At 52.4% G+C, this 240,840-nt stretch overlaps 16 protein-coding genes across 25 annotated transcripts; 8 read left to right on the forward strand and 8 right to left on the reverse strand.

Annotated features, from left to right (window-relative positions):
- Window positions 1-4,873: 4,873 nt before the first annotated feature.
- Window positions 4,874-30,366, reverse strand: SLC43A2 (solute carrier family 43 member 2). The gene is made up of 13 exons (XM_080630149.1): window positions 30,176-30,366; window positions 23,331-23,520; window positions 22,097-22,152; window positions 21,274-21,350; window positions 15,051-15,143; window positions 14,132-14,265; window positions 13,494-13,696; window positions 12,978-13,121; window positions 9,438-9,576; window positions 8,866-8,998; window positions 7,898-7,971; window positions 6,133-6,256; window positions 4,874-5,337 (listed from the first exon to the last, which is right to left on the reverse strand). The coding sequence occupies exons 1-13, from the start codon at window positions 30,333-30,335 to the stop codon at window positions 5,176-5,178; spliced, it is 1,689 nt and encodes a 562-aa protein (XP_080486275.1). The 5' UTR covers window positions 30,336-30,366; the 3' UTR covers window positions 4,874-5,175.
- A 3,256-nt stretch (window positions 30,367-33,622) lies between these two features.
- Window positions 33,623-41,922, reverse strand: SCARF1 (scavenger receptor class F member 1). 4 transcript variants are annotated; one of them, XR_013958046.1, is made up of 12 exons: window positions 40,941-41,636; window positions 40,215-40,276; window positions 39,892-39,993; window positions 39,262-39,787; window positions 38,312-38,530; window positions 38,102-38,230; window positions 37,922-38,025; window positions 37,661-37,772; window positions 37,459-37,583; window positions 37,240-37,377; window positions 35,782-36,945; window positions 33,623-35,247 (listed from the first exon to the last, which is right to left on the reverse strand). XR_013958046.1 is itself a non-coding variant. In XM_080629850.1 (12 exons), the coding sequence occupies exons 2-12, from the start codon at window positions 41,033-41,035 to the stop codon at window positions 35,957-35,959; spliced, it is 2,601 nt and encodes an 866-aa protein (XP_080485976.1). In that variant the 5' UTR covers window positions 41,036-41,153; window positions 41,813-41,922; the 3' UTR covers window positions 33,623-35,956. The 4 variants fall into 4 exon arrangements, 2 of the variants coding, with proteins under 2 accessions (XP_080485976.1, XP_080485977.1); XR_013958047.1 differs by having other exon boundaries at window positions 33,623-35,045; window positions 35,504-36,945; XM_080629850.1 differs by adding an exon at window positions 41,813-41,922 and having other exon boundaries at window positions 33,623-36,945; window positions 40,941-41,153.
- On the reverse strand, window positions 41,758-45,769 carry RILP (Rab interacting lysosomal protein). Of its 2 annotated transcripts, none has more exons than XM_080629854.1 (8): window positions 45,384-45,769; window positions 44,795-44,918; window positions 44,594-44,715; window positions 44,271-44,462; window positions 43,905-44,068; window positions 43,681-43,800; window positions 42,602-42,691; window positions 41,758-42,507 (listed from the first exon to the last, which is right to left on the reverse strand). In XM_080629854.1, exons 1-8 carry the CDS (start codon window positions 45,618-45,620, stop codon window positions 42,357-42,359), a joined length of 1,200 nt encoding a protein of 399 aa, XP_080485980.1. In that variant the 5' UTR covers window positions 45,621-45,769; the 3' UTR covers window positions 41,758-42,356. The 2 variants fall into 2 exon arrangements, 1 of the variants encoding a protein (XP_080485980.1); XR_013958048.1 differs by having other exon boundaries at window positions 42,448-42,507; window positions 42,602-42,971.
- PRPF8 (pre-mRNA processing factor 8) lies at window positions 45,706-64,841 on the reverse strand. The gene is made up of 43 exons (XM_080629849.1): window positions 64,721-64,841; window positions 64,491-64,600; window positions 64,242-64,410; window positions 63,486-63,650; window positions 63,169-63,387; window positions 62,359-62,571; window positions 61,960-62,085; window positions 61,777-61,882; window positions 61,100-61,290; window positions 60,784-60,903; window positions 60,515-60,704; window positions 60,251-60,370; window positions 59,770-59,904; window positions 59,530-59,659; window positions 58,967-59,163; window positions 58,653-58,859; window positions 58,401-58,564; window positions 58,025-58,151; window positions 57,719-57,911; window positions 57,213-57,400; window positions 56,789-57,027; window positions 56,139-56,285; window positions 55,750-55,960; window positions 55,301-55,417; window positions 54,968-55,215; window positions 54,603-54,782; window positions 54,012-54,147; window positions 53,248-53,417; window positions 52,805-52,934; window positions 52,482-52,628; window positions 52,078-52,238; window positions 51,226-51,417; window positions 50,396-50,633; window positions 50,151-50,279; window positions 49,478-49,591; window positions 49,191-49,364; window positions 48,764-48,957; window positions 47,881-48,120; window positions 47,643-47,784; window positions 47,198-47,338; window positions 46,907-47,046; window positions 46,555-46,757; window positions 45,706-46,003 (listed from the first exon to the last, which is right to left on the reverse strand). Exons 2-43 carry the CDS (start codon window positions 64,588-64,590, stop codon window positions 45,849-45,851), a joined length of 7,008 nt encoding a protein of 2,335 aa, XP_080485975.1. The 5' UTR covers window positions 64,591-64,600; window positions 64,721-64,841; the 3' UTR covers window positions 45,706-45,848.
- A 2,072-nt stretch (window positions 64,842-66,913) lies between these two features.
- Window positions 66,914-69,639, reverse strand: TLCD2 (TLC domain containing 2; the record flags this gene model as incomplete). The annotated part of the gene is made up of 4 exons (XM_080629783.1): window positions 66,914-67,291; window positions 68,204-68,286; window positions 68,984-69,066; window positions 69,458-69,639. 4 exons carry the CDS (start codon window positions 69,637-69,639, stop codon window positions 66,914-66,916), a joined length of 726 nt encoding a protein of 241 aa, XP_080485909.1.
- A 6,768-nt stretch (window positions 69,640-76,407) lies between these two features.
- On the forward strand, window positions 76,408-82,064 carry LOC308227491 (apoptosis-inducing factor 3-like; the record flags this gene model as incomplete). Its single annotated transcript, XM_080630122.1, has 18 exons — window positions 76,408-76,469; window positions 76,587-76,696; window positions 76,775-76,884; window positions 77,386-77,430; window positions 77,513-77,594; window positions 77,702-77,814; window positions 78,182-78,268; window positions 78,499-78,590; window positions 78,778-78,908; window positions 79,464-79,579; window positions 79,904-79,975; window positions 80,297-80,360; window positions 80,681-80,757; window positions 80,839-80,956; window positions 81,082-81,180; window positions 81,370-81,445; window positions 81,829-81,933; window positions 82,022-82,064. 18 exons carry the CDS (start codon window positions 76,408-76,410, stop codon window positions 82,062-82,064), a joined length of 1,602 nt encoding a protein of 533 aa, XP_080486248.1.
- A 2,310-nt stretch (window positions 82,065-84,374) lies between these two features.
- LOC308227435 (uncharacterized protein) lies at window positions 84,375-87,945 on the reverse strand. 5 transcript variants are annotated; one of them, XR_013958068.1, is made up of 3 exons: window positions 86,132-86,506; window positions 84,795-84,971; window positions 84,375-84,698 (listed from the first exon to the last, which is right to left on the reverse strand). XR_013958068.1 is itself a non-coding variant. In XM_080630016.1 (3 exons), the coding sequence occupies exons 1-3, from the start codon at window positions 87,918-87,920 to the stop codon at window positions 84,626-84,628; spliced, it is 456 nt and encodes a 151-aa protein (XP_080486142.1). In that variant the 5' UTR covers window positions 87,921-87,945; the 3' UTR covers window positions 84,375-84,625. The 5 variants fall into 5 exon arrangements, 2 of the variants coding, with proteins under 2 accessions (XP_080486142.1, XP_080486143.1); XR_013958069.1 differs by having other exon boundaries at window positions 84,795-85,002; XR_013958070.1 differs by lacking the exon at window positions 86,132-86,506 and adding an exon at window positions 85,055-85,764.
- WDR81 (WD repeat domain 81) lies at window positions 87,874-98,639 on the forward strand. 2 transcript variants are annotated; one of them, XM_080630013.1, is made up of 11 exons: window positions 87,874-87,991; window positions 88,802-92,450; window positions 92,679-92,786; window positions 92,908-93,098; window positions 94,850-95,040; window positions 95,287-95,452; window positions 95,614-95,767; window positions 95,970-96,668; window positions 96,832-96,977; window positions 97,149-97,328; window positions 98,228-98,639. In XM_080630013.1, the coding sequence occupies exons 2-11, from the start codon at window positions 88,907-88,909 to the stop codon at window positions 98,552-98,554; spliced, it is 5,706 nt and encodes a 1,901-aa protein (XP_080486139.1). In that variant the 5' UTR covers window positions 87,874-87,991; window positions 88,802-88,906; the 3' UTR covers window positions 98,555-98,639. The 2 variants fall into 2 exon arrangements, with proteins under 2 accessions (XP_080486139.1, XP_080486140.1); XM_080630014.1 differs by lacking the exon at window positions 87,874-87,991 and having other exon boundaries at window positions 88,586-92,450.
- A 2,281-nt stretch (window positions 98,640-100,920) lies between these two features.
- Window positions 100,921-108,797, forward strand: SERPINF2 (serpin family F member 2). Its single transcript, XM_080630015.1, is given in 10 exon segments — window positions 100,921-100,994; window positions 100,996-101,033; window positions 102,109-102,172; window positions 102,810-102,872; window positions 103,855-104,266; window positions 104,551-104,694; window positions 104,863-105,066; window positions 105,859-106,001; window positions 106,603-106,807; window positions 107,547-108,797. Coding segments are annotated over 10 exon segments (1,638 nt in total). The 5' UTR covers window positions 100,921-100,955; the 3' UTR covers window positions 107,873-108,797.
- Window positions 108,798-114,600: 5,803 nt separating this feature from the next.
- Window positions 114,601-118,897, forward strand: SERPINF1 (serpin family F member 1; the record flags this gene model as incomplete). The annotated part of the gene is made up of 7 exons (XM_080629961.1): window positions 114,601-114,682; window positions 115,102-115,297; window positions 115,376-115,531; window positions 116,318-116,521; window positions 117,309-117,451; window positions 118,064-118,274; window positions 118,638-118,897. Exons 1-7 carry the CDS (start codon window positions 114,605-114,607, stop codon window positions 118,895-118,897), a joined length of 1,248 nt encoding a protein of 415 aa, XP_080486087.1. The 5' UTR covers window positions 114,601-114,604.
- Window positions 118,898-119,680: 783 nt separating this feature from the next.
- SMYD4 (SET and MYND domain containing 4) lies at window positions 119,681-125,581 on the reverse strand (the record flags this gene model as incomplete). The annotated part of the gene is made up of 10 exons (XM_080630150.1): window positions 125,430-125,581; window positions 125,206-125,353; window positions 124,987-125,076; window positions 123,246-124,398; window positions 122,763-122,945; window positions 122,298-122,464; window positions 121,523-121,655; window positions 120,984-121,100; window positions 120,516-120,639; window positions 119,681-119,831 (listed from the first exon to the last, which is right to left on the reverse strand). The coding sequence occupies exons 1-10, from the start codon at window positions 125,558-125,560 to the stop codon at window positions 119,681-119,683; spliced, it is 2,397 nt and encodes a 798-aa protein (XP_080486276.1). The 5' UTR covers window positions 125,561-125,581.
- An 87-nt stretch (window positions 125,582-125,668) lies between these two features.
- On the forward strand, window positions 125,669-148,537 carry RPA1 (replication protein A1). Its single transcript, XM_080630151.1, has 17 exons — window positions 125,669-125,795; window positions 126,091-126,138; window positions 126,394-126,472; window positions 127,014-127,122; window positions 127,846-127,934; window positions 132,523-132,609; window positions 133,757-133,889; window positions 134,814-134,916; window positions 136,044-136,112; window positions 136,243-136,435; window positions 137,545-137,684; window positions 139,187-139,335; window positions 140,612-140,744; window positions 142,107-142,283; window positions 143,542-143,649; window positions 147,062-147,148; window positions 147,516-148,537. Exons 1-17 carry the CDS (start codon window positions 125,763-125,765, stop codon window positions 147,621-147,623), a joined length of 1,845 nt encoding a protein of 614 aa, XP_080486277.1. The 5' UTR covers window positions 125,669-125,762; the 3' UTR covers window positions 147,624-148,537.
- A 29,078-nt stretch (window positions 148,538-177,615) lies between these two features.
- Window positions 177,616-179,049, reverse strand: RTN4RL1 (reticulon 4 receptor like 1; the record flags this gene model as incomplete). Its single annotated transcript, XM_080630268.1, has 1 exon — window positions 177,616-179,049. One exon carries the CDS (start codon window positions 179,047-179,049, stop codon window positions 177,616-177,618), a length of 1,434 nt encoding a protein of 477 aa, XP_080486394.1.
- A 27,350-nt stretch (window positions 179,050-206,399) lies between these two features.
- On the forward strand, window positions 206,400-223,931 carry DPH1 (diphthamide biosynthesis 1; the record flags this gene model as incomplete). The annotated part of the gene is made up of 13 exons (XM_080630269.1): window positions 206,400-206,448; window positions 207,255-207,407; window positions 209,642-209,705; window positions 216,929-217,050; window positions 218,677-218,831; window positions 219,491-219,612; window positions 220,764-220,832; window positions 221,574-221,730; window positions 222,626-222,726; window positions 223,017-223,095; window positions 223,248-223,379; window positions 223,562-223,693; window positions 223,842-223,931. The coding sequence occupies 13 exons, from the start codon at window positions 206,400-206,402 to the stop codon at window positions 223,929-223,931; spliced, it is 1,425 nt and encodes a 474-aa protein (XP_080486395.1).
- Window positions 223,932-224,347: 416 nt separating this feature from the next.
- On the forward strand, window positions 224,348-225,511 carry OVCA2 (OVCA2 serine hydrolase domain containing). The gene has a single exon (XM_080629962.1). It carries the CDS (start codon window positions 224,358-224,360, stop codon window positions 225,039-225,041), a length of 684 nt encoding a protein of 227 aa, XP_080486088.1. The 5' UTR covers window positions 224,348-224,357; the 3' UTR covers window positions 225,042-225,511.
- An 11,525-nt stretch (window positions 225,512-237,036) lies between these two features.
- HIC1 (HIC ZBTB transcriptional repressor 1) lies at window positions 237,037-239,754 on the forward strand (the record flags this gene model as incomplete). The annotated part of the gene is made up of 2 exons (XM_080629988.1): window positions 237,037-237,088; window positions 237,809-239,754. The coding sequence occupies 2 exons, from the start codon at window positions 237,037-237,039 to the stop codon at window positions 239,752-239,754; spliced, it is 1,998 nt and encodes a 665-aa protein (XP_080486114.1).
- Between the last annotated feature and the right edge of the window lie 1,086 nt (window positions 239,755-240,840).

Consider the following 240,840-nt stretch of genomic DNA (forward strand, 5'->3'; position numbering starts at 1 on the left):
AGAAGAACCAGTCACGGGCAACACTCAACATGCCTCATGCCACTGGGCAAATGACACCATGTAAAGCATTCTTGCTTCCATAGCCTCATTAAAAACCAAGCAATACCTTTATTACAGGAAAACTAGTGATTAACTTAATACCACCTTTATTTGTAGATATTACTGCAAGAGTGCACATCACCTTACACACACAGAGAGGATGACACAAGCCTGCCACGAGGAGCTTTTACAGTTCAACTTTGACAAACAGCACATCAATCCTGGGAGCAGGAGGCATTGGGAGAGGTTAAAACTGGCAGGTTAAAAACAGAGGGCTTTCTTTAGAAGGGGATTGTCCCAAGAAGGAAAAGTGACAGAGTCAGGCACAAGGAAGTGGCAAGCAGCAGTGCAAAGGATGACAACGTGGAGCACAGGACATGATAAAAACAGGTTGCACAGAGACAGGCAGAAAAACAAGGACCTGTAGGGTTTATAATTAACAGGTAAGAATGCAGCTACGTAACACAGCATTGTTTCAGCCAGTCCACAGAAGAGAACCTGGTGACATATAAATCAGAAATGGCCTTTTATTTTAAGGAAGCAGTCCCTTTCCCATCAGGCATCCTACTGTAATACTAATTTCTATTATGAGTACTTTGCACTTTTAAACTGGGAAGTGGAGAATACCAAAAGCTCTGCAGATATAGAAAAGACTCAAAGAAACCCAAACCAACCCAACAAGCAAAAACCTCAAAACTTGTCATTTTAAATATTTCATTCTTTTTACCCTACAGTATCTGCTTTATAGTTGTGGCATACTTTTCCAAATTAGCAGCCTGTCAAGAAGGAAATCTCCCACTTTAAAACGTATTAGTGATTTACTGAGTAAAAAAATCTCATTATCCTACAGTTTTCCTTTGTAGACGGAGCATGAGGAGGCCAGGCTTTGCTGTGGGAGTCAAGCATTCAGTGCCTATAGCAGCACTGCAGTTAAGTTGGAGTCTCAGCAAGATTTGCCTCTTTTGTGTTTTTGCAGACACCTGTGTCCAGTTTCATCTCAAGGATCCTGACTCTCTATGTCAGTAACTGAATAAAGCTGTAAGTGCCCTATTAAACAGAACAGCACAGATTTTCTCTGCTACTCTTGACAGCATCACTGCTATGAAGACTGTGTCAATGGCACTGACAGATTAGTGAAAGGAACAAGCTGTCACCCTCCTTTCCCCACACAGTTTAGTTCTTAGTTTATTTGCTTTAAATATGGATGCATATTATACACATTTTAAAGTCAGGAGCAGTGTTTCCAGAGGTGCAATCACCTTTACACAGCAACACTCTTGAGTCTGAGGGCTCCTTCTGTGAGCATTTCTGCTTCATTACCTCTAGCTGGGGATGCTGCTACAGGAGACAAGGGCTTTTCCATCATCACATTTTGGTGGCCCATTAATCTTTTTTCCACAAGGTGGCTCATGCCACATAGAAAAGTACATCAGGAATTATCTTGGTCTCACATCACTTGGCTAAGAAGGCAGCAGTGCTGTTTTCTACTCCAAACTCCAGTAATCTGCAATTACATTTCCATAATGGCCAAAGATCAAGGCAGGCTGCCCATGAACAACCACGTGTAACAGGACCATCCCAACAGCATTCACTTCTGTACCATGCAAAACAACATATAGAAGAGGCTGAAGCCACAATACTCTATCCTATAATGGGCCCACCCTGCAGGAGGTACAGTATTTAAGCAGTTGTGCCACAATTGGTGGAGTATTTGCACACAGATACAGGTTTTTCATAGATAAATTTGGGACTGCTTTTTAAAAGTCTTTTGGTTCACAATTGTCAGAGTAAATGAAATCCCACTACATCACACCAGTTTTTCACCTAGCCCAGCATTTATTTTCTCCATCTTTGACCAATTCTTAAGAGACAGAGCACATAGAAAAGGAATTTTTCCTTGGCATAACTTTCTTATATACAGCAACTAAAAGTCTCCCTGAGTTAACAGATATATCAGAATACTTTTAACCAGCCCCATGTTGGAAAACAGACTTACAGAATAGTTTGGGTTAAAGGGACCTTAAAGCTCATCCAGTTCCAACCCCTGCCACAGGCAGGGACACCTTCCACTAGAGCAGCTTGCTCCAAGCCCCTGTGTCCAACCTGGCCTTGAACACTGCCAGGGATGGGGCAGCCACAGCTTCTCTGGGCACCCTGTGCCAGCGCCTCAGCACCCTCACAGGGAAGTTCTTTCCCAATATTTCATCTAAATACTTCTCATCCCACAACTTCCTTGTGTACCCACTATTCCTGGGGACTGCCAGCTGAAGGCACACTTTACTCACCATCTGCAAACAGAGCCTGAAACTCCAACTCAAAAGGAGTGAGGTTCTATTCCTCACAGCTGACTACAGCCCATCAGCAGGGATGCTAAGCACATACAGCCACCATTTTATCAGATGAAACTGGGTTAGAAGCTATTCCACATAAAAGGCAGGAACTGGGAACTGCAGTAGGGAGGTAGATGGCAGAAGTAAAACGGTGATGTTTAATTTAGCTGCACATACTTCACATGCAGCAGCATCTCTCCTATGACTTCCTGAAAACATGCCACTATTCCCCCATTTTGCAGAGAGATTTCTATGGGGAATTCAAGTGGCCAAAGAGTGGAAGCTACCACGTTTGATGTTCTGAATGTGAGGTGGAAGCAATGCTGAGTCAGCACACCAACAACCATCTCTGTTTTAAGACACTGCCAGTCTGAGGACACTCACCTGTCTGAGCTCTCACTGATAAAAGAAATAAATAAGGTACATTTAACCCATTATTGTCATGTCACAATCAGAGCACAAGTTGGAACCGTCACAATATTTAGGAGTATATAATATGAAGTGCAGAAATCCATAGAAAGCCCTCTGGAAATCTAGGCAAGCTGGTGGTCTCCAAACATGTACTTGAGACAATGCCAGGTGAACAGGAAAATGAATCAAGACTCTGCCTCCTTCATTATTGCTTGACACAAAAGATAGGAAAGCTGGGACAGTGGCTAACTCATACCAAAGCTAGAGGTCAACAAAAGACAAGAAAGCGTACAAGAGTGAAGTGTTGACAGCAGGCAGCAAGGCTGTCTTGGAACAAACACATTTAATAAAGGCAACACATTAAAAAACCCCCACAAACGTGTAAAATACTCAAGTGGCGAGCTATTTCCAAAGGAGTGACTGCAGGATAAGAGGTATCGGGGTGGAGAAGCGTCTCAAGTGCCCGCAGGAGCCTGGCTGGAGATGGCGCTGCTGCCCCACAAAGCTGCCTCCTCCTCCTCCTCTGCTGGCAGGGCTTCCAGCCGTCCTGCCCAAGAGGTCGCCAACCTTCTGTAGGAAGGGTGAAGACCTGGCTGGGCCGATCATCTGCATGCTCCAAGCCATCTGTAGAGGGGTTAACACCCAGTTTCCAGGCAATTTCCCAAAGGAAGGTCCGAGCGCGCTGTTGTTTCCAATCCCCAGCACTAACAGGGCAGGGATTGACTCTTGGACTTTTCCAACCAGACATAAAGCAGTTGAATGACTTACCCCCTGCCAGGCTTTGCAGTACCGCAGGGGTCAGCAGTTCAGAAAGCACCACCACTGCATCTTCAGAACTGTTTGGTTTCTGCTCCCAACCCTCCCACAGCCACTAGCTCAGCCCAAAGCATTTGGTGCTGCACGGCCACTGGCTATATCCACCCTCAACACTGCCCCTTCCTGCTCCGAGCAGGGCCAAATGGCGCAGTGGTTAATGCCAGTCACAACGCTATAGAGGCTGAGCTACCAACCTCAACAGAAAGGTTAAGGGCAGAAAAATCAAACTGAGACAAGACTTAGGAAAACCTCTATAAAAATAAGCAGGTTAAAAATTCCCTTTATATTCCCTCCATGGTGAACAGACCTGGGGGCACCTTTACCCACACGTATTGCTCTAAGTCAGCTTCAGGATACAATCGATCACCATGTACTCTGTCCAGACAGAGCATCAACGTTGCAGAAGGTTCTTAATACAGCCAAACCGGCAGCTTTTTGGTCAGTCGCAGTAACCTGGTGTTCAGCAGCTTGGGGGCTGTTATCAGAATGGTGTAAATAAGCTATGGCTGGAGGCAGAATTACTTCACCACATCACCCATATGTCCGCAGGATCCAGTTACCAGACACAAAGGAGCATTCTGCACTCGTTGGTTCCTTTCAGCAGCAAGTCAGCTCACAACATGTGAGCACCAAGGTATTTGGAGCCCCAGAGCTCAGCTTCAAGAAGCTTTTCCACGTGTAGTACATGCTGCTGCTCCCCTCCCAGGGTCACGCTGGAAGGAAGAAGAGGCAAAAGGCAACAAGTCCCAAAGCACTTCATCGGTAAATGAGATCCAGTTCCTATCTCAAAGGTTCCAGGACTGCAGACAGTTTAAAACATGTTTATGGGCCAGGAACAGGAAGAATTCCAGGCCTTTGAAAGCTTGATCTAGGACCAAGCAGTACACTAGGCTCTTCATTTCAGTGTGGAAGGCAGATCCATTGCTCACAAGTCTGTGTCATTTGCAGTAATAAAAGGTTTGGGAGCTGTCAGTGCTAGCAGCCAACATTTAGCAATACACTGAAGCTGTGCTCATGCACGTAGGAATAAAATCCCCTTCCCTGCCTCAGAAACAGTCCAGGGTACGTCTGGATAGGCAATAAAACCACTGGGTCCAACTACATATCAAGCAGAGAGACCACTATGAAGCCTCAGGGAGGGAGGAACGTGCAAGCTTGCATCTGAGACAATGTCAGCCAAGGTTGGGGGAAGAGGAGGAGAAAACAGAGTTCAGTGTGTTACCTTTGCAAACTCAAGTTACGGTCTTCCTTCCCTCTCCCCCCATCCCTCGGTTCCTTCTCTCCCAAGTTTCCTATGCAGAGGCTGTGCCACTGGAGTGTGTGATCAGGGGATAGTTTAAGACACAATATCTGCGTGGCCTTTATAAAAAGGGAAAGAGTCCCATGTTCTGGAATAAGGAGTGGGAAGTCTCCTCCTGCCACGTGTCTGAGGAAAGCTCAGTCATGATGTCCGGCCCTCACTCCAGTGATGGGCAAAGACTGGCAGAGCCAGGGGAGCAAAAGCCTGGCTTACACCACAGGTAGAACCCACGGACGTGGTAGGAACCTGTACAGGGGAGGTTGTAGTTGAAGCAAGAGTTTAAACAAAGGCTTCCTCATTGGGAGTGCCATTGATTTTGAAGAAGAGTTTGGCATCCTCCATCTTCTGCTTCTTTTCTCTCTCTAGCCTGCGCCTGTAGCACACCAGGTAGATTGGAAGGCAGAAACCCAAGAAGCTCACGGCAAGCAAGCCGACATTCACCTGCAAGGGAGAAAGACAAAACACCCTGAGGCAGGCTATGAAGACAACCCAGTCACGCATGCCAAAGTGTCAGAACCCAGCCCACATCACTCAGCTGCAGGCAAACTGGGAGACGCCCTGCTCAGTGTATTGGTAACAGCCTCCACAGGATTACATTTGCACTGCTGTGCCCAGAGCACCACATGTAGGAGCTAAATGCTGCAAGAGTTGGAGGCTCTGGATCAAGACTGCAATGGTTTTGCTCCACAGAACAGGCAGTAACAGCCTGCTGGGGTGGGCACATGGGGGGAGTCCTGATCTCTAGGCTACAAGACCCTCCCCATGTCATGATTTTATTGAACTGCCCAAGCAGGCTCTCATCAAGACAGAATATTAGCCCTACCCTCAATAGTCACTTGGCTTTTCAGACATTAGCATCAGCAACCCCAAATTTCCTGGTGATCAGAGCTAATAGCTCACAAGGGAAAGGGTATTTCTCTGGCATTAAGGTCCACACAGATTCATTCGCTTTCACTTGACAGGTTTTGACTTACCACACAAACTGTTAGCATAAAGCACTCCTGCAGCCTTCTCACTCCCTTTCTATACACCAGCATAAGGGTTAATGGCTTTTCCTCCCAGGGAATCATTACCCACACACAGGGAAGTCTCCTGGACAGCACCAAGGTAACAGCAGACTAAAATTCCAGCTGGTTTTAACCTTGGTCCACGCACAGGAGGCCTTCTGTTTCCAACGAAATGAGCCCGAATCATCTTAAGCACTAAGCTTTGACATTAAGTTTGAGAAGAACTTGCCCAGAGAGGGTCTCCTTCCAAAGGTCCCGTCAATGCCATGAAAAGAGGCTGCTGCAGAAGGGCGAAGAGGGCACTGATCAATGACTGCAACCCTGTCAAGCTGCCAAACTGGGTCGAGGGGTATCTGTCAACAGAGAAAGCAGCATTATTATACATCACCTTGACTGTTCACATCACCCTGGTCAGATTACATTCCCAGTCAACTCCCACAACACAACACAGACCCCAGACATGCATAATATGAAGAACTTCTCTCCCCTGGACTTATGTATAACTACCTCTTTGTATAGAGCGTGTAGCTGTACCCCATGGTGTGCACAGTGCCTTTCTCTCCTGACTACTCTGATCCTGAGCTCTCAAACTTAAGCAGCATCAGCTCTAGCACTTGTTTTGTTTCCCAGCTGTACTGCAGACAGGTGGAAGTGCTTATACAACTACTGTTGCTATTGCAAAGGGACAAGAGTGTTGACATTTACAAGCTAAAAGCAGGGCCTTTTTATCCAGATGATTGCATTTGTGGCTGAGCAATCACTGTCATCTGGTCATACCAATTTGCTCCCTGTAGACGTGAGTGAAACCTGCACAACAGGTTGGTGTGTGTTTTCCTTTTTAGAGGACAAGTCTGGTCCTAAGTCAAACTAAACAACACTGTTGATTGGGAAGTGCTGAGTATCAGATACTGCTCATGGAAAAACAGATTTCAGGAACAGCCTAACATCCTTCTCGGTCCGTGACTGAGCAGTGTTTACAAAGGGTCAGGTTAAACTAAGCTTGGAAAGAAAGAAGTGGGTCCAAACCTTGAAATAGTCAAAGAGGTCACTCTCAAAGCAAAAATACATCAGTCCAGGAAGGTCCAGAGTTGCAATAGTCAAACAGGATTAGTTTAGAAGCAAGATGATACGTACAGCAACAAGCATTTATCTTGCCCAAGACAAAAATACTTCACTTCTAGCTGCCAGGGAACCAAAATCTCATGTGTTTTTGAAGCAGAATTTAGGCTGGTTTTCTAGTCTGGATTCCTTGGACATTGGGACCAAAACCCTTGACAGAAGGAATCTTTGGAGTCTCTATCCACAGAGCTATTCAAAACCCAATTGAGACAGTCCTGGGCAATGTGCTGTCACTGACCCTGCTTGGATATGAGGTTTGGATTCAATGGTCCCACCTCAACAATACCTGAAGGATAACAGCTTCTTTCTGTTCCTCAGGACAGAGGGGCAGATCTATTCCCAAAACCAAAACCATTGCTTCATAAGGAAGAGAGTATTTAGATTCAGCTATTGATAGTTTGGTGCATTGGAAACAGGATGGATGATGTCCTGGGAAAGGGAGCAGGCATCACTAATGGGATCTTGAGCAATGCTTTACTCATGTGATTTCAGAGCAGACCAGTAGCAATGTATTATGTTAATGTTTTACCCAGACATGTAGCTGCTCATTATAAGACAAAAAAAGCCTTGGAGTTTTTACTATATAACCTTGGTGTCAATAGCCTAGTGTCATACCCGAGGCCCATTTACAGCTGTTCCTGTCTCATTGCAGTAGCTGTGCCAAAGGGATTAGCTGTTTCTGAACAAGGAAAACATCAGCTAGGACTTCAGTCCAACTATTATCATAGCCAGTGGTGACTGAGGAAACAAGTTGCATCATTTTTCCCCTCTGACCACAAAGACTGCGCATCCTGATCCCCCTCTCATGTGAGCAGCTTATCATCCCAAACCAGTTTACCTGGCCAGCCATGTATTGCAGACAAGCAGAGACTTACACAGCTGCATAGAGGCCTCCCACAGCCGAGTGGATGAATCCTCTCACGATGGTGTGCAAAATGAAGGAAAGAATCTGGAAAGAGAAGCAGAAAGATGTCACATCCTAGATCCCACCTAGTGAATTCCACTCCCAAAAGCTCTTCTCCTTTCTAGTACAAAGGTGGCCTCAAGGAACCCAGAACCAAAACCTCAAAGATCAGCACAAGAAGTTTGTATTCCTCTCTAAAAGCTCTGCTTTTCCATACTTAGTGAAGGCCAAGATGCAGTGCCCACTGAGGTTAAGCACACACAGGACCCACATCACTTGTAATGTCACTGCTGCAAGGACATGTCCCAGCAGCCCATGGCTGGTGTCACAATCCTTCCCGATTGCTCTCGGGGATGGTTTAGTTAATTTTTCACAAGTTATTGCAGACAACACGTAAGTATGAGCAAACTGTTTGCCTACGTCATAAAGGTACGTTGAAGGATAACATCAGATCACTAAAACTCCTCCACCAAAACCAGAAGGTGCCACAAAGTAAATATTCTTACAGGTTTATAATCCCATGGGTACCACTGAGCACAGCATTTGATGCAGGAAGAACCTGCTGTATAGATCAGTGTCATGCTTCTGCAAGCTTTCTGACCATGAGCAGCTTAAATCGAGCCCTGGTTAAATGCACACACGCTGCTGGGAGCATCTTGGTAGGAAAGTATTTGTGGTTACACAGCTCCAGTGTGAATAAAGGGTGCATCAACTCTGACATTTTAGCTACAGCTGCTTCTTTAGGTTCCCTTGAGGGATGTAAACTGCATGGTACTCCTTGGTTCAACTCTTAACACTGGGAGTATAGGAGTCTCCCAGCCCTCCTGCCTTTAGCTGGTTCTGCTGCCTCTCAGGTCCTCCTGGCACTGTCCTGCCTGCCACTGTGCCAGGACACACACACCAGCCCCTCCATCACCTCCATCCGTTTGGCCTATTCACCTGCAGTGGTAGGTTGGGAATAAGACAGGTGATTCCAAATCCAACCAGGAGGACGTTTGTGAATGCAAAGGCATTGGTGGCATTGGTGATTTTCTGGATCTGACGATCGCGCTTCTTCTTTTTCTTGTCACTTCTGGAAGGACAGCAAAACCCGTGTTACGAAAAGCACGTTCAGTGGCTACTGGAACTCACAGCAAGATTCTCCACGTATCACATCAACTCTATCTAAATGGGTTTGGCTACAGGTCTGCCTAAGGAGGTGGTGGGGTCTCCATCAGTGGAAGCTGAGGAACATCTAGGCAATTATTTCAGTGCTGTTACTCTTACTGTTAGGCTAGAAGGGAAGTCTGAACCTCCCCTGCTACAAGTTACGTTTGCTGTTCTTGACTGATCTCAGTGGACATGGAGGGCAGTTTGGTCCTTTCCTCTGCAATTATCAAGTCTTCCTTCAGGCTTTCTTTCTATCCTGAAGAACCAACATCCTTTTCAGTCCTTCATCACAACACACATTATGCAGAGCAGAGGGGGGCCTGCTACGCAGCTGCGTGTCCCGTGTGGCGCACACTACGCACTGCTCCGTGTTGCTCTCCTCAGTCTCTTCTGAGCCATCATCGCACTCTTTCAGCCTCCAGTCCATGATGTATCCGATCACAGGCGCTGTCAGCAGGCACAGCAGTTGCAATACCCCAAAGATGGAAGTGTAGAGAGCCACTGCAGGGAAAAGAAGAGAGATTTCAGGAGTTGTCAGTCCAAGAAACTGCTCCTCCCTACAGATCACCTCTCATTAAGAGCCCAGACCCAATCTACTCACCAACTACCAGGCAGGGCTTAAGGAGACGAAGTACCAAAGCCTCATTTCATCATTTAGGATCCCAGAGGCATGACATTGGAGTGGACATACAGCCACACTTGCTTCAACCATTCTAGTGATCCTGCATCAGCCCAACAGCAGGTAGGGCTCCAGAAACGGGATGCAGCTACTGCTTAATGCCAGTGAGGTTTATGCTGGTTTGAACCAAAAGGGAAAGTTCTTACAAGCAACACATCCTGCACAGCCAACCCTGCATTAGTCATCCCCTCTCCTGCCTTGCTGGGAGCTGCACTTACAGCTTCTCCACCCAGGAAGCTCCAGCAAGGACAAGCCAGGCCAGGGAGGTGAGGACGAACCCATTTGATGCTGAATGGGCAAGTTTGGAGGCAGAGGAGGGGGAGATTAGCAGCAAAAAACCCCATAGCATCATTAAAACCTCAAACTGATGATAACTCCCCTTGTGTTAAAGATGGGAGAAGCATCTACACAGCTTGCTAAGGGAAAGCTGATGCCAGCAGACTTAGACGAAACCATCCCCTCCTGTTACTGAACAGTTCCCCCATCCTGCAGTGCTGTTTCCACTTCCTCTCCGCAGCCCACGTGATGGGTTTGGGCATCACCCAGCAGTGTGGGTGAGTCACTGGTGTACCACAGCTCTGGAGGAAGGATTCTGAAACTGCCCACCTCAGCACAGCGCGTTCACCAGCTACAGCACTGAGAAAAACACCCAAGAATGTCAGCTTGTCCCTCCCAATGCATTTCTAGACCTACCCAAAGAACTGGAGCCGGGATTTATACCAGAGTTATCTCAGTAATGGAGAGAAGTTTCCAATAAGCCTTTCTCTTAAGCTGCTGCAGCACCCCGATGATACTTTCCTGGCTCCAGTTGCTGGCACAGGAACCAAGAGGCACTTCCAACTCCAACCTCACGTTCATGCCCCCATTACCTCCTCAAAGGCAAGGCCTGAAGTGGCCCCACATCCCCCTCTCATTATAGCAACTGCTGTAGCCAGGAGAGGCAGGTGGCATCACCCTCTACAAACACTCCTGGAGCTGGTTTGCTCTTGTCTGGTTATTTTTTAATAGAGGGTAAGAAGCAAGCCATGCTGTCATGCTTTGCCTGTTCATGCCATTCTGAACACTTAATCTTGGGCTCTACACAGCAAGGGCAGAAGCCAGTGTGAAGCAGGGAATGAAATCTATGGGATCAGCAAAAAAAAAAAGAGGAGGAGAGATAGTAGCTGCTGTAAAAGGTCTCCTCAATTTATCTATCGTCTTAAAGAACACCCTTTCCTAGGGAGAAATAAAGCAAACAGTACCTAGCAAATACCACCAGAAGTAGACAGGACAGAAGCAGAAGCCTGACTAGAGCAAACAAAGGCTGCACGCATGGGGACAGCCCTTCACATCCACTATTCTACATGTCATTCCCTCAAAGTTCCCCTGAGCAAGCACCTCATACAACGAAGTTTTCCTTCCCTAACTCTACCCAAGGTCTCCAAGTGTTCCCAGATTTGAAAGCAAGGTGACAATTCAGTAAAGATGCAGCCAGATTTCAGGTTCTAGACATCAGGTCTACCCTCTCCTGCCTGCCTGAAGCACTGTTACAGGATGATGTACAGAGCTACCAAACTCCTTCGCATCTCCCCCATCTTTTGGGGTTTTCAGAAGTAGCCACAGGCTGACTGCTCTGTCCATGTGTAGGTTTTATAACATGGTCTGTCACCATAACTGCTTCAAGGACACGGTGCCCCACTGCAGCTTATAAGACTTCACTACCTGAGTGATTTTCCCCACATCCTTCTCTCCTGCTCAGGAATAGTCATGTTTCCTTTCACCATCACACTTGCAGGATTGACTCCACTCTCCTCTTCCCTTGCTGAGTGCTCCCAAGAGCAGTTGCAGGTGGAGGGAGCTCTTTAAACAAACCATGTTCAAGTAAACAACTGCAAGAAGAACAAGGAATGCAAGGGAGCAGCATCCCATCCTCTCCCAATCCGCACAGATTACAGTCTAGAGAGCTCCACATGCCTTGGAATTGCTCTCACAGCCTGACACTGCTGTGACTAGACAATACCACTGTTTTGCTGATGCTATGGAAACACTGAGACATTGGACTGCACTGTGAGCCCAGGCTAATGCAGGGGGAGGAGAGGGAAAGCGGGAGGAAATCTTAAAGGTGGCACAGAGAAAATGCGAGACACCCAAGGGACAATCCCTTTATTCACATGAGGACTTGATCTAAAGAGAATTGACAGCACATATCTAAGTCTAAAATACCAAGGAGGGAAGGAGAGGGGGAAAATGAAAGAGAAATAACTAAAGCAAGCCAGGGGAATAGGGGGAAACAGGAAAGAATCCCGGTGGAGGAGTTACAAGGTAAGCAGAAACTGAAGCAGTGTTGGGCAAGGCAGGCAGCGTGGAGTTTGTCCTGTTTACTGTTTCATGTCTAAATGAGCTCTTGAGCCAGGAGATAAAGAGCTGAATGCTGCAGGCTGTCAAGGGCTCAAGGAACAAAGCAATTCAGGGAATGCCAGGCCACTTGGAGTTTCCCAGTTTCCGTCCCTCCCCTAGAGCTCCCTCCTGCTTTCAGAGGCGTGCCTCTTGATTTATCAGCTTCATGCAATCCAGATTTAACAAGCTCAAACTGGATCTTACTACAAAGGACACACACAGGGTGGGGGGGGAAAAAAGGCTAAGTCCTGTTTTGCAATCCTGGGTATTTTCAACAACAGTAAGCTAAGGTATTCCTTCCCGTTTGCCCCCACGTACTCAATCAGAGCTATAAATACAAGGCCAGGGCAATGAGTGCCCCTGAGCCTCCCCAGCACACAACAAGCTGCACGAAACAGCCATGACTTCACTTCTCCCACCCCCAGCTGCTGGGCTGAGACACCTCTAAGTCCAGCCATTAGTCACTGGAGTCAGCTACGCCGTTCTTTGTGCTCGCTTAGGATAACCAAGGCAAACACCTGATGAAATAGGCTTTCCCATGAAAACAATTATCACAGTGCAGCCCCAGAGGCTGCTTTCAACAACCCGTCTGGGGAAATAACATGGAATAGTGTTTAACAGGCACAGGGCTAAAATTAGCTTGACATTCAAGTGTCTGCCTCCCTGCGCCGCTGTCCTGGGCTAGTTCCAGCCCTCCACTAGACCCTAGCAGCACACTCTGACACCACTAATGGCTATACACAGTGTATCTGCTGAGTAATCAGGCTTGCTGGCCTCCTGTAAGGACCAAGTCCAGGTCAGGCCACACTTCCAAGGAAGCAGATCGATGTTTTCAGGTTAACCTTACCTTGATCTTTATCTCCAGACAGAAACTCAAGGATGGTGTTCATGGCTCCCATGTAGAAGATGAGCCGCAGCTGAGTGACACACATGGTGATAAGGCTGAGCAACAAGATAGGACTGAAGACACTCTTCATGAAGGAGGGAGAAGCTGCAGAGGGAATAATAGAGTCTCTGAAGAAGGCAAAAGGAAGCTTCAAACCATTTACTTTTGCCATACCACTGAGTAAGGAAGGGCTTGGTCATGATGGCAACAGTTTAAGAGACAGCAGTGACCGTGCACTGTCCTTCTGCAGCCACACCAGTCACCCACGCTGTTGTCCCCACCACTGACAACACCATATGGTACATTTAGGCAAGTATATAAGGACAGGATTCCCTATATAGCTGAACTTGTGTTTAAATACTGGTGGCTGGCACATGGCCCTGGCAATGCACAGATCACATATATCTCTTACAAACAGGTCTGGAGCCAACAGAGAGGCCTTGTGCCAACACAAGCATCCCACTCATAGAACCACACCTGCATTGTCAGGCTGGCACTTCACTTCCAGGTCCACCGTGGACAGGCAGAGCTTGTTGTTCTCCTGCAATGCTGTTGGCTCCTTGGGGCCCTTCATGGAGCTCCCCACGCTGAGCCGGCGCCCCACGGTCGTCACTTGCTTGTAGAACTGTTTCCCAGTGATTTTGTGGTCAAATCCCAGCCAGCTGAACTTGATTTTCACCCTGTTGGGTAGCAAAGAGCATGAGAGCTGCAACACAGGGCAAGGAGTCAGAGGCAGTTAAAGCTGCAGGATGAAAGGCTATGCGTGGATTTAATGAGCTAGTTTCCATCGACAAGCCTACAAATGGTCTTGATCCAGAGCACAGAGATACTTCCCCAGGGCCAGTTTGGCATAGGTCAATATAGAAATACTTGTGACTACTGACAGATCATTTTCCCTTCATAATTCCTATGCTTTGGAAAGTTCCACTTCCCACAGATATCCGTCAGGCAAGACCTAACACTAATGACAGACGTAAATCCTCAACCTAAGAAGTGGCAGCAATAAACAACATGCAAGGGAGTTCCCTGTCCACCACTCCAAATGAGTTGTGACAGCTCTTCCTAGAGGATTAAGAATGGGATGAGCCCTCAAGGTCAGTCTAGAGGACACTTACGAATAGTCCATGTCTTCTGGTCCTGGGAAAGGCTCCAGGGGCCAGTTGAAGAAGCAGTTGAGGAAAACTAATCCTGCACAGCTTGCCCAGACCAGCAGAATAAGGATGAAGGAGACCCCAAAGTCATATATAACCTGGAAATCACAAGGGAACATGGTTTTGGCTATAAGAGCAGAAAGATACTTCAATAGTTTTTGAATGAGGACTGAGAGGAAGCAGCGGGAAATAACATCCTACATTTAAAATGGGTTTAACTCAAGTAGTAACAAAAGCCACGTTTGTGACATGCAGCTTAGAAAGAGAGGTGTATGCACATCTTTAACAGCAGCTATAGCTGGAGTAACATGCATTTTCTCCTTGGAAAGCCAGCGAGAACTTCCCTGCACACTTGAAGCTCACCTTTACTATATCCCCTTTATGCTAACTCTGCAATGAAACACCTTGGTTCAGAGCCACTATTGCTCCACCAAGGCAGCCCAAGTGACCATCTCCTCTGTCCCTTCAGTGCAGTTTGCTCACTCTGTGTTCAAAGCCAACCACCATTAACAATCACACAGATTAAATACACACAGGTATGAAATATATATATATATTTCTTAGAGACTAAAAAAATCCAATCTTTCATAAAAAAAGATCTTCAGTTTGTTAGTTATTTACCACCTTTAAAACACGACTGTCTATTAGTAGTATACTAGTAGTCATAGTGTCTATTATTAACAGACCCTTCTCTTTGCAATAGTTGTTGCATTCTTGAGGCCACCACTTGGGCAGTCTCTAACACAGAAGGGAACTGAATCTTGCAAAAGCACATCTCCAAGTGGCTGAACAAACAGTCCCTTTTTCCTTGCCGTATCATTGCTAAATGGTGCAAGATGCCAGCAAACAGCACCGGTCGTGAGTCACTATCCCATAGCCTCACCTTGATTCCTGGAAAAGTCACAGCAGAGGAAGCATAGGAGCCAATCATCAGGGCAATGAACGTGGAACGGAGGTCACCAAACATGTTGGGCAGCTGGGGAAGGAAAAGATGGGTTGAAACAGGGAAGGGAAGGAGGCTTTCTTGAGAAGACATGGGCATTTAGGATTAAGACTCCCGGATACCACAGTCTGAAGCAGCCGGTTTTACTCAAGAATGACTTAGCTCATCAGGTTGCATTGATGCCTGCAGCATCAGGGAATAGCTACAGTCCAAGAGTTACGGGCTTAATGGCACTGCTTCTTTCCAGACTGGCAGCATACTTTGCATCAGTTACCTTTAGCACAGGAGTGTTTGCTCCTGTCCTTGTGCTTTCTTTAAGAGCTCTCTACCCCAAGTCCGTAGCCATCACCACCTTTCCTGCCCAGGTTCTTTTACACATCACCCTCTTTATAGCCAAGAGCTGTTAGACACAGGCTGTGATCGCCTTCAACCCACCCTGCAACACCTTGAGCTGCCAGGTTTGTTTATGCACCTTGGGTCAGCACCCAAAGCTTTGCAGTAGACCAGAAAGTTCCTGTTGCAACAAGAAGGAGCAGAGACAAACACAAACTGTGCTGCTGTTTGAGTTTCCATTTCAAGCTAGGTTGCTGTCTCCTTCCATGAAAGCAGACTCTCTTGGCAAAAGCTGGTTATTTCTGCATCAGCTGCATGCCCAAGCACACTATCCAGGAGGTAGGTGCAGGAAGGCAACCACAAACCCTGAATATCCAAGGCTTTATTGCCTGGTGCAGGTACGAAGCTGCTGAACTCTGCATCAAGCAGCAGGCAATAGCACCTCATGTTCCTGCCACCTCCCCAGTTCAGTGCCTGGGCTCCTACCAGGTATGATGGCATTGCTGAGAGCAGACCAGGCAGGTTCTGCAAGGATCTATTGGGAAAGCAAAGCTCTCTGTAGGCACAGCTAGAAGCAGCCCACAGCATCCAATGCTGCCACCTCAACACCAAAAGCACTCCCAGGCTGGCTCTCCAGCGCCTGCTTCCACTCAGGACCCAAAAGCAGAGTGCAGCAGGCAGAGCACAAAGACCTTCCCACCCTCCTGGGAAAGGATGAAATCTCCGTTTTCCCAAACCACCATAATTTAACTAGTTTCCATCACTAATGCTGGCCTGCAAGCTGGAGATTACAGCAAGAAGCTTTGAAGTGGTAGGCTGAGAGCTTGGCTGCTACCTCCTGAAGCTGGTCAATGCACAGAGATTCTGCTGCAGGATGACAGCAGAATCCCCTCCCACCTCCTTTTTTGGGTCACTCCATCCCCAAATTCACATGGGCATCGCTACTCCATCAGCCACAGAGGGCCTCAAAGCAGGACACTGCGGGAGCCTTCTAGGACTAAAGGCATAACCAGCATTTTATCTGCTTAGAGATGCTGCTGAACAAAAATCATCCAGAGAACATTAGATGGAGCCTGAGCAAGCAAACGCTGTCATCACATTCCCCTTCCCCGGCTGGAAAACAAATCCATCTTTCCCAGGAGCAGCATATAAGGCAAGCAAATCTGGCTTGTGTCACGGCAGGGCCGGCATGTTTACAACGCAAGTATTCCTGTGCAGGAACACTGGAGGATCCATCTGGCTGTTTATCATCCCTCTGTCTCACTGCAGAGCTTCCTATGCAGTGCAGTCTCCAGGTCCTCACATAACCCCGGCCAGGGAGCAGCACAAATGATGCTGGTGGTGAACCTGGAGCACAGGCAGAAAGCACCGCACTGCTCTGCAGAGAGCACCCAGCCCCGGATCCCTGCATGCAGGATTGCTGCCAACAGGCTGCTTTCAGGAGCTGCAGGCAGGAAACGGCAAAGGATCCAAAGGTCTGTTACCAGGCAGCAAAAAATCTCTTCTTGGAAGCAGTGGCCTAAATACACACCCCAGAAAACAGCATCTGCAGAACACAAGAGCTGCAGGTTACACAAGGGCCGGTCCCTATCACCAGGGCAGGGCACTGATTTAATGCCAAATACCCTCAACCTAAAGCAATCTCCAGCACTGACAGTAAACAGCAGGGAGCTCGGAGCAGGGGCTCCACAAACACAGCTGCTTCTTGGCTCGGGCTTTCTCCCCGGAGATCACAAAAAGCCTTCTTGGTAACACACAGCTCCCAGGTGGATCCTCCTGCTCCAGGGGTCACTGCAGACATAGATGGGTGTTAAAGCAAGCAGTGATATCCAGGAAATCCCAAGTGTGCTACAATAGGAGCCCTAGAAATGCTAAAGATTCCTAAAATCCTATTTGGCACCAAGCAAGCAGCCAGATGACAAGAAAAGGACATTGGAGATTTAAGGTCTTACCCAACCCAATCTAAGGGGAAACTGCCAACATCGAGCACTTGGGAGGAAAAGAAATCTGAGCCTATCTGGAGGAGGAGAGGGGAAGCAAAAGGAACAAGTCGTCCATCCCTAGACAGAAAAACAACTAGTAAACCAGTATCTGCTAAGCCCTTTGCTCATGCTGTCTTCATAGCAGCAAGTATGGGGAAAACCAAGCCACAGAGCAAGGGGCCTCTTTGTTTTCCTGCCTCCAAGAGGATTCTGATCCTATCCCACAGCCAGAAAGGATTCTTCCTCCACCTTCTGCCCATTCTGGTACAACCACCCCAACGCCACGATGACAGAAACACAAACTCCTCCTGTTTAAAGGTAAATAATACTCAATGTATTATTGACTTCATGCCCTGTCCGAAAGAAAATGACTTGATTTTTGCCATACCTTTATTACAGGCATGCAATCCTAAACTGATAAAACACTTCCTTCTTGCAGATTATTTTCTCATCTGTCCTATAATAAGTTTAAGACCTTAAATCTTCTTCTTTAAGTAATTTCATCCACTTTTGCCTGAAGACAACCCCCATACAAGATACCACAGCAGAGAAGAGAAGGCTGTGTGGAGACCTCATAGCAGCCTTCCAGTATCTGAAGGGGGGCTATAGGGATGCTGGGGATGGACTCTTCGTTAGGGACTGTAGTGACAGGACAAGAGGTAACAGGTTCAAACTGAAACAGGGGAAGTTTGGATTGGATACAAGGAAGAAGTTCTTTACTGTGAGGGTGCTAAGGCACTGGAATGGGTTGCCCAGGGAGGTTGTGAGTGCTCCATCCTTGGCAGTGTTCAAGGCCAGGTTGGATGAGGCCTTGGGTGGCATGGTTTAGTGTGAGGTGTCCCTGCCCATGGCAGGGGGGTTGGAACTGGATGATCTTAAGGTCCTTTCCAACCCTAACTATTCTATGATTCTATTCTATGATTCTATTACCAAACCCAGTTCCCCTCCTCTTGCAAGGACTGTTTGGAAGAACAGTGGAAGAAGTCGAGGGATTGAGAACTACACTATAGGGGAATGGTGTTTTTGTCCAAGCTAAGCTTTGTTTTCCTTATCAGGAGTATATTTGGACACTAAAAATACGTTCTCCAGGAAAGCCTCAATCTGCCCTCTTTGTCCAAAGCAGATGGAAATTCCTGTTCCCGTTTTCCAACAAAAAGACCACAAAGCCCTAAGTTTTCCTACTATCTCCAAGCAGAAAATACTCCTTACACAGAGATGCTCCCCTGCTCCAACTAAAGGGTGCTGTTTGCAGCCGAAGAGCAAAGCAGCTGTGATTCTTTGAAAGGAAAACAGGGCAGAGAACAATCTATCAAAGGCTCTTTGTGGTAATTTATCACACATGTTTGTTTCTCCGCATGAAATAGCTTCAGAGCAGAACCAGCACCAGATTCCTGTGTTGTCAGAGCCACCAACACGGATCTGTTTCCATTTCCCATCCTCACCCACATTGGTTCAGACCGAGTCATGAGGCAGAAATCTTCCCTCTGCATTTTAACAACAGGCACAGCCTGACCTTGTTCCCAGAAGCAGGAACACCGCCGCTCCCTGGCTCTCCCGCCTCGCCAGACCACAACACAGGGTACCCAGAAACAGCAGCTTGTTTTGGCTCTGCGTGTGCTTACACGGTACCCAGGGGACTTGTTACTGAGAAAGGCTTTGAACCCAAAGGACAAAGGGGCATACTGTCCCAGCATCCCTTAAAGATCCTGTTTATCCCTTTTATAGGCATTGAGAATCTCCTGCCCTGCCATCAGATCGCACCATGCCCATGCATGCCGGTATCCTGGGGAGCATCCCAACTCCCGCCTGGAGTGGCAGAGCAGCCACTCACTCATCAGTGGGTTTGTCCCGTTTCCTGGAGCACGTCAGGACACTCGTGGCGGGCAGGAGAAGGAAGTCACCTTGCTTTGACTCCTGTGTGCACGTGTGTGCTCGGCAGCCAGGGCCTGCGGCAGCCAGAACAAGCTCACTTGGCACCACAAGCTGCTCAGTGCTTGCTGCCTCCATAGAATGAACGTCCTTACAAAGGTCTTTGAGGCTCCTCTTTCAGTGCTGGCTTCAGCCTTCCCTTGGTACAGCATCATCCCCATGTTCCTGCCTTGCCGTGCTCCCTATCCACGTGTGGAATGGACCCACAAGAGATCCCCACGTCACTGCAGACACCATGAGCATCCCAGCTTGCAGGTAGAACCATGCAGGGACAAAACAGGAAGCTGACAGTGAGCAAAATACACCTGCATTTAACAGCCACCACCACAGCTCCGTTATGATGTGGAGGGAAGAAGTGCTCCCCTCCCACTTTAAGATATTTATAATCACGTTCACATGCCTCAGGTACCAAAAAGCCTTTGCAGGGAGGCACACGCAGCTACATCTGGATGTGAGGAGCCAGGCCTGAAGCCACCTCGGCTCTTTACAAAGCACACTGTTGTTATCCAGAGGGCATGGGCTGCATCTGAGGTCTCCCTGCAGGGACTCACAGCATCACTGCTTGCCCCAGACCTCCTCAAGGCTTGGATCTCTTGGAAGATGTGACCTTTTTCCTGCTGCTGTACTTCCTGAGTGCTGTGGAACAGGCTCACTAATGACAGAGCTAATAAGTGGCTTTGCTTACTTTTCCCAGTGCTAAAAGTCACAGTGCAGCACATCCAATGCATCTCAGCCCTTGCCCTTCCTCCTCTCATCACCAGTGGCTCTAAAATAACCCGTGACCCTTTAATAACCACTCAGAAAGACAACAGCAGCAGGGTGGGGAATCCTCTCCTCTCCCACAGCAGCACTGATGTGCTCCTCTCCTTGCTCTCATTTGAAGCGTGGCAGGATAACATTCACCCCACAGTTCTTGGGAGCAAGGCAAAGGCTTCCAGTGAAGAACACCCCATGCAGAGCAAAGCCTGACCTCTGCACGGAGCTTTGGAAGCTTGGGGTATATGGAGGCAACAGCAGCAGCAACCTCAGTACCCAGGGATCTGTAAACCCAGCCTCTGCCAAATTCAGGTCTCAGGAGCTCAGGCAGTGTCTGAGCCCTGTTGAATTCAAGGTAACCTTAACAGAAGGTTTCATTTCAACAGCAAGTTCAAGGCAATGCAGTCCAAATCTGAACGTTCTCAATCGCAGCTCAAGAAGCATCACTGCTCTGGGAGACTTCCCACCCAGCCCTGTTTCATCCACACTGACAAGGATCAGGGTAATGAGGTAGAAAATGAAGCAGCTGCTTGAAGGACAATAATGCCTCTGTCTCTGAGCAGCAAGAGCTCCAAAACAGAGATCTAGCTGACAGGGCCTGACCTATGTTTGCAATACAATCCATGGACTAAACGGATCCAAGGGGAGCTGGGTGCATTCAACAAGGCAGCATTCCTAAGGAAGCCTGGAAGGGAATCTCACCCTTCTTGAGAGCAAAAGCTTTTGTGCTCAAGAACAACCATTTCGCTGGGCTGAGATGGAAACTGTGCTTGCAGAAAGCTGGTTGCACCCAGCTGCAAGGGGTTGTGCCCTGCTGAGCCTTCCTGCAGTGTGTCAAGGCCAAATCCAGTGCAAACACATGTCCAGGCTGTGCCAGGTAGCTGAGCACTGCAGGTATAGGTGTGTGACAATGCATAACACCACTTCCTTTTCTTTCCCCATGCCTTCACCTGAGATGCAAGGTGAAAGAGAAGGACTGGGTGAAAAAGAAGCCTTAGAATAACCACTCAGCCTCACAGGTAGGAGGGGACTGACCCTTTGTACCAGACAAAATCACATGCTATTCAAGCCACAGGCAAGCAATCCACTTTGTTCTTTCCTGCTAGCCCAGCTCACAGCCATAGTAAGGAACAGAATAGTCAGGTAAATAGCTCTTCACTTACCGTCAGCGATGTGAAGGTCATACACATCCCCCCAAAGCCATTCAGAGCCAGCGCAATGAATATCAGCACAGACAGAGCTGCAACAATAAAAAGCCACCTTTAGCTTTCACTGGGGAGAAGAGGAAGAAGAGAGCCCTGAGGGCTTTGGTCCTGACACATAGAAATCGCAGTGGGCCCTCGGGATGTGCCACACTGTTCCTGACCCAGCACCATCTCCCCAGCCATGCAAAGGAGGGCCCAGGCTCTCCTCCAAGAGAGAGTCCAGGATGGGATCATCCCTCCAGGATGGAAGGGTTTGGTTTCTCTAGTGAACACACTTGCTGATGCAGCTTGTCTTAATGGGTCTTCAAAGGAAGAGTTACTTGAAAGAACTGTAATTCAAACAGCCATCTCGCTATCTGGTCCTGAGGAGCAAAGGCTGCCTCCATCCCTGGCCAGAAAGCCGATTACACATTGCTATTACCCATTACCCATTGCTATTACTTATTTCCCAACCCTGAGAAAGCCATGAACTTGTTTGGGATTGCTCTTTCACAGGACCCAGCCCTGCCCAAACGCACAGCGGAGAGGCCTGGCTATCTCAGACACTTGGCCCTTGCTACACTCTCTCTTTAGCATTGTGAAACACCAGCTCTCCCCAGAGCCACTCAGCTCCCACAGGCCAGCAGATGCTTTGCCGTGTCCTCAGCAGGACCCCATTGCAGCTCTGGGGATGTGCCAGCGAGAGCACACAGAGCCATGTATGCCTGCTGCTTCCCCCCTGGAAAACCCCAAAGCCACAGCCCCACATCCCCCCCAGCTCAGAGGAGGGATTCCTACTTACAGTCCGGGTTACTGGCACCGTAGGCGATCAGCACACAGGACACGGCAAAGCAGGCACTGAAAGGGAACAGAACCCATGAATTTCTTATAGCCAGCCTTATACACAGTAAATTACATCGGCTTCTACCTCCTGAGCACCTTGTTAAGCAAGCACAGAGTAATCCCTGTAAGAAGGGAAGAAAAACCCCAGGGAATACCCAAGTATCACAGGCAAACCTTGCACAAGGACTGCGGAAACAGCCTCTCCTCCCAGTATCGAGGCAGCACTTGCTGGACCCAAATTCCCCACTGGTTTTCCAGCACAAAGCTTTGCCAACCCTCACCTAGAAGTGATCAGAGACCTTGGTCCTGAGACCCAGCTGTGGTCACAGCACTCAGAGCCTATTCACCAGCTCTTCTTTGGTAAGGGTTCAAACTTAAATGGGGGAAGTTTAGATTGGATATAAGGAAGAAATCCTTTACTGTTAGGGTGGTGAGGCACTGGAATGGGTTGCCCAGGGAGGTTGTGAATGCTCCATCCTTGGCGGTGTTCAAGGCCAGGCTGGACAGAGCCTTGGGTGCCATGGTTTAGTGTGAGGTGTCCCTGCCCATGGCAGGGGGTTGGAACTGGAGGATGTTAAGGTCTTTTCCAACCCTAACTATTCTATGATTCTAAGGTCTGAATCAGAGACTTGCCCTGTTCTTCCCCCTCTGCCTCCAGATCAGCTCAGCTTCTGGTAGGGTTTTAGTGCATTCAAACTCAGCAGCACTGGGGTCCACTGTGCCCAACAAGTCCCTAATCCCTACCCACCACGGAAACAGCCAACAGCTCTGCTATTTGAGGCAGAAAACAAGGCAGAGAAGGCCTCAAGAAGACAGGCAGGACACGTTTATCCCTAAGTTAACTCCCTGGCTTGCAAGCAGTGATGTAACATCTTGGTTTGGTGCCTCTCAGGACATAGCTCCCAGCTCAAGGAAAAAGCCACCCTCTGTGAGTCACAAATGACTCCGCTCTTCCTCCAGGCTCCATGTGGCCAGGGAACCCAGAGCAACACTGAAGTGTGGACACACAGTCCTGAGCCCTTCCCTTATGGAGCAACTCACTGTACCGGCCAAAATCCAGTGTCCTGTGCATGGGCAGCAGCTCCCAGCCCCACCCCTTGGGATGCAGGGACCCACAACAGGCACAGCACCCACCAGCCCCATACAACACATGAATTCAGCCCTCAGCCCACTGGGGAGCCCAGGACACCAACCTGCCGAGCAGCCGGAGCTTGCGAGGTCCATACTTATCCATGACAATTCCCAGCGGGAGCGTGATCGCACTGAGCAGGAAAGACCCAATGGTGAAGGCCAAGTTGAGCATCTCATCCTGGGCATTGCAGGAAGGCCATTTGTGCTCTGAGTCCGTGCTGTTCTCCTGGTCAGGGCTGCTGGTGGTGTTTTCTACATGGGATAACAGAGGATCCTTATTACAATGTGTTAGGATGAGGCTTGCAGTGATGCAGGAAGGAAAAGAAAAGCCCCGTATTCAGGTGCCACAACACCCTTTGCACTCCGTATTTGTTACAACTGGTGAGAAATGGAGATGGGAGGGAGCAGCAGGGCAGGGAAAACCAGCTGGGAGCAGGAAAAGGACACACAGGCACCCAGGGACACATATCCCAAGCAACAACAAGGTGACAACCTAAGGACAGAGATTCACTATGAGAACAGCTACAGGGCAAGGCTCTGGGACTAAACCCAGAACCCAAAGGGACTAATACAAAAATAAGGACCTCCTGCTCTGCACTCAGCATGTTCTCAGAGATCCTTCCCTTAACTAAACCAGGCACAATAACCACAGCTAAGGCAGTTATATATAGCCAGACATTGAGTTGACAAGGCCTGGCACAGAGCAACAGCCTGCTCAGATGAAAAGCTTCCTACCCTCACTGCAGGCATGGGGATGAGGGATAGCTTTGCAGCAGCCACCTCGCTTCCCGACTGCTCTGGCTCCGAAACATCCTTCCTGGCTTTAATACCCTGCTCCCAGGAGGGCTGGCAGCTCACCTGCCTTCTGTTTGTCACAGGACTGAGGCATCTTTAACTTCTGCCCCATTTCCCATCCTTTCCCAGTGGGTTTAGGCCATACGGATCAATTCTGTCTCCAGCTTTCTGTTCTTGCCCTCGCATGAGGAACTCCGCAAGCTCCCACGCTGAACAGAGCCCCGTTGTGTAACAGAGGCAGGAACAGGGCAGTTTAAAAACGGAGGAAGAAAGCACAAGTTCCTCTTTCTTTGCAGCAGCAGTTTTAGTGCCTCCTGGTAACTCTGCTCCTGTTACAAGCCTGTCCCAAGGTGCTTTACAACCCCACGCAAGCACATGCGTCTTTAGACTTGCATTAACCCCATTGTACTCCACCTCTCCTCCTCTCAGTGCTTATCTGCCTTTGGAGCCTGTGCTGGTATGACAAAGCACTTGCTTTCCTACTGCTGCCACAAGCCAGCAACGTAAAACTGCTCCATATTTAATAATTGATCTGATGGAGTTCAATATTAAAGGAGGAGTAGAGAGAAGTCGCTTACATCCGCATGGAGCAACACTGGAGAATCCCAGTGAGCCCTGGTTAGTGAGTTAACCAAGTAGGAATTCCCCACGTACAAGTGGCTTCACATTCACTGCTTGGTGCATCTGTGGAGGAGATCCCCTTGGCTGCTCATGCTCCCCTCCCTGAGATCACACAGCCCCATCTGCAGCTCCTTTCCTTTTACCCCCTCCTTAGCATCACAAGTCACTGGTTTCACCTTGGCTCTCCCAGCTGCTCTCCGAACAACCCTCCCAGCTTTGTGTCCATTGCAAACAAACCGCGCTCCACCTTTCTTCATCAGGGATTAGCAGGAATTCGAGGCTCTCCTGCAAACCTCCCTCTGTCCCCTCCCAGCCCTGCAGGGAAGGCACGTGGCATTTCGCTTCCATTTACATGGCTTGGAGCAAGCTGCTCTAGTGGAAGGTGTCCCTGCCTGCACAGGGGGCTGCAACAGGATGAGCTTTAAGGTCCTTTCCAACCCAAACCATTCCATGGTTCTCTTGTCCTGTCCAGAGTAAGCAACAGATATCCCACATGTTCCCTCAGCATCCCTTCTGCAGGGAGGGCAGAACTCCAGCCCGAGGTTCCCACCTCGCATCCTTACCAATCAGGCCTGAACAGACATGGGAGGCTCTCTGCAGCTTTCAGGCTACATCTCCATCCGTTTCATCCAGCTTTCCCTCACAATCTCCTCTTGGTGCTGCCCAGGATCTTAAACACCAACTTGTGATTAAACACCAATCTCCACGAGGCAAGCACAGGCACACAGCTTCACCGCTGCTTGGGCTCCCCACAAAGATAAAATCCATAGGAAACAGATGCGGGAGAGAGGTTAAACTTGGGAAAACAAGGAGCTGGGAGGGGGGAAACAGTGACAAAGGAGTTGTGGTTTCCCTGTGTCAGCACTCAGACAGCTCAGCTGCGGAGTGGAAGAAGGGTGGAGGGATGTGAACAGTGCAATGACCTTTAGCTTCTGGCTGCGTGTGCTAAAGAGCCTGTCAGCCCTGCCCACAGAGACCTCAGACCAGAAGCAGTCAGCATTTAAAGCCTGAATAGGTGAATTAGTGTTAATGTATTGATGCCTATAGTTACAACATGACCCCGAGGAGCTCCCACAGCATCCCCCTGCTGCAGACCCTCCCACAGCATGCACGATGAGCAGCAGCACCAGGAGGCAAAGAGGACACAGTGAGGGGACTCAGACCTTCCTAAAGGCTTCCTGCAGCCAGGAAAGCTGGGAACAGGACCCCAGACTGCAGCCCCTGCTTGTACCAAGCACCTTGCATACAGCCAGCTCCGAGGAGGGGCCAGGCCACTGCGCTGTGTGGAAATACAAATGGCTTGTGAAAATAGAAGCAGCCCCTGAGCAACAAGGGAAGAGCCACTGAGATGTAATGGAACCGATTCAAGCAGCCCTTGGCACCCTGACCCCCCACGATCCATCTCCACAAATAGAACACATCAGAGGGGCAGCGGGAGCATGCACCAGGTCCAGCCAAGAGCCTCCTCACTGGGGAGCACAGATTCACGTGCCAGCAGGTCAGCAGCACATGACATGCACCTAGGAGGAGATTAATGGGCAGAGAACCTGCCTAACTGCTCACCTCCCTAAAGCACCTGCTCACAGCAAACAGCACTTCCCCTCAATCACTGTTCAGATCCTGTTCCAGATCAGTGCACTCCACACTCTTAGGGGAAAGTCTCCTACGTGCCCGGCTCTATCCGCATCAGCACCTTGGGGAAGGGCTGTCTCTGCACTGACAGTGATGCCATCCCCAAAGCCTCTTGCCAAGTCCACCTGCATGCACGTGTGCCAGGGCTGCCATGCAGCAGAGCCACCCCGGCTCCATCCATGTGTGCTCACTGCTGTCTCCCTGATGCTGGAAGCAGCTCCAAGTCTTTATCGGCAATTACAAGAACATCCTCTCTGGTTTTACAGCGCTTCCCTCCCCCCCACAAGCAGCAGGATTGCTACTGCCCAATTAGTAGTTCAAGTTACTATTTAAAGAATGACAGCTTCGGCTGCCTTGGTAATCTTTTATGTCAAGCTCATCGCTGGGATTTATTCAGGCTCTTACTGGAACATTTAAAGTCATCCTTTCTCCCAAATTAAGTGCCGCAGGTTCCACAAGAGGGTCAATCATTAACTACTCTTTACCAACCTCTTCCAATCCCAAGCACACACCAGAGGAATGAGCTCTTTCCAACACTGCCTCCCATCTCAGATAGCAGAGAGGAGACTTCCTTTCATCTTGGTTCACGGATCACACCGAAACAAGCAGGGAGGACGTCCCCAGCCACCCGATGGCTCTGTGGGGCACAGCCTCACCTTCCCCTTTGATTGTTAAAGAGGGCAGAGAAATAAATCAGGGCCAAACAGACTGGGAGCATTGGTTGAAAGATGTGTGCAAACAACTGTGCAGCAGCCTGCCCACATAGGAACATGTTTTCCCCTCTCAGGATGGTGTCATACTTCTGGGAACTGGGAGGAGATGTTCTTGCCTTGTACCACTGCAAACGCTATGTATTGGGGTGTCCCTCCCTGCCCCACACCTCCAGAATCCCCCTGTCTTTGCACCCCAATGAAAGCCTCTGTAACAGAGCTGAACTCAGTTAAACTCTCATTCTCTCTCCAGCTGTGGTTTCACTTTGCACCTTCAAGAGCACTTAAAGCTGCTGCTCAACACAGTGTGTTTCCTGCACAAGGAGCATTTACCACATTCACTCTTTTCCTGTTGACAGGGCCCCAGGCACCGCCTGTCCCTGCATCTTGACAGCTTGGAAGGGACCTTCAGACTGCGAGTTCTCTTCCACAGATCCCATGCATAACAGTAAAGGGCTGTAAGGCAGCACCTATGCCCATGTTCAGGCACATTACCCTGCTGTAAGTGAATGAGCTTATCATCGCTTGGGTTTTCTGCAGCCCTGTCTTAGAGGAAGGTCCCCTGTTCAAGCAGCTCCTTATCTCCGCTCTGTGTGAGCAGGTTCAAGATTGCTTTTCTTTTCAACATCTCAAACCCAAGCCTTGAGCTCCTTAATCCCAGTAACATCACAAAGCCATGACCAGATCAAGCTCCCCAGCAGCCGATAAGGCCCAACTCCTGATAAAGACCGCGGAATCAGCACTTCCACCAAGGAAAAGATGCTGCTTCAGTCGGTTAAAGGCCAAGCCATAGCGTAGTAAAGTTAAAACGGGAACAAAGTGCCACAGACAGCCTCTTTGTCAGCAGATTTTAAGCATACCTCTTGGGATGGGATGTGGTCAAACCTGCCACCGGAGAGGGTACAACCCCCCCAAGCACAGCTGCTTTAAGGGTACGTGGTGTCTGGATGTGCGTTTCTCCCTACGTGTCCATCTCACAACAGAGTGAAGGGCTTGGCAGACCCCGCATGTTTGCACGTTGGCTGAGTGAAACCCAACACCAGCCAAGGGCAGGCAGGGAAAAGGGGAGATTCAACAGGAAGACAAGGAACCCTTCATGGATTGCAGTCACTTTCAGCTACCTTCATAGAGGAGCCTGCAGAAGGGACAAGGTCTAGGTTTCAATGGAAGGCATCACAAAGTGCAAGAGCTTTTGCTGACAAATGGAAAGCCCTGCCAAGAACCTTTGGCTCAATAGGAAAAGTCTCTTTTCTTGTTGTTGTTGCTGTTGCAGTTCTTGCATGCACAACAGAATCAGCAACAAGTGCCCAAAGGCGACCGGTTATAATGTGTTTGCACCAAGCTTCAAGCCAAGGCTGCAGGATTCCATGGGTTACACTAAGAAAGGCAACCACTCATCCCAGCCAAGGTTGAATTCAGCTTGGTGCTGGTCATTCAGTGAGCACTGCAGGGCGGCTGCATTCCCCACACATGGAGCCAGGGCTCTTCCCTACCAAATCACTGAGTTTATGACATGGAGGATGAAAACAGAGGGAGGGAAGTGAGTAAGCAGAGATACAGGAGGAAACCGGTGTGACTGGTCCTCCATGCTCATCACCAGCCACCCCTGGGTTCAGCAGTGATGCCCAGATATTTGAGGACAATGAGAACATTTGACTACATCAGTTTCTCATCAGGGACTCCGTTCTCTTGCCTCAGGGCACACTTTGGTCACTGGGAGGAAGGAATTGCCTCCCCCCCCACCCCCCAGGGCTGTAATTTCACCATAGGCCAAGCATTTGCATTACCCCTGTGGTTCTGTAGCACTCCCATGGGGAGAGCCATTGGCAAACAGGGGTGAGGATCTTGATTTGGGTCAAAGGCAGAGGAGTTGAAAGCCATCAAAGCAAAGGGTAGGAGGTGGGCCCCAAGGGAAGCAGGGCTCATCTCAGGAAGCAGATAGGAAAAGGGCTGCTTTAGGAGACAGTCAGCATTTGCTTATCAACCCTTGTGTGCCTTATCTCCGTGGCAGAAAGCCTCCACCTGATAGGTTTAATGGGATCTCTTACAGAGGCTCATGACACAGTCACCATGGCTTGGAGATAACAAGCCCTACCAGTCTCCAGTGTTGAGGACTCCTCCTGACCACCCCAGTGACAAGTGCACACTATGAGCAGAGCATAGGATGGAGATCGAGCAGCCAAGCTGGTGGAGGACTCAAGCACATCCATGTCTACCAAGTGCACCAGCATCTCACTGCATTTCAGACTTCCCCCTCTATTCTCAGCCATTGCCCACTGAGGGCCCATGCACTCATTTCCAACCCCTTTTTTTCCACTTATGCTTCCTCCTCCATCCCCATGCTCACCATGGGCTGATCCACCATCACACAGCACAAACACCCAGCTCCTGCCTCTCTTCTCTCTGCTATTCCCTTCTCTGAGCACATGCAAACCTTTGTCACTGAAGCAGCTTTCCAAACCCACACCACACCTTTACCCTCAGGTTGCTTTTAACCCCACTGTGGGACACCCCTGACCACAATCCTCTCCATGTTCTGGCTGGGATATACATCCACCTACACGCTGGTGTTCCCAGGGTTATCCTTCCCACACCACAGGATCGCCTCCTTTCCTGCAAGGATGTGGCTGCTACACAGACAACTGCTTCCTCTGCTGGGGCCAGAAGGTAGATCTCCATCCCTCAGAGGCATAACCTGGTTTAAGCACATCCTGGCTGTTTGAAGAGGGAACGGAACAAAGCATCAGCAGCACTGACTTCTGCAGCGTCTCCTCAAACAGCAGCACTGGGCTCCTCTAATCCTATGGTCACCCATGCTCTTTTCCTGCCACTAAGGAGAGAACACCTATAGTTTCCTTCTACAAACACCCTCCCCACAAGTCATCATCTTCCAGATGCAGACCCCATGGCCAAGTGGAAAAGGCTGCCAGAAAAGCCTTTACCTGATCGATGAGGCTTCTTTTCCAATCACTCTGCAAAGCAACAGCAACTACAGGCACATCACAAGGATGCCACTGGCTTTAGAAAGGAGCACACATCCCTTCCTTCTACCCCAGGACAAACCTGGAGCTCAGCCCTGCTCCGGTCCAATCCCACAGCACCAAACCTCATCAGCAACTTATTCACACAAGTCTCCAGAGGATCCTTACCTGACTCATAGCACAGGTAGGAATAAAACCCTTCTGCTTTCAGCATGATGAGGAGGGAGCCCCAGCCCAGCAGGACAGCAGAGAAGAGCAGGTTCTCAATGATGGCTGTGGATGCCATCCACCAGCGCCGGCGATGGGCGGTAGCCAGCGTGGGTGCCATGGCTGGGTGGGATGATGGCCTCGATCAGTCTTAACCTGCAGGGACCAGAAAAACATCCATCATATACTGCTCAAAGAGTGCAAAGCAGCCTGGTTTAAGAGATCTCTCCAGTGGAACACAAGAAAACCTGCCTGTGAATGCAAGGCACTCAGGTGTCAAACTTGTTCTTGCAGGTACCAGCCTGCCAAGTTACCTGGAGGGATGTGGGAGCACCGATGCCCTTGGAGCAGCCCCTCTGGTGCACGCAGTGTGACAGAGGAGCCTTCAAGGACTCCGTTCTGCCTCCCAGGCACCAGGTATGGAAACAGAGCAAGGATCAACTGCCCGGAGCCCGCTGCCCATAGCCTGCACGGGGTGAGCAGCCCATTGTAAGGCATTAATGAATCAATGCCAGAGCAGGGGTCTTCAATCTCTTGTCTGCTTAAGGGAGAGGCTAGGATCCCCACAGCACTTTAGTGACCCACCAGGTCTACTCTGCCCCATGCAGGAACACAGAGCTGCTCTGGAAGGTGAGCATGGGTCCTATATAGGATCAGAATCAACCAGATTGGAAAACTCCTTTAAGACCAAGCCCAACATTACTGTGGCTGCCCATCCCTGGCAGTGTTCAAGGCCAGGTTGGACACAGGGGCTTGGAGCAAGCTGCTCGAGTGGAAGGTGTCCCTGCCCATAGCAGGGGTTGGAGCTGGATGAGCTTTAAGGTTCCTTCCAACCCAAACCATTCTATGGCTCTATGGTTATCCCAGGACTGCCAAGTCCACCACTAAACCTGTACTATTGGTCCTATAAATGCAGTTTATATATAGGATTGTGCATACACTATACACACAGATGGGTCATCAAGGAGCCCTTTTTGCTAACTACTAGGGACAAGGCTGCACATCCTGCCCCATCCCAGCCAGCACACGCTGCTCCGCTTTGGCACACTGACATGCCCTATGGATGCTGCATGGGGATGAACTGTCCCCAGCTCCCGGCCTCGATTCCTAGGGGCCCATAAGGATGACTTGGGACCAGACCAGGGGCTGCTCTGGAGAGCCTCAAGATGCAGCAGCCCCAGGGCCATGAGGCAAGTGGCCATTTTAGACAAGCTGAGCCTCTTCCCAGCCCAGAGCACGCCTCAATCATGCACTAAGGGGAAATCCAACTGGTGCCACACAGGCTAAGGCAGCTTCTCAGGGCTTTCCACAGCACACAGCCCCCAGCCCTGGTTGCTTTAAGTAGGGGAGGACACTGGGCTCCTCTCTAGCCACAAAGGCTGCTGTAGAGATACCCCCCCCCGGCTGATTTCCTCCTCCTCTTCCTCACCTCTGCGTCTATAGCCCCGTCCCCAGCCCCACATCTCCCCCCTGCGCACCCAGACCCCCCTTCTCTCTCAGTCACCCCATACCCCCCCACCCTCCCAAACGAGCCCTGCTGCATCCTGCCCCCCCAATTCACCCCGCTCCCAACCCACCGATCGCTCCCATCCACCCGCTCGTCTCCATCCCCCCGCTCCTCCTCCGATTCACGCCATTCCCCCCCGCGAACGCCCCCTCTGCACCCCAAAACACCCCATTCCCCCCCCATCAACCTCCGCACCCCCGTTCCCATGCAGCCCCACACAACAGCCCCCATAGGAGCCCCGCTCCTCCCGCACCCCGGGGTCCCCGCTCGCCACCGCTCACCCTCAGCCGCCCCCCGCTCCGCTCCGCGCCGCCGCGGTCCCACCCCGGGCTTTTTATCCGTCCTGCGGAGCAAACAGGCGCCGCCGCTGATTGGTCGGCGACCAGCCAATGGGTGAGCGCGCCGCTGCTGCCGGTGCCCGTGGCGCGCCCCCCGGTACCCCCTATAGCACCCCGGTACCTTCCTATTGCCCTCCATATCCCCCTATAACCTTCCGGTACCCCCCTATAGCCCTTCATGCCCCCCATATAGCCCTCCGATACCCCCTATTACCCTCTATATCCTCCCCATAACCCCCCGGTATCCCCCGATATCCCTCTATAATCATCCGCTACCGCCCTATAACCCCCCGGTATCCCCTTCCCTCGCTGCCCCCGGTCTCTCGCAGCACATCCACACACACCCGAACGTTGTACCCCTTGTTTCCGTGACCGGAGCCGCCCGCGCAGCTCCGGGGCTGGGCAACGGGGGTCACCCGAGCACCGCCGGGACAGACACCCCCTGGGGGGAGCGGACCCTTCGCTTAAAAACGTGGGATACGGGGCAAAACGGAGGGGGGACGGCGGAGCGGGATGGGCTGGAGCCCCACCGCCCGCCCATCTCCGCCTCTCGGCTCGGCGGGGAGGTCCCTGCGGGCTTTGGTACCGGCTGTTGCCGGTCTCGACCGGCTCCTGCTCGTACGGAGCGCACGGAGCTATTCCGGTAGCAGCAGCACCCACTGCTGTCTCATCCGCAGCGGTTACAGGCACCCTGACCGCCTGCTAAAAGCCCGGTTTGGGACCCAGCACCCAGCCTGGGGCTGACCGGGATTGGGGGTATCGAGCCTGGAGCCCCCCGGCCGCCAGCACCAGCTATTCCATTAAATAAGTCAGATCATTGCAGTGCGAGAGCACTTTGCATCCGAGCTTAGAGCCCTGCCCTCTCCTTACATCAAATTATTTCCCTGAGCATTCCTTTGCGGGATTTCCAATCCTGCCATAAACCCATCCCTCATCAGCCGGGCCCCGGGCCAGAGGAGGTGGACAAATATCCCTGGAAATCATGCGAAGGGATGTTTTCCCAGCCAAAGGAGATGGAAACAGTGCCTGTGGCAGGTAAACATCTCCCAGACGGATACCGGACACGCTCCCGCTGCTGCATCCCTGAGGAAGGGGCAGGCAGTGGCGGGTGGGAAGAGGAAACTCCTCAGGCTTGGCTGTGGGATGAGGGTCAAAGCCTTGTGATGGCTGGAAAGCGGATTTAAGCCAAAGCAAAGAAACAAACAAAAACAAAGCCCAAAGAAAACAAGGAGCCTGGAGCTGGGCATTGGGTTGAGCAGAGGTGGAGGAAGCCCCCCGGGAGACCTCCGCACCCAGATCCGTGTCCAAGAAACATGAACGGTGACGGGAAGGAGCACGAGGAGGGCTCAGGGGCTGTCTGGGGACACGGGAACCCTTTGGTACAGCGGGAGCATGGGGGGAGTTCGGTTTTCCTCTCCTAGAAGGAGCAAAAGAGCTATCAGGTGATCTCTTGCCAGCTATAAATACACTCGGGGCCTGAGTAAACACCATGGAGAGAAGAAAAACAAAGTGGAGCTGAAGAACAGCATTGACACAGAGAGACATTTATAGAAAGCAGCCAGGGATGAGTTCAGGCTGCAAGGGAGGTGACGGCTCCTGCCCGGCCACCCAGGGAGGCTCGGATGTGGTCCTCTCCTAACGCAGAGCTCAGGCAGTTTGGAAGGATATGATGAGGCTGCAGTGATGGGGACAGACCCCTGTGGTCATTGGGGATGGCTTGAGCCTCTTCCTACCTCCTCAAGGCCGTGAGCTGCCCCAGCAGAGAGAACAGACACCTCCTTGCTTATGGATAGAAGCAGCACACAGGAACAGCTTCCCAGGGGCTGGCTTCAGCAGGATTCAGCCATAGATCCAGCACGGGAAGATGTTAACTCCTCCCTCACCCACCAGCCCTGACTTGCAGCCTTCCCTCATCCAGCATTAAAACCACATCAGGAAGCATCCCCAGTGAGAAGGCATCAGCGCAACCACGCTGCCGGCGTGTGCATGGGCAGCCCCAAGCAGCAAATCCACCTCCCCATCTTCAAGCAGGGGCCACATCCTGCCTGGCACTCAGCCCCTGAACTTGACGGCAGCGTTTTCTCAAGGCCGGGTGCTTGTTTCCACGTCAGGAAAGGCTGTTGTCAGCTCTTCACATGCTGTACCCGGGGTGAACCAGCTCGTGTGACGTTCGCTTCTGGCACAGCATCACGCTGCTCCCAGGCTGGAAATAGCCAATGGATCAAGGCAGGAAAAATGGCTGCTTGTAAATAACATGTGGGGCTGTCCCTGCCTCTGTCGTATCACAGTGTCAAAACAGAGCGGGGCTGTGGGCAGGAGGATGCTCCGGTCCAGGATTTGGTGTTACAATGACAGCAGTGGGTGATGCCACTGCAGGAATGAGTGCTGCACCCTGCTGCTCATCCACGTGAGAGCACGGGGATACATCCAGGAAAAGCATCCAGGAAAAGCAACAAGGAAAAAGCAAACCCCACTGATGCTGAAACACCCCAAACCCCAGCTCAGCAGTGTCAGAGCAGGGTTCACACAGGGCTCTGCACATGATGCGAGATACAGGCTGCAGTGTGGGTGCTCTGGATGCTCCGGTCTCCAGCACGGCTCTGAGTTCAGCTTTGTAAGTGAGACTTCAGAATTCAATAGAACCAGGACATTATTAAACCCAACAAACTGAAAGCTTAAGGCTATTGATGGTTTCTACACTTTAGAGAGTATTCCTTAGGGGTGGGTGGGAAACGCAACTCCTAAAGGGCTTTGGTAACATTTAATTTTCATCCAGAGGCTTGCACCCCATGGGAGTAACAGAAGAACAGACAAGAAATTTCTAGACTTAGATACATCTAAAACCAGTTCATGCTGCAAATCCTCTCCGGCATCTTGAGCCCCTTTGTGCCCATCTCTCTGTGCTGCCCGAGGTCCTCTGGCCATGCTGGAGATGCTACAGCACCTTCATCCCACCTCACGCACCCATGGTGACACGTTCCTGCAGCTGGGATGGAATGTGGGAGATGGCACCCGTGGCGATGTAATTTTCCATGCATGTAATGTCCTTATCAGTGCCATGTGCAAGGACAGGTCGATGGCCATGGCCCAGGTGCCACATTTGCTCTTGCAAAACTGGAGCCTGGTATTGCATGGAGTTTAAAAGGCCATTGATAAATTCCATGCCATGCCACGAGCCTTGTCATGTGCTACGTGTGTACAGAGGAACAAAGCAGTCAGAGAGACCCACATAAACCCCTGCAGACCCAGATACCCTTAAAGATAAGCAGCTATAATCAGTTCTCACTGAAGCTGCTTGTGACAGCCCATCATCTACCCCCGACCCCTCTACACAGCATAATCCCTTCCAGCAAGAGAAGCATCTTTACAGCAAGAGGCTCCAGGCAGCTTTATGGAGCTGAGACAGGGAAAGGTGGAAGCCAATGGGGTGAAACTGGTTTTTACCTATGTGTGACCCCCAGCAGCCCCACTGTCATTCATGAGGAAGATGGGTGCCCCCAAACCCAATGCTGATAGACACCAGAAGGTGCCACTGCTGCATCCAGAGCATCACTGTGTTGTGGCAGGTCCAAAGTGAAGCACACAGGACAGGGGGGAGCAGCAAACAGCCCTGAAGCACCAACCCATGGGGCTGCCATTGCTGTGTCCCTCAGCATCACCCATCATCGCATCACATCACCCATCATACATCACCCATCATCGCATCACATCACCCATCATACATCACCCGTCATCGCACCACATCACCCATCAAGGGTCCAACCCCAGCAACAGGAAAGGGATCAATGGGAATGCTCAATGCTTCTCCAGTTCAATCTCAGAGGGGGCCCTCAGCTCCCACACTGGGATCAGAGATGCCACCAGTGCTCCCGCTGCCCCAGCACAGGCCGTGGTGGCTCAGGTGGCTGTCGCTGGCCCCTCGGTGGTGCTGGGGGGTGAATCAGTGCTGCTGCTCATCACGTTCTCATACTTGGGCTCTTCCTCTGATGCAGCCAATCCCTTGGCTTCGAGGCTGAGGACTAACTCAGGGCTTTTACCCCTCTCCATGGCACCTGCAGCATCGCTGCCTCCATCCTGGTCCCTGATGCTTTTCAGTGAGGGAGATGCGAGAAGGAAGGACTGTCTCTTCCCAGGCTGATGCTTGCTGCTTGCCTCAGCGGCAGCCCCAGGGATGCTCTCCCTCTGCTTGCAGCTATTCACTGAGTCTCTGCGCTGCCCCAGGGCCCGGCGGGGCGGTTTCTGGATGACCTCAAAGCTCTTCCTCACCTTGGGCTCCTCCTTGGCAGCCCATTTGCCCCTCTGCAAGCTGCCCAACCGCTTCAGCACCGCCTGGACCGGTCCCTCGCCACCTCCCTCTGCCTTGGGGTCCTGCCCGGCCGTTCCCACCATCATGTAGATGGTGGTGACGTTGGGATCCTTCCCCTTCGCCTCCCAGCTTCCTGATCTCGCAGCCGCTTCGAGGGCCTCCACTCTCTGTGCCACGTGCCTGGTGCTGGACACCACGCGCCGGCGTCCCCCTGGGGTGGCCCTTGGGGAAGGCCGGTGGCTTTCCTCCCCCTTGCTGATGGGATCAGGGCTCTCGTAGCAATCACTGCCCGGTGGCTCAGTACAGGGCTCAGATTCCCTGTCCCCCGGTGGCTGGGACAGCTTGGATGGGCCCCATGGAGCCTTGGGCTTCCTGCCAGGGCTGGGGGTCTCCATCATCCCAAATTTGGTCCCCTCGGCAAAGGACACGGAGGGGCGCTTGGCCTTGGCGATGCTGGAGGTGCGAGGGATGGCGAAGGGCTGCGAGACATCCTCGGAATCAAAGGCGGATGGATCCGGGAGCACCTCGCCTATGGGGGATACCCCATCCTGCAGCTCAGCCCCCCCCAGCAGTGGGATGCCTGCGAGAGAAGGGGATGAGTTAGGACTGGTGGAGCCCAAGGACACACTTTGGACAAGCAGGAGAGAGGCTGATGCAACAGGGCTGTCCCTGGGGGTGTTTTCCTGGGAAGAGGTTGTGAAACGGGGCTGCCCACACCAGGCACATCCCACCACATGAGGCCAAGCATGGGGTGTCCTTACAGGCAGGAAAACAAGGGCATGAAGATAAACACTGCCCATGCCCAGCACCCATCCCTTGCGCACCCAAGGGTGGCAATGGAGCAGGATTGACCCATAGAGAGGGAGCAGGTCACCTTCTCTGGGAGGGACGGAGTACTCGGGTCCCTCGTTATCAGTGTCAAAGGAGGAGAAGGAGCTGTCTGAAACCCATGCAGTCGATGGCGGCTCGATGAAGCTGGGGTTGAAGGGGATCTCTGTGTCGTGGTGGGAAACTGGGGAGGAGAAGACACCCAAAGTGAGATCAGATACTCCAAGAGGTGACGATGCGGGGTGAGAGCTCTGCGTCTTTTTACCTGTGACTTTGGGGAGTTTAGAGCCACCCAGGTTGAAGCAGGGCATCATCGCACTGAGGTTCGCCAGCACCCCCCGTACGTGGTGCTTCATCCTGGCCACCACATCGTCATCTGCCACGGCTGCCCTGTACAGGGGATGTGGACATCAAGGGATGTGGGAGATGGGATTTTCCATCAAGGATTGGCAAATAGGAAGCAGTACCTGTCCCTGGCATCTGCTGGACCAGCTCCGCAGCAGCAGCAGGCAATGCAGAGCAGCAGCAGCAGGAGGGGGACGAGGATGGCGGCTGCAAGGGCTCCGTGGTCCTTTAAACCTGTGTGGAGAAGACGGGTTGAGTCCAGCACACCCTAAAGCTGCCAAGCCCAAAGAGCCACCCCACAGCTCATGGTGGGGCCATGAGGCACAAGATGGGACCCTAGCACCATCAACAGCACCAAGGAGTAAATCTAAGGTTGCCCTTACTCAGCACACAGTTGCCCCGCACAGGGTCGCAGGTCCCTCGGGAGCACTGGCAGGATGAGGAACAGTTCACTCCATAATACCCGTCCATGCAGGTGTCGTTGCAGCTGGAAGAGAGAGGAAAGGAGGGAAACACCCCTGGGGAGAACGGGGGACCCATCCCTGCCTTGCTCCCGGCATTACCTGGCTCCCCAGTAGCCAGCCTGGCAGATACAAGCTCCTGACACAGGGTCGCAGCTCCCCATGACGCACTCGGGGCACAGGAGCTGGCATCCATCGCCGAAGGTGCCCGCGGGGCAGGAGATGTTGCAGCTGCCAATACAAAGAGGGAAGCATCAGCGCCCTGCATCCCGCAGCGCAGGACCCGAGGCTGGGGCTCGGTCCCGGCCGTACCTGGGTCCGGTCCAGCCGGGCTCGCAGCGCGGGCAAGCGCCGGTCTCCGGGTCGCAGGCATCCCCCTGCCGGCAGCGGGGACAGCGCAGGAGGCAGCGGTCACCGTGCGAGCCGGGAGGGCAGCGGTGCTGGCAGAGAGTCCCGTTCCAGCCGGGCTGGCAGCCGGGGCAGAGCCCATCCACGGCAGAGCAGGGCTGGCCGAGCTTGCAGCGCCCGCAGCTGCACGGGCAGAGGGGCGGTGAGGCACTGACACGCACCACGGACCCCCCCAACCGCAGGTTTCACCCCGAAACAGTACCGAGCATCAGTTGGGACCAGGGGGGAACAGCCCATAGTGCTTAATGCCCTACGGTGGCAAGAGGGAAGCAGAGATGCTGCTCTATCACACCAGGGAATGGGAACAAGGACAACCAGATTTTAGGATGACACCAGTGCTTTCTGCTGCCATTAGCAGCCTTCCAGTACTTAAAGACGGAAGAAACCTGGAGAGAGGCTTTGGACAAGGGATGTAGAGACAGGCCAAGGGGAATGGCTTTAACCTGCCAGAGGGGAGACTGAGATGAGCTCTTAGGCAGAAGCTCTTCCCTGTGAGGGTGCTGAGGCACTGGCACAGGGTGCCCAGAGAAGCTGTGGCTGCCCCATCCCTGGCAGTGTTCAAGGCCAGGTTGGACACAGGGGCTTGGAGCAAGCTGCTCCAGTGGAAGGGGTCCCTGCCCGTGGCAGGGGTTGGAACTGGAGGAGCTTTAAGGTCCCTTCAACCCAAACCATTCCATGATTCTATGTTTCTTTTGGGACAGCAGGGATGCTGCATCCAGCCAGGGATGCTCAAACCCACCCAGGATGGTCCCCAGCCAAAGGGACAGACACAACCATGATGATTCCCCTCCCCCCCCAACATCTTATTGCACCCCCTGGTTACCCCCCGCATCCTCCCGTTGCCTCCATCTCACCTGTGCATGCACTGAGACCCGTACTTCCCAACCGGACACGGATCCCTGCAGCTCCTGCCCTGGTACCCAGGGCTGCAGCTGCAGTGCCCGCTGACGGGGCTGCAGGAGCCGTGGATGCAGTCGCAGCGCCGCTGGCACGCGGGCCCCCAGAACCCAGCCTTGCACTCGCACTTGCCCGTCTCCTGGGCGCAGGGCGAGAGGTTACAGGAGCACTTGAAGCTGCACCTCCTGCCCCACCAGCCGGGCAGGCAGCGGCAGTGCCCGCTCACGGGGTCGCATTGGGAGCTGGAGGGGTTGCATTGACATTGCTTCTTGCAGGTGGGTGCCCACCAGCCCGGCTCGCAGCGGCAGGCGCCGGTGACGGGGTCGCAGTGCCCATGGGGACCACATTGGCAGGAGAACTGGCACATGGCACCCCAATGGCTGGGGTCGCAGGTACAGTGCCCGCTTGCCGCATCGCAGCGCCCGTTGGGGTGACACGGGCAGCTCCGCTTGCAGTCGGGGCCCCAGTACTGCTCGGGGCAGGCTGTGGAGGGAAGAGGCGGTGAGGATGCTGGGGGTCATAGGGAAGCTTGGCAGCTCCCCCCAGGGATGGTGAAGGGGATGGGTGAGCCCATGGGATCTACTCACGGGAGCTGCAGTCTGCTCCAAAGAAGCCGGGTTTGCAGAGGCAAAGCCCAGGTCTCACACACACCTCAGCTGCCCCACAGGCATCTTCCCCCTCGCACAGTGCTGTTGGTGACAGGGCAAGCATCACATCAGGGCAGGATGGGGTCCCCTGTGCTCACACCCCACTGCTGGACCACATCGCACTGGGGCATCATGGGGAATCCACCACCCCGCTCCATCCAAGCCCCACCATCAGCAGCTCACTCAGTGGGCATTTGGGGTCCCCACAGCACAACACCCCACTCAAAGAGAGCTGTGGGGCTCCATCACCCCCCATCACTCACCAGCTGTGCATTCCTGCCCTTCCTGCTTCCAGCCGGGACAGCACACGGGGCCAGTGGGGAGCCTGAGGAGAAACCCACAGTGGAGCATCCGCAGGGATGAGGGTACCAGGGTGGGTTTACGGCATCGCTTAAGGCACAGCGAACACCCTGGCTGGGTCTGGCAGCCAGAGACAGCGTGGCCCCGGGGGCTTCGCTCCGGAAGGAAACCAGTAAAATAGAAGGAAATTCAAGAGGCTGCAGCCCGGGCGGGCGGTGGGGCAGGCAATGGGGCAGGCAGCACTGTGGAGCCCATATCGGGTCCCTGATGGTCTGTGAGCAGCTGAAAGCTTCATCAGCAACACAGAAGAAAGGCACCAAAGAGATGGCGATGAAAGGCGCTGCCATGGATGGTGAGACCAATGGGAGAGGCAGCAGCAAAGCAGAGGGGACATCATCTCCAAAAGCTCTTTGGGATTTGCTGTGCCTATGCTTCCCATTGGCACTTGATGGGAAGTTTTGCCAATGCTCCCAAATCCCATCCCAGAGCCCTGCGTGAGAAACAACCCCTGGAGAAGATTCAGGAACATCCATGGGTACCACGGCCGCGCTCCCCAGCATCACTCCAATGCATCCACACAGTGCCAAGCAGCAGGTCTGTGTCCACGGAAGATGGACAACGACCCCATGGAGCTGTCAAGAGGCCCCATGGGATGGAGGAGCACAAGCAGGAACCCCCATGGCGCCTACCTGCAGACGTTCCTGCCGTCGGGATCGAGCTCCTGCGCAGAGCTCTGCACCCACAGCCACAGATGGAGGCAGAGGAGATGCCGCGCGCTCCCCATCCCTCCAGGGCGCGAGGGCCCAAATCCCTGCAGCTCCCAATGCTGGCGTCCGCCTGTCCCGTCCCGTCCGTCCCTCCCGTGCTGCGGCCTCTTCCTCCCGCCAGCCTTGGGTTTCTTCCTGAGGAAATGCGGGAGGAGGCGCTGCGATCCCGACGTCAGGGGATGGGAGGCAGTGAATGCCGCCCCAGGGGCTATTCCTGGCTCTTGGTGCCACCCCAGCAGCAGGAATGGGAGTCCAGGGGCTTGGTGCTCCATGAACATCGCACCCGCGGTCATCCTGCTCCCCCTGTGCTCCATCACTCCCAAAGCTGCTTTAGCCGATGGCCCCCCAACCCACGTGAGGTCTCTGCTGCATCCCCTTGCCCCAACCACTATGAGCTGCCCTATGGTGCTGCTGACCCCTGGTAGGTGCTAAGTGGGGTCCCCCATGGGGCCACAGTGTTCCCTTTGAACCGCTGCTGGCCCCTGTCCCACCTCTCCCTGTCCCCAGGAGCTTTGTGTCAGCAGATGCACAGGAAACACCTTTTTCCTACCCAAGGCCAGCTCAGCCCGTGGGATAACCCGGGCTGGAAGCTGCTCCTCACACTTAACTCCTCCATACCCAGCACTGAGCCCATGGAGTTCCCATTGGAGCCGGCCCACTGAAAGGGTCAGCCTTTGCATGGAAAGTGATGGAGAGCAGGGATGGAATCCCAGCAGCATCATCCCAAGCAGCGGGTACCTCGGAGGAGAAACGGGATTGATTTATTTCCAACTCCAGTTCTAAAGTTTAAGCACCTGAGGGGACTGATGCTTCCCTGTGAACATGAGGATTGTTCCTGTCTTCCAGCTCCCAACAACAGCAGGAAGAGGTCCCAGTACGAAGTGGTACAGAATGGCACTGATGGTGCTGATCCCAGCTGCTCCCAGCTCCAGGAGCATCTGGACACCCGGTGCAGTGTGTGCAGCCCCTTCCAGCCGTGCGGTGATGCTGGATACCCCAACTCCACCTTCACAGTGCAGGGACGAACCCCATCCAAATGGGGCAGGATCTGGAAGAGGCGTTTGGTGGAAAGAGGCACGAGTGGATGGGAAGAGGGTGCAGATGCCGGCGGTGCTGAGCCGCAGGCACAGAGAAGTGGAGACCCCCATAGGTTAAGCCGTGGGCACAGTGAAAGGGTGGCTGACGGGCAGCCCGGAGGTGCTGATCCAGGCTGGAAACCCACGGCCAAAGGGTCCCAGTAGGTTTTCCACACGTGGCATCCCCATCACGGTGCCATGGCGAAGCAGCCGGTGCTGCTGTGCCACCAGGAAGTGCTGCAGCGAGGCTGTTCCCATGGGATCAAGGGGGTGGCATGGCTCTGTCGGGGGAGCTGGCTGCGGGATCGCCCTCCGGCTCCAGCTGCGTGTCCAGGGAGTCGATGACTTCCCAGGCTACGGGGCTGCTGGATGTGGGGGGATCTTTGCTGCTGTCCTGATACCAGAGCCCGAAGCTGCAGAGAGAGCAGATAACAGCCGTGGGGGAGACGTCTTCCCAGGGAGTGCGATGGAATCCCAACCTCCCCATCGGCTTCCCAGCAAACTTACAAGCTCCTAATTTTGGATTCGGGAGGATGAGGATGAGCATCCACACAGTCTGTGCCGCGGGCTGGGAGCCACGAGCCCTCATCTTCATCGCTGCAGCACAAAGGGAGTTACAGGCTTGGCACGGGAGGAGGCACCCCTCAAGCCAAGCAGAGCCAGGGACACATGGACCAGAGCTGGGAGCTGCTGCAGAGCCACGGGGATGCTCATGTCCCGCATAGGTGTTCTATGGCAAGCCCAGCCCTGCCTGGGTGATCTCAAGGCTCTTCAGACACCAGCTTCAACCCTCAGCGCTTGCTCAATGATGTGTCCCCGGTTGCCACATCCCACTGTAAAGCCTCTGAGCATCTCACCCCATGTGGCAAATGCTTCTCTGGGGGAAGAGCCCCACAATCAGCACTATGGGACCGAGGTGGGTGACATCCTGGCCTTGCAGGGAAGCAGGGAACATAGGAGATGCAGCATCCATATGGCAGCAGTCACCCTCACCAGGCAGGACTCAACACCCCTGCCACCAGCAGAGACTCCAACACAAGCAAGCAGCAGGCTTCAGCAGCACAGAAGAGCTCAGCCCCCTCCAGACCTTTATTAAAGCCCCCCAAAGGCAGTGAGAGCCAGCTCCCCCCGTGCCATACAGCAGCTTTAGCACAGGCTTCACCCCCCCATTGCCAGCGCACAGGCAGAGCTGGGGCTGGTGCCCAGCAAGGTGCTGCCCTCCCCATCGTGACAAGTCTGTTGGAGCCAATGGTGCCCGTGAACGTCCAGGGAACATCTGTGCTGTCATCTTCAATGGCTCTCATTGAACAGCCTCCAATCACAGCGCCCAGAGCAGCAGTCCCATTGCCACCACCTCACCTCCCTTTTGCCATACCCATGGATGGGAGGCACTGGGACAGAAAACGTGTGACTGGTGACAAGAGGCGCAGCGAAGAGCCCAGCCGCTGCGATGCTCCCAGGGTTAAGCCAGAGCAAGGCATCAGGTGCAGACATGAAACCTTTGATCTTCAAATAGAAGCAGGGAGGAGGCAGCTCCATGCCTGGGGAATTCCCTTGCAGGGTGGATGGAGCAGGACTGGACTCACCTGCTCTCCGACTCCGTCGTCCCCAGCATTTTGGCTCTGATTTTCTTCCTCTGCCTTTTGATGGTTGACTTCATCGCATCCAAGAAGAAGCTGGGAACCCTCTCCTCGTTCAGCAGCTCCCTGGAAAAAGGCGGCCAAGTCAATGGAGAGCTCGGCACCCCGAGCGCACCAGGAGCAGGCTCTGATGGGCCATGGGCTGCAGGGACAGGGGGGACCAGACTCACCGCTGGTAATAAGCCAGCTCCTCTTGCACCAAGAACAGGTTGGTCTTGAGCTCGTTCCGCTCCTGCAGGATCTGCTGCAGCTCCTCCTTGGAGAAGCAGCAGTGAGCAGGGCTCCTGCCCACATCCTGGTGCTGCGGCTCCTCTGTGGGTGATGGAGCTTCCTCCTGGAGGGATGGAAAACGGCTCAGCAGGAGGCAGAGACACCAGAGTGCCCCCCCTATGGCTGGGTGCTGTGCGCAGGCAGAGATGGGAATGTCTTGGGAATGAAGCTGCTGGAGCCCACTGCCCATTGCCACACATGGCAAACCCTCCTCATCCTCTAAGTCCCATTGGCTTTTCCTCCCATCAGCTCAGGCTTGCACTCACCAGGCTGGGCTTTGGCTGCTGGATCTCAGAGGTGTTCCTGCTCCTCCTGCTCGCTTCCCTCTGGGTCTGCAGCATCGCAGCCTCCAGGTCCGACTTCTTCTCCAGCGCGCTCTTGAGCTGCGCCTGCACCACGGCCACCTTGTGCCGTAGCTCCTCATTCATGGCCATGAAGCGGTGCAGCTGTTCCTGCAGCTGGAGGGCCCAGGGAGCACGGAGTGAGGCGACAGCAGCAGCTCTGGGTCCCCAACAAAGGGACATCAGCACTGATGGGGAGGTGACAATGAGAGGGGGGTCCCCAGACCCTTCGCACCCCATCCGCTCACCGCCTCCGTGTCTCGGCTCTTGCAGACGATCTCATGGGCCTGGGCACGGAGCTCATCCCGCTGCTTGTCCACCACCTCCTTGAGCCGCAGCATCACCTCCCGCTCCTTCCGTGCCACGTTATCTGGGCACAGACGCGCGTGGACGGGGCTCAGCAGCCCTGGTACCCAAGGCCTCCCCAGAACCCCCCCCCGGACACCCACCTTCCTGGGACTGGCTCTCCGCAAGCTGCCCCAGGAGCTGCCGGTTCTGCTCCTCCAGGCGGGACAGGCGCGCACGCAGGGCGCGTTCCCGGCGCTCGGCCTCCCACAGCTGCTGCTCCGGGTCCTGAGGATGGGGACAGCCAGGTCAGAGCCGTCCCATAGGGGATGGGGACAGCCAGGTCAGAGCTATTCCACAGGGGATAGGCACAGCCAGGTCTGAACCATTCCATAGGGGATGGGGACAGCCAGGTCAGAGCTGCCCCAAGGGACAGGGAAAGCCAGGTCAGAGCCATCCCATGGGAAATGGAGAGAGCTGGCTCAGAGACACCCCAAGGGATGGGGGCAGCCAGGCCAGAGCCATCCCACTGGGGACAGGGGCAGCCGGGTAAGAGCTGTCCCAAGGGACAGCCAGGTCAGAGCCACCCCCATGGGTACAAGGGACAGCCAGGTCACAGCCATTGTAGGGGACAGCCGGCTCAGAGCCACACCAAAGGACGGGGACAGCCAAGTCCCCACGGCGACTCCTGCGCCACGGCACAGGGGACCCCCGAAGGAGAACAGGACCGAGCCCTTATCCCCCGCCGCTCACCTCCGCTTCCTGCCGGCCGCCCGCCGGCCCCGCCGCCTCCCCCTCGGCGGCCGCGGGGGCCACCAGCGCCTCCAGCAGCTCCAGCAGCCGCACAACGGGCGGCACCAGGCCGGCCACGGCGTCGGGCCCGAAGCGGGCGGAGAGGCGGCGCAGCTCGGCCCCCAGCGCCCCGGCCATACGGTAGACGTGCGGTGGGGCCAGGCGGCCCGGCGGGGTCCTCCATAGCGCCTCCGCCATCGCTGTCCTCGGGCCTCGCACTCGCTCCTCCTCCCGTGTCCCGCCCCGTCCGGGGCCGCCCCGTCCGAGGCGGGATTCACCGGTTGCGATCCCGTTCGTACAAAATTTATTGAGACACTGAATGGGTACAAGGAGGAGGAAGGGGCAAAGGGGCTGTGCGGGCACGGGGACGCAGAACACACACGCTGTTGAATATCAACAGTACGAGGAGCCGGGGCGAGGGCAGCACTAGGCGTAGAGGTCCTCCCGGTCGGCGGAGTAGACCTCCCCTTCCTGCAGCAGGGCGAAGTTGAGGAAGTGGGAAGGACGATGGACCTCGTGGTAGAATTCCTTGGGGTTGGCGAGCTGCAGCTCGTACTTCATGTTGGGGTCGTGGCGGACACCTGGGAGAGAGAGACCATCACCCACCTGAAAGGCTCCTGCCTCTACCGCTGATGGGTAGAAGCCCTCTACCCTCACACAACAACCTTTAAAGCAGATCACGCTTAAAGAGTGTGTAGAGAACACATCCCTGAGAGCTACTTCCTTCTCATAGCATCACAGACTGGTTTGGGTTGGAAGGGGTCTTAAAGCTCATCCAGTTCCAACTCCCTGCCACAGGGAAGAGCTTCTGCCTAAGAGCTCATCTCAATCACCCCTCTGGCAGGTTAAAGCCATTCCCCGTTGTCCTGTTCCTACATCCCTTGTCCAAAGCCCCTCTCCAGGTTTCTTGTAGCCCCTTTAGGAGCTGCTCTAAGGTCTCCCCTTAAGGAGCCTTCTCTTCTCCAGGCTGAACCAGCCCAGCTCTCTCAGCCTGGATCCAGAGCAGAGCCGCTCCAGCCCTCACAGCATCCCCATGGCCTCGCTCCAACAGCTCCACGTCCCTCTTGTTTTGGGGGCCCCAAGCTATCCACACTGCCTCCCCTCCCGCCCCTCTCCCAGTGGGGCAGCTCACCCATGAAGTTGTAGTTCCAGGACCCTTGTGCTGGGACCATGAAGAAGCCAAGGAAGCGATCAGAGAGCAGCATCTGCACCCGCTCGTAGTGGGATGGGAGGTAGCCCTTGGGGTTGTTCCCCTTGTCCGTGTTCTGCCTGCCCCACTCATAGCCACTTGGGGTCAGTTTGTAGGCTGTCAGCGTGCAGGAGCCTGGTGTAAAACTGGAAGGAAGAAGATATGGGGGAAGTCAGACTGATGCAGGGCATCAGGAATGAGCGAACGCTGCCTTTCTGCCGCATGTTGAGACCTCAGCATGTTCCCAAGCACTGCAGCTTGGCAGAGAGGGCACAAGAAGCCTCCTGCCTCTCACCTGCAGGTGATGATGATGGTCTTCTCCCCGTCCCAGGAGGGGTTGTCAGCCATGACCTTGGCATGGGTGGTGACATCCTGTGGTGAGAGCTGAGGGGACTCATTTGGTTGGGTGTGAATCCACCCCAGAGGTTCCATTTCCTGACAAAAAGAGTTTGAGAGAGGAAGAAAAGGCATTTAAAAGAAGACCAACAAGCACACAGGGAACAAAGGCTTCCCTTTGCCTGCTCCCAGTTCAGGCTGGCCTCAGGCCGAACTCTCCAAGTCCCACATCTACAACAGCTCAACTCACCTTGAGATACTCATGCTGTGGCAGCTGCCCTGGGAGGTGCACAGTCTGGTGTGTGCCCCACTGGGGCACCATCACAATGCACCGGATCTCCTTCACCTGGGGGTTATCGGGAGGGCTCACTCCGTACAGGTAACCTGCAATCTAGGAACAGACATCTGCCTTAGAAGCCTAGATGAGACCTCTGTGTAACTGTGTGAGAGCCCTTAGCTCCTCAGGAGCTGATCTCTCAGCCCACAGGCTCTCACTAGAGGAGAGCATCTCAGTTTTGTTCAGTGCTGAGTTTCCCCTCAAGTCTGGGCCAGAAGGAACCATCCAGACCCATCTACAACTCATGTGCTCAGCTGTATTGCCAGTGTCTGTCTCCCCAGTACTTCCTGACTGCCCAGGACTGGTGTGTGCCCCAGCAGAGTGTGGTACAGCTGTAATACACTCCCTGCGCGCTCACCTGGGCCCGCAGATCGGAGATGCAGATGAATTTCTTCAACACATTCTTGGGCAGGATGTATGTGTAGCCCGTTTCCTTGATATCATCTGATGAAACGTAGATGTGGTTTGTTCGCAGGTGGAGGTTGGCAGCAGAAATGGCTCTGTGAAGAGGAGAGATGACGATTGAAGGATGCACAGATCCCTTCCCGAGCACTCCGACCTTCACCACCACACAACAGCCCTGCCTGCTTGCCTACCTGACCCGCCACTCGGTCTTGGAGGAGAACGTCTGGGTCTCGTAGTTGCTGGTGGTGGAGGTGATGATTTCATCCCCGTGTTTGTTCACGGTGCGGGTCTGGGTGGCTGTGAGCTGTGACTGCTCCTTGGTTTGCTTCTCAATTTCGGCTATTTGCTGCCTCTGCTGCGAGGGAGCAGAGATCTCCATGCCCAGGATGATGTCTCGGATCTCTGACTGTGTCAGGGATGCAACGTTCACACTGGAAGAGGAGAATACCCAAATCAGGCATTTCAAAGCACATTCTGGACCCCTGTCACTCGAGCACAAGCTCAGAACATCCACTTGGGGCACTGTGAAAAATGAGACCACAGCTTTATAGGCATGAGGGAGGAAATCACATGATGCACTGATCAGAAAGGTTTGGTGCAGTCATTTTTATCTGCCTTAGTAGAAAGCAATTAATAACTCTTCATCAGGGACTGTAGTGATAGGACAAGGGGTGATGGGTTCTAACTTAAACAGGGGAAGTTCAGGTTGGATATAAGGAAGAAGCTCTTCACTGTGAGAGTGATGAGGCACTGGCACAGGTTGCCCAAAGAAGTAGTAAATCCTCCATCCCTGGCAGTGTCCAAGGCCAGGCTGGACAGAGCCGTGGGTGACACGGTCTAGTGTGAGGCATCCCTGCCCACGGCAGGGGCTTGGAACTGGATGATCTTAAGGTTCTTTCCAACCCAAACCATTCTACAATGCTGTAATGATAACCAGTTTCCCTATAAGGCTGACAGTTCACTGCAAAAGGCCCTTGTAAGTCTTTTACCCTCCTCAAGCAGCACTGTGTTCATGGAGTCCTTAGAGCAGGAAGGAAAAGCTGAAAGGATCATTGCAGCTGGACAGTGACTTACTTGTTCTTCTTGCCATAGTCAGCAAGGATGAGATCCTTCAGCTGCACCTCCACCTTGATCCACTCCTCATCTGTCAGGGTTGGCCAGATGTGGTGAGGCTCTGTTATGGTTGTCTTGTCTGGTTTCAGAATAACTTTGGCTCGATCGTTATTCACATGAAGCGCTCGGAGAATCAGAATCAGACGAGAGAATGCCTTCGAGGAGAAAAGGAGATGCAGTTAGAACACGGAAAACAAATACACAAGGCCCTTGTCCAACACTGTGGGCATGTGGACACTGCATGGGAAGTGCCAGGGGACTCAATCTGAAGGAAAAACCAGGCAGACTTGGAGTCAAGTGCTCCCAAGCAGCAAATTGTGAAGGATCTCTGAAGCCTTGGCTCCTGCCTCATGCATCAGAGGCAAAGCAAAATGCAGCCTGTGCTCACCGTGTAGGAAGAGATGGTTTTCAGCCAGTCATCATAAAGATTGAAGAGAACCATCTGGGGTTCAGTAGCCTTCAGGATGAGATCCCCAAACTTTTCCACTTTCAGACAGGCCTGGAAAGGCAGCTGCAACTCTGAGCCTTTGATCACGATGTTGGGGAAATCCAGCAAGTGCACCTGGGGTTTATGAAGAGGAGGAATTAGCTCACAACTACCACAGAACACTGGTCCAGATCAAGTCCTTCACAGGAACACAGGACTGTCTTGTCATCTGCCTTCTACATTCTTACCTCAAGTGGGTCCAACATGCCCTTCCGTGTCACTATGATCTGCTTAGGCTGCTCCTCCACAGGCAGCGACCGAATCAAGGCAGCCACTTCTTCAGCAGTCTTCCACTTGGCCAGCTACAGGAAGACAGCAAGGTCAGAGACATCTCTCTGCTAACAGCAATGTCTCCATGGGAATTAGAGAGACTCAAGCCAAATTCTATAAATACACCTGGAATTTATAGCTTGTTCCAGATCAGTGTCAAGGCCCAGCATTTCCTTCTTACTGGTCTCAGAGTTCCTGTTCCTGGAGTTTAGTTACCCCTGACTGGCTCAATAAAAACAGCTGCCCACACCACCTCCCTGGCTCTCCCACCTGAGAGTCTTCTCACTGCACTGGATGTACAGCCAAGTGCAATGTGATTTCCTCTAACACTGAGCACAGCCCTGTTTCTCAAGCCCTGCTTGAAGATGTCAGCTCTGTACACCTCAGAGCCTCAAAAACCTTGCAACATCAATGCCTGCTTTCCTTTACTTTTACATCCCATGCTAGTGCTCCCGAGAACACGTTAGACACCAGACACTGAAGCTCCACACTTGTTAAGAGACAGCAAGATGAAGATTCTCATGCTGCTTTCTGCTCAAGTGAGTGTCCCAGGCAGTCAGAGCCCACCCCCAGCTCCCAGCCAGACCTTACCTGTCCTAGACGTTTCTGTCCTGCCCACACAGAAGTATGGATGATCTTCAGGAAGAGCTGTCCAGTCCTGGGATTGAAGATGAAAATGGCTCCATTGATGGGTTTTGTGGTCAAATTCCCTTCAAAAGTCTGAGAAAACGAGGAAAAGTCAGAAGCAGAGGGAGATAAAGCCTCCACAACCACCCTGAGCACAGGACATTGACAGTCCCTGTCCTTTCCCTGCCAGGATACTCCTCTGGCCTCACCTTGTGGATGGTCACTCTGTACACATTGGTGTCATCCACAAACCAGATGATCTGGTTGGAGAAGAGCTCTCCATAGTTCTGGGAGGAGAGGTATGGCTCTGTGGGCTCGGATGAGTACAGCTGCAGCCCCTTGCGGATTCGTTCTCTCAACACATAGAGCGCAGGATTTGCTTTCATGATTTTGGCCATCGCCTGCTGGATCAGAGGTTTGCTCCCAGGGAACCAGTTCCCGTAAGCACTGAAGAAGAGAATAAACAGAAGACACAGTTGTTGCCATCAGCTGTGAGATGCAGAGATAACAGCCACACATCTTTCCATGCAGCAGACAGGCACTCTTCTGCCTGCTGAGTATTACAGTATGATTTCTCTTCCTATGTCCTTGGGAGCTGCTTACCTATTGCTCTTTCCTACACCTCCTCTCAGTGGGAAGCCACAGCACACACATGCTGCAGCAACAGAAAAGCCGCATCTCCCCTAACAAGTATGCTGGAGCAGAAGCCTGCTTGCTGAGACTTGAAACCTTCCCCCTACAAGTGAAGAACAACTGTCCCCACTTACAGGAAGCCTTAATACGAGGCCTGCCCTTCAGCTCCAAGAACAGTCTAATCTCCTAAGAAAACAAACTGTTAGTGAGCTGGGAGAAGAGAACCATTATTATGGAAGGAGCAGACATGGGTCAACCTGACAGGACTGACTAGGTGTCTTACACCATTCACTGCACCCCTCCAGCTTCTGCTTTCTCCCCTCCAGCCTCCTGCCTAGGATACAACCCAGTTTGGAGACACACTAAGACACAGCCACAAACTACCAATTACACTTAAAGATCTCACCTGTGCAAGTTATAGGCCAGATCAATGGCAATAAGCACACCAGTAGGGGATGGGTAGATACTCATGTTGTCTGTAGTGTAGTCCAAGAACTTGGCTCTTGCGTAGCGCTCGATATCATGGGAATCGTAATCTCCCCAGCGCAGCTGGATATCGATCCAGTACTTCTGAGTGGTGGTGCTGTCCATCACATCTCTAAGGGGAAAGCAAGCCAGAACAACTTAATCTTGCACAAAACTCTCCTGCAGTTGCTACGTGTCTTTGACAGAGATATCTTCTGAAGCCAGCTGCTATCTGCAAACCGTCCTGAAAAGGGACTCTACTACTCTCCTTTCACACAGTAGCTGGACGCAGAAGCAGTTAAGAGAAACCCTCAGACAACGGGGTTCAGCTGCAGGTTTAGACAAAGCAGCACAGTTACTCCTCTACTGTATAGTCATACATGCACTGCACAAAACCCTAGGGATTGTCTGCTGAGGATTCAGCCAAACTGAACACAGCACAGGTACAGAATTGGGTCTAATTCACTCTAAATTCTGGCCCTAGGACACCACAGCTTTGTGGGGTTTCCTGAAGAACACTTCAGAGCTCCTGAGCTTTGGCTTAGAGGAAGGGTCAACTGGAGGAGGAAACAGGAGCAAAGAGCCTTCATGTTCTGCACAAGGCTGTGCTAGAAGGTGCTGCAACCATCTGCCCAAACGACCCTGGGACTTTGTCAGGCATGTCCTCACGTGTCCCCAGTGAAAACCAAACCTACGTGCCCAAGAGATATAAAGAGGCTCTGGTTCAGGATGATAGTCTCAGCAGCTCTGCTCCACAGCAAGATCAAGGAGAAGGAAAAGTGAAAACACTCACTTGGAATCCGCAAGCAACGATGGACGTGACACATTCCACTTATAGGAAGCAAAGAGAAGGATATCTGCACATGAGGAATTCATCTTGTATGACTTCCTGGGATGGATTGTCTCTTTCTGCACTGTCTCAATCTCCAGAGCATCCAGCTCTTGATCAAACACCTGGGGAAAAGGCAGTCAAAGATGAGTTGTGTTCAAGCAGCCTTGCTAAAGAATCTATCCTCAGCATTGAACCAAAATAGGCACCCAGGAAAATCCCATCTCCTCCCCTTCTCTGTCAACTGGGGAAGAGCTAGGCCTGCTACAGTCCTGGAACAATCTCTGTTACTCACAAGAGGCCATTGCTGGTACATGAGGAGCATATGTGCACTGCACAGAAACAAACCAAGTGAACACACTGCTCACCTGACACAAATCCATTACAATGCTCTCATGGATCTTTTGCCACAAGTGAGCTCGGAAAATCTGGATGAGAGAAATCTTCAGCGTGGGGATCTTGCCGTGCATAAAGATGCCCGTCAAATCCAGCTGCACCTGAAACCCAACGTACACCTGCAAAGGAAAAGGAGCTGTGAGAACAAGCAGTATCACTGATGAAGTTTAGAATACAGAACAACTGCTATTAAAGAGATTTAGTTCATCTGTAAGATGTGCTCTGAAGAGTTAGAGCGATTCACTGCTGTTATTCCAGTGGCAGCTCCTACAGGTACAAACTCCCAAGTACTTACATTGGCTCTGTTAATGGTAGGAGACCACCACAGGGTGAATCTTCTGTTCGGAATTTGGTTCAAACCCGACCTCTGGGCATTTGTCAGCTTCTTCCATTTCATAGACTCCTCAAAGCCACTGGCCTTCTCCCTAGGAAGGGCAGACAATCAGTCGCATAAGATGTGGAATATGACAGTTACCAGAAATAAGGGACAAGTAATAGAGGCAGGGAATACACACAGAAGGAATGGGGAAGATTGTTTCATGTAAAGACATGGATTCACATGCTGAAGTTCAGCTACAGCCCAGCCCCAAGTACTCTTCTAACTGAGCTATATATACAGTGTGCTCAAGTGATGACTGACAATGGGAAAAGGCTCAACAGAATCAGTGCATTTTGAGCCAAGGACTCCTCCTGGGTCACCAAATTTGCAAGACAAGGCAACATCAAGGCTTCTCTTACCAGAAGAGACCCTCCCATGTGGGGAAGTAAGTGCCCTTGAAGAGAGTGTGCTCCAGGATTCCTTCCACTCCACCAAGTGCCTGGATCATGTCTGTGCGGTAGTTGTTCAGGTTCCAGAGTTTGCCATCGTGGCGCTGATGTGTCCACCAGAACGGGTTCTGTTTCAGGACCTGGAGACAAGAGCAGACTGGTGAGCAGCTTTGTATTCAGATCATTTTACCTGACTGCACTCATTGTAGGAACCAAGATGATGATGATGATAATGTCAGAGACCAAGTGAGAAGCCTCATGCCTTCCGTCCTGAAGGACACAGCTCACCTACAACATGAGTTCAGTCAGCACTGCTATGCAATTCAGGCTGGGTAGAATGATGATGATCATCTTTCAGGGACTGACCTTCTACAGAGCTATCATTATGGGTTTTAAATAATGAATTTTTCCACCACTATTAAAACTTCAGATTTTGGAATGTTTCTTTTGGGGCCTATTTTCCCCTCTCCAGAACTGATCTCTTGTAACAGCTGCACAAAGAGCGGTATTCCCCAAGACACTGTGATCCATCCAAACACTTCAAAAGCAGCTAGCTACAGATTTGGGAACATCTGGTTTTCAACAGCCTCTACCAGTCCCAACACATGGCTCTGAAAGTTCTTCCTGCAGCAGACAGCCAAGGAAGTGCACTCACAATCATGCAAGGTGAAAGGACATGGTCTGGAACAGGTACATGATATTCACACTCAGCCAGAGAAATTCCCAGTCCATACCTGATACTGTTTGAAGTCAGTCCTGACTCTCCATCCTTTGTCATAAGCTAGGGTGTGCCGGTCCTTCTGGAAGAGGGTGTTGATACGAGGAATTCCCCTGTCCCATGAGTCCTCCAGATCCTCCAGTGTCAGACGCCTGGAATAAACAAAATCCCCACTCTTTGTTACCTCTCAGTGTTACAGCAATTCATTAATGAGCATTTCAGGGGAGGAGGTGACAGAAATAGCAGAGACCTTGGGGCTCTGGAAGGAGATGTTCTACAACGCCAAGCACTACGAGGCTCAGCAAAGTGCACACAGCCATTGCTATGAACATGCTGGTGTCAAACAGCCAAAAGAGACTGCCCTTCTAAGTGTGCAGAACTAACTGCAAACAGATCTGATGTCAGCTTCTGGCATCACCATTTCCCTTGAACTGTGCCCACTGATGCACTTTCTCCATGCAGAGTCCACACCTCCTCCAGAGGTAAGACAGAAGCTTTGCAGGCAGCCTGTGGCATGTACCACAAGTCTCCAGAACACCAAGGCAGTGCAAGACTTCACACCACTGCCTGTCCTCACACAGAGATCTGACTGCACACTGAAACCCACCTGTTCTGGGCTATAGCCTCTTGTCTCTTCAGGGCATATTCTGCCCACACTCTCTGAGAGTCAATGAATTCACTTTCCCATGGCTGGATGTAACGATACAGATTTGGGATGAGCTGGTCCTCCTCATGGCTCATTCCTGAGCGGAAGTGAGTGATGCCAACATCTGTCTGCTTGGACCACCTGGAGCACAGAGGCACAAGAGTGAAGCAGGAGTGATAGGACTTTACAGGTCACATGGACATTCCCTGCTGTAGAGGCAACACATCTCTTTAACATGGCATGGTTCACCAGAATCAGGTATTTTTATGGGAAGAGCATCTAAGAGAGCCCTCACCCCATGCAGGCATTAGAGCAGCACAACTCACCTCAGGTCAGACTGTGGGATGAGAACATGGCCCATGGAGAGCATGCCAAGCCCCCCCAGCTCTTTAGGGGTGTAAAAGACCACTGGTGGGAAACGACTGGGCATTTTGGAATTCAGACCAATTTTGATTCGAGTCTGGATTTTATTCTCACACTTCACCAGCAAATCAAGCAATTCCTGGGTATTTACAACAGCTTCTCGGAAATAGGTCATCAAGCCAATGAGAGCTGTATTCCATTTATTGACAATCTAGAAAGGAAAGCAAAGATCAGTCCTCAGCTTCTTCTCCAAGTATCTGCAGAAAGCTCTGACACCCATCTCCCTCCCACCTTACCTTAGTGAAGGTTGTGGAGCCAGATGCCATGAGGATCTGCCTCACTCTGTTGTGGAATCTCTGCATAGACTCATCATCCACACGCAGGAAGCACTGAGCTGTGCGCTCCTTGGTGACCTGCAAGAGCACAGCCCCATCAGTTCCTTCCTGAGGGCCCTCTCTCCAATACAGACAAGAAGATAAGCTCTTGCCATCAGGCATTTATGTAACACAGGGAGGAGAAGAGGCTGAACAGCACCTCTGCACCTTTGGGGCCCCCATCATCCCCAGCCAAGGATTTGCCATCCCTTCCAGCAAGGAAAATTCATACTGAGTTCATTTGTGGTCCCAGTTATGCAGCTGGCAAATAGCAGTTAGCCCCCTCCCATAGGCTGTTACAAGCTCTGCTTTGATGCCAGGTACAGGGCACCCAGGGATTGCTCTCCCACCCTGTCAAACCCTCACCCTACCTCATTCTGCAGGTTCCAGACACCATCCTTGTGGGTGAATTCCTCATAGCTAGTGCGGCACTTGGGCAGGATGCGGCACTCAAACCCACACATGTTAAACAGCAAATTGGGGTTATCCTTGCTGTAAACGGATACAAAACTGTTCTCCCACTGCACTGTGGTGACTGAGCGAGGCAAACGGTTCTTGATATCCCAGAATACAGCACGACCTCTGGAAAACAAGATGTGCACAGTGACAGGCTGTTAGTGAGGAGAAACACCATAGCTCTAACACCTATCACTCTCCGTCAGAACTACAGCACACACCCCTCACCTATTCTTATTTTTCTTCCTAGGAGTCTCAACCTGTTATTTATTACAACTCATTTTTCCCAGGGTGCAGCACTTACAGGTTCACATCGTGTTTCATGAGGCGCATCCGAGCATCCCTGGGCCAGCACTTCTTGTTGTTGTAGCCTACAATGTTCTCGTTGTTGGGATCTGGATGCTCTGTCAGGTAGCGCTGAATCAAGTCTCTTGCCTCATCTGCTGTAAACCTGGGAACACAGCGAAGATCTGGAGTTACATGACTAACTTCTCATAACATCAGACAGATAAAGACTTGCTTATGGATTGCTGTTTCCCACAGCATGTTTGAAGGTAACGATCCATTTTCTGTATCCTCCCACTGAAGGCAGCTTCAGTTTCATTAGCTTACAACAACCATGACTATTTGGGTTATTTTTCCATGAACAGACATAAAATTCCATGTCCACTTGCTGGGAAGCCACAAAAGGCTTATTTTAGCAGTGGAAAATCTGCAAGAATAGAACATATGACATTGTTGTTTTTCTACTGGTCCAGTGACGCTGGAGGACAGTGAACTGAGAAAGCAGGAGGAGGCATGTGGACACCCAGCTGTACTGGGAAGTCTGTAAATTCCAATATTCCTGATCTTTCTGAACAAAAACCTGGACTAGGAGCACATTAATTCCCACTTCCACAGCATCTGCTGCAAGATGCCAGAACACAAGTTCACCTGAGGAAAGCAGGGCCTCACCTGAAGAAGATGTGAATACGGTCAATGTATCTGCAGAAGAGGCGAATGGGATGGGCCACCTCAGTGGCAATGTCTTGGAAGCTGAGGAAGTCATTTGGCATCTGGGGAGGCCCAGCCATTTCACTGGCACGGTGCAGACCCAGCACCAGCAGGTCCATCACAAGCCCATAATACTGGACAATGAAGGAAGCAAACTGCAGCCCACGAATAATCCCATAGGAGTTTGTGTGATTCATGTCCTGAGGAAATAAAAGGGAATTGTGAGTGTCACAACATATCAGACCTTTTATCTGAGCAGCTGCTCTTGAGCAGGACCCAGAAGGGTTTTCTTATTCCCTTATCACTTCTCTGGCAACTCTTATGTCCACTCCTCCCCCGTGGGTCCAAAACCTCTCCATTTTACAGTCCTGACAGCAATCATCACCTTGTAGTTGATCACCACGTTGTTCTTGGCTGTCATGTAGTCAGCAATGTTGTGATCAACGATAAGACGCAGCAGCCTGTTGAGCAACGTCAGGTCAATCTTCTCATACATCTTCTCAAATCGAGACTCCAGCATCACGTTGCATTCACCTTCACTTGTTTCCCAAACATCTTGCAGATTATTAATGCCTGAGGAAACAAACATGCACATCACTTTATCTGACACGTCAGACTGCAGAACATACTGCCTGTAATGCCTGATTTTTCAGTCTCTGGTCCCTCCAGTCTATCCAGAACATAAATATGTAAGTTAACCACGTGCTATGGAGGTTCTTATCCTCCTCCAGTATATACATAAATGTATTAACCTATAAAATATAGGGTCTGATTGTAAGCACTATTGGTTGCAAGTTGCAAATACGAAAACTCAGCTCCCAAGTCGACTTAAAGGAAGCAAGCTTCCCGTAAGAAAACTCACTTTTGCATGGAACACAAGACCCCACTAACCTTGGCACCACTTGTACACCAACAGTGGAGGAGGTTCAGTGTCAGCAGGTTTGATCCATGGAGGGAAGAGTCTTCGCTTATCAGCTTCATACCACAAGTACTGATCCAGATAAGCATCTGTGATCTTCTCCAAGGGCTCAACATCATAAACAGGAACTAAGTGGCTGTAGAGATCCATGAACTCAATACCCACCTAAAAAAGAAGAGGCAAAACAGGCTTATAGCTGACAGAATAGAGTTAGCACCATTTAGATCCTGAACACAGTGTAACTTTGAGTATGATCTGGTTTTCAGCAGGACACTTACCTCCTTGAAGGCTCTCTGAGTTAAAAGGTGTCGTTTGATTCTGGACAGAGCTTCATGAGGATTATCATAAGCCTGTTCAATCAAGCCCAATTCCTCTCTCTGTGACTGGTTCAGGCGAGATTTCACACTGGAAGTGAGAAAGAACAGGTCAGGCACCTAAGCATGAACAAACTAATGGCCACCACATTAAACTGGGGAAAGATACTGTTCAATGAAGCAAATCAAGACAAGATTTGTAACTCTTCACAGTCCACATTCCCAAGCTTAGAAGTACAGTACTGATGTTGCCCATTCAAGGATTAAAAGATTACAAAATAGCTTCAGAAGCCTTTCCCAGTACAGATGTCTGTCTCTGCAATCATTTCCCACTGCTTACCTGTAAGCTTCCTTCAGCCTCTCCAGGGCTAATATGAGCAACTTGGTGTCATGTTTGTAGGACAGCGGAGGGAAAGGAATGGGTGAGAACCTCCTGCTTTCCAGCCAGTGCACTGTGGTTGTGTACACAGCAACAGCCTCTTCTGCAGTGATGTAAGGTCCATCCTGCAAACCAAACCACCAGCATTAGTCAGTGAAAGCTTCCCTATGAGAACAGCACCAATTTCAGCAACCTCAGGCAGGACAGAAGTACCTTCAAGTAATTGTGCTGCCGTTCCTGCTCTGCTTTCAAGTAGAGTCTGGTCAGTCGGCCCAGATTCTTCTTACAGACTGTTTTGTCTACAGTGGCACCCCGACGGATGCGCTCCCTGTTGTAGTGAGCTGTGTTTGTCCACCAGTCAGCTTTTGCCTTCACGTACCTCAGGATCATGTTCTCAATAGGAGTTGGCAGCCCTGGCACCTGGGGAGGGACAGTAACTTGAGGGACGCAGGAGGGGGAACCTTCAGAAGAGCAGTTCTAACTGGGAGATACTAAGATTGAACCAGAAGGCCAAGAAACAGACTTACCTTCCAGGGAATATTGGCCTTCCAGCACCGCCAAGCCTCGCTCAGATGCTGCAGGATGGTTCTGGCTTTGTTCTGTTTGATTCCTTCTGGCATCATGTCCAGGATGTCATGCATAACGGCTGCCCTCAGCTCCAGGTCAAAGTGAGACTCCACACGCTGCTTTGTGACAGTCTTTGCTACGCCCTTGGAGTGACGGCCTGGAAAGAACAAAGTACTTCAGCAGTTCTGACATTACCAGGCAGTGCTCCTCTTTCTTCCCAGTATAGGAACATGCAGAGGTGCAGGATGTTTGGGGAAATTACACTGCTACACCACTAATGAATTTGGAGTAGATGATCAGGTGGCTTTAGATCCCATAGTGCTATGGAGGAGGGAACCCTACTTCCATTGGGAATCTATTCTGGGGGCAGTAGTCTTGGAAGAGCTCTAAGGCATGGATTGAAATGGAGCATAAACACAGACCACGACTAGGAACAGAAAACTGGAGTTGGAGCTGGGAAGCAAGCAGTATTAATCTCTACTGCACACGCCTCCCACATCCAAGCTTCACGCAGTGTGCTGACCTTCAAACTGCCTGGCCAGCAGATTCCCCAGCCAGCGTTCCAGCAGTGGCGTGATGCCCCTCATGAAGAACAGCCACACTCTCCAGCCTGGAGCCCAGAAGCCACAGCCAGGACCTTTGCCCACAGGCCCCTGGAAGAACAAAGACATGGTAAGAGCAGGTCACTTACTGACACTCCACAATCCCTGCCCTGTTGCTCAGTTTACATGAGGTCATCATGATGTGGAAAGGTGGAACTTACTGTGTTAAACCTGTAGTAGATGAGATGTTTCAGGTCCTTGCACATACGAATCTGTCTCATCAGTTTGTACTTGTAACGGTACATTCCTGTCAGCTGACCCACATGAGCAAAGATGTACTGCAAACCGTCTGCCAACTGAAACACAGGGAGCACAGTCAGATGTAACAACAAACATTACATGCATTGCCTCAGGTTTATTTTACAGCCAGGAGCAGAGTGTATTAGGCCATATAAAGCTCCTACCACTAACTCATACAAGGATCAATTCTTGTAAACTAGGGTAAAAGAATGTCATGCAGTGCTGCACGTTTTCATTGTTCCCACCTCTCTTACACTGTGACATATGGCTATATGAACATGTGTGTTGTATGTATGTATGTACATATGTGACATATGGCTATAGAAGCCAGCCCAGATATCCCCCTCAATTTCCTCTCTTTACCTTAAAAAACCAGTAAAAGTAATATAAAAATGAGCCTACCTGAAACGCATCCACATTTCCAAGTCTGTACTGGACATGGCTGTCCACCACCAGCTTAGTGAGCCGCAGAACCTCTCTGCACAGATGGAAAGCGTTACCGAAACGAGACTTCTTCCTTTCCTGGAAGAGAGAAAACCCAGAACTGATGCAACAATAAGAGTGAAACAGCTTCAATGTGGTCAGTCTGCACAACATGCAGATGTCTCACTGTATTAGCTATTTAATCTTGAGGTAAACTTTACTCAACAGCGTATGGATCGATACCTTAGTGGTGAGGGTCTTCACAGGCTTCAGGTTGAAGTTGTAATCCAAGTGAAGGTAGTTCAGGTTCTTTCTGTGGATCAGCAAGTTCAGCATGTTGTAGCCCTGGCGACACACCTGCAGGCCCACTTCCACCCAGTCCAGCTTTGTGGACTGGAAAAACTTTGTAGCCTTGAAGGAGCGGAACAGGTACCTGGAGAGAGCAGAGATGATAAATCAGCTGAATCCCCATCACACATCAGCAGTTCCCCACTGAACAGACCCCCACTTGCCTCTTCTTCTGGGCCTTGGGAGGTCTGTGCTTGAGAGCATTCAGAACATAGTATTTCAGTAGCTTCTGATAGGAGACTCGCACTTTCACTGGCTGGCCTGCTGGGCAGTGCTCACGGTACCTAGGGACAAACCAAACCTCATTTATTCAGGTAACCCACATTCTTTAGAGTAGAAGTCACCTGCAGAAACTCTCCTAAAACCTCTCGAAACCAATCACCACAGAAAGTCTTTATTTTCATTGTAAGATGACAATTTCCACTCAAGATAACAATGCCACGATCACTAGAACAGCCCTTCCCCTAGGAAATAACTCACCAGTTCTTGACCAGTGGGATATCAAGAGCCCTGCGGGTCCTCCCAGACCTCAAGTTGAAGGGCCGTGGTGCCCACAGCAGGGCAATGCCATTGGCTGTGTTATCCGTGTACAGTGGGGTATCCTTCAGGAAAGGTTCCACGAACTCTGGCAACTCAAACTCTTCATCGTCATCAGGCAGTGGTTCCTGACTCTGAAATGCAGAAGCACCACACTGTTTCCTGGTTGCTTCAGTTCAGTTTTCCAAGTTAACCAAGTAAAGAACACTTCTTAGCTCTCATGGAAGAAGTGCAATGGGGCTGAGTATCAGAGAAGCAAAAAGCACTCTACAAGGCAAACTCTGGCTACTAGACCCTGAGCTAGGTGTTACGGAGGTAACTCAAGGCTTGAGTTCAGCTCCATGAGTGCACCAAGAGCAACTAGAAAGATACATACCCTATCAGAAGACTCCAAAATAGTATTTTGACATTAGCCTTTATCCTACAGAGACCAAAGGAGACAGCTTTGTGCAGCCCCAGAAGTAGGAATGACTAAAATGACAACCATGGACCTTTCTGTGAAAGGGCTCATGCTTACTCCTGTGTGCTGCCATCAGAAGCAAAGTTACAAGCAAGAAGCTAAAGCCCCATCACTTCCACACAGTCGGGTTTACCACTGGCTCTCCTCAACAGCAACTCACCTTGACAGAATGTCTGTGTGAAATGGGGTTGATCAGAGGATCAAAGTAAAAAGCTGGGAGATCAGGATCTTCTGTTTTAATGAAAACAACGTTTGGAGTATGATACCTGCAACACAAAATATGCATTAGAGCATGCTGACAGCTCCCCACTCCTCTCCCTGTTCTCGAGGGTGCTGCACTTACCAGGTCAGGTGAACATGGTGTGGCAGGTTATTGTACAGGTATGGGAAAGCAATTTTGTACTCTGTCCTGATTGGCTGCCTGATGATAATTTTGTTGATGTCATTAAATTCATTCCAGTCTTCATCCCTTAAAAGAGACGAGAAATGATTGCACGAGCATTCAGGGGACAGAAAGGCAAACATTTTCGATTGAACACATGATATCACCGCTTTTCCTTTACGCTTCTGTTCACACTAACAACCACTTAGTGTCCAGAGCTGCAAGCACATCACAGACTTAATGCTAAAGAGAGTGAAGACCCAGAAATAGCTCACCCAAGGAAAGACACCAGACAACAGATTAACCCTCGAGCCCTTTTCCAGATAACCACTTATCTTTCCTCCTAAATCCACCACTTACTGAAGATTGATGTCTCTAACAAGAGGCTCAAACTTGGGACCTCCAGGAATAGCCATGTTCAGTGCCTTGGAGGTAAAGAAAGCTTTCAGGTCAAACAAATAGAAGTAGTTGTCATCCACAAGGTCAGTGAGCAGCTGGTTGGCCAAACGGTACAGTGTGGACATCATGGGGAGAGTGAACTGCCAGCGCTGGTACGTTGAACCGTTCACATACCTGGGAAAGAACCAAGCACAGACACTCAGTTCACTGCCAGAAGACAACTGGGCCTTTACCAAAGGACCAGAAATAACCAAACACCATTCATGACCCATCATTTGCAGAAAATAACAAGGACAGCTAGCACATGGGCCCCTCCAGACAGAGAGAGAGGCTGCAGGGCTGCTAAAGACCACTACAGACTTCATCTGCCCAGAAAATGCTGACTGCTTCAGTTTCTCTTCTCCTCCATATCCAAACTGACACACAACACACACGCATTCTCGGCAAACATCAATTCATCTGCTACTAGACAAGGCAGGTTGTCATCTTTATGGCATGGTAAGAAACATCAGTGTTAGCAGCTAAACAAGCAGCAGCCCTTCTGGACAGTGAAGCCTTGTTTCCCATTGCTGGAAGCTGCGGACAAGAGGAATAGCTTTACAACAATCAGGTTCTCCCTCTCATCCTCAAAGGAAGGCTTTTCTCTCCCCACCAACATCATATATAGCCCAGCATAACACAACCAAAGGTTATATACTGCTGCATATAGGTAATTTATGTAGTGCAGCTGGTTTTCCCCTCTCAGTGAATTGTGGTACCAGAGGCACGTACTTCCTGTTGTCTTTCAGTGGCTGGTGGTCATAGAACCAGTCCAGCACCGGGGCATCTTCCTCTGGATCCAGCTCAAGCTGAATGGCTTCCAGGGGTTCCACATCCAGGATGTTATCAGCATAATCCAGAGGGGGTTCTTCATCATCAAATGGGGGGAATCTCATCCTCTTGAAGTGACGCCTATCCCTCTTCTCTCGCCTCATCATAATCCACATCGACCTGGTAGAAACACAGAGACCATTAAATATCACTTTTATTATGGATGCACAAATGTTTGCTCCCAAGTTCCCACCAGGACAAAGGAAGAAGGCACTTACCCCCACTGAGCAATGTACACCGGCTCTATGACCCAGGGGATCTCATTCACAAAAGAGATGGCTCCTGTGATATGATACAGGACTGGAACATCTCGGATTTGCTCCCAAGGCATGGGCATGTTCTCCAAGAGCTTCAGCACAGCATGAGGCATGTACTTCAGAGCACTGCAATCAGGAATCAAGGAGAATAACAGCTGGAAGGGACTCTCAAGAGAAGAGCCATCCACTGCCACAGGCCAAATTACTTCCACACCTTTCACTGCTGGAAACTGCTCGTCTAACCTGCTCATAAAGGCCTACAGTGATAAATCCATGTACCGCTAAATCCTTGTGCGTCATGCACTGCACTACCAAAAAGTGTTCCACTGGCTTGGCTTCCAACAGATTATACACATTAAGGGTGTTCCAGATGAAAACAGTGAGCTTCTAGAGGTTTTATGGGCAATGAATGATACATTAGTGCAATGGATCATGACACGCATGAGATAAACTCTCTCAACCAGGATAACAAACGCTCACAATGCCTTTTAATATTGCAAAAATGCATATGCTGGCTACTTCATACCCTGACCCCCTTCTGCACAGCTACCCTTATACACCGGACTATCCCACCCTCATCAAACTGGCTCTGAACACCCAACTGACACGGAAAGCCCTTTGGAAACACTCTCCAACGATGCTCAATGAGCTTCAACCAGGCAGCAAAGGCCTCAGATCAGTTCCCTGTGTGTCACACACAGCCAGGGGCTGCCTTACCCCAGGTAGACACGCTTGTCGTGACGGAACTTCCTGTTGGTCATATCACCGTGGTCGCGGATGATCTTGCGGACGTGCTCGGGGGGCATGTCCTCCTTCTGCGCGTCCACGAACCCGAACTTCCTTTTCTCCGCATAGCGCTTGGCCTGCAGCTGCTGCCATTTGCGGGCTGTATGGACATAAAACCGGCGGCATCAGCCCCTGCACCGCTCAGAAAGGCACCGGAGCGCCGGAACCGGCTTAACCCACCTTTCTCCTGCAGCTTCTCCTCAGACATGTAGTCGGGCAGCGGCGCCAGCGGGGTGGGCACCGGCGCGCAGCCGCCGCGGTAAGGAAAGACGGCGGCCATGGCGACGCACCTACAGGGAGGCGGAGAAGGGCTCAGTGCACGGACGGGGCCACCCCCGGCCGCTCCCCCACCATCGCACCGGCACCCCCCGCCCGACCCTGGGCCCCCATGGCCCCCCGGCCGCCCTCACCGTCACCCCGCGCCTCCGCACCACAATGGCGGCCCAGCGCCGCCGCCACCACCACGGAGCCTCGGAGACCCGGATGTGGCCGGGGCGGGCAGAGAGCTGGACTATCCAATCAGCTTTCGGAGACTGCCAGCGCAGCCTATCAGAACGCGGAGGAGGGGAAGAAGGCGGGACCAAGGGAGGGAATAGGAATGGGAGCTGTTTCCGGAGCGTAGCTGCGGTGGGATGTGCGGCTTTGTCCGGTCCCGCCCCTTATTGCTTTTGATTGGTGGAGAGAGGCGACGAGAGTGCGCAGCGCCGGCCCTGATTGGACAACGCCTGGCGCAGATCACCCAGTGCTACCTGTAGGGGGCACTGCGCGGCAAGCGGTAGCGAAGGTGGTATATACGGGGCGGGGGGGAACGGCGATGGGATCCCTATGGGTCCCATACGGGATTGGGGAGGGTGGATATAAGGCAGAAGCTCTTCCGTGTGAGGGTGCTGAGGCACTGGCACAGGGTGCCCAGAGAAGCTGTGGCTGCCCCATCCCTGGCAGTGTTCAAGGCCAGGTTGGACACGGGCTTGGAGCAACCTGCTCTAGTGGAAGGTGTCCCTGCCCGTGGCAGGGGTTGGAACTGGATGAGCTTCAAGGTCCCTTCCAACCCAAACCGTTCCATGATTCTATATGCCTGGGATACACGACATGTACATAACACAATCCAGGCCTTGAGAAACATGGGCAGAGGCTGGAGGACATTGCTGTGCTAATGATGGATCAACTCCTGAAAGACTGGTTGTAAATGGCTCAAACCAAAGAGAAATCCCTGTCTGCCTCTGCAGAAGAGCCGTGAGTGGCACAACTCACCTTGGGAAGCAACAAACCCAGACACGAACAGGTATCCCCTGCAAGCTCCCCTGTGCTCTCCACAAATAGAAACCTAAGCGGCTTTGGCCACAAGCCGCCTCCAGCCTCCTGCTACCAGCACACATCACTTGTGTTTCCCTGCCCAGAGCAGGGATGCCCCTGCTCCCTGGTGCTCCTCTTCTTCACTCCCTGCAATGAGCTGTTCCTTGGCTTTTCAAACCCAATGAGTGGGTTTGAGGTCAAGGCTGTTTGACACACACAATGGATACAATGGGTTTCTCCAATCTGGTACACGTAACCCTGAGTGGGATGGTTTTGATTCTATTCACAGTGCTGCACTGCTGGGGAGCAGTGGGGAAAGGAAATGTGCAGTTAAAAACTGAAGGAATTCTGATTCCTTGTCCTAGGAAACCTCCATAGAAAAGAAAGAGTGGAGAAACCCCAAGAGAGAGGTAGGCTGTGGCAGTGTACACTGATGGGGAGACACAGGGTAAGAAGCACTGTGCTAAGCAGTGACACGCCTGGAACACTGGGTCCCTTTTTCCCTCTGAGCCCTTTTCCCCTCAAGCTGTTTCATTTGCAGCCATTTATTAGAAGCTGGTGTTAGTAAGAGCTCTGGGTAAGAGCATTACACTGGGCTCAGCAGCAGAACTTTCCCATCCCTGATAGATGCCTATGCCTGAAAACACATCTATGGGAAGCAACCACCACATAGCACCATCCTGGCCAGTGACTAACACTCATTTATGGGCACTTAACATAGCTGGAAACAAAACCGCATGGAAAAAGCTCCAGTTGTTGAGAAGTTGGTTCCTCATCCCCAGGCACAGCCCTGCTGGTACCTGCTCCTGACCTGGGCATCCAGGCAGGTCTCAGCCTCCCCTCCCTCACCCACATTGGACAATCTCCTTGGGGAGGACTTGTGAGTGCAGGGTTTGGCTTTGCCAGGGTGAAGCCTGGAGCCTTTCCCATGGGAAATGGCACAGAGAATGCAGGGCTGAAAGCAGTGTCCCCTTGCTGATGGGACACTGCAGCACCAAAGGGGTGAGACACACACTGTGGTGTTTGGATCTCCCAAAGAGCAGTGGGGAAGCAGTGCTCTTCTGCTCCCTTCTCATCTCAGCGGTGGCTCGGGGAGCTGTGAGTGCTGTCGAGCTTCCCTGAGCAGCCCCAGGTCATCCAACCACATCATCCAAAGGTACTGGGGGAGCAGAAGCCCAGTAGGCCATGACCCAGGATCTGCAGGCACAAGAAGAGCCTGGATGCTGTTAGTGTGGACCCTCTGCACCAAAACACCCACATTCAGTCTCCATTGCACTTCGCTGTCCTCCTCCATCCTTCTGGGACGGGGGCTATTGCTCCTTCTCCCACTGCACATCCCGGCTGGACTTGAAGAAGTCACTGCGCAGCAGGCGGTAGAAGAGGATGACGTTCATGGGTGTCATGATTGCCATTCCCACTGTGCCAATAGAGTACGTTGGCAGGGGCACGTTCTCTCGATTGAGGAAGAGCCACCGGCTCATCCAGGCGAGCGTGGCGATGCGGAACACCACGTAGGTGCCCAGGTTGATGATGCTGTTGAGGCGGTAGCACGGCGTGTGCACCAGGTTGGCCATGAGCAGGATCTGCCGCAGGTGGAGGAAGATGGAGTTAACCTCCACCAGTAAAGCCACCAGGGCAAACCCGATGTACTGATGGAGCAGCACTGCGGTGCCAAAGCAGACAATGACCTGGGAAGGGGAAGGAAGAAGGGTTGAGCTTAGGGAGCTCTGTGCTTGGAGCAAAAGTCAAACAGTTCTCACACCAGTGCTAAACCACTGGTCATCACCCCACACGTCTCTCTATCATTGCAGCCTCCAGCATGAGATAAAACCTCCCCATCATCGAATGAAACAGGAGTGTTGGGTTGGTTCTTTTTCCAGTGGGAAGGGAGGGAAACACTTCCATAAACTCCAGGCTGGCAGAGGAGACAGAGCAGCCAGACCTAACCCTGCTGTTGTGGCCTGTGAATGCAGCTGGTTGTGGCTGGGCAGGTTTCTCCACACTCAGGAAATGACTAAATGGGACAGGGAGATGGGGAGATGCATAGCCCAGGGCTACTGTTGCTGCTGGCTCAGTTTTGGTGCATCAGGGAGCCCCATGGCATACCCCAAGCCTAGGGATGCTGCAGCAGAGGATGGGGCTGTTGGGTGCAGAGATTCCTGCCAGATGGGGGAACAGGCTTTGCCAACCCATGCTTTAGCACACTGAGTCCTTTCTTCAGTTGATACCATTAATGCTGTTCTCTGTATTGGCTCTTTAATGAGACTATCTGCTCCCAGCTCCTTAAGTCACTGTCTTGGCCTGAATTAGCTCTGTTGTGGATGTGACCTTCTGACTCACAAGCAGTGGCCAGCATTGCTGCAGGGCTCTATGAGACAGCAGCTCTGACCGTCGCCTTCCCCATCTCATCCCAGTTCATCCCAGTGATGCCCCTGTCCCTCATCCCCAGTCCCTGCAGACTCCTGCACCTCCCCTGTACCCCACAGCATCTCTGCTGCTCATCTCCAGGCTGTGCCACCCCCTTGCAGCATCCACAACCACAGAACCCTGGTGGTGCAAGTGCGAGGGTCTGTGCCTTGGAAAGCAGCCCCTGGACTCACCACGGAGTGATGGAAGAGCAGCTCCCAGGACTGGTGAAGCTTCTGATTGCACAGCATGTCCACGAAGTCTTGGAGGAAGTAACCTGGGATCAGAGAGGCCGTGAGCAAGGAAAGGGGCCAGGAAGGGCTGTGCTAAGGGACCCTCAAACTGTACCTCAATGGGCTGTTTGGGCAGCCCCTCCAGGGACGTGATGGCCACAGCTATGTGATCACTTGGATCTGTTCCTGGAGAGAGCGAAGGGAGCACATGGACCATCCCCCTATCCCAGAATCGGATCCCTTAAGAGCTGCAGGGTTTGCTGCCACCAAACCAACCCTTTAGACACTCAAACCTCCCTGCTGAGCTGTAGCCCTTTAGCATTGACCACAGGGCTGGTGACACATCTGCAAGGAGGTGACATGGGGACAGGAGGAGGAAGGATTCACACAGCCAGAGGGCTCAGAGCTCCTGGCTCCCACAATGACACGTTCAGCTTGGAGCTCGGGGGTGACCTGCACCAAGCCCGTATCATGAACACTTCTAGGATGCTCCAAGCCCTGCCTGCCCCATGAGGATGGTGGTGGGCAGCTCGTAGCCCAGTACCTCCTGGCTGTGAGTGCTGTGGGACAGAAAGGAGCCACTGTCCTTTGCCAAGAATAGGGTGATTGTCTGGGGTGCCTGAGACATCTCTGCCTGCGATGTGGCTTGAGGGGCTGGTGTCAGGCACCAATGAGCCCCTGGGGACCCCTTGGTGGGGCAGAAGAGGGGAAAGAAGAGGGGGCAGCCCTCTTCCCACTCACCTACAGACACAGCGACCAGGCTGTGTGCCCCGGGTGGGTGCGTGCCCACCATGTCCTCAGACAGCCCGGGGTGGAGGCAGAACCTGTAGAGAATAGAATTGTGAGTGTCAGGAAGTGCCTCTGGGTCCTCAATTCCCTGCCAGCATCCTTGGTACCCACCTGGTGCTGCTGAAACCGCCTGGAGCCCTTCTGTCCCCCATTGTTCCCCCATGGCCATCCCTGTCCCGTTTCCTGGGGAGTCTCCCTATCCCCTGCTGCTCTTGTCCCTTGATGCCTTCTCCACCACTCAATGCCCCCCACTTTCCAGGTCCACAATAATCCTCAGGGTCCCCCAACACCCCTATTCCCAGCATCCATATGACCCCTGGTTCTAGGTTCCCATTGGGGTCCCTCGGTGCCCCCGTTCACCTCCAGCATCCCCGGTCCCCCCCGTCGCCCGATCTCCTCCGGGTCCCCAGTGCCGGTGCCGCTCACCCGGCCAGCGCCCCGCCGCCGCTGAGCACGCTGTGAGCCAGCGAGGTCCAGATGTTGCGCCACTTCCACCGGTTGCGCCGGGCCGACGGCGGCGGCGGCACCAACCGCTCCAGCCCCCTGTTCAGCAGGCGGAAAGCGGCGAAGGACCCGGCCACCACCAGCAGCCCCGGGCTCACAGCCATGGGCACTCACCGGCCCCGCTGCCTCCCGACGGCTCTCATCGGCACCGCCGCCCGGCGGCTCCGCCTCGCCCGGCTCCGGAGCCCGCCCCGGGTACCGGCACCGCCCCGCCGGGAAGGATCGGGGATGCGGGAGCATCCTCGCTGCTGGCCCTGGTACCAGCATCCCTCCTATTAGAGATGGGGACACGCTGGGGCAGTGCTGCCCCTTGGAGAGTGAGGGAAAGGACCCCATGGAGCACAGCAGCCATCCCTGGGTGTCACAGAGCAAATAGGGTGTCTCCAAAGCTGCAAGCATGACATGGAGTGGGGGCCTGGGGACTCATCACAGTGCTGGAGCTTGTTCCCCTGAGGTTCCTCCTGCATCGTGGTGACACTGGGTGTGAACACCTCACCCATGAGGTGCTGCAGCCCATGGTTCTTCACCCCAAAGCTTCCCCAGCATGCGATGCCAGCAAGGCTCTCACACCACTGTGCTGTGCTGAGGAGCCCTGACTTAGAACACCCCTCAGGCATACACTGCGGGGTCTGATTGCACATCAACAAGCAAAAAGGCCTGACTTCCCTCTCCAGTGAAGCGCTATGTGCGCAGCACTGCTGTCCTCTGCTCCCTGTCCTGTGGCCAGTCCCAAGAGGAGCTGCCCGATGTCTGGGATACCCCAGCTGTGCTGTGTGGGGTTTGTGGGATTTCAGGATCCTTTACCCACAATCTCTTTAGTTCCATCCCACAACTACACTGCTTTTCCAGCTTCCTGGAATTTGATCGCTCCCTTGTTGCTTTTTGATGTCTCCACCAGCAGCGTGGCTGCTGCACAGACCTCCCTCCTCTGCTACAGATGCCTGAGTCACTGCGCACACACTGATCAGTGTCAAACTGCCTCTCCTTTGAGCTGTTCATCTTGGATGAAACCTTCTCCTTTCCCTTTGCTAAAACAGAGAGAGTGGAGCTGAGTCCCCAGTCCCTGCCCTAGCCGGGGTGATGGGCAGGAAAACACCAAGTAATACATTGCTTAAGGGATGCTAAGGAGGAGAGCAATTAAATCAGCCCTGAAGGAGACGGAGTCCCAACTGTTCATGCTGCAGAGATTTGCTTAAAAGATGGGCAGGCCAAAGTAATTTCATCATAGTTAAGTGGCCGGGAGATGCTTCCTGAAGTGATCAGCAGAGCAGTTTGCTCGAGGGGATTAGAAGTAAGCTCGTGTATTAGGAATTGAAGGATCACACGGGCTAAGATGTTAGTGAGAAGGCCAAATGCAAAAACATTTGTGTTTAGCATAAGATACGCTGAGGAGATGGAGACATTGTCCTGGCTCTTTGGCTGTGGGAGCAGAGGCCAAGCATTTGTGTTGTACTCAGTGGGATGCTGGTCAGCTGAGAGCTGGAGCCGTGCATGTTTGTATTCAAATGGACGTTTAGTTGGGAAAGTGAGGAGCGACAGCAGCGCAAATGGCACCGTTGCAAAGCTGACTTTCTGCAGAAGAGGCACAGCTCAAGTTTTTTGCCCTGGCTCTTCGGCTGTGGGAGCAGAGGCCAAACATTCGTCCTATTGTCAGTCAGATGCTGGACAGCCGAGAGCTGGTGCCACAGAGGTTCAATTGTAATGGACTTTTAGTTGGGAAAGCGAGGAGCAACAGCAACGCAAATGGCACCGTTGCAAAGCTGATTTCCTAATGGGAAGACATCAGTAACGGTTTAACCTCAGAATCCTGACTGCCTCTTTCCATGCTGACAGCCCTTCCTGCAAGTGACATCCCGGACCATGGAATTCCTGCAAACTCGGCCCCATTCATCCCAGGGCCTCTTCCATTTGTGGTGTTATTCTTCTATTGTTTGGCTGAAGGGCAGGAATAGTTAAAACGCTTCTGGATGCTGGAGGGTTTTTGCCTGCCACTTCCACGTGGGAGGCATCTCAGCCATGATTAACTGAGCCTCTGGCTCAGAGGCTTTGCCCCCACTGCTGAAGCAGTGGTAACAGCTACAAAAATACTGTGTTTTGGATCATTTAACCTAGAATTTACTTCATTTTACCAGTGGTGTCCTAGAATCCCTGTTTCCAGCTTTTCTCCTTGCCTTCCTCCGCAGCAACAGCATTAACTGGGGACAGTTTTGGAGCTGTTGACTCCCAAACCCTGTTACAAACAGGTTCCTTGACACCAGATCAAGCCAAAGAGGAGCCAGCAAATCCTGACCCACGTGCCCCAGGCTCAGAGGCCGGGTTTGTCCCTGAAGAAGCCGCTTGGAAGAGCTGGGACAAGGATGCTCTCGGGTTCGGCCGCCACAAGAGGTCCCTGCGCGCTCGCAGAAGCGCGGCGCAGAGCGGATGGGGCTCTTCCTCCACACCTTATTTGGAGATATTGCCTTTTCCACCCTGATTTCCATTTGTTTCCCAGCAGTTCCCAAACAGCCTCATTCTCTGCAGGAAAGTGGATTCCTTCCAGATACCGGCATGAGGTCCATCCCGGAACGCCCTGGGGACCACAGCTAATCCCGTAGCAGGGATGTAAACCGAGGGTACAGCAGTTTCTGCCATAGCTGGAGAGTGGCTTTTTGATGCCTTTCACAGATTGGAGTTTCTCTTTGGCACATTGGAGAGAGAAAACCCATTTTCCACACTAATGAGCTGGCAGTTTATTGATAATCCCCCATAGGAATTCTGCCCTAGATGCTCCCCACTACTCCTAGATAGAGATCTGGGTGCCCACTCTGCTCCCAAACACTTCCCATAGCCAAAAGATGGGGGAGCTCCTGACCCAGCACAGTCCTTCTGGCAAAAGCCTTGCTCCTTTCATCTTCCCCTCTCCAGCCAAGGAGCCATAAACCCCATCTGCTCATCTAATGCCAGACCTGGCTCACACCTCAGATAATGTGAGCAGTCTCCAAACAAATCAAGCCGCTTGGCTTCCCAACTTGGAATAGCTGCTGTCTCCATCCCGCTCTGAAGTGTGTCACTGCTCCATCTGAGAGGCCGCAGGAAGTCGGATGACACAGGAATGCTTTATATATCCACATTTTCATTCAGAAAGTCTCTAACTCCCCACTTATGAAAGGATCCTCTGTGCAGAACTCACGCTGTGCACAGCAAAGCATGCTCAGGCACTGCAGAGGTAGCTGTGAAGGGAGCTGAGATCAATGCAAGCTCCAGCATTCGCCTTTTCCAGCCAGAAACACCTTCCTGATGTGGGAGCTGGATGTTCTCCAGGTGGAACTGGGGGTATACTCACTGCAGCCACAGGAGAAAGGCTGACAACACAAACCTCTGACAACAGTGTCCCTAAGGATGCTGCCAGCTCAGCTGTATCTCCAGGGCTTGGGCTGGATCAGCTGTCATGGTGCAAAGGATGTGCTCTCTCCTCCTCATTCCAGCTGCAGATATGCCGTGGGATGAAAACTTCCATTGACAGACATTGACCAGCAAAACCCCTCCACAGCTTCTCTGGGCACCCTGTGTCAGCGCCTCAGCACCCTCCCAGGGAAGAGCTTCTGCCTGAGAGCTCATCTCCATCTCCCCTCTGGCAGGTTAAAGCCATTCCCTTTGGCCTGTGTCCCTACACGCCGTTGTCCAAAGCCTCTCTCCAGAATATCCATGTTCTTTCTGGCTATACCATGACACGTTTATGCCTGCATGCTTTCTTTTGCAATTCAGACAGTTTCAGAATGAGTCCTGCAAGGTGGAAGTGCATCTCAGCCCCTGCACCCACTGCGTGCAGCATCACACGTTGTTGAACCCACTCAGTCCCTTCTGCGTTATGAATATAAGCACAGGAGCTTCCTGACCACATCTCCTGCTGCTGTCAGCTCCACAACCTGGAGCAGGTTACGTTCCCCCCTGAGTTCTCCTGTTATTAATATCACAAACCAAGCTGCTCCGAGAGCAGTGTCCCATTAATCGTTCTAGCTCTGCTGCAGTCTTCACCTCGCTTCCTCTTCCTGTGCCTGAGCAGCCTGCAATAACATCTGACTCAGTGGGTGATGCTCGGTTAAAATCAACAGGGAAAGACCCTGACCTGAGAAAGATGGGGCAAGCAAAGGTGGGACAAGGATGCATCCGCACCACCATGGCTGGATTACAGCATGAACAAATGTGATGGTAGCAGGGGCTTGAAGAGAAAAGAGCAATTCCCCATGGATCTTTGCCTCTGAGCTTGCGTTCTGTGTAGTGCTGACAACACTGGGCACGCACAGAAGTGAAGGTATCTCATAAAGCACAAGCTGCTCATGTGTATCCACCCCAGCGCAGGCAGCAGGTCTGGTCAGAGCTTTCTGATGCCCACCTGGGTTTTGTCTGTGTTTGAGGGCACCGCTTCCTTTCGCGCTCTTCCTTCCTATGGTTAATCCTGTTGTGTTGTTGTGTGTTACAAGCAAAGGCCAGAACCACCCCGAGTATCTACCTCTAAAAGATGCTTACAGAGCATCCTCCCTCATATCTGCCTCCAGGACCATCCCACTGCTGAACCCCTCTCGAGGGCACATTGTGTGTAATACGCAGTAATACCACACCCCTGCAGCTAACCCAAACCTTCCCTCTTCCATCCAATGCCCTTTTCAGCTTTCAATCCTTTACCATCCTCTTTGTCCCCATCAGAGATGGGCATTTTGTTTTGCCTTCATCCCTTTGTATTTACAAAAGCCCTTCCCCAGATGCTTGGCAGCTGAATTGGTGTCCCAGCCCCGTAGCGTGGATGTCACTGCACAGCACCGCGCTCATGCTGGCTCATCCCAAAGCCTCCCCCAGCTGCACACCTTCCCACCTGCCACTCTTCCAGTGCGCTGCAGCTTTCCTCCTTAAGCAAACAGCGTTTTCCAGCCATTTCTGCTGAGTCAGAGAATGCCTCCACGAGCGCTGCTGCTGCTCCATGTGGGAACGTGCTCCTGGGGGATAATTACAGACAGTTTAAACAGGGATGCTCGGCAGCCAAATTGCTTCACATCCAGGCTCCTGGCCAGGAAGGCAGAGCCCAAAAGCAGCTGTGAGAAAATACCTCGCACCTGCACCCATCATGGGTGTGCATTGCCTTTGGGCTAAGATCCTACGGGACACAGCAGCATCCCAGCGCTGAGAGCGCACAGCTTGGTGGGTCCAATCCTACACAAATCAGCCCACTTACACTTCCAGAGCATCCCTGTGCACCCCTCTTCCCCGGGCCATGCCCACCAAAGGATCTTCATCACCCCCTATGCTCAATGGGTGAAAAAGCCAGTCCCTGGTTCTGCAGTGGAAATGATGGAATCACACTGGGAATAACTTCCCCCCTCCCCAGTTTTGAGGCATATTTTAAGGTTGCAAAACAGATCGACTGTGAAACAGAGATAAGAACCGGAGCAGACACAAACAGCGTAGGAATTACTCCCAGCCTCTTGCAACTCCCACTCTGAGGCAAAAATAGCACCATGAGGAGCACGCTGCTCTCTGTCATACTTCAAGGAGCAGGCGACGACACCTGGACATCCGCAGACTGAACCAGGAGCAGCACTGGGATGTAAAGCACATGCAGAGGCGCTGAACGCTTCGTGCTCCTTTAAGTCAACGGAGGGAGATCTTAATGAAAAGAGCAAATGAAATCATCGTGAAGATTATATATAAAAAGTAGTGATATCACCCCAAAGCGCTGCAAAAATACACTGCACTGACCTAGAGCACTTTGCACCAAGAAAAGGGGTGATAGAAGCCACAGTGGGGTACCACTGCATCCCCTCAAGGTTCTGCTCCCATTGCACATGACGCACGCGGTCTTTACATCATCCCTCCATGCCCTCAAGCCTTTTGCAATCCTATACCCAAACAAGATAGACCTTATGAGGTGCAGACCGGTTGCAGAAATCAGGCAAGGCTCCCTGACAAGCAGCCACTTCCAGGGGCTGTGTCTCCTGATGGATAAGGGACATTGTGCAATGGAAGGAGAGCATCACCCAGCTGTGGGCTGGCGTTGTTGTGATTGCAAGGCACAAGGGTGGCACTTTGGTAGAGGAAACACTCACAGACGGCAGCACTGGTGGCTTTCGGACACTGGAAGTGGGTGCCTGAGCCCCCATGGCGGGACTGGGTGAGTACAAACCAATGCTTCTCCTATGAGACCTGGGAACGGGCAGCGGCACGGGGGGAATTAGCAGGAGCCCTGCACCAAAACCTGCCTCCAACCACTTCCCTTTGCTCCATTTCTTGCCTTTCTCCTCCAAAGCACAGAGGGAGGTTTCTATCCAGCCTCTCAGCTGATTGCTAAGACAGGCACAGTGCTAAGGACTGAGGTTTTTGGCCCTTTTCTCACACAGAGGGCATTTTGGGCAGGGATTACTGCTTTCATGGCAATTAGCATGGTAACACCTCTGCACTGACATTGGAGAGGTTTTGGAGAGGCTGAAGCAGCTCTTCAGACCCCAATTTGGTTTATAGCAGCAGCACCTCCCCATAAATGACTGTGTTTATGTACAACAGTCATTAATCACTTCTGCTCACTCGCTGCAGTTGAGTTTAATGGGACATGGGGCTGAAAACAAGAAATTGGAGGAGAAAAAGGCAGAGGAATTGGCTTTAGGTTTGGACACAGAGTTAAAGAGGGTTTTCCACCAGATTAAGGGTTTTTCCTGCTATACCAGGAGTCTGGGACCCCTTGAGCACACCATTGACCTGCTCACATCTAGGGCAGTGGTGGCCCTGCATTGTGGGGTGGGATCGTGCAGTGGTTGCACAAGGGTTCCCTGGGGAGCACCATCTCCCAAGAGGCAACAGCATCCATGGCAGCCAACCCTTCCCTGCGCTCACTCACAGCCAGCAGCATGGATGGCAACGACACCATCACCGCCGAGGTCTGCAAGGAGGCTGATGTTGGGGATGGAGAGTGAGTATGGAGGCCCCTGCAGCCATGAGCAGACACCAGGCTGTTGGCCAAGGGAGCAGTGTGATGGGTGTAAGGGACCCAAGGTCATCGGCTCCCACCTCTCCTCTGCTCCCACAGGCTCCGGGAGGTGATGGTGGCCGGGTACCCAGTGCTGCTGGTGAGGAACAAGAAGGAGTTCAGTGCCCTCAGCAGCAAGTGCCCCCACTATGGTGCCCCGCTCAGCAAAGGTAGGCCTGGCTCTCACAGGGGGGAGAGGCTGTGGTAGTGAGCTGGGCAGGGAGCTTTCCACACCTCTGCTATTGCAGGAGTCTTCAGAGGGGAGAGGCTGCGCTGCCCCTGGCACGGTGCCTGCTTCAACATCAGAACTGGAGACATTGAGGAGTACCCGTCCCTGGACTGTCTGCACTGCTTCAAGGTGAGGTCCCTTCCTCCTCCCGTAGCATCAGCCAGGTTGGACAAGACCTTTTTGAGCATCGAGTCCCACCTTTAAGCCAGGACTGCCACTAAACCATGTCGCTGATGTCCCCCCTTCTCACAAGCTCCATGGCTCTCACACCAACTGAAAGCCCTGGCCACAGCTCTGTGGTCCAGGTCGCACAGAGCTACAACACATGGGATGACTTCTTGGATCATGTAAGTTCCAGTCCTAGAGCTTCTTTCAGTCGAAGGTGATGCTGTACATCCCGGTATCCTCACAGCCCTTTGCAAAGAGAGAAGGAATTACACTTCTTCCTGAGGGCTCTTGGAAGGCAGAGAAGAGCTCATGAGCTCCTCAGCATCATTTGACACCCAAGATCCCTACAAGTGACTCTTGGTGTATCAGAGCAGTCCATTGCACCAGAACCTCCCAGGAAAGCTCCTACCACATCCTCATGAATGCATGCACTGAAATGAGCTCTTCTTTTCCCCCCTTCAGGTAACAGTGGAAGATGGAAAGGTGCTTGTCACAGCAAAGAAGAAGGTACGGGCCTTACCTGCAGTCCCCAAGCACAAGCAGCACCTTGGGCTTAGGTAGGGTTTCAGCATTCCCTGTTTGCTTCCAGGATCTTGAAAGCAGCCTGAGGGTGAAGGGCACAAGCAAGAGATGCCCTCTGAGCCGGGCCACGGTGCTGCTGCTGGGGGGAGGTCAGTGAAGCGGTCCCCACGTGTGCTGCGAGCTGCTGCTCTCTTCTCCAGGCAGGACTCGTGTTCTCCCTTATCTCCACGGTATAAGAGATGAGCATCTCTTGTAGGTGTTGCGGCGCTGGTGTGTGCAGAGACGCTGCGCCAAGAGGGCTTCACCGGCAGGATCATCATGGCCACCAAAGAGAAACACGTCCCATACGACAAGTCCAAGCTGACCAAGGTTTGTATGTGAAGGGCATGAGGGTGCCACATCATGACCGAGGGGCATGGTCCACACTCAGAACCAGGCTGAGTGATTAAGTGAGCTGTTCCTGCAATGGAGCGCTGAGGCACCTACAAGCTAAAGGGGTACCATTTACCATCTTCTTCCTCCCAGGGGATCAGAATCCCCCATAAGCTGATGGTTTATCCCCTTTCACTGAGTTCTCCCCACTAGAGTTTGTGTTCATGGATGAGGGGGGACAAGAAGAGGATGGGGCAGTGTGAGCAGCCGTGATTTACTAAAGCAAAGTGCACTTTTTGTGCAAGCTCACTTCCCAGTAAACACTGCAAGCGTTTTGCTGTCTCTACTTCTGCTTTGTCTCCAGGAAATGAACTTGAAAGCTGAGGACATCTACATGAGGACACCCGAATTCCTCCATGCGCACGGCATAGAGCTCTGGACGGAGAAAGAGGTACACGAGCAGCTGAGCTCAGACCTCAATAGGCGGTTGCGTTCCTGCCACGGGGAACCTGGCTTTGGTGCTGCCACAGTGCTCCTAAAGCCCAAGACCTGTAGGAAGTGACAGAGAGGACCCCAGCATCCCTCCTCTCACCAAGTGTCCAGAAACAGGGCAAACAGGACGGGTTGATGTGGCAGGGCACCACTGGACCAGAGGAGGTCTTTGCCTCCTTTCTCCCGCAGGCAGTGGCGGTGGATTTCCAGAAGCAGAAAGTGCACTTCATGGACGGGTCCTCCCACAAGTACAATCAGCTGCTCATCGCAACAGGCTGCCAGTGAGTGCACAGAGCGCTTGCCGCTGTAGACAGGGCAAAATGGGTCAACCCTGGGGTGTGAATTGCTCCTGGAGGTGCGTAGGGATGAAAGGACGGGATGGGATGACACAGCCAAGAGGTTGCACAGATTTGTGCTCTCCCCTCACCGTTTCGTTGCCCGTGATGGGATGTATCCGGATCCTTTCAGCTCCAGCCTCCTCAAAGTCCCAGGAGCAGACCTGCAGAACGTGTGCATGCTCCAAACCCCAGAGGACTCCAGCAAGGTCTTAGAGCTGGCAACCGGGAAGAACCTGGTGATCATTGGAGCTTCATTCGTAGGTACCAGGCTGGAGAGGGCATCAAATCATCAGTGGTGACCTGAACCCCACCTGTGTTGCACAGGCACATTAACTGGAAGCTGTTGGGGCAGGGATGTTCATTCACTGCCTGGCTGGGTTCAGCCCAGAGCCCTATAGCTGGTGGGGGTATGCACTACACAGCACACACTGATGCTTTCCTCTGATAGCCAGAAACTTTGAGAGCTGTGAACAGTTCCTGCTCATGGACAGAGGGAAATTGCCTTAGGGAAAGGTCCCTGTGCTCCAGAGGAGCCGATGCCCCAGAAGCATAAGGAAAACCGAGAGATAAAGCACAGAATGGGCGCTGTCTTGCACACAACCAGGAGCTGTTCTTTGTGCTAACACCCAGGTCCATAGCGCATGAGAACAAGGAACAGGGGAAGAGCTGGATGCGTCAGCCCAGAAACGCACAGAGCAGCAGTTAGGCACTGGCAAAGCATCAGATGTGTTCTCCTCACCTGGAAGGACAGAAGACTTCCAAGGAGCAGCGTGCAGGTCTGTGCTTGCTCACCTCGGCCATGCCTTTCCCTTGCAGGGATGGAGGCAGCCGCCTTCCTCTGCGACAAGGCTGCTGCCATCGCAGTGGTGGAGAAGCAGGAGTTCCCTTTCCAGAGGGTGCTGGGTCCTCAGGTCGGAGGCATCACCATGAAGGTGAGGAAAAGCGGGTGCCCATTCCTAGGATGGGGAACCCACGTTATCCAAGCAGCCCCGAGATCCACATCCCAATGGAGCCCCGGTGCTGCTCACACCGAAGGAGCAATGCACACAGGCTGGTCCCAACCTCCCTCACTCACATCCCTCTTCATCCTCAAGCCCTTCTTCCTCCCAGACCCACCCCATGCACCGATCCCGACCCGGCCAACAGAGCAAAGCCAAACTTCCAGGCACCCTGCACAGCCATTAAACCTCTCTGAGCTGCATTTACAGCATTCCAGCCTGGAATTCCCTAGTGAACGCTCACCCCATCCTTTTCAGATGCTGCGAAACAAAGGGGTGAAGTTCTACATGAAAGCGGAGCTCCGCGAGCTGCAAGGGAAGGATGGAAAGGTCAATCCTGCCGCTGCCATCCCAAAACTGCTGCTTTTAGGTGGAAAAATCCCAAACAGAGGATGAACTCAGGGCCTGCATCTGGGTTTCCCCTCCCACAGCGACACCTTCACATTTCTTTCCACCGAGCGCAATTCCGGGCTCAGAGGGCATCGGTTTGTGTTTGTGGCAATAGTGTTGGGTGTTCTCTTAGCACACATCGGGTGGACAAGGTGAACCTCGGGGAGAACAAGAGACAGCAAAGAATGAGGCAGCAGGGAGGCTGTGAGAATGAGGACAGAGCTTTTAACCCTCTGGTCATGGCTCTTGCTTCCCCCCTAGGTCACAGAGGCTGTTCTTGCCTCTGGAGAGAAACTGCCTGCGGATGTGGTAGTGGTGGGAATAGGTAAGAGAGCCCAGCTGGGAGAGGAAGAAAGTCCAGCTTTGGGAATGGGGGGAGAACAGGCAGGGAGCCCAGTTCGTTCCCAAGACATTCCCTGCGGTCTCTTTCCCACTGTTAGCATCCTGCCCTTCCTCTTGGTCCCAAACGCACAGGGAAAGGCAGCAGCCCATGAGCAAACACTGGCAGGAGGAAAGCAATGGCTTTGGATGCTCGCTGAGCTCCATAGGGCACTGCTCTGCTTCAAGCAGGCACGTGCTGAGGCCAAGGGTCCTCCCTGCCTTTGCAGGCCTTTGCTGCTCTCATCCTTGCTCCTCTCCCTGCAGGGACATTCCCCAACTCGGCATTCCTGAAGGGCACCTCCATTGCCAGAGACGCCAGCGGTGCCATCCTGGTGGATCTGGTGAGTGCCAGCTGCATATTCCTGGTGCACACCTCATCCCTCCCCTCTCACCACGGCACCGATTGCTTTTTGCCCCTTTAGCACATGCAAACCAACATCCCGAATGTCTTTGCTGCTGGGGATGTGGTCTCCTTCCCTGTAGCGCTGCTCAATGGGGAACGGTGCAGCATCCATCACCAACAAGTGGCTGAGGTCCATGGTAAGGCAGAACATCCACCTCACTCCCCAGCTCCCATCCCTAGGGATGGGCATGGGGCAGAATGAACAGGAGGATAACAAGAGGCAGGGGATCCTTCCTTGAGGACCTCTGCTGATTCATCACAGGTCACACTGCTGCCCTAAACATGCTGAAGAAAGAGAAGCAGTTGCACACCATTCCCTTCTTCTGGACCACGATGCTTGGGAAGAGCATCCGCTACGCAGGTAGGGGGTAGAGAGATGGGAACAGCAGGGCTGCTTCCCGGCCCATCAGCTCAGCTGTTTCCGAGCTCTTCCCTTTCCAAGGCAAGGAGAGGCCCTGGGTCAGTTCTGCTTGTCCAGGGTCTTCATGCCCCAGGCTGGACCCCAGTCACTGTCCCCTCTGATGCCAGGCTGTGATGCTCTCTCTTGCAGGCTGTGGGATGGGATACACGGACACTGTCGTGAAAGGCAGCCTGGAGCAACAGAAGTTCCTCATCTTCTATATCAGGTGAGTGAATCCATGGCCAGCCTGTGCCTTAGGAACAGAGCACAGTCCCCTCCCTTACAGCAGGGGCTCCACACCACCTCCAATGCCCGCACACTGCAGCCGCTGAACCAGCAGCGAGATGGTGTCAGAGCAAACCAAAGCAGGGGATGAGCTTCAAGGGAGGCACCAGGCAGGCAGAGAGCCTGGGACACATCTCCTCTCCCTCTGCTCCCAGGCACGGGGCCCAGCTCCCTGCAGCACCAGGCCGTGTGCCACGAGTCCCCATGCACCCTGCAGCAGCATCACCCTGCCCTGAGCCTCCAAAGCACGGGGTGCCACAGGGATGCTGCTGCGCTGAGCTATGAGCACTGGAGAGATCCACGTCCTTCTGCTTTCTCTTTCAGGAACGGTGCCGTGACTGCAGCAGCCAGCCTGAGCTGTGACCCCATGGTGGCTCTGATCGCTGAGGCTTTGTACACAGGGAAGCAAATCTCTAAAGAAGAAGCAGAGTAAGGGACAGCCCTGCCAGCAGAGCCCATTGAGAGACACGGAGCCACACCGAGTTACTGCAACCCCTAATGCACCTCTCATTTACAGGGCCTGTGACATCAACAACATACCCCACCTGGCAGAAACCTAAGCTCAGTCCATGCCCTGCTGTGAAGGGCACGGACTCAACCAAGTGTTAACAGCTCCACATCCCCCTGTCCTGTCCTGGCACAAGAGGAATAAAGCCATGAGCAAAGCTGCACCCAGCCCTCGGCTGCTCATTTGTGTGCTGGGGCAAAGCAAAGCAGTGCCTGACACTCACCTCTAGGCAGTGGTTTGCTGGGTTGGGTAACAGGAGGATGCCCACATCCTGAGCTGAGGCTGTGAGCAGAGGGAAGCAGCTACATTCCCATACCCACCAGCCCACCCTGCTCCTCTTGGTGCTGGCACGGAGCTCCCATCCAGCCCATTGGGCACGCTGACCTTCAGCTTTGCAGAAGCAGAAATTCAGTGCCAGGGGAGCTGTGACAAAGGGAAGCAGCTCCCCCAATGGGAACTAATAGAGCCTGCGTGCAGGAAGCCACAGGAAATACCCTACCCCTAAGGACAGAGCTGCATCTGACCTCTGAGCACACAGCAACCTGCAGGCACTGCTACAGCACCTTCAATGCTGCATTAGTGAGCACTTCCCACCCCGGGGCTGAGAAACCCCAGCTGCACTCAGCATCCCCTCTCCTGCTGCATCCCTGCGTGCTGGATGCTTCCAGGAGGAGGCCAGATGCTGCAGGAACAGGGAGCTGATGCTAGAGGAAGCAGATGCACAGCAGCAAGGCTCTGCTTGCTACAGGAAACACTGCACTTACTCACCAGTCACATGAGGCTCTGCAGGAGGAAGGGTAAACCCCAAGGGCCAGGCAAGTTCCCATAGGGACACTTGTGTTGTCAGCCTAAAACCCCTCTGCTCTGACATTCAGTGTGGTCCAGCCCCAGCCTGTGTGCTCGAGAGGTGAGACGCTGCAGTGCTGCTTTGGTGTTAAAGTGTTCGGGCTTGCCCCTTTTTATGTATGAATTTGACCCAAAATACAGCAATTTACATTTCCTGACCCCAGGGGCTTGGTGCTGCTGCTCAGGGCAGCTCTGCCCTGAAGTGACCACATCTTACCAGGGAAAGAGCTGGTTTGCAGCAGAGGTCGGTTCTTCGCAACAGGAGGAAGCAGCGAATTTGAGCACTGCACTGAGGCCCATGAAGTGGGGATGCTGGTGGCTGGAGCATGCAGCTCCTCTCACATCCAGCATGGGAGCTGCTCCTCCTTGCCCTCGAGCACCCAGCACACACACAGCCCACGACTTCTTGCCCCCTTGGTGCACTCCAGGACTTGTTGAGCGCTGAGCAAGTGCCAATTGCTCTGCATGGACTTGCAGCAGGGCAGCTGCGGTGGAAGGGACAGGCTCTGCCTCAAGCTGGAGGTGCTCATCCACGGCCCTTTCTGCTCTGAGCACGATTTAAGGGGCTTCATTTGACAACGACCCTGAAGAATCTCAGCTTCTCACAACCATCAGCAAGCGCACCCAGCAGAGCAGCTTGAGACAAGGAGGAAGGAACCCACAGATCTGCTCCACTGCTACCACTTCATGGACACCAGGCCACTTTCTGCACATCCCCGAGTGCCAGGATTTGGTAAGAGCCCTGCCCTGGGCAGCAGGAGCCTGGACAGGCACATCCAGTTGAGACTGTGCAGACCTGCGTCAGCAGAGCACTGCTCCTCCCTGCCCAGCCTCAGAGCAGGAACAAGCTGTGCTCTTGGCTCCAGACAGAAGCCCCCAGCATCTCCGCTGCTTCCCAGCCACCAAGGCAGCAGCGCCATGGGAGAGGCAGCTCCAGGGGTGCAGAGCCTGCCAGGAGGTGCACACAGAGGCATCCACCCTGCTCTGAGCTGCAATGGGGCCACAGCTCCCCTCTTGCGCAGTGCAAGGCAGGGGGGTCTCTAACGCTGGAGAGCTGCTTCCAAGTCCCATTCAGGGCAGCCTTCTGCTGCTGTTCACCAGCAACGCAGAGCCTGGACCATGGAGAAGCCCATGGAGAAGCCCTTCTCCCAGTACCTGGAAGCCTGGAGCTGCCTCAAGGCTGCCCAGCCCTGCAGAAGGATGGTTCCTGGAAGAGGCCATGTGTGACTCGGCCCTGAGTCACCCGCTCCCAGTGGCCCACACAGGGCAATGTGGGTGTGGAGCTGGCTCCATCCCACTGCGCAGCTCATGGCGGGATTCATCCTGCTCTGGAGCTCAGCAGCAGGTCAGGCCTAGGAGCTACACCCAGCCCTGGACAAACTCAACAACCAACCCTTCCCCCATGGACATGGCATGGGCTGGGGATGGAGCTCTGGCACTATATCCCCCAACCCAGCACCCTCCTGCCAAGCAGGTCCAGCCACCCCATAGGCAACAGACTCCCTAAAACCTGAGCTGTTGAGGAGCACATAAAGTTTAATGCCTCTTTCAGTCTTCTCTAGGTGGCCCTCAGCTCAGTGCCACCCTGCTGGCAATCCTCCAGCCACGGCTCTGTCTGAAGGAGACGCCTTCATCGCAGTTACACTCATCCTCAGCCTTCAAGCGCTGCTCATCCCGGTTGCTGAGGGCGCAGGTCCGGCCAGCATCCAAGGTCCCGGTGATGAGAGTGGCTACATTCAACAGTTCTTCAACTGGCAGCTTTAGCTACTAGAGAAGGACATAAAGCTTGCCACTGAAGAACTGGTGCTGGTTAGCCAGGAGCGGGGCGCTGGGACAGCACCTGAGGGGGGAACACACACGGTTAGAGCCAGGATTGAACCGCACTGAGCAGAGACATCACCCGCAGCAGCCACCCCGAGCTGCTCCTCATCCTTACCCCAGTGCCGAGCCCTCATCCACCACCTCATCTGAGATCCCACAGGACAACCCCTTGAGCATCACAGGGCATCCAGAGGCAGCTCCGACCTCGACCTTGACTCTTCCCATCCTTTCCCTCTCCCAACACAGCCGGTGTGAGAGCTCCAGCACTCGACCGGGCAGGGAAATCAAGGCCCTTTGTGCCAGGAAATAGGAGACAAGAGAACCTGCTCCGGCATGGACCGCAGGTAGGGGTTACGGCATTCCCTGCCTGCTCACCTCGGGCATCCGAGCTGGCATGATCCCACCTGGCCGGGGGCCAGCCCCTGCCTGCCAGGGAGCACACTTTGTCAGGGCACCGCTGCCAAGCCCCCGGCGGGGGAATTTCGGGAAGCGCAGCCTTATTCCATGCCATTTTAATGGAGGAAGAGGACACCAACCCCGGGGCTGGTGCGGGACCCTGCCGCTTCCCAATCCGCATGGAAAAACATCCCCTTTCCCAGCGTTTTGGATGCTGGGGATTGAGATCCGGGAAGTCCCCAGCGTTCAGCCCCGACGGGGGGGACCCTTCGCTCGGGCACTGCCCCACAGCATCCCCCCATAGGCACTCAGCATCCCGGCTGGCCCCAAGCCTTGGCGGGGTAAAGCCGGGTCCCGGTGGGGGGGATCGCGGTGCGGGGTCGGTGCTGGCGGCCGGGAAGCAGCAGCGGCGGCGGCGGGGCCTGGCGGGAATGCCGAGCATTCCTGGCGTGCCGGGTACATCTGGTCCGGATTCCAGCGAGCGGGTCCCGGCCCTGCTCCACCCCCGCCGGGCCGTGAATCAGCACCCGCCGCTGAGACACCGGCCCCGCCGGCACCGGGGGCTCTGCCGGCACCGAGGGGGGGTTCTACCGGTAACAGCGCTCACCCCCAGCCCTTCTCGGTACCGACAGACCCCATCAGCACCGGGGAGAGTCCCGGTGGGAGCTCGCCCCGTTAACAGCACCCGTTGTACCCCCACTGAGTGCCCCCCTCCCGGTGTAACCGGGTCACCCCCCCCCCCCAAGTCTCTCCTCTCGGTAGAACCAACTCCCTCCCCCTCGCAGAAACGGCTCCCACTCCCCAACGGTAACCCCGGTCCCTCCACTCCCCCCCGGGGCACCGCACCGACCCCTCCGCTCCCTCGGCTGCCCGGGATGCCCCGGTCCGTGCCCACGGCGGGGAGCGGCCGCGGGTCAAAGTCTGCCCAGCCCGGTCCCGGAGTGAAGGTCACCCCCGGGGCGGCCACCGCCCGGCGCGGGGCGGCCCCGGCCGCGGCCCCGCCCGCCCCACCAGGACCCCCGGGGCCGAGAACCGCGCCCCGGTCCCACTCCTTACCCCAACTCCCCTTCGCTCCGCCGCTACCGGCAGCGAAGCCGCCCGGCCCAGGCGGCGTCTGAAGCGCTCCTTGAGGGTCCTGAACCAAACCCAGACGGGCCGGGCCTTGCTGCACCGCCCTACCCCGCGGAAAGGTGACCTTCCCCGGCAGGACCGCGGGGCGCCGTGGGGCTACCGGGACCCCCGACCTCCGGTGGGGGGCTCGGCTGCCCTTAACGCTTGTCTCAGCCCGGCTCCACCGGACCGGACCTACCTGAGGGGCTCGGCCCTACCCAGCACCCCGTTGGGCCCGGTCCAGCCCGTGCCGGTACCGCCGCCTCCCTCCCGCCGCCGGCGGCTCCCGTCTCTGATCAGCTGGCGGAGTCATGACGCAGCCACCCACCAACCCCACCCCTGACCAATCACCGCCCCGCCCCAGCCGCGCCCCGCCCACCGCCGCGATTGATGTTCGCTCGCACCAATAGCAACGCAGCACGGCCAGCAGCTCAACCAATGGAAAGGCAAAGGCAGCGCTTTGCCCCACCCACCCCCATAAGGGGAACACCGGGCTCTCCCCCAGCCCTACCGGCGGTTGCCTAGGAAACGGGCGCGCCCATCCCCCCGCGCGGCATGTCGGGAGATGTAGTGCGGCGCGGCGCTCCCGGCATGCCCCGCGCGCTGTGAGTTGGCATTTTCAAGGCGGGGGGGGGGATGGCGGCTCTTAAAGAGCCCGACCCTCCCCAGCGGAGCGGGTCCCTGCCGGGGGCCCAGCGCTGCCGAGAGGCCACTCCCCCCCCTCCCCGGCCCCTTTCAGCTCTTCCATCTCTGGGGCCGGTGGCACAGCCCCGAGCGCGAGAAGTTGCTAAGTCGGTAACCAATCAGAAGTGAGCACTTTCCGCATGAACCAATCGGAAGGCGCGGTGGGCGGGGCCTCGGGAACTCGGCTGACCCCGATGACTTGGCAGCGCCGAGCGATGACTGGACAACTTCTTTAAAGGGGCCGCGCCCTTCAAGTGGTTGGGGGTGGGGGGGGGGCACAGGGATGGTACAACCCGATAACCGGGGCTCTGCACCCGGGGCCGGTAGCCACGGCGCTCCTGCCCCGAGCCCGCCGGGCCAAATCGGTCTGGGGATGGGGGTGGGGTGGGGAGGGGGGAGGGCTACGGCGGCTGTGGTGCCCCTTTAAGGCCGTTTCCTGCCCTTCGCCCCAGTAACAGCTGATTGCAGCTGACAAGGGGCGGAGAGCCAATAAGCTGCTGCGACGTCCCACCCATGTGACTCCCACGCGCCCCCGCCGCGCCATGCGGCGCTGCCCAGCGGGAGCAACCCCAGCCCCGAGCCCTTAAAGGGGCCGCACAGGGTCCGGGCGCACGGGGGGTGACCGGGCAGATCCCACCCCGCTACCCCCGGACAGCGCGGGCTGATTCACGGGGTCGGGACCAGCTTTGCCCGGAGAGCACGGGGAAGTGGCTGCAGGACCCGGCTGGGCTCACAGCACTGGGACCAGGCAGTGCCCGGCCGCTCCGCCCCGCAGCCCGACGGGGAAGGCTCCCCGGGTGACAGCCGAGCCCCGCTCCCCATCACCGGCTCCATCGTGCGCTCACCTTCCTGCTGGTGGGGTCCACCCGGAGCCCGCGGAGACCCCTTTAAGACCGGCTGCCTCGTCAGCGCGCCCGGCTCCAGCTGACAGCCAGGAGCGGCTTTGACGTCCCCGTGACGTCAGGCAGCGCGTCACGGCTCGTGTCCCGTGTGTTCCCGCGGTCCCGGGCACATGGCGGCGCGCCGGCGGCGGCAGCAGCAGCAGCAGCATGTGACCGCTGTCACCTGACCAACATGGCCGGGCAGCGCGGATGAACGCGGAGCCGCTGCTGCCGCCGCCAGGTAATGGGGGCCCGGGGTGGAGCGGGACCCCCCTATGGGGTGCGGGGGTCTCCGGTGAGCGCTGGGGCTTGCGGAGCTCGGCCCGGCTCTGGTCACCCCCACCCCGGTGGTGAGGGCCCTCCACGGGGCTGCGGCCCGGCTTGGGGCTGGTGGTGTGCACGTTGCTGATGGGTGCCCTTTTGTATCACCCCCAAGGGGGTGTGGAGGGGCCACCGTGTCCCCGCCACCGTGGTTCGGGATTGCAGAGGTGCCACAATGTCCTCCCATAGGCCCCCATCATGTTCTACTCTATAGGGCTTATGGGGGTCCCATCCTGTTCCCCCATCAGTCATAGGGCTGCAGAGGTGTCACCCTGTCCACTCCACCTGCTGGGGGCTGCAGAGGTGCTGTTGTGCCCCCCCCATAGTTCCCATCATGTCCCATTCCCTGACCCTATGGAGGTCCCATTGTGTCCCCCCACCAGCCCTAGGGCTGCAGAGGTGCTGTTGTGCCCCCTCTCCCTGCCTCTGATGCTACAGAGGTCCTGGCCTGTTTCCCCTCCACCTGCCATCTGGTCCTACTTCACTGCTATGGAAGCACCACTGTGTCCCCCCACATTAGCCCTGGCCCTGTAGAGGTCCCATTGTGTCTCCTTCTGCAGCACTTGGGCTGTGCAGGTCGCATCATGTCCCTTTCTCAGCTACCATCATACGTCCCCCTCTATGGCTGCAGAAGTCCTCCTCAAGCCAGGGCTGGTCCCTTCTCAACCCCTACCTCCAACACAGCATCTCTTAACCAAGTTCCTAAAACCAGCTCTTATTTTTCCCCCAGGTGGCAATGGGGAAGTGAGACTCACTGCATGCCGCCGGCTCTGCAGGAGCCAGGGAGGCCAAGGACAGCGCTGCGCTCCTCCTCTCACTCCTTCCTCCATCCAGCATGGATGGCTTCCTCCAGAGCGTGGAGAAAGACCTGAACATCGACCGCCGGCAGCTGGCTGCTGCTCCCGACAGGACCCACGTTACCGCCTTTGTCCCGGTCAAATGGCTGGCGAGCCTCAAGGAACGCCGAGTGCTTCCCGGGCTGTGCCCGCGCCCGGAGGGGCTGAGCGAGGTGGAGGTGAGGACGTTCCTGCAGCATTCCGTGCAGAAGCTGCCTGCAGGCTGGACCCGGGTGGAGATCCATGGGCTGCGGAAGGAGCGGCTGCTGTACCCGCTGCGGGTGCAGCCCCCTGGCTCGGAGCAGCGCGGCAGCAGCATGGAGAGCCTGCATGGCTTCATGCAGAGTGTGGCCTCGCAGAACTACCGCAACCTGTGGTGCCGGGCTCACCGCCGCTACGTGCGGCCGTACCGGCACGCAGAGGCACCGCACACTGTGCCGGCACTGGGCGCGCTGCGGGCGGCCCTGCACAAGGCTTATGGCTGCCCCGTGCTGCAGGTGGGCAAGGCTGCACATGGCGCTTCCCCAGCCAAGGAGAGCCTGGTGGCCACCAAGGCTTGTCCCAACGTGCTGCAGGCTGAAGCTCTGCTCGAGTCGGCTGATATGGTGTATGTCATCTACCCCTATGTGCAGTACTGTTTGCACGATATCGTGACTTTCAGCCCGGCCAAGCTCACCAACAGCCACGCTAAAATCCTCTTCCTCCTCTTCCACGTGCTGCAGGCCATGAAGGCTTGTCACCAAGCAGGTCTGGCTTGTGGGGCCTTTTCCCTGCGGGATGTGGCTGTGGATGAGAAGCTGTGCAGCCGGCTCCGGGTGAACTTCAGGGAGTACGAGGGACCTGAGAAGGAGGAAGTGAATGTGGAAGCTGGTCTGGAAGGAATGAGTGAGCAAAGCAGTGCTGGTGTGCGAGGGCAGGAGGCGAGGTGTGCTGCCTGCCAGAAGGACCTCAGAGACCTGGTGCTGCAGTGGGTGCACGGGCAGGTCAGCAACTTTGACTACCTTATGCGTCTGAACAGCTTGGCTGGAAGGAGAATGGGAGACCCCAATTATCACCCGGTTCTTCCATGGGTTGTGGACTTCACTACCAAAAACGGGAAGTTCAGGGACCTACGGAAATCCAAGTTCCGCCTCAACAAGGGGGACAAGCAGCTGGACTTCACCTATGAGATGACCAAGCAGGCGTTTGTTGCTGGTGGCTCAAGTGGGGAGCAGCTCCATGTCCCCCATCACATCTCCGATGTCCTTTCGGATATCACCTACTACGTGTACACGGCTCGGAGGACACCCAAGGCAGTGCTGTGCTGCCACGTGAGGTCCCAGTGGGAGCCCAACGAGTATCCAGCCAGCATGGAGCGCATGCAGAGCTGGACACCGGATGAGTGCATCCCAGAGTTTTATACTGACCCTTCCATCTTCCGATCCATCCATCCGGATATGCCCGACCTGGACGTGCCCTCTTGGTGCAGCTCCTATGAGGAGTTCATTGAAGTCCACCGCATGCTGCTGGAGAGCCGGGAGGTGTCTCAGGACCTCCACCATTGGATTGACCTCACTTTTGGGTACAAGCTGCTGGGGAAGGATGCTGTCAAGGAGAAGAACGTCTGCCTCCACTTAGTAGACAACCACACGCATCTGACCACATACGGGGTTGTGCAGCTCTTTGACCAGCCACATCCTAGGCGCATGGTGGGACCTGCCTATACACCAGCTGAAGCTCCAGCCATTGCCCGGCCTCTTGTTCAAAACATCCATGAGGCTGTGTTTATGGAGGATCTCCAAGTGACGGATGCAGTCAATGGGCTGGTCCTGGAGGCTACTCCCAGTGAAACCAGCTGGTCTGGAGAGAAATCCATGGCTGGTGAGGATGATTTAGAGCAAGGCACTGAAGCTTTGGATTCAATTCCTGCTACCAGTAGAGCTGCTGATCAGCCCTGCGCCACTGTACCACCAGCACAGCCCTCCACCCTCCCTGCTTATGCCACCGAAGGCAAAACCTCAGGGGTCCGACCTCTTCGTTGGAGCAAGGCGGGTGCTGTGGATCAGGCTGACATGAAGATCACGCTTCCCGAAGGCTTCAATCCGCTCCGGGCCCTGGAAGAACTGGAGAAATTGGACAATTTCTTGGTCAAAGGCTTAAGCAGTGAGATGCAGCTGATGGAGCAGCCATGGGAAGAGCCCCCCCTGAGTATCTCGGACCTCTTCCAGAGGGATATGCAAGCTTTGGGCATCCTGGTAGCTGAGATTATATTTGCAGCCAGGATTCGTCCTTCGAAGCCGGACGCCTCCCTGTTGGAGCGGTTCCTGTTGGTGCGGAACCTGTGTCGCTATTATCCCAAGGAGATCCCGGCCCCGCTGCAGCATGTGCTGCATGTCCTGCTGCAGCTGAGCGTGCCGGTGGAGAAGCTGCTGAAGACCAGGCTGGGCAAGGGCACGGTGCAGTTGTTTGAATACAAACCCATCTCCCAGGGCCTCCCTCCACCCTGTCCCACGCAGCTCCTCAGTCCCTTCAGCTCTATTGTCCCCTTCCCCACGTACTTCCCAGCCCTGCACAAGTTCATTTTCACCTACCAGGTGAAGAAGATAGAGGATGAAGGCCAAGGCCGGGAGCTTGTTTTCCAGCTGTGGCAGCAGCTGGAAGGGATCCTTTCTGAAATCACTCCTGAAGGCTTGGAGATCCTCCTGCCCTTCATATTATCACTGATGTCCGAGGAGAACACCGCTGTCTATGCAGCGTGGTACCTCTTTGAACCCATAGCTAAATCCCTCGGCCCAAAGAATGCCAATAAATACTTGCTGAAGCCATTGATTGGAGCGTATGAAAGCCCTTGCTATCGCCACGGCAGGTTCTACCTCTACACAGACTGCTTTGTGGCCCAGCTGATCGTGCGCCTGGGGCTGCAGTCCTTCCTCCTCAACCTGCTCCCGCACATCCTGCAGATTCTCGTTGGCATCGAGGGCTCACGGGAGGAGAGCAAATCCCTCCTTGGTGCAGCTGAAGATGATGAAAGTGGAGAGGAAAGCCCGGTGTCGTGTGTGTTTGGGGAGGAGATCAAAATGGACGTGGAGCACAGCTCGACTGCGCTCGACCTCCTCGACTACACCTCTGGTGTCAGCTTCCATGACCAAGCCTACCTGCCTGAGAGTGAGGACTTCCAAAGTGGTCTCTATGTAGGGGAGTCCCTGCAGCCTCAGGAGCAGGAATCGCTCAGCCTTGGGCGGCTGAGTGACAAGAGCAGCGCCAGTGAGGTGTCCCTGGGAGAGGACAGGCCTGCGGATGGGGATTCCCAGAAGGACAAGAGCAGCTTGAAGTCAGTGGACAGCAGCCAGGACCTGAAACAGAGCGAGGAGTCGGAGGAGGAGGAAGAGGAGTGCGATGAAGAGGAGCAGGATGACTCTGCAGTTGATGCAGAGCTGACGGTGGCCGTGGATGCCGGTGCCTCTGTGGATGTCACCCTGGCTGATGACAGCAGCGAGCCAGAGGATGCAGAGGGAGAGGAGCTGCCGGATCACTCCGATGACAAAGAGCAGACGATACTCCTGGGTAAGACCCTGCTGGGGTTGAGCCTTTCTGCATAGCAGCGAGTGGGAGAAGGGGAAGAAGTGGGTCGAGGTTTTGGGGTATATGGGGGCAGCGGTGATACCAGTGTAAAAGGCAAGGTCTGCACTGAAGTGCGTGGCTCTGAGAGCTGGGGAGCTGCCTGCAGAGCAGGCAGGGTCTGGGCAGCAGCCCAGCCATAGCTCTGTCCTTGGGGCTGTTTGTGTTTTGCAGACACAGCCTGTAAGATGGTGAGGTGGCTCTCAGCCAAGCTGGGCCCTACCGTCACGTCCCGCTTCATCGCCAGGAACCTGCTCCGCCTGCTCACATCCTGCTACGTTGGTAATATCTGCTCCTTGGACCCCTGGGGTGGGCTGTGTCCCAAACCAGCCTCCTGGGTTGCCTTGGTGGTGGCTTGGGGGTATATCCTGCTGCTTCAGCTCATGGTGTTGTCTCTGGGCAGGCCCCACCAGGCAGCAGTTTGTACCAAGCAGCGATGAGAACAGTCCCCTGAGCACAGGAAATATCTATCAGAAGAGGCCAGTGCTGGGAGATGAAGTGTCCAAGGCAGTGCTGGCCTGTCTCCTGCACGTGGCATACCTGTATGGAGAGCCTGTCCTCACCTATCAGTACCTGCCATACATCAGCTACCTGGTTAGTATTGTCCTTCTTCCTCTTCTCGCATGTGTTGGGGTGGGAGCTGTATCTGGGCACAAAGGGGGGATGCACAGGAGCCTCCTGCATATATACTTGTGCTTGGTTAAGCTCCACCTTGGGCAGCATGGGCTGAGCAGATCTGGATGTGTTGGATGAGAAGGGCTGTGCTGATGCAGCTGGAAGAGGCACATTCATTCCAGTGAAGCTCTTCAGCAAGCCATGGATCTACACCAGGCTGCTGCAGCCCCTCCTTCCCCATTGCATCCCTGGGAGGCTTTCCCTATCACACTGGCACGTGTGAAACCAGAGAGAAAGGTTTCCTTTTGCTTTACTGGGCAAGTGTTCCCACCAACAGAGCTGGCACAAGGGTGGGATGGTGATAATGGGCTGCAGGAGCAGCTTGGGCTGCTGTGGGATTGCTGGAGCGAGTGCTTTGGAGGTCTGTATGGGTAGATAGGGGATGAGAGGCTAAAGGAGGGGTTTCAACTGGATAAGAAACACTGGCAAGGCTTTTCAGCTTGAACTTCAGAGCTGACAGCAAGGAGAAAATGGGTGTAGTGCAGCTGGGTGAAAAACCACCATTTGTCCTCAAAACCTCCCCAGGTTTGAATGTTTTTAACAGGGTTATTTGTCACATTGCTTCCTTTTTGGTGGTTCTGAACAGTTTGGTTATGGCTTCTTGTTTTAATGGAAACCTGATCACTTAAACATAGAGGAAAAGAGGCCACAGCTGCTCATTTAAAGGAAACAAAAGGCATTGTCAGTTTTTCCAGTGTTAAAAGGGAGATTTTTCAGGGGCAAAAATCCCATTTTTCAGCAAAATCATTCTCCACCCAGTTGCAATCACAGCTCCAGCTGTGCTGCTTCGCTTTACTGGACTCATTCCTTGGGGGCGCTGGGGGGATTAATACCCCTGTGAACAGCGTTTGGCAACCTGATATTAAAGCAATGAAACATAAGGGTCACAAATAGGATACGAATCCTTCTTGCAGGATTTGGCAGAGCGGATGTTTTGGGAGAGGAAGAGGCTCTGTGATGAGCTGGAAGATGGCAGGTGTACAAGAAACAGAGTGGAAACTGGGATGTGTTTGTGGGTTTTGTTGTTGGCTCTCTCTGTTCTTGGGTGTTTGATTTGTCTGGGAGTTAGGAAATAGGACAATCCAGAAAGAATCTCTTCGTGTTGCTGCTGATGCTGTTAACTCTCTGGCATTGCTGCAGTCAGCATCAGTGTGGTGTCAGCAAAACCAGGGTGTGCTCTTCTGCCTCATGAAACGATCAGCAGATGCATTTCTAGATGTTAGCAGCAGGTTTGTGCTGATTTGTGCTTGGATATTTCATGCAAGGGCCGTTCCTCTGCAGTCTGTGCACCCACGCTCAATGTGGCGTGGGGTGAAGACACTGATTCTTGCTTTAATGACTTAGGTTTCCATTCTTCATATGGTGGCAAACAGTACCCAGGCTGGTGATGGTCTGGGGTTGTCTCTTTGCCCTCTGAGTTTCCCATCTATGGGAGCATCCTGCAGGGAGATGCTCTCCAGAGGATACCCGTGAGCTCGGGAATGTTGTACCCCATTCTCTTTAGGCTCATCTCTTGCGCTGACATCCACGTGTCAGTTTTCAGGCTCATCCCTTGATGTTGAGACTCAGTGCTCAGGTTCCTCTTCCTTTTGAGGCTGAGCTCGGGTGATCCTGGGATGTGTCCTGCTTGGAGAAGTGGTGTCCCTGGCTCTCAATGACTCCCTTTTCAGGTTGCACCCGGTGGTGGCTCTGGTGGTGGCCGGCTGAACAGTCGGAAGGAGGCCGGGCTGTTGGCTGCTGTGACGCTGACACAGAAGATCGTGGTGTGTCTCTCGGACACCACACTGATGGACATTCTCCCCAAGATCAGCCAGGAGGTGCTGCTCCCGGTACTGGGCTTCCTCACATCAGCAGCCGTCAGGTGAGTGCTGTTGTACCTTCAGCATGGGTTGGCACAACTCAAAACCCGGGATGTGGAGATGGTTCTGTGAGGGTCTTTGTGCTCCTGTGGTGGTGGGGCTGCTCCTGCACCAGTGTGCACCTTGCATGCACATAGAGCTTGTGCTGCTCAAGACCTGCTGATAACAGAGACAGAGCAGGAAGCATGGAGTAGAGCAGGGGAAAAAGGGACACGGAAGGGCAGGCTGGTAATGGATGTCCTCTCCAGTTTCCCCAGTGGTGCCCAGGCCCGTATTGTCCTGTGTGTTAAGACCATCAGCCTGATTGCCCTGATTTGCCTGCGGATTGGGCAGGAGATGGTGCAGCAGCATTTGAGTGACACGGTGAGGAACTTCTTTGAGGCCTTCTCGCTGCTGCAGGAGCTGCAGGACCAGGTCAGTGATGTGGGAGAGGTCCTCAGTCATCCCCCTGTACCCAGATGCAGGAATGTGGTGGGAATACCTGCATACACCACTACTGGTGTCAGCGGCATGTAATTGTGCTTGTGTAATTACGTGGTGAGAACATCTCATCTTGGGTATCTTCTCTTGTCCAGAGCACGGAGTCAATGAGCAGCTGCGAGGTGCCAGTGATGGAGGTGCCCCTTTTGGATGGGAAGCTGCTGGATCCAGCTGTGCTGGTGGAGTTACAGAAGGTGTTTAACCCTGAGATGGCCTACATCACCTACATCCCTTTCTCTTGCTTGCTAGGTACGGCTTGGCCACCATCTCCTGGGATCTGTGCTGCTTGGTTTGGGAGCCCACTTCAGGCTGCTTTAGCTGGGAGCAGCATGTGGCTGGCTTGTGGGGAACGCTGTGTTCACAGCCCTGTGCTAACTCTTGTTTTGCTGTTGATGATGCTGGGTGATGGTGGGGATATTCCTTCCCTTGAAGCCACATTCTCCCCCTTCAGGTGATGTTATCCGCACGGTTGTGCCTAACCACTCGTTGGTTGAGAAGCTGGCCAGCCTCTACCTGGAGAACGTGAACCCCAAGAGCCTGCAGGTCGTCAGCCTGGAGCAAACACCCAGTGTGGTGAGCTTAGACCAAGATACACGAGGAACTGAGCCCTTCTCTAGCCAGCACGAGGACAGTCACTCCGGTACCTTTGGGAGCGTGCTGGTGGGGAACCGCATCCAGGTCCCTGTGGACACACAGCGCGAGGGTCTGGGCTTACTTCGCCTCAGTGCTGGCACTGATGGCTTCATCCCCAGCTTATCCAGCGAGGAGAACACCCTGAAGCATGACCTTCCTCGCAGCACCCACATGCTGTGTGGGAACTGGCTGGCCTACTGGCAGTATGAGATTGGGGTGAGCCAACACGATCCCCGTTTCCACTTCCACCAGATCAAGCTGCAGAGTTTCTCAGGGCATTCGGGGGCCATCAAGTGCGTGGCACCACTCAGCAGTGAGGACTTCTTCCTTAGTGGCAGCAAGGACAAAACTGTCCGCCTTTGGCCCTTGTACAACTATGGGGATGGCACCAGCGAGGTGCCACCACGGTTCACGTATGCTGAGCACAAGAAGTCTGTTTTCTATGTGAGCCAGCTGGAGGCATCACAGCACGTAGTGAGCTGCGATGGGACCGTGCACATCTGGGACCAGTTCACAGGTAAGGGGGGAAAAGGTGAGGGTTGGTTGGTCGGTTGGTTGGTCCAAACCTTAAAGGCAGAGGGGCTGTACTGAGAATTGATGGTTCCTGTGCAGAACTGGAGAATTGCTGGGTACCTTCTCCCTCCATCTGCTGCCACAATGGCTCTGTCGTGTTTCCACAGGGAAACTTCTCCGGACTTTTGATGAATTGGACAGCAAAGTCCCCATCACGGCTGTGACCACCATGCCACCTCCCTACCACAGCATCTCTGTGGCCAGCGCTGACTCTGTGCTGCGGTTCATCGATCACAGGAAGCCAGGATTACAGGTAGGGAATCCAGCCCTCTGCGATCCACCCTCCTCCATCCGTGTGCTTAATGATGGGATCACGCCTAGCCCAAAGCCAGCTGTGATGGTTCCATGATCCCATGGTCTCTTGTCCCCTAAGTGCCAGATCCTCCTTGGTTTTGTCCCCCAGTAGCTGGACTTTCTCTTGCAGCACGAGTTTCGCCTGGCCAGCGGGGTTAGCGCTGGGCTCATCCGCTGCTTGGCTGTCAGTCCCAATGGACGCAGCGTTATGGCTGGATTCTCCTCTGGCTTCATCGTGCTGCTGGACACCAGGACAGGACTCATCATGCGGGGCTGGCCTGCCCATGAAGGGGACATCCTGCAGATCAAGGTGAGAGCTGCGATCGGGGGCTGCTCTGTGGTCCTCATTGATCCTCATTGAGGTTGCGTGGAGTATCCTCCTGGCATGTGCTGCTTGGCAGGGCTGGTCTGCTCCGTCCTCTGGGTGTTCCTGCATCAGTGCTGTGTCCCTAAGAGGCTGCTTAAGCTCTTCTCCCCTGTAGTTAGTGCTGTGAGCAGCTTACTCTTGTTCCAACCTGTGCTGAACAGAGATCAGCCCTCCCAGGTGTCTGCAGCAGGGGCAGAGAGGAGTCACATCTCCTGTGAAGAAGCAGATGTGTTGCTTTCTCTGCAGGGCTCTCAGCTCCCCTGGGAGAGTGTCACTCTAATGAATAACTCTTGTCCATATTTACCCACCCTCAGGGAGCAGGGCCAGGGCTCCAGTGTCCTCGACCCAAGCGCAGGTTAAACAAAGTTCAGCAGTGTGGGTTGTTTACCCTCTCACTAGCTAATAAGCAGCTCCAGGCTTCTCCTGCCCTCAGCAGTGTTCTCTGCTGTGAGACAGCCTCCTAATTCCTTTTCCTGAGAAGGAAAATCATTTGGCAGGTTTAATGGAGAGGGAGACTGTATCATAATCTCTATACAGACGATGAATTAGTTGTGTTGGGTGTCAGTGTTGTTATGAGGCACAGCCCGTCTCTGGAGAATAGCACTAGAGGAGGTCGCCAGCTACCAGACAGCCCTGTAGCTTGCAGTGTCCACCTGGATGCTTTGTTAATACTGCTCTGTACCATCAGTTGCTTGGAAATGGCTGGGACTTTCCCAAGGGATTACACTGTGACTGTTGGATTATTGGCAGCTAACCTCATTTGCAGGCTGAGATACAGACTGTGATACAGGCTGGGAGCTTTTATTGCACCACTTGGTTCACTGGCCTTTCCTGTTCTGCAGGCTGCAGAGGGCAACGTGCTCATCAGCTCCTCCTCGGATCATTCCCTGACTGTGTGGAAGGAGCTGGAGCAGAAACCTTTGCACCACTACAAATCTGCATCTGAACCCATCCACGCATTTGACCTCTATGGCAACGAGGTTGTCACGGGCACTGTGGCCAACAAGATCGGTGTCTACTCCATGCTGGAGTCCTCAGCGCTGCCCATCAGCACGACCAAGCTGAGTTCCGAGAACTTTCGGGGTACCCTGACCAGCCTGGCAGTGCTGCCCACGAAATGCCACCTCCTGCTGGGCTCGGACAATGGCATCATACGCCTCCTGGCATAGCTGTCCCCAGCCTGGGAGCTTGTCCCACGGCGCTGGTGGCAGAGCTGAAAGCCAGTGGTGTTCCTTAGGGAGGAGGCAGTGAGATGTGTGTGAGCGGAGGATGCAGGGGAAGGTGTGCTGTTAGTGGTGAAGCATCTCTAACCTCTTTCTCTTATCTCTACAAAGAAAAAAAGCCATAACTGAGAAACCTCCACTGCTGCTGGGAGAGATACTGGGCGTTGTAGGTCACTGTCACCCCTGCAGAGAGGCCTGGAGCTTTCCATACCATGTGTGCCTGATCCCCAGGGGACTGTGAGCTGCCCTCCAGAGTAATATGGACCACAGCTTTCCTCCTCCCTTTAAGAAGGGGTAAGAGGTGCCCCTTGACAAGAATACAACAGTATAGCTACTGCCATCTGCACTTAACCCCTCACTTCCACTCCTGAACCACTGAACATTCCTATTAGGATAGCATAAGCTGGGCCTGGGAACTGCTGCCTTCAGGGCTGTGTGGTGCTGGGCATCTCCTCCTCCTATGGTCTGTGTGTGAAGCCCAGACATGCACTCTGTTAACTTTAGGTTCTGCCAGCTGAGTTGGAGCCTGTATGGGAGGAGGAGAGGTTAACAAGAGCCCTTCTGCTGCCTTACTGGCTCCAGGGCAAGGACTGGAATGGAAATCAGCCAAGGCACAAACCCCGTCTGCTTTGCCATTTCATTTAGGAAAGGGCTGCTGCAGAGGGATGGGTTGGGATGGGAACATGACCCTCTAGGGAGGCCAGAACTACATGCTTCCATGCAGATTTTGCCTTCTGGAGCCGTAGGGTAGGGATGGCCTCTTTGTTGGTTCCTGCCCCAGGAGTGCTGCATCCCATGGTTGTGTGAGGGGTGAGGAATGCTCTGTGTGCCACAGACTGGCAGGGGTTCTCCTTTCTGCTGGTCAGACTCCTGGGAAGACAGGACAGCAGAAAGGTGCTCAGTTTTGTCCCCTAGTGCCCTTCCAGCATGAAAACCAGGAGGCAGGATCCAGCATGGTCTCATTCTGACCTTCCCTTTGGGACAGCACTCTCTGTTCCCACTCCAAAAGCAAGGGGAATGTTCTTTGGCCCAGCTGTAGGAGCAGTTGCCTCACTTCTATTGCAGCCCTTTTCCCAGCCATCCTTCAGCCTAATCAGAGCCAGTATTAGGGAGCGGGAAGCTCTTACCTTGGGCAGAGGAGGAGCCTGCTGTGGGTTGTCCTGGGAGGAGAAAGGGCTTTCGCCCAGCTGCTGGTTCATGTCAGGAACCTGTGGTTGGGAAGGCTGCCTTCTCCTTCCAGGCAGGGTGGGGAGGTGAGCGGTTGGCCCTTGCTATCCTTCCCTACCCAAGGGGAGCTCTCAGTCCTGTGTTGCCTATTAACCATTTGCAATAGATGTAAATACTTACTTCTAATAAACTCTTTGAAAGAGATGCAGAGGTGAGTGTGTGGGGCAGCTCTGTGCTAGAGGGGCCCAGGTGTGGGGCAGGGTCTCCTGCTTTGGCAGCCCAAGCTCCAACTCTGTGTTCAGGCACCTCCTGTGTCCCTGGGTGAGCTGGAGGAGGGATGCTGTGAGGATGCCCTGGATGTAAGGTAGGACCTTGCTGCGCAGGGACTTGGATCTGCTTTCCAAGTGGAAGCAGCTCCCTAAGTTGCAGCAGCATATCCCAAAGTAGTTTCTGGTTGCAGAGCTCAAACCTGCCTCATTCCCAGTGTCTGCGGTGTTTGGGAATCCAAAGCTGGTGCAATCCCATTTGCATTCCCTACTGCTCCTTAGTGACTCCTCTCACACTGAGGACATGGGCAGAGCTGGGAAGGGTCACCATGGCTTCTGCATATCCACTGCAGTTCTGCCCATTCCCAAGGCTCTTCCTCCATGTGTGTGCTGTGGAGCCCTGGTGCTGTGCCCCAGGGGAGGTACCAGCTGCTCTTGGCTCAGCTCATCCTGAGCATCACCACCTCCTGCTCTGGTACATGGCCACAGGGCCTTGGGCATCAGCCATCTGCTAAAACTGGTGCAGCAGCAGCAGCTGTGATACAGAGAGTAAATATCTGGGGGGTTCTGCAAAGAGACTTCCAAAACCAGAGTGCCCTGTGGCAATAAATTCAAAGCCCTACCTTTTCACTAAAGGTTACGAATAAAAGAGCATATTCCCAGCACAGGGAATATGTGGAAAGTGAAGTCACTGCTAGAGACAACCGACTTCACGTGTTACTTCTGCTGATGGGAGTTTGGAGCTGATAAACTCTGTGTTAACACTGTCTTGAGCCACCCAAAGTATCTCCCATCCCCAAATGCACCACAAATCCACTCCTATTCCCCCAAACCAGTGTTTAACCGGATGCTGTGGGTCAATATTTGCCTCAAACAGGGGCTGGTGCCGAAGGTCGCTGTGGTGGGGAGGAGGGATGAGCTGGACAAGCTGCCCCACACAGAGCCATCAGCCACGCTAAGGCAGGTGCCAGCTCCAACCTGGACAACCTCAGGTAAGGGGCAAATGAACATGGATTTGATAGTAAATAGGGGCTTCTCCAATGAGCCATAGTGTTTCTCTGGGAGAGAGGGCTGAACTGGGCAGAGTGATAAAGGATGGACCAGGGAGGAAAGGGGCATTCAGGGTTATTATATAGCTGCAGGATTTGGGATGAGGAATGAAATGGCCTCAAGTTTTGCTTCTTCCACTTGGAAATGGGGGTCACAGCGCAGTAGTTCTGGGTGAAAGCTCAGAGAAGGGGAAGCAGCCCTAGGAATAAAGTGTATGGCAGGTGTATTGAGAGCTGCGCTTTGGCATGGAGGCTTTATGTCAAGAAGAAGATCTGTTATTTATGTTGGAAAGGGAGAAGTGGCTGGACGAAGCAGTGGCTAGGGAATAGGTGGTGTTTATCTATGGCCCTGGAAGCCCTGCTCCCAGTATGCCATACTGGAACCAGAGCGCAGGGGTAGGAGAAGCTGTGATTTGCCAGCCAAGGGGGAAGGCGAGTGCTGGGAAGGGGAGGACTCTGTATTCCAGCACATATTGCTCAGAAACTGCCCTGCTATTGCAATTTCTATGTGCAAAGTCCCTCCCAGACAGCACTTGCTGAGTGCCCACAGCCCCACTGAGGCAGGTTAGTATCCCTCCTCCCAAGAGCTGAGGATGCTGTGCCCATACCTCCATGGTTTGCATGGGAAAGGAGCAGAGGCTCTCATCCTCTTCCAAAGGCACAGTGTGTGCAGGACTGATTAGGGAAATGCCATTTGCAGTTCAGAGGAATAAGGGCAATGGGGTCAGAAATGCAGGATCCAAGCAGGAGAGTGTCATGGAGGAGCCTGGCTGTGGTTACAGCTCTGCTGTGGTGCGGGTCCCTGTTCCTCTCCGATTTCCCTGCCTTGGCGTTGGACCCAGGAGCCCTATGTTGTTTCTTTGCAGTATTGTTCATCTCCCTGTTGCTTTCTGCAAGCTCCTGCGCCAACCTGTTTGGCCAGGTTGATTGTTTTCTCCCTGTAGACCTGGATAGGCTCAGCTTGCTGCTGCCAGGCAGCTGGAAAGAGCTCCTCTCTCAGCTGGTCCTTCTGTTCCAGAAACATGGTGCTCCTCTGGGGTCCGTGGCTGCTCTGCCTATCTGCTCTGCACAGTCACCTAAGGGTAAGTTGTGATGTAGGGGGCCTCTGCCCAGCAAGGGGAGCAAAGTGGGTCTTCTGCACCAGCCCATGGGGCAAATACCGACTGATGCTTCTGGAAGCACATTGATGGAGGACGCTGCTTCTCTGCTATGGGGTTAGCCCGTGCCCTAGAGCAGGAAGGTTTCTGATCTTCTTTTTCCCAGCTAAAATAGGTGTGGGTGTTCTCATGATTCAAGAGGATTTCAGTAGAAGCTCTTTGGAAACTTGGCTTCAACTGTATTTAGTGTCCATGACCTTCAGGAGTTAACAGGAGGCTGTTTAATAGCAGCTTTCTTTTCGCCTCCATTTTCCATCTGGATCCCTGTCAGATCTGAGATTGCAAAACTGCACTGCTCACTCTCTAAGGGATACATGATTTTGTACCCTTCTGGCCTGGTCCCTTTCCAAACAAATCCACTATTTGCAGCCTCTCCCTGCTCCTACTTACTTCCACTTCTGCACAGTGGATCCCACTGCATTGGGGTCTGCATCCTAAAGCTGCAGCCACACTGGGGCCAGCCTCCGACCTGGCCCCATGGGAATGTGTTAGAAATGGGAGTCTAGAGGAATTCTAGCACATGACTTTGTTTCTTTGTTGTGTATTTTCCCCTCCCCTACAGTTTTCTTCAGTACAAGCCACTGAGCAAAAGCGTCTCTTCTTAGACAAGGATGGGGACCTGAAGGTAAGCAACGCCTGGTTCCAGCACGGGGACTGAAGTTCCACTGTGCTATTTGCAATGGTTTTCCCGAGATAGGAAGAGCCCGGGCAGTGCAATCTAACAGTGCCAGTGCAATGAGAAAGTCCATCTATCTGCAGGCTTCCCTCCCTGCTGCTGCCAGCGCTGTGCTTCTTCATGCTGGAAGCATATGGAGTAATCAGTAGATGGAATGTACAGGGACTGGCAAGTGGGTTGTTTAAGTTCTGATTGATAAGGGAAGATGAGGAAAACAACTAGCTATGAGGGTGATAGGGAGAAAGACCTGGAGCTGGTGCTATGCATCCAGCCTGGCTCTGACAGTGCAGCAGAGGAATGTTATCGGATGTGTGTGGGAACAGAGAGATCTGAGGGGAAAAAACGTGTTTCAGACCATGCAAATGTGAGGACAGTGGTGGCAGTGCTGTAGGCTACAGCTTAGAAAGATGTAAAATGAGGAAATTTGGAGAGAAAAGGGATGGGATGGAATAGAACAGACAAGGCAGATGCCTGGAGGAGGATCTGAGCCAGAATGGATCCAGGCTGTGACAGCAGTAGAGGTACTGACCGATGCCGAGTCCTAAAATGTGTGAGAGAAGGAGGTGAAATCAAGGTTGAGGATGATGGATCTATGAAAGGTGAAGGCAAAGGACATGTGCTGAGCAGGTCATGGTTCTTGCCCTCAAACCATGCCTCTGGGCTCATTTACCTGGGGCAGGCCCTGGAGGCAAGCAGAGAACTACTGCAAGACCCTCACTTGGTTCATTCTCACAGGATACAAAACCTTCTGTGTTCCAGACTCATTGAGGTGCTTTTAACCTCCAGGTTAAAAGGCAAACTGAAGTGAATACACTACCAGAGCAGAAGAGCTGGAGTTTTCTGGACCCATTTAGGTGTGCAGTGAAGCCCATGAGGGATGGTATTGTCCTGCTCCTGCATTCCCAGTCCTATCCTCCTTGTTTCTCCCTAGGATGTGAAACACGCTGGAGTTGAACAGTCTGCTCTGCTGGGAGCAGCGGGTGTGCTGAACACAGACCTGGCAGACTTCACCTATGACACCTTCCAGGAGACTGATGGATCCATGTTACCGTTCACCACCAACTCGCCAGGCATAAAGAATGACTGGAACACAGATGAAGACATAGCTGGGGCTGTGGGCTGTTATAAACAGCAACCATCTGGGGAGATTGCCTCTTCTTCAGAAGAAGGAGAGAGTGAAGATAAAAGCTGTGAGATGACTTGGAAGAAGAGCCAGAGGCTAGCAGATGGCTTGATGAGATTCAGCATCGATCTCTTGAGAGAAGTCCAGCTGGAGTCCAACAGGACCAATGTGATCCTGTCACCCCTCAGCATCGCCCTCACCTTGTCTCACTTGGCACTGGGTAACTTGTTAGTTACAAAAGCACCATTTCCTGTACCCCCTCCTAGGAACCAATGTGTCAAATGCCAAGATTAAATACAACACCTTCCAGTTCATCTTACTCCTGTGGCTTTAATTAGGCACAATTACAATTGACGCTGCCCTTTGTGGCCCTGCTGAGGCTCCTATGCTTAGGTTTCTCCAGCCTCGTTTGTAAGGCACAGGCTGTTCCTAACAGTGGGAAGCTAGATCACTGTTTTCCACTACATGGGCATGACCTAACAGGAATCTGACTTTGCTTTTTAGGAGCAGCAAATCAGACAGAGAAGCACTTGCTGGAGGTGATGCATCTGGAGTCGGTGCCCTGTGTCCACCACATGTTGGGCACCCTTCGGAGGAGGCTCATGGAATCCACCCTCAGCCTTGCATCCCGTCTGTACCTGCAGAAAGGTGAGAGGAGGGATCCTACTGGCATGGGATAAACCTCTGCTTGACAGAGAGTGATGGAAGCACACTGCCATACTGGGAATCATCCCTAAGCAATCCCCCTGGGAAGTGTCACACCACTGGCTGAGCCACTGTCTGGTAACTTTATGTGGAATTCTTTCCTTCCACCAGGATTTGAGGTGAAAGAGAAGTTCCTGGAGGATTCAGAGAAATTCTATGGAGCAAAGCCCATGACTCTTTCTGGGATCAATGAAGATGACCTCACAGCCATAAATAAGTGGGTAAAGGAAGCAACTCATGGGCAAATACCCACCTTCCTACAGCAGCTCCCTGAAAACATAGTGATGCTCTTGCTCAATGCCATCCATTTCCATGGTGAGGCCTTACTTTTCGAGAGGAGTAGTTAGAAATGTACCAGTTTCCTGCAAGCACTGTAGCTGAACAGCATCTCCTTTCATTGCTTCCTGCTAGGCAATCTGCTTGTTCTGTTCTTGTACGTCTGCTGTTCCTCTTGCTTGGATTTCTTTACAGCAACGATTCCCAACTGCTTCACATGTGCTAAAAATGCTACCTGACAGCAGAGCCAGAATGCAGGAGGTGAAACCTGTATTTTTACCTCCTTATTCAGGATCCCAAACAGCAGCACATCCCTGCTCATCTCAGTCACATCAAACGCAACTCACTACACAGCAACCACAGAGCTCACAGGCAGCCCAGTGGTCAGGCACATCTTCCCCTTTTAATTCCCTGAGGCTTCTGCATTGAGACACAGACCAACCACTTGCTTCCAGTGTAAATCTGTGAATCTTTTAGCTTGGTCTTGGAACAGTTTCACCCTGCACAGCACAAAGGCTCTTCATTTTTCAAAGCACAAACATCCTTTTATTTTATCTTCACAGCCTTCAGTAATCCCCCACGCTGAGGCATGAGGATTAATCCCTGTTCTTTGTGTTAGCTCATAGTCCCTCTCTGGAAGATAAGAGCTTCCTGCTGTTAGGGCTTTTCCAGTCCTGGTACTGTATTTCACAGCCCTCTTCACTGTATCTCTACTTTCCTGGTCACTAATCTGCCTTGTTGAAGAAGTTATGAGAGGAGGGGTGTCAGAGAGGCAGTTTCTGTTTTCCTACCCAAATGTAACTGTTGATTTCTAAACTTCTATTTTTGTAGGGTTCTGGAGGAATAAGTTTGATCCCAGCTTTACTGGCCCAGATGTATTCCACCTTGACAATGAGTTTGTGGTCCCAGTTGAGATGATGAAAGCCCAGAAGTACTCCCTGAGCTGGTTTACACTGGAGTCCCACGACCTTCAGGTAGAGCTCCATTAGGAGCACAAGTTTGGATTGGAAGTACCTTTTCCTATGATATTTTACTGACTGCAAATATTCTCTCCCAAAACCCCAAATGTCTCTTAACAGGCATAATACACAAAAACTTAATAAGCATCCTTTGCCCTAGCAAGAACGTTGAACCTTCACTCTCAGTCTATAGGAAAAAGACAGATAGATAGATAGATAGATAGATAGACAGACAGACAGATATTCCTAGACAGATATAGACAGAGTTTAAAAAATTAAAGATAAATGATGAAATATGGGATATATGGGAAGGAATTCCCTCAGACAATGTTCTGTTGGAGCCCTTCAGAACACAGCTACTGCCAGAGTGGGTACAGTGTTTGTGCATGTGGGCTTCCACTCTACCATGTGTTCAATCTCTACCGATCAGTGGCTAAATACTAAAGCCTAATGCTGTTATTCCAACAAACTTTGTTCGGATTCCTCCTTCCTAACAGGCTGTTCTCATCCCATAGCTAGACTGGCTGTGTAGACCAATTGGAAAAAGGCTGTATTAAAAGCATCACTTTCTGGACTTACTTTTCTCTTCCCTGATTCTGGTTGGTTTTATTTCCAGGTGGCCAAGTTTCCCTTTAAGAGTAACATGAGTTTTGTGGTCATTGTACCAAACCAGTATACTTGGAATACCTCTCATGTGCTGGAGAAATTCCCTTATGGACAACTATGCAGGCTCTTCCCCACAGAGGTACCCACTGCAGTGAAGATCCCCAAAATAAAATTGGATCACCACCTGGAACTCAACAGGGTTCTCAGTCAAATGGGTAAGGATTTGCATGGAATAAGTGAAGCTGATCAATCTATATGGCATCTGTTCGCTGACACCAAACCCTACCATCCTTGTTTCTAAAGCTGTGCCTCACAGCTTGCTCCAGATAACATCCAAACTCCTCCATCTCTCATTCCTCTCCTCCTCCTTACTCTTTGCTTGCCTAGCACCAAATGTTTGGCTCCAACAAGAGGAAGCAGCTATACTATAGAGGAAGCAGCATTCACAGTTCCTCCCAATCTTTGAGTTCTTCCTATTCCCCTATTTGTAGCCAAGACCAACATCCTCCTGCATGTCAACCTTTATCTCTTACTTTGTCATTTAACATAGTGTCCAGGACATGGAAATTGCTACCAGAGAGAATGCAGATCACACTTACTGAAATAGAACACCATGACCTGCATTTCCAAATGAGAATTAATCAAGAATTCACTTTGTTTTGCAGAACTGCTTAAAAAATAATACCTCTAAAAGTGTTCCCAGCCAAGCGAGAAAGAGCCTTCAGCCTTGCTGCTGCTTTTAAAGGATGCCTTTAAGTTCTTACACTACCATTCTGGTTTTGGCACTCTCAGCTCTTTATATAGAGAGGGACTGGCTGGCTTGCAGCTCTTGTTTCTGTTGCCTGCCAGTTCTCCAGTCCATGGTGGACAACACAGATGAGGGAATTGCCTCCTTTGGACAGAGCTGGTGGCACCAACCTTAACTAAGGTTAACTTGGTCTCATTTCTCTGTAGGCCTTCAGGAGCTGTTCACAAACCCAAACCTCCAGAAGATCACAGAGAAGCCTCTCTTCGTATCCAGTATACAGCATCAGTCTACGCTGGAGCTTAAAGAAGACGGGGTGGAAGCATCTGCTGCGACCAGTGTTGCTATGTCACGCTCAGTCTCTGCCTTCAGCCTCGACCGTCCTTTTGTCTTCTTTATCTTTGAAGATGAAACAGGCATCCCGCTCTTCATAGGCAGTGTGCAGAACCCAAACCCCAATGCTGCTCCCCAGCGCAAAGAGCCACAGGACTCATATGAAGCAAAGGATGTCAATGAGTACCCCATGCCCAAATAAGAGAGGAGCAGAGCCTTAAGCGTTCTGGGACTGCTACCTGACCCCTTGGACCAGCTAAGAGAGGCCTTCTTCTGAGACCTCCTTCTGAGGCCTCAGGAGGCAATCCCTTGCTGTTTTCCTTTACAGGTCCCTAAAGACCAGTCCTGGGATAGCCCATTCCAGCCTTGATGAGCTTCTCCAGGCTGGGGTTCCCCTCTGTTGAACCTTGAAAAGCTTGTTCTGCCTGGATTTCCCTTCCAGGGCATTTAGTCCTCAAAGGGAGACTTCCTTGTCCCCAGACTCTTATTTAGAGTCTTTATTAAGCTCTTACTAGAGTCCCCTGTAGCCTGGAATCATCATTAGCATCTGGCAGCCTGGACAACAGCCAGAGATATTAATATGGCTCTTCCTTCCACAGTTCCTGGGAACATGTCTACTTCCAAGTGTTCCTCTGAAAACCATCTGTACCCACCTAGAACAGACCTCTAGATCCCCTGGACCAGGAACCAGTTGTCTCCTCTAGGATGTGTCACAGACATTTCCAGGCACAAGCTCTTCTCAAAGATTCCCTTTTCCTCCCCCTTGGCTATTGGGATCTGATGGGGGAGGGCCTGCAGTGGGGAAACCCCTTTGGATCCTTATCAGCAGCCCTTTTCCTGGGAAACTCTAGGTTCTTGGGTAATGCTAGATTTTGAAAGACATATTTTATAGTGTTTTTTAGTAATTTTTATGTTAGCAGAATAATAAAGAGTAAAGCAGAATATATTTGCTTAAGGTGTTACATTGAAAGACCCAACAGAGAAAGGAAAAAGGCATGCAACTTGGACAACTGCAAAGACTGGGAGGAAAACAGGGTCTGTAAGGTGAAATGGCTCATCCATAAAGACAGTCCAAGGACTGAGACCAAGAAGCTTTAGGCATCTCACCTGGAGGGTGTGCAGGAAACACTCACTGTCAGAGATGGCTTTGTGAAATGGGCAGAATTCCTTGCATTAGGAATGAGCTCATTGGCACAGGGGCAGGACAGTATTCTGTCTGTGAGCACCAATGCGGTGATAAGCAGGGATGTGACGGTCCTCAACCTTTCTCTTGGGCAAAACCTCACCATTGCTGGTTTCTATTGTGAGGTTCAAAGCTGCTGATCTGACATATACTATCTGTAATTTGTTCTTCTAATGGGATACAACAGGATGCTATGGATCGTTGGGACAGCTTCCAGAGGAAGGAGGAGCAGATTTTGATGTCTGTAGCTGAATGTCACTGATTTTGCCCTGTTTCTGGCAAAAGGCAATGTCCTGTTACAGCTTCACTTCTGGGCCCAGCTCCCTGGGTCCTTGTTCTGAGGTAGCAGAAATAAGCTCCCATGAAAGAATCTTGGGAACCCTCTATCCAACCAACCCATCCTAGCACTTAAGAATATTAGTCTAACTCACCATAGCCTGCCATGCTGCTATTTCTGTGCAAAACAACTGCTATCCATAGTAGATTCTGCTTTCAAACTCTCTCAGCTTCTGAGTAGAAGGGATGGTGCTCTGGTTTTGAGACACAGCAGTCAGAGAGCGCAGGGGCCATCCTCCTGGCAGTGTTTTCCTCACTCGGGAAGTCTGCCTTCCCTCAAAGGAAGGAGCAGAATGCTTCTGGGAGCCTCTGTCCCTGAATAGTCTGCACCATCTGCTGGAATAAGAGAAGGACTGACTCACTAACCATGAACTTTGGGGATGCAGGAGACTTTGGGGAATAAAAAGTCCTGGCTCTAACCTGCAATTACACATTTCTTGCAGTCTAAAAGGGGAAGAACAGCTAAAGATAATATCTACCCCTCTAGCCCATGCAATGACACATAGCCTTCAAAAAGAGGGTGTAATTACAGGGCCACGTAATTCTAACAAGTAAACCCACAAGAATTCAACCCTACTATGAGGGCATAGCTTTAGGCCACAGGGAACATTTTAGCTTATTTATTTATACAGATTCATTCCTAACATTCAGAAATGCCATCCCATGCCTTAGGTAAGTATTGCTGCAACCTCAGCATTCACATCCCTGAACTCCACTTTGTTGCACTGCAAAAAGTACAAGTCTTCCTTTTCAAGCCTCTGCTCTCCAGCTCCCCCTCTTCTATAAAGCTTTTCCCCCTCACTCTCAGTTTCCTGAACAGCTTGCTTCCTATTTCCTATTTTCTGTCTTCCTTCCATCCCTCCTCCTCCGAGCTATTCTTGTCAAACTATTAATTTCATCTTATTTGACAGTACAGCAGCCCTCCATGACTGTGCTTTGCTCAACAAATTATCAGTTACATCAACCTTAAGACTCTTTTTCACTCCAGTGACTCTCCAGAAGAGGCAATTTGTAACATGCAAAGTAATATTAATGTCTGTGCTCAGGAATTTCCACTTTGCATTGCTAAGCTTTCATTTTGACTGAGCTCTCCTCTGAAAAGACATGACTAGCACAGGGCGGCTGCTCTGTAGCTCATCTGCACCACTGGTTGAGAATACCAAACAGGTCTCAATATCTTTAATATTAGATGTATTTTTCCCTTGCTAAAGCAAATTCATATGAACATGATGAGTATTTCCATAGGTGAACATTGTTCAGACAGCATATTGCCTGCTTTCTTGACTCCAACCCAGCACAACAATAAAATGTATTGATTTAACAAAACTCATCTCGTTCGATGAATATAATGCAGCATTTCAGGGCTACCCATCACCTACAGGAATAAAGCTTGCTTTGGTCTATAATAACACACTGTACAACTGCCACTCTGATTTAAATGGTTTAAAACCAAACCTGTATTTAAAGAGATGGGCTTTCATTTGAAGATACAGACGAGATGTAAAAACTTCTCTAGTGGTCCTTCCAGAAAGGGCAATTTAATGCCACAAATAAGGTATCAAAAAGAGATGCAAACCACTAGAAGATCTCTCCACAGCCCCTCCTTGGGCCAACGATGGAAGGCTAACAAGTACAAACATCTGTCTATGGATGATTCCTCACAGAGCAAGCTGAGAAGCAGTTGAAAGAGGAGCTGTTTCTCTTGTTAGAAGGGGTCACCTTTGAAGCACTGACTAATCACAAGGCAGGCAACCTGCTTTGCTTTCCCATTGCAAAACCAGCAGCTAAAGCTTCTCTAAACCCATCCTTTCCTCTTTGCTGAGGGACTATATGAGCTCAGTGCCAGCGTGTACTGGTAACTCATTCCTACCTGTTAGCGGTGAGGCTGGCAGCCTAGAAAGTTGTCCCAGTGCAGGACCAGGCTGGGGGCACTGGCATTACTGGCTATAATTTACTTTCAGCATTTCCAAATAGACAAACAGCTACTCTGGACCAGCGATGTATCCAGTTATCCCAGTATCCTGGCTCTCCCAGTAGCCAGTAACAAATGACTGGGGGGGGGAAGCCAAGAATAACTAGGGACAAGGAAAATCAACTGCTCTCTGATGGTGTCACCCAGCCTGACCATTGCTAGCCTTCAATGGACCTGTCATCCACTAATTTGATTTGGATTGGGTTTTTCCCCCTCCCAAGAACTATATTTCATCTTCAGCAATATCAAGTTACAATGAGTTCTACAATTTAATCCTTATGAAAAATGGACTCTCTTGATTTAAACATGCACTGATGGGTGCTCCCCTATTGCAAAATAGAACTAAACCCCTCTGCCCTGTTGCCTTCTCCAGATCATTTATCATTCAGTAAGCTCCTACAACAGTCTGTTAATTCATCTTCTTTTACCAAGGCTTTTTAGCCTCTTTCTTTTCAGCCCAAAACTCAAAGCCAGTTATGTTAATAGCTTCTTGTTAACCAGTAACTATCACTGCACAGAACCACTTCTGACCATCTTCCCTTTAACTGCTTTAAACAGCAACAGAATCCTGCTTCCACTTTACAAGTCTCTCCCTTAAACCACAGACATAAATCCATAAATCTACTAAATACTGCTGCATTAACCATACCTCTGAGGAAGAAGAAATCCCCTCAAAACTATGGGGGTAACAGACTTGCTCAAACAACACAGGGATCATTCACGTCTCTGACCTGTCCTTTACCTACCAGACTGCCCTTAGCACATTTAACTTGGAAGGCAGCGCTGAAAAATCAGTGCAACTCAGTGTGAGGGTGGCAGCAGTGGAAAATGGGAGCAGAGCACTTTAAGAGAGCCCCGGGAAGCTGTAACCTGAAGCCTGCCGAAGGCTGGGCTGGGGGAAGCAGCAAAAAGCAGATGTGGCTGCACCAAACCCGCACTGTCCCCGACTCACACCCAGTCGGAGCCGGCAACTGGAGGAGCCCGAGGTAAGGGGCTGCTTAGCCCTAGCATAGGGGAAGCTGAAGGCACGGGATGAGGATGGGGAGGTCTCAGAGGACCTGGGAAACAGGGGAAAACGATTATTCTACAGGTGTTAATGGATGGGATTCCCACCCAAAGAGAGATCTCACCAAGGGTTGGGAGCCACCAGCATCCAAGGGTACCTCTTTGCCTCCAGGGCTGCACTTGGGAAGCGGGGTGGTTTTCTGCCCTTCTAGCATGTGTTGCATGCTTTTTCTTTGCAATGGTGACAACTTTGGTGGTGGCCCAATCCTCTAAGAGCTAGTGGTTGCAAGATGCTTCAGAAGTTAGTGCTGTGAGGTGGAGCAAGCTCTTTGAACTCATGGGCGATGTTTCATAGCTCCCCTAAAATCAGAAGTGTTTATAAATGATGTGAGACTTGTACTGCTATAGATGGAAAGCAAAAGATTTCCTTTGCACCTGCAGGCCTTCAGAAACAGACAGCTCCCAGGCACAAAGTTCCTTCTCAGCTCATTTCTCAAGGTTTTCTTCCTGTACCTTCCTGCCTGTAACATCGTATGCTGCTGCTCCTTCTCTTTAAAGGCAGCCCCAGATATGAATATCATGCCTGAAACCATCCCACCTCTGTTCCAACCCAATTCTTTTCTCTGCATTTCTGGCTGGGGGCTAAGAGACGTACAAAATAGAATCCAGATGTTCAGGCCAATTCAAAGGCAAAAAAGCTTTGTCTTTCTAAAATGGAAATTGCTTTCTTGGCAAAGCCTGAGAAATATGAAGCTGGTGACAGTACTGGCAAAAACAATAGAGATCTGCAAAACCAATCTCCGCTCGCATGCTCCCAGGAGCTCAGGGGAGTTGCAAGCAGAGGTTGTGTCGAGATGATGGTTTTTGTTTGCAGAGAAAAGTTTATGCTCCATGGAAAACCTTCATCTCTAAACTAAACTGAGCCAAACCCCTTCTGCTTGGTGCAGAAAGCCCTCGCTAGGATCTGTTTAACTTAGGCTCAACACAGGGCTCCTGACATCTCTTTCAGCCTGGTGTCTATTCATTGTAAAACTCTGCAATGATAAGAGCAATCCCAACATCATCATAGCCGCTATCACATCACCAAACACACTGGTTTGTGCCAGTATAGTAAATCCTTTCGATACACATCTTCTGCACCAGAATAGCTCAGCTGCTTGGATAGCAGCAGGATGTGAGTGCACAGGGAAAAGAGGGTATCACTTCTGTGTTACCCTGTCTAAACATAGATGAAAACTTAAAACCACTGCTGCGACACCTCTTTCTTCAAGGCGAAACTATCACCGGAAGAAAAGGGTTTTAGCAGGGAAGGGAAGCAGTGAACTGCCTTTCACTGAAGCAGAACCTCTGCCTGCACAGCCTGGGTCCCAAACTGGGGCTGTTGTAGCCACGTGGCTTTATGTTGTGTTTCTACCAGCAGGCATGTTTTCTTTACAGCTGAAGTTAATCTGAAACACATGTTCTTTCTCCTGCTTCACTGGATGCCTGGATCACAGGGGTTAGCTAAATACAACCCTCTTCCTTTCATTTCTGGGAATCTCTATAAACATTGCTTCAGACCAGCCTCAGTGGCGTCTGTTCTCAGAGGCATGACACTCGTGCAGTAGCTCTGATTTACTCGCAGTGAAACCCTGTGTTACACACTGCCCTTTGGACCAGACAGATCTGGACTGGAAGGGCCACAGAGGCCAATACTGCAGGGATTAAAAGTGGATTCCATGATCCACAGAATCATTCTATGATTCCACAGAAGGCACAGTTTTGGGGTGTTTAGTACTTTTCTCCCACCTGCATTAAAACGCTGAATAAGCCAAGCTCTGTCTTTCCCTTCTTCTCTAGATCTGGCCTAGGGTTAGGTATTTACGCTCAGCCCCTTTCCTTGCTGTCTTTTAAAAAACCTCTTTTACTTGATCAAGTTGCAAATAAGCAGCAGAGGATGCACATAGGCTCTACAGCCTTGCAGACACAAGAAACATGACAAACTACTGCCTGAGGCAGGTAACTTGCCCAGCAGAGCAGTAACCAGTCTGTTTTGCTTTCTGCTCCATTCAACAATATGGATTTGTTGCCTTTTCTAAATGAAGTATTGATTTTTTCTTTAAGTCTAAAACCCAGAAGATATGATTTAGTGCTTTTCTGGACCTTGGCACTAAGTAACTGCCAGCATCACCGTGGTTTGGGTCACACATATCTGCTTTTGTGCTCAGGCACACCCAGACATGTTTGCTTGCCCAATTTTAAAGTTATTGGGCTGAATATTTCAAACCAGAGAAGAAAACCCAACGAAGATCAGGTGTGTGTTTCAGAATTGGAAAGGACAAGCAGCAACATGTGTCATTGCAGCTCCTGACACAACCAAGTGAAGAGCAGTGGTTAAGGATGTATTTGTTTGGTTGCTTAAACTATTTCTGTTGTGCTCTTACTCTGTAGGTTCAAGCATGCAGATTCCAGTGGTTCTCCTTTTCTTGGGTCTCTTAACTGTCCCAGGCAGATCCCAGAACTCAGCTACTGCGCAGGTGAGTAGGAGACAACACAAAGAGAGTGAGGAAGAGATACCTGGAGCAGGTAATTCAATTTTAGAGAATCTTAGGGCAGGATTAAGCACTACCCTGCCAAGTTACTAGGATTTTATTTAGCAACATAATGAGACTAACTCCTGCTTTATCTAGATAAAGCCTTACATCAGGGGATGACTGTGAGGCAGTAGTGGATTCCAATCTGAGTGCTGCCTTCAGCTTTACTAGGACACTTTAAAGTAACTACACTCTCTCTTCTTACACTTTAAAGTTCCTACACTCTCCATCTGTTAAAATTAAGCCAGTCTTCCTGTAGCTCACAGAAGAGGATCTGTAGATTCCTTGCCTTTGAAATACTTATCACAACCTTACCTACCCTTGTAAACCAAGTCTAACCAGAGTGCTCCCTGCACTGCTAGAACTCTGCCACTGCTGATGGAGCTGGTGAGGTTGAAGAGGAAGATCCATTCTATAAGAGCCCTGTAAATAAGCTGGCAGCTGCAGTCTCCAACTTTGGCTATGACCTGTACCGGCAGCAATCTAGCCGAACAGCCACTGCTAATGTCCTGCTGTCTCCATTCAGCCTGGCTACAGCACTTTCTGGTCTCTCACTTGGTGAGTTCTTACCCCTTGCCCTCACATGGTGTTGGGTTTGACAGACCTTCCCTCACAGTTTGTCCTTGTTGTTGGCAGGGGCTGGAGAACGAACAGAAGATGTGATTTCTCGTGCTCTCTTCTATGATCTGCTTAACAAAGCTGAGGTCCATAACACTTACAAGGAGCTACTGAGCAGTGTGACAGGGCCAGAGAAGAGCATCAAAAGTGCCTCCCGTATCATCTTGGAGAAAAGTAAAAGTCTTTCTTCCCCTCTATCAGATCTTACCTAAATAACTAGCAGCAGGTAGAACACACTGAGTAACACCACACTAACAGCTTCGGCTCTGACATACTGAGCCAAGACGCAGACAGTGCATAGAATGCTATTCCTGCTCCAGAAAAGCCTGGGAGGTTTGTGTGCACATAAACAAAGACTTATGCACACAAAGACACTGGTGACACAGCAGCAAACACAAGGAAGACCCAGAATAAACTTGCTGAGGATTTTGCCTTCACTCCAGGGTTTCTGGCAGGTGTTGCTAACTTCCAGGAACCACAAATCCCATTCTCTATTTGTGATAGCATTCAGCCATATTCCTTTGTTTAATTCCTTGCAGAACTAGTTGAAATGTCTGCTTTTGGCATGAAATAAACATCTGCTCACAGAGCTAAGAGCCATCTTTTGGAACCTGCTGGTTCCAAGAATCCAATAGGTTGAGTAAGCTGTACTCTTAAAGCAAGCTGGAGAAAGAAGAAAGACTGATGTGTAGGAATAGCTGTGTCCAAGCCTTCTGTTCTTATCTCCTCTCTTTACTTGTCAGAAAAGAGTTATGCCATATTCCAGCATGGGTGGCTATAGGAGTTGGATCAGTTTCCTCAATGTGCCTTCAGTCATTCTTCTTCAAAGCCGGTTTCTGTATACACACAGCCTCAGATGTTTTATGAGAGAACTGCTGCTGGGCTTTGGATTGCAATCTGCTGCCTTGAGATTGTTGTGATAAGGGAGCTAGCTGCAATATCAATGTTTTTGTTCCCCAGGACTGAGGGTGAAGCCTGGATTTCACAGCCAGCTGGAGAAGTCCTACAGGATGCGTCTGAAGGTACTAAGTGGCAATACCCAGTTAGACCTCCAAGAAGTCAACAACTGGGTACGACAGCAAACAAAGGGCAGGATTATGCGGTTTATGAAGGACATGCCCACAGATGTCAGCATTCTCCTTGCTGGGGCTGCTTACTTCAAGGGTAAGGATGTTGTGTACTTGCTTACAGAAAGGGTCTGTAAGTTTGTGTTAGAAGAGACAGGAAGGAACGCTTCCACTTCGAATAGAGCAAACAGACTGTCAAAGAGACAGCGTAAGAAGAAAGTGTTTGAGAACACTTAGCAAAGAAGAAAAAATGCATGCTACCTGAAAAGAGAAAGTCCTCAAGGGAGGAATCGGTGCTCTTGGGAAGCTGAATCTTGACCTGTTTGCAGCAAGAGATCAGAGAAGAAAGCTTAAGCACACAAAACTCCACAGCAGGAGACAGAATGTTACCATTTAGGGAAGGCATAGCTTAAAGAGTGTACTGAGCCTTTTTACCACTGTAGAAAGGGAGATAGTAAAGGCTGTTCTAGAACGTGCTGTAAGGCAGTGTCCTGGAGAATTATTGCTTAGAGACAAGGAGCAAAATAAAGGGTGGGGAGAGAAGCACTTTATATGCATTCACACAACTGTTATCCTTTAAAATAGTTTTGTAATTACATAAGTAGAAATCAACTACTTAATAGCTACTCCACCCATGCACTGGCTTGATTTTTTCATTTCCCATTTAGTCAATTCTCAGATGAAAAGGAGGAGCCAAAGAGTGGCAGTAAATCAGTAGCTTTAATCAGTCTGTTTCCATCCCTATCATCATTCAGTTATGCCTCCACTCTTAAAAGCACAAATACTGTATATATAAAACACAAGATTACTCAGCCACAGACACAAACCTGGTTTCCTATGCTATTATTCCAGAAATTTCTGCATTTTCTCTTTTTAAAAAACAGGGACCTGGAAAACAAAGTTTGACACCAAGAAGACTGTCCTGAAGGACTTCCATCTGGATGAGGACAGAACTGTGAAGGTGTCCATGATGTCAGACCCCAAAGCCATACTGCGATATGGTTTTGATTCCGAACTCAACTGCAAGGTCAGAGAGCAAATATTGCACAAGATCTCCTACACCTACTGAGGAACAGGCTCAGCTACACTTACCTGTTAACCCACTCCAGAAGACAGCCTTACTTCTCCCATCAGCCTACTTTTGCAATCCCTATTTTGAAAGGCTGCATGTTGGTTCTTTGGAATATCCCACTTCTACATTGGCTATGTGACAAGCAGGCCAGAACTTAAATAACACACTGGTCTTACTACTGTAACTACCCTGTATTGCTTGACCGAAAATTGGGCAAGAAGGGCAGGGCACATTCAGCCAAACTTTTCCATCTCTACCTCTTTCAACCAATCTTTCACTGTAGCATGAGCTCAAAGGTGTTCCAGATGAGAATACCCCAAAGCAATACTGCAGTTCATTACAGGACTCGACAGGGGAGAGACAACACTTGCCATGTAATAGCATGGGTTGATGAAAGCCTGGCGCCAGAGGGGTCAGGAAGCATCATGTCCCATAAAGCAAACAGGGAACAAGACCAAATGTTAACTGGAAAGGCTGACCAGGCAGTTGAGATTCAGGCCTGGTACAGGATGGGTAAAACTGTTCATTATTGATGTCACTCTTTCTCATTTATAATTTGCCTTCCAGATTGCCCAGCTCCCACTGACAGAGGGAATCAGTGCCATGTTCTTCCTGCCTACGAAGGTGACCCAGAATATGACTCTGATTGAGGAAAGCCTTACTTCTGAGTTTGTCCATGATGTAGACAAGGAGCTGAAGACAGTCCACGCTGTGCTGAGCTTGCCCAAACTCAAGCTGAACTATGAAGAGGCACTTGGCAGCATGCTAAAGGAGACAAGTATGTACATCACACACCCTCTGCAGACTGCCAGGGCTCAAAGCAGCGGGCAAGTTGCTTCCTGCTCTCAGAAGAATATGAAGCTGGTGGGTTATTAGTTAGGTCCTGCTGTCTGTGTAGAGATTTCACCAGCAACTAAATCACTTTGGTCCAGAACTCTTCAACTTTTCATCACACCTTTCCACCAAGCTCATACAATGCTTCTGATACTGAGAGGGAGAAGCTCAATAAAGACAGATTAAAGCTTCTTCCTGTCACCTCCCTACCAGAGCAGCTACGTGCCCTCCTGGATCACAGCATCAGCAGTACTGCTCCATCTGCATCTATGCTTTCAGCTAATGCCATTTTCTTTCTTTTCTCCAGGGCTTCAATCACTTTTCACATCACCTGATTTTAACAAGATTTCTGCCAAGCCTATTAGCTTATCTCATGTGCAACACAAGGCAGTTCTGGAGCTTAGTGAAGATGGGGAAGGATCCACACCAAATCCTGGGGTGAATGCTGCTCGTCTGACCTTCCCCATAGAATATCACGTGGACAGACCCTTCCTTCTTGTACTGAGAGATGATCCCACAGGAACCCTCCTCTTCATCGGCAAGATCCTGGATCCCAGGGGTGTTTAAATCCCTTCACAATAATCTGCAATGGCAGGGCCCAAATGGAAAGGATGGTATTGGGAGGGATACTGGCTCCCCGCTCTGCTGCACAAAGACACAACTTGCAAAATCTTATGCCTTCATGCTGCAATAAAAAGAGCTTTTGCTATTAATCTCAGTAAGCCCCAGTATTCTCCCTTGAAAGATTGTCTGCCTATGTCATATGCCTTCACTGTCTTATTTTCCCTAGATGAGCCACAATTCAGTTCTGTGTGCTACACCATCTGGTGTATACTGCATTTTCCCATCTTCCAACCTGATGCCAGGTGTTTATACTGAATCCCTCAGCCCTTCAAGTTCTGCAGTGCCCCTCCTATAGCCTGTAAGTTTGCACTTCCCATCCTGCTGCCTCACCCATTTCAACCATTTACATTTCATGCTGGCAAGAAGCAAAGTGCTTCGCAGCATTAGAAATAAAAGGCAGCGTGCTCTGGATGTCTGCATGTTCATAACCATCAGGGTACAACACATGGGAGATTCCCATCTCTAGAAACACAGGCATACACAAGCATCTCAAATGTTTGCTTCAAAGGCAGGAATTATGCAAGAGCATCTCTTCCCACTGTACCACACATAGACCCTTATGTTACAACTGGTCATTTTATTTACAACAGTCTCACTAAAGAGCATTTCAGACTTCATTCAAGTTGTTGTTACACACGATTTTCCAGCTTGTACCACACAACTACCTTACCACATGGAACTTAGCTTTGATGAAAGATCACACTGCAGCTTCCTTTGACAGGGAAATTAAGTTCTCTGAAGGATGCTTCTGGGAAGCTCTAACAGGCAGGTCTTCATCTCTTGTAGTTCCTGGATCTGAGTACTCTGTGGACCACAGTGCACCAACAAAATCTCCTCTGCTCTTTGAATCGTGCTCAGAGCTTCAGAAACTGCAAATCTGAAATAGGAAGAGAATAAGAACAGAGTATAAATACACTTAATTCAGCTCTTTGACTTACAAAACCTTTAACCCCTCCCAAACAAAAACCTAAACCTGTTCATGGGTACAGATCCTACCCTCCACTGCCTTTCATCACCAGCTGTGCACTTCAGCTGCAAAGGGAAGATGGGGAGGGGAAAGGTAAGGAGATGGACAAAAACACTTAAAACATTATCTTGGTACTCACTACTTCCTCACTGCAGCTCCCACTAAAATCAATTCAGTTACAGGGAGGTGTTGTGAGAAGATTTTCAGAGGCAGTCAGGGGATTTGCTTGCCCAAATAGCGCAAGAGGATTTTGTTTCCTCCTTTGAAAGGATGTCAGCAACATTATGAAACTGAGATATACACACTAAGGGTGGGTATTTGTCAAAACAGGGGAGGGAATAAATGGAGCCAGTGAGAGGAATAGACAGGGACAAAGCAGAGAAATGAGTCCAAAGAGAGTCATGAGGTATAAGTGACCCCAGTGGGGTTAATGAACTTGCACTTGAGTAATGGCCAACTTTTGTACCTGTGCCAGCCTGGCTGGGGTCCTGTGAGACACTCTGAGGGTGCCAAGGACCACTTCCCATGATGCTGTGTCAGACACACAGGAGTGGGGCAGGGAAGGGATGGGACAGAGAATGAAAGCAAATTTACCCATTGAAGAGAATTTGGGCCAGCTTGAAAAGTTCATGACCTGTTTCTACACTTGATGGTCCATGATGCATTTCCACAACCTCAATGCTCCTCTGCAGGTGTCTGGCTGCTTCCTGCCACTTCCCTGATGGGAAAAACATAGCAAAACAAGAAATGAGTCATGAAAAAATACTTTCTAGAGCTACTGTCACCCAAAGAATCTGACATTATGCAAAATGCAATGAACTGTGTCCACAGCATTCTTGGGAGGCTGCTGACCTCAAAACAAGGACAGGGGATTTAGAACATGAGATGACATTAACGTTCATTGGGTGTTGTGGATGCAGTTTTGGCCAAAGCAGTCTTTCCAAAAGCCCTGCTGTCAAGGCCAGAGAAACAGAGTAGGAAACAAGGGCTGGTCAGAGAAAAGGCAAGCATGTTAAATTCAAAGGTCAGAAAACTAAAGCTAATGAGAAGACAATGCCTTACCAAGAGTAGCATAGACCTGTGCCAGATGATCATCTATCTCTCCCATCAGCAAATGCTCTGGAGACAAGAGGTTTCCAGCATCCATCTGACACTTCTGGAGCATTTTAATAGCCTGATCTACAACAAAACGGGGTATAAAATTAACCCTACTGGCCAGTTTCTAACTTTCCATGATCCAGGAACTAAAATCAGTCCAATCTCATCTTGCATCTTACACAGCTAGATTCAGATTCAACATTGACTTCTTCTGCAACCCTGCTTATTATAACACAGTGTTGGCCTGATTCACCCCAGGAAAGTGAGGCTTGGGAATGTGTAACTCCAATGCTACCCTGAGTTCTTTAGGTTACTATGGAACAGCGTGTGACTTAGATTAACACCCGGATCAAGGGTATAAAAAACCTAAAGCTCAAGTCCCCAGGGACACCAGGCTGCGTGCCAGGAGACCCCATCTGCATAAGCAACAGTGCCATCTCATGGCTAGAACTACGTCTCCCAATGCGTATTCGCTAGCTGCTGACCTTAAAGCTGAGCCTTACCAGCCTTCCTGGCTCTTAGCAGCTCTAATGCATTCTTGATTTGTTGCTGAAGATCCTGTAAACGGTGTGACAGGCTCTCTCTGCTGACTGAGATTGCACAAGCTTCATTTGAACAGCAAAGCATGTCTTCCCCCTGTGGAAATCATCCCTGTGATCACTCCTGTTCAACTCAAAGCTTATCATCTCTGTTATCTCTGCACTGTGTTATAGAGAGGCTAAATTGTTTCTCAGTTGCATTCATTAAACCAAGTGACTTGCTTTTAAATTGCTATTGAGTTATTTGATTTGATGATAAACTTCCAGGAATAGCTATTACTATGTGAGGTATAGATTAGGCCAAAGCAGGGTTACGTGGTACACAACTGATGTTCATACAATACACGTACTGCCTTGGCTTCTCCTCATGTTTTAATTCACATCCTGTTAACTGCAGAGTGTGACTCTCTCTACAACACCTTCTATTCTAGACTCCAGGCCTTCATTTTCTTTCCTAAATATCCCCCTTCCCCTAGAGTCCATGATCCTGATATTCCCAAGTTCCTTCATCAAGTTCAAAGGGCTTTTAACTTGCTGTTAAAGGCATTATTTTCCCTATAATGCTGACATACAAGAACATTACAGGAAAGCTGCTAAGCACAGTGAGGTACTCTCTTGACTCTACAAGGGCTTTTGCCTTCTGAGCAGAGATCACAGACTGAGCTCTTTAACTCTTGACTTCCCCAAAGACCCAAACACATCCCTGTAAGTTATACAATCACAGCTATGGAAGAACTACCTGCACTGGAGCCCGGCAGGTAGGACAGCAGAATGAGTTTCTCATGGCCACCTCACTCTTGACATCAGACTCTAACTCTTCAAGGCAGGCCTGGCAGCGACACTCAAAGAAATACTGTCTGAGAAGCTCTTGTCTCTCAGCAACCCTCATTCTACATCGATGAGGCCCTGCAAAGCGAGGGCAAGGGTAGAAATCTCCAAACAGGTACGGTTCTTAGCATGAGACTAAATATATCTTTGTTATATTTGAGACTAGACATAGCACCTTTTGGAGAAGACATAATTGAAGACCAAGAAACAGTGGGCTCAGGAGATATGATTTTACATTGACATCTTTGATCAAGGCTTATACATAAACAACATTATACTGTGGTATATAATATTAACAGTAGTAATAATCAGTTAGCATACCAGTAGAGGTGATACTATGTTTGTGCCTTGAGACAAACAGAGAGTTAATACTTACCATAGCAATGCAAAACCTCTTGGCCACTTGGGATTGGCTGCGATGCCCTGACAGTGGCAGCTGTGCCACTAAATGAGACACTGATATTGGGCAAGCAGGAATGGTTCAGGAGGCTGAGGACAGGAAAGAAGGCTGTCGCCAGGCGCACAGGCTTCTTATTTACAACAGCACCATCTCCGGACCCTGAAGACAGAGGAAAAACAAGTAGGTTGAGAAGGAAAGCTCAGTAACCAGTGCAACTTCTGCACCAAGCACTCTGACCAACTGCAGAGAGTGGTAGAAAGGTTTCTGGTATGTTGCTGCAATAAATAATAGCTAAATGCCCTCTACCTGTGCACCAAAGAACAGGCCAGCATGGGACAGGCCATACATTTTAAGCAAGTCATTCCCATCTGCAAAGGGAGCTTTTCAGAACTAAGTATTCAATCTTTTTACACAAGCTGGATGAGTAACGATAACAGGGCTCTGAAGTTTTTATCTTACCTGACTCCTGCATCACAGTGATGGCTTGTGCATTACATTGCAACTGCAACACATGCCTCAGCATCGCTTCTGCCACAGTCTTCAGCTCTGGAGACAATTCACCTGATGTTTTTTCACGTGTCTTTGGTTTGGACCGCTTCTCAGACGATTCCTGATTCAGAACAGCAGCCTCTAGGCCAGCTTCTTGCAGTTGTTTGCATATAGCTACGACACTCAGCATGCAAAGGAACTTATGTTCAGGGCTGTGCTTCTCAGCATGTGGCAAAAGGTTGAACACAGCCTGGTAAGAACTCTGGTACTGACCACTGTCATTACAACCAGGGATACCTCTGCTACCAGCTCTTGTATCTGCTGCCTCACTAAGATGTTTGCATCTTGCCTCAGGGTTATGAAGGTCTTTGTCACCATGATGGGACCATTCCACCAGCCTCCTAACCTCTGGAAATCCTGCCAGTAGAACAGTCCTCAAGGCAACATGGCAGAAGACCCCCAATGTAAGAAGCAATGGTCCCAAGGAGCACTCTGTCCTGTGGTACTGCTCCCATGCCGTATCTGCACACTTCTGGCTGCAATACTTTGCATAACTGCACCCACAGCAAGGCACTGAGGCCAGGAGCTGCCTCAGACACCGGTGGCAATAAAGATCTGCATTAGTGACTCGAGTATCCCATGCTGTTTCACTGCTGTCCTGCAGAAGAAGGCTCTCCCCTGGGCAGAGCACGCTTACAAAGGCCTCCTCTTGCAACAGGCTCTGTCCTGGCAGGATGTCCTGGGAGGCCACCAAGTGACGTCCTCTCGCTGTATCAAAATTCAAGCTCAAAGATGAAGATGCTCCTGAAATGCTGTCATTCTCTTCCCAGATCTCTGACTCTCTTTGAATGTCACCACCTGCTTCTCGTGCAGGCTCTGAGCAGCTCTCCTTCTCATGTATTTTAACCTTCAGTTGACTTAACTTTCCTAGCAGTGTCTGCTGTGTAGTGCTCATCATGATCCCCTCCATAGCAATCTTATTCTCCACCACACTGAGGGCATCTGCAGCCTCCTGTAACCTCCCCAGACACAGCAGACATTCAGCTTTCCGCAGCAGCACTTTGGGCAGCAGCCTGTCCGGGTAGCCATGACTTTCTGCCCTGGCAATATCTTCCAAACAAACCTAGGAACAAAGACAAGGCCATCCAAATGTACTTGAAACCAGCTGAGACTTGCACTCTTCGCTCCATCTAAGATGCAGAGTATTTTAATAGAACCATCGAATGGTTTGGATTGGAAGAGACCTTAAAGCTCATCCAGTTCCAAAGCAGGGACACCTTCCACTAGAGCAGGTTGCTTCAAGCCCCTGTATCCAACCTGGCCTTGAACTCTGCCAGGGATGGGGCAGCCACAACTTGATGATCAATGGCCATGCACATTTGTTGGCCAAATAAATCCTCCTGACACAGAGCAAGAAGCAAAGAAGGAACCCTTCAGAAAGTAACGACAGATGCTTTAAGCACAGCTTCAGAAGCACACCTGATCTATTCTAACAATCAAATACCTCTTACTGCAGGGTTTGCACCTGAACCCTGCGTGCAAACACTGTGGTAACACCTCAGAGGGTGCTCAGCCTCATTCCCCAGCCCCACCTCTTCCTACACCCGAGGCCTGAAGCCACGCTCTGTGCATGCAGCCTTGCCTGGGGACCCTCAGGAGCTCGGCAGTGAGGACAGAACCAGGCCGGACCCGTTTCCCCACCACAATTTACCTCAAAGCACTCGAGGTGGAAGAGAGCGGCGGAGCGGTTGGCGAAGCACAGAGACACCTCAGGGCTGCCGGGGAGCTCATGGGACGCTGCCTGTGGAGACCAAGGAGCTGCTGCCTCAGCGGGAAGGGCCCTCAGCAGGGATCCCCTCATGAGTGCATCCTTCGACAGAGGCCCCAGACTATGAGGCCCCGTCCCGGGGGCTGCCCCCGTCCCACGTACCTGCGAGTAGAGCCTCACGGCGGCACCGTACTGGCGGCGGCCGAACAACCGGTTTCCCTCCTCCCTGTAGAAGCGCGCGGCAGCCGCCTCCTTGCCCGCCCGCGCCCGGCGGCACAACCGCTGCAGAGCCGCCGCCTCTACCTCAGGCCTGCAGGACACGGGGGTCAGCTCCGCGCTCCAGCCCCATTGCACCCCGTCCCGTCCCACCCCGCCCCGCGGCTCACCGGAGCAGGCCGCAGCCCAGGCGCACCGTGTCGTACAGCGACGCCGCCGCCAACCGCTCCCGTAGCGCCGAGTCCAGCGCGGCCCAGCGCCGGGCAGCGCATAGCTGCCATTTCTCTACGGGCAGCGCCATTGATACTGCGATGGCGGCACCCAGCTGCACCGGCACAACGCTTCCGCCGTACAACGCTAAACAACCAATAGGAGCGCTTGTATTGCCGTTGTCTGGGTCACGTGCGGTGTTGGTGTAATCGTGCACCGGAAGGAGGAGGGCCGGCTCCGGGCGGCGGGAGGATTTGGCGGCAGTGGCGGAGCGCGGCTGAAAACGCAGCACCATGAGCGTGGGGCTGAGTGAGGGCGCCATCGCGGTGAGGGGTGTGGGGGCGGCTGCGATGGGGCGGGCTCGGGGATGGGACTGGTGAAGGCTTGTGGGGTCAAGTCTGGTCCTGGGGAAAACGGGCCCGGCCCGGTCCTGAGGGAAGAAACCAGGCCCGGAGCGGGGCCTTGCCCTGGGAGGCAGCGTGGGACATGGCTGGGTCCAGCGGGGACGGCAATTCCTGTGTCTTTGGTGGTTCCAGGGCATTCTCCCATTAGCTGTGGGTCTGGAGCGCTCCTGAGCGAGGTCGTGATGCCTTTCTGAGGGTCTTCTTTTCTGTTCTCCAGGCCATAATGCAGGGGGAGAACGTCTGCAAGCCTGTGCTACAAGTCATCGTGAGTACACTCCATTGTCTCTTGTCCAGTCCTTTAGTGAGTGTGAGTGCTTCCTTGTAGGCTTCTGAGTGCAGCGAAACTTCCTTGTCAGAGGAGCCAAGCAAGGCTGATGGAATTTTGTTTGCATGGCTATGCTTTTGATAACAGTGCTTAAAAAACCGAAACTAAGCTGAATAAAGGTCACTTGTTAATCACTTCATGGTTTTGAAGGGTTTCTGAACAAACAAGCATCAACAATCTGGATTTTCCCCGTAGAATACGCGGGCTATTGCAACAGGAAATGGGCCACCGCGTTACCGAGTGCTGATGAGTGATGGGGTGAACACACTGTCCTGTGAGTATGACAGACTACAGTGAGAGCTTTGTAAGTGTGGGGATGCTAAGGGTACTGGAGGGCCTGGTCTAATGTCTAGGTGCAAGGTGAAATGAGAATTGAAGGAGAATGGGGCTTCTATGGGAAATAGAAGAACATGGGACTCTGGGGCATGCAACTGCGTTTTAGCATTTAGACAGTCATTCTCTTCTGACACTTTCTTTGTGAGTTTTAAGCTCACCAAAAAAATAATGAAAATATTGAAATTTATGTGTGTTTTCATAACAGCTTTAAAGTAATTGAGCTTAATATTTCTCTGACTTCATCGGGTATTCTAGCTATTACTGCACCCTACAGTTTGGGAAAATAAATGTAATATAGCTTATGCTTGGTTTTGGCATCTTGTCAGCGGTTACACTGTTTTCTGTGTGTTAACTAACTGAGCAAGTGATAGACGTAACATAACACTAGGCTGGCTGGAAAACTTACAGCCAGCCATGGCAGCCCCTTTTTAAGGCTGGAATGCGTTAATTGTTTCCTTGTTTTCCTTCTGTTTCTGCAGCATTCATGTTGGCCACACAGCTGAACTCTCTGGTGGAAGAGGAACGCTTATCAGCACAATGTGTATGCCAGGTTAACAGGTTCATTGTCAACAGCCTGAAAGATGGAAGGTATGTATGTTTCTTTTAAGCCCACTACTACAGAAAGGCAGCTGCACTTTCTGTAAATACTAAATGCTTTTGATTGGGATTATCAAATGATGGTGAAAGTACTAAGGTGCAAAAGGGAAAGTGCACAGTGCAGGCAGTAGCAGAAACAGAGTGTGGCTGCAGTGGGTTCAAATATGTCTGGTACAGTGGTTTAGTAATGTAAAGCTCAGTTGGAATACTCCGAATTCTACATAGTTTTATTAAAATTCACTTAAAATTATCTGCTGCGGAAAAGAAACTGAAGATTTCTTCTTACTTAATGTTCTGGAATCTGGTCTTCCTTTTAGGAAAATTTGAGGGAAGGGAGGTAGATACTGCAAAACAAGAAGGGATCTGAGTGGAGTGATTATAGGAAAACTATCATAGAATCCCAGACTGGTTTGGGTTGAAGGGACCCTAAAGCTCATCCAGTTCCAACCCCTGCCATGGGCAGGGACACCTTCCACTAGAGCAGGTTGCTCCAAGCACCGTCCAACCTGACCCTGGACTATGTATGTGTCTAGGAGGATATAGACTGAATTCTTATTCGGGAGAGGGCTGAGTAGGCAGAGCTTTTGTCTTCCAGATTCCTCATCCAAAGAACCAGCCCCTAATGGTTGGTTCTCTTATGTGCTGCAAAGGATATTCAGAGTGTGACAGACTTGCAGAAGGAAGTCTTTATTGCTGTCTATTCTGTGTTTGTAGGAGAGTGGTTATACTGATGGACTTAAATGTTCTGAAAACTGCTGATAAGGTTGGTGGGACTATTGGCAACCCAGTGCCATATAATGAAGGTGAGTGTCCTCTGTAAACAAATACCTTTCTGAACAGGCTGTTATGGTAGCTTTCATCTGTCTATTTCACTTAAAAGCAGCAGTCAGACATGTACAGCTTTCTTATGCCTGCAGCAGATGTCCAGATCTTGAAATCCATTCTGTATGTATAACACAAAATGGGTTTTGTCTGTACTTTAATGAACTCTTCACCATGGCTGAAGATTCAGTCTCTACATGGTATTGCGAAGTATCTATACCCTGTGTTAACATCGACAGGCTTTTATTCCATGTTAATGGTCTCTCCCTAGAGTTCCAGTAAGTATGCAGCAGCTATTCTATGTCTCCTTATAATGAGTAATCAAATAGATTATAATTTCTTCTGTCGGGAAAGAAAACAGGAGGAGGAAGATGTAATAATGATCTATGAAAGTATGGGACGGTGTGGAGGGGATGAATAAAGAATGATGAATCTCTCTTTCTTTTCTGCATTCATTTGATGCTCTTGAGTTCTCCTGTTGTCAGGTAGTGGTTTTAAAACAAAGGCTGTACCACATCCCCTAAACTGCAGAGTTAAATTATGGAACTTGTTGAGGTAGCTGCCAAAAGTTGGCACAGGTTCAAAAAGCAATTAGACATGAAAGAGAAATCCATTAAAGGCTGTTAAACGTAACAATACATCCTCTGCATGAATGTTGGGTTCAGGAAGCACTAAAACTTAGATTGCTCAAAGTACATAGAGGAGAGGCTGGTATGAAAACATGGCCAGCATACAGACCAGACTTCCCTAAGCACCTCTTCCTACCCTGCTACCTGGAAAACCATGATACACTGGGTGCTGCCATGAATCTTTTGGGTTTATTATGTTGCATAACTGTGGTGTTCATTTTCATGTGCTGAGCTCACAGTTCTCAGGCAAGCGTTTGTTTGAATTGATATGTATATATATATATCTTCCCTTCCCCTGAGATACATTCAAAAGTAGGTTCTGTTCTTCAAATTCTAGTCTTTAAAGAAGAGAGAGGATAATAAGCACCTGAAGAATATATTTGAACAGCTCCGTCATTGATGTATATACAGATAATTGCTGAAATTTAATAGCAAATTGCTTTTCTTGATCCCACCTCAGTGGAAGTGAACTAATATCTTTTTATTACTTAGGGACCACGCATCAGTGGCAAAAATTGTCTGTAGGATATTTTGGACAGACAGTAGTGGTAGGTACACTGCTATTCTGGTTAAAAAGCTCCTTTACTAATAGAGGTAGATATTAGACTTAGTTGTGAAGGCAGAGACATCTTTCTTTATTAACTTTTCTTTTTTCCTAGGGAATTAAAGGGGCGTTTGTTAAATGAGCCTAAAAGAATCCTTTGTTCCTTTGATAGTTACTTAGCTAATTGCTGTTTAAAAAATGTGTTGACATCTCAGATTTTATGGTTTAATCCCACAGTTGCTGTAGAGACCAAGATATTCAGAATAGCTGTGGAGCAGACTGTTTTGTGCCTTTCTCCCATTTCCCTTGCTTGTGTGGTACAAGAGCTTGTGAACTATAGTGTTTTTCAGTTATATTGTTGCTTAGAAACGCCTGGGAATGTGCTATGTTACAGAACTGAGCTGAAAATATACCTTTAAGACTGTAAATTTTGGTAAAATTACCATGACTTTGATCAAAGTTGTGTTCTTTGTGTGGGTTTACAAAAGTACTCGGCGATGACATTTTCAAATCAACACTTTTGGAGATGCTACGGGTCTATGAGCATTGTAAGTGTGGTGTTGCAGTAGGTAGTTAAGAGATGCTGGATTTGAAGTGTTGTGCATTTCATTTTAGCGAGCTTTATTCTGCAGACCTCATACCGTTTTATTTGATACTAGGGTTTCATCTGCAGAGGACAGTAATAGTTTAGATGAAGTGTGCTTAACATGCTTCTGCTCTACAGGACTGCCTCATTTTGTCATGGAGGCCTTGGTAAAATGGCAGAGGTATATTTCAAGTTGCAGATTCTTTAAGTTCCTGTGTATATCGAGAGACTGTGTTTCTGAGAAACACTCAGCTAAAGCACTATGAGTCTCTAAAAGCACTTTGTGGTTTTCATGGAGAAAAGTTCAGGTATTCTAAAAATTCCACTTTTGGTCTCACTTGAAGTACAGATGTCCAGTTGCTAGATCTAGGATTAAGGAATAGTCTTTCCTTGACTGTAATACCCCAGTAGGACCCAGGGAGTGAGAAGCTGGCTTTTGGCCACTTTCCACTTGAGCAGTAGGTGGTTAATCTGCCTAACAAGGAAACTGGAGACACAATCTTCTTAATACATATCATAAGAAAAGAAACCCTTTTCAGGCAGCATTTCATAATAGTATTGAAAATGAAGACTGAGCAGGTTTTCTTCTTGTTGAAAACTAGATGGTAATGTTATTACTGTCATTAATCTCATTCAAATTACTCTGATGCTGGACTTCCTTCTTACTATGACAATTACTTGCTACTTATGTTGAACTTCTCTCATTAGTCTTTCAATGTTGAAATGTTTGTGTACTTACGCTTTCACTTGAACTCTCTTCTTGCCCTTCCCACCATTGTGTTTTAGTGTACATGCTTTCAAAGTGTGTTTTCTTTCCTCCTTTTCCCCCCTCCATCCTGCTGCTCAGTTCTGGGACTGATTTTCTGTCACCATGGCTCTGTAGCAGTACCTGCTGGCAACAAATTATTGGAAGCAGAGGATGATTGTTCTATGGCTATTAAATAAGAGTGGGCTGTGTTCCTGGCTTTAGCTGAAGGCCTTGGGTTTGACTAACTGGGGATATAGAGCAGAAATGTCATTAGGTATTTCAAGTGTTCTCAGCTTCTGGTAATAAAAACTAGCAGTGAAAACCAGGCAGAGGAGCCAATTTTCTGAGCACCTTGAGTGATCTGTAGGCCACCAACCACCCAAAATCATAGTTTGAGTCCTTAAACTCTACAAGTGAGAAAACTGGAGAGATATTTCTGCTACTTCTGTATTTGAACACATGCAGAAATGTGTTAATATATTCTTAATCTGTTGAGAAACACCAGCGATGGGTAGGCAGCCCTTGAAATGGGAATGTGTGTTTTATAACACGCAGAGGTTCTAATGTATGTAGTGGTCTTTGGTTTAGTTTTTGGTGTTTGGTTTATTTTTAAACCCTAGGGGAAAAAACATTTGGAACAAAAGTAGCAAGGAAATCTCTTGCTGTTTCATAGTCACATCCCTCTTCTTCAGTATCCTTCCCCTGACCAGGCGTTTTACTTTCAGTGTGTTTTGTTGGGTTTTTCCCTTTCTTCTCTCCTTACACAAGATGGGTTTAGGATGATGAGCACTGACCCTACCTGGGTCCTTCCCATACCTGAGGCAGCTGAGGAGGGTGAAATCTGGTTTCTCCATCTAGTGGATTCTGCAGTAAATTCACATTGCTCTTTGACGTCACTGTTGCCAGGGAGATTGCCGTCACCAGCTCACCGATGTGACTCTACTGCGGCAGCTTAGGGGAGCAGACTGGGTTTAGTGCAAGGACCTTGTTCTGGATTAAATATAAGCAGAGGGTTACCTCTGTAGACTATCCAACATCAGGTGATGCTGCATCAAGGTTTCCCTGTGTTGCTCCTCCTTCCTTCTGTGCCATCCTTTCTTGCTCTTCTGTATGGGATTCTCTGGTTTTGCTCCTTGTGTTGCTTAAGGCTTGGTCTTGACCTTCTTTATCCACTTTCTCTGACCATCTTCTTTGCATCGCAAAGCAGGGAGGTTTTGCCTGCTCAGGCCTATTACTTCCTGCAAACCAATGGCTTAAGCATTACTTACCTCCAAAGAGATGGGAAAATATTGGCTATTTTCTCATCTGGAGGCAAAATAGGATAGGACAAGTATTCTGTAAAGGAATTTAAATTTTTGAACGGTAGATTAGTCTTCTAATGTACTATTTCTCTAGATAAGTCACTGTGCTCTTTCTTGTGTAATTTATCATCAGGATAAGGCAAGTGAAAGTCCTAGAATCTGAAAAATTGAACAATATGTACTTACTATGCCATCACTTTTCTCCCTGTGCAATAGACTGCTGCGTCCCAAGAGGAACCCCGGTGAATGCTGAAATGACGACTCCATCACACCCACGTTAAATATCTTCATATTTTGGCAATAAAATATAGCAGGTGTTTTCTTTGTCTTATGTTAGCTTCAGGTTTGACTTTCCCCAGTGGGTTTTGACCATTTCTGAGTTTCAAGAGGGAATTCTCCTACAGTTTTTTTTTCTTAGCTCTTAGGTAGTAACAGAAACTACCTGTCAGAGCAGTGGAGGCCTATCACCACTGAGAAGTTGTCAAGATTACTTCAGTGCTGTCCTTTTAAATAAGTGTCAACCCTGAGTTCTTTCAAAGTAGAAAGCAGTCGCTTGGGGAAAGAGATCTGACTGAAATTTCTCCATGGTAATATGGTTCAACAGAGAGCTTGCTACTGCTGTGTCTAGAACACCAGAATTTTAGCATGTGTTCTGTGTTTTAAATGAACTTCATACCAGTCTTATTTCCTACCAAGGTTTAAAGGTAGTTTTAATTACTGTGCTCCCTGCTGTACTCTCTGGTCTCTCTATTTGATTACAGGGCAAGGGCAGCAACGTTCTTCAGCTCCAGCGGCAAACCCAGCACCCAGCAAACCACAACAACCAAATGGCAATTTGTCAGTGGCAGGTAAGAGTAATCGGGGGCAGGGATTCTGCTTTCCATTTATGTGGTGCAAAGCTATAGTTCAAATTAGGAAAAGAATGTTTCTATGATGGTGTTGCACAAGAAACACTTCATTAAACACTAACCCATAGCTTGAAAAGATGAATTCTCTCAAGAGGCTATTGTACACTTGGATTTAATAATAAATTCTTAAAAACAGGGGGAAAATCTGTTCCACTTCCTTCTTTCCCAAGGGGAAAAAAAGGGGGGAAACTGATGGAGCAGTGTAAACTGAACATCTAGTCTGGTGGAATTGTGCCTTCTTGAAGCAGTGCTCTATGGACACCCAAGCAGGCTGCAGTGTAGAGCTGGCCAACAGATGTGTTATGCTGAGGCCAAACAATTTAGGTGGTACAGGACTGAAGTTACTTGATAGTGTATCTATAAATGCAGGGGGTTTTGATCAAGGCTCTAATGAGATGCTGAAAAAGGCTGTCAATTTAAATGTCAGCTTGTAGACTTTTTTTTAAAGCAAGAAAGATGTCAGTCCTAGCTCTTGGTGCTGCTTTAACTTGTCTGTATTCTTTATCCATGTGTTAAGAAGTAGTTTAAATAGTAAAATTCTGACACTTGCTTATTGCAGCAGAAAACAAGCTCTTCCTTCCTGTACTTAAAGCTGATTGTAAGAGTTTTATGCTTATACATTGACAAGAATGAGTTTAGAATTAGTAGTATTGCTTTGTGTCAGGAAATTATTTGATTATTTGATAGTGGAGTACTATTCCTTAGTTATTTCCTTAAATGGTGTAGATCTAAAGTTTGATGTGCCATATTTTAGATGATTTACTGCTAACTAGTTGTTTCCCTCTTAAACATGGTTTAAGTGATTGACTTTGGACACATCCCCACTTCCAGTGTAAATGCTGTAAAGGTCTGAGAGTGTCTAGGAAATACTTGAGACCAAGAGTAGAAATGATTCCATGAACTTTAAGCCATGCTGTGGTGTCCATGTGAATGGAGCTTTAGGTGCCTACCCCGTGTTAAGTCTTCTGCATGGCTCCCCATAGCTTGGAGGGAGTAGTTCTGCTTCACCTGGCACCATGAGTTGGTTTTCACCTGGCTTTTGTCTGCAAGGCTGAAATTCTTTGTGCTCTGCTGTGGTTTTTGAAAGGTTCTGCTGCTCCGAAGTACCACCCTCCCTCAAACCAGTTTGGTAAAGCAAGTGCTCCCAGCACCATGAAGACACCAGGGGGATCACAGGCCAAAGTAGTGCCGATTGCCAGCCTGAATCCATACCAATCAAAGTGAGTTATTGTGGTGTGCCAGGTATTAACTCAATGTCACAGGCCTGAAAGAACAATAGCTTCTTTTTGCTTTCTCATGTATGACTCTCTGTCAAATCATTCTTGGAGTTCTTTTGGCTTTATTGGTTAACTTTAAACAAATGAAACCAACAATAACAGCAAAACCACCCAGAGAAACAAAGAAAAAAATCCCTTCCCAACCGTATGGGCTTTGGTTTGGGTTTTGTTCCTTGTTTGGTGGGGGGGTTTTGTTCTGTTTTGAGGGGGGGATTAATTTCATCAACGCTCTGACAATCTAAGGTTTGCCTCTGCATTGCCTTGGTGAAGTTCCCCTGCTGGGCATGACAGGTTCTTAATATTTTAGTTGAAAATCAATTGACTTCTCTTCTTTTTTTTTTTTTTTTTGTCTCCTAAAGCAACCTTTTTGGTAACTTAAGACAAAACAGCTCAGTAAGCTATTCACTTCGGCTACTGTTCTGTTGAAAAGCATGAGGATGTAATTATGTCGTGAATGACATTTTTAAGTTATGCAAACTGATTTGATTACCCGAGTTAAATGTGAATCCTATAATTGAGCTCTTGAGTTCTAGCATGGCTGTTCAGAACAGGCAAACTGCTGTCTGAGAAATGTACCCTGGAAGAGTCAAAGATTTGAGACCTGCTTCTGTGCAGAAGGATTGTTTGCCACTATTATCCTATGAGATGCTTTATGGCTGGCTTTGTTGCTTTCTCTACAGCTTTCTACCTTTAGTGGTTTAGGCCATTAAAATGGAAAGCAGCCGAGAAGCAGGTAGAGTTGCTGGGGTGCAGTGGGAAGATTTTGGCTTTTTAAAAGTGACATTCCAGTTCTAAAGGTTTGTCAATTCAATCTGTTCTTAATACAAAAAACAATACACAGAACACTGATTTCTTGCGTGATTTCAGGTGGACCATCTGCGCTCGTGTTACCCAGAAAGGACAGATCCGCACATGGAGCAACTCCCGTGGTGAAGGGAAGCTCTTTTCTATAGAGCTAGTTGATGAAAGCGTAAGTGTCATATGTTGAGGAAGAGAATAATGTATGCCAGATGCTGATGAGCCCTTCATAAAAACAGACTAGGGGAAATAAAGTGTATTGTAGGAAATGGTGCTTTTTATTACAACTGAAGCTTGTGTTTCTGTATTCATTAATTGAGCATCAACGACCCAGTTTTACCCAGAATTGAGTCTTAAATGTCTGGTGTTACTGATTATTTTTCATCAAATTCTATTGTCTGTGACTGAATTTTTGCAGCTTCAAGATATAGTTGTTTATGGAAACTGACAGCCTAATATTGAGGTTTGTGGTGGTTTCCTGTGGATTGAGACTGAGCTTTCATCCTTGCTTAGATCCACCTTACAAAACAAGGAGTGAGAGGAGCATTGCCTCTGAGTTATTATAAGCTTTCATTTCCATGAGGAAATCAGAGTGCAAATTATTGTAATACTAGGAAATTTCATCTGTGGTTTGTTTGGGGAATGGTATCTGGTTAATCTAACTAAACTTGCAGTTTGTCAAACCTCTTATCAAATTACAGCCTCCTGTCATGAAAACAAACAAGATTCTGCTAGGTTATGTTTAGTATAAAATGCAAGGTTAATAATGTAACATGGTGCCATCAGCTATTTGTTTTCTCTGCATACTGTCTCTGTTCAGATGTAAAAAAACCCCAACCCAATATTTATATCCAGCGATTTTATAATTGTTATTAATTCTCACTTAAAGACTTGACATATCATGTGTGAGTGGGAGATAGCACAATATACTGTGGGCTAACTTGTGGAGCTGTGTGATCTATTTGAATTTTCTCTTTGCATGTAATGGCAATCAATGCCAGGTTTATGAGTACCTCTTCAGAGGTTTATATATAATGTAGCCCTTATGCATTTCATTCTGAAGCTTAAGATACAATAATGAGACTTGAAAATGAGATTTGATGGTCAGGTGTAGAACAGGTTGTTTTATCTATAACTACAAATGTGAGGAGAATGTTTGTTTCTCGCATGCCTAGAGCTAGCCTGGCAGACCACATTGTGTCTTGTAGAACTGATGCCACTTAACATTGCAAAGATTTCTTTTTAGTTTGTTTTCATGCTGAATTTCAAGCTCTGACCAGCTCTCCTGTTTTCCTGCAGGGTGAGATTAGAGCTACTGCATTCAATGATCAAGCAGACAAGTTCTTTCCGCTCATTGAATTGAACAAGGTATGGTAGCATTGTGCTTTCACAGACTGACATGAGCTAGAAAAGAGAGAGGATTTTTAAAGGTGAACACAATCTATTTTCTGTCTCTGACTTCTGATAATATCCTCTGTTTCATTGCTTTTTCCTGTAGGTATATTATTTTACCAAAGGCTATTTGAAGACTGCTAACAAGCAATATACAGCTGTTAAGAATGACTATGAGATTACATTCACTAATGAGACTTCAGTTGTGCCCTGTGATGATGCCCAGCATCTTCCATCTGTTCAGTTTGAGTTTGTATCCATCTCTGACTTGGAGAACACACCCAAAGACTCAATAGTTGGTCAGTCTAAGTAGCAAAATTGCAAGCTTTAAAGCTTTGAAGTCTTACTTTTGTGCCCTGAATGCTGGGGAGGTAGTGAGCCTACAATGCTTCTAGTGTCGTGATCTCTTAAATAGCCAGTGGTGGCTGCCATTAAAAATACCTTGTGCAGCCTTCCTGTTTTAAGATGCCTTTGCCCTCTTCTGCTAACAATATATAATAGTTTTCCTTCAAACTCGTGCTTCAAACAAGAGCCAGTAACTGATACTTGTTTATTGTACTATGATTACTGTTTTGCACAGAAAAGGGCTGAGGGGAAAATGTCCTTGCTCAGCACGTGTGCGTTTCATACCTTCTGTGGTCTTGCTTTCTTTCACTATCTAATTATCTCTGTAGTGATGTTGGCATGATTCGTTGCATCCAAGTCCAAGTTGCATGACTGTTTTGGCTTGCTTTGTGAAGTATTGGAGGTTTGTTTTTCTGTCATTGGTTGGGCAGAGTACTCCGGAAAATCAGAGGCTGGGGTGGGGGCGAGGGTTCTCAGGTTTCTCAGGCACAAGATGCATGTGATTCAGAGGCTTTCAGCTAGCAATATTAAAGGTAGATCTATAATATTAAAAATAGGATATATTTAAGGGGTGCAAAGAGGATGGTGCAGTCTCTTACTCACCCAAACATGCAGACTTAAGTTTAAATTGCACATCACAGTCATGGGGCTGCAGTGAAGGCACCAGCGAGTTGCTTACAGTTGTGTTACAGTCACTTTGAAACCTCTTGCCTGAGAGACTTGTGTTTAAACAGCAAGAGTGAGTCTAACAGGATGAGGGCTGAAATCCTTTGGCAGAATGTGATGGGAAGAGATAGTACAATGCCTTGATCTCGCTAATGTGGTGAGGCTTGCATTCATGAATATCTTAATGAATTCATCAACAAAATTAAAGCACTGAAGAGTTCTGTAGTGGAGCGTTCCTACCATAATATGCTTAATTTCCATATCAGATTTGATTTGAATAGGGAGCTAGGATACAAGGTAGAAATCTGACAGTAGGTTTGAATTCTTTTCTTGTGATCTTGTATTCCCCAATTGTGACCCTTGGGTAACTCTAATTCAATTGTTAACTATTTTTCAGATGTAATTGGAATTTGTAAGAGCTATGAAGATGTCACTAAAATTACAGTGAAATCTAACAATAGGGAGGTATCAAAGAGGAACGTCTATCTGATGGATACGTCAGGGAAGCTGGTGACAGCTACGCTGTGGGGAAACGAGGTATGTTCAGTCTTACCTGTTCTTAAGCAAAGGTCTCTTTGTGTAGGGTGAGGAAACGAATGTGCTGTTGTCATCCAAGATGGACATAGCACTGAGACGGAGTCCTGGGTGCTTAAGGATCAGGGCAGAGAGAAGGTGAAAGACTGTCTGGTTTCATTCAGGTGTGATGTTCTTAACCTTTCTCTGACAAACTGCTGACGTGATCTGACTAATGTGTTCTGAACAACTGCAGACGTTATGTCTCAAACCAAAAGACTTAAGATAACAGGTTTCTGGCTTAGGAAAGGATATGAGTTGCAGTTTGATTATGGAAAAGCCTGGTGACTACAGTGGCCTCGTTCAAGATGAATTTTATTCATAGGGTGGGATACATGTTACCATGCGTAAATTGCTGCTTAACAAAGGGGTTGAGAAGCTGTATCTCAGACTAGTTTAAAGCACCAGAGCCTTAGAATTTCAAGTTTGAGTACTTGCAGTAAACATGCTGCTTTGTCCTGTTAACAGGCTACTTTGTTTTCCACTGGTGTTGTAGATACTCAGGGATTTATGTTCCAGTCTATAAAATGGGAGTGATCCTGCCAGCTTGACAGTGATGCTTTATGGCTAAATGATCAAGTGCACTGATACTGGAGATAGCTAAACACTGTTAACCATCTGCTGATACAACTGAAGTAAACTGAAGTTCAATATCACCAAGTTTTGAGGCTGAACAAGGTTGTTAAAGGAGAAGCTACTGGTGATCAATTCCTGCCATAACTCTTCCAACAGAGATGAGGGTCTGCATTTTACACAGGCATTGCCCTAAATGCTGAGATGTTTCGTGTTTTCTGCATCTCATGGATACATTGAATGCTGCTGCTAACTCCAGCTTGTTCGTAATCTTTAAGCACATGACCCTCCCCTTGCTTGCTAAGTGATGTGGGGTCCAGAAAATCTATACCTTTCAAAACCTCTCTCATGCCAAAAGGATCTTTGTTAGTGTCAAGACTCCTCGGATAACAAACTGATGGCAATTGAACAGCATTAAAGCTGCTTTATGAGATTAAAAACAGAAAATGGAGAGTCAGGAGAAAGTGTTTGGTCAGCACACCTGCACTTCTGCTGTTTCAGTTATAGTAGAATAGACATGACTGGCCAGTCAAGCCAAGTGAGTGGTTTCATCTCCTGAAGGGTCTAATATGACCAAATAATTCCTCCTTTTTGGAGAAGCCTCCATTCCAATAACCCATTCCCCTTTCTAAAATCTTCCTAATGGAGGGGCCTAATCCCTTTTTTCCCCACCTGGCAGTGTGACTTAAGGATCTCTGGTTCCCCAGGAAATGTTAGGATTGCAGCTTTATTTGTTAGCTGCTTTAAACTCCCAGTGATACCTTATCTTCTAAATACAGCAAGATAGTTTGATTCACATTTGATCTCTTGTCGTGCTCTGTGAGTTATGACCACAAGTTCAGTACCTTCACTGTAGCACACTACTAATGTGTTCTGTTTTTTCACACATGCAGGCTGAACAGTTTGATGGTTCTAGACAACCTGTGATAGCCATCAAAGGAGCCAGAGTCTCTGATTTTGGCGGTAGAAGCCTGTCTGTACTGTCCTCGAGTACAGTTGTCATCAACCCTGATACCCCAGAGGCTTTTAAGCTCCGAGGATGGTATGACTGTGTGTTTCTGTTGATATAAACATATTAGCCTGCTGGAGTATTTGTTTTACTGTTTTTCTCTATCAGAGCAGTCTGTATAGTACTGAAGAAAGGTAGCAAAGGAGATGGGTTCTAAGGTTATAGGCGCTTCTCTTCTTTGAAAGCACTGGAGCCTGAAAGGCTGTCTTCAATTCAGAAGCTTGTAATTCCATGACAGACCTTGCAAAATCAAAATGGGAGTAGTGCATGCTAACCCAAAGCCTTGGAAGGCAGCGTGAAATCAGACTTGACCAGCTCCGCTTTCTGAGGCATGATCTGAGAAAACACTCTTTTATTCTCAGGCTTGTCCCATGGTGTGGAATCTGATACATGCTCTGTATGGACTGGAAGAGCTATGTTCCCTTCTTCCAGTGTACATTCCTTATTACATATTTTTCAGGTAGCAAGCTAACTTTTTTCATTGCTGTCAGGAAAACAGTGATTTCTTGGTGGTTTGTAGCTTCTGCTGTAGGTAGTTGCTAAATTGTCTGCTCTAGCTGCTAATATGATGGCATGTGGCATGTGTACAAGTAGTGTTGAGTGCTGACAGCATCAGATTCGTGAATCTTGGGTTTTAAGTTCTAGTTATATCACCCAAACATGGATGAAATACAGTGGCATCCTCTATTTGTCACTGGGCTGTGGCTCTCTCATATTTATTGGAGATAAGATTGATTGTGGGTTTTCGCTATTACTGTCACACTTTTAAGTTAATTTTTGTGAGTCTCATTGGTGCGTTACTCAGATCACAAAAGAAGCCCACCACAGCAGGATGGCAGCACAACCTCTTGCTGCAAAGCTGTCCTTTCTTACTTTGACAGAGAAAGCATAATCTTTTCAATGCTCTTTGCTTTTCCTTTCAAAGCTGCTGTGAAGATAATGGTAGCGTGTAATTTAATTTTAATTATGGAAATATCTTGATGCCCTTAAATCTTGTTATCTGGCTTCCTTTAAGGAGCGTGCAGTGCGTGGTTTGACCACTAGCTGGCAAACAAATTGCAGTTATATAGAACAAAGCTTGTCCTCCTCTCATAGGTCTGTAAAATACAACGCTAATTAAGTCAGACTATTAACTTACTCTGAAATGCTATTTTTGTTTGCAATAGACACAAATGATTGTAATAGTTTCCTTTGCAATCATTGATAAAAAAAATCCCTCATGTATTAAGTCCATGGAACTAAATGTGAGCTTTCGATAAGTGTGTATGGTCTGCTATCTGAAAATAGAAGTGCATCTCTGTGGTTCCAGGTTCGACTCGGAGGGGCAGCTTCTGGAATGTACTTCAATCTCTGATGTGAGGGGTGGGCCAGCACTTGGAACAAATACCAACTGGAAAACTTTGTATGAAGCCAAAGCTGAGAACTTGGGCCAAGGAGATAAGGTAAAGCGTGGCCACTGAGTGCAAGCCTTGTGGATTGGGGAGGAAATAAAAGGCTAGACTTCAATAAGCAGAATGCCTGCGTGAAGTAGTCCAGTTGTTGAGCAGGATGGGCTTATTCTCTCAGAATTTATGCTAATAAGTATACTTTTTCTGCTTCAAATAAATTCAGGCTTGTTGCTGCTGTTGCAACATGATATTATGTTTGCAAGAGAATTCTCAGCCTTGTATAAGTGGGGGGAAGGAGGAGTTTGCCCCAGAGATGGTCATATAAATAGCACAAAATGTTCTAGAAGAAACAGGTACATTAGGAGGAAGTGGTTTTCAAGGGTGCATGCTTGGTCAATAGAAAAGCTAGGAATAAAACTAGGTCTCTGGCATTCCAGACCAGTGACTTCTGGGCTTATACTGCTTTTTGACTGATTTTTAATTATTTTTCCCCAAAAACTTCAATGCTGATCTGTTTGGGATATGCAGGAACTTCTTCATCAGGGTTTATAGTGATAGGACAAGGGATGGTGGGTATAAACTTAAACAGAGGAAGTTCAGGTTAGAGATAAGGAAGTTCTTTACTGTGAGGGTGGTGGGGTGCTGGCACACGTTGCCCAAAGAAGTAGTAAATGCTCCATCCCTGGCAGTGTTCAAGGCCAGGTTGGACAGAGCCTTGGGTGACTTGGTCTAGTGTGAGGCATCCCTGCCCATGGCAGGGGCTTGGAACTGGATGATCCTTAAGGTCCTTTCCAACCCAAACCATTCTAAGGAAAATGGTTAATATAATAACCCAAATAATAAAATAATAACCCAAATGATTCTAAGGAAAGAAAACCTTACCTGTAATTCAGCTCTTTTCTGTGCTTCTTAAGCAACCTCTGTTTATCTGCTAAAAGATTTGAGCGTGGCCTTAAGCCATTAGGATGATTATTTTAGTATGGTGAGTGGGTATTTTGTTCTGCAGGCTATAGTTTAATCAAATGCTTATCTGTAATACTACACAGGAGCCTTTCTGGGTTTTGTATTGGCTCCCAAAAGCAGCATAGGAAAGCAGAGAATCTTAATCCTGTGAAAAAGTGGAGATTTGAACAGACACAATGGTGAAGCAAATATGCTTTATCTAAAGAAAACCCAGCAATTGGAGTTCCCTGCGATGGAAACACAAAATCATCTTGCTGTAGGGGCTTTAGTTAACATAATGGAAGCCTGACAATTACTGCAACAGAGGGCTTGATTTCCAGTTTCCCAATAATCCGGAGCTGTTAAGCTTTCTAATCCTAAATATCCCAAGTATGGGGTGCCTTGCTTTGTAGTTAATTCGGAATTGGAAAACACTGGGTATTTTGAGGCTAATTTGCACACTCACTCTCCTAGGCGGATTATTTTAGCTGTGTGGGCACAGTCGTACATCTGCGCAAGGAGAACTGTATGTACCAGGCATGTCCCTCTCCGGATTGCAATAAGAAAGTGGTAGACCAGCAAAACGGACTGTATCGTTGTGAAAAGTGTGACAATGAGTTCCCCAACTTCAAGTACCGCATGATGCTCCTGGTGAGTAAATGGAAGAGTGTGTTGCTTGCCCCTTTTCCTTGTACAATCCAAACAGAAATCTTCCCAGAGAGGAAGGTGTTGGAGTATTGTGATGCCTGTGGGTTCGAGGGTATTGAAATGGCTTGTGTGCTGTACCTGAGTGAGGGATGTTTCATTGAGCTGATTAGCAGTTTGTTTTCCTAGTACTCCAATTAAAAGCTTTTTGCTTTGCCAAAAAGTTGATGCTAGCTCAGTTGCTTCTGGTTTCCAAGTGTACTATGCAGTGCAGAGTACAGATGGCCTACGCCTCTTCAGTAGTGAAGATAAACTGAAGTAAATGGCATTTCTGGAGAGCAGTAATTGCACTTTTACAGCTGCTACCTATATTTAGTACATTCTCTTTTTTTTTGGTAGGTATTGTTCTGTCTCATGTTTTAATGGAACCTGCCTCAGAAGGTTGTCTAGGGATCATTATTGTGATGCCCACTTATACTATAAGCATTGAACCTTGTTCTGGTTTACATTAGAAGTTAGAGTTGTATCTGCTTCTCAGAAGTGCTGTGCCAGGTGGGCATGCAGAGAGAAGGGAGCTATCCCTGCAGCCTCACTAAAACACAGACTGCTTCGGCACAATTTCTAGTGGATAACTTCTAGGAACGCAGAGCTACTTGACATAGCAGAATCATTCTTGTAGACTATAAAGAGGATACTGAGAGTACAATCAGAACAGGGTGTCTCCTATTTTCCCATTCCTAATTGTCAAAGCAGCCAGGAAATGCATGTTAAGCTAGTGCTTGATCTTTTTACTGCTCTGTCTTGTCCTTGAATGTTTTGATAGTTTCCTCATAACATGGTATTACATGTCTTAAGTACTCAGGTATGTACAAAGTAAAAGCAGTTTGTAGTATCACTGGTGTTCCCCTTGGAAGTGGCTCTTCTGGGCTACTTGTTCTTGCTCGCAGCTCATCTGTGACAGCAGAGCTGGATATCCCATTAGTATGTACCATTGTGATGTTGTTGGCCTTTTCTTGTGACACAATGTACTGTCAATATTAACTTGAGTTGTTACTGTGACATTCTATGGAGCTTTAAAAAAGAAGGTGTAAAGTCTGTGCCTTCCACCCTCAGTGATGGAAAGTAGCTACAGTACACAGGGCTCTCATAGTTACTGGAAATCTAGAACTCTCTATAGCAGTGACATAAATTTCTCCTCTGTACTGTCCTCCTTGGGGAATAGGCAAGTGGGTGAAATAATCTTTTGGGTTTGGTTGGTTTTTAGGTGACCATTGCAGACTGTCTGGAGTATCAGTGGGTGACTTGTTTCCAAGAGGCAGCAGAATTCATTCTTGGACAAAATGCAGCTTTCCTGGGAGAACTGAAAGAAAAGGTCAGTCAGTAAGCTTATTTTTAGTGAATCTCTGGAAGTTGAACTGCGTTCGCACGTCCTGCTCTTGGGCTGCTCACACATTTCTTGCTTGCTTTGATCTTCCTGGTAAGGAAGTGTTCTTGTAATAGTGACTTTGAGAGACACTGGCACAGGGTGCCCACAGAAGCTGTGGCTGCCCCATCCCTGGCAGTGTTCCAAGACCAGGTTGAATGGGCCTTGGAGCAAGCTGCTCTAGTGGAAGATGTCCCTGCCTGTGGCAGAGGGTTGGAACTGAATGAGCTTTAAGGTCCTTTCCAACTCAAACCAGTCTGTGGTTCTATGATATGATTCTATGTACACCAGTACTGATTCATCAGCGAGCATGATGTCATCCTTGTGTCTGCACATACAGCACTCCTAAGTCAGCAGGGGTGGCAAAGGCAGTGGATTATGTTGATGTAGTTGCTGTGGAAATTAACAGCATTATTAAAATGTGCCATATGAAAGGGGTGTCCTACTTCATTTGGCAAGAGTTTGATGTTGCCCATTCTCTGGGTGGTAGGCTAGCTCAGGGCCTGCCAGCCTAGGAGTGCTCTCCAGATGTTGGACTTCAGTATCTTTTACAAATTCACAAATCACTGCTGCTCCCTAATCCATAGTTCTTGGCAGGGCCTTGTTTACTCTCCTCAGGATTATTTTCCATGGGCCATCTGCCTGGAGAACAGAGATTTGCTTGGTTTCCCCCATAGTTTGCTCCCACAGGCAGTCTGTCTACCTCTGAGTTCTTTTGGCTTTGAAAAATGAGATCAGCCTGTCCTTGTCACCTGAGACCTTGAGAGACAACTGAGTCCTACAGCCTTTAGAGCGCTGACGGCTTTAACACGTTAAACTCCAATAGAAAGGACAGGTTGTGTTATCATTGTACCTAGATTGGAAGCATCTGCAAAAGAATTGGTTTAGCCCTGAACATTAGCAACATTATCCCTAATGTGTTCCAAAAAATTGTTTACAAAGCCAGAAAGTTCCAGAACACTTTGTATGTATCTTTGTAAGTAGGCAGGAAGCTTTTTGAACTAATACATTTTAGCCCACTGCTGAAGGCTCTTCTCCCTGAAATACCACCAGAAACTTGGTGGGTCATGTGAAAACGATGACTTCTAAAATAGGTCATTGGCAGAGATGCTCAAGTGATCTTTCCTTGACAGATTAAAACAGTTCTTAAGGTTGTAAATCATTAAACAGTAACATACAGTGTGTTTTTCCCTTTGTCACTGTGTGCTTCTCTGCTGCGTTTTCTTTCTTGCAGCCTAAATCTTTTCCTGGTTTTTAGTTGTCTGCTATATAAAATCTGTGTGGTTTCTTTTTGGTTTTTAAATGATGATATAGAAAGCAGAATAAGTTCTTGAATTGCATATTAGCGTTGATGTACTCCCAGGCTGGATCACACTGGGGCTTCGTAAATATACCAGTTGTTGGTTAACCCATTGCTTGGCTGAGGGAGGGAACTGAAGCGCGGGGGGGGTTGTTGAGGCTGTTGTCTTGCTTGTCCTGAGACACTGTTACAGACCTCATTGCTTCTGAAAAGCAGGGCTAGTTGTCCAGTAATACATATACAAGAATGGGTGTTAGACACTCCTGCACCTGGCTGCCTAAGGTAAGTGCTACAAAGCTTGTGGCTCTGGGATGCTCACGTTTTGTGATATTATGAAGGCTGGATACCTCTGTTCTGAAGGAAGCTGTATTGCTCTGGCATTCTAATTAGATGCGCTTGTGCTTCTGCATTTCCATTCTCAGACATTCTTAACTAGTCAATATTTTCTTACTTCACTCCTGCTGAATCTCTGCTAGAGTTCAAACAAAATTTCTTAGTCACCTTTAATGCTGAAGAAAACTGGGTGGGGAAGGAGAGACAGCAGATCCTATGTAGCAGTGCAAACAGGTAATGTCTTTTGAAGAGCTGCCTAATGGAAATGGCTGAGGGTAGAAAATGGAACATAATATGGAATGAGCTCTTGAGCAGGAATGCTTTGTGTTCCAGGAGAAATTGGTTTTGATTTGACACTTTTATGAGCCTTTAAAAATGGTGCTTGATGCGTTTTCAGTGAGCTTTTCTTAGTGGTTTTTCTCTGAAGACCTGATGCACTGCCCTGTGAAGTTGGTGGGAGTCTTTCCACTGCTCACAGTATATATTGAGTCCACACACAGGCAGTGACCATGCTAAGCATAGATATGCATGGAAGGTTTTTCATCTGCTTCTCCACTGTGCTTGTTACCAGAGGAGGTAATGTAGGGTAGCAGTGACTGGTATGCTAACGGCATTTTCCACTCACTAATGGTTAGCATCGTTTGTGGCAGAGCTGGAAACAGAAGCCAAATGCTTTATTAAGGGAGTTTTCTTATCCTCTAATCCATACAATGGTCAGAAGAAGGGGTTTTTAATATTCAGGAAGGATATGCCTGAATTCTGCAGGCTGTGAAACTGGCTACTCCTGTTCACCTTCATTTGTTGTGTTTTTCTAAACCTTCAGAGAATCACTGTGTAGTGTAAAATAGTGCTGGGTGCATTTAAAAACAGCAGATGTAGCACTTGGAATGGGAGTGGAACTGAGGTGGGTTCAGCTCCAGATCAGATGCTCTGTCTGCTGCTGGAGTGACTGATGAAGTCAAGTGCATCTGGTAGATAAATACATTAATAATTACTTGCCTGTATCATCGTGGGGCTGCAGAATTGTTGGGGAATGTCAGCAAAGGTTTTTTTACAACTAATTTTTACCAAAATAAACTTTTTTTTTCTCCATGGTTTCCACAACTTGTCTGCTTCTCTTCTGTTTTGACAAATTGTCTGTTATAAATGGTGATGTTTGGTGTTCATATGGTAATTAGAAGCAGCTTATGTTATAAATATGAGTTTTCTAATGGTTATAAAAGCACGTTTGGAACATGCATCCACTCTTTTTTTATAGAACATTCTCTTAAATAGGTCCGTGTCAGCATGTGAAGGATAGATAGAGCCTTGATGGAGAAGCAGAGAAACAGAATGCCTAATGAGACAATTAATGAGGAAATAATTAACTCCATCAGTGTTTGTGGTCACAGCAGAACATCAGAATGGGCCTGTTGAGCACCATGAGAGAATCTCATGTAGGTTTATTGTATGGTCATTCTATACACTTGGTTGCAGGTTTGGTGCAACTATGAGTAATTTTGCTTAGGGAGCTAAAAAGCCTTCACCTTGAACTTAACTTTTTCTTTAAAACTTAAAGTTATGGGTTTGGCATCTAAACTGTGATGGAAGATTCAGCTCTGCCTCCGTGATCCAGTTAGTTTCACTCTTTTGCCAACCTTAGCAAAAGAGGAGCTGTTCTGAAAGTTCATGGCACTGTCGGAAGCCTGGAGTGGCTGCAGCTGATATCTGCCTTTGTCCTTCCCACAGAATGAGCAGGCCTTTGAAGAAGTGTTCCAGAATGCAAACTTCAACACGTATGAGTTCAGGATCCGAGTGAAACTGGAGACTTACAATGTAAGTAACCCCCCCCCCCCGCCAAAGGCAAATAATGCAGCACGTGGCTTTTGTAGGTTGACTTGTCTTCGTTGGAGGTGGCTTCCTCCTCTTCGTGGGGAGAAGTTTCCAAAGATACTTGCTCACAGTAAATACTGTCAGTCTTGAGCGCTGAAGGAGGGATCCACTGTCACCAACACTGCTCCCTCTCAGGTTCATCAAACTAGGCTTGTTTTGAATGAAAACAAGGTGGGAGCTCGGGGAGTCGTGTTTGTACTCCCAGCTAACCCTGGTACCAAGAGCCATACGTGGCTGGGACAGAAGGAGGTTAGAACCAAATGCCTGGAGTGCTCAGAGTTCTTTTCCATGCCTTATTTCTCCTTCACAGGATGAATCTCGTATCAAAGCTACAGCAATGGATGTCAAACCTGTGAACTACAGAGACTACTGCAAGAGACTGATTGCCAGCATCAGGAGAAATGCTCAGCTATGGTGAGGAGGCTGGTGCTGAGTGAAGCTAGGGCTTCCAGGAAAAGCTCAATAGATGATATTCCACCGACTTTTTCCCCACTCTGTGTGTGACAATTTGGCATTAGTTACACCGTGCATGGTAGTGCAGTGTAGTGGGCTAAGTGATTTAATGCATTTTGCTGAAGATATGCACTTGGTAGGTCAGAGTGCACTCTTAATGGCCATGATCCTGTAGCCTGTTGTGATGTATTAAGCTGTGACAGCTCTGAAGAGGAATCTCTAGACAGATTGCCAGGGTCTTTAGACAAACCATTCAGAACATCTGAAGTAACTTTGCTTTCTCACAATATGTAAAGCTGAATTATCTAACCGTTGTCTTCTTTGCAAGAAAGTAGTGGCAACATTGACACTTCGACTTGTTCGGCAGAAGGCAGGAGGAAGATTGTCATACAACTGTCAGATCTGGACGAAGGAGAACAGGTCTATTAGTGTGAGCTAGTTCCTTTCCATAGAATTCAAAGGCTTTCTCTTTCCACAGGTACCCATGCATTTGTTAATGCTTGGAATGGCAATATGGTAGAATTATTAATCAAAGACATATCTCTTGTATCTGAAGAATATCCTTCCTTCAGGGTTTAATAGGCTGAGTCAGATGGGTCTGATATTAATCAAAATTGTCTCTTCTAAGGAAGGCAGATAAGCATTGACTCTCCATCCCCCAGGGAAGTCTTGGCAACTACAAAGCATTGCTTTAGTTTTTCTTCAATTAATGCTATGGATTTTTGACTGATTTTCCTTTTTTTAGCTCACATTTCCTGCCTATACATACTTTGTATGTCTGTATGTTGAGTTTCTTTGGTTTTATTTGTAATGATGTTAATCAGAGACAGGTCTTTAACTGGGGGGGAAGCTTTGTTTCAATAAACACTGTTTAATTCCTGTGTAGTGAATTTTGCTTTCTTTGAACACCAAAGACTTCTCATTACTGGAAAGCAATTAATTAGCTTTCATAATAAGCATTCACTTGGGGGAGATGTTACCTTATTACAAACTCTAAGGTTAGACTGAAGAATGGAGACTTTTTTGCCTGATGTTAACAGCATGGAAATGCAGTGATATTTTCACCATTTCTGTGCTGGGAATGCTGATGAACTGGCACTTCTGGGATTTTTATTGACGTTTACACAGCAGTCTAAAACTAACCAGGCTTTGAGATTTGTTCAGACATAGAGCTAGTATAGAAAACAGTAATTATGCTACTGGGCTCTTCAGTCAGCAGAGCATGCTAGCTCTGTGTGCTCCTAATCACATTAATTATGTGTTCCCTGGCTGCAGCTCGCAGCTTGGCATTTGCTGCACAGCTCCAAGCATCCAGGCAATGCTGCAGTGGGTCTCTGGTAGGAAACCTGAAACTTCTTTTGCATCGTAGAGTGCTGTCTCTTCATGCATGCAGTTGGTGCCATTTATTTCCCCATGATTTCCTGTTTGTCATCTGAAGTCTTTATGTTTAAGCACTGTAAATGCCACTTCCATTGATGGACGTGAAGGATGTTATTCTGGGCCCATTAATTGTGCAAACAACCCTTCCTCTTTCTTGTATTCTGAGGATCATGACTAGGTTCTTCTGCTGATGTCTTGCATATTTTTTATTGTAGTGTTTGTTCCCTCTGACCTTGCTTATAAAGCATTGACTAGAAAATTACAGTCTTCAGCCCGGTTCGGGATTGACAAATGCTAACAAGTGGTAATGCAAAAGTGTTCCTTGAAGCTATTTCTGATTGTCAGGCCCATATATACCAGGAAGGTTTTTATGGACCTTTCTCTTAGCGTGTACTTGCTGGCATTGCAGCTTTATGAGACGATGGTGCACACCTGCCTCTGCTGGGGCAGCTCATTCTCCCAAAGGGAATTGCTGTGCATCCCTATTGGTGGGTTTACTGTACCATCAACCAGATCACTAGAGATGGAAGGTATCAATGCTCAAGAGTCTTAAGGTATCTTAGAGGATCAGCTGAATGACCTTGAGAACTAGAAGAGAAAATCAACTTGAAACCATTTGTGTGAAAAGTCATTTATTGAGGACTGATGAAAAACCCACAACCTCTGCTCTAAAGTGGATGCTCATTAGTGACGGAGGAGTTGGAGGGTTTTAATCATGCTTTAATCAGCTAGTATATGATAAAAACATCAAGCTATGTAAGGCAAGGTATTTCTAGTCCAGCTATGCAAGTACCATAGCATTATATAAGCCTCTGCTGTGAGAGCTCATCTCAAATGCTATGTACAGTTCTGGTCTGCTACGTGAAGAGGCAAAAAAGAATCTCAGCTGGGGCGAGTACAGAGGAGGACTACACCACTGAGTAGGAGAATGAAGAGCTTTTTTAGGAGGGGCCTAGAAGAGCGAATTTAGCAAATGAATTCTGTGAGGGGAGTATGATTTCCCACTTATATAAACTGTATATATGTGTATCTATATCTTGCTTGCTTCCCCTGGTCATAGGCTATAGAACTTTTGAAGATAACTGGTTAATAAATGGTTTGTCAATGAGAAGAAAGTGAGGTTCTGAAGCAGGCAAGTAGCTGAGGAAGAGGGCAGGGAAGCTGTGGAGGTGTCTCCACTCTCCCACCCCATGGCCAAGTGGCAGTGACCATCCAAACCCTGGTTAAGATCAGTGCAGCCACCAACATGGGCCATGGAAGATGAGGCTTTTCAGAAAGCTCTGTGCTCTTTTGACTGTGTCAGTTAAAGAGGAGTGGGCTTCCCATTCTAATTGGAATTACTGGTAAACAACTCTATCTATGCCTTCCTTCCCTTCATCCTAAATCTTCCCCTCCTAGTGTCCAGGTTATTGCTGGGTGGCTTCAACCATTATCTGGGCTGAATGTGCCTTTGCTAATTGAAAGGATGCTGCAATACCTCATAACTAGATCTCTGTGAGGTGAAGATCCCTGTGGCTGCTAATGTTCTGCTTTATATTGGCTGTACAAAATGAAGATGAAACTGGGAGCTGCTGGTTTCAAACAGGCAGGTACAAAGGCCATTACAGGAGAACATCAAGTTCTGCATGGCCGAGAGAAGAGCTGGAGCGTGCGTTGACGTGTGGCATTCAGGTATCTTGGTGTTAATTCCCACTGTTAGCATTAAACTATGTTTTCACTGTACATTAACTTTAGATTAATTGTTAGTGACCCTTTACAATCTTAGAATCATAGAATAGAATCATAGAATAGTTAGGGTTGGAAAGGACCTTAAGATCATCCAGTTCCAACCCCCCTGCCATGGGCAGGGACACCTCACACTAAACCATGTCACCCAAGGCCTCATCCAGCCTGGCCTTGAACACCGCCAAGGATGGAGCATTCACAACCTCCCTGGGCAACCCATTCCAGTGCCTCACCACCCTCACAGTAAAGAACTTCTTCCTTATATCCAATCTAAACTTCCCCTGTTTTCTGGAGGGGGGATTGCATTTGAGTCAGCACCAGGGTTTTAAGATGCCTCAAGTGGTTTGTTCTTTTGGTTTTGTGATTTTATTTCCCCAAAATAAAGCTTTGAGGAGCAACAGTTACTAAGAGCTGTTGTTCAAAACTACATTGGTGGTCTTTCGCACATCAGAAGCGACTGCTCCCTGTGTTTGGTAGCTGGTTGCTTTCTGCTGTGCGTGCTATGCCTGGCAGCTTGGATGAGTGCGTGTGTGTGGGCTTCCATGTTCCAGCACGAGGGGATTGTCCTTTTTGTGCAAGGAGTGTGAGAGTGGAAATTGGTGAGTCTGATTTAAGATGATCCTTAATTCTTGGTGATATTTGCTTTTGCTGTCCAAGATTACAACAGAACATCTTGAGGAGGGGAGGAAGATGTTTGTGTCCTGTTTTATCACTTCTCCTTTTGTCTTTTTCCAGCTCTCAAACTTGTCCCTTTGGAGAAGAGCAGCCACCCTATACAGCTTCCTTCTCACCATGGCCAGCCTCATAGGCTGCTCTAGGGCTGCTTAGGTGACTCAGGTGGGACAGAAAGAGAGATTTCCTGTTACTTGTGTATAAAACCATGAAGTGGAGCAGGCTGCCTACTTCCAAAGCCTGTGTTAAGGGAAGGGAGTGGTCTGCAGCGTATTAAGCATTATTAATATTGGAGTAATGCAGTAAGTATTGATAATCCTATTACAGGCAGTGGAAATACTCTTTCATATATTATCAGTGAGGAGGCAAGAGACCCACAGCCCTTCTCTCGGGTTTTTAGCCTGGTTTTCATGTTTACATTTTTCCATCTCATTCATATGGGTGTTTGTTTTTCCTTTAAGGTGGTTTGAATTGCCAGATGGATTTTTCATGAGGACTGATATGTATTTTTCAGTTGATTTGAATACTGAGGTGGCTGTGTTTGGGGGGTGGTGTGGTGTTTGTTTTGAGTTTTTTTACTGTTTATAGTGCATTGATTTGTTGTTAAATTCAGCCTCACTGCCATGCCAGAATCGTGCCTTTGGGAGTGTTTCTAGGCTGCCTGTAGTACTTTTCTTCTTCCATCCTTGTAGATAACCGTTCTTGCAAGTCATTTAAAAGAAGCCAGACCTTGCAAAGGTTTTCATTTAATCTTTATTTTTAATTTGCCCCAAACCTCTTGCCCTTTAAAGGGAGATTTTAAACAAAAAAATTACTCCTGAGCTCTTTTTCTGTTGCCTGATGTGATTTTAGAATCATAGAATCCCAGACTGGTTTGGGTTGGAAGGGACCTTAAAGCTCATCCAGTTCCAACCCCTGCCACGGGCAGGGACACCTTATCATAGAATCATAGAATCGTTAGGGTTGGAAAGGACCTCAAGATCATCCAGTTCCAACCCCCCTGCCATGGGCAGGGACACCTCACACTAAACCATGACACCCAAGGCCTCATCCAGCCTGGCATTGAACACCGCCAGGGATGGAGCATTCACAGCTTCCCTGGGCAACCCATTCCAGTGCCTCACCACCCTCTCAGTAAAGAATTTCTTCCTTAGATCTAACCTAAACTTCCCCTGTTTAAGTTTGAACCCGTTACCCCTTGTCCTGTCACTACAGTCCTTAATGAAGAATCCATCCCCAGCATCCCTGTAGCCCCCCTTCAGATACTGGAAGGCTGCTCTGAGGTCTCCATGCAGCCTTCTCTTCTCCAGGCTGAACAGCTCCAACTTTCTCAGCCTATCTTCATACGGGAGGCGCTCCAGCCCCTGATCGTCCTTGTGCCCTCCTCTGGACTTGTTCCAACAGTTCCATGTCCTTTTTATGTTGAGGACACCAGAACTGTTGCTCCAAGCCCCTGTGTCCAACCTGGCCTTGAACACTGCCAGGGATGGGGCAGCCACAGCTTCTCTGGGCACCCTGTGCCAGCGCCTCAGCACCCTCACAGGGAAGAGCTTCTGCCTAAGAGCTCATCTCAGTCTCCCCTCTGGCAGGTTCAAGCCATTCCCCTTGTCCTGTCCCTACAGGCCCTTGTCCAAAGCCCCTCTCCAGGTTTCCTGTAGCCCTTTTAGGCACTGGAGCTGCTCTAAGGTCTCCTTGGGCTCAGCCTGGCTGAGTGAAGTGAAGGTCCTACATGAGTTTGTTACTTCCCTGAGGGATGTATTTTCCTGGGATGGTACAAATTATGATAAAGACACCTCAAAAGCTGCACTGCAGCAGACATCCGTGTGGGGATGCGCTGGAAATGGGCTCTTTGCTCTGTGAGTTCATCCTTGGGAAGTTGCCTGGGCAGAGCTGGGCTTGCTGCCTTATCTGATGTAGAAATGAGAAGCGTAACTGTTTGTCATGTCCACTCTTGACATCGCCATTGAGCAATTAGGAGAAAGAAATCTAATTTTTTGGCCATCAGTTTAGCTCTTGGAATTCCCTCATGGCTGATTGCACAAAAGCCTGAAAAATAAGAGTAATAATCAGATTCTTTTCCCTCTGTTTCTTGTGTTTTATGTTTTCCATTAAGGCCTGGCTGCTTTGCTGCGCTGACTTTTTGAACTGCGGGATCCAACAATACTCCTCCCTTTCTTTTCCCCTTTTCCTTTGGTGAAGACTGTCTCTGAGAAGGATAAATATTATTGATTGAGGTATTTAATACACTAATGAAACCCACAATTATTGACTAGGTAATTAATATTGTGTCCAAAAGTAAAGTTTGACAGCGCATATAGAAAAGCTATATTGACTCGCGCTGCTTTGGCAACATGCCTCGCAGGTTTTTATTTATAGGCACTGAAACACGTTCTCCTCCAAGTAATGATTCAATCCCACTTTCTGCTTGCCACAAACTAGGAGGCTGCTGTTCTTGCTGACTTTAAGGGCTTTCATATTATCTGTGGGGAACAAACATTTCCAGCCTCGAGCTTTGCTACCTCCTGCTTTAGATATCGGAGCCGGAGCATCCGTGTGCACCGTGCCGTGCTTCTTGCAGCTGGCAAACCAGACCTTTCCCAAGCAGCTTTCTGCTATTGGTAAGCAAGTTTGCAGACTTCTGTTGACTTGCTTTTGGTTTTGCTGACCTTGGCAATGGAAACATGGGAAAGCCAAGGGACATCTTGATAGACCTGGAAGGGTGCTGTCAGACAGAGGATTTCCTATGGTATAGCTCATTATGGTATAGCTGCTTGGGGAGCGGGTGCTCTGGTTTAGGCTCAAGGTGACACTTGGCTTTGTTCTAAGCTAAAGGGGCCTTAAGCATAGCAGCAAGATCTAGCCTTCTTCACTGAGCTCACAGATTATCTGCAGCCTGGTCTGTGTTCCTGCCTTATTCCTGGGCATAGTGGTGCTGCATCCCCATCCTTTTGGCTGGCCGCAGCGTGGTAGCGCACATCTCCCTTAGCTTTCCTTGTCTTCCCACTTGCAACCCAGCTTCGTGTTCTTTACTGCTACTTAAGTTGCCATAAACTGTGTTGAAATTGCCAGGAAGCTGAAGCTGCATTTATAAATGGCTTTAAGTTGTTCATGTGCCCTGTGAAACGTTCAACTTCTTAGCACCAGGTGAAGTTATTTACATCGAACTCAGAAGCTGATAATGAAGAAGGGTTTTTTTAAGGTTTCAAGTGATTTGAAAAAACCTTCCAAATCCCAAGTGTATCAGCCTGCTGGTAATTGGAGCTTGTGCTGTCATTAAAAATGACAGCTTTCTCCAATAACATTCTTAGTGCTTGTAAAATGCAGCTAACATAACCTATATTTAACTTGTATTAGCTAGAATTTCCTTTCTGTGCTTGCTTACTTTCAGAGCCCCGGTGTGAATACCAAGGTCCTAATGTATTATTTTACCTGGTTGGAAGAACCGAAAGCTTTTAAGCAGGGCTGGACAACCCAGGTATCTCTGTAGTGGTTTTTCTCCATTGAAGCTTTATTTCAGCCAGCAAGTTGAAGCCATTCTTTGGGCGGAAATGAAACTGAAGTGATAATATGCGTTGCAAGAAAGCCCAACCTGGCTGAAGGTTAGCAGAAAGCTCCTATTCCTTAACATCACAATACAAACAAAGCATCCCCCCTTCTTTTTTCCCCCCTCTTTTCATCCTCTTTTCCTCTACGGTCAGTCAACAACGTTTGCATGTGGAATCGTTAAGGCTCTGTCCCGTAATTGAGATGCTGGGTAGCAATCTGCTCCCCTCCTCCGCCTGGAAGTGTTCCACACAGAGCCCTCTAATTAAACAGAAAATGGTTTGTCATGTGTAACTGCCTCTTCTGAATGTAACAAACTCATTTCAAGACATGCCAACACCATCTTTATAGCTGTTTTAATACCTTCTCTTGAATCAGAGAGGGCTCTAACCTCGTATTTCACTTCACCAGCTGTGTATTTTGCTTTGTTGTTTGAGTGGTTTTTTATCCCCCTTGCACTGCAAATGTGTAGTTTGTGTGTGTGTGTGTGTGTGGAAATCCTCATTAGAGTAACTGAGTTTGTGAAATAGTCTGTTAGGGCTGCTGCTTTTAAGCATTACTATTTACAGTGGGAGCACGTGCAGGCTTTCAGCCCCGAGCCCTGTCAATCACCTGCCTGTCACGGTGAGAAGGAGCCCGCACAGCTCCGCTGCCATCCCTTTTTTGCTGGGGAACGGAGGTGTTTAGGCAGTTTCCAAAGCTAACATCTATTTTGCAGACAGATGTGCATGCCACAGCCACCTTCTTTACACGCCTGTAATAGAAACCATTAGCTCCTCCGCTACCCCAGCTCAGAAGAGAGCTGCAGTGGATTCTTAATGCCATGAAGTGTGTTCTGGGTAGGACACACAGAGTGTAGCAGATTACCAGGTAAAATTGGCTTTTACCTCTCCCCCATCCTTCTCAGACACTTCCCTGCCAAACTTCAGCTTTCAAGTCAGCGCTCAAAGAAATTCTCTCTGTGTAAAAGGCCTCTTGCTGCCTTTTAAATTGGCTAATGTTTGGCAGAAAACCCGAGTAGCAGGTACAGTTATTTAGTGCCTTCATTACTTACTGCCTGGAGACTTTCTCTGATATTAGTGGCTCCTGTTTATTCAGGGCATGCTTGCCTCTCCTCTGCCTGTCTTTGGGATAGGTGAGGATGTGGAGGGGAGGTCACAGTGGTGTGCCACAGCCCTGTATCCCAGCAAAGTGCCTTTACCTTTGGACAATCCCCATCCCCTACGCTGAGAATGAAGACCCTCCCTTGCCGTAACAGCTTACTTGCACCAGTTAGGAGACGAGGAGCAGTGTTCTTCCAACAAGCCATGTTGTTAGCATCCAGCTGGGATGTGAAAATCAATTCTAGGTTTATATCTCTAAATATTGCAAGCCTGATGCCACCATCTTCAAAAAGGGAAGGAACAGCAAGCCGACTCCTGTCAGTTTGTTGGAGCATATTTATAACTCAAATGCTAATTCCTGCTCTTGACTCATAATAGCTTCTGAATTCTGAATCTTTAAATTCCGGATCTCATGTTTTGAGGTTAATCCATTCAGATAGATTGGGAAGCAGAATTCATAATTTGGAGGAGTAATGTCAGCCCTCCTTTGCTTCAGTCAGTCATTTCAGGTTGGCAGCAGGTCCCACCAGCAAGCCAATACTTGACCCTCCCTTATAGACTAGTCAAAACCAACTTATTCATTTCATCTGACTTGATACTGCAGTTTCCTTTGGACTCATACCTTGGCCTGTAAGCTTAAAGAGTTGCAATAGCTGGCTGTCAGCATACTTGCCTGATTCTGATTTAACTCATTCAGCTTATTGTGAGCCTTAACCTATTTTCCATGCTGTCTCCAAGCGTACTGCTTCTGCAAAGAGATTAATAAGACAAAACCATCTATCTTAGTTTTCCAACCTCTCCCATGAAGCAATACAGACTTACAGGGTTTGAAGAAAGGCATTAATATACCACCCAGCAGTGGACATGGCCTTTAGCATCAGTCCTTAAGCCAGCCTTTGTGGTAGGAAGCCTGTATCACTGCAGCTCTCGCTGATGCTCAAGCTCCAGGAGCTGTCTTCACCTTGCAGAAAGCTTTGCTTGACTTGCTTTCATTATGCTTTAGTCTTGTGTCACATTGCAGACAGAGCATGCTCATTGCTAAGCAAGATTTAAGAGAAAGAGTAACTTTTGTTTTCTCTTTAAGAAAGAAACAGTACTTTGGTTAGAATTCGAATTCCCATGTTTGGAAACAAGCACAAAAAGGTAAAGCAATGGATGTGAATTTCTTTTAGGAACTTTAAAGCTTCGTTTCTGATGTTTGGCAACAAAACTGGTGAAAGATGACAGTGTTTTAATGATCCCTGTTTGTGTCATTTCCTATGACTAATGAGATGTCATCTGGTGTTAATGACGGGTCTGGTCCCCAAGCAGCCACCTCTTGCCACACTTGTCCTTGAACCGCTCAATGAACAGGAGGCAATTTGATACCTCATAGCAGGAGATGCGCCATGTCCCCTCTTCCTTGAATGTGTCAAACCTGAGGTGGATGATTTAGCATCCCCCCAAGGGATGCTCCTGAAAATAAACTCTAGATTCTGCTTTATACATCTTATTTTACTGTGGTGGGTGCTCAGTGCTTACAGGAGGGCATTCATCCCAATTGAAGCTTACAGAACGTAGCGTGCCAGCTGTGTGTGACTGCACCCATAAATCCCCCTTCCAGGAGTTCCTGGCTGTGCACTTTATAAGGAGGCTTGCAGCAAACACCTTGCAATGCATATTCATTATCTCAGCTTTGCTTAATGCATGAGGCTTTTGAGGGGGGAGAAAGAGGAGGCTTCTCTCACCAATTTATGTTCCTTGAGTTAATCCACCTCCCCTGCTTGGCACAGTTAACTTTTAGTTGCAATATTGTGCATCTCACAGAAGCCAGCTTTAATTGCACTACACAAGTCCCTTTCTGCCAGTAGTTCATTAGACTCCATGAATGCTGCAACTGAAGAAGAGTCTCTCTGGATTAGCATCATCTTCCAACACACCCTTCTTGCTGGACTGCTGTCAGGCGAATTGATGAGAGAATGGTTCTGGATTGAGCCAAAAAAGTACTGGGGGTGAGGTACAACAAGTTCCAGGCTTCCAAACAAATGAGCAAAGCCCAGGGAAAGCCATAATTCTGCATTCAGGACGTCGCAGGCATGGCAGGAGCTTTGGAAGGTCTAGATTAAAATGGAGCTATTTTTCTTCAGGAAATAGGAAGAAGGGATTTGGTGCCAGTCAGAAGCAAAGCCTACCTGAGTCAGGCAGGAAGCTAAATTCACTGCAACAGTCCCTCTAAGAGCTGGAGAGCAGCCGCAGTGCCTGATCAATAGGCAGAATCCAGAGGTGCTGGCAACTAATATACCCATGGTAATTAACTCTGAACTATCAGGTGTATGTTTGAAACCCTGAACTCATCACCCTAGGATGCAGCAAGCAGTTTCATGCATCCTCCCCATAACGTTAGCAACCCCAATTTGCATCAGTGGGGCGAGTGAGCTCCATGCTGCTGCTAAAGCTGAAGGTGATCAGCAGCGCAGCCTCGGGAATAACCCTTGGAAGTAATAGGGTTTAGGCTGTAAACCTTGTTTCAGCTCTCTCATAAGAGCTGTTCATCCTGGGAGGCAAGTCACTGCGCGCCTGCCTTCAAAGAAATGACTGGCTCAGCTCTTGTCTGCATAAAATCACCTTTGTTTATGGAGCATCTTCTAATGGCTCGAGCAGCAGAGGCACATTTAAATAAGTCATTATTGTGCAGGAGGCACATGCTCAATGGAGCAGTGCCCTGGCTGCTCTGACCTCTTGCCTGCACTCGGAGCACACGACGAGTCCCTCGGTAAGCAGAGGGGTTCAAAGAGGCAGGTTTTGGCAGCTCGAGCACCTTTTGCTCCAGGAGCGCTCCTGCTGCTCAAGAGCAGCTGAAGCAGACTTAAATCAGCTGAATTATTGGTGCAGCCTAAGGAAAACGTGGGCTTAGAGTGTGGGGAATGGGGATTTGGGGGGGTGTGTTTGAGCATTGTGGGGTTTGTTGGTTGGTTGTTTGGTTGGGGTACTTTGGCTTGTTTTGTGGTTTGGTTTGGTTTGGTTTAACACAGGGCAGAACTTGGGCTTGGATTTTTATCCCAGTAATGGAATACAGGGGTTTTAACTTGGTGTCCCTCCAAGAACTGAAGGCTTCCCATGGAAACAAGCTGAGAGAGCTGGGTTGTTCAGCCTGGAGAAGGCTCAGGGAAGACCTTAAAGCAGCTCCCAGTGCCTAAAGGGGCTACAAGAAACCTGGAGAAGGGCTTTGGACAAGGGCCTGTAGGGACAGGCCAAGGGGAATGGCTTTAACCTGCCAGAGGGGAGATTGAGATGAGCTCTTAGGCAGAAGCTCTTCCCTGTGAGGGTGCTGAGGCGCTGGCACAGGGTGCCCAGAGAAGCTGTGGCTGCCCCATCCCTGCCAGTGTTCAAGGCCAGGTTGGACACAGGGGCTTGGAGCAAGCTGCTCCAGTGGAAGGTGTCCCTGCCCGTGGCAGGGGTTGGAGCTGGGTGAGCTTTAAGGTCCCTTCCAACCCAAACCATTCCATGATTCTTCCGGAGCCAGCAGGTGGAGCTTGAAGAATAGCATCAATTTCCAAGCCCATTTGTGCTGGAGCCCATTGAGTGGGAGCTATCAGCTCTGAAATCCTGATTGAATAAAACCTGTTCATTATGCAAACTGGCTGGTTCAGTACACAGAGGCAGCCCCCAGGCACAGACCCCAAGTAGCTGCTTTCTCTTTCCCCAGATTAAAACACATGAACTGCTTTGATGTAATCTTATAACAAAGACTAATGGACATTTTATATCCTCTGAAGTTGACTGTCATTTCTCATTGCCTTGCTTCCTGTCCCTATTAATACTCCAGTCCAGGGAGCACCGGCTGAACTTGCACTCTTTTTGCTCTCAAGTCCTGTATGCTTCCCCATCCAGGTTTTATGGTTTTATTTGCGTTTAAATACTGCTGGATTACATTACAGGATGTTTAATCCCTTGTTTTTTCCATGGCTATTTATCATTTTAATGGAATGTTGCGGGATATTACATTGCGCAACGTGTTTAAATTGATAAATTGTATTAGAAAGATATTGGATAGGATTTTTAATGGTAAGTGGGGCTTTAGTAGATATATTTTCTCATTAGCAGACTAGCTGCACACAGGCTGCATGAGGCTGGAATGTTAAGGAATTTGGGATAAGCTATATTTATGACTTATTTGACTAATTAAGGCAGAGTTTTATCACAAAGTTTTACCCCGACTTTGCTGAGCAGGATGGAAGGAGGAAAACTTGCCCCAGTGCAGTTACTCTACAGCATCAGTTGCCATAACAACTTCATGCAATACTATATTTTTACTTGAAATTCCTTTTAAGACCCGGTTGCTGTAATAATTTGTTTCAGCTGCTAAAAGGCATGTTTCTCTTTGTGGTGGTTTCGAGGCTCTCATTACAGTGACAAAGAAGTGGTTGTGTTAATATAGACTCTTTTCATTCCAACATATGCAAAGGTTCAATAGTCTCCAAAAATAGAATTAAAGGGTGGAGGTGATGAATCTGCTATAAAATCTCTTCCAGTCTTTAGGAAAGAGGAATGGGTTTGGCTGGTGAAGGTGAACTTTTATTAACAGCTTTAAGGAGAGATGCTGCGGCTACTCCCTATCCGTAATTATGGCACCCAGTGGGAATCTCAATGTGCAGCTTCACGTTGGATGTCCCTCTGCCTTGCAGCAGACCCAGCTTCAGCTCTCCCAAAGGGTTGAAGCCTCAGCCACTTATATTTCTAGTGATGCTCTTGCTGTTTGGGTGAAGCTGGTCCTGAAGCGTTGTTCGGGAGGAGAACAGAACAGGGCTTCATCTCCTCCTAATGCATCTGCTGCTTTAATTCATTCAATAATCACCTCACACTGAACGTATATTGTCTAGATTATGGCCACGGGCACACTGGAAGTGCACAAACAATTTCCAGGCAGCCTGGAGTGTTGTCTGATTCCTGATGCCGATGTTAATTCAGTGCAAGGCGAGGAGCACATGATAAGAAAGTTCCTTGCTTTTATTTTTAACCCTTTCCCATGGCTTTGGCTGTTGCTTCCTTCCAGGAACACGCTGTGCTGTAGCTGCCCCTGCCCGTTAAAGCCAGCCTCGCGCTGTTCTAAATCCCCCATCTGGCTTTTGGCATCTCGCGGCTGAAGCAGCGATTCCTCAAGTTCTTGTTCTAGTTCAGCATATGGGCCCTGTTTCTACGGGTGCCAGGCAAATAACAAAGTTTCAAGCTATTTGGTTAATTGAGGCAGACAAAATACAGCTCTTTTTTTCCATCATCTCCAGGCTTCTCAGGTCCATGGAACGAGATGAGGAGATATCCCCGTTATTTCCTCCTCTCCTACGGATGACGCGGAGGCAGGAGGGGAATCTGCTGCCTCCAGAGCTTGTCTGTGTGGAGGCTCAGCTGAGCTGGTGCTTTGATTTTGGTGCTACCCAAGTGGATCATGGCCTTTCTAACACAGCCCTGTTGGACCAGCTTGTGCTGTTGAAGGTCGTGAAACCACTTTTCTTCCAGGAACCAGGGCATTTGCTTTCTGGAGCCAGGGGATGCAGAGAGCCTAAACCCACCTTTACCCCTTCGCTCCCAAAAGCAGAGAGCATCCACCCTCAGTGCAGGAAGAAGGAAATGCCAAACCTCTTAATCTGTATAGATCCCACCCCTCCATCCCTTTGACATGATCCTGAACTCTGCTCTGCTATGTTACACATCTCCAGCTGGATTGTAGCCTTCTAAAACACTTATGACTCTGCTTTTTTCCTGCATTGTGGTCTTTTCCCCTCCTTTCCCTAACCCTGATTCTCTGTGATGAATTGAAAGGGTTAAAATAGCCCTATTTTACATTCATTCTCTCTGGCCCATTCCAACCACGACCCTAGCATCTTTAATAACAGGCGGAGATGGTGGTCATTTAATGCAGCCCCCTGCCTGCAGCAGAATCCTCATCAAGCTTTTCCTGCAGCCTCCCTTGGGCAGCTCATCTCGGCGCTTTAATTGTCTTTTAGGCTCCTTCACAGCTTCATGTTTTAACCGTGCTTCCTTCCAACTGCAACTGTGTGTGGCTCAGGAGAGTGACCCCTTTACAGCTCGGTGTCTGCCAGCCCTGGCTGTGAAATTTGGGCTGGGCAAATTCTTTTGGGTGAGTAGAGATGATAGAAAAGGGCATGTCTCACCATGAAGGATGAATCATTCCTTTGCTTTTTCACTCCTTGTTGTAGCAACGTTATTCCTTATTCTTTTTTCTTTTTTCCTTGGCTATTTATGGGATTGTCAGATGCGATTCCATCAGAATTACAAAGGAATTCAGCACGAATTAGTGGCCACTTAGTGGTATAGAGAGCTGCGATGTAAATGGACTCCATGAGCTCATCTACAACTCGGTCCTTAGCGGATGCTTCAAGGTAGACTTTTTTTCCCCTTGTAAAGTGGTTATAAATTGCAACCAGTCATTGGACTCCCTCCAGTCCTAGAGCAATTACTGGGCCAGTTCAGCTGAAGGCTTTGATCAGGTGTTTTACTAGCAGGATTTTATTTCACTAAATGAACATCTCCTAAAGAAGCAGGAATGTAATATTTACACGTTAAAGTGCTGCCGTAATGGCACTGCATTTAACTTCACTAGGAGACCAGGAATCCCGTGGTAAAATGCCTGATAACTGCAGCATTTACCAAGGGAATGAATTTATAGCAGCTGAATTTCTCCAGCAGAACAAAGGGCTGCATTATGAAAGCATCCTCTTCTCCCTAACAAAAGCTTTGAGCCAGTCCTGTTTCTTGCTCTCGGAGAAGGTGTGGTGTGGGTTTGCATCACTGTGGTTGTTGCCTTGCCTGACTGCCTGGAAGTACTTTGGATAAGTAAAAAGAGGGAGGCTGTCATCCCTCTGGTTTACCCTCAGCAGCTTGCATATGACTTCATCTCGTTTGGGAATTCTGGGAGAGGCTGTCCATGGAAAGCTGCTATTACATATGAACCCAATATGTGGTATGGCAAAGTAGGTTGGACTCAAATCCACCTACTTCAGCCTGGAGTGCTTGTCCTGCCAGCAAACAGGAGTGCCTATGACACAGCTGCAGAGGTTTCCAAAGACCATCCCTCATCCATGGACCATCCCATCCTCTCTTCCCACATCTGGAGCTTGGGATGAGCGCACTCACGCCGCAACACCGTGCCATCTTTACTCTTGGCTTGCATTACCCACCTCTGCATAAATAACTTGTGTTTAGCGACGCAGCTTCCCTTTCCCTCTGTTTCCTTCCATTGGTATTAATAGTAGCTAATTATTGCTTTTACTATTAGGTCATGTGTTGTAAATACACTAAGTGCGGTGCGCAGCGCGCCGGCTTGCGTGCTAATGCCTGGCTTCTGCCTCCTAACATGCAGCCTAATTGCCTGCTTGCACTGTGCTGCCTGGTTTGGGGGATAATTGCTCCCAAAGTCTCTGCCTTTTAATGCGGTTGGTATTACATGGTGTAACTAATAATTGTTCAACACAAACCTTTGGGTCCTACCCCAGAAGGAACTGTGTCAGAGCTTCCTAGCTCCTCTCTTCTGTCCTTCCTTCTCTCTTCTGTTCTTCTTCCCCTTCTCTCTTCTTCCTCCTCTCCTCCTTGCAGCCCGCTGGGAAGCCCTGTGCAATGGGTGGCTGTGCGATGAGTCAGTGACAACCTGGTCACTAGTGAAGAATCTCTTTAATTATTAAAGTGGTGGTAAATGCCTGCTTTTATTGGTATGGGCATAAGCTGTAGCTGCGCTAATTTTCCTCTTTAATCTCTCCTTGGAAGTGCTGAGTGCCTGCTCTCCTTGGCATTGTGTTTCCCTAAAGGAGGATGCTTCGGAGAAGGCAGCTCCCTGCTCAGGCCGCTGAAGGGGATGAGTCCCTCAGCAAACAAGTTTCAGGCTTTTACACTAAAAGCACTTGAGGGTTATTTGCGAGTGTAATGTCAAGACAATCCTAATGGGAGACATGTGCCTCGTTCCGTTTTAAACCGCGCAGCTCTTCAGGCTTCCCAGGTGTGATGTTAGTGCTGATTTTGCCTTTTTTCCTCCACTTTCCGTCTGGGAGGTGGAATAAAGCAGATCCTGGCTTTGCCTTTCACAAGGAGACGGTCTCCTCTGCTGACAGCTCCGAAAGAAACCTTCCCATTTGTCTTTATGGGACCTTTAGCTTCCCCCTCTCAGGCCAGTGGTGCAGGGACTGCTCCTTGTGCATAGATGTGCTCCCCTCAGCAGCAGCTGCCTATGGCAGAAGCAAGGTGAAAGCTGCATTGCTGCAGGAGAGCTGATCTTCCTCCCTTTCCCAGTCTTTGGGGCAGAGCGGAACATATGCGCTGTTACCTCTTAATTCTTCTGTGGAGCATTAGGACTAATAAAAACCTTTCAGGGTTTCTGATGTGAGAAGCAGCTGATGTTGCGTGCTAGGAAACAAAGACAGGTTTAAAATAGAAAGGAAAAAAGCCCAATGTACTCCTTCCACGTAACAGCAATGGTGAAAATGCTTGTGACCCCCTCCCATGGCAGGTGATCCTCCTCTTTGCTTGACTAATGGCATTGGATCTGCATATCGAGGTGACACCTTTAAATAACAGCACATTGAATTGTCATTGCTTTCATGTTTGTCTACTTGCTTCTAATTACTGGAGGCAGATGACTTTAAAGCATAGGCCATTTCCTCCCCTTCCTTCAGCGGGGTCATAACAGCTTGTTTATATACTCCTAAGCTGGTTTGCTGCACCAGATTGCGACTTGAAATAGAAGGTTGCTAAGAGTGAGGTAAGGGTGCCAGGAGAAATGAGCTCTCCTCTAAGCAAGTCACTTGGTATTTAGGGGAGAGAGGAGCAGCAGTCAAAAAAGCATCAGCAGAGAGGTGAAGGATGGGTGGCTATCGTTGGCGTCGGTGTAACAGGATATATATAGAGATACACACACAGATGTATATGTTCTGTCAGAAAGCAGAGGGTAGCGTGACTGAGCCACCCATGTGCTGGGGAAACCTCTCCCAGGATTTTCCTGGACCATCTCACGAGACCGTGCCATTACCGGTTATTTATTCATCCTTGGAAAATGCCAGCAGCTCCTGTTTGGCATTAGGCTGAATATCAGGAGAGTTGATTCATTGACTTGAAAAAACAAAGCGAAACCTACACCGGACACATGGTAGAAAACATGTGTTGGTAAAGAGGTGGACTGAGTGATGAGCGTGTTTTCTCTCTCTGATTTCTCTGACTCACACAGCTCTAGCTTAGCAGAGATGTGATTATCTTATCCAACAATTAATTACCTACAACCTTTAATTTCATCTATATGCACTTTGAGATTGGTGTTTTGTCTTCCAATGCCTCTTATCCCCTCCCCAGCAGACTGATGCTGCTAAAGAGATGGGATTATTTTCCTGGTGGCCATGCCAGATTTATTCATACTGCTAAGCCTGCTCTACTTGGGGTGAACACGACTATCAGACTATCAAATTTAGCTTTACCCCCTCAGATTTAGTCCTTGGCAGCCTTCTGCTAAAGTCTTGGAAAGAAAAATTCATTAGATGAACCTTAGCATGATTTTACCGTGGCTTTGATTTTAATCAAAGTGCAGATTTGAGACAGTTTTATCATGAGAATCTGTTGACTGAAAGTCAGTGTGAAGCAATCCCCCCCCTGCCTGGTGGAGAGTTGCATCCTGTGTGCTTAGGTAAATCCCAGCTGGGGAGAGGGGAACAGCAGAAAGGGTAGGAATTAGCCTCCGAGGCTTACAAATGCACTGCAGGCTGATGTATTTTTGCATTTCAAGGACCCAAGTTCAACTGCAAGGCTGTTCTTTCGCTTATCCATAATGCGCAAGCTAATCAATTAAAATGGTCTGTCCGTAAGCCCTTGCAGAAGGGGAGGCTTGTTTCACACAACTGCCTGGCGAGGTCTGAAGGATGCAAGTTAAACATTAACAGCCTTTTATCTCCACATCTGTAAAATCAAGGCAGCAGTGTTTTACCTGGGAGCACAGGGAAGAGAAATCCTGGGGAAGCTCTTTAGTAGGTTACTAAAGAGTGGTTTTGCATAAGGAGAAGGAGTTGCTTTCCTCCGAAGACCAATTTACACAAGCCCCAGCGCCTGCGGTGAGCCTGCAACTCCCAAACCTCAAGGCTGCTTCCCAGCATCCTAACAGGAGATGCTGCAGGGACCAGGAGGAGCATTGGCCACACGCACTGGTTCTGTTATACCTGAGGATGGAAGCCTGTGTGCTCCAGAGCTTGTGAGCCCGTGTTTTCTATAGCACACGATAAAATCCAAACATTCTCTATGTGTATATTTGAATTTTAAGGAGCTTTTTCTTTCCAGGTCAGGGCAGAGCCAAACTTGGACCCAACTTCCTTGTGAATGAAAAATGAGAAACAGATGACAGTAAGGCCATCTGCACGCTGCTTCAGCTCAGGCTGTCAGGGTATGCTGACTGCAGCATCATCCTCAGGGTAAGTGTAGCATTTAGCTCCAAAGGCTGCAGGTAACCTCCCTCCCTGGCCAAACCCCACTAAGTGACAGACAGCACTTTTCCTTGCTTGCAGGCAGGATGGGGTCAGAGCATCCTGTCGCTGGGACCGGTATAAATCGGGAGTAATTGGGCTGGAATTGGTGGTTGCAGCGCTGTAAGAAGTGGCGTAAGGCGGAGGTGAAACCAGACCCCAATGACAGCCTCTGCCTGCTCACCGAATCCTGCATCGAGATCAGCACTTCCAGCAACAAAAGAAAGTAGGTCAGTGGCAGGTCCCCCTCCCTGCCTGCGCGCTGGGAGCACATGTGTTGGATTGCATGCCTGCAGATGGAGGCAGGAGTGGCTGTGATGGGGTTTCTTTCCCTTTGGGAAAGTGCGTGTAAAAGCAATTTGGCGCATGCCGGCGCACTCGCTCTCACCGTGTGGTGTTCATTGGAGCTGCTGCTTAGGGACCTGTTTGTGTGTTCATATTGCAGAGGAGAAGCTCTCCCCATACCCCAGTGGGTTGAGGAGGGTGTGAGGCCACTGGTGTCCTGCGGGTGTGCTCCTGGTCGCTGTCCATCCCTTGATCCTATGCCTTTCCTTGCCCTGCTGCAGCCACGGAGCTCTGGTTCGACTCAAACGATTACCTGACGCGTTAATTGGGACTCCTGCTATGATTAAAAAGACATTCCAGATTAAGCCCGCCATGCTGTAGAGCTCAGGAAGAAAACATCTCTTTAGAAACACAGCAGGAAGGCAGGGACTCCATTATTACCATTTGCTTTGAACTTTGAAGAACCTGGCTCTCGCTGCTGTTTTGACCAGAAGTTGACAAGTGTGGCAGTCACTCTGCTATGGTCAAAGCTGAGCGGAAGGGATGCTTGCAGAGGGATGAAATTGAAGGTGTTTGTCTTTCCTTCTTGTTCTCTTTCTTTCCTTTATTTATTTCTTAATGTGATAATCATCAGGGCTTTATCTCTGTAGACTTCAGATCCTGTCTACATGGGTCTCTGCAGGCTCCAACGCTCTTGGGTACAGCTCTTGTAGGCTGAACAAACCAGGTGAGTGGGCAAGTACGGTCCCAGCTCCAAGGAGCAGAATGTGGTGTTTAGCATCTTTAGTTCATTACACAACCTTTGCAGTGCAGCTCTGAAAGCATCTTCAGTTTGCAGTGTCCATGGGGAGAGTCCTCAGATGAGCAGCGTTTGGCTGTTGGTCCTGTGTTGTTAATTGGAAGGGCACTGATGGCCGTGTAGAGTGCTCTGGGACTGATGTTGACCTCTTAAATTCCCAATATAGGCTCTATTTGGAGCTCAGTTTATAAGGTTTCAACCAGAATCCATCCCTTCTCCACCAAACTCTGCCTTCTGATAGAAACCATTGAGGATGTCTCCTCAAATGATGCTTCCTGCGTGCAGTGTTTTAGGTAGGACCTGCTGTAAATCCTGCTCAGCCGAGTTCATACACAGCAGGGGAATGGGGAGCCTCATCCTGCCCATCACACAGCGGGGGACCAGCTGAGCGCTTCCACAGCACCAGGAGATAACTGCGTATGTTCAATATCTGGAGCATGAAGCACTGCAGGTCCGCAGCTTCCCAGCCCTGCCTTTACTGCGTGCTGGCCCTGCTGCGTCGGTAGGCAAGGGCAGCAGTAGATTATCCCTGCTTTCCCCTTCTGGTTTTCTTCCCTTTAAACTTACCTTTTGGTGTTCCAGCTGAAGCAGCATGAGGTGAGTAAACTCCAGTGCTCAAAATAAGAGTGGATAAGCTCAGTTTACTTGCATTTATTCATGACTTCACCACTCCACTGGGGCCTGAAAATCAGAGCCAAAAAGAACTGCAGTGAAAATTGGCCTACATGCAATGGCTTTAAATAATCTGCCCTTTTGCTCCAGTTCTGTGTTGAGATGTGCTGGAAGCCTGAGGAGCTGGGAGCTGACTTGATGGAGGAGCTGCTGCTTGTGTTCTTGCTCTAGTGTTTGAAGCTGTTGTTGGTTTTGCTGTAGCTGGTATAACACGGGGGGGAGAGCTACACAGGAGGGGAAAGAAAGCTATTTGGGAGTTGTTGTATTTAGTGCATGACTCAGAATGATCAGAATCAGCACAAATGAACTGGCTTTTATTTCCAGAAAGGGGAAAAATAAGGAAGAAGGGAAAACAGCAATGAAGTGATTAGTGTCTGCCACCAGTATTGACACCCAGGGACAGGGAATTACACTGGGCTGAAAACCAGATCTGCTGGAAGGAGGGCAGTTCGTGTTCATAGGGAATTCTTGTTTGCACTTGTATTTGTGAGGGCCGTTAAGGCAAATATGATTCCCAGATGATGCGCGGTGCATGCACGTGCCTGACTCTTGGACCAGCCAGGGAAGAAGTCACGCAAGCCGTTGGAGAACAGAGTGTGCTGGGTGAGGCTGGGCTTTAGCATCCAAGCAGGAACAGATCCATCTGCAAACCAGGTCATCGCTGCTCTTGTGCTTTTCCTCTTGGGCCCCGTTGAATCACATCCTGATTTCTTCCACCTCCCCTTCCCTTGCTCCCTGCAGCTGGGATTACTTTCCATGTACTCTGCTCACATAATTGCCTCTAATAATTTCTCAGCTGGCTTTCCTTCATCGTTGAGTCAAATACGACCACCTTTCCCTTTCATTCCCCCCCTTAACAAGGCTGCACACACCCGCTTCAGCCTGCACATACTCTCTCCTTCCCACTGCTTCTCCTATGTGTTTGCTTCACCTCTCACTGTGTTCACATCGAGAGTTCCCATCTCCCTTCCCGGAGATCCACGGGGCTGATGGTGAGAGCTTCTTCAGCCTTTGTGTGCTCTGTGTGTTGGTCCTGGTGCTGCTTCCCACCCAGCACTCTAGGGAAGTGGCTCCTACAAGGACACAGGAAGATGGAGCATCACAGGAGGAGACACTGCCAGGCAGGGCTGCAGGGTGTCTCTTTGCTATCGGGAGGCTGGCACTGACGTTTCAGGGCAGTGCTGTGCTTGCAGCAGTGTTCACAGCACTTGCAGAAGGGGATTTCAGAGGTTTCCCATATTTGCTCTATGGAAAACCCTTCCAGCCACCCAACACACCGAGTGGTTGGGGTCCTGCCGTGCCTCTGAAGTGCCAGCGTGTTGAGGCAGGCTGTTAGCATCCCACGGTATGTTTAGTTCAGGTTTAACGGGGGCTCCATATGTGTGTGTTCTCTGGTTTCCTTTTGCTTTCTATGTGCTAAGTAGATGCAGGGATGAGGTGAGAAGTAGTCCCACAATGTCAAGGATGCGGTTTTGCCGCTCCACGTGCTGCTTTCCTCTGCGGGGATGCTTCCAGGTTGGACGGGGCTTGGAGCAACCGGCTCTAGTGGAAGGTGGCCCCTGGGTGTTGGAGCTGGATGGGCTTTAAGGTCCCTTCCATCCCAAACCATTCTATGATTCCCTTAGCTGTGCATTAAGAAAAGCATAAGAACTGGAGGGGAACAAGTGTTCCATGGTCTCCTTCTATCCGGAACCCCAGGGGCAGTGGAGACGGGGCTGTGGAACAGTACCCTGCAGGCAAAGACTGATGGGTTTAGCATGTTTGGTCCCTCTCAGACCCTCCGGCAGGCTCTGTGCTAAAAGGTCCACTCTGATTTTCCTCTCAATCCTATCCTGTTTTCAATTTCTGTATTTGGGAATGAGGTGAATTGAGAACAATAGAGAAACTCCGTGAGCTCCCAGGAAGGTTAAACAGAGCTTATTCAGAGGACATGGGGGCATGCGAGGCAGCTCATGAGACAGCCCACCTAGAAACGTTCCTTTAGAGAAGACCTGTGAGAAGGCAAGACCTTTGATTGCGGGCTATTTTAGCTGTAGAAGGATGGACTGAAGGAATAACAATGAAAACCTTCTCCAGGGAGAACAATTTGTATGCACTATTGAGAAATTAGGTCTATAGGAGAAAAAATATAACCAAGTCACGCCGGTAGGCTTGAAGCAGAGGTGTTAAATCTCAGCTGTGAGGTGGGGAAGGTGCAGCGCAAAGTCCCGTGCTGAGGATGCTGTGGTACCTGCCCACAGGAGCTATGGAGCAGAGTGGGATCGAATGGAGCTGGTGCACTCAGATTGAAGCAAACCAAATCCATCCCTGGGGATGGGAATCCTTGCTGGGAATGGGATCAGCTTCTCTGGGAAATAAAGTGTGCAGATGCAGGGGAAGAAAGGGAAGTCTTTCCAGGCGAGTCAGCAAATAGCCAAGAGTTTCATTATTCCATCATGGCCTGGGAAAGCCGCACTCTGCCATAGGAACAGTTCTGTGTTTTAATAGCAGTGGTTTGCTTTTGACCTTGCGTGGCAGAGCAGCTCTTGCTGTTCCCATTGGATTCTGGTTTTTCTCCCTCTCCATTGTTTTAATCTTCTGTCCCCATTGCAGGCTCAGTGCTCAGCACGGGTGAAGGCACCTCACAGGGTGCAGCGGGACCTGGGTTTGGCAGGATGGAGGTAACAGGCACGGATGCTATGGCCAGAGACGTTCAGGTGGCCAGAACATTGTTGTTAATCATGATTTGGGCATGCAGGCAGCAGCAAGGTGCCTCCGTAAGCGTTGGCTGTAAGTACAAAATAGCTCCCATCTCCCACAGCTTCCAAGTACCAGCGATGCCTTTCGTTCCTCAGCAAGATGGAGAGCTGGGATGCAGAGCATTGACTTCTACCTGGACCTGTGGTCGCTTTCCCTGGGCAATGACCCAAGGTTTTTCATCTGTCTGAGGTGTGTAACTTTAAACCCGTGATTTAGCATCACCCTTTGGCATCGAAATCCAAAGCATCTGGTGGCCACCGCAGTGCTGTGTGAGAAGGAGACAGCCAACAAATTGCGGGAAGAGATGGAGAAAGGGAATTCTGAGTCATTTGAGGAAGCCTTTAACAAACAGCGCCTGCCTGACCTGCAGCATGAGGGCTTTGACACGACTCCCTGGGAGCAGGGAGCGCGGGAAGCTGTCCATAAATCACAGGCACTGAGACTATCATATTTGTTTATTACTTGGGGTTATGCCTCTGTGTTCCAGTCATGTAGCTGCTGTGCTTCATGCCTCCAAGAAACACCAGGGATTTGCTGGGACAAACCAGCACCATTCCCTTTATCCTTCGAGTCTCTTTTTGCTTTCAATTCTTCCTTCTTACCCAGGAGGTAGCGGGTGAGCTGTGCTGGTGTTAATGTTCTGCAGCAGGAGTGAAATAGCCTGGAGATGTGCAGCGAGAGCAGGGGCGTGTGCCCTAAATAGGAGGGTTAAACAGGGCTTATTCTGAGGCAACGCAGTAATTGCAGCTTGCGTGAAGCAGTAATATCCTTTTGTGCATTATTTACCCAGGAACATCTGCTAATACATATACATTCCGTGGTGCGTGTAAACAACTTGTGCAGGAAGAGGATTAGGAGGTTTATAAAGAAATTAGAAGCGAGTTAAAAGGGCAATTAGAAGAGCAGAAAGAGAGATTGAGCAGTGAATTAGAGAGGATATTTTAACACACAATCAGAGCTCCCCGAGACGGGATTCAGAGCAGGGAGAAGGTAAAAGAGAAAATTGGCCAATTACGACCTGATAGCGGGGAATTGGTGACATGAGAGAAGGTAATGGCTGATTTGTTAAACAGTTATTTTGATTCTGTTTGCACAAAGGAGGAAGAGGAGGAAGGGCAGCTCCGGGAAGGACTCGGGTTGTGGGGATGAGCCTGCGGAGAGATCCAGATGTGTCTGCGGAGGGGACGGATGCGGGGAGTGTTTCACCCCTGTTCATAGGGTGGGGAGATAAATGGGTGTTAGTGAGCAGCTCCTTAAGCAATGAGCTGGGTAGTGAAACCTTGCCTTTGTTTGCCTGATCGGCCAGGATGGGGGACTGAGATAAAAGATCCTTCTCCCCTTTGAGGGCTGTTTCTCCAGGAGACGGGACATTGGAGTGTGTTGGGATATAGCGAGATGGATGGGGACTATGGAGGGGTCCTGCCCCTGGAACTGCTGTTACGTGGGTAGAGAGGTGATTTGGCACCTTCCCCAAAACACACATTGCCAACCATGAACACTGCTGTAACCCTGTGTGTCCTGTTTTCACAGTTGCTTTTGCTTCCATCTGTGACTCCAACACAGCAACACAAGAGCATCCCTGTAATCACTGTTCCCATCAGCAGCATCAGCGATCTCCTGTTCCACCAAAGCAGCTGTGAGCTGGATGGGTAAAGGCAGAGAAGAGGGCTGGTGGAGCAGAGGAGTGATGTCAACCTACAAGACCTCAAGGGGGTCATTAGTGATGGAGAGGGAAATGTTCTTGGTCATGCAATGGGAAATGGGATCTTGGCAAGTGTTCCTGGGATGTGGTTGAAGCTGAGGCAGAGAAAGCATACACAGACAGGATTTAGGGAAGGGTGAACTTGAAGGTCCACAAGAAGTGTTATTTAGCTTGTGAGAAATGTGAAGGGATGCTTTTGATCTGCTCTGTCTCTCTGGAGGGGGTAAGAGCTGCAAAGCAACCTACTGATATAAGGGAATGACTTGGAATTGGTGCTGGGGGGGCATAAGTGTTGCCTGAGAAGTGATGGGGGATACAGGAAAACTGCAGAGTCATGGTCTTGGTTTGGACTGATAAACTGGAAATCTATCCTCAATATCCGAGGGGTGTTTGGGTTTCCTCCTGCCTGGGAGGATAAAAGGGATGCAGTGTGGTGGGGTTTGTATTTTCAAAGCGTGCACGGAAAGCTCCATATTAGCAATTATGGGATGAAACTGTGGAAAAGCAGCACAAAGGAAAGAAAATTGGCTTTGACTCAGGAAACGGGATTCTGCTGCCGGGGGTGAGTTTCCAGGGGCAAAATCTGGGGTCTTTTCTGAGTTCTCTTTTTAATGGGAAGGATTTGCATGAACAGCCCGAAGTTAGAGCGTGAAAGCTCACTGATGTAAATAGGAGGAAGGCAGCGACAGGGACTCGTCTCCTGGAGCACGTGGAGAACACTAAAGGAAAGGAAACCCATGAGCAAATAGATGCTTGAGTGACACGTTTCCCAAGGGAAGCATTTAGAGCTTGCAGGGAGCTGCTGGGGAGCAGCATCCAACCACACTGGCAATAGGCAGCCTGTCTGCCTGCACTCCGGATAGGGGAATCAATGCATGGCCAGAGGCTGAGCTTGTGATAGTGACTGGCACCAGTTCACAGTTGATGTCCCCTCACTGGGAAGGGGCACCATGGCATAGGTGGAGCTGTGGAGCATGGAGGGGTTTAGGTTTATAGAGTCACAGGATCATTTAGGTTGGAAAAGACCTTTAAGATCATTGAGTTAAGCCGGGGCTGCCAAGGCCACTAATCCATGGCCCCAAGTATCAGTATCCAACCTAAACCTCCCCTGGCACAACTTGAGGCCATTTCCTCTTGTTCTATCACTTGTTTTTTAGGACAAGAGACTGACCTCACCTCACTACGTCCTCCTTCCAGGTAGCTGTAGAGAGCGGTAAGGTCCCCCCTGAGCCTCCTTTTCTCCAGGCCAAGCAACCCCAGTTCCTCATCAGACTTTTGCTCCAGGCCCTTCACCATCTTCTTTGCCCTCCTCTGGACCCGCTCCCCAACTTCCCTCCAGCCTGATCCACACTACCTTTGACAAGTCATGGTTATACCTCCATCCGCTCAACTGGAATGATGCGTGCTTTGGGCTTGTGGGACTGCTGCTTTGGAGAAGAGGGGATTTATGCCAGCCCTTAGAGCAGCATTCAAAATGCATGAAAACACGCTGTATGAAGGGATCTGGGCGGGGGGAAACACCGGAGAGTGAAGCAGGGGCCATGGCAGAGCTGAACCATGCAGATGGGGAGGCAGTTATTGAGGCACAGTGTTAGAGCGTGCCAGGCAGAGTCAGTTTACCCGCAGAGAGCTGCGGTGGTGGAGGAAGAATGGGTACCAGGAGGGATGGCACCTAAGGGAAAGGCAGGAGGAACATCACAAACCTATAGCCCCGGTATCCTGATTTTGGCTGGGATAGAGTTAATTTTCTTCCTAGTAGCTGGCACAGCGCTGATTTGGATTTAGGATGAGAATAACACTGATAATGGGGATGTTTTAGTTGTTGCTGAGCAGTGCTTACAATAAGGCAAGGATTTTTCACCTTCTCACCCCACCAGCAAGGACATTGGAGGGGGCACGAGAAGCTGGGAGGGGACCCAGCCAGGACCATAGAGCCCAAATGATGCTGGGATATCCCACACCATATGATGTTATGCTCAGTATATAAACCAGCGGGTGGTGAGCAGTTGTGCATCGCTTGTTTTCTGTATTCTAATTCTTTCACCGTCATCATTATTTCCCCTTCCTTTTCTATCCTATTAAACTGCCTTTATCTCAACCCATGAATTTCACTCTCTTTTTCCCAGTTCTCTCCCCTGTCTCACTGTGGGGAGGGCAGTGAGTGAGCAAGTGCTGTGTGCTGTTTAACTACCTGCTGGGCTGAAGCACGACACCATGTCAAGTGACATCTCTTATTTAGCAGCGCATCATGTCTCCATTCCGGTTTTTAAACCAGTCGCCTTTATTGCTAGGAGTTAGAGCACTTGATTGACAAGGCTTGTAATACACCGTGGAGTTGCCTTTATTTCTCCTACGTGTTAAAGGAAAAGATACTAAAAATACAATTAGGGTTTTGAGCCAGGCGTAATCTGTTCGGCTACAATTCATCTCAAAGGCTATCCATCGTGCCGGCTGCACCCGCATCATTTATAAAGCATTAGCATCTCCTGTGCTGACATTTCACTGCCATATTACAGGAGTTACACACAAACTTAAAGGAAAATATTAATAAAGTGCTCCTCTCCTTCATTCTCCCACTGAGAGCTTTGATTTCCAGAGTATGAAACGAAATAACCAACATAACAACATTCTCCACTTCTAAGGGACAGTGCCAGACTCATTCAGTTGCTATTGGTTATAGAGAGTAGGACATGAGGGAGCTATTTCAGATCACGGATTATTTGTTCTGGCTGCATTGGACATCCCTTTAGTGGAGCTTTAGAGCTCTGTAGACAGAAAAGTTTGGGTAGGAGCTGGAAGAGGGTTTGATGAAGTAACCTCTTCCTTTCTTCTCCTCGCCATTTCCCAAGAAGGGTATTTAAAAGCGAAGCATCCAAGCCCTTGTCCCTCCTCGCTTGTGAGATGGGCAGAAGAGGCTGTACCCCCCCAAGCTGCCAATTCCCTTTTCATTCCCAGATACCCCCGGGGATGTGCCACTGCATAAATACCCTCTTCCATCCCCAAATCGCTTGGGAGAGCTGGCCTGTTCTTCCTGAAGCTAGCGGTATGTCTGATGGCAAACACAAGCGGTTTCCTTTGGGCTTTGCAGCCCCATACATGGATACAGGATAGAAGCGTGCCGCCGCTGGGGTATGGTTACAAAATGCACAGCAGCCTTTTCTTGTCCAAGATCACTTTTATTTCCCTTGTTTCATTAACTTCAGTGTCTGTTTGGTCTCACACATCCACGCTGACAGGGAATTCGCACCTCCTGGGTGAAGCCACCAGCTCTGCCATGCCCCCGACCAGCAAACGCATCCCTCTGCCACAGAGTTGGATTCAGGATGAGGGGAACAAGCAGATCTGCTCCCTCTCCTCCACCTCTCCTCAAGCTGCTTTGTACAGCTGCCTTGGACCATCTGTGTTTCCCTCCTATGGTGGACCAGAAACCCTGGGCTCTGTGCTTCTCACCAGCCCTCTGTGAGCTGTAGGTTATCCTTCCTCTGACTTTTCCCATGACACAACCTATTCCTCTTAGGAAAACCCTCTTCTGACGCTATCAGGACTATTCACAGCCTTGGAACTGCTCCCTGCTGCCCCATTGAAAACCTTAGGCCAGCTATAAAGGTCCTCACGCCACCGACATGGCTGGAAGCCCCTCTCTGCCTCCAGCCCCCCAAAAGCCCCTTTCCTCCTTGGGGCCTTGCACCTCTCTCTGGAGACAGAGCTCTATGGCTCTATTTATTTGGACTAACTAATCTCGCTCTCCCCCCAGTTACACATTAGGATGTAAGGGTGAGTTTTGGCTCTCTGGATATGGGCTTTGCTGCGTCTCATACAACCACCCCCCTCCCACAGTTTAGTGCTCTGAATGGCTGAGAACATTGGTCCTGGTTCCCCCTGCCCCGCGCGTACTGAGCCCGCCCGATGGCTTTCAGCATCTGTAGGCACTGCTGCCGGTTGGTTGTCTTGAGGAAAAGAAAAAGGAAAATCATATACTGGTCTGCTATAAATTCAACAATACAATCCTTAGTTCTGAAGATATAGTTTCCATATAGTTTATAAACATTATAAGACATACATATGGATAGCTGAGGGGAAGAGGGGGGAGCCTGTGCATCTGCTGGGTCTGGGTTTATTTTCAGGTGTGTGAACACGGGTTACAAAAAGGCGCACCTCCCGCAGGTACCTCATTTCTTTAAGTGTTGGCTTTGTCGGGGTTTGCTCTTTGTTTTATTCCACCTCGAATCAGTCTTTCCTTTGGTTGTTGGCTACTCCAAGCCCAGCGGGCAAGCCCTGTTCTGCTGTAATGCCTGAGATATTCAGGGGGTTGAGATTGTCTTCTAAGAGATTCCCAGCCAACTTTGGCCTCTGGGTTTGGAGCCAAAAGGGCTAAACCGTGGGAGAACCAATGTCTTTATTACATCTGTATCCGTGTCCTTGCACTTGCTTTCAGAGAAACAATGTAGGCTTAATCGGTGATCGCCTTGCTCCTTTCAGTAATCGGAGGGGTCGTTTCAGCACGAACAGGATCTCACAAGAGCATGGATACGGTCCATGTGTCCGGTTGTTGTCACCGACCAATTGGCTACCATCCCTGTTATCTGCTTTTTGTAAGGTTGGCTTTGTTGTTTGCTGTTGTAGGTGCTCGGTTAGGCTGTTTGTGACAAGGTGTGATAATGCCTTTGAATCCGCTCCCGCTGCGTTCGGCACAAGTCCGCGTTGGCAGCCCTTCCGGGCACGGAGAGAGACCATCAGAAGCCGAGACAACGTTCTTCCCTTCGCCAGGCCAACGCTAGCCACGTACAAAAAAAGAAGAAGAAAAGAAACTCTGGTCCTTTGTAGATTGGTGGCAGTGCAGGCTCGCGCCGCGCTCAGCGGATGACGGCCGCTAACACCATCATAAAGACCAGGAGCGATGCCCTGAGCCCCGAGCAACCGGCTGCCTGCTGCACCCCGCTGGGCGGGCGGATGGGGGTCCGCCGGGTGCACTTACCCTTGCGTTTCGTGGGCAGCGTTGGCATCGCCCCAAAGCTGTATTTGTGCTGATAATCAGGCACATAGTCTGGAACCTCCTGCCCGTTTTTCCTTGGTCCCAAGGAGCCCGGTTTGGAGGTTCGGTTACGGCTTTTGTGGCTGGTGCAGTTCTTGCCGGGTTTGCGATAGCCCGGCCGGGAGCCGGGGGGGACGGCGGGCTGGCTGCTGTGCAAACTGTTCTCAGCCCCTCTCTCCTTGCCCTTCTCCTTGGAGGAGTGGTGAGGGTGATGGGTTTTGGAGGCTCCTCTGTCTGCTGTGGAGAAAGTGTGTGTTTTCATCTGATGGAGCGACTCGGACCCTGAACAGTTCCTAAAGTCTTCTGCTCTTAGCACCTTGAGGTCCTTGCCGTGCATCTGCTCAGGGGACTCGCAGATGACGCTGGAGCTGGAGCCTCTGAACCTGTGCAGCCATTCCCAGAGCGAACGGGCTTTGCAATCGCAGCTCCAAGGGTTCCCGTTCAGCCTGAGAAACTCCAAGGCTCCCAAATGGGCCAAGCAGTCCCCATGCAGCTCCGAGAGACTGTTATTGAACAAGAAAAGGGTGGTCAATCTTCGGAGGTCATGAAAAGCCCGCCTGTGAATCCACTGCAGCTGATTTTGATGGATGAGCAGCCGGTCCAGGTTTATTAGTCCCCTGAATGTGTTCTGATGGAGGCTCCAGAGCTTGTTTCCATGGAGAAAAAGATGGCTGAGGTTAACCAAGTCAACAAAAATATCATCCTGAAGGAACTCGATGTGGTTGTCTTGCAGGTAAAGGTACTGCAGGTTGTGGAGGCCACCGAATATCCCGCTGGGGAGGGAGCTCAGCCCGCACTTGTACAGATACAAGGCATGGAGTTTCACCAGCCCTTGGAAAGTGTCTGCAGCTAAAGCCCTTAAGTAGCGGTTATCCCCAAGGTCCAGCTCTTCCAGGTTGACGAACCCATCGAAGGTGTTGGGGTCGATGAAGGTGATGTTGTTGGAGTAGATCCAGAGGGTGACCATGGAGGGGCTGAAGTGGCCCCGCAGCAGCAAGGTGATCTGGTTGTTCTGGAGGAAGATCCTCTCGCTATCCTCAGGGATGCCCTCGGGGATGGTCACGAAGTTGTGAGCCTGGCAGCTGACGGTCATAGGGGACGGGTAGCACACGCAGTCAGTGGGGCAGCCCAGGGCGCTGGGCACCTTCAGCCCCAGCAGCACCAGCAGCAGCTCTGCAAACCCCCCTGTGCGGAGAGAGGGGAGAGCGGCGTCAGCGGGGACCCGGGAGCCTCCCACCCGCCCATCGCCTTCCATGGGGACTATTCTGGGTGAGAAACACTCCCTATTAACTCAGCCCTCCTCTCCGCTCATGAGTTACCCACGCTGCCACGATGAGTGGTAGTTTAAACGTGATGTATGGAGTACTCCCTGCCTGCACCAGGCACGTGGTTGTGCTCCCAGCCTGAAACAGGCAGGAGAAACCTTTCCGGTGAGAATCCACAAGGAGCAGAGCCCCTTGCCCGCAGGCAGGCAGCACAGTGGAGGAAACGCCATGGTGCAAAGGTGTGAGAGCAAACAGAGGAGATGCAGACCCTCGTAGGTGTCCATCCCTCCTGCGATGCCTCTCTTTAATCACCCGCGCTTCCATCTCAGAGAGGAAAAGGCACAGAGCTTTAGTAATTCCCAGCAAATCACCTCAAATTCCACTGCTCAGCACAGACCCATCCCCACCACCTCTTTTCACTACCGTTGTCAGACACCACCTTCCCCCACCCTGAAACCCAAGTGATTTACAAGGAAATGTGTTGTCAGCAGTTGGTGGGAAAGGCTGAGCCGAAACCTCCGTTTGGGAGTGGGCTGCTCAAGACATGTTTTTAAATGGATGTCCTGTGGCAAAGCATATTGCATCCTCTAATGCTACAGTATGTGCCTGTGACCGTGGCTTTCTCGCTGCAGAGAAGAAGGCAGTAATCATCCCCTCCCTCTGCTCAGCTCTCAGAGTGCTGGTTACGCCGCCCCGTTCCCGTCTCGCTCCCACTCCTCGCACCAGGCTTGCTTTCAGGCTATTCCTTTTGCGCCCGGTGGCTTTCCAGACGCATGGCACCAGACCTGTCATTTTTCATTCAGATTTGCCTCCTAGATCCGGCTTCCCCCCCCCCCCCCCCCCACACACAAAATTGGCTTGTGTCTAACGAATTCTGCCTCTGGACTTCTTACAGGGGAAGGGAGTAACATGGGAGCAGCGCACAGCTGCCAGTGGCATCCTGCCCACGAGTCCTGCTCAGCTTGTAATAACATGAAAAACAAGAGTGGAAGTGAAGTTCATCTCTAATTACTCCACGCTGTTATCACCAGCGAGTCCATGAGCCTGGACCCCTTGGGCTTGTTCAGTCCCTCTTTCGAGTGCCTGCAGCTGAACGCAAGTGGGAGGCAAAACCCTCTCACTGTTTCCTTATTAATTGTGTTTGAAGGATAACTCCGTGGTTACCCTTGCCTTTTGCCTGGCATGGAGAGCTATTGCCACTTAGTTAACAGCAGGTGACACGTCCATCTGGACTCATCCTTTCAAGGCAAAGTTGTGTCGTTTTTAGGTAAACAGGGTTATTCAGACCCTCCATAAATCACCAGTAAGAGGCAGTCATCTCTGACTGCACTGTTAATAGGAAAATAATAGCATCACTAGCCAAAGCGTTGGCCCAAGCCTTGGCTGCAATGAGAAGAGGGAGCCTTCTCCCAGGCACTGCCCTTCAGAAACTAAGCATTGGCCACCAGGATTGATGTCTCATCCCTGTGCCGCTGCCAGCAAGGGGCTGTAAGTCACCAACTCACGACAACTCCTACGGCTGTGTAGGAAAAGGAACGTTCTCCAAGTCACCACCGTAGCATTTTGGCTCCGCTAGCGTGCCTTTGCGATGGGAGAGGGGCTGTGCTGGTGGGAGCATCATTGCCAGCGCTGCCTACCGAGCGGTCCCTGCCAAGACGGGAGCCCTCGCTGTGACTCGTTGTGCGAGCACAGCCTGGGAAACAGCCGTATCCTGAGGATATTGTGGTATCCGAGTGCCAGATACCGATGGTGAGGGAAAAGCTACATTTGTGGATGTGTTCTGCTGGGGTTTCTTTACCCATGGATGCGCTTCGCCAAGGTAGGATGGCTTCATGCTCCCCGTCTTACCCCGGTGACACCGAGGCACGAAGCCTTCTGTAGGTCTGATGTTTATTAGTAAGATCCTGCCAGGCACAAGTGCTGTGACGATCTCCCCCATGCGGAGCCTGTTATTGCAAATACCAAATCACAAGGGTCTGAATCAATAAACCATCTCCCAGCTATAAGCAGCAGGTTGGAAGATTACATATTGCTTCCAAACAACAGTTTTATGCGCTCTTCCGTGACACAACAGTTGCCAGGCTAACGGGATTACTGACAGGAGGTGGAGCCGGCCAGGGATCTGGGAGCACACAGGATTTCATGTATAGGGATGGTGATGACAGGCGGCTGTTAGCAACGCGTGGCGATGGATGAAGGCAGCTTGGGTCTCCCTGGAGCACGGCCAAGGTAGAGGCTCCTGCCGAAAGGGAGCACGGTGGTTAATAGCTCCCTGCCTACAGGGATAACTCCAGAGGTAAAGGTCAGAGGGAAGTGAGTCCATCTCTTTAATTAACAGGTTTTGAGTTAATGGCTGGAGTTCCTATGGAGAGGGAGACGTGACTGCTATGGTTGTGGGGATTGTCTATGGTGCTATTGGTTCTCAGCTTCCCAAGAGTACAATGGTAGGAAGAAAAGCCAGAGATATCCATTCTACCTATGTACTGAAATTCAGTGGTAAGGAGAACTAGGAAACAGAAGGATGGGTGCTTGGAAAAATAACAGGTAGGTGGGCAGGACTTGGAAAGAGGAACCATATGGACTCCACAGTGGATGCACTCCTGGCACATGGTCTCATCAAGGATGTTTTCCCTCCAAGCCCATAAAACCTGCTGCTTGCCTGGTGTTGTGAGAAGCTGGTCCCGGGACTGGTAAATTCAGATCCAGAAAGGAGACCCCCAAGAAACAAAGAGGATGTGGTCATGGAGCCATGAAGCTCCTGAGGCTGGTGACACCAGCATTGCGACGGGCAGCAGCCGGGCCCCGCTGGGATGAGACAGGCAGGAGCACTGGGGTCTCGCTGGGCTTTCCAGGCTGGAAAGAGCAGCAGGAGAGGTCCCAGCCTGGCTCCCCAGGGAGTTACAGCCTGTCTAACTTGTTGAACTTGTTATTCCTGATATAGCCCTTTCGACTTCGTCTTGTAAAGGTTGCGAGGCAGATGGAGGGTCACCAGCGCCTGTGTCAGAGCTCACCAGGGAGGGAGAGCTTCAAAAGCATGGAAAAATCCTACAGGATCCTGCTAGGGAAGTGAATGAAAACAAAGCCCTGCTGACACGGATAGAGCCAGCAAGGGGGACTTCATCTCCTGGCTTTCTCCCATGGACACTGCACTGTCACCTCGGCTTCAGCTCGCCGCATCCTTCTGCTGCCTCCGGCTTTTGACTGAGGTTTCAGTGATTGGAATGAATTCGTCTGAGTGTCCAAACCATTTCCCATGTAGCATCTCTCTAATTGGGCATTAATTAGGCATCAGTTAATGAATGCTCAAAATAATTTATCTTTGGATGCGTCCAGTTTGCAGTCTTACTTTTAACAGCATTAGACTCATTATTAGATTAACATCGTTATAAATGTTCTCCATTACCTGCTTGTTTCCATTGTCTTTGCCTTATTACTGAGAGTGAAAATCACTCCTCCCACATGCATTATTGATGAGTAAGGACTTTCTATATGTAGCACGGGATTAATTGTTATACAGCGTAATGCATTTAGCGTGAAGCCTCAATTTGTGCAAGAGCTGAAAGCAGCCAGAAGAATGCAGACACCCGGAGCCAGCGCGCTCGGCCAGACACAGAGCATCTCTTTGAGCCCAGACCAGGTTCCTCCGGGCCGGTGCCAGCACAGGAAGAAACTTAAAGGCGGCAAAAAGAAGCTGGTTTGATACCCAAGATCAAGGGGGGAAGGTTCAAAGGGCTGGAGCACTTCGCTGCCACTGCAGCAGGGATGCTGGCCTCAGCTCAGCCCATTCCCAAGGCACCCAGTGTCCCTGTGCTGGCAGTTTTCTTGCATTCGAAGCTTTATAACACTTTACTGTGTCTCCAAGTGAGGCAAAACATTGGTTTATTTGGGAAGACATGATGCCACTTGTTTTCATTGGAGTCTCAGGCTCGAGGGGAAGAACTGATAGGTTCTACTATGACTTAGGAGGGATGCAGCTTCAGAGCTCCCCAAAAGGCAGCCCCACCACAAGCCGCTTCCCTCTCTGTAAGCTGCTGCTCTCAGATGGATGCTTCCACCTCTCCACCCAGCCAAGTTTATATGGGTCATGACCCCTCTAAATCTCCTGCAGGATCTGGTCTAGAGGATGGAGCAGGTTGCTTCTCTTCCAAATCTCTCCTAAACCGCCATCTGCTTTGGGAGACCTATCGTAGCTCCTGTCTACATGCAACTTGACTGCCTGCTTACTGTGTCCATTACCGGTGCTGCTCAAGCTGTTAGATTTATAAGCTCTTTAGAGCAAAGCCCTCCGTCTTCTGGTTGCTGATTTATGTATCTTTACTGCCATAAACCACTATGTATAGCCTCTACATAATATAAATAATAATACTTAAGCAGAGCGAGCTACAAGTGGGGACAAAACATCTGTCTTCTGCTTGCAGCTGGGATGATCAAAAAGGCAGAAGTTTGCTCATCACTCACCCTCTTCTGAAGCCAAATTCACACCTGGTGTAACACCACCACCTCGCTGTCAATGAGAAACCAGAGAGACATTTCCTGTCCCATTCACACCCTGGAGCTAGCAAAGGATGGCTTCTAAATCCGAGTGAACTGAGGCACACTGCTACAACCCCTGGGCAAAGCACACTTTGAAACTGGGAGCTAACTCAGGGTGGGACTGAAAAAGAAACTACTGCTTAAGGAGAAAAAGCAGCCTCAAACGTTCACAAATGCATCTGTTGGGTGAAGGACGATGAAAGGCAAGGCCAGAGCAGTGGCAGCAACTGGGTGAGAGCCAAGAGCAGAACTTCAGATCTGGGACAGTGCGACAAAGCGGTGTCAGACCTGTGCTCCTGTGCTTAGGAGCTGCAGGGGGGAATCTTTTCCCCTCTTCCCTCTCTTTTCTTGCCACACAGAGGATAAAACAAACCAGCCCATCCTGCCTGTCACCAAGACAATTCCCCAGTGAGTGGCAGTAAAAAGCCCCTTCAGGTGCTGCCCCGTGGTCCTGCGGTGCTCACAGCAGGAGCATCCTCAGCAGGTTTGCTCCCTGCATCCCGGTGGGGACACGGGACAGGGCTCTCTTCCTGTCCGAGCTGCCTGTCAGCTGTCAAGTGGCAGCCACCCATCCACCTTCATCATGTTTTAATCCTTTTCTCTCTCTCCCCACCCCCCCCCTTGCAAACGGTGTCATAAATAACTGACAGATCCCAGCTGTTTGGAGTTATGGTTTCTGATAGAGTGACAGCTGCTCCCAATCCCCCAGTCATCACCCCGGCAGTTCTGGAACGTTTCAGCAACATAAAAATCATTGGAGATCATTCCGGTTTTGCATAATTTGGTTAGGCAAGCTGTGATTTAATGGCAATTATGACCTCCGAGGCAGAAGATGAGCTTGGAGGCTACCGGCTTCACACAACTTTAGCTCTGGGTGCAGCGGCAGGGATGTTCCAGGGAGGAGGTACTACAAGCAAAAAAACCCCATCTCCAGCTGCTGGAAATTGCCTTCCTTCACGGGCAAATGAAAAGAGTGTTCCCAGAGGAAGAAGCATGCAAGGAAATTTAGAACCAATATTGCTAAGGAAAGCTTCGGGAAGAGGCTGGTGCTAAAAGATGCATAAGGAGGCACCTTTTAAGGCTTTAAATTGGGGAGTGCTGTACCCCCTACAAACCCTTCTGTGTCAGTGGTATCTAAAGTGTTAACTGGTAAAAACCTCCTCTTGGTCACCCTGATGCTCACTTTGGTAGCCTCAACATAGCAAATCCTCCTCACGCAACTGCAGTGGGAGAGCTGGCCAGCACTGGGAATGGGCCATGCCCTTTGTGGGCATTGGCCACTGTTCTTCCCTCTTACAGGGTTTCTCTTGCTCCTGGGTGCTTCTCAACCATTCTGGAGCCCCCAGTTTGCACTTCTGCATCAGTAAAGGATGGAGCTCCAACTCCATCCAAACCCTTGGTCAGCCGAGCTGCACCAGGAGGGCAGTTAAGGATGGAGAACCATGCTCTAGAAGCAATGAGAACATCATGGTGCTGCTGGCTGGGGGCTTCAAGAGGAGCAAATGATGCTTAACAGCAGCAGTTTTTGTCTGGAGCTGAGAAGGTCCAGTTCTCCCCCTCCACCCTTGGTGTCAACCAGCTTGGAGTCAGGGCAGGGACCTGGGGTGAGCAGCACCCCAAAATCACATCCTTTTGGGTGTCAGCAGTTTGTTTTACATTTGCTGACCCATTCTCCAGAGCGTTTCACCTTCCTCCCCCAAAGTCAAGGCCAAGGTCACCTGGAAGTTTCTGGATGGTGGTCATTAACTCCTATTGCAGTTTGAAACCAAACCATAAATTTCATAGTGTAATAATGTAAAAATCAATAGCTCTGTTTGAAACAATAGCTTTGTCTTCCATTTCAGCCGGCTCTGATATCTCCCCATGGACCGCGTCCCTCTGAATCACACAGAGAGTGGAGCGATGGGTGGTGGGGCTCTTGCTCTCCTGCCAGGTGCCCGGCCCCTCTGTCATTACAGATTCAATTAGTTAATTTATTTCTCTCTCGCAGTTCAACTCCAGGATGATTTAAAAGGGAAGAATAAGAAGGAAGCCTTTTATGCTCCGTCTCTTTGACATCCCGTCCGATGCAGCATCCCTGACGCTTTCAGTGCATGGAATGGCCAAGTCCCTGCTGCCCATCGCTACAGGCAGCACAGCCAAAGCCCAAAATGCTCCTGGAAAGAGGCAGCACCAACTCACATAAGCAAGAAAAGAATCAAAGTCCGCTCTTTCCCAGCTCTGGCTCTTTGGATGAGCAGGGTCTGGCTTCCTTTGCTTCCTTATTTTTCATTGTTTGCTGTAGCACTGACTCGAAATATACATCGAGAGGCAGGATTGTCTTTCACATGTTGGTGGATGTGTGATCCTCAAAAACAAATTAGTACCGATTCACTTCTATATAGAGTGCAGCCATCAGGGAATCACTCCTGAATTCACAGCGAAGGAAAGTAATAATGCTTCCAGCGTGCTAATCCTCTCTGAGAGCAGCCCCTGAACTCTCTCCCGGTGCTGGAGGCACCACTGGAAATTACAATTGTACTGCAAAAATAATAGATAAATACAGAAATTGGCAGGGTTTGTGCTGGTCCAGAGGATTTGTACCCTAATGTGGAACTCCCTGTTTAATTAGCACTTCTCTCCGTGTCTGCATCTCCTCCTCCTGCTGCTTCAGCTAACGGAAAAGGAAGGGGGGATGAAAAAGGAGGTCAATGGTGGAAGTGGCTTTGGGATTGGAAACTCGGCTATGGAAACTTGTTTCATTTAAATGCTTGTTTCAGGACTAACTATGCAGAAACAGAGGGAGTGGGGAGCGTGTTTTCCCTGTGTAATCGGCTCTGCTTAACCCCAGTTTGCAGCACGCCTTCCACTGCAGCGATGCCCTTGGAGTACAGCTGCAGTCGGATGCTGCTGGTCCTACGGATGCAGGCACAGGGCACAGACACAGTACCATGGTGCAGAGCCTAAAAGCTAGTGTTTGGGAGGCTAGATCAGAGGCTGGGCTGCTGCTTGCATGGGGTTGAAGGCAGATCAATAGGACAGGATAGGACAGGACAGAACAGAATAAGAATAGAAGAGTATAGAACAGAATATTTCTATTGGAATGGACTTACAACCATCATCTGGTCCAGGGGCTGACCGAAAGTTAAAGCTTGCTATTAAGGGCACTGTCTAAATGCCTCTGAAGGCCTTGAGGCATCAACCGCCTCTAGAGGAAGCCTCTTCCAGGGTTTAACCAGCCCCTCAGTAAAGAAATGCTTCCTGATATCCAGTATAAACCTCCCCTGGTGCAGCTTTTAACCATTCCCACACGTCCTATCCCTGGATACCAGAGAGAATCGGTTGCCTTCTTCTCCCAGGTCTCCTTTCCCTGCTGCCGAAGGGTTTATCATGCCCCTGTGTCTCATCCCATTGCACATGATGGACCAGTGTCTCAAAAGCCACTGGGACTTTCCCAGAAGAGTGGCCCACTGGAGGGGAATGGCTCATCTCTGTTTACACATGGTCCTTGGGTCCTGCTGCAACTGGAAGTGTCAATGGACACCGGGATGCTCCCGCTCCTCTGGGAGAGGATGGCACAGCCAATGGGCACCCTGAGCATGGTATGCATGGATGCTGCAGGATTTCAGGCATGGCCAAGGGCTTCATGAGCTCCTGGTGCTGCCGTCCTGACCCCCAGCAGGCACCAAGCATCCTCTGCTGGTCCCTAGCACAGGATGGGGCTCCAGCAGGATATTCCAGCAGCTTGCAGTAAAGCCAGGATGGGAATTGGCAAAGGACAGGGAGATCCTGAGGTCCTTGTGAAGGGACTGATAATTCCAATTGCCCCCGAGGAAAGAGAAATGCAGGAGGATGACTTGAGCTTAGTGGATTGTCTGAGGCATCTCAGGGGATCATCAGATACTTCCACTCCCTCTTTGTCCTGAGGTGACAAGTTTCCCTTCCCATTCACAGAAATGCAAAGCAGTTCATTCACAGCAGTAATAAGAACAGGCCTCCTTTGTAAGTGAAACCCTCCAGAGGTGCTCCACAGCAAAACAATTGCAGATGAAATGACAAAGCCCACCCCAGATGAGCACCAGCCAGATCCATATCGAATGCTGAACAAGCTCCTCGGTAGCGATAGCCGATTCACCAGCTCATTTCCCCGCCAGCGGCTGGCTAGGACCTACGGAGGGTTCCTTTAGGATCAGAAATGCAGCCAGAATGGAGCGCATGTGGGATGGAAGAGCAAAGTGACAGCTGCCTGGGTGCACGCTCGGCTGCCCTGTCACCCAGCCCATATCCACAGGAGATGCTAAAACCGGAGGCTGCAGGAAGCCACGGATGCGCTGGATGGAGCTGTACCTGGATGGAGCAGGTATTGGCCTGGAAGAGGGAGGCAAAGGGCCCTTCTGCAGTGGTTTTTATGCTAGCATGGCTAATAGGGAGAGCATTAGCTCTATAAACGTGTAATCCTGCTGAGGTCCTGACCCCAGCAGTGTCCTGTGCCACCGAGATCCACAAGCCAATTACGTACCGTGCCGCGTGGGCTCCCTTTCATCCCTTTTCAGTCCTTTTTGCATTCCAGATTTATTGGATGTCCTTGTGTTCAGTGGAGAAGAGGGCAAATTGGAGCCTGTCATCTACCTTCTTCCCCATTCAGCGGCACATCATTCTGCCTGCAGCAGGGGGGAAGGAGGTTGATGTGCAGGCATCAAAGCCGCTGCCTCTGTCACATTTTCTTCTCCTCCCCAAAATATAAAGGAGAAAAGAAAAGGGATGGCGTCATTTGGAGCCTCAGGCCTCAATCCCACATCCAAACCGGGTAACAGCACCTTTCCCAGGCCCTTGGTCTCCTCACAAGGTGGGTGCGTGGCGCAATGAGCCCTCCAAGTGAACATCCCTGTGGGTCAGCAGCCATGCGAGCATCGCAGATGGCAGCAGAAGCCCATCCCTATCGGAGCTGCGTGCTGGCACGCTGGGCCGCGAGCGTGGCTGCCTTTCACAGACATCTCCTGTGCTTTGCACTCAACTTTTTATCAGCTCACAAAAAGCCCAGTGATAAAAGCAGAGCCCTGTGAATAGCTGTGCTCTGCTGCTCCTCTGCCCGGCATATGGAGCCGACCTGCGCATTGCACGGGGCTGTTAGGAGGTTTAATGAGCCAGCGGGGAGATGCCGTGTGCCCAGCTGGATGCTGGGCATTGCTGTGATCCTCTGTGGCTCTCGGGATGTGCGAGAGCTGAGGCTGCAAGGGGTCACCACTCACTGAGCATCAACACTTGGCCAAGGCCCTGAAATCTGTGCAGTTGGATGCTGGGAATGAATGTGCAGGGATGAACATGGCCAGGACACGGCGCTTTGCTAATATCCTGCTTTGTCTAGCTCAAGCGCTGGCATCTCATCCCAAAATATCCCTCCCCATGCATCCCCCTGGGAGTGGACTTGGTGGAGATGCTGCACATCCCCCAGCACCACGCAAATGCACTAAGAGCCTCATAAAAATAGCTTGTGAAGAGGATACGTTGCCACCGCCGGTGGCTGCACCTTGAATGCAGCAAGGCCAAGTAATTATGGGATGGGGGCTGCAAGGTCTCAGCAGTCTCATTTCTATTAATTATACCCATGCGTGATCCACGAGCAGCGGGGAGACAGGGAGATGGGAAATCAATGGGAAGGGAATGGGAGATGCTGGGAGATGGTGGTGCCGATCCGGCAGCAGCCTGGACACAATCGGGAGGTATTTACAGGAGGAAGCAACAGGCTGGGCTGTACGGATTGACAGGGGTGTTTTACCTCGGCATCCTCATGCTTAAATGCCTGTTTTGCAAAGTTAAAGCAAATTATAAACAGCAGAAATTGGGGTATATTTTAGGGAGCGAAAAAGAAAAGGAAGATTTTGGCAGAAGGATAAAGGAAGGCAACCGAGATGCTCATTAAAACTGAGGGGCTCTGTTTCCCTATCCAAGTGGCCAAGTCTTCTCTGGAGGCTCCCAGATGCTTTGAAATACCTTGTCAGACAAAGCCTTTCATCCTACCCAATTCTGGCTAAACTCAGGGACCCACAGATTTGCACTGGAAAAGGGAAAGAGGGAGCACCTCTGTTCTGACTTTCCACTTCCCATCTGATCGCTGTTGATACAATTTATTCCTATGACAGCATCTGCTGCTTTCATGGGGTTTTCATTCTGAAGTACAACTCGTCTTTCTTAGTCCCATTTTCGGGCCTTTCATCATTTGAGTCACAACATAAAAGGCATTTAAGCAATCCTGCTTGGAAACCAGGCTGGGGGAGAGGAACGGAGCAGGGAGACATCATGTATACCCAGCCCTCCTCCAGCATGAGATGGGGTATCCCAGTGGGTCACAGCCTCAACGTGCTTCTCCCATGCTGTCTGCTAAGAATGGGGACATTGTGTTTCCAGTTTAGAGTGATGCTGTGAAATCCAGATGTGGTTTTTAGCCATGGCTTCATGAAGAACCCCGCATCCCGCATCTCTGCTGGGGCAACATCTCCCCTGGCCACCACCAACCCTCTGTGTTCCCAGGGGCTCAATGCCCTCTTCATCAGCCAAAGCTCTTGTTAGACAGCTAATTGCCAGGCTGTGGCACACATCTCCCTCTGCCCCCATGCCCTGGGGGCTCTTCCCACCCCTTGCTAACACACATACCCCCTCTGAGCTCACCATACCCTCTTGTCTACCCTGGTATCTACCGAGCTCCTGGAGGCATCAGGGAGTTCACAGCTGCCCACTGAGTCTAGCAACAGCACCCTGGTGTTACACCAGCACAGAGCTGGAGCAGCCACGTCTGGCAGGGAGAGGCCACCGCTGGCTGCCTCCGCCTGCCCGCGCTGCTGCCTGCTCAGCTGGAAGAGAAGCCACCGGAGCTGCAGAACAGGCAGCATCCACCCCACCGCACTCCCAGCTTGACGCTGGTGTGAGCATCCTCGGTGCTCGGTGGCCGGTCCCCCTCCCGCTCTGATTCCCCTGCTGTGATTTTCGCTGCAATAAGTGCTGAGCTTCTGCCAGCCTCCGACAAGCTTCCTCTGGGGCTCTTACAAAGAAACCCCGGCCACATCTTCCTGTGCTGTTGCTCTCCCAGCGAGGGCACAGAGCAGCCCCTGTGTGCTGCAGGCATTGAGCATCCTCAAACAACATCCCTCATTCTCTCGCCCTTTATCCCATCCCTCATCCCCCAGCTCCCAGGAAAGCCAGCGCAGCTGGAAACCGTGCTGGCACTTACTGGAATAACCTTTCAGGTTTCATTTAGCACTCCTCACTTCCCACCCCACCTTCCCATCGTCAGCACTTTGCTAATTACAACTTTTAACTCCCTGCACACAGGAAGCCTGAGAGCAGCCGCTGCCATAAGGATTCCCTTTGCTCCCTATCACCGCTCCATCCCCAAATGAAGGACCAGCCTAACAAGGGGTTGTTCAGCACTGACTGCAGCCTGGTCCCGCTCCCAGCTCACCCCGCAAGCTTCCCACTTTGGGAACAGAGCAGTACATCCTGGCTGACCAAAAACCCCGGGCACAATCCCTGCTGGGAACATAAATCAGTGCGTGGCTGGGCAGGGAGGAGGCAGGAGGTCCTGACGGCTATCCAAGCGCGCTGTCTGCCTCAGCCTTATTCAATTATAGCTCTCTAGTTGAGCATCTGAGCCCGGCGCGGCGGGGACCGGCCCCGGGAGGGAGGTGGGTTACAGCTCCTAATTCAATCATGGAGCAGAGGCGATGGCGCAGCGGTGGGGGGAGAAGAGCCATCGCTGTCCATGCAGAGAGCAGCTTCCAAAGCTCCCAGATGCATTTCCCCATCCACTGGGAATGGTTTCATGCCTCTGCTAAGGGCTAGGGGTGGGATGAAGCTGCAGTCCCAGGTCTGGTCCAGCCCTGGTGTTGGTAGAGGGGAGCAGAGCATCGGTGCCAATGTGTGTGTTTGCACTGATAAAGACCACTCGCACTAAGGGTGGGATGCTCCTGGCCCTGCCAGCTCACAGCTTCCAGCACAAAGAGGAAACAGGCCAAGGAACCATCGTTTCAGGATGGGTCTGAGGTGATTTTTACATAAGTCCAACCAAAAAGATAAAGTTCCATTTCCCAACTGACACCGTGAACCAGCAAGCGTGACTAAAACCTAGGGAGGGTTTGCACAGCATTTCTGCTGTGCTCAGGGGTTCAGGTGATGCTCATGGCAACGAACCTTCCCCAGCTACTCAGGGAGATGAGGACAGAGGGACACAATCGAGTGAGAAAGAAGGAGGAGGGAGCTGGGAAGGCCGATGCTTCCCCTGCAAGCATTTGCAAGGTCAACAACTAAAAGTGGGGCAGAGCAAGGATGCGGCTCAGGCAAAGGAGCTGGACCACAGCAGGATGCTCGGCTGGAGGAAGATGAACACCCAGCTCCCACACCAGCACTACATTACCCAGCTGAGGGCTAAGTGAGACACCGAGACAAGGTCGTGGTCCCACTGGAGCTTCGGCTGGGCCGGCTCCTGCCTCTGCAGTAGCAAATTCAATCGCGGCGAATAACGGAGTGGAACAAAACCCTGCAATGCAATAAAACCTCCCGGTGTCTTGTTCACCTGGAGCAGCTGGGGCTTGTGCAGGAGGCAGCACGGCCTCTGCGGGTAACCCAGCAAGGGGAAGGGAGGGTTTGAAGTGGACTTTGAGGTGCTTTTCATGGGTAACGGGTCACCCCACTGCCACCCAGGCTCCTGGAGACAGGAGTGGGACTGCCGGGTTTCCTAGCAAGGGGGAGATGCTGCTTCCTTAAGAAGCAGGGAGGTGAAATCCAATTGTGCAGCATCCACAGCTGCCATTAACCTGTCTGTGTACTCCATGGCTGCCCATTCCTCTCCTCCTGACAGCTGGGGTGCCCCGCACACGCTGGGGCTGTGTTTCTGCCTGATGAACTGTGCCATCGGTGCTTCTCTGGTGCTGTGCTCTGCTTCCAAAGTGGAGAGCTGGGTAAATATCCCCTGGGGAGCCATGGCATGGGTTACCAGGGCAGGAGAAATGGTGGCAGGACATGGTTGATGGCTACAGGAGGAGCAAATCACAGCTCCAAACCTGTGGGGGACAGGAAAGGAAATGGGTCCTCAAAGGATAGTTTGCATAGAGGGGAGATTGGGATGAGATATTGGGAAGAAGAGGGTGCTGAGGCGCTGGCACAGGGTGCCCAGAGAAGCTGTGGCTGCCCCATCTCTGGCAGTGTTCAAGGCCAGGTTGGACACAGGGGCTTGGAGCAAGCTGCTCTAGTGGAAGGTGTTCCTGCCCGTGGCAGGGGTTGGAACTGGATGAGCTTTAAGGTCCCTTCAACCCAAACCATTCCATGATTCCATGATGCCGTGATCCTATGATACAGTTTACAGCGCCACCTCCATCCAGCACAGCCCATGGGACACGGCAGGGCTCTAAACGCTCACTTTTGCTGCCCGTTTTGGAATCACAGGCAGGTTTATGCCAGGATAATGTATTGCTGGAGGCGGCCGGGTGGGCATTCGAGTGTTTTGGACCACAGGCCATTCAACCCCACTCTCACCCTGGCCCATGGAGAGAGGCTGAAAGCAAGCTAATGGAGCGGGCAGGGGAAGGGGAGGCAGAGGGGAGGCGGGGAGCAAGGCGGGAGGCGCTTCCAGCCGCAGCAGCCACCTCTCCTCTCTGCATCCCGGCTCCATTTGCAGATTTATTAAATCGGGAGCCAATTCCAACATAATTCCTTTCAAGCAGCTCCACCTCGCAGGTGTGTGGAGTTTAGTGGAGATAAAGAAAACCATTACAGAAAGACAGCAATCTTCAAAGCCCACCTCGCGGACCTGGGAGGAATAAAAACACTAGCCCGTGCAAATGTGCAATTAAGTGTCAGAATGCTCCTGCTCCATGCAAAGCTCCGTCCCTGCAGAGAACAGGCCTTGAAGGCAATTTCCCCACAGCCTGTTCGGCATTCACTCCAAAATGCCTTTTAAAAACAACATGTGAATTAGTTTTCCCCCTCTCTGCTTCCTTCCTCCTCCCTCTTTGCGCTTGCTCCATCGCACTCAGATGGATGCAGGCAGGTCTGGAGGGGATGAGGTTCATCCTGATTTCAGGGGACGCATCTGCATGGGGCATGGCTCTGTCCCATCCTCTGGTCATGTCAGATCCATGAACCAGGAATCTCTAGAGCTTATCCAAGGAGAGCAATACTGGCGCGGCTCCGCCTGGGGATGTTTTACCAACTATTCCCAACGGCTGGAACTTCGCATCCCTTATTCATGGGTCACTCTCTGCTTGGTGGTTAATTAAAAATGCATAATTAACCTGTGGAACGCACTGCCACAAGGTACCGGGAAGGCCAGGAGCTTAGCGGGATTCAAGGGAGGATTATACGTTTAAATGGATAATGGGAACATCTGCTGGTACATTAACAGGGATCAAGCGGAATTAGGGAGAAGAGCCCAGCTCTTTGCAGGATGTGGGAGGGCATCCCCGGGGCTGGTCCCTGACCTCAGCAGGGACACCAGCACATGCCTGGGGGGCCAGGTTTTGAGCCTAAGTGGGTATCCTCAGGGATGAGGCAGTGATGATGCTGTCACTGCAGGGCTCTTTGCCTTCAGGCTGGAGGTGGCAATGGGATGGTCACTTCACCATCAACTCCCTGCCAGCAGCCACCTCTTGGACACCCCGAGGACACCCTGATAGCTCAGCCACAGCATCCTTAAAACCCCAGGGGAGCATCCATCAGCTGCAGCACCTCCTGCAGATGACACCATGCTTGCATCCAAGGAGAAGGGCTTTGCACCACTCTGCTACTGCTATTGGTGAGCTCCAAAGTTACAACACACAACTGAGAAGCCAAGGGAAGTGCAGGAGATGCAAGACCAAGCCTTGACCACGCTGGCCATGCAGCATAGCCCAGCTCCAGAGTGTGCAGCCCATGCAAGGGGCAGTTGCTGGAGGTCTCCAGCCGTTGGACAGCACATTGCTCCCAGGGCACAGATGCTTCTGCCTGTTGCATCGTGCCCATCCACACTGGTCCACAGACATCTCCCACCATCCCCTCTTGCACAGACCACTCTCTGCTTTGTTTTTATCCACCAGCCACAGAAGTCTCCTTAGACAAGCCAGCAACTGCAGAGCAAACTCCAGTTGATGGCAGGGTTATTACATCCCTGTCAGCAAACCCCTCTAGGTTCAAGTGGCGGCTCTTTTGCATCGTAAATCTGATGCTCCAGCACTAGAATGGTTTAGGTTGGAAGGGAGCTTAAAGCTCATCCAATTCCAACCCCCTGCCATGGGCAGGAACACCTTTCACTAGCACTAAGTGACGGCTGGAGAAGGCCTGGGAACCATGATGTTTTGGGGTGCAGAAGCATCGAGGACCCTCAGCAATGTCCCCGAGACCTGGGGGGCATCCTCAGCCCTTCATCCAGCAGCATGACCCGGCACAACTCCGGCTTTGCAGCAGCTTGGAGCAAGGAGAGCATCATCCCGTACCTGGGGGAGATGCTGGAAACCAGAGGATGCTCAGTGGTACCCGGGATGCTCCCACTCACCGTACACATCATTTTGGAGCTGACCCCACAGAAGCAGCAAGCTGGAGCACCCGGAGGCATTCCGGGTGTCACAGATACCCCCTCCATCCTCAGTGCCCACCCCATGGGATTGAGATGGCTGCAGCACATCGTGCTCAGCCTGCCGAGCGCAGAAGGGACCTGCCGGGCCGGGGTTAATCTCGTTGTCACACTTTCCCTCCCTTCTTGCTGGCTCGGCTCGCTTTGACCCGCTGTGAAATTGTGGCCAACAGCACTGAATATTTTAAGAGCAGCAATGCAGTGGTGGCCGCACGGAGGAGCAGCAAGGCAGGCCGGGAGCTGGGCTGGGCCTTCCCCCCCTCCCTGCCACCACCAACCCATTAGCACAGTTCAGGGAAACCTAAAAAATTCAGCAGACACTGAAATATGCAGCATTTTGCTCTCTCTGGGAATGACGCGCTTCGCTTCCCAGATGCTCCCGACGAGGAGGCTGTAAATAAGCAGCTCCATGGCACAGGGGCTGCCGCAGAGATCCCATTGACACCCTGCTCCCCATCCTTGCTCCGTACTCATGGGCACCCGCTGGCGCGAACACCCATCCTTCCTAGTGCGATGTGGAGGTACCAGCCATTCAAAGACCTTCACCTCTCCGTCTTTGTGGGCTGCTCTTTGCCCCTTATCCCTATAGGATATCTCCTTGCTGCATCCCTCCTCCCTTGGGTCAGGAGGGTGGCTGGACGCTGGTGCCGCAGGACCGGATGCAAACACCTCTCCTCAGCACTTCTGCTATCTGGGGCACAGCAGAGCAGCAGCAGCAGCAGCAAGGAATTAGAACAAAAAAAAAGGAAAAGCAAAAAAATCCCTATTTGCATAAACCTCCCCAAAAGAGCTGCTGGAGCCTGATTGTGGAGAGCGGGTGCGGCTGCGAGCATCCAATGGGGACCACTGGAGCTGACAGCAATAGTAAGGAGTAAAGGAGCATCGTCTGGACCAGGGGATGCTTTGCCACTGAGTGCCTGCACGGCCCCAGGGTGCTGCCACAGGGCTTGACACTTCATCCAGGAGTGACACTGGGACACTTGTGCATTCAGGTCTTCAGAGGGCAGATTAATCGCCGTGTGCTGGATCTGTCACGCACGGGGTTATATATTCCTGTTGGAATTTACAAGTAGTTCTGTCTGGGAAATAAACAACCAGAGATCAAAATTACATTGTCACCGTGCAGGTGTGATCGATGGAAGAGACAAGTCCTCGGAATGCCGGCGAGGAGCCACATGGACAACATGCCCAGCAAGCACCAGCCAGGAGGTGCCAAAGGGGCTCGGAGAAAGAGCCAACCCCAGCTTGTTGTGTCCCCATCCCAAAGGGAAAGGTGGGGATGGCTACTTCAGCCATTCCCAAGTGGGAGAGATGCTGAATGCTGGAGAAAACAATGCTGGGATGGGTGACCAGGAAGAGGACCTGCAAAGCAGCCATGGGAAGGATGCCTGGGGCAGAGTAGTCAGCAGCAAAGGGGACTGCATCCCGCAGGTCAGCACCCTCTTTGCAGCCCCCAGCCCTCCTCTCCATTGTGTTTCCAAGGTCAGCGATGGGCAGAAGTCAAAGGCAGGCAACCACAACCCCTGGGGACCAAGCTGCAAGGAGGATTGATGCCCTTTGCACCAGGCCTCTTTGCTTTAGTTTCTCCTTCATCTCTCTCTGCTTCCCATGGCTGCATTGGCTTTGTCACGGTGTCACAGAGCACATCACTTCACGGGGTCACTGCCACTCCCTGGGGAGGGACGGACATTGCCTCCTTCACAGCTTGAATCTGAAGTTGCACTGGAAAAAGCACCACATGGATCCTCTTCCCAAGGAGCCAGGACCCTGGAGATGTCAAAACCAGCTGTGGACTCCAATGCCGGTGCCTTGCTCCAGGCTATCAGCCCAGCAGCCGGTCCCACAACTGCCTTCAGTCTATTAATAAACCCAGAGCAGCTGCCTGAGCCTCTGCCGAGCCGGTTCTCGGGATTTATCCACATTACTCTGCCTTATCAGCCATGCTTTTCACAAGCACTTAAATTCAGGAGGAAAAGGGAAAAGTGAAATCAGATAGAAACGCAGGTCTGTTTGCTGTTTTCTCCAATGAAATGGTTCTGGGTAAACAGCAGACGCCTTTGATGAAATCCCAGCAGGCTTAAACAATAAAGCTGGTTACAAACTCAATCTGGCGCAGATATCAGATCTGAAATTGTTGGGAAAAAAAAGCCCAGGAAAACATGTCAACATTTTCTAATGCTGCTGCAAAACTTCCTCGGCACCTTGCCACGAGCCTCTGCCTCTGCTGATGCAGGACCCGCACCGCTGCGGCCCTCCTTCCCATGGGGAGTCCTGCTTCTGCAGCCTCCTGTGTCCCCCAAGCTGCAGGAGGATGCTCAGCGTCACCTTGGAGACATGAGATGGACCTTTCCTCATTCCGGGCTCAGGTTGTTTTCCAGCTGTAAACCCAGTTGCCATCCTCAGGCACAGGCTGGCTGGAGCATCGCGGTACTGGAGGTCTGGCAGGGTTGGATGTTGCTCTTGTTCCATCCCAGGGATAGCATTCAGCACTGGGTTTATCCACCAAGGACAATCGGCTTTTCCATGGAAAAACAATCTGCAAAGCACTGTGGTGGCAGAGAAGTGCATCCCAGTGCTTCTCTTGAGTTTTGCATCCAGCGTGCTGCATCTGCATCCCACGGCAGGATGAGGCTGTGTGCACAGGTCCATCCCATGGAATGCCTGGCTGGGACACGGCTCAACCCCAACCCTAAATCCAGGGCACATGCTGGTGAGCACAACAAGGACTTGTCCAGCTGTGCTGGGGCAATAGGTGATGTGGCAGCTCCTGTTGATGAGTGTTGGAGCAACAGGGACCATCCAAGCTCAGAAAACACATGGAGCCAGAATGCAATGAGGCAGGTCCCACATTGGCATTGTTGGGGCTGGCACCAGCACTTCCCAAACAGTGTCTCTGGGGAACACCAGGGATGCAGGTCCCCATTGCGGACCAAGGCAAAAGGGCAAGAGGCTGAGGAGGAGGAGGAGAAGGAGGCAGCAGGCCTGGTCACACCATGAGTGAGGACAATGTCTTGGCACAGGTTATGAAGCCAGTGCCAGCTCTGGGGGTGTCTGCGGCCCCACACCTCCGTCCATGAGGGAGCTGCTCCCTTAATGTGGGAACAGAACTCCAGCTTTCTGTGTTGGATCCATCCCTACACACACCCCTGCAGAAGCCCCCAGCCTGTAGCTGATACCCAACACAACTCGAGTCCTCTGTGGCAGCAGGACAAGGGATGGCTGTGCTGGAGCAGCAGAGCTCTCATCCCTCCTGACAGCTGGAGAGGACAAAGGGGATGCAGGAGAGGAAAAGCAGGGCAGGAGGAGGAAGAGAAGGAGGAGGAGGAAGGCAGCAGCCCTGGGGGGGCACAAGGGACCAAGCCTGAGCTCCGGTGGAGCACACATGGTGGACCTGACCCCTTTGCGGAGGTTGCTTCACCATCGATCCCTGCTGCACTCAGGCTCATTAGGGCTTGGGAGCTGCTGCGAGCGGCTGCAGGAGGAGACAGACGGGGGGGGAGCGCTCGCCGTGGCTCCCTGGATCCTATTAAATATTTACCTTGTTTTGTTTTGTTTTTTCCCAGCTCCATTGATCTGAGATGGGGCTGGGGCGGGGGGGGGGCGGGGCGGGGGGAGGCGGTCGGATGCTGGGAGGGAAGAGCAGAGGCAATGGCTGGGATACAAACGGGGACAAGACCCTGCCAGGGCGCTCCGACTGTCCCCACCTTGTGCTGTCCCTGCGCAGAGCTGCTCCCCCCACATCCGTTCATCCCCCTCCAGCACCGGGATCACCAGCACAGGGAGGCTGTAGCGATGAGGCTTCCCCGCTCCCCATCCCACACCAACCCCTTCCCAAGGGACGCAGGATGGAGGGATGCCCAACGCGACGGGAGCACATTGCAGGGGGTATTCCCATACCCAGGGCTGGGATGTGCCCCCTACAGCCAGGCTGGGCCCCGAGCGTAGCCACGGAGCCGGCGCTGTTTCTATTTTGAGAGGAGCTCTACTGGAAAAGGAACAAAAGCCAAGGGAAGCTATAAATAGCCTCCTCCTTCACACCAGCGCCTCCTCCACCCCAGCATCCCACGGCCAGGGGGGGTCCCGCAGCATCCCTGCCATCAGCCTCCCCCCATCATTCTCCAGCCAACATCCCCATCTGAAACCCAGAGGGAATTAAAGCACTGAGGACTATTTGCCACCGAAGCAGAACTGCCTGGGAACAACGGCTTTGCCAAGTTGCCCAGCGGCTCCTGAGGGATTTGCCACTGCCCATCCAGGCTCTGCACCCTTCGGGATAAATTCAGCTCCCTGAGGATGCTCCTGTCACCCCAGCGCATCGCTCCCTGGCCCCGGCTGCGATTGGTGGGGAGCAGGGAGAGCCGAGCGGCTCGGGCAGACCTACTTTCAAGGCTTTAATCCTTTTTGCTTAAAGGATCTTTTCTTTCTCTTTCCCCCCCTCCCTCTCTCTCTTTCTTTTTTTTCCTCCCTTTCCACATGGCAAAGATGGGGTCTGATCAGAGGAGAGACGCAGGGAGCTGACAAGCTGCAGCGTACGGAGAGAAAGGAGAAAGAAATACATATTTATTACCCTCAATTATTAAGAAACAGATAGCAGCAGATCTTAGGCCCTGGCAGAGGCACTGCGGAGCCGTTTGGATGAGGACTATTTTGTTTTTTAAATTCCATTGAAATTATAATACGCTGGGCTTGTTAGCACAAACACCCCGGCACATCCCTGCTGAGGGGGCTCATCCCGGCCCTGCTCCCACTGTGCTGCCCATAGGGTGGCTGTATCCAGCATGTGGGATTTGCAGCTCGGGAGGGCAGGAGCAGCCTTTGCCCTCCTTTGCCTTCATACTGGGGGGATCAGAGGGGCTCTGCACTGTGCAACTGCATCCCCATGCCCATTGATGCCCGGTTGGGTGAAGGTCTTGTGGATGATGGAGCTAACCACAGGCTTGCCACAGGGATGCTCTCCATGCTCAAGGATGGGCTTTGCACCCCTGGAATGGCACTGTAAGCATCCGTGGCCACGGGAGCGGGGTTTCCCTGAGCAAACCAGTGCAAACACAGCTGGGAAGGGAAAAAGAAGCAATTCCCAAGTGCAGCACAGGGGCTGGCAGAGCCGCTGGCACCTCCCCTCCGCTTGCAGGGCTGTCTCTATGAGGAGCCCTGCCAGTGCAGCAGCCCAAATCCCTCCTGCTGCTGCTGCTCCCCAGTAAACAATGGCTGCAGCCTCCCTGTGTGAGGGTGATGCTGGGACATGGGGTGCACACAGAGCATCCCTGATGCCATCCGGCTCTGGTGCTGCACTCTGCCTCTGGCCAGGTACCGCTGGGATGTGATGGACCACCACGGACACCCAGCCTGCCGTGCCATCACCTCGCCAGGGCCCAAACCTTCTGTTCCATTCTGCTGGCCATGAGCTGGGAAGAGACACTGGAAGTGTCACAGCGCTACCAGGCATCACAAAAAGCTGCTCACCAAAGCCAGGCTGACTCCAAGCTGCCGTGCCGGCTCCAAGCTGCTGTGCCAGCACCGCCGGGAAGCAAGCAGCCGGCGGGCACATGTGCTGTTAAAGAGGAAAAGGAGCTTTCTGCACCAAATGGAGCATTTTCTGCTTAATAACATCCCCCCCAATCCTAATCTGCTCAAAGAAGATTGCCCTCCTTGTATCTCCCCATCCCGCATCTGCCGCTGCCAGCACTTAACACACAGGCAGAGCCACCGCTGCCCCATCAGCTGCTGGGAAATAGGGATGTGATGCCCGGTGCTGGGCACAAGCATTTCCTCTGTCAGTGCTGAGCATCCATCATTTGTCATCAGTAAAAATAATACTCCTAAAAGTGTCCCCCCCGATTGCCAGGCGGCAGGCGCAGGGCTGCGGGTTTCCATGGCGATGCCGTTCCGCAGGGATGGTACGGGGGGATCAGTGATTCCTCAGTTTGGGAGATGGGACATGGCGCTGACATCGGGAGCGGGGACAGCATCGGCTGTGCTGCTGGTGGAGGGACCTGAGGCCAAGCCAGCTCATCCCCTCCTTGGACTAAGGCAGCATCACCCAAAAAAGCAGGGAAGAACCTCACTGGAGAGGACAAGGATGCTCCTGCATCCCAGAGGTGCCCCTGGGGCCATGCCCTGCGTCCCTTGCCCATGCAAGCACATGGCACGCCCGGCTCCTCCTCACTGATTCCCATCAGCATCCCATTTGCTCCCAGCCCCACATCACCCTATGGCCTCCCACTTGTTGCTTCCACTCTTAAATCAGACTCCAGCCTCCTTTGGTGGGTCAGGATCAGGGCAGCACTTCACCCATCCCAAACAACAGCCACCATTGCTCGGGTGCTGGTGCCTTGCCTGAGTGCTGCTGCCTGCTGCTCCACCAAAGCTGTTTTAAAGACATAATCTGCTGTTAATAACCACTTTATACCCAACGTGGCTAAACCCTGGGATTGCACTTTGCAAACAAAGCCTGAGTTTTCTGCTGGAGCAGCTCCATGGGTTGGGAATGGGGAGCAGCATCACCCATATGGGGCAAAGTGGGACTGGTGGTTGCCCCCCAGTGCTGCGGGGCTGAAATAGCCATGTCCTGGGTCACTCCTCTGCAAGGGGGGTTTGCCTCCGTGCTGCTCCAGGGCTGGACAAGGGCATCACTGAGAGCTAGGGACACCCCAGTGGGAGGCATCCCTGACTGCCCATAGCCCACATCATGTCCCTCCAGGCTCCTGTTCTGCCCTGCTTGGTTTTCGCCTCCAAATGGGGTTTTGGCTCTTGACAAAGGATGTTTCCAGCAGCCCCAGTCCCTGCCCGGTCCCCAGGGAACAACATCCCTCTTGTGGCCTCATCCTGCGAATCACAGGGACCCAGTGCCCGTGGCTCCAGCAGGATCAGGTGCCCTGGGGAAAGGTAGGTGTGAAATCACACCAGAAAATGCCGATTTTGAAAGTTCCCAGGTTCACTGGTGTTTTTAGGGCAGCGCCTCGAGGCCACCTGGAATGTCACCTGCAATCTCAAGCAGCGGAATGGGACCACAGGGCACCGGTGTAGCACTTTAGGCAAAAGGTGGGAATAGCATTTATCCAGGCATGGACGCAGCTCTGACCCTGCCAGGCTCCATCAATGCGGGTCACTGAGCAGCGACGGCTCCTTTGCATCCCGGCTCTGGCTCCAGGCAGGTCTCGCCTGCCCAAGCCCCCCTTTATTTCCCCCCCCAGCACCACCACAAGGACAGCCTGGACCACATCCTGACCGGCCCCCAGCCACCCTCCTCTCTTCGCCAGGCACAGAGAGCTTGTGGCTTCCTCTCAGCTCTTTAGGAGATTAAACTTTTATAAGCAGAAAGGTTTCTGGGCTCTTGGCTCCGCGGCACAGGAACCGCAGCCCAGCCTGTGCCTGCACCCTGCCCGCCGGCTGCTCCCATGCAGGGATGGACAGGGCTGGATGCTCCATCGATGGGCTGAGCAATGGCAGGGATGTGGCTGCCCATGACCTTGGTGGCATCCTTGACCTGGAAATCTCCTTCTCCTGCGTTGGCAGTGTTGCACTGCTGCCTGCCGCCACCTCAGGCAGGGTGCATGGCACACGGCTGGTCCTCCTGGCACCCTTGCCCATGCTGTCACCCACTGCCATGCCACCAATGATGTCCCAGTGCCCAAAATCCTCCCCAGATCCTGCCCAGTGCCTCCGCAGCTGGAGCTCTGGGCTGCAGGAGGCCCCAAATACCCACAGGCATCGCAGTGCTGCCCCAACCATGCTGCCACCCAACGTGTGAAGCCATCCATCCCCTGGAGCAGGCACACAGAGCTGCTTCCGCCTGGAGACATCCCCTGAGCTCAGCTCCTGCTGCCCCAATCCTTCCACATCCCTCATCCCTGATCCCAACAATAGGATGGGGAAGGCGCTGGCAGTGCCACCATCAGCCTGCGCTGCCTCCCACCTTGTGCTGCCACATCCCTCAGCAAAACCCTGAGCCCCACGGAGGGGTTTGACCCTGGTCCTGTGCCCCGGTGGCAGCTCTCACCATCTCCCCTTGCCTCACATGGGGGGTGTCCTCTCTGCACCCCAACTGGGGCAAGTGCTGGGGTCTGGAGACACCCGGTAATGGGAAGACAGGGAGGGCAGAGCCTTTGGGTGGGATGGAGGCCTCCTCTAACTGCCTGTTGAATTATTCAGGAACGGCATTAACTTATAAATGAGTGTGTTTGACTGATTTTGTGGTTGGTGTACAGATAAATTCTAATGAAAGACAGCTACAAGATTTTAAATAATTAATTAGGCTGCCACTTAACAAAGCCTATTTGGCACTCTATTTCCTTGCTTAACAAGACAAAAACTTTAAGAATAGGTTGTGCATTAGCCCACAGGCTCTTCAATTTGCATTTTGTTTTCCCAGCTCCAGAAATGAAAGCTGTAGATCTTGACCTTAACAGGCTACCCCTGGTGAGGTGCAACCCTGCTGCCTGCCTCCACCTCAGGATCCCAGTTTTCCAGCCTGGATGATGCTTTTCCTCCAGGTAGCAGCATCAAGGCTGGGAACTGAGGCTGGGAACCGGAGCTGCTCCATGGGCTCAGGGTTTATTCCCAAGACCGCCAGCCTGGCTGGGTTAACACGCTGAACAAAGCCCAAGCGGGAGCTGGAGAAAGGAGCATCCAAGCCGCAAGGTGACATTCCTCCCAGTGGGGTAAAGCTTCCCAGTGGGAAAAAGCATCCCCGGGATGGCAGCGGGGACTGTGCCGTGCCTGGAGGTCCGCACCCCGATGCAGGGGGTGCGGGCACAGCATCGGTACCTTCTCCCACTGACAGAGCCTCGCTGGAGAGGGGCATGTGGTGCTGGTGGTGGTGAGGGCTGGGCCCGGGGCTGTGTGGTTCACCGCAAACTGGGGTGTGTGGTGGGAATGGGGGGTCCGGCCGGGATCTCTGCCGCTGTCCCCAGTATCTCCCCAGGGCTGGCCGGGGTGCGGCGGGGCCGGGGGTCCTGCACGCCCCGCGTTCCTTCCCGGACCCCCCGGGGAACCGGCTTCTCCCCTCGCTGTGATGTCAAAAAGCTCCCCTATGATGTCCCAGGCGGTTGCCATGGAAATAAGCGTGATGTCACAGCGGAGCGAATCTCCTCGGGGGGGCGGAACGGGACAGCTCGCCCCAACTTCCCCGCCGAACCCCCCCCCCCCCCCCCGCGTCCCCCGCTGAGCCCCGTTTCCCGTTCCCTCGCTTCAGCGGACGAGCACCGACGCCCCCCCGCGCCTGCCGTAGCTCCGCTGCCTCCGGGACCCGCCGCGTCCCCGGTCCTGCGGGACCAGGCGCCTGCCGCGCCTCCTTCCCGCTCCTCCCGCTCTCCTTCCTTCCCCGCCGCGCTGCGCTCCCGCCGTGCGTCGCCGGTGCCGCTACCCGGGGACCCCAGGGGGTACCCGAGCATCGGTGGCGGCGCCGGTAACGCGGCGGCGGCGGGGGGCGCCCGGCGGCGCAGCCCCAACTTCGGCGGGGAGACAAACTTCGGGGCCGGTCCCGCTGCCCCCGGTGCCCGCGATACGCGGTGCCCTCCCGGTGCGGCGCTCACCTTGGCGGAGCATCTTGGAGCCGGGGCGGGCGCGGTCTCCCGGCGGCGGCGGCGGCGGCGCTCAGAGCCGCGGGCGCGGCGGCGGCGAGCGGCAGCGGCGGCGGTAGCGGTGGCTGCTGCTGCACCGGGAACACGGAGCCGGGGCCCGGGCGACCGGCCCCCGCGGGGGCATGGCGGGCCGAGCCGCAGCGGCACCGGGGAGCGCCGGCCCCGGAGCACCGGGAGCGCCGGCCGCGCCTCTGCCCGCCGCGCGTCCCGCCGCCGGCTTTTAGGGGGGAGCCGCCCCCTCGGGGCTGGGGCCACCGCCGCCCCCCACCCCCTCGGACCGAGCCTATAAAGGGGCGCCCGGTGCCGGTGCCGCGCTGCCTGCAGCGGCGGGCAGGGCTGGGCAGGGCGGGGCGGGGCAGCGACGGGGCGGGCAGGACCGGGCTGGGCTGGGCTGGGCTGGGCTGGGCGAGCCCGGCCGGGCCCCCCCTTTTCCTCCGCCGCCGCCGCCGCCTCTCCCGCCTCCCGTGGACAGTTCGTGAAAGTGCCGCTGCTCCCGTTCCCCGCTCTTCCCCCCCGCTACCCCCGGTCCCCTCCGCCCCACCGGCGGTCACAGCCCAGCGCTGCCCCCCCGGGGCTCTGCGGTCCCCCTGGGACAGGCCGTCATCCCCGCACCATCATCGTCCCCTCCGCCGTCGTTCCGTGTCGTCGTGTGTCCCCACCCCCGGTGTCCCAGTATAACATCGGGGGTCTGCTCCCCAACCCGTGCGTGCCTGCCGGGGTCACGGCTGTCTCCGCGGTCCCGTCTGCCCAGCGCCGGCCATGCTGCTCCCCGGGGACCTGCCGTCCCTTCCGTCTCTCATCGCTCCCTCCGTCCCCCGGTGTCCCTCCGCGTCCCGTTAGCAGATCGGTGTCCCTGCTGTTCCAGCTGTCCCCTCCGACCCACACGGTCCCTGGTACCCCGTACCGTGCTTTCCGCCCCGTATCGTTCCCTCCGCCCTACCGGGTCACTGCTATCCCACCGGAATCACGGATGCTCCACCGGGAGCTCTGCTGTCCCCTCTCCCCTCCCTGGTACCTGCTGTCCCCTCACTCCTCACCGAGTTCCCAACGTCCCACCGGGGCTCCGCTGCCCCCGGGCTGTCCCTTCTGTCCCTCTCGGGTCCCTCTCGCCTCCTCCCCTCTGTCCCGTTAACCCACCGGGAGCGCTGCCGTCCTCACCGCCCCGCCTGGGTCCCCGCTACGTCCGGGGGCATCCCGCTGTCCCCCTGGTCCACTACCGCCCCCGGGGGTCCCGGTTCCCCCGGGATCCCTCCTGCCCCACCCCTCGCATGGACTTGGCTTCTGCTCCGTGACACGGGTGGGAGAGGACATGGCAACAGCTCCGGTGCCTTCACCCCATCCCTGTGTTAACGTTGTCACCGGCAGCTCCGGAGCTGTCATCACCAGTATGGAGACACGGCTGGGCCATGTCCCCGGTGCTAAACGTGGCATCCCGACCACCACAACGCTTAACACATCCCACTGCACACCCAAAGGCCCACTGGGAACCGTGTGTGTGACCCATCGCTCCCCTCCGCACCGCCCGTCCCGTCGGTCGCCCGCCGGTTTGCTCCCCACCCTCCCCTACACTCGATCTCTCGGCCGGCGACTGCTCTGGCCTAGCGCGGGGCTCGCTTAATGCTGCCTTCCCGCCTTCACGTGCTCCAGAGCAATGGCGGCCTCCGTGCGGGTCGGCAGCGAGGCCCCGGTGCCCGCCTCAGGTGGGCCGAGACCGGGGTTAACGCCGCGTTCCCGGCGCCGCTGCCGGGCTCTATTTCGGCTCCTTAGCTCGGGGAGGCCTCCCCCGCCAGCGGCTCGGCCCAGCTGGCCCTTTGGCGGTTCGGCCGTGGGCCGTGCGGGGAGGGTTCGCTGGCTCATGAGTGCTGGTGTTGGGCTGGAAATAGTGAATAAGCGCCCTGCTGTCACTCCCCCGCCGCGCTCCGGCTCCGCCGAGCTGTGGGGAGGCGGGTGCTGGCGGGGGCCGGCTCCGGGATGAGCTTCCCGAGGGACGAGCTTGGCTCATCCGCTGCTGTTGCCTTTGTTTTCCCCGCAATGGGATAACGGGATCCCCTGGATAAGGCAGGTTGGACCCCCACATCCCCGGGGTGCTATGGATGAGGCACTGGGGGTTGTGCCTGCTGGTCCATTGAATTAGGGGGAGCCAGCCCCACTCACATGGGTGCTTTGTGGGCCAGAGAGGGGTGTTTTCACCCCAAAAATGCCATAGGGCAGAAACTCACCCCCTTATGTCCACTTGTCCCTGGGGGTGGTGTAAGGGCAGTGAGGATTGTGCCTGCTGTTGGGACCTGGGGCGAGCCCGCCCCGCTCATAGTTACAGTGTTGCTTTATGGGCAAAACAAGGGTGATTTTACCCCAAAAATGCCATAATGGAAGGCAGAAACTGACCCCCTTCTGCTCGCTTGCCCCCGGGGGTGCTGTAAGGGCAGTGAGGATGCCGGTGGCCCATGGGGTATGGGGCGTGCTGCCCTCCTGGCCGCTCCTTTAGGCCACCCCCTTTGTCCCGCAGGCCGAGGCCGTGCACGGCACGTGGCACAGCAGGTTCCCGAGGAGATCCTTGGGAACGTGGAGCTGCGGGAGGCAGCGGAAGCCCTGCCCCGAAACTACAACTTTGAGATCCCCAAGACCGTCTGGCGCATCCGGCAGGCTCGGGCCAAGAAGGGTGAGCACCAACCCTTGGGAGTGAGGGGTTTGGGGCTGCAGTGTGGTGGGGTGGTGATGCTGAGCCCCTCGGTGGCAAGGGGAGCTGCATGGGCTGGGTGTGGGGCTTGGGGAAGCTGGGCAAGGATGGTGCTGAGCTGCCCTGCATGCCCTGGTGTGTTTGAGCTCTGTCTTGGCGAGCTCTCCTCCCCTCGAGGGGCTTTAATAGATCTGTATCTCTGGATTATAATCACATTGGACAGGACAGGTTGAGTTTCGCAGACCTGTCAGCCTGTGAGATGTGTCTGGGATACCAGCCAGGTCCCTGCTGCTCTCCTCTTTCCCTGCACTTTCCTGCCATGCTGCTGGGGCCGGGCAGAGGGAGCCCCACAAGTCCCAGCTCGAGGGGGTCTGGCCGGGAGCTGGGCCATGCTATGGTCTGGTCTGAACCCTCCTTAGGGGCTTGCTGTAGCCCTGGGGAGGTGGGAAGTGGCCGTGGTGGCCCTGGAGCAGGCGCTGTGATGCTTTGGGGTGGTGCCAGGGATGGTGTCCCCTTCACTCAGTGCGTGATCAGCTGCGGGCATAATGGCATGGAGCATCCCTGGGTGTCATCAGTGTCCCCTCCCTAGCTTCATATGAAGGCAGGGATCACTCCTGGGGCTGTTGGTGCTAGAGACTCCATGCAGAGCCAGATTTGGAGCACTGTGTCCACCTGGGAGTGTCTCTGTCTGCTGCAGCCGAGCTGGCAGCATCACAGGGGGTGTTCCAGGAGCTGCTGCTTGGCTGATCCAGGCTGTGATGCCAAAGGACTGGAAGCTGTGGAGCTGCCTGGTCCATCCCAGCTGCGGTGCTGGATGCATTGAGGCTGCCCATCCGTGCAGCTCTGACTCTCCTCTCTGTGTTCTGCTGCTTGGCACCTCCTAATTAAATGTAAATACACATCTGGGATTTAGGTCTGGGAGCTGGGATTGCAGCCCATCAGCCAACCAGCCGTGCTGGGATTTAAAACCCTGCCTGTGCACAGCCCAGCCAGGGGCTCGTTGCTGGGGGAACGCAGCTTCCTATCGGGATGCAGCCAGCCCTGCCTGTGTCCTGCATGCGATGGGCCTTGGGGGGTGTCATCCTTTCTCCCTGTATTCCATGCTGGCACAAAGCTGCCTATTGTCTTCGCTGGGAGAGGTTTGCAGGTCTGCTTGTTGGCAGAGGTCTGGGGTGGAGGGCAGTCCCAAATGGGATGGGGAATGCCAAGGCCCTGATCCAGGGTCAGGCAGGGGTTGGCAGAGCGCAGACAGCTTCCCTTGGGCCCTCTGGGTTGGAGCAGGGTGAGATTAACCCAGTTTAGGTCAGGTCTTTACATAGCTCCATGCTGGACAACGGGCTGGGTTTGGCAGCACAGGATTTCTGTTGGAGGGGGATCTGAAGAGGATGCTTGGATAGATACTGCTGGGATGGGGAGGTGAAACAATGAGATTAATGGGGCCTCCTCCATTTATCTCCTCCTCCATAGTCCCTGCTCCTTCTACACTGGCCTGGGCAGCCTGGGGGGACCCGGGAGGGGCTCCTGCCTGGACCCCAGGCATAGAGGAGCCCAGCTAGGCTGCAAAGACAAAGGGATTGTTCCAAGCTGTGAGGAAGGAACAAACCAGGCAACATCATTTGTTGATGAATGTATTCCTGCTAGGCACAATGCAGTGGTGTTCCCAAAACAGGGAGAGAAGCAGGGAGAGGAGGTGTGGAGAAGGGCAGTGAAGATGATCAAAGGTTTGGAACAGCTTCTGTCTAAGGCGAGATTAAATAGATTTAGAACCTTTAGCTGGGAAAGAGGTGAACGAAGAGGGATATGATAGAAGGATGTAAAATAGTGAATGATGTGGAGAGGCTGAATAGGGGATGATTATTCACTCATTCCTGTACCAGCAGAACCAGGGGCACATTATTAGGAGCAGGTTTAAAATAAACAGAAGAAAGTGCCTTTTCCTGAGCAGCACTTAATTAAAATGTAGAAGTCATTACTGAGGGAAGCGGGAGAGATGGGCAGTGTCAGCAGGTTCCTAATGGGATGAGGGGCTGGATCCAAGCAGGGGGATTGATACAGCCCAAAGCAGGACCACATGCACCCCGGCTGCCAGAGTCACTGGGGTTTTGGGCCAATTCCTGCCTGGTTTGGGTTGTTCTGTGACCTGGCTGGTGCCCATATCCCTGCTTCAGGGTGTCCCCTCCAGCCCCTCGTAACCCTGGGGCTGTTTCTCTTCCCAGTGGCCCTGCAGATGCCAGAAGGGCTCCTCATGTTCGCTTGCACCATCGCAGACATCATTGAGCGGTAAGATGACAGCTTTTCCATGCTTCCCTGCTCCAAGGGCTCCCGAGGGCATGGGGCTGTTGCTGGGAATGGGATGGCTGCTGGATTGGGCTGCCTGGGCAGGATGAAGCTCAAAGCACTGCTGAAAGGGGGGCCCAGTGTGATTGCCCTCGCGGGGATGCCTTGGCCACATCCTAGCATAGGCAATCCTGTGGCCCTGCGGCAGGTCACAGGGACCTGCTGCCAGCCCTGGGGGAACAAGGGACAGGCACGGTGCCAGCCTGGTCCTCGCTGCTGTGCTGGGAGCTGGGATGAGCTCAGGGTTGGTGCTGGAGCCGGGGAGCAGCCGTGTTAACAACCGGCTGACGCCAGCGAGGGGAGGGCTGGCAGCGGGGCCACCGCTGCTGTGCAGGTCTCGTGTCCTCCTCCCTTGTGCCACCATCCTGTCCCTGCAGCCCTGCTGCTCTCAGGAAAGGCCTGAGGCCATGGTGGTGGCCCAGAGGGGGGGTCTGTAAGCAGCTCCCGCCAAGTGGCTCCTTTCTTCATTCTCAATGCCGCTTGGGAGGTGACACCAGAGAGGAGCTGGGCTTTGCAGGCACCTCACAGAAACTGGCTGTAATCTCCCTTCCCTGCTCCCTCCAAGCCCCTCTCTGTTTTTACCCAGTGAATCAGTGCTAATAGCACCCTGTGCCTCATCTGCCATCGGGGTCGAAGCTCTCATTAGCGAGCTGCCTCCCCGCCGCCGCCAGCCGAGCAGCCGGTGCCGTGCCGGGTGGGAAGGCAGCCGTGCCTATGGCTTTGTCCCCGCTTTGCCATCGTTTTCCCCGCAGGATCGTGGCAGCCCCACGCGCAGGCTGGGCGAGGGAGCTGTGGGAAGGTGGGTGCGGGCAGGGGATGGGTGTGGGGGGCAGGGGATGGGTGCGAGTGTGGGCAGCTCCGTGTGGGTTTGTCCCTTTAAGTGGAGCTGCCTCCTCTCCGGCTTTGGCACCCAGCCGCTTTCATGTCTCCGACTTCAAAGGCAGCGGATTAAGGGGTTTCTTTTATCTGAATGAAACCTTAAGCCTCACTTCCCAGTGGATGCAGGGTACTGGACTCACCCTCCGTGCTGGGGGTGCTCCGGAGGGGTGCTGGGTGCCCGGGTGAGAGGTTGTGGCTGGAGATGGGTGCTGCATGGGCAGAGGTGCCCAGCCAAGAGAGGGGACGTGGCAGCACCTATGGGTTGGTGGTTGGGAGGGAGGTGGCTTCAAGGCCATATCCTTGCCTCGCTCCCACTGTGCAGCACCCCGGTGCCAGTGCCTTGCTGGGAGCACTGGGTGCCTCATTCTGCCTGTGGATGTGGCCAGGCTGGGTACCAGCAGTGTGTGCTGGAGGATTGTGGCCATGGGCAGGATGAGCCCAGCCCTGTCCCTGCTCCCTTGGGGACACGCTTGGGACCCGGTTGCGTGGCTGTAGTTGAGGTGTGAATCGTCAGGTGGCCTCCTTAGCGCTGCCTCTTCCTGCTATTAATATTCATCACGGGCATTAATGTGGAATCGTGGCTCAGCTGCTCCTGCTGGCCCTCCTCACCCCCTCCTCAGCCGGCAGTGGGGCTGGACGAGCCTCTGACGTGACAGGAATTGCTGCAACCACATGCAGCCAGGCTGGGGATGGGAGCTTGGGGTGCTGTCACCCCTGGGGGGAGCATGTTCCCTTCCCACTGGGAATACAGAGGATGGAGGACTGAGTGTGCCAGGGATACCTGTGCCCACGGGGGGGCATTGCTCAATGCAGCCCCTCTCCCAGTCCATCCCTGCAGCCTCTGCTCCCTTCTTGTTGTGGGATTTGGGGCTTGGGGATGCCAGCGAGCTCCTCCTCTGCTGTGTGCTCCGGTAGTGACTGCAGAGCAGAGCCTGGGGCTGGTGCCCCTGGGACCACGGTGCCCATCCCTGCGTGTTCCAGCTCAACCGGAGCTGTGTCTGCTGCTGCTCAAAAGGAATATTTATCCCTTCTGCTGGAGCTGCCTTTCAATACAGTATCTGTGCCATGGCCCTGTGGTGCTGGCGTGCGAGGACGTGGCCTCGCTGCGCTGCAGCACAGGTGGCTTAGGGAGGATGCGGTGCTGTGGGTCCATATGTCCCTGTGCAGAGGGATGGCAGTGTCACCGTGTCCCTCACTGCGATGTGGAAATCAGCAGCCCCCCAAGGACCACCCCCAGCATCTTGTCTGGTCTTCCCAGCATTGCACTGGCGCTGGCCGAGCCCCAAGGGGCTGCGGGGATGAAGATGTAGCTGAAGTGTCACCGTGTCACCGCTCTGGAAAAGAGTCTTTGAAGCCAAGAGCGCACTCACAGCATTGACCGGTGCCTGAGGCCCGCTTAATTAGCGTTAATAGCTTTGTCATTACGGAACCCACACTGGGGGGAGCAGCTGGCTGCGGGGGGCGGTGGAAGGGCCGGGGTCTGCTGAGCTGGTGGTGGGTCGGTGGGCTGCCAAAAATGCATCACGACGCTCTTGCAGCACCTTCCAAATCGGCTCCGTTTGTCACGGCTGATGCAATCCGGTGCAGGGGAACTCGTGCTGGGGGGCGGCAGCAGGGATTGGAGCGTGGGGGGAGCTCGGACTGCGGCTCGGGGAGGGGGGCAGCGCCCCAGCCCACCCGCTGTCGTGCTGGGGAGGTGGCAGCGGTGCCCCCGGCACCTCCAGCGCAGTGGGGGTCTGTGCAGCAAGGAACGGACCCCTCCTGTCCCCACTCCAGGAAGGATCAGTTGGGGGTTTGATGCCGTGTTAATAAAGTCAGCTCTTGGGCTTCACGGCTGCTAATCCCTCTGTCTGGCTGTGCCACAACAGGGTGAGTGGTTCCTGCCAAGCAGTCAGTGGGGATGGGCAATGGTGGAGGGGATCGGGGTGTTCTGATGTCCACAAAGGCTGCCCTTGTCGCAGCCTTAGCAGCTCCTAATGGCCTGATGGCTTTTGAGTGTCTATGTGAGGCAGTGCTGGGAGTGCACAGATCATCCTGGTGACCATGGTGCCATGGTGTACAGGGACGTTTCAGAGTGATGGGGGTCTTGAATCATCTCTGGTTGATCTGTATAGGGTTAAACGTCCGTGCACACAACCCAGCAGCTTTGACATGGGTTTAAGTGCCCCACTATGGCCAGTGGTTGTGACAACAAGGACAAAATAGCCCCTTATGGCTGGTCCCAGTGCCACTGAGCAGTGTGGTGAAGCTGGCAGCATCCCTGAAAGGTCCCAAGGGGCCATCCTGGGACACTAACACAGGTCAGAATCCAGCCCCAGCTGCACAAAGCCGGAGCTGGGCCGGCCAACGCTGCCTTCCCTTCTCCCCTTGTCCTCCAGGCGCAAGCTGGAGGTGCTGGCAGCGGGTGCTGCACCGCTGTGCAGGGGAATTTAATCACCGTCATTAACCGCACAACAGCATCATTAGGGAGAATGAAGTTCTCACTTCATTGGAGATGTTTAAAACCTCAGCCCGGGTGATGATGGTGTGGGGGGGACGTGGCAGAGGGGAGTGTGTGGAAGCCTATATTGCTGTCACCTCCCAAGGCTGTGATATGCCTGTTCTGGTGTGGTACCCACCACCGTGTGCCCCACACCACCTCCTTGTGTTCCCATGGAGCTAACGCCAACGGGCAATGCTATGACCTGGCCCTGGGGGAGAGGGGGCGGGTACCTGTGTGCTGCATGGTCATGGTGGCTTTGCCACACCATGCACTGCACCTTTGGTTTGCCTTACTTTGTTCCTTTGCAGCTACAGGGCCAGCAAAGCTGGGGTAGCCCCAGGACATGTCCTTCGGGATAATGGGGCTGTCCCTGGCACCTCCTGTGAGGACAAAGGGGGAGGTCCTGAGGGAGATGGAGATGGGTGCTGCACCTTTCCCTGTCCTGACCTGGCAGCAGGGATTGCCCAGCTGCAGCAGGGCTCTTCCAGCGCCATTTGCAGGAAAATTGCAAAGTCATTATTTTAATTAGGTGCAGTCTTCCTGTGCTAATGAAGTTGGGAGTCTGGTAATGGGGCTTGGTGGCTTCTCCACTAATTACACGCATTGTTCTCAGCCGGGGCTGCACTCAGCCCCCTGTGCCCCAGAGAGCAGCAGCCACTGGCACGGGCTGGGTTTGGGTGCTGCAGTGGGTGTAGGTTGGTGGGGTGATGGTGGGGCTCTGCCTTTACCCCAGGGGACAGGGCGTGGGGTATTTGCAGGGCATTATCCCCAGGCAGGGAGGTGACAACGCACCACAGTGTGACTGTGCTGTGAAGAGCCACATGCGGATGAGGCAGGTGGCTGTGATCCAAGGAGCAGCCCACTCTGTGTCCCTGTCCCAGCAGAACACACAGGAGCCCCAGCCCCTCAGTGCCAGCTCCATCCCCAGGGCTGGCTGCTCTCATCCCGGTCCCCACCAAGGGCTGGTGGCACCAGGCACAATGGATGTGCCGGAGCTGAGGACTTCTCTCTGGTGGGGAGGGCAGCGCAGCTTCACAGAGTGAGGACCAGCACGGTATCATTCACACACTGCTGTGGTGTCAGGGGACCCCACGCTCCTGCCAGCAACAAACACTCCCATTTATTTGTCTAGGAGCCGGAATAAATCAGTCCTGCTCCTGCCTGGTGCCTGGGCTCAGGTGATGGGGACTGGCTGCCCCACACTTGGGCATGTGCTGGCCCTGTATCTGCTGTCTCTAGCTCCCAACTTGTCCCTGGGTTGTTGTTGCTTCCATTCTGCGTTGGTCAGGGGAGAGTGGGGCCGGAAGGGTTTGGGGATCTCAGTGGCCTGGGGTTAGGGCCAGGCGGGCGCTCATCCTGCCAGTGCTGAGCATGGCGCTTTATAAATGGGATTTTGGGAGCCATCTGTTTAAAAGAGGAGGCAATGAATTAGGGGGAGATGAGAAAAATGCTAAGGCCGGGTGGTTTCTCAGAATGAGCCGAGCTTTGCGGGACGTAAAAGATGAATAACCTCCCCATGTGTTCAATATTCATGAGCTCCCAGCTGTAGTGAGCAGCTCAGTGCTGAGTGGGGACAGCCCTGTCACCGTGTCCTCCTGCCAGCACGCTGCTGGGACCTCTCCATGGCTGGGACACAAAAACACTCTCAAGGATGCTTCTGTGACCGCATCTGTCCTGCATCCCGGTCTGGCCTGGTTGGTGCACAGCTCCCTGACCTGCATCGCAGGCAGGTTGCTGCTAATTGATGTTTCCTTCCTCTGTAGTTTGATGAAAGGCTCCGGCGACACCAAACTGATTAAAACATCAAGGGGAGGCCCCCGCTCTTGCCTTTGATTTGTCTCAGGGGATGATTGCTGCTCTGCTCGACCAGCCAGCCCAGCCGGCGTGGGTGACCCTGGTCTGTCCCATCCTGATGCCTTTGGGCTGCTTCTGGGCACCCTTCCAGCCTCATCAGCCACAATGGCAGCACCGTTGGGCTCCCTCCTCACCAAGCATCATCCCATGGCCTCTTCCCTTCTTGCTCGGCAATGGCTCTGCTCCCTGCCCTGGCCAGGGCAGGGCTCAGCCTCATCTCTCCCTGCCTGCGGGCTGATGGCCATGGAATACCGGCTGCAGCCCCACACGCTGGGCAGGGGCCATGGGTGCCTTTGCCCTCCTCCTTCCACTGTTGCTATTTCACTTTCTTGCTCTTCACCCCCAGGGACTTTCTCTGGGGTTTGGGCCAATTTGCATACATTTTAATCTATAAAAAATTAAGTGGCGCTGGCTGCTGCTCTGAGTCAGACCTCCCCGTCCTGAATCTTAAGGAGCTGAATAATTTTCCACTTTTGCTGAGATGTGTGGAGTCTGATTCATGTTCATCTCATCACCTCTCATTAGGGAAGGGGGCTGGGGGCTCCGGGGGGGGGTGATGGGGAAGAGCCTTCTCGAACCTTCCTAGCAGCCCCCAGCCACACAGTGTGGCCGTGCAGGAGCGGAGGAGCCGTCCCTCTCATTCCTGGAGGTGAGGGACCATGGAGTTTGGGTGCTGGCTGGATCTGCTCCATCTCCTGACAGTCCCCAGCTGCGTCCTCAGCTCTTGGGACATTGCAGGGAGCGGGAGATGCTCAGGCTGTATGTGGGAGGTGGGGATGGCTTTGCCCTCTCTCCGGGGGTGCTCCCAGTGGAGCTACTCTCTTGTTCCCCTCCCCGGGCGCTGACGGATGGGCCGGAGTTGTTAATATTCAGCACGCTCCACCGTTTCTCCACCTTCTGCCATCTGCCCAGCTCTGCCCACCATTTCTATTCTTGCCACCGACGTAACGCTCCCAGCCTTGCGCTCGATGGGGGGAACGCGCGGGACCCTGGTCCCCAGCCAGCACTGGGTGCTGCTGCAGGGTGATGCTGTGCCAGGGGTGTTCTCCTCCCGTGGCATGGCCTCTTCACCCCAGCCCCACATCAATGTCAAGGGGGACTCCGCTGGCATCGAGCTACAGCCTCTGGTGTGACCTCGGAGTAAATAAGGAATTAGCATCTGGTTTAAGCAGCCCCTTCAGGCTCAGGGCTTTGTCATCGCAATACCTGCTTTCATCCGTAAAGTGCCATGGCAGCTCCCTGGGAAGGCAGCCAAGCTAATAATCCCCCCAAATGGTGCCATAAAATACCCACAAAGGTGGCACCTTTAAATCATGCCAGAGCCTCAGCTTTGCCACCTCGTGCCCCTCCACCAGCCAGCGGTTGCCAAGTGGGCTCAGACTGGAGCACTGGGATGCCGGAGCTGCGATAGGGGAACAGCACCAGCTTCATTCAGTGCTTTTCCTTGCCAAGTGCCAGCTAAGCACTATAGCTGGTCCTGGAGAACACCCAGCTTGGCCAAACTGGCACCCATGGGTGATGTAGCCAAGCACAAGTTAGGATACAGGGGGCTGGGGGCTCAGACAGCCTGGTTGGCACAGCTGGGGATGCCAGCGTGGCCGTTCTGCCCATCCCAGAGGCTTTAGTCCCCAGGGCTGGCTGGTGGGAGCTGTGGCACCACGCTGCGCCGGGTCTCCCTCTGCTCCTCTCCCCGCTGGAGCATTAGGAAGCTGGCAGCGTATTGTTTGATGAGCAGATAATCCGCTGAATTGCAAACAGCTTTACCCAATTGAAGAGGCGGATTACCGCTCTCCAGCTTAATCATGTTGACATCTCAGAGAGTAGCCAGTGCTTGCCCTCTTCGGCGCGTGGCGAGAGGCTCGATGGCAGCGCGGGGTCCCCCGGTAGCGATGCCCGCTGTGGGGCAGGACATGGGCTGTGGTCCCACCCTCACCATTGTTCCTCCCCACAGGTTCACCGACGCAGAGGCAGTGGTGATGGGCGACGTGACCTATGGTGCGTGCTGCGTGGATGACTACACAGCTCGGGCCCTGGGTGCTGACTTCTTGGTGCACTATGGACACAGCTGCTTGAGTAGGTGACACTCGCCCTGGGGCTGTGCTGAGGCAGCCATGCGTGGTGGCACTGCAGAGGCTGCCACCATGCAGCACAGCGCGGCTCCCTGCCCTGCTCAGCGCCAGCTCGGAGATGTGGTGCCAAGGGCTAATCCCTTCCCAAAGGGATTTCTGTTCTCCAGCCTTAGTTGCTGGCTTTGGATGGGGCCATGCTGGCTGGGTGGCTGCCTGCGGGCAGGATTCTGGGGGCAGCAGGGCTTGGTGTGCTCAGCTGTGCGCTGCCGCAGCGCGCACATCGCAGCGCTGTGCCAAAGAGCAGAGCAGCAAGGCCATAGCTTGGCAGGACCCTGCTCACCCAGGATAGGGTTTGGGGCTGCTTTGGTCCCCTGCCCCGCAGCTCCGGGCTTCGGGGGATGTTGGGAATGATGATAAAGGAGAGCAATGTGCTGGGGATCCCGCTCATTCCTAGCTGGGGAAGACAGCTTTGCGGGTGCAGCACAGGCTGGGCGGGGAAGGGAGGAGGAGGCTGTGTGCTCCCCAGGCGGACAGTACTCTGGATCCAGTTGCCATGGAAACTGCGCTGCTGTCCCAGATGCTGCTAACTTTGAAGTCCACCCAGGATGGAATCAGCCCAAAAATAACAATAAGGCGCTCTGGGTTTTAAGGTGGATCTGCAGAATTGTCATAGCGAGCAGCAGGAGAGTGCATCCCTGCTGCTGCCACGCTCCCAGCACCTGGCAGCCCTCCTGGACGTTTATGGGGCCGTATAAATGGGTTTGAAGAATCACATCAGGCTCTGGATGAAATACGGACTCCCCAGCTGAGAACTCTGTCCTAAAAGCTTTGTCGGCGTGAGCATTTGCTGTGATAAATATCTGTGCTGGGTGCTTTGTTATGAAAGGCGGGTTACGGGCACCACTGGAACAGGGACTATAAACCCTCTAGTTTGTAGCCTCTTCTTCATGAATGAACAGTGGAGAGGGACCGTATCTAGTGATGCTTAGGAGTGTGCCAGGGCAAGAGCTGAGCTGTTGCAGAAGACGGGAGTCACATCTGGAGCTGCTCCTGTTATCAGCTCAGCCACTGTCCACTGCTTATGGCTACATGGTCCTTGCCTGCACAGGGCTGAATGTGTCCCGGGGTGCCCACAGGTGCTGGGCTCCTTTTGGGCTGCCCATGGTGCTGCTGTCACCGCTGATGGGACATGTCCCTGTGCAGCACACCAGTGCCTGCCGTCTCCCTCCCGGCCCCACGTGCCCCGCGGGAGGGAGTAATTTGCACTTAATTGTGATCAGGCAAAGAGCACCAAAATGGGAAGTGAACACGGAGCCATGGATCGATGTGGACTCTGTGTACTTTAATTATTCACTTAATCGTGGTGACAGAGGCTTCTTAGCACCGGGGGTAATTAGATTTGTGTTCATTGATTCCCCAGGCTGCCATTATCCAGGAGAGAAACGAGCAGGTGCTCTCCGTGGCTCCCATCTGCACGCTCTGCCTGGGGTGTCAGCATGGGCTGAGGGGTGGCACAGAGCACCCTGGAGAAGTTGGGGCACAGGGAGCCCCACAAACGTGCTTTATCCCCCCAACTCACCAGGACCCTGGGTGTACCCCACACTCAAACCCTTTCTCTTCCTCTCACCAGTTCCCATCGACACCACGCAGGGGCTGAAGATGCTCTACGTGTTCGTGGACATCAAGATTGACACATCCCATTTCCTTGAGACCGTTTGCTTCAACTTCCCAGCGGGCACCTCCCTGGCCCTCGTCAGCACCATCCAGTTTGTCTCCACGGTGCAGGTGAGATGGGGGCACCCGGGCAGTGCAGGGCACAGGATGAGGCTCGTGTCTTCCCCCACCTCGACCCTGCCCTGTCTCTGTGGCTGGAGCTGCTGCCCCGGGGTGCTGGTGGTGCCGGTTCCCCTCTGTCGAGTCGCTGCCATAATATGGTGCTGCTGTAATGTTGATCAAGTACTTTATAATAACTCTGATCAATGTTTCATGGCGGCACCCTCCCTGCCTCCCCCGGGAGCTGCTCTGTAAATGTCAGGGCAGGCAGTGGAGCACTTGGCATTTTGATGCAGTGCCGGCAGCGGCAGGGGAAGCTCCGGAGGGTCTGTCTGTCTGCCCCTGAATAGCCAGCTGGGCAGGACGGGGAGGAGATGAATGAGCCTCCTGAGCCATGTCTATCTAAACACGGGGCTATCGAAGCGTTGAGCATTTTCTCTTGTCTTTTAATTGATATGTTGGCTGAGCCTTGCTGAGCATTTTGGCTGGGCAGGACCATTACCCAGCCGGGTGCTGCCCTAAGCAGACGGGTTCTCCTCCACTGCCACTGTGCTGAGGCATAACAACTGCGACTGCCAGGGCTTGGGTGTCCCCAGCAATGCCAGGGATCACCAGCCTCAGCCACACTCGATGCCATGGTCTGTCCTTTGCTAACCCCACGTCTCCCATAGGCAGCAGCACAGGAGCTGCGCTCCCAGTACAAGGTGTGTGTGCCCCAGTGCAAGCCACTGTCCCCAGGGGAGATTTTGGGCTGCACATCACCACAGCTTGCCCAGGACACAGATGCCATCGTGTAAGTACTTGAGGTCCTCCAGGATCCTCCTGCCTGTACGCCCTGCCTGTCCATGGAGTGAGTGTAGGGGGACTTCCATGGGCATGGATGGGTCCCCTCCATCTCCCTGTGCTGCTCTGAGTGGTGTGTGCTCGTAGCACAGAGGAAATAATTGAGTCGTATATCAGAATTGATAATAGATGGAAGGGCAGGTGGATAATTGGAAAAGACAAATGGCCGGGGCCCAACATCACGGCAACATCAATTTTATTTAAGGACAGCAAATTAGAGGGAGCACTTCGCTTCCTATCACCTAATTATTTTAGGTAATGGAAATGCTTAATGTACTGTGAATACAGTGTGCTCCAGAATAAATAAACACAAGGACCCCACCCTTGGGGGGAGCCGGGGAGCCCAGGTGTGGGTTTGGGAATGCTGAGCCCAATGCTGAGCAGATCTGGTGCATTCCCAAGCATGGCCATGTGGGAGACAGGACTTAGGATCACTGGGCATGGGATCGGGGAGGTCTTCAGCTTCACTCTGAGCCACATCAGTGGCAAGGGAGAGGTGCTGCTTTCCCCGTCTCCTGGGGGTGTCAGAGCAGGCAGGGCTGGGCAGGCTGGCACTGCATTGGTCAGAGTGGGCCATTCCCAGTGCTGATGGAGCTGTGGTGCTCAGGTGCACGCATCTGCTGTAGCTGCATCCTCCCCATGTTGTTATTTTCTTCTTCCCCCCACGTCTCTGGGGCTAACTTTTGCAGACAAATTAGCTTTGATCTCCCAAAATGTCATTCTCCAATTAAGGGCAAAATCTAGTCAAGTTTTACGTCTGAATTCATTTTCCAAGCCCTCACTCCATTAGGGCAGCTGAATGAAAGGCTTTGGAATGTAATTGCTGACTTGAAATCTGATTAGAAATGGAAGCAGCAACATCTGGAAGCAGACATTGAGATGGAGCAGCTCCTGGCCACCAGGAGCATCCCTCTTCATTTCTCCCACCCCAGCCCGCCAGAGGGCTGCATGGAGATGGGGAGCTGTGCCCACTGCCCTGCATCCCAGTGCGGGAGCTTGCATTCCCAGCATCTCCTCACACTGTGGCTTGGGAAACCAGCAGGCACACGGATGGGGGCTGCTGTTTAATGTGTGCCATAGCTTTTCCTTCCCTCTCGGCAGGTATTTAGGCGACGGGCGCTTCCACCTAGAGTCCATCATGATTGCCAACCCCGGGATACCTGCCTACAGGTACGCACAGCCCATGGGTACCACTCTGGTCCCCATAGTGAGGAGCATCCCAGTTTCCTCAGCATGCCAGGAACCAGTTCTCCCCACCATCCACGCCACAAGCACCCCAAACCTGAGGGCTGAGCTGCAGGCAGGGGCACAGGCAGGCGAGGGGTGAAAAGGTGCAGCAGTGGGGTGATGAACACCAGCCATTTACTCCGCCTGAATATAAACATTTTGACAAGTACCTGTGAAAGCTCGTGGAGGTGCAGCCATTAAAGCCCTGGCTGCTGCAGGCAGAGGCCATAAAGTGCGATGATGAGGCTGCTGAAAGCAGATGAAATATCAAGAGTGAAAGGCTGGGGCCATTTGGTGAAATCTGAATTTCCTAGTAGGTCGTTTGTTACTAACGGGAGGCGCGCGTCAGGTTTATAGCGCTTGGTGAAGCTGCCGAAACCCGAGTGGGATTTGATTAAAATTCTCCTCGTCAAACAAAGCAACAAATCAAAGATTTCTTCGTAATTGATGAGCTGGGATGAGGGGGAGCTGTGCACGGAGCTGAGTGTGGAGCCCAGGCTCTGCCAGGTTGGGGGGCTGAGGTGGGACACTCACCTTGTCCCCTTCTCTGTACCCTGAATGAGCTGGCTGGGAGAGATGCTGTGGGAGGCAATCAGTGCAAATGAGGGGAAGGTATAATCTGGGGCCAGTATGGAGGGAAGGGGTAGGTGATGGGGTATATGTGAGCCTGGCTCTGCTTTGCAGGTATGATCCCTACAGCAAGGTGTTCTCCCAGGAGCACTACAGCCACGAGCGCATGCACCGTGCTCGGCAGGACGCCATCCGCACCGCTGCCGGTGCCCGCTGCTGGGGGCTCATCTTGGGCACCCTGGGGCGACAGGGCTCCCCCAGCATCCTGCAGGTACCAGCCCCTTCCCCATGGACACTGGGCACTGCCCCTGGGAAGGGGAAGGAGTGGTACCACTGATGAGTGGCCTCGCTGTTGGGGTGTGGGTAGACCTGGCAGCCCGTTGCTTGCCACTGGCCACTAAGCTGAGCAGGCAGGGTAATTAGCAGCTGATGAAGGGCTTCTTAAACCTGCCCCTTGCTGAGAAGATCTCGCCAGCCTTGGAGACCCCCCTGCATGGGCAGCTTGGCAATTAATTCCCTGGATTTGCTTTAATTGGATGAACTTCCAAGAGGGTTCACTATCCCTGCCCAGCCGTCGCACTGGCCCTTTCTGCACCCTGGCCAGGCGAGGGGAGTTCTGCCCCATGGAGTGGGGTGCCCTGAGCCCAAGATTTTGGGGAGCTGCAGGTGAGATTTGGGGCAGTGCAGGAGGAACCAGCAGGCAGAATTGACTGGGGTGGGCCCAGCAGCTTCTGTTCTGCAGCAGCAGGACACAGGCATGGCAGGGGCTGGCTGGGCACAAGGTTGGATAGTGCCAGCTCTGGAGGACAAGGACGTCCCTTTCCCTTCCTGGGCCATCCTCCTCCTCCCATAGCTCCTGGCCGCAGGCAGCCCACGGCAGGCGGTCGGCCCAGGGAAGGCAGCCGCTAACGAGAACAGATTGTTGTCATTGAGCTGTAATTACTTCATTAGGCTGAGGCACGCGCTGGGGAGGGCTGTGATGGAGCTGGAGTCATGGACACGATCCCTGTTCACTGCATCTGGCCTGCGACTGCCGTGGGGATGAGGCTGTGGGGCAGAGCTGGGACACACAGAGGGTCTGATGGCCAGGAAAGGGCTGTAAAGGGCTTGCCAGGGACATTTCTCTGGGCTCTCCTAACCCTGTGCTGCCTTTTTCCCTCCCGCAGCACCTAGAATCACGTCTCCATGCCCTGGATCGGCCCTTCATAAGGGTGCTGCTATCTGAGATCTTCCCCAGCAAGCTGCAGCTCTTCCCTGATGTGGATGCGTGAGTGCTGCTGAGCCCCCTCAGACTCCCTTCTGCTGGGGTCCCCAGGGTGCCTTATGCCTGTCCAGGCCTCTGATTCCCATTGGAAGGTGTCCTGCTGGCGCTGTGCACCCCTGCCCTTGCTATGCAAGGAGAGGATATGGATGTCCTTGTCAGGCTGGCTCTGGAACAGTGAGGGCTTCACTCCCTGCCTGCTCAGCTTCCTTCCAGGGGGCTGCTGCAGGAGTTCTGTGTGGCTTCTTCATCCCAAAATGCTCATCCCCATTTGTTGCCATGTGTTTCCTTTCCAGGTGGGTGCAGGTAGCCTGTCCCCGCCTTTCCATCGACTGGGGAGAAGCCTTCAGCAAGCCCCTGCTGACACCCTATGAGGTGAGGACTCCCCCGAACAGGCTGTGCCACTGGGATTCCCAATCTCACATGAAACCAGTGGGATTCCTGGTGCCATGAGCTTCACCGCAGCAGTGCCCTGCTCAACACACCAAGCTGGGACCTCTCCTGGACTCTTCCTGTCCCCTCCACAGGCCATGGTGGCTCTCCAGGACATTGAGTGGCAGCAGCCTTACCCCATGGACTTCTATGCCAGCCAGTCCCTGGGGCCATGGACAGTGAACCATGCCGGCACACAGCCCCTGCGCCGCAGCAGGGTGGTCCAGGTGGGCAGCACGGTGTCACCGGGTCCCATCTCCATCCCTTTGCCATCTCTCTTGCATCTGTTTGCCTCTTGGTGGCCATGTAAGGTGGAAGGGACGGGTGCTGGGAGCATTGGCACGGGTTGAACACCGGTCCTTGTGCGGTGCTGTACGGTGCACGGTGCCATACGGTGTATGCGGTACAGTGCCTCACGGTGCCCGGTGCCGTGTGCCAAAAGCGCCACCCTGTGGCTTCCTTCGGGGTGAACGGTAACGGGGCTGGTGCTAGCCCGGTGGAGAGGAGGGGAACTCGAGTCCTTCCCCTAGTCCTTGCCAGGGTGAGCACCCATCTGGCTCCACGGCTCCCCAGGAGAGGGGATCCCCCCAGTCGTGCCCTATGGGGTGCTGTGGGCTGAGCACAGGCAGGCTCATCACAGCTCAGGTCCGGGTTGGGACCCTGTTCTGACTCCAATGTCTCTGCTGCAGGGAAAGCCACCCGTGCCCCCCAGCCCAGTGGAGGATGGGCAGAGCACCAGTAAGGAAGGGCAGAGCACCAGCACCCCAGCAGCCTCCTAAGCACAGCCTGCTGTCGCCATGCTCCCGGACCGGGCGTGCGCACAGCAGGCAGCACCGTCGTTCCCCCCTCCTCGATGGTAAGGACCACCAGGGCTGGCAGTACCAGCACCGGGATGGATGGGGTGCACCATCCACCGTACCTGGATGACGGTACGATGGACGAGCCTTCCTGCACGGCCGTTCCGTGCCGCAGGCTGTGCCCGCGCTCGCACCGGAGGTCCCATCCCGCCCCACCGGGGCCCCTTAGCAGCTCCCCGGGCATCCTTACTCGCTCCGCGACCTCCGACCAGGAGGGGGCGCGCTGACGAAACATCGCGGAGCCGCTCTATTCCTCCGCGCCGTCCAATGAGCGCGAAGCGTTTCGGCGGGAAAAGGGGCGAGAGCTGCCGGAAGTGCGTCAGTTGGCTTCCGCCGGCGGTGGGAGCCATGTCGGAGCGGAGGGTGCTGCGGCTGCTGGCGCTGCACGGCTACCGGCAGAGCGGGCCGCGGTTCCGGCAGCGCACCGGGGCGCTGCGCAAGGCCCTGCGGGGCCGCGCCGAGTTGGTGCCGGTCAGCGCGCCCCACACCGTGCCCGGCGGCGGTGAGGAGAGCGACGGGGACGACCCCCCCCGCGGCTGGTGGTTCTCCGGGCCTGGCACCTTTGAGGTGGAGGAAGCGGCGGCGGAGCCGGCGGGGCTGGAGGAGTCGCTGTCGGCCGTGGCGGCGGCGCTGGCGGAGCACGGGCCCTTTGACGGGCTGCTGGGCTTCAGCCAGGGCGCGGCCCTTGCCGCTATGGTGTGCGCGCTGCGGGCCCGCGGGGATCCCCGCTTCCCGGTGGGTTTCGCCATCCTGGTGGCCGGCTTTGCCAGCAGAGCCCCGGCCCACGGGCACTTCTACCGGGAGCCCATCGCCCTGCCCACGCTGCACGTTGTGGGGGACACCGATGCTGTCATCGCAGCCTCTCTCAGCAGGGAGCTGGCCCAGTGCTTTGTGGAGCCTGTTGTCCTCAGCCACCCCGGCGGGCACTTTGTCCCTGCAGCTGCACCACAGAGGAAGGTGTACCTGGACTTCTTGGACCGATTCTGCCCTGGGCAGGAACAGGCTGAGCCCCTGGAGGCTGGGGCAGTTTGATGACAGGCTCTGTAATAAATGGTGCTGTAGTGAGCCATGTGCAGCCATGTGTTGGTGACAGATCACCGTGTTTGTGACCTCCAGCAGGACCAAAGAGCCCTTGCCAGCTCACTGCTGCTCTGCAGTGTTAGCCCAGGCTGAATGGCTCTTTGTTATCTCCCTGTTGTAGACATGTTATAGATACGAGTGTGTGGGTACAATGGGGTTGAGGACAGGAGGGTGACCCTGTGTGTGGTGCTGTGAGACTTAAATAGGTGTTCAGAGTCAGGGTCCCCCAGCTCAGCCATAGCAAAGGCCTGCAGTGCACTCAGCTCCTGCAGCTCTTACCCTAAAAGTTCATGTGCTTTAATACCAGTTCAAGCCAACTTTCCAGCTGGTCTGGGTCTGTAAAACCTCTCACGTGTGGCTGGTGTGCCTTTCAGGAATGAAATACCTGCTGGTTCGGTGTGTTGGGACCTTTTGTATCTTCCTCTGTGCAAAGTGCCATTGTGAACAAGAAGAACTTGTTGCTGTGTTTTTGGTTCCTGTGTTTTCCAGAAACATGGAAATCTTTTATTATTGTTACAGTTCCAGGTGTCCTGCTTGACTGCTGCTCTCTGCAGCCCAGAGGTACCATAGCCAGGTCTCTGCTCACAGGGCTCCTAAGCATGGCTTTCCCTGGTGGAACAGTGCAATAGAGTTGGTAAAAGAGAAAAATTAGGTGAAACTTCTTCATTTGCCTCCTGGTTTGTGCAGCGTGATGTGGGCACTGTGAGGGATGGAGGATGCTGTGGATGGAGCAGGCTTCAGGACAGGGACCAGCAGTGTTCACTCAGCCAGGGACAGGCCTGGGAGTTGCATTGGGGTAAAACCATCCCAGCAGAAGCAAGTCCTCATGCATGTGTCTTGCCCTCTGCCTTGTTGCTGGTTCTGTGGTGGCAGGAAGATGTGGCTGGTTCCTGGGGCTCAGGCAGAGCCTGCCTGCTCCATCACCTCAGAGCAGCACTGTGTCACCTCTCTGCTGCCTGTTGGGGTGCTGTGAAGGTGTGTGGTGTCTGTCACCCCTTGGTTACCGTACTGGGGACACCAGAGGCCACTTCTTGGTAGGGGAGGGACGCACCTTGGGCCTGTGTCTCTGCTGCTGAGGCAGGATGGCAGCAGAGAGCTCAGTGTTTGCTGTTCCATCAGCACGGAGCTCTCCCGGCCCAGCGGCGTGGTGAAGGCACTGCAGCCCCGGAGCCTGCACTGCGGTCCCGCAGCCACACACTGGCGTCTTCCCGCCGCAGCTCCCTGCTCTTGGGACGGAGCCCAGCGTGCGGTGAGTGAGCAGAGCCCGGCTCTGCGGGGAGCTGGGGCAGCAGGGTGCTGCGGGACGGGGATGCTGCGGGACCTGCTCCTGTACCCGTTGAAATTCATAAACACAAATAAAGGTGACTCTCCTCTATGAGAGCAGCAGGGGAAGGTGGTGCTTGGCCTCTGGTGCTGTGGCAGGAGGGAAGTGACTGCTGTGTCCGTCACCAGAGGGATTCGCCTTGGGAATGCCTCTTTTTCCACCTTCATGCTGGCCCCTGTCATAGACCCAGGTCTGGGCCTGTGTTACTCATGGAGTTGAGCTTGGAAGCAAGTGACCAGTGTCCTCCCACCCCTCAGCTTATGGGGGTTTCTTTTTCCCCCCCACCCCACAGGGCCCGGAGGAGCTGGGTTTTCCCCCCAAAACACTGTGTGGAACTTGGTGTCCCTGAGCAAGGGAGTGACACAGAAAACCCCCGCCTGGGGACAGCCACCAGTGTTACTCAGCCTGGTGCTGTGGCAAGGAGTGGGGGGTCACCCGTCTTCAAGTGGGGTCCTTCCTTACCCTAGAGCACCTGTAGCCCCCTCCCAGCATCCCAGGGAGGGCATGAGGAGCCCAGCATGGGCAGGAGCTGCTGCCACCCCCAAACACCCACATCCCTTCCCCTGCACCGTGGCTGAGTCAGGCCCTCCTCCACTGCCCACCCGGTGGGCTCCGGATGCGGATCCTGATGGGTTTGAGCCTTACTCATCTCACGTTCTTCCTCCCCTGTCCCCACGAGAGGCTCTGGAGGGGGGTGCTGCAGGAGGGTGACGTGTTCCACAGATGCACACAGTGCAGCTCCCCCCAACAGGAGAGAGCCAGGGCCATCCCTGGGACCTGCTGCCAGGAGCGGGACCGAGCCTTTGGGAACAGTCCCCCCTCCTCTTGTCTGGCTTCACCCGCAGAAGCTTCCAGTTGTGGCTGAGTCACTCCCGCTGTAGCTCCTTCTCTCCTTGTTTTGGATGGAAGTTTTCCATGGAAACCCACGCTGGGCCGGGCCGCGGGCTGGGATAAACACGGCTGAATCACAAAAGCTCCTTTCGCCAAGAGCTGTCAGATGGTAACAACAGCGGGTGCGGCGGGCGGGCACAACCCTGCCTTCATCGGGGGGGCAGCAGCACCTCTCCTGCACCCCTCAACCCACCCCAAATCCCCACCATTCCCACGTGGATCCCCTTTGGGAGCGGATCACAGGCTGGATTTCAGGACCACGTGTTCTCATAGGGATGCACAGAGAACTCCCAGCCAGGGGGGACACTTGTAGCAGCTCCGTCATCAGCTGTGGGGCTCCATAGGGTCATGGCTGCTGGATATCCCCCTGGAAAATCGATACCACCCGAGCACAGGGATGCTTGCCAGGAGCCAGGCTGAGGTTTGCACCCCACTGAGCTCTGTCCCAGTGTGGAATTGGTGAGTTCCTCCCCGGTCTGCATGCTGAGGAGGAGCACGGGAGCTGGACAGCCTTCATCCCGCCGTGCTGACGGCTGGCCATGGGCCCGGCGGCTTGGAAGCACCATTGGAAGACAAATCCCAGTGTCAGAAATCCGGGATATTTTTAAGGACTCTGGAAGAAAAACTTAATTCCAGCAGGAGAGACTTGGCCTTCAAAACAACAACAGCGCAGATGGAGCCTTCCTAGGGCTTGGAGCATGGGGCCCAGGGGCCACAGTGCTGCCCATGGGATGCGTCCCATCACCCTGGAAGGGACCTGGATGCCACAGCCCATGCAGGGAATGGGTTTTGTGACCGGGAGCAACTTTTACTGTGCTAAACACAAGTTGGTTGTGGCTTTGCCTGAGCAGTGGTGGGGCTGCCCCAAAATCCCCTTCCTGGAGGTGTGCGGCCCATGGCCAGCTGCCATCCACAGCCATGGGAAAAGCGGGGAGCAAAGGGAATCACTGGTAGGAAATGGAGCAGGACACAGCAGGGACCCAGTGCTTGCGATACCCCCTTGCTGTGGCCTGTGCCCCCCTGGGTGAGGACAGAGCTGATGGGTGCTCCTAAAGGGGAGCATGGGCAAGGGGCCCTGCCTGGCACAGCCCCTGGTTTAGGGGGCACCCCATGGGGACCCAGGGCCACCCATGGGACCCCCCTGCTGGAGTTGCAGCACCCTTGGGGTTGAAAGTCCTTGTTTGGGGGTGGGGGGGCCGGGGCCTGTTTCCCCCATCCCCAGTGTCCCCTGTATCCCCCATCCGGTCCAAGGTCTCCATGGTCACTACGCCGCATCCAGCCCTATCTCCCGAGGCTCTGGGTCCCCGGTGGCCCCTGCATGGGGTCCTGCCCGGCCGGTACTGGTCGCCGCCGGCTGCCGAGGGCCCGATGCCCGCTGCCGGGGCAGGCCGGGCCGCTCTGACTTCGCCGCTCAGGAATCTCCTGGCCGCGCCGGGCCGGTTGTGCAACCTGCGCCCGCCCCCGGCCACCGCCCGCCCCGGACCGGCCCCGCTCAGTCCCGCCGCGACCGGCCCGAGCTCCGCTACCGAGAACGGCCCCGCTGCCCCCTCCCCGAGCCCCCACCGCAGCATCCCCGGCGGCGACGCGGACGGGACATGGGACGGCGGCTCCGGGAGCCGCTCGCCGGTGCGGAGGGCAGGTGAGGGGCTGCGGGGCCGGGGAGGAACAGTGATGTCCATGCACGGAGGGGTCCCGCCGTTCCCGTTGTCCGAGGAGGAGCCGCTTGGCGCCCGCCCCCCCGAACAGTAAGAGTTGATGTGCGGTGAGCTGCATCCTGCATGTGAGCTCCTACTGCCCCGGGAGGCGGGCAGCCCCCGACGGGACCTTAACGCTTTCCGGTACCCCCGAGGGGCTAAAGAGGGGGGTTAGGGTGATGGGGGAGCCGGTGCTGCCCGCGGTGCGAGTCCGCCGAGCCCGGCGACCATGGCTGTAGACTGTTACCCCCCCAGCGGCACAGTAACAATCTAAAGCCACGGTCGCCCGGGCGGCGTCGGAAAGGGGGGGCGGCGGCGGGGGGAGGACACACACACACGGAGCCGGTGCCTTGGCGACGGCGAGGAGGCGGCTCCGCCACCGCAGCGAGCGCGCCCGACCCCCACCGCGGCTCGAAGGGGGGGGCGAGGGGTGTCCGGTGCTTAAAGCGGGGGGGGGGGGGAGAGTGTCGGTACCATCCACACCCCCCCTACATCTCCCACCCCGCCGCCCCCCCCCCCGCGCCGGGTGGGACCCCCCCTACCTGGGCTGCAGCGGGAAGGGGGGGGCGTCCGCCGTGGGGTGTCTGCGGGGGGGGAAAGAGAGAGCGGGGTCAGGCGGGCACCGGGACACCCCCCCCCATCCCCAACCCTTTCCTCTGCCTTCCCCCCCCTCAACGCGGCGGCGGGGAGCGCTCCCCGACGGCTCAGCACCACGGACAGCTCATTCCCCCCCCCAGCGGCGCTGCGGCGGGGCCGGGGCCGGTGCCGGCGGTGGGTCATGCTTCAGTAGCCATGACTGTAGACTGTTACTGTCCTGTCCCTACGCAGCAGTAAGCAGTCTAGAGCCAAGGTGCCGACGCGCTGACTCGGGCTCTCCTCGACGGGGGTCTCCGCGCTCTTCCGACGGCCCCCCCGCCCCCGGGATGAAGGCGATCGACCCCCGGGGCTGCGGGGCTGGCAGCACCCGCTGGGGACGGGATGGGGGGGAACCTGAGGGGTTTGGGGATGCTGGACACGGCAGGATGGGGCTGGGGGGGTTGTCCCGTCCGGGATGGACCGGACAGGCTCTGGACAGGGGGAAGCAGGCGCCGGTGCCACCGGAGCGGGACACACACACACACGGATGCGGTTCCCCGTCCCCGTCCCCCCGCACTTCCATGGGGCAAGGTGCGGGGGTCGGGCCCCGCCGTGCTCCCCCCGGGGCGGCTCCGCCCCCCCGGCCCCGCCGCCCCCCGGCCCACACGTGGGGTTGCGCCAGGCGGTACCGCGCCTCCCGCGCCCGCCGCAGAGCCCCCCCCGTTCGCTCTGGTCCCCCCCGGTTCTCCTGCCCCGCCTCCCTCCTTTACCCCCCCCACCTCCATCCCCGGGGCGGGCAGGTGCAGCTCCCGGTGCCCGTCCCCGCTCCCGCACCGGGCTCCGTCCCTGCTTACCTGCGGGCCAGCCCTGCCGGTGTCTTACCTCCTGCGGGCCCCGGTGCTTGCCGGGGCCGGTCCCGGTTCCCTGCTGCTGGTCCCGGCGGGGGACGGCGCCGGTGGCGGTGCTGCGCTGTCCGCAGCGCGCGGGGCTTTTATAGGATCGGGCTCGTAGTAACGGGGATCTCGGCTCATTCATAGAAAAGCATCAACCTACACAATGACGTGAGCGCTACGTCAGCGAGGAAATTTAGGGAACGGGAAGACGCTACTATTTATATCGGCGCGGGGGGAGGACAAGCGGCCCGGAGCCGGGCAGGGGGCCGGGAGGCACCGGGACCACCGAGACCCCCCCCCCCCCCCTTACCCGGTTCCCCCTCTGGATCCATTCGGTCCCCCCGGCCCCCGGCTCCTCGAGGTGCTCAGCATCCAGCATCCCACATCCCCGTTCCACCTGCACCAGGCTCGGGGCCGTGCACCCATCGAGGCACAAGCAGAGGGTCCCATCACACCGAGGGCTGCGCTGTGGGACAGCCCCTGCTCCAGACCTTGAGGGGTCCAACCGGGCACCCAAAAGAGCCCAGAACACCCACTGCCACCTGATCACTGCACTGTGCTGGAGCGTGGCCCCATCCTGGCCTTGTGGGGTGACCGTGGGGCTGGTGACATGGAGTTGCTCGAGACCCCCATCATGGGAAGGGGTTGCACAAGTCCTCAGGAGTCCCCACACTCAGGTACTAGCATGGGGGTGCCCCCGTGTACCCCCATCCATGGCAATGTCCTGGTCAGCACCTCCAGCCTGCCCCCGGGAAGAATCCCCATCCCTCCAGTGCCACCAGCACCCATGGGTGCCAGCCCAGTGTCCTGCAGGGGGATGGAACAGCACAAAGTGGTAGTGGGGGGGGGGGGTTGAGTTTAGAGTATCGGGGGAAGGCACCCCATTGCTGCACCGTTCTGCCTTGTCCCCCTCTGGCCCTCACAATGGGGTCTGAGCAGGGGCTGAGACCCCCAAGTCCATCGTTGTCCCAGAGCCAAATGGGTTGTGGGTTCTTGGCTGAGTGAATTCTGCCCTCCCCATCATCCCAAGTACCAGCCCCCCTCAAATAGGGGGCATCCAGGGGGACATGGGGGCATCCTTTCCCCCCTCCTTATGCATCCATCCACACACCCCCTCCCCAATTCCTGCCGGAGCCGTCTGACCTCACTCTGCTCTGGAGAAGCATCATAGCGGTCTCCACAGCAACAGCGGCGTTGTCATTGACAGCAGCATCCGCGCCCGCCAGCATCCGCCGCTGCGCAAGGCCGCACGCTGCTATGGGGACCCAGGCCACGACCACCCCCCCCCCTTTCCCATACATTCACCCCCAAATACCTACAGAGCGAATCAAGGAATGACCCCCCCCACAAACCCCCATCAGCATCCTTTATCCTCCATCACCTTAGTGTGCTTTCCCCCTTAGAACCCCCCCAAAACTCCATAAACCCCCCATGAAGGGGATATTAGGGGGTGTCCCCCTTTCCCCCCCCCCCCATCGTATGCCCGTCGGGGTTCTCCGTTTGAGAAGGGGATGGAGGGGATGGGGTGTGCGTTGCCGCAGCGCTCCCAGCCGCAACCGTGACTCAGCCCCGGGATTAGTCAGCAACTGGGGCCGGCCCACCCGCAACCGGCTGCGTAGCTCCGCTGTTGTGTCCTCCCCGTCCGAAGCCGCTTTATTCCCCCTCCATCTCGTCCCGGTACCCCCGACGCGCGCGTCGGGGGTACCGGGACGAGATGGAGGGGGAATAAAGCGGCCCCTTCGGGGGGTGATGGAGAAAGAGGGGGGGGACATCCCGGAGAGCGGCCCGTTGCTGCCATCTCGTGGGCTTTCCACTCGTGACTGGATAATGAAGGGAGTCCCATTCCCTCGGGAATATCGGCTGGATGCGTGTTCTTGTTTGGGTGAGCATCACTGGCAAAAGGAAGGGGGGTTGCAGCATCCCAATGAGCATCACTTGGAAGAGCATCACATCGTCCCGTCAAGCATCACACCATAGGGATAAGATACTCACCTGCCTGTCAGCTTGTAGGGAAGGGGTCCCTTCACCCCATCAGGTATTATCCCACAAGGAAAGGGTCCCACCACCCCATCAGACAGCACCCCACAAGAAAAGGGGCCCACTGCTCCATTAAACATCACCTGGCAGGGATGGGTGTCCCTGTTTGACTGAGCATCACCCCAAAAGGAAGGGGTCCCATCAGGTATCACCCCTTAAGGGAGGGATCCCATTGCCCCATGAAGTATTATCCCATAGAGAAAAGGTCTCATCACCTCTCCCCCCTCCAAATATCGCCCCACTGGAAGTGTTCCTCACTCAATTTGAGTATTGTCCCACAACAGGGGTCAATTGACCCACACGGAAGGGGTCTCATCACTCCATCAGACAGCACCCCACAGGGAAGGGGTCCCATTGCTCCATGAAACATCACCTTGCAGGGGTGGGTGCCCTCATTTGACTGCCCACAAGGAAGGGATCCCATTGCCTCATGAAGCATTATCCCTTAGAGAAAGGGATCTCATCACCTCTCTTTCCCCCTCCCCAAGTATGGAAGTGTTCCCCAAGCAATTTGAGCATCATTCCACAAGGAAGGGGTCTCACTGCCCCGTGATCCATCACTCATAAGGGAAGAGGTCCCATCATCCCACCAAGCACCACCCCACAGTGATGGGATCCTCACCTGCCTGCGCGTCACCCAGCAGGGAAGGGGTCCCCTCACCCCATCAGGTATCACCCCATGGGAAAGGGGGTTCCATTGCCCCCTCCAGCTGACAGAGACCTTGTTAAGTGCAACAAGGAGAAGTTCAAAGCCGTAGGGATCAGGACATCCCAGAGGCCACAGCAAAGACCCCAGAGCTTCTGGTGACCATGAGCCAGCAACGGGCCCTTTGGGGTAAAGGAGGTAAATGGTGCTCTGGGCTGCATCAGGAGGGTGAGGATGAGGATGAGGATCTCAGCTCAGCGCTGGGGAGGCCGCTCCTGGGTCCCCAGTACAAGAGGTGTGGACAGACCGGAGAGAGCCCAGTGAAGGAGCACAATGAAGATCAAAGGACTGGAGCATCTCTCCTATGGGTGAGCTGGGGCTGCTCGGCCTGGAGAAGGCTCAGGGCACTGGGTCACCGTACGTACATCCTGGAGGGAGGGTGCAGGGGGATGGAGCCAGGCTCAGCTCAGTGGTGCCCAGTGCCAGGATGAGTGGCAATGGGCACAGGTTAACCCATGGAGCTCCTCACTGACCAGCACCTAGCATCTTTCCCTGTGAAGGGTGCACTGGCAGAGGCTGTCCAGGGCAGTGGTGAAGTCACCATCCTCGGGGATAGCCAAAAGGGGTCTGGGCAAGGTCCTGGGCAGCTTTAGCTGAGGATTGGGTGATAACTCCTGAGGTCCTCAACCTCAATCACTGTGTGAGTCTGTGCACCTGAACAGCCCCTCACAAGAAAGGGCCCCAGCACCCCATGAAATATCACCCTGTGGGGAAGGTACCTTTGTCCAACCGAGCATTTCCGCTCTCCCCAGGGTGCCCATTGGGCTCCCATTGCCCCACCAAGCATCACTCTACAGGAGCATGGCCCCCATTCACCTGAGCATCACCTCAAAGGAATGGGTCCCCTTGCCCCCCCAGTGGCATCCACTGCAGCCTGGCTGGTGGGGGGGCTGTGGCATGCCAAGAGGGGGGTCTACCCTTCCCATCACCTCACAGGGATCCTCGCATTTGGGGGGCACCCCAGCAGTGTCCTGTGTCTCAAACCAGCTTTAAGCAGGCAGGGCTCAGTGTGAGCATCCCACGAGCAGGGTGGGCATCACCCATTCACCTCCAGCTCAGCGCTGTCACGAGTTGCACGGCCTCAGCCCAGCAGTGCAGGCAGAGGGGACACAGGGGCCGCGGTGCTGGGGCCGGGGGGCTTCCATAGCCCAGCTCCATCGGGAGAATGAAGTGTGAGCAGCCAGCGGGGGCTGAGGCTGCCGGCGGTGCCGGATGCGGCCCGGCTGGCCAACGCGCCGTAATGGAAGACATGTGTGTGGGCTTTGGGGAGAGGCTGCGCTGGGAAACAGGGCCCTGCAGAGACCGGGGGGCTGTATCCTGTCCAAGAGCCCAGGTCCCACATGAAGCCAGGCATGCGAACGCGATCCAAACCACAGCTGGATTTGAACCGAATCTCCCAGCATCTGGGCTAATTTGCTGCAACTTTGATTGATCGTGGGGAGGGGGCACGGGCGGGAGACGCTCCAGCTCAGACCTCCCAACAGAGCCAATGACTTAACCAGAGCTGGTTCCAATCTGCTCAGCACATTGAGGCGAAAATGCCCCCTTTTTTTCCCTGTGCGTTCCCATTCCCTGCCCACGGCCCCGCAGCTCGGCCATTCCTGTCCCTCAGGGCTGAGCGTGAGCCACAGGTCATAGAATCAAGGAATCCCGGAATGGAATGGGACCTTAGAGCTCATCCAGCTCCAACCCCCTGCCACAGGGACACCTTCACTAGACCGGGCTGCTCCAAGCCCCATCCAACCTCATCCATGGGGACCCCCAGCAGCTTTTGGGTTGGGATCCCCCCACATGGTGGGAATGGGGATATCAATTGCTCCACCCCCCCTCCACCTGCCCCAGTGCCCTGCGGGCACCCATCCACCCCTGCTCTGCTGGGAGAGGCCGGGAATGGGGGAATCGCTGCCAAAATGGGTGGAAAAGGTGAAGGTTTTTCCATTCCCCCCCTCTCACACACACCTTGGTGGCTGCCCCAAGGGCTCGGCGTCACTCAGCAGGTAGCTGGGGCAGGCGGGGGTCCCGGCCGGCCCCGGGGGGAGCAGCTGTCTGGGAGCCGCTCGCTGCAGTGATTTATGCAGCTCAGCCCCATAAATTACCGGGACGGAGCCCGCGGGAGCCATCGCTCACAGCGACGTCCAGAGCTCGCTGCCAGAACCTGAAACACTTCCAGCCGTTAATTGAGGGGGGGGGGGGGAAACAGGGAAAACGATAAAGGGAGGGGAGGAAATGAGTGCCCGGGGAGTTGGGATTAAACCATGGCTCTGTAATGAGGGTCGCCCACGTCCCGCTCCCAGGATCCCGATGCTTCCTGTAGGCATGAGCCAAAGATGGGGAGCAGGGAGGGGGATTTCTGAGTGGTGCCCACGGGCAGTGTCAGCCTGTGCTGGTCCACAGGGTGATGTCCCATGGTGAGCTGGGTCCAATGGGAATGTGAGGATGAGTTCCAGATGAGGGATGCTGAGCAGGGATGCGGCTACCGCCACCCCCATGCCAGCACCCATCCTCTCCTTCGTTCAGGGCTGGCCAAATCCTGTCCCAGGGGCTGGGATCTCACTCAGTGAAGGACCGGGGTTAGGGGGTGAAACCCCACAGCACCCGGGTTGTCCCCAATGCTCGGGGTGCCCCGCTCAGGCCGGGGGGTGCCGGCGGGGACCCCCCCATAGTGAGCAGCCGGCCCGGAGGTGCCCTTCTCGCTGCTTTGCTGTTGTGCAAGCGGCTGCGGCCGTGAGAAAGGAGAAGTGAAAGCGCGAAGCAGCGAGACGCGGCTCCCCCTGCGCCACGGGAGGGACCCGAGGCTGCACCCCCCGGCCCAGCAGCTTCTTAAGGGATGGAAACGTGGTGCTCCCCCCGCCCCTTCTCCTCCTCCTCCTCCCCATCCTAAACCACCGCAAGCCCCCGGCCCACCCTGAGCCGTCACCGCACATCTGGGCGCCAGCGCTGAGCCCCCCCGCCTCGCTTTGTGCCTTCCCCACCAGCAGCAAATTAGGGCCGGCTGCTCCCCCCCAGCCTAAATACCCCTTCCCCACATCGCTTGCACCCATTGGGGTCCCCTCTCAGCACCCTATGGGCCAGCACCAAGCCCCATGCAGTGAACGCAGCAGCCGGACCCTCGCAGGACCCTTCCCCACCGCCCGTCCCGTCGGGTCCCACCGCGCACCTGCGCAGGGAGGAGCCGCCTCCGGTAACGGGCGGCGGTGGAGCGCACCGGAGCCGCTAGATGGCGCCCTGCGAGCGGTACCGACGGGGCGGGATGGGAGGGGGGGGCATGCACAAGAGCATTTACCCGGAGCCACCGAGTGGGGCCGGGAGCCCTCGGGGAGCCCCGGCGGGGCGGGAGCTCGGTGGCTGCGGGCAAAGGCCGATGTCCAGGGGATGGAGACCCCCGAGGGGGCGGCGGGGTCGGGGCGGGAAGAGACCGGGATTGGAGGGGGGGGGAATCGGATTCGCAGAAGGAGGAGGAGACCGGGATGGGGAGGGAGGGGAGGGAGGGAGGGAGGGAAGGGGGGGCCCGGCTTGTCGGTGCCCCGCCCGGGGATGGGAGGAGGAAAACCTCCCGCCGTCCCTTTAACAGCCAGCGGCGCTGCTCGGAGTTCAGGCCGGGGTCAGGGGGAGTTCGCAGCCCGGGTTTCACCTCCGAGCTGGCGGCGTCGGGAACCCCGAGGAACCGCTGCTGCTTCTTCCACCGCCACCTCCTCCTCCTCCTCTTCCTCCTCCTCCCGTTCCGTAGGACCGGCCGGGAGCGCGGGGTATGGAGGAACAGCAGCAGCAGAAGAGGAGGAGGGTGGAGGGGAACAGCAACCGGCGGCGGCCCCCCCGGGGCTGAGCCATGAGAGTTCACCGAGACCTCGGCTGGTTGGCGGAGGCCACCGGGCGCCCAGGTAAAGGGGAAAGGGGGGGGCACCAAGAGAACCATTAAAGACAGAGGCAGAAACACCCCGAAACGCAGCTCCGCGGGCGCTTGGCTTTGCCCACCTGGGCGGGGGGGGGGCCCGGCACCGGACCGGAGGCGGGGAGGGGAGGTCCCGAGGTGAGCGGGGGGGGTGTGGAGGGGAGAGGAAACGGGGGCGGGGGGCTCCGGTGGGGGGGGCACCACCGGGCGCCTCCCGGGACCGGGGCGCATAAGAGGCGGGAGGCGCGGCGGGGAGGAACGCGGGGCAGCGGCGCTGCGCAGGTAACGGCGGGCGGCGGCCCCGGGGGGGCGGGCGGAGGGGCAGGGGTCGGGGGGCAGCGGTGCGGTCCGCAGGTGGTCGCGGGGGTGCCGGGCGCTGGCGGGGCCGGGGCGCGGCGCTGGCGGAGCCGCGGGTGATGTCACTTTCTCCGAAAGCCTCCGGGGGTTTTCACCCCCCTCCCGTTCCCCCCCCCCCCTTCCCCGGCCCGTTCCGAATCGAGCCCCCATATAAGCGGTGGCACCGGCCGAGCGGCGGCACAGAGCGGCCCGGGCGCAGCAGCGTGCGGGGCTGAGCCCCCGAGCCTCCCCTTCCAGCTCCCCGCGCACACACACATGGGTTGAGCCCCCCGACGTGAGGGTCAAACCCACACCCCCCCCCCCCCAACTCCAGGTCCGTGCCGGCGCTGACGGACGGGGCGGTGTGTTGCAGGGCGGCGGGCGAGGAGCGGGATGCTGGACGCCATGGAGGTGCCGAGCCACTCGCGGCAGCTGCTGCTGCAGCTGAACACGCAGCGCACCAAAGGCTTCCTGTGCGACGTGATCATCGTGGTGCAGAACGCGCTCTTCCGCGCGCACAAGAACATCCTGGCGGCCAGCAGCGCCTACCTCAAGTCGCTGGTGGTGCACGACAACCTGCTCAACCTGGACCACGAGATGGTGAGCCCCGGCATCTTCCGCCTCATCCTCGACTTCATCTACACCGGCCGCTTGGCTGAGTGCGAGCCGGGCGGCGAGCAGAGCCTGGGCGCTGTGCTGGCCGCCGCCAGCTACCTCCAGATCCCCGGCTTGGTGGCCCTGTGCAAGAAGAAGCTGAAGCGCAGCGGCAAGTATTGCCACTTACGCGGGGGTTACGCGCCCTACAAGCTGGGCCGGGGGCTGCGCGCCGCCACGCCGGTCATCCAGGCCTGCTACTCGGGAACGCCGCGGCCCGTGGACCTGCCGCCCGTGGAGCCGTCGGCGCCGCTCAACACACAGTGCGGGGAGCTGTACGCCTCGGCCGCCCAAGGCACCCCGCTGCACCCCCACGGGCTGTGCCCGCCCGAGCGCCACTGCTCCCCGCCCTGCGGCCTCGACCTCTCCAAGAAGAGCCCCACCGGATCCTCTGCCCAGCTCCTGCCCACCGACCGCCTGCTGCCCGCAGAGCCCCGCGAGCCCTCGCTGCCCCCCCGGCACGACAGCCCCCCCGTCAGCGCCGGCCTCTTGGGGGGCCACGCCGCTGCCTACAAGGACTCCCCGCCGGGGGGGGAGCCCGGGGGGCACCCGCACGCCCCGGACCCGTTCCGCAGCACGCCGCCCTGCGCCGAGCCCCCGCTGCCCCGCGCCGACGGGCGCGAGCTGATGTACCGCTGGATGAAGCACGAGCCCCTCGGCCCCTACTTGGATGAAGGGGAGGCGGAGAAGGAGCTGGAGCGGGAGGAAAAGGCCGAGTCCCCGCCTGCGGCGCCGCAGCCTCGTTACCCCAGCGTGGAGAGCAACGACCTGGAGCCTGACAACAGCACGAGCGAGGAGACGGGCAGCAGCGAGGGCCCCTCGCCCGGGGACGCGCTGGAACGCTACTGCAACCACCTGGGCTATGAGCCGGAGAGCCTGGGCGACAACCTGTACGTCTGCATCCCCTGCGGCAAGGGCTTCCCCAGCTCCGAGCAGCTCAACGCGCACGTGGAGGCCCACAACGAAGAGGAGCTGTACCACAAGGCAGCGGCCGAGCAGGCTGTGCCCTTCCTGGACAAGGGCGGCCCGGGTCTGGGGGACATCCTGCGTCCCTACCGCTGCTCGTCCTGCGACAAGTCCTACAAGGACCCGGCCACGCTGCGGCAGCACGAGAAGACGCACTGGCTGACGCGCCCCTACCCCTGCACCATCTGCGGCAAGAAGTTCACGCAGCGCGGCACCATGACCCGCCACATGCGCAGCCACCTCGGCCTCAAGCCCTTCGCCTGCGACGCCTGCGGGATGCGCTTCACCCGGCAGTACCGGCTGACCGAGCACATGCGCATCCACTCGGGAGAGAAGCCCTACGAGTGCCAGGTGTGCGGTGGGAAGTTCGCTCAGCAGCGCAACCTCATCAGCCACATGAAGATGCACGCGGCCGGCCCCGACGGCAAAGCCAAGCTGGACTTCCCCGACAGCGTCTACGCCATGGCCCGCCTCACCGCCGACCAGCTGGGGCTCAAGCAGGAGAAGGCGGCCGAGCTCCTCTCCCACACCTCGCACTTCCTCAGCGACCCCAAGGCCATGGAGAGCCTCTACCCGTTGGCCAAGTTCACAGCGGAGCACCTGGGGCTGAGCCAGGACAAGGCGGCCGAGGTGCTGGTGCAGGCTCCGCACCTCCACGCCGAGGCCGCCCGGACCATAGATCGATACTCGCCGCCCTAGCGCCGGTGCGGCCGGGGGGTGAGGAGGGCTCTGGGGTCCCCTCGCTGCCCCGCGTGGAGACGGGGACGGGAGGCGATGGGTGCTCGTCCCCCCCGGCGCTGCCGATGGCCCCCGGAGAACTGGCTCGAAGCGGAGGGTCCCCTGGGAGCCGCGTCGGGAATTCAGGGACTGACCTCGTGGTGCGGCTCCCTCCTTGGCGCTGCTGGGAGCGAAGCAGGAGCCGTGAGGCTGTGGAGGACATGAGCCCGCTCCTTACCTCAGGGCCACCCCGGGCGAAGGGGGACGCTGGTGGTGGCTGCCCCCATCAGCCCGGCTCTGCCGCAGCGGGACCCGGACTGTGCCCGTGAGTAGTTGATCCGTCACTGCCGGCAGCCTTCCCGATGGGAATGGTGAGCGTGGGGTTGTGCCTTCCAAACCCCCCCTCCATGGCCATGCTGGGAGCACGGGGACAGCCGGACAGAGGGGGACGGTGCTGGGGGTGCATGGGGGGGACGGTGGCCGAGGCTGGGGGGTGGCCGGGGTACCCTCACCGGAGCAAGCACTGAGCTCCCGGCCTGATCCCGGCCTGATCCCAGCGGCCCCCCCTGGTGTTTTCGGGAGCTGGGGCAGGGCCTGTCACAGACTGAGCCCCTGGGCACTGCCCCAGCCATCAGGGATGCTCGGGGGGGTCGGCGGCTTCGCCCTCGCCTCAAATCCTCTCTTTTATCATTATTATTTGCCAAAGATGCCCATCCCCAGCGTGGCCGGGCTGGGCCGGGGGGGGGGCACGACAAAGACAAAGCGGTCTGGTTTGTCAGCTATGGGGCCGGGGGGGGCGTGGGGCTGCAGTGACCTGGGACCCCCCAGTCCCACCTCCTGCTCGGTGTGGGCAAAGCTCCCTCAGCCCGGCCCGGGGCCCTGACCCCTCTGCCTGGGGCTAATGTGAAGCTTCTCCTCTCCTCTCCTTTGCACACGAGGCCCCCGTGGGGGGGGGACTGTCCCCGAGGCCTCGCAGCCACTGTGCCTTAGCCCGAGCTGGTCACTCCTGCCCAGGGTCCCCTCCTGTCCCTTCCTTGGGGTCCCCAGGGCTGGCAGCACCCAAAGCAC

The sequence above is a fragment of the Psittacula echo genome (assembly GCF_963264785.1).
Source record: "Psittacula echo genome assembly, chromosome: 15".
Lineage (NCBI taxonomy): Eukaryota > Metazoa > Chordata > Aves > Psittaciformes > Psittacidae > Psittacula > Psittacula echo.

Coding starts and splice junctions, on each gene's coding strand:
- SLC43A2 (XM_080630149.1), bottom strand. CDS start 30,335: ATGGCACCCACGCTGGCTACCGCCCATCGCCGGCGCTGGTGGATGGCA. Junction 15,144..21,273: donor TGACCTTCACATCGCTGACG/GTAAGTGAAGAG, acceptor TTCCTTCCCCAG/CTGCCCAACATGTTTGGTGA. Junction 7,972..8,865: donor TTCCCAACCTACCACTGCAG/GTGAATAGGCCA, acceptor TTCTCTTTCCAG/ATTCTTTCCTTCATTTTGCA.
- SCARF1 (XM_080629850.1), bottom strand. CDS start 41,035: ATGGGGAGCGCGCGGCATCTCCTCTGCCTCCATCTGTGGCTGTGGGTG. Junction 38,231..38,311: donor CCCGGCTGGACCGGACCCAG/GTACGGCCGGGA, acceptor TTGTATTGGCAG/CTGCAACATCTCCTGCCCCG. Junction 36,946..37,239: donor CTCCGTCCCTCCCAGAGAAG/GTGACCTGCTCC, acceptor CTTCTCTCGCAG/GCATCCCACTGCTGGGGGGG.
- RILP (XM_080629854.1), bottom strand. CDS start 45,620: ATGGCGGAGGCGCTATGGAGGACCCCGCCGGGCCGCCTGGCCCCACCG. Junction 43,801..43,904: donor GAGCTGGCTTATTACCAGCG/GTGAGTCTGGTC, acceptor GCCTTTTTCCAG/GGAGCTGCTGAACGAGGAGA. Junction 42,508..42,601: donor GAATCCAAAATTAGGAGCTT/GTAAGTTTGCTG, acceptor CTCTCTCTGCAG/CTTCGGGCTCTGGTATCAGG.
- PRPF8 (XM_080629849.1), bottom strand. CDS start 64,590: ATGGCCGCCGTCTTTCCTTACCGCGGCGGCTGCGCGCCGGTGCCCACC. Junction 63,651..64,241: donor GACAAGCGTGTCTACCTGGG/GTAAGGCAGCCC, acceptor TCCTGATTGCAG/TGCTCTGAAGTACATGCCTC. Junction 61,883..61,959: donor CACCATGTTCACCTGACCTG/GTAAGTGCAGCA, acceptor TTTGTGTTGCAG/GTATCATACTCCAAACGTTG.
- LOC308227435 (XM_080630016.1), bottom strand. CDS start 87,920: ATGCTGCTGCTGCTGCTGCCGCCGCCGGCGCGCCGCCATGTGCCCGGG. Junction 84,972..87,714: donor TGGACCCCACCAGCAGGAAG/GTGAGCGCACGA, acceptor CCTGGCACAAAG/GGCCTTGATTTCCCTGCCCG. Junction 84,699..84,794: donor GATGAGGGCTCGGCACTGGG/GTAAGGATGAGG, acceptor TTCCCCCCTCAG/GTGCTGTCCCAGCGCCCCGC.
- WDR81 (XM_080630013.1), top strand. CDS start 88,907: ATGGATGGCTTCCTCCAGAGCGTGGAGAAAGACCTGAACATCGACCGC. Junction 95,041..95,286: donor CTCACATCAGCAGCCGTCAG/GTGAGTGCTGTT, acceptor TGTCCTCTCCAG/TTTCCCCAGTGGTGCCCAGG. Junction 97,329..98,227: donor GGGACATCCTGCAGATCAAG/GTGAGAGCTGCG, acceptor CCTGTTCTGCAG/GCTGCAGAGGGCAACGTGCT.
- RPA1 (XM_080630151.1), top strand. CDS start 125,763: ATGAGCGTGGGGCTGAGTGAGGGCGCCATCGCG. Junction 140,745..142,106: donor ACTTGGGCCAAGGAGATAAG/GTAAAGCGTGGC, acceptor TCACTCTCCTAG/GCGGATTATTTTAGCTGTGT. Junction 142,284..143,541: donor AGTACCGCATGATGCTCCTG/GTGAGTAAATGG, acceptor GTTGGTTTTTAG/GTGACCATTGCAGACTGTCT.
- OVCA2 (XM_080629962.1), top strand. CDS start 224,358: ATGTCGGAGCGGAGGGTGCTGCGGCTGCTGGCGCTGCACGGCTACCGG.